We start from the raw sequence: 237395 nt of genomic DNA, 5'->3' as shown, positions 1-237395 counted from the left end.
AGTCTAATAGTTATAATTGCATATGCCTAATTAGTTAGAAGTCAACGGATTTTAAAAGCGACAAGTTAAGAAGTTAGATTCAATAGCACGGATGTCGGATTAAAATGTGTTATTACATAATAGAATAATTATAAACACAGATGACAAAGAAGCCTCAGGACCACATTTGTCACTCAAGCCCCATTGATCTCAAGTAATGAAATACTAGAAGAGATCACCACAAGGCCACTGTGTCACAGTAATTACAATGAATAATGGCTCAATTAAATGGAGGGAGAAGGGGAGTAGTTGGAAAAAGTGAAAGATACATTTTAACTTAAAAAATGTAAAAGTAACATAGTTCATAATAACTGTAGCTCGTGCAGCATTTCTACTTGCAGAGTCCAAGAACGTCATTACCACACTAGGACTTCATCATCAGGACATGCAGGGCAGGACGACAAATGTAAGTAGGAATGATAACTCGAGACTGTTCATAAGAAATGAGGCGAGGGTGAGAGTAGAAGTAGAGATAAAGCATGTCGACCATTATGAACAAAGTACATTAAAAAAATAAAAAAAGACTTTTGGCACTCAGAAACATGAATCGAGAATTTGCTGTAAAATTCAACTGAAATATAGACAAAAAAAAAAATTATTCATTTGAATAATTAATCCAAACAAGTTTATTTAAACAGATTTCATTAAATCTGATGTTTTATGTTAAATTTATGTAACAAAATCACATAGAAATTGACATGTAATCAAATTACTTAAAGTATATATTTTGGGCATAAATACTTTCAGAGGGTATGTAAATAACGGTATTCAAGACATGTCAAATGTTTAACATTGCAATATTTAATGTAATATTAAAACTTTTGTAATCACTCTACAAAAAAGAGTAATACTCTGTATTGTTAATATCTTTAGTGGCACTTCTTGTCCTTACAGCGAGGCTTTCTTGTGAGGAGAGGCTAAAGTTTACGTATTCAGCCGTACTGTCTTAAAATATCCAAACACCACTGAAGGAGGGAAAACAGCTTAAGCATTCCATCCTTCTCCCATTTTTCTATATTTATTATATTTGGAAGAAGTGAAATAGTGCCTTCAGTCAACAATGTTTGCTGTTACAAGATTGTTGATTCGATACAGATGAGCCATGTTATGAGAATCACTAGCTCGACTAATTGTTTTAGTTGGAAGTAGTGTGAATATGGGGTCTTATTTCAAAAGCAACAGCTAGTTTCATTAGGGTAAGCTAATAGCCATTAACAGTCTCAAATGCTCTGTCAGATAACAAAAGCTTTAGCCATGCTTCCAGGTGTTAAATAAACCAAGATTAAAAGCAAAATATTAGCCAAGATTAGGAAAGCTTGTTAATGTAGGCTATGTGCCCTGTTACACCCACCTCCCCGACTAGCTACAGAGGTATGGTTAGGCTAAGCAACACCACCCTGCCAGGACAGTGCCACCAAAAATATCAAAAGACTGCAACCATGTCAATGTGGGACCACCTGAAACCCAGTGCTGATACTGAACAAGCAGATGCCACTATTTAATTACAACATTTATACATTGTCATATGTACACCTTCAGTGCCCTCCCAGTGATATTTATTTATAACTCCATATATGTGATCATAATCCATCCACCATAAGGTAAGAGACGAGATTTCAGGATACACTCTGGACAGATCAATAATGCTGAAATGCTGAGTTAAATTTTGAGCTCTGGCATCACTGAAGAAATCAGTAGTCTGCGAATCAAAAACATGTATTTTTTAGTATTTAGATTTAAAAAACACTTTACTATAAATCTGGTTGATATAATTGTTTAGAAAATAAACAATCATGTGCAAAATTAATTTTTAGCTGAAGTTTGTGCCAGACAGTTTGATAACTAAGTCCAGATTTGGTATTTTATATATGTCAGGTCATCATTCAACCTCTGAGCTGGTGAATGTAAACATATAGGACACTTAAGGGATGTGCTTCACACCACTTTTGACACTTGAGTTGGAATAGATTTTAGTGATAAGTAGGCTTCGCAGACAAGCAACATGTCACATAACCACTATATGACAGTTGAGGGAGACACATAAGTGGGCACAGCGGGAGTTTGTCAGATGCTTCAAGGCATGGAATGAAAGAATATAGAATCTCTACTCTCAAAGAGGCAGAGGAAGGGGGGAAAACAAAAAAAACAGTGTGCCAGGAAAGCAGGCAGCATATTGGTCTCCACTCATTACATTGTCACCATGAGCATCCAATCTGGAACTAGTTGGCATGAATACAATCTGATCCCACCCTGATTGTGTGTGGTTCGAGGCTAAATTACTTTTTTCCTCCCTTTTAAATCAGGCTACTGCATCTCATTTGAGAAAATAGGTCTAGATTCATATAAAACCGAGGATTATGCGAAAATACACACACGGGATTGGACAGTGGACTGCGTGTTTGTGTGTCCATAGAGATTTCTGTCTCTCCGCATGTGTCCATGAATCGGCAGTACACATGCATGGATGATTGCTCATGTGAGCTTTCATCCATGCTGCTACATATGTGCAGCCACACTGCATCTGAAGTCTTGTATGTGCCTCTGCTGGCTCATGGCTGCGTGATCGGGCCACGTCCAGCGATGCTTATGCATGTGTGTGTCAGAGCATCGTGCTGTTGCAAAGGAAGGCTGCCATTTGTTTGTGTTTGGCCTGGAGAGGACTATCAGATGCCAAGGACCAGCTCAGCGGAGTGGGGAAGAGAGGCATGGATGAGTTGCAGAGGGAATCAAAACAGCAAAAGGAGGCATAAGCCTGTTCTGTTTTGTGGCTTTTTCTGGTAGAGCTACAGTAAGTTAAAGAGTGGAAAAGTCCACATGAATTATTTGAAGTTTTCAAGAAGGACTGGGTTCTTTTCAGATGAAACAGTACCAACGACACTCATTATTTTCTGTAAATCTTTACATTTCCATATTTGATTGCTCTTTCTTTCATTCATCTATCGAGGGGGTATCTCTTAGACAATCCTCCTGAATTCACTGTAACTAGATCCACGGAGGCCTTATTCTACAACAGACAGTGTCGCACTGCCAGAGACCACAGAGGCATTGTGTCCTTGCCTCAGTGGGTCAGATCTGTTCTGTCCAACTTACAAATTATAAAGCAGGGAGTTTCAAGGTGTTACGGAATAATCTATGCACTGACAAAGAGTTTGAAGGATTTTAGGTGGGTACCATTTCTTTAGCTGACGTTACAAAAGAGACGTTAGCAGCTTAGCATTCAACTAAATGTGAACTCTTCACTTCTATTCCTCCAGCAGAGAAAGGCCTTCAGAGAAATGTCACAGGCAGTCACTGAAGCTGAAGATGACAATTTAAATAGGAAAAGTCATAACTTCATAATTTTATTCTGCTGTATCAGGTATCTGTGTGAAATGTTGCTATAAAACCAGGTTAGCAAAAGGTCACATTAACCTTAATCTTTTACCTCTGCCCTTCAGAATATAATCAGAAAATCTAATTTGACCAAATTTAAGGAAATTTTAAGGAATGAAACTTAAAAAAAAGAAAAAGAAAATACAGATAAAATGATACAATTATAACCTAAGTACATAGCCTGGGTATCACATAGATTTGCCAGAATAACAAGCCTGACAGCACAAGTGCTTTTATCTTAAACACCAGGTGTTACATTTCCTCGCTATGAAACAACCCAGATCTGCCAACTTACTTTCCTCACTTAGTTTTTTATACCACTTGATGTTGTTGAGTGAAAAGTTACTTCCTGCTCACTGAATTTTCATTAAATCTTCTTCAATAGTTCAACATGCTGCCGTCTTTACAGTAGCCTGCCTCATTAGCTGGCAACCTTTCCTGATCGTATTGCCTCTGCGGCTGACGTGAACTGGACCTTTATTTGCACATAGGGCCGCAAACATGATATGCAACAGCCGCTGCATATCTGACCTTACAGTTGACAAAAGTAGCTTAATCACCACTGATTGGCACGCTCTTTAATGTGGCCAGGGCTAGCGGAAGCATCACTTGTTGTGCACTCGGGCTGCCAACTCCGCCAACACCTACATCACACGCAAGTTTGACTGCTAACAAGAGTATCTCTCCATATTTCAGTTTCTGTCATCTGTTAACCGCAAGCACACTGCATGGTTTTAACAAGCACTAGAAAAGAAAAAACTGAGTCAAATTGAAGGTTTTTGGCCGATGCTTCGGGGTAGCCCTATGCATAAGTGATAGAAATGACCTTTCAAAATAGACAGTGAGGACAAATGGGGAAATCATGGCAGCAGGAAGAAAGGGAAAAGAAAAGAAAGAGGAAAGTACACAAGAAGGGGGAGAAGACTAAAAGTAAAACCACAAAGACACGCATATGTAAACACACACACTCAGAAATGGTGGTATAGACCTTGATCACTTATTCATTCAGACCTGAGGAGGGAGCCAGGAGGATCAGGTTGCCTAATGACTAAAACACACTCTCACTCACTCGCACACACAGACACACACACACACACAAGCAGTAAATCCCACAGGCCCGGGCCCGCCAGCTCAATTGAATTACTGTTATCGTATACCCAGGGCTGAGACAGGGGACCCTGTCTGCCCACCAGCCACACCCTCTGTGTTTGCTCTGCACTGGAGGACACACTCACATGCAGGATCAAATACCAGCACTATACTCAGTCTGCAACACTACTGCAACCTGGTCCCATAATAGCCATCATTTACAGTCAGTATTGATTACCCTCTGGCTGACTCTTAGTTATAAGCAATCACACACACAACATATAAAATCTACAAAACTACATTTAATGGTGTTCTTATGTTGGAAGACTGAATTCCTCTATGCACACTGTACACAGATGCATGCACGCACATGCGTACACCCACATTCAGTCCGCACTCACACACACGTTCCCAGGATGTTAGATCTCAGTCTATTGATTTCTACTGGGAATGGAAATCACTCCTCTACATTACGCTGCTCTCTCTGCCATCTTCGTTCTGCTCCTTTTGTCTTCATTCTCATGCATGTTGTTTCATTGTTCAAACTAAATGGAAAAGAGAAGGAGTACAGACGAGGGATGATGAAGACTACTGAGACAATATGCTGAATGATGTCACAGAAACTGAGCAAAACTCCAGTGAATGGGGAATTGAAGCGCAGCTACAGAAGCTACATTTCAAATGCTCTGGGTTTGATGCTCAAATATAAAGGGACTGCATGGACCGTGCAAAAGCCCCCACAAAAATGCCTAGAATGCAAAGTTCATACATGCATACATGAATGCTTGAAATGACTAGCTATTGAACTGTAATGTAACAAAAAGAAAAAGTCAAAGGAAGATTGGAGATATGGTAATCCACCCCATATTCATGGAGGATTTGCCGGATAGCATTGTGGCGATGTGTGTAACGTTTCGATAATTTCCATATATCTCCCTGCCAGAAATGGGGGAGCCTGGACGGGGACCAACTGTGCCGCGTAGATGATGGCTGGTGGCCTGCTTACTGTAGCGTTGATCGAGGCTGCAGAAAGAGAGAGAAAGATGGAGAACAGAAAGACGAGAACCAAACGAGAGAAAGGAAAAGAGAGATGGGAGCACAGAGAAAAGGACAGAGGGAGGAAGGGGAGGAAGAGGAAGAGGGAGAGATTCAGAGCTGGTGCAGCTGCCATGGTAACCGGCATCACCTTGGAGAGGAACAGAACAGAACTGCTCTGGGGAAAGACCCAGTGTGTGAGCGCGTACACACACACACACGTACACACAAAACTCATCAAACAATCACTTTCTCATTTATGTTTCATCAACACTGCCCTATTTTTGGATGTCGAGTCTTGGTTGAATATGAGAATTTTTTCTGGGATCAACAGTCGGTTCAGCGCAGTTCAAATGACGCCCCGCTGGCCATGGATGTTTAATTGATACGTCTGAACCGGGGCAATATCTCATACATGCCTCACTTTCATCGACTGCTCTTTTTGTGCTCCGCAGAAAGCCTCATATCGGCCCGCCTCTTTTTCATACGCATTAAATGTACAGTATCTGCATTAAATTTGCATGACTGCAGAATTCCACAGTGAGAGCATGTGGGCTTTAAACTGCACCACAGTGCAAGTCTGCCCTTGAAAAGTCTTGATACATGCGTACAGTATGCCATACTGTACTGTTTGCTTTCCTCGCCATCTGAATATGCATATACTGCATCCCCTGCTGTGGCTGTGAGGAGGACTTCCCATCCCCCCATGTTTCACCCAGAGTGCAACGTGAATCCGATCTGCATACGTGTGAAAGATTCCCCCTATTCCGTAACCTTATCTTCCACGCTATTAATTTTATGGGAATATAATTAGACGTTTGATTAGCTCAGCCTTTTTTGTTTAAAATTAAGTTTCACATTTATCTTTCTGTTCTTCTTCCCCATCCTTTTGATCATTATGTCTTTGTTTAACACAAAAATGATCCTGAGTGAGAAAAGTGTTTTAGTTCATGTTAAACTCACTGATGAATGTATAGTCAAAGCCATTGTTTTTGTATTGTGAATATTTCTGCATTGACGATTAAGTTAAAAAGTGTAAGATTAGACCCCCAAGTATGTTCAGAATCCAAGAATGTGAACTCAACACTCAATTAAATGAATACATGGAAGAGTTGAATAATTTGTACAATTTTCTTAAATAATTAATGGTAAATGTTTGATTTAGAAGCTGAAAGATGACCATCTACCTTGACCAAACAGATTATTGCACATGCACACCTAAGCCCTCTGCAGCAGTGCTGAAGTTGCTTAAATGTAATATAGCGGAGAAACAAACTCAATGCAGATGCCACTCTGCTATTTATAGCATAGCATGTGCCAGAAAAATGTGCTAACAGATGCAATGGGTGTAGCAAGGACATATAGGAGGTAGTGGAGGTGCAGACAGTGATGTATCAGGAACCGAAGGCTGTTATCCAGCATTATATTAAATATATATGATATGACTTTAAAGATACAAATGAGGAAACAGGAAACAACAACCAAGTCAAAAAGTGCACAACCTTCAGCTCTTAGAGGCACACATGCAGTGCTTCGAGCTAAATGCTAATATGGTCGAGCTAAATGCTAACATCGGCCTGCTAATGTAGTTACACATTTCTAGTGTGCTGTGCTGTTTAGCAGGACTCGTGCTTCATATGGCCACTATCATTCTAAAGAAATGATCCAGTACTCCATTGTTGTACTATTGACAAGTACAAGCTACTGGACATCAGTGATTTTGGTGAGTTGTTTGTACGACAAGACAAAATCCACCACAGCCACAGCCAGAAGTAGCTCATACTAATCTGCTTCTGTATCACCAGTCTTTTTTTGTTTGTTTTTTTTTTTCAGTTTTTTTTTTGATGTACCATGAACAGGTCTGCATTCTAAGATCTTTTTATACTTTTGACTTGCATGTTTTATAGCTATTTTCCAAGCTACTTATATAATCTATACGTATTTCAGACTGATGTACAAAATCTCTGCATGTCAGTTTGCTTGTGTTTTTACCTTAGGCCCCTGAAGGTTTATATTTATATTGCATGTTTTATAGATATTATGATGTTATCATATTCCCTAGAAACCACTTAATAGCAGGATAAAAATTTTGTATTTATGCAGGGATAATCCCTTATAAAAGTCTTGGTATCATTTTTAGTTAGCAACCACCTAGCAAAGGGCTAAAATAACCAGCTTTTGGCCTTTATGCACCTACGGTAGCTTATGAAAAGCATCCCAACTTTTTAATTTCATGACTGTAATGTCTCATTTATATCCCACAAATTTCAGTTACACCTGCTTAGCAACCACCTAACAGCACCCTACAATGACCAATTTTTAGCATAGACAGTGCTTAGGAAATTTATTAGACCACCGACCATAAAAGCAAGGAAACACAAATATTATATAATATATTAATATATTTATAATTTGTCAATGTCAGTTTTATATCCATAGCTTTGTTTAAAGCAACAAGGCTGACCTAAGTGCTTTACAAGTTTGTTAAAAAAATTGCCAACAGCACACACAGACTACTGTGTAGTACATGTAGTACGTACAGCCCGTGCTACCTATTACATATACTAGTTTAACTAATTGAAACGGGTACAAACATTTTTGCCAGTAGCTGTCAAGACATTTCAAAGCCACAATTCTCAATTGCGCTGTGGCACTAGAGGTAAATTTCATTAGCATGGAAATCTTCAGTAGACCACAAATGAGTGTGACTTCAGCTTACTTCGCCTTACTTCAACTGAGACACACTGAGATGGGTCGTTTTTGGGGGAGGGGGGGGTTCTTCCAGGCCAGCAACAGTACATGTGGTTTCTTAAGTGGCAGTCACTTAGTGTTAATATGATTCCTGGATTCCGGGCAGTGCCTCTGGTTAGTGATATGTTGGTCCTACCTACACAGACATCTATCATCTTAAATGTGATAATACAAGGTCAGCATCTGTTGACCATATGCTTTGTGAAAAGCGCAACAAGACTGTGAGAGCCGTCTACACACCTCTGCTGCAATATAGATTCCATTAAGGCATTTAAAGGCATATATAGGGAGCTTATAAAAGTGGTGGCCATTATTTCGTTTGCATGAAAACCTCATAGCTCCACGTACCATGTGATCACTTTAGCAGAATGATATAATGCTGTGGTTCTGTTCTCCAAGGACTGCGTGTCGTTCCAAGCCTTAAGAAAAAAAAAGAACAATTTGTTAATCATAAATCCTTAAACATTACATTTTAGAGATAAGAGGTTTCACCTGCATGCACTAAATGTAAAATGATACAATCAGTGCGTGCAGCCGGATGTTCTACTAATGCACACAACGTGTTTATGAAGGCTGCTGCATATCCTATAGCCATGCTTGCTCTCTCAGGCCTCTACTTTAACCACAGCATAGAGGAATATAACACTTAGGCCTGTCAGGAAATGTCTGAATGAGTCTTTGATTGTGGCATTTTTAAAAATGCCCATTCTTTGCTTGATAATCTCTGCCTTTCAGAAAGAGCTCACCTTTCTTTTCTGCTTTGTTCCCCTCCTTGAACCAGCTATGCTATTATATATAATATGTTTGTAATTTGCAAAGACAGTGAAGTGGCTAATACACGATCGGATGCTCTGGTTAACAAATAAGTGGCTCAATCACAAGGAAAGGAGAGGAGTGGAGGATTGGAAAAAAAAGGGAAAAAAGTGAGGGGGAGGCAGGGGGAGGTCAACAGAAGGAGAGGCAGATGCTCGTGCCTCAGATGCCTGTGCGCGAATAATTATCCTGATGAGATTCACCAAGAGCGGCACGAAATGCAGAGGAAGAGGAGGCGGATTTGGGGAATACCTCACGACGCAGAAAAGAGAGACAAAGGGTGATTAAGTTTTATATAAATGTACTGTAGTACAGTGTGTACATGTGGGTTTGGCATGCCGCTACCCACCGCTTCTCCTTCATCTGTTCTCCCTCCTCGTCACACCGGGTTAGAAAGTGGAGCCTCCCTCTCATCCTTGAAAGATGCATGAAGCAGCAGCTATAGAGACACAGGGAGAGACTAGAGGAGATAAAGAAAGAAGGTGCACTAAGCAGAAATAGTCTTCTGCTCCATATAAGAGCACATAGGTAGGTATGAACTCCCAGCCTGTGTCTGTTGAACGAAGGCAGGAAGGACAAAGGAAATAAGGGCAGGTTCAGGTTTTTTTCCTTTGCTGTGGTTTCTTTTCCCTCTTCCTTGATTGAGTTTGCATGCATCGCTGACCTCTTACTCCTTTTATAATCACTTTGTTCAGCCTAGCATCAGTAGACACGTCTTTCTTTTTTTTTTGTGCCGGGCAGCAAAAACCATCACGTCTCTTTCTTCATGTTTTAGTGAAAGACGGTGATCTCTATCTCTCTACAACCGAGCACATTTGTCAGGATCAAAAGACAAAACCAGCTTTGTGTCGAGGATGCACACAACTAGGTCTTCACAGACACAGACGGATGCTCTACTTACACCTTTCATGTGGAAGTTTTTTATCACAGATATCTTTTTTTTATCTATTAAAATAGAAGGCTTATTTTGTGCTTCTGTAAACATATCATTTCTGTAAAATCCAACTAGACTGTCAGTACTAGATGATTTATGACAGACACAGACAATGTCTATTGATATTTGAGCTTTTAGATTCTTTTATAATCCAAGTAAAGCACGACTTTGAGTTTTTGCAATGTGAAGCCATGCTTTAGCAAGAGCTAAAGAGTGTGCTAGCATCTCTATGAGGCATTGATGCAAGAGTGGTGTGAGCTGACAATAGCATGCTCACATGGACACTGCAACAATGCTGATGTTAAGATGTTTCATATTTAGCGTGATCACCATCTCAGTTAAGCTCTCAAGGAGGAAAACAAGAATTGATTAGCAACCTGCTTAAATCACAGCACAGCTAATGCAAATGGAAACGCCCACTTCAGCAGTGTTGCTCTCCATCTTCCTCTAGTACCTCCTAAAAGACTAATATCCTGTTTAATTGTTCTCTTTTTAATAAGTGTTCATCCACATATAGGTGGATCAACACTTGTCCAGTGAAGCACAACACGTGCTGCTTCTACTAGAAGGAATAAGAAGGTAGAATAGTAATAAGGGCATCATTATAATCTTATGCTGAGAATATTTAGGGAAAGCTGTGCTGGATCCTAAACCCCAGCGCTCTTTCCTTCTCCCTCTGTTCCCTCTCTCCTCTGACTGATGCTGCTGATTTGTAGGTCATGTGTGAGTATCAGAAATAAACTGAGAGAGTGGGTAAGAAAAGGACTTTTACCCTCTAGTGGTGAGCCTGGGGAAAGGCCTGTCAGAATCATTTATGGGGGGGAAAAAAGATGAATGTCCAATTATCCCTGTTCAGTTGTGCATGGAGACGGTGACCCAGTTGGAAATCAGTTTTACAAATTTCCTTTTTTTTTTTGATTCACAGGCAGCTTTCATCCAGTTAAATGTGAATGAGGCGATGATGCTGCACGAATGTGCAATAAAGTTATAGAAATGCTCTAGAAATGTTAGCAAGCTGAAATAATGTAGGGGGCGGGGAGGGGGAAGAAGGCTTTTAAACCAACTTTCACCAGGCACTAAATGTAAGTTTTAATTTTAAATGCACTTTCAGTGTTGCGGAAGCTACATATGCCCAAACACACACACACAGACACACATTCGTTCATACACTGCTTGCTTTATTAAACACGACATCATAAATCAGAGGCAGTTTTTTGGGATCACTTTCTTACTCAAGGACATTTCAACGTGCAGCCTGGAGGAACCAGAGGTGGAACTACTGACCTTTTACGTGACCTTCTTGTGTAGTTGTCTGTGCCGTAAATTATTAAAAGTTTGTTGGGTTTTTTTTCTGTTTTTTAAAGTGCAATTGTCTCACTTGCTGCTGGTATGTTTCTTCTGTTGCCACGGTATGTGCAAGTACATTATGTGTGGAGAAACGATCACAGACCACAAAGGTCATCCGTTGAATTGAAACACACACAGTACCATTCTGTAAATTAGGTAAATGAGGGACGGTGTCTTTTACACAATCCTTGGCATTATGGTTGGGAGGAACAGAAAAGGGCAACAATTCTAAAATTCATCATAAATGAGAATCTTAACATTTCACTTTAAAAAAAGCCAAATCTAATAGACGGTGATTCTGCGGGGAGTCGGGAAGGCTTTAATTTCAGGGTCCTTTGACTCTCAAAGTGATGTTTTTCAACAGATAGCTGAATTTGAGGAGACACAATGTGTCTGCATTCATCACAAAACAGTCCTGTTATATTTTACTCAAAACATTGGTGTTATCTATAACCACATATTGTACATATGCTGCACTTCAAGTAAGTGGCCACTTCATTAGGTACACCTGTTGGAGGGTAGATTGGACTCTTTTTTTCCTTTTTTTTTTTTTTTTAACCTCCAGATCTCAGTTAATTATTCATAGCACAGATTCAACATGGTGCTGGAAACATTCCTCAGAGGTTTTAATCCATATTGACATGATAGCGTCACACGGATTTGTCAGCTCAGCTGCACATCCATGGTGTGAATCTCCTGTTCCACCACTTCCCAAAGGTCCTCTGTTGAATTGAGATCCTGTGACTGTGGGGGCCCGCTAAGTACAGTGAACCCACTGTCATATTCAAGACCAGTGTGAGATGATTTGAGCTCTGTGACATGGCAGTGTATCCTGTAGCAACAATTACTGAAAAATACCAATAACCATGCCTCGGTCAAAGTCTCTTAAATCACATTTCTTCCTCATTTTGATGTACACTTTGAATTTTAGCAGGCTGACACTTCCATGTGAATGCCTGATTTGATATTTACAAGTCTACCTAATACAGTGGATGTAGACTGTATGTTTAAAATTTAACCTGGAGAAAGACATCCTGCAGTAAAAGAAAGTTAAAGGTGAATTTGTCTTAAAGGATTTTTGCAGTTTGTTAGTTTTTTCCAAGTCTTCTGTAGACATGCCAATTTTTAATGTTTGATAACTGTCAAGTGAAAATCTGACAAAATGTTACACAAAAAGTGAGCTAGCCGACTGAAAGACACTGCCTAATCTAACCATGGTGCCAGCAGGCTTGAAAAGTCTAAGGATGAGCAGAAACAGAATGTAACTGAATCCCATAACTGAAATAATCCAGGTATTTCTACCATTCATAAAAAGAACATAGCAGCTAAATATTTATCCTACTGTATTTGCACATACAGCACATACCGCTGTATAGTATAATATGCAGTAGCCAAAGATGATGAGAGAAAAAGCGGCTGGTGTAAATTCAGGTTTGCATTGAGAGCATTATCATAAATTAATACATTATAGTGTTATCTGTGACAGTCGGGCATCAGCAACAATGCTCATCAACAGTGCATAGAGGGGTTTTTTTTATTTGTTTTTTGACACACATAGGCACACATATGCAAGCGGGCCAACACAATCACACTTTCACAAACACGTGCACATAATAACATATGTTTAGAAAATTGCAACAGGCTCAGTGTTTCACAGTTTTGCTTGTCTATATTCCAACACAAAAACTGTGACAATGTATTTGGGAAACAGTGTCCCTGAGCAGGAAAAAAAAAGACTGTATCAAGCTCTGTGGTTTCCTCCGTCTCTTTATTTTAATTAAAAAAAATAAACAGGGAAATCTCTCAGCCCTGTGAGTGAATGTGTGGGTGTGAAAAAATAAGGAGAAGAGAGTAAGAAAGACATTGAAGGGGAGAGTAAGGGGAATAGAAAGAGACAAAGACGGGGAGTCAGGGAGGGAATAGGTGGTATTTAAAATGAAGATGACACCCGGGATAGTTTCCATTGTGCCTCAGCATGCTCTCTTGAGATGGGAGTGACTTAACATTTCACAGTCTCCTGTGAAACACAGGCACAGTGAGGCATAAGCACACACACATCCTCATAGGAGAGTCTCGTTTGGCTCAGAACACATACGAAGGCTTTCTCTTGAGGTGACAAGAAGGGAAATAGAGTTCAGTCTGCAGTTTCACAATGATGGGCGGGGGGACACATTACTCCACTGCAAATCACACGTTCTAATTTTAACTGCGGCGTGCTCATTTCATCATTGGAGGTTCGGTGTGTGGTGAGCGTGCACTCTTACCAATGAATGGGCGTGCAATGTATGTGTGTGTGTGAACAGTGCTACAGATTTATTTATTCATAGAAATCACCAAACCATCGCTGTACCTGTTTTGCTTATTTACTGTCAATACATAAAACATGAATGATCCAGCCTGGCAGAGTCGCCCTTTCATTTCCTCTCATTTCCCGAATTCAATGGAAATTTCACCGAAATTGATTAAATCACATGGATATCAGTGTAAGTAGAGATCTGAATCTGGGATATTTACACATGTGTGTAAGAGGCATGAGTGGTCAATCCTGATATGTATATTTTGAGGTCACTCCTCAGATGCATCCTTATTCAGTGTCTCTCAAAACATCATTTTATTCCCATCTGCTGATTGACAGCCGATCATCCATCCATCTGTCAATCCATCTTCTTCTGTTTATGCAGTTTAGGGTCTGTCATAGCCCTGACAGCTGATTATGTTTCATGCATGTCTGTCATGCTGAGTTGACACCATTAACATGTTTGCATCAACATGGGGGTGTGCAAAAAAAGAAAAGAAAAGAAAAGAAGAAGAAGAGCACTACTGAAGCACTTATAGCTCCATATATTCAGCAGTATGTCGGCACCTCTCTGTTTTGTGTACTTGTGGTCTTTGGATGTTTTTTTAAATTACTTAGGGTCAGCTCTGGGTTGTCAAAACATGGGTTGGTTCTTATAAGACAGAACTGGCAAACACCAGTTACACATGCAGGTGGAAAAGTGGCATCAGGTCCAAATCTTGGGAAAGTCACACCTTGTATTCTCACTCTGATGATGCGGTTTCACTGGAATGATCTGTTAAGAGTCATTTCCCCAAACCTTATTCAAAACATTCATCATCAAGTGATGATGTGAATATTTCCAAATTGTAACTGAATATAATTGCAGTCTATACAAGAGTCAGGCAGCATATGAGTGAAACATGTCCACATACTTTTTGGAAGGTTTCTCATTATAGCTATATTTACTAATAATTTTATATAATTTTAATTGCATTGGCAGGTGTTGACTTGAAGTAGCTGCTTCGTTTACTTGAGCGCAGGTTTTCACACCTGTTACCGTCTCTGGGTTGCAACGGCTTCCCACGTCAGATTTAGCTAGTGTTTTAAAGCCTGAACAAGCGTTAAGTGTAAAGGTAAGCTTTTAGCAGTGTATTTGGAAGTTAAAGTGTTGACTAAATACTTAGTCGCTGGCAAACTCGCGGTGAAACAATTTCATGTTTTACTGTTTTCTGCCGGGACTGGTAGGGGTGCTCTAACGTGTGGTAGCAGAAAGATGCTAACGTTAGCTTTATCAGTGAAGCTAACGAAGCATTGGTGGCTAGTTTAGAGTTAGACGTTCTTTCCAGTTTGAAACCGGTAAACCTGTTCATATTTTTCCTACTGTAAATTAATTTCAGCTCGGTCGATACTTTTGGTTATACTAGCTAACTCGTCGTTTACTTTTGATAGCAGCTAACTAGTTAGCCTCTCAGCTAATACGCAAATTGCAGAAAATGCACACTTAAATTTTGTGTTGGCGCTTTGGGCTAAAGGAAAAGGGAAATGTTATCGCCTCTAGACATCACAATTTATCGTCAGCTGTCAATAAGCTAGGGGTTGTTACTTTTGGTTTGCTGTTAATCGTGTAGTTAGTGTAGCTTTATTGGGATTATATATTTAAACAAAAATAACTGAGTAAGTGTCATTTCATGAGTATTAAAAGCTGTCAAGGCACAATCGGATGAACACACTCCTACTTTTGTTAAATATGTATAAATGCAACAGTAGCAACTTCACGCCACCATAGGGCGAGAGGCGGGTACACCCCGGACAGTTCGCCAATCCGTTTTATTTATGTATTTATGTATGTATGTATGTATGTATGTATTTGCAGGTTGTTCGAACACCATGACTAGTCGAGGAGCATTTAAATATTCGAGAAGAGGTGCTGCTAGTTTCTGGTCTTTGTCAGACCGTGAGCTGAGCCCACGCCCTCACTGTCCTCAGGTCCACAAGACAGATGATGTAGACATTTACACTGGTGCTGCTGGGCTGAGGTAATGGGAAGAAATGACCGCCACCTTGTCACATGCTGTGTCCACCTGTTTGGACAAGGACTTAACTTTTCTATGTGTTCCTACTCACCTCCGTATAATTGGTGGAGAGGATGACTTGAAATGTCCTTGCACACAAACCCTGCCTTAAAACGCGACAGATACACTTTCACGTTTCTCTTGCACATGCTGGGACAGAGGTAACTAATTAATCTGTTTCACTGCAGGGGAGTGCATTCTTGATGCGTGGGTCAATAAAACCAGGATGTAACTGTTTCTTTGTCAACAGCAATTTGGATTTTATTGTGTCTTACTGAGGTTTCACAGCAGGCATGTGAACAGCTTGCTAATGACTCCAGTGTCCGGTCCAAAATTGGGCACATTACACTCTGTTACTAATGAGTGCACCCATTGTTTCAAGACAGTGAGAAAGACAGTGGCTCTTGTGGTTGTGAAACTTCTCATGTACTTCATTTTACTCTGCTCTGAACTTTTACAGCCTCATTCATTTACTTATGCAGTTCTATTTTTTTGTGTGCAGTCTTAGCAGGTTGTTAGCAGTTTTTTTTAAGAGGAAATTGTAGGTGAGAATTATCTTAAAATAAAAGCAGCTGATAATACTGTTAATTTTTAGCTGTTTGTGCAGACTGAATAAGGGATCAGCTGTTCATTTCCTAGTGGGTCTGTGTTTGTTGCCCTCCTAGGACAAACGAACATGCAGCTGGAGACTACGATACAGCACCAGAGGCTCTGGTTTCTGAAGGAGACCACAGACCCCGAATCGAAAAGGGCTCCGTCCCCATACTCAGCCATAATTATGATTCTGGTGACATAATGTTGGAAAATGAGGTAACTATATGAGTATACACAGATCAGGCGTAACACCTTGACCACCTACCTAATATAGTGTTGGCCCACCATTGCTGACAAAAGAGGCCTGACCTGTTAATACATGGACTCTGCTAGACCCCTGAATGTGTGCTGTGGTATCTAGCACCAAGATGTTAGCAAGCAGATCATTCAAGTTTTGTAAGTTGTGTGGTGGAGCCTTATTTGTCCACAGATGCCTGACTGGGTTGAGATCTGTGGAATTTGGAGGCCAAGCCAACACCTCAAATATGTTGTTGTGCTCAGCAAACCCTTTCTGAACCGTTTTTTGCTTTGTAGCACATTATCCTGCTGAAGGAGGCCACAGCCATCAGGTAATACTGTTTCCATGAAAGGGCGTACATGGTCGCCAACAATGTGAGGTGGTATATGTCAAAATAACATCCACATGGATGGCAGGACACAAAGTTTTTCAACAGAGCATTGTCCAAAGCATTACACTGCCTCTAAGATGGTTTGCTATCTTCCTGTATAGTACGTTCTGGTACCAGGTGTTCCCTACGTAAGAATGCCTCACACAGCCGGCCATGATTGATATGACGAGGCCACCTTCTTTCATTGCTCTGTGGTTCAGTTTGGAAGCTCACCTGCCCACCACTAAAACTGTCCAACTGCAGCTCTTGTCTTGCTGAAAAGCTGCAGTTTTGGAGATTCTCTGACCTAGTTGTCAAGCCATCACTCGCTCAAATCCTTAAGCTTGCCAGTTTTTCCTGCTTCAAACACATCAACTTTGAGGACAAAATGTTCACTTGCTCGCTGACATATCCCACCCACTAATAGGTGCTATGATGAAGAGATAATTGGTGTTATTCCCTTGAACTGTCAGTGGTCATAATGTTATGTCTGATCAGCGTATATAAGACCAAGGTTTTCTGAAAGTTCACTGCCGTTGCATTTAATGTATTATGCTATTAAGACTTTTTCATTAGAAATTTTATCTCAGACGATGAGATGCTGACAAGGTCTTATACATCTACTTATCATCTCTTATTTAGAAGGTGTACTTCACAGATTAATTAAGATATGTGAATTCATTGTGGCATTAAACCATACTTGAAAATCTGACATCAAAGTGCAATCTCAATATCTGCGATAATTAACATTAAATTGCTTGACTGGCAAGTAGAACAGTGGTTTATACCATTATCCAGTTTAGTGAAGGGGCTCTAAACCACCTGCAGCCACCTTGTCACTTTAACTGTGAACAGCAGAAGTGCATTCAGTGCTTATCTCACACATAACACTGCGTTCATTGTGTTTCCTTGATAACGGCTCAAGATCAGTTTGCTCAAGAATGATAAGAACACCAGAGTCCCGTTTGTTTTGGGGTTTTCTTTTGGTTTTTTTACCCTCCTAAGACCCGAACTCTTCCACAGCAGGCATTTTTCATTTCTCTTTGATATTTGGGCACATTGGGGCCCGATGAATGTAAAAACAAAGAATTACCAGATTTTTTTTTTTACCTTATTTTTGTTTTTAAGAAAAATAAGAGCCACATATGAGGATATTCGTTTAAATTTTGATAGAACAGTAGCAGTATAATGTCCTCGTAAGTGGATATCAGGCCCTTGTAGAGCAAAATTGAGTATTTTGGTAACCCAAAATGTGATGTCCACATATGTGGACGCCAGGTCCTAGGAGGTTAAAGAAGGGTTTTGTCTTTCTCAGGCTGAAGACTCGGATGACGAACCAGCTGTGCTCTCCCTCCGTGGTATGTCACCTCCTGAAAGCATACTGTCAAATGAAGATCTTCTAACAGAGCAGGTCAAGGACATAAACCAACCTGATACAAGCACAAAGACTGAAGGTACAGTAGCAATTTAATAAAGGTAAAACTTGAAAGCGCTCACATTTTCAGTGGCACTTCTGCAGTTGCTAGCAGCTAGTATACACAGAAACACCCTGTTTGATAGTTTGTTCTCACAGCTGCAAATCTGCTTCCTCCAGCATTAAAGGCACAATTAGATGTCAGAAGATATCAGATTATGGTCATGATTTTTTTTTTTCTTACAGCTTCCAATTCAAATGCTTTTAAGCTGTGTATCTGTGGTTAGTGCAGGAGGTTGTTAAACTTTTCTAAAGGAGTCTGATACGAGATGATGAGTAAGTGAAGCTCACTTCTTTCTGATGACAGTGATACTAAGGCAAGTTGTTGAGGATATCCCGAACTTCTCTTTATGCTCCTGTTAGCTGGCATTAGTTAAACTTTCTTTGAAGTGGATCTAACATTGTTGAACTCTGACAATAAGCGAATTAACTCTCACATGATGTGAGAAGGTAATCAAACTGCCGTACATTAGGTGGTATAATGTTAACTCAAAACCAGCTGTTGTTGTTAGTTGTTAGCTGGCTCGTTATCAGCTGTCCAGAGACGGGACGGTTGCATGTCTAATCTGCTGACAGATTTGGGATTAAAAAGCATGTTTATGCACACTTGTATGTGTTAGTTTTATTCAGACACTGGTCACATTGTCTCTTTCCATTGTGTTTTTGCTTTTTGATGAAGGGGAGCCTTGTCACATGATTAAAAGCATAGGAATGATCCTTCATGTCTTGAGTCTGACTGTGTAGAAATTAATTGCAATTGTGACTGGTCTCTAGTATAAAACATAACACGCAATTAGGTGGAATGGTGAAGTCCACGCATTTAAGATGGCATGTTAACATGGCATGTTAACATGGCAGCTTCCACAAACCGGTCGCTGCGCTTGTGTATTTTTAATGGATTAATTCTAAGGCTTTGACAAAGCATCAATTTGTTTGAAGACGTAACTACACTCTAATCAGTGTACATTTATGAAGGTAACATTCTTATTTTATTAAAATGACCTCAAAAAAGACTGACTGTAACTTTAAAAAAATGATTGTTGCCTGTGCTTCTTGAGAAGACCCACGCAGTCACTCTGTCCTGGTCATACAGTCATCGAATATCACTATTGATCACACACAAGTCAGTCATCAACCTCCCTCCTTCAAGAAAATCTTTTCACATGTTCACCCTTAAGGTCTTTTTTTCCTGTTGAGATTGAAAGCTCAGTTTCAGGGGTTTTCAGATCAGTGGTTTTCAAACCAGTGGTCTTGTTCACAAGGCACTCCTGTATTCAAACCTATGCAAAATGTCCTCTACTTTTTTTCTTTTTTTCTTTTTGAACATATCTTTGGACTAAAGTGCTGCACATTTCTTTCAGAAGTGTACAATAGATTAGTTTAAATACATTTCTCTTCATTTTAGCACATGTGGTAAACTCCTTTGTCACTACCAGCATGAGGCAAGTTCTCACATATATTCAGCCAGTCAGCTGACAATGTTTATGATGTGTAGCAATATCATAAACATTTTCAAGGCAAAGTCCTTCTGCTTCCACAGTTTTAAGGACACTCAGATGAGTGATGTCCAAAATACGCTCTGTCCCTGATTATATAGCTGGATTCTGCTGTTTATCTTTCTTCCAGTTTGGCGCACTGAATGGCACAAGAATCACATGGCAGCTATAAGCAGTGAGAAGTTTGACAGCCTCCTGAAAATGTGTCCAGATTTCTATGACTGCAAGAGCCACATGGCAGCATTTGTCTTGATAAGAGGTAAGCTTCTTGTACACGTGCAGTTTTCCATTAGATTTGTGCACTTCACTGCAGGATTTTGTTTTCATAGTAGGTTATAAGTGGCTCCTGGATATTTAGTAGATGTATCCTGTTTATTTTTAACCTTTTTTTTTTTTTATAATCTGTATCTTAACAGTGCTAAAGAAGAAGACTAGTTTTACTCTTAACTGTCTATAAATGCGTAAAGTGAGCCTGTACCAGTGGCAGGTCATTATTGCAGTAGTATGTTAAATGTCCAGACATTAGCAGTCCACATCATGAAGATTTCCAAGCATGAAAAAAAAGGTCACACTCAATTATCATAAAGTGTGTATGATATCACATGTGAGCCAACTGGAAATTTCCATTAAATATGATGGGTCACTCATTAAAAGATAATATTGTGGAATTAAAGCAATATATGCAGACTCTTTCTTTTAATAATCATGGAAGCAGAAGATATGTGTATATAAAAACATAATTCTTTGGCACTTCTATGTGAAGTAAAATAATGGAAGTTATAATCTGAGCGAGTCAATTTAGAAGAACCATTTAGGAGATGAAACTCCTTTTAAGACACACAGTGCCTAAATTGCACAAGCTGAGAGCTAATTCGATATGACTGCCGAATGCACGACTACACAGCTGTGCGGCATTCCTGCACAGAAGGCCTCTTAGTTGTTTGAGAGTTGCCATTTAGACTGATGTAAAGTAATCTCTCCTATTAACGAGGTTAGCAGTACAAGCAGTCCCTATGAGTCTAAAGGTTCAGGCTTCATGGTGCTCTAAATGCTCAGTTCCTGACAGGATTCAGCCAAACAGATTTACACATGAACAAATAAAACACTGAAAAAAGCCTGGAATTGGATGGGCCACGCTATGAATTCTGGGATATGGTGGACCACGAAGGATGCACCCGACCCAACCTTCAAATTTGGGGAAAAGGAGGACAGGAGTCTACGAATTTGGACAGCCTTCGGCGCGTCGCTATGGCGTAATCGGCCTACAAATACGGCTTCAGGAGGATGCAGCCCATGAATTTGGACACCCCCCTATGTCTCTAAAATGTTTCCAAACTGTTGCACCATCTCTCTGTATGTAATCTGTTATTATCTGACTGACTGAATCAACATCAAAACAGCACATCAGCACAAGCAGATGTGATATAACTTTCGTCATGCCGTTCAACAGGTGGTGAACGGCGAGTATAAAAGTGCCTTTAAGAGTCAGTCACACAAACTTGGACACCGGTTGAGGACACCCTACCAATTTCTCATAGAGCAGTAAAGAAAGTGTGAAAAATGCTCATCTTCAAAGTAAAAGCTGCAACTTTTGGAATCGTGCTAGTTGCAGCAGTAAAGAACAGTTTTCACTTTAAAGGCAAAGGCTCTCCATATCTGGTTTATTATGATCATCTCATTATTGTACCATTAGTAGTTGGTGTTAAGTGTTTGAAGAAATGATGGCATTTTCCATTCAAACTAGAAGAAGAATAAAGAGAAACGGGAACTCAATAGTGTGAATGCCTCACAGCATTTACAGAGTTATGGGCAACTGCGGCAATCTGCTAACAACTTTTCAGTCACAGCTCTGGTTTTGGGAACAATTTCAACAAGTAAAAGCAGGTAACCACTTGCCAACAAGTCGGGGATTACAGATTCTTCCCTAGTGACTGAGGTCTTAAGAGGAACCAAAATTACTTATCTCAGTGGATTTGCTGCTTCAGGGCCCAGAATAAGATAACTAAATAGTATTTTATAAGCATCATTCTGTGTTATCTTTACTTCCATCTCTCGCAGTCATTGTTAATTAAAGCTATCGCTAATGAAGCTTTGAGAAGAAAAACTATCTTTTCCCCACAGAAGTTCTGGATACAGCAGGTCGTCCATGTGAGCAATACCAGGTAGTGGCAGTGGGATCTGGCCGCTCAAGTTGTAGCGAATGGCTTTGCTACAATGGGGTGATGGTTCATGACAGCCATGCCATCATCATTGCCAGACGGGCTCTTTTAAGGTACTAACTTCTAAAATTAGTTCCTAAATACAATCTCAAGAATGCAGGTGTTAAAGTGCTGGTTCTGATTTAGAACACCTGAACTTCAAATGTCTATTCTTAATATTCAGAATGAAGATGTAAAAAGCAGGCTGCAACATCTCACTTTCTCTCTACCAGTTATAATGCTTCTGATTCACTGAAAGTGCTGCTGCAGCTTAAAGTGGGAATAATATTTATTTTTCTGGCTTGTGTTCAGGTTTCTGTATAAACAGCTTTTGCTGTTCTTTGATGCTGATCCAAAGGCCAAGGAGAGCTGTATTTTTGAGAGTAGTGCAGCCAGCCACCAGCTTCAGCTCAAACCCAAGATCAGCCTGCATCTCTACACCAATCAGTGTCCCGAAGGAGCTCCTACGAACTTCTACTTTAAGTACAGCAATCTGCTAATTATCCCATTCTTTTGATTCTTTCTTTATAGATGTTTTTAAGTCATATTTTCGTGTGTACTTGTAAAAGGTCTCAATTCAAATCTGTGGATTTATTTTCCAAGAAATGTGACATTTTGTACATGTTGTAAAACACAGAATAATATTAACCTTTCTATGGGTTAATTTTTACTCTGTTTATAATGGACATTACATTTTGTCCATTACTCATGAAGATTAAGTTCTAGTAAACTAAAATGTAACATAATGTCCTGTTTTAGGGTTTCTGCAAACGACACCTGGACCTCTATGGTTCTCCAGTATCATTTCAAAGGCGTACTGGTCCCTGTGGCCTACCTTGACCCGAGTCTCTGGGGCGCCAAAGTCTGCTGCATGTCTGGCAGTGACAAACTTTGTCGCTGGACTGTTACTGGGATTCAGGGTGCATTACTGAGCCACTTTATTCAGCCGCTTTACATCACGAGCATGGTGCTAGGTAAGAAGCTTAAAGCATTTATTCTTTATTAGAAGGGAAGTGCAGCTAGACCCATCATGAATACCTGGATGTTTTTCTACAAATATTTGGATCAGCACTAGAATGTAGTGGTTTCTTCCCTTGTTCATGCACAAGTTTCATGAAAATTGGTGGGGTTGTTTTTTCTACTATGAACACATAATTTATTCCCATTTTTAAAGGTTGGTTTCCAAAGAGCTGAAAATGGTCAGGTACAAGAACTGAACTAAAAATGAGTGAAAAAGCAGCCAATGGCCAAAGTAAAACTTTGAAAGACCTTCAGAAAGTCTGGAGAACTGTTGCTTAAAACCATTACAAAAAAAGTAAAGCAAGTCTGCTTCAGTTTATTCTTTATTAGCATTATTCTGTATGAGCAAAATATAAAGAAATGAGGGGTGGGTCAACAGTTTTGCACAGTATCTATCTATGTACAGCAGAATCAGTCATCATATCCATGTATCAGCAAGATAGTGAGCCAACGCATTTCAAAATATTGGAAATACTGACAAGCTTTAATTCCAGTTCAACGTTGCAAATGTAATTGGCTAAAGGTGGCATCATAACAAACTAAATTTTGCATAAATTAATTTCTTTCTGTTGCAAATGTGTTTCTAAAATCTTACTTAGGAGGCCAGAAGCTCATGAACCAGGAAGTGTCTGATATCACCAGCAAGCGACTGGGTGATGGATGGCAGATCTTTCTGCCTCAGTCCTACAAGAAACATGACATCGTCTTTGTCTGCGGGGACTACGTGGGGCCTGTTGTGCCCTCGCTGCATCATAAAAACCTCAGCATCAACTGGTGCCTCGGGGACCAGGATATTGAAGTTTTGGACAGCAGCAAGGGCTTGATTGTGGAGGGGTAAGACCCTTTTTTCTTTTTCAAGAAATCAGTCTTTGTCATGAATTAGATGAAGTTTTTAGAAAATGTGTACTAATGTGTTTCTGCACCATAAATTTGGGACGAGTATGAAAATTTTCTTTGTGCTGTCATTTGTAGAGAAATGGTAGAGCTGTTGTCAGAGTTGTCTACTTTCATGGCCTCTGTGTTGTCTGGGGCTCCTGCTATCACTTGGCTTTGCTGCTGCCGACAACTGCTGATGTCCAGTAGTTAGTGTGACACAGACATGGCTTTCTCTGGAGGCTGTTTTGTCCTTGAGCAGAGATTACAGCCAAAAATAGATTTAAGATCCTTTTTTTTTTTTTTTCACTGCAGTGTTGCTGCCTATTTTAGCTGTTGTCCTCTTGCTCGAACTGTTATTTTTAGGCAAACACCATGGTTTTAAGTGTCAACTATTTAGAAAGAAAACAAAAAAAGCAAAGAAAAATAGACTTCTGAAGATATTTAATTTAAAGGCAGGAATTCAGGACACGAGGTATGCAGAGGGCTGCTCTCTTTAGAGCTTGCCACAGCAGATCTTATGCATCCATCTCATCCTATTCCCAACATCCTCCTCTGTCACACCAACTCTCTCTAGCTTTGTCTCCAAACCACTCAACCTGAGCTGTCCCTCTGATGAACTCAATTCTAATCATTTCCATTCTGGTCACTCACAATGAAAAATCTTCAAATCTTCAAATTTGCCACCTCCACCTTGGTTTTCTGCTCTCTTTTTTTCAGCATCATTGTCTCCAAACCATACATCCTTTCAGTTCTCATTACCATCTTGTAAACTTTCTCTTTGACTCTATCCTATCCTTCAGTCACAAATCACCCCTACACTCATCGCCACACTTTCACCCTGCCTGCACACTCTTCTGTTGTTGTGAGTCTAGTGCTTTGGATGGTTGACCACAGATATTTAAGCTAATCGTCTCCTGCTCACTCACAAGCGTATTCTGTCTTGCTTCTAGTGGCTTTCATTCATTTTCTCTTTAGGGCATACCTCCACCTCTCCAGGCTCTCCTCTACTCCCTCCCTACTCTCACTAGAGATCTCAGTGTTGTCTATGGGATTACATCATCAGGAGTCCACAGAGACTCCTGATGATGTAATCCCACCCCCACTTTGAACCCACCTGCCACTTCTACTGCACTCTTTTGGTCAGAGGGCCCGGTGGCGCCAGTGTCCGGCAGCCTCGCCTCTGTCAGTGCGCCCCAGGGTGGCTGTGGCTACAATGTGGCTTGCCATCACCAGTGTGTGAATGGGTGGATGACTGGATATGTAAAGCGCTTTGGGGTCCTTAGGGACTAGTAAAGCGCTATATAAATACAGGCCATTTACCATTTACACCTCACATGTCCTGGACCACTCTCACGTACTTCTGTCCCTCTCGAATTCCACATCTAGTCCCACTGTTCCACCTTTTAAACACTCTTCATTCATTAGTACATTTCCATCTCAATCCTTGGAGGTGTCCTTCACCACTTCATCTGTACGTTTGTCATCTGGCAATTCTTCCCTGTCATCCAGAGCCTCAACTCTTCCCTGGACTCTGACTAACATTCTTCCTCCTTTAACTTTCACCTCTGCATTTGCTTTTTCCTCTTGATTTCCAGAGTCATCCTACTGGCTTCCATCCAATTCTATCCTAGCTACATTCTCCCCTGACAACTCCCTGCAGTCTCCTTCAGATTGAACCTCATGTGTAAGATTCAGTCCTCCTGTGTGTACCTTCATCCAGTCTTATGCATTACTCCAGATTCATCCCTTTCTTGAAGCCCTTTTCATCCTTTTTACAAAACCCACCACCATCTAACCTTCTACATTTCTCTCCTTAACATGATATCTACCCAACACCACCTCAACACCTCTGTTCCCTTCTCCTTCATGTCCATTGAAATCTGCTCCAATCATCACCCTCTCTCTACCACTTCATCCAAATTACTTCAGAATTCCTTTCTCTTCTGACATCCAGCCTTTGCTGCAGACACACCTAATAGTCAACATGCCTGCTTCGATTTCCAGATTCAAACTCCTGTCTGATCCTGTCTGACACTCTTCACCTCCACAACACTCTCCACATGCTTTCCTTTAATAGTACTCAGACTCCACTTCTCTTCCCATCTTCAGTGCTTACAGATTTACTCAACCACCAGTCATAAAAACAAGAAAACATGAATCCTATTTAATCAAACAGTATATTTGAAAGTTCATGGATAACAATAATACTATTTTTTGCATAAGTTTCATCATTTGGATTAAATAGCTTATACTGGTGGATTAAACACTGCAGAAATATTTTTATTTTTACCAGTACTGTTAGTTTAGGGCAGGTGTGGTGTAAACCTTATATTGGGTGGTGGTCTAATAAATTGGTTAAGCACTGTACACCACGGTAGAACAATATCTGGCCTTGCTTCACTTCCACCTGTCTCCTGCACACACAATATATCTTCCTTGGTTCTCTCTTGTTTTCTGTCAACAGTAGCACAATTTCCATGGTCACCTTGGCTAACAGTATCATAGACGGTGTTTTCAACCTCATCTCTGGCAAATCAACTACAGAAATCTGTTGATGAGCGGCATGTTTGAGTTGACAAAGATTTTACGCTGGATGCTCTGTGCACGTGCGCAATTGCGCACTGCTGGCACGGTCTCTGCGCACAGAAAAAAAATCTAACCTGAATTGAAATTAAAATTAAAACTTAAACAATTCTGTTTTGCAGTGTTAGTCAGTAAGTAACTGGCTGCTCCCGTATGGGATTAGAACGATGCCACCTTATCCCATAGTCCAACCAATAATGCGATTCACATTCGTATATACGCAGCTAATCAACGTGGTTGACAGGCTATGACAGCGTCCTTATGTGCCGACACCGGTGTTTTAGCTAGCAAAGCGGCGTGGCTGATGTAGAGTGAAGCCACGTTAATGACAACGTGTACAACCATTGGAGATGTGAGCAGGACAGACGGAACAACTGATGGAAAAACTGTGGACTTTATATCAGTTTTTTAATAGTGTTGATAGGCCGCGTAAAACCAGAGTTATGATAAAAAATATATGCAATGTTTTTCTGAATATGTTCTTCCTGAATACTATCGTTGTTTATATTTACTGCGGGAAGAAACGGTAAAAACGGTGTTTTATAAGAAAAAAGGCTCGAAAGCACTCTCCACCTGTGAGCAAAACCAAAAAAAACCCACCTTTTCCTATTGGTGGAAAAATGTACCATGTCGACCAATCAAAAAATGATATGGCAACATGGCATTTAGTTATTTAGGAAGGGGTAAGTTTTAGGAGTGACGGCGGTGTTTTGAGATGTGAGAGATTTGCGACGTTTAGCGCAAATTTTGTGTAGTTAGTGTGTAGTGTAGTCAGTAGTTTTGTTGTGTGTGTCAGAACAATGAGGCAACTGCTGAATGTTACAGGTGTTACAGGAGCCCTTTATCTCATAGTGGACAGAAATTATTTTATGGAGTGGCACAAATAATTAGTGTGGCATCAAATTTGATGCAGAACAGCTGATTGTTCTGTAAATAGTTTGAAATTTTTATTTTTAAAAAATGCCTTGGCTGCATTTTTAGGTAAACAGCTGCAAAAAAACGGTGTTATTTGCGTAACTCAGTTACTTTTTTGAAGAAGTAACTATATAATTAATTGCCCAATATTGGTCATTATATACTGTATTTTGCAGACAGAGTTACAGGACTCTCTCCCAGACGACAGACTCATACTCATAATACAAGTCAGAGCTTTATATTAAAAAAGAGAGAAAGTTGTGTTTTCAAAATTGGGGTCCAAGTTATTTTTACTTCCAATAGTGTTCACATACTACACAGGCCATGAACAACATTTTTTTTTACATTTTCATTGTAAGTGGGCTAAAGCAGTTAATTAAAAGTAGTCTAACATGAATGTAAATGCTGTAATTTGATTATTTTAATAAACCATGTAACTTGGATGCTGGCGTGACCACAGTGCACACGTCTGCTGTTGCTCACAGTGGTCCAAGGGACCGCTCAGGGAGTTTGTGTGTTCGCTCAGACACATAAAAAATTAGAGGGAACATTGCTCAACCCTTCCCATTTATCTGGGCTTGGGGCTGCCACTTGGAGTACACTGGCTTGTGGCCCTCCTGTAACTGAGCTCAGAACACCTAATCATAAAACTTCCAAATATTAGTGTGAAAGGAAAGGTTGCTTGTATCACATGACTTTTTTTTTTTTTAAATTGGCGATTTAGAAGTCTTACTCTTACTTTCTATTAACTATGATTTTCAGTACCAAGGCACTTGGCGAGGTTTTTAGGAAATAGTTATCTTGGAAGGATTCACTAGTCTTTCCCTTCTACGTATGCACTGGACATGTAATGTCTCTGAGTAACAGAGAAACAAAGCTAGGTTTTGAAGAATATCAGGGGTTATAGACTTTGTCAGGATGGAAGAGACCTTAAATTATTTGAAAATGAGTCTCCCTGAACAGGCTCTGCTAATGTCAGCTTCTGTGAGTGCAGTCACACTCAATTCCTCCTCAACATTTTGTCTGTTTAGGCTGCTGGGTTCCTCCCCTGGGTCTCACTCCAGAGTATCCCCTAAGAAATGTGTTAGTGGTAGTGGTAAGTGCTGCCTGCAGGAAACTCTTCCTCTCTTTCTCTCAGCCAGACCACAGCCACACTTTACCTCGGCAGTGTGATAAAATTGTCTCGCCAGACATGTTTAGCACAAATAAGCTCTGAAGCAGAGAGTGTCCCCACCAGAGTAGCATTGCATCTGCTATAAAGGTCAAAAAACAGTGCTGCAATGAGAGGACATGTTTTTCATTTATAGTTTTTGGTTTTTGGAGGGTATCATACCCTAAATACCTCACTGCTGCTTGCTAACTGGCTGCAATCACTGTACATTGTCTAATATGGTTAAATAAGAAGGTGTGAGTATTTAATCGGGCTCCCAATTCAAACTGATAACCGTAAAAGCTTTTGGATACATTGTTGTATCATATCAATACATGCCTGTACATGAAGTTGGACTGCAAATGAAGGAAGAATGTGGACATTAAATGATACAGAATTGAAAAGTTGAATCTTGTCAGGTGGAAAAAGCATTTCAATTAACAAAGGACAACTTTTTTGCTGCAAAATATGTTTTTTATTGATTGCATTGTGGCAGAATGACACCATCAGCATTAATATCCAGTGGCTGCAAATAATTTCCAGGAAAATGAAGGTTTGATTGCGCAGCAAAAACAGGAAGAGGAATGGCAATTTTCATTTCCTTCTTAGCTGTTGGTCACATAATCTCCACAGCTGAAAAGTGTTTTTTAAAGCTTTAAATACTTTGTAGCTCACCTGGTAGAGCGTGCACTACATGTACCAGAGGAAGAGAGCTTACCATAGTGGCCTGCATTCATTTCTGCCCCAGGTCCTTTTCAATCATTTCCCCTTTTCCTCTTCACCTTCCTGTCTTTTTGTTCTTTTCTAATAAAATCTTCAACAGCAGTTTTAAGAAGAAATGTGTGTGTGTGTGTGGGGGGGGGGGGCATCAAATGCACCTAAAAAATAGCTTGCATTAAAAATAGTATATCTTTTGTTGTATAAAGAGGACAAATGCATCATAAAGCAAATTTAAGTAATATGTGGAAAACCTTAACTGTTGAAAAAATGTTAATGGTGGATTTTAATGTTTCTCCAGCTCTCCTTCTGTGAGCGTGCCTGGCTACTCAAGCAGACTTTGCAAGAGAGCCCTCTACAGTTATTTCCTCAAAGTTGCACAGCTGGGTGGGCACACCTATCTGCTGGAGCTTCCCACGTACCACAGTGTCAAGGTTTGTGAATCCTCAGTGTGAACTGTGCAAAGCTTTCCATTTGATGAGTAATAGAAGGTTGGGTTTTTAGTTCCCTTATGTGATGTCTGATGATGTAAATGGTTTTATTCTTTTATAGGTGGAAGCCAGTGTCTACCAGACGGTCAAAGAGCTGGTGAGACAGCAGTTCCTGGAAAACCACGCAGGACCGTGGAATTCCAAAAAGCTGGTGGATTGCTTTAGCACTTGAACTCGCAGCTGGAAACCTGTTATGCCGATGTTTACCCAAGTTCCTTGAGAGATTTGATTTGCTGTTCTTCTCTGCACTTTGCTAATTACCTTCAACAGTAATTGTAGTTTTGTTTTATGTACGACATTAGAGTTTTCAGTTTGTGTAGGTGTTTCAGAAAAATAAACAAGGCCCTGCTGTTGTGCACCAGACTGAAGGAGTCAGTTTGAATGAGTTGTGGGTGGAAACACATCGCTCAAAGGCTAACAGTGCACAAAATGGGGAACATTTTCTCTGTCGTGTCAAGTAGAACTGAGCAACATTATTGCCAGAAGCTTGAAAATTAACAATTCCTTTTATGGAGCTCGTGTTATGAAAAGGTAACTGTGTGCGTTTTTTTTATTTAATATTACTGCCATTCACTATTTTCAACATTTGACCTTTTTTAAATGTGAATTATTTCATTTATTTTTTGTGCATTTGTAGCCAAACTAAGTCCAGTCAGAGGGTAAAATCAGCACCTGAAGAACCAAAATAAGGTCTGTAATGAGGTCCATGTGTTCTCTTGTTTTTAATAGTAACTTAAGATGAACTAAAATGGAGAAAAATAAATGTTTTCTTTAGTTTTAAATGTTAGGTATTAATACATGTTCTCTGTATGCTTTCTATTGCACAATGTTTTGTTGTTTTGCATGTGTATTAATTCATCAGGAACTTGTACAGCTCGAAAACTACAACTTCAGAATTTACCTGTCAATTCAATCAACACCTCTCTTGTATTCTGGAAGTGAAAGGTGAAACGTGGCAGAACTGTCACCAGCTTTTTTGCAGATGCAAAGGTGAGACAGGCAATATAAAACAAAAAGATCCTTAGTAAGCTCTCACACATCGTGCTGGGAGATGGATAAGTTGTGACTCCACATTGCTACAAGCCCGTCTCAAAGAATGGCAGCTGCATAATTAAAGCATACAGAGACTGCGCTAGTTTAAAAACACTTGTTTCCATGGGCTCTCTAAAATGAGCAGCAGAGACGTCCATAATTAGACTAATTATTCAGAAACATCATATGTTGATCAGAACAAAGGTGTCAGAATTTACACAAACAAAATGGCACTCGCAGCCACGAAAAAATAAAGTGTGGTGATCTTTCCGTCTGTGAGCTGATTGAGGGATGGTTGTGGAGTTGTTTGGTTTGAGAACAGTTTCTGGCAAAAGAAATTAGGATAAAGATGAACACAGTGAGACTTCTGTCATCTTAAATTTAATACTTTATTTTTTTCTTACACAAACTGTGTGGTACCACGGTTCATTGTCACCATGGCTCCACTCACCAGTTGCTTGGCAACCAACTCCTCCTTGGAACTGATGCAACTGCTCGTGTCTCCATAATTACAGGCTCTTTTACAATATTTAACAAAAACAATAGAATTGCATGAAAAACAATATCTAATGAAGCTGCAGCGATGCTTGCAGTTTAATTTGGTCTGACATCGCATGGCTTGCATCTGTGGTTATCCTGAATTAAAGTACACTATGCTTAGACTGTGTGTGTAGTTGTGGTATATAACAGCTGCTTAAAACTTTGGGATCACTTTTCAGTGTGCCTGATTCTAAAATAAAAGCATATTTGTTTTTGTTTTTTTTAATCTAAAATAACATTTAAGCAGAGAAGAATTCTGAATGACATTTATTTATTCTAAATTATTGAGGATTTTAATGGAATAACTAAATACACTTTGTTTCTGTGGTCTAGTGGCATGCTGGGTTACCTACATGTATATAATTTAAAACGATCATTAGAAAAATAATTTGCACAGCAGAAATTGGTTATGCTGGTTAAAACATTGATTTAGCTGGCTAGTTATGTGTGTACAGTATCAGCCTTTGGGTTGGGTTATAGTCTCAAATAAACATATCTCTTACGGTCCTAATAATTTAGTCCATGTGGGAAAGTGCCGAATAATTAAAGATTTTGTATGATGATGTGCTCGCCTTTATTCTCAGAACAACACAAAGGAGGGGAAAAAAAGAGGCACCAGTACTCAACTGATCAAGAGCAGAAGGGCATCACAGTCCTTAGACTGAGTAACAGATCATCAGCAGGCAGCCTCATTAAATGTTACCCGCAAGTGCCGTATTGTGCTGGTTAAGAAAGGGACTGTGAAAACTTCTGGATTTTTTTTTTTTTTTTTGACGCTTACCCTCATGGAATAACTTTCATTTTGTAAAATATGTCCAGTGTGGAAAGTTTCAGAATTTAAAAAAACACAACAACATGTCATTCACACAGTTTGATGCTGCAGACACAAAAATACGATCAAACTGCATTAGGTTGAAGCAGTGCTGTATTAGTGGTAGTTGCTAAACATTGAATCAGTTGACATTATTGATTTATTTAATTATAAATATTTGCAAAATTTCTGATCAGTTTCATGTTACATGGCTAAAAACACTGAGACAAATCTTTAGTGGTAGTCAATGTGTTGTGCTCGTCTTTATTCTTGCTGGTGAAGCACGTGATTCCTCCAGCCAGGTGTTAGGCTCACCCCTCTGCAGGAAGGCGGACCTCCCGGACCCAAAGGGCTTCTCTGAGGTTGAGGAAGCGCCAAGGAATTCATAAAAAGGCCTACAAGATAATTAAACATCTGTGAGCAATTCAGAGGTGTGAAAAACCTGTGTGTGTGAGAAGAATGTATACCTGGGAGTTTAAACTGAAATTGAGCTGTCAGATGGTTGACGGAAACCTTTTTAAGGAATAACAGACATGTCCTTTTACTTGTGTCTAAACCAGCTTAATTACAAAGCCTGGTAATTATTTAACGTCTGTGCAGTCTCGTTAATGTAAGCAGTGACCTTCAGTGTGAATTTTGGCAGCTGAATGCAACGGTGATCTGTGATCATCATTTTACTTTAAGGAGCCTGAATCTAAACAGGATGAACTGTAACTTTTAATTGTAAGCTTAAATGTCTTATAACAGATTAGAGCCAAGGAAGTTTAATGTCAACAGAGGAAAGTCCACCGAAGAATGAACGTCTCACGAAATGTCATCATGTACTTAATTTATCTTGCTCATAATAAGTGTACTGAAATGTCTTGACCGAATCATAGTTATGAGTTTAGTCAGGATGTGTGGTGCCTGGTTTTCTCACCCAGGTCTGGTCTCTTGCAGGATGAATCTCGCTGGCTGTAGTTGGAGGAAGCTGACGTGCTATCTGTGGAGGAGGACTTAGTTGAGCTGACTGATGGTCTTAATGCTCCCGGAGGATTTGTTTTGGGCTTTGCCTGAGCTCCAATCGAAGCAGAGTTGCTCCATTCTGGACAACAGTGGCAGACAAGTAATATAAGTGAAGCCCAAAGTAGTGTTTGCTGCTTTGCTTTCATTGCATGTTACCCCATAAGTTGAACTTTTAACAGCACCAAACAAAACAAACAGATTTGTTAGATTGAGTGTGATCGAGTCTTTGCATAGTATCAGTATCATGTACTAATTTCAGTACTACTTTATGAGCCTCGACAAAAGGTCGCCATAAAAGTAATTGAGGTCACGCTGTGTTACGTGTGGGTCTCATACCAGAGTGCTCCTCAAGTCGAAAACGTCCAAAGCAGAGGTGAATTCTCCACTGTTTCCTGACATTCTCCTTCATTAAACAGTGGAAGAAGAATATGAAAAGTCCTGCAGCAAATAGAAAAGTAAGAAAAGGTCGTGAGCTCAAGAAGATTAGATAAGATCTGGGTTTGTAGCTCTTTGTTCCTCGCGCAGGTATTTCTAATTTTCTCTGGAATAATTTCATATAGAGAAGTAAACAGTGGTGGTTGCTTCACTCTAATATACAAAAGAAAGTATTATAAGAGAGACCAGTAGAGGTGAAAGCTGTTGTGAAATGGTTGCATCATTTGGCTGTTTTAAATCTTCCTTTTCATCTTTTTTTTTTTCCCCTCATCCGAGCTTCTTTTGAACTTCGGTTGCAAAGCGGGTTGTTGTGGAAAACTGCACACGTGGTTAGCAAATTTTCACACAATAAATAAGTCCACAACAACACCCAAAAGGTCGTCTTCTTAAAAGTAAAGCACCATCTTTTTACAAGTCTGTGCATGTTTATAATGTTTGATCTTTGGCATATTACACTATCCTTACTTCTGAAAATAGTTTTGACTGACTGAAAAGAACTAACACAGCCAGATGTTCATGTCAGCTAATAAAGACACACTTGGCTGACCGAGACGTTAAGTATTCAAAAAAACTGCAACAGATTGAGGCTAAACAGTTAGTTATATGGGAAAAAATAAGCTTGATGACTTTCAAACTTAAGATAAAATTCTATCTGGACGTTATCGAGCTTTCATTAACTGCCTCTGTACAAAAGAACAACCTTGCAGGCTGTTGAGTCCAGAGAACAGGTACAGCAGAACTATTCTGCCTGGCCCCCAGCCAAAGAAGCCAAGAGTCCATGTTAGCCCCAGTAACAAGGTTAGACTGGCAACTCCTTTCAAGTCCTGCATGACTCCACTCCTGGTCCCTGCCGGGCTGTTGGCTCGCATACGTCGAATCTGGATTAGAACCACCACAAAAACCTAAGAGGAGATTGAAAAGAAGCCTCAGAGTGGTTGGATTACAGGAAAATGGTAAAAGGGTCAAAAGCAAATTTACACAGTAATAAAGAATGTGTCTAATATGAAGCCACTTTGTTAGACACAACTGTTCAGCTGCTCATTAATGCAAATGTCTAGTCAGCAAATCACATGGCAGCAGCTCAGTGCATTTAGGTATGTAGACATGGTCAAGGCAACCTGCGGAAATTCAAGCTGAGCATCAGAATGAAAATTTCTGATGGTCAGTTCTGATTATCATAATTTGCTATAAACAACATTAAAGCATGGATCCATCCTGCGTTATATCAACAGTTCAGGTTGCTGGTGGTGTAGGGGTGTTGGGAATATTTTCTAGGCACACTTTGGGCCACTTCGTACCATCTGAGGATCATTCAAATGCCACAAGTTGCTTGAGCATTATTTCTGACCATCTTCATTCCTCTTCGATCACAGTGTACCCATCTTCTCACGGTTGCTTCCAGCAGGATAATTCACCATGTCAAAAATTTGTGAAAATTTCAAAGTGGTTTCTTAAACATGGCAGTGAATTTATGGTTCTTAGATGGCCTTCACAGTCACCAGGCCTCAGTGATCACCAGATTAGGTAAACGTAAGATTGACATCATGGACACGCAGCTGACAAATCTGCAGCAATTGTGTGATGCTGCCATGTCAATGGATGCCAAAATGTCTCAGGAATCTTTCCAGCAACTTGTTGAATCTGTGCCACAAAAAATGTTTCTGAAGACAAAAGTTATCCAGTCTGTACTGATTATCAAAAACGTTGCCTGTTAAATCCCGATATAGAAACAAATGAAAAATGTTGAATTTAAAAGGAATAAGGAGAACGCATAACAATCTAAAAAGTAAAATCTTTAATGAAATGTGGAAATGATTTACCCCAGTGTTGAAGAGAAAGATGAACACAGCGTAGGCAACCACAGACACATAAAATGTCACATCGTCCTGGAGCCAGCAGCTGGGAGGGTGACAAACAGGAAAAAGACAGACGAGGCATTAGTAGATGAGATCAGTGAATACGACGAATGATCAGTGTGGTCGTATTTGAACTAATGAAAACGTGTTACTGGCTTATCATTCTTGAATCATGTGTTTGGATAGCCTGAGAATGTAATACCATGTTACATGACTTCCAATATGACATCAGATCAGCTTGATCTGGCTGAAAATAAAATGTGAAGGAAATGGTTTTATCTATTTTTGAAGATTTGTGGTTTTACATCATGGATTTGCTTTTGTAATTGGAGAAAATATGTTGTGATATTCATTTTGTCCAGCTAAGAGATAGATAGAGAGATGGAGAGAGAGAGAGATTCTATGTGAAAGCTGAATGAAACCTTCAACTCTCTTCAGATCATTAAGTATGTATCAAGATATGAAAAATGAATAAAAGATGAATCCAAAACTCACAAGTTATCAGAGTTGTCCAGCAGCTGTAAGGTAGAAGAAGAAGTGTCTGTGTAGATGTGACTGCCGTAGGCCTCTTTGTTCACAATGAGCACCAGGATGCAAATCACCAGAGGAAGCCCTGGATGGAGATTTCAAATACATACAAGGGTATGTACTTACAATGTCATACCCTCAGAAAAATATTAAACGGAAAACATAATTGCTTTTAAAATGAACCCTTTTTGTTATATAAAAATAGCTGTCTAATGTAATGCACTTTTAGAATTGTTGATGATCATAATCGCTATGAGGCTATAGTTTAGGTGTCACAAGTGCTCGAAAAGCTCCTTGTCAAGCAGTTTATTCTCTTTATGATTTCAGAAAGAGGGGAAATCATTAATATGGCCCAGTTCCCTCCATCTGCTGTTTAAATTTTGATTTTGTGAGGTGCAGCCAATCAGAAGGTGACCTAAAGGGAGAGGAGCAAAATGGTTTAATACTCTGCACTGGGGCCCAGTATATGATAAAGATTATTTTGGAACCATGACTCATGCAGAGCATCTCTGTTAGAGTCTAACGATCTAGAGATGGACCTGGAAATGAGCATAATGCGTCCCATTAGAGATTTTTATGAGCTGTCATCACACCATATAAGTAATAATGTTTTCTGTGTTGCCATTAACTAAACTTCAGTCGTGCAAAAATGTGACTCACCCCATCCCAGAAAACAAAACTTGAGCATATAAGAGGGCACGTAGGCGTTGAATACTTTAACAAGGGCAAAGTACATGTTAACGGCCTCTAATCCCATCCAGGTGAATGATGCAAGCAGGAAGTAGTGCAGTGTGGAGGCCACAGCCACGCAGAGAGGGTACAGACCCCAGGAGGACAGCCAGGAGTTGACCAGAAACACCAGATTCAAGCCCAGCAGGGCCAGAGAGAGGTTGAGGAGAATCTGAGAGGGGTAGTCTCTACGAAGCTTTCTAAGAGAGATATAGACATTGTGGAGAAAGTCGAGAGGTTAGGTACAATGATACTTTTGTGCTACATGCAGATACACGTACAGAAAAACCTTTAGCAGTGAAGTAAACTCAACAAACCGGAGAAATGCATGCATTAAAATACCACCATGACAGTGAAACTTCAGCATCTCCTTCGCTGCTTTCTAACACTGAAAACAATGTGCGCCTCACTTAAAACAATAGTTTTTCGCATACATTTGAATTGGTGTTGACAGGCCTGTAGTAGCACCCACAGATCTGTGCTGCATGTAAGCAGAAAACGCTTACTCGAAAGCTGTGTACGTGAGAACGGTAATTCCCAAGAAGAGTGACGAGACTCCACAACCAAGATAGGTGATAATGGTCAGGATCTGCTCATTAGCAGGGTCCAGCTGAGTCCTGGCGGCATCCTGGAGACATGGAGACGTTTGGTTACAGGGCTGTATTTTCCAGTGTGTATTATTAGCTCTTGGCTGATCCTGTTCCTAACTGTTCCCATTGCCGTGTGTAAACTTGCATAAAGCCCAGCATCTGTCTAACCACTACTACACTGAAACACTTTTTACTATCTCTAGCACTTATAGTAAAATTAGTTTCATCATAGCTCAGTGATAAAGTATAGGAATGGGGTTTTATGTATTTTTATTGTGTTTAATTATATAGGGGGAAAAATCTGACATTCATTTATGTAAAGGAAACAACTTGTTAATCAAATAATTTAAAGTGGTTAAAAAAAATCCTCTTCGGTAGGCATTCATTACTCTGTAGGCTGAAAGCCACAGAGTAATGAATAAGGGACACTGGTCTGCACCACAGAAACCATGGAATAGTTAGTGAAATAAGCAAATCTTTTTAAATAAAATGTATTAGAAATTAATTATAGATTTAATACATAATGTATTTATTTCAATTTTTAATTAGTTACAGACACATTTAATTATTTAATGATGAATTTATTCATTTAATTTTGGCGTTCTTGGTACTGAATAGCCCAGGAGGCATTTCTCATATTTATTATTATTAATAATGGTGCAATTGTTGCAAAACAGCAATCCCATTACAGTATATGTTGTCAGGAGTTACTCGAACATAATGAACTGTTTCAAACTTTTCTTTGCAGCAGTTTATTTTTTAAATATTATTCCTTTAGTGCCCTCTGCTGGTTAAGCCTGGTCAAAGCATATTGACACCTCTGCAATTCAGTTTGATACAAGAAAAATAAAAACATAATTAGTAGTGTGTGTATTGTTGCTGCTTGTACTATCGTGCCGTTACCAAAACTTTAAAGTGCTCTGCCAAAATTTGCTTTTTAGGAAACAGAAAAACAATATTAAAGTAGTAGTTTGTACCAGAAGAACTCCAAAGTGTGTGAGATGATCACACAGGCAGGTTGTGTAGTAAGGGCTGCTGTTGTATTTCCGACATCCATAATTGTCCCAGTCTCCTTGTCCATCTGCATGAGAAGAGTAACGTTTAATGTGGCCCACTTCTTCCAGAGTTGACTTGATTTGGAAGAATAGGACTGAGATCAGAACGTACTGTTTTTGTTGAAGTTCCAGTACACACACTCGACCTGCTTGTAAGGCTTAATCAGAGACAAAAGAAACATTAATGCATTCATTAATTAAAGGTGCTTTCATTAAATGCAGTGTATATTGATAGAAACAACCTCTCCTACTGTGTTTGGTATAAGATGTTGGAGTGTGACTTCAATATCTTCTTCCAGGTCTTTGATTGGACAGCTGGCGTTGGTCACACTGGCTGCCACCACAAAAGTGTTGAGGGTCTGATCTATTTGTCTCCCCTGAAATTAAAACACAGTATATATGAATAACATGTTTCACTAATAAGCATCTAAGCACAATTTGTTTGTTTAAAAATCTTAACAAAGAAGTGGCTTCATAGAAAATACCACCTTAAAGAGCGACGCGATGGCGTAGAACTGAAACTGGATTCTTGGTGGGGTCTGATTTAGGGCTTGTTGGGGGAAGCAGTGCTGCAGGGCAGATGGGAGGGAGATGAAAGCCAGTGTGCTGTTGAGGGGATGCCTGTTGATAAAAATCTATAAAGACAAATTTTCTTAATTCTTTTTAAAGCTCAGGCAACATGTTTCAGCTAACAGCACCATTGATTTCTGAGATGCACTGCAGACAATTTAAGCAGCATTAATATGGTAAGTACAGACTCATCTGTATGTTTGCTTAAATATCGCCAAAAAAGACAATGTTTAGTGTCCGTTTCAAGCTGCTGTAAACAGCACTGTTCAAAGCAATGACTGTAGAAAAGCTTACAGTTATTGGTTCAAAGTAGCATGTTTTATTCCACATGTGCAAACCTTTTGTAACACCTGTTCACCTGCTTCTTAATGCAGAAATTCAGTTTTATTTATATAGTTCCAGTTGACAACAACAGTGGCCTGTAGGCACTTTATATTATAACATAAAGACCCTACAATATTAGAGAGGAACCCCAACAAACACAGGACTGCCCTATGAACAAGCACTTGGCAACATTGGGACGGAAAAACTCCCTTTTAACAGGAAGAGACCTCCAGCAGGACCAGGCTCAGGAAGAGGAAGCAAGCTGCTGAGATGGAGTGAGGGGAGAGAGATGGGGCAAATGACAAAATATTAAATCAGCCAATCACATGGCAGCAGCCTTGTAGACATAGTCGAGTAGACCTGCTGAAGTTCGAAGCGAGCAACAGAATGAGGAAGAAAATTTACAGAGAAATTTTGCCGACCTCTGTTTTTTTGCCGGTTGCATCAGACGCCACTCCAATCATTAAACTGTTAAACTCTCCAGGAACTACATCTACCACTGCGATACCGATGGCTGGAGCGACCAGGGTGGAGGAACCCTCATAACCCACTATCCTGTCTCCCATTGCTTCTGTAATATTCAAGATGCTGGAGAGAAGACAGAAGATTTTAGTGTCCCCACATCAGATTGTTGGAAAAGTTTATTTCTCGTTCTGCATTCATTCCTTACTTGTTAGTAAAAGGCACCAGGTTGCTCTCAGATTTCAGTATGTTTGAAATAATGTTGAGAAGAGCTTGGCCCAGCTCTGGTGTGACCACACTGACGTTAATGATGTCCTGCAGCTTGTCGAGGACTATCGTCAGTTCGTCATAGTTGAGTGTGGAGTGGTTACTCAGTAAAACTTCAATCATATCCACCACATCCTGAGCATTATCTGGAAGTTAAATGGCACAACTTGTGAAACAGGCATTTTTATCCCATTCTAACTTGTAACACAGCATATGTCTAATATGTAACAGGGTTTATGTTGGAAATACAGATGTTTGGGTAATTTTAGAGCTGGGGAAAAACGTCTGTGACTGACCGGCAGTTACATTGACAGGGTACAGGTCAGGGATGGTCTCCACCACTGGACCACAGTCTTCCAGCTCTGGAGCCATCCAATGGGTATTGAGCTTGCCTTTACTGTCAAACAGAAGGTGGACAGAGGGAGAATGCATAAAAAAAATCTGCAGAGAGTAAAATCTTTAACCTTTTTTAAATTTTTCATCATCTAGTTATACTGCCACCTCAGCATGTTGCATATCAACATTTGCTAGCCGCACTCTTACTGGAAAATAAATGGCATCGGTAACTACCTGACAACGGAAATGAGGTTAATTCGATGGATTGGGGACATTATGTGAGACCTCACACAGCTGTGAGACATTTTGATTCTGAGAATTACCGATCATTTAACCTCTCATTAGTGACACTGAGGTCTTGATTAATGCATTTACAGCAGAGCCATCACTGAGTGTTGTGACACTGAGTCAACACGCAGTCTTTAGAACAGCAGTAAAGCCATATAAATGTATACCAACGGATGTGATTAATACCCAGACTCGTACGTATCCATGTGTTAAATTTATCAGCCAGCCAAATACATAAAACACACAGCACACTTCAACTGTAAACATGAGGACAAATGTCAGAGCATGTCTACTTTAGCAGTGTTGGTCTAATAAATCTTTACTGCTGGATTGATTTCCATTACTTTAGCTGCAGACATCCAGGGCATCAAGAGGATGAAGCCCAGTAATTTTTTTTATGTTTTTTCACTAGTAAAGGTTTATATTGTTGAGTAGACAAATCCAGCAGCCCTGATAAATCTAAGCTTTTAAAAAAGTCACCTACATAGATGACGAAACCCACAGATTCATTGCAACGAGTTGCCCAGCAGTCTTTCACACTATGCTGCTTTTAAACTCAACCATGTCACTGACCTGTTGCCATTTAATCGCATATTTTGTGAGATGTTTCACTTGGACTACAAATGAAAAATGATTAACAGTCCGAGTTCTCACCAGTGTCGAGTGGCGTAGTGGTCCGGGTTCTTTGGGCACGTTTGATTGGCAGTTTCTCCACCTGAAGTTTCAGGCCACACAAACAGGCCTTTCAGGGTTTGGCGGATTTCTGCATTGCACTTAAACGACACTGGAACAGTGAGATGTTTGAGAAAGAGATCAAAATGAGAAGATTTTCAGGGCTGGGTCCCCCCCCTTTTTTTTTTTGAACTCACGTATCTGGCTTATCTCTATGTCCTCAGTGAGTATGGAGATGGACCCCTTATCATAAGGTGTCAGCAGTATGTTTCGTATCCGCTCTTCGATTTCATGTATGTCTGACAGCATCATGACTTGTACCTGGAAAATACAGCTCTCTCTTCTGGAAGTAACAGAGCTAAATATGGTTTGCAGAATGACAATGGGCTCATGTACATAGCAAATATAACATCACGATGTTATACTTTTTTAATATTACCTGCGTAAAGGCAAATAAAAATGAACAAAGTAGCAGCCAGTTTCCTCCTCCTCCAGGCAGAATTTCAAATTTTTTGTTTATTGTAATCAGTTCTAAATAAAATTGTATGGAGACACACGAAGCTTACCTTGAAACTGTGTCTGCTAATACCTGGGAAAGAGTAAAAAAGATGAAGATGATGCTTTCAGGGGAGAAACAGCCTTTTGGTTTAAGAAGGCACTGACACATTTTTTATGCTTACTTACTCTGATAGGGTATTCTGACTGCAGCTTAGGATGATTTCTGGAAGTGAGATCAGTAACTTAAGTTGTTTAAATTGAAAGACCTTTGCGTTCATCAGAATGTGACATATTTCTGGAACTGGGTGAGTAGGTGAGTGGTACTCTACCTTTGAGCTTTGGGGACCAGCTGAAATTCAAGCACTGTCATCGAGTTGTTTGGTAGGCTATTGTTGAGCTGTGAAGAGGAAGTCAGCATTCATTTTACTGCATTACTTCTGCTGTCAGGATTTTACACCCCTATATTTAACCAGGTGAAGGAAAAATAGTTTCCTGTATCTTAAAATAAGAGCTTAGGTGTTCTGTAAGACGTACCCAGGACCTAAGGATCTGTTCTGAGTTACAGCCACCTGTTATGGACACGTTCACCTTAACCTGAAAATACAGTTCTGCAAAGGAAATTTCAATCAGAAAGCTTTCACCAAGTAATTTATGATGTCAGATGAACCGTAATGTACATGCAGTTGTGAAACTGACCGGAGACATTTTCAGGGTTTGTGGCAATGGTCATGGGCGTGGCTACGGTAGTAGAACTTGTACTTGTGATGATGCTTGTGGTTGGGGGTCTAAATTCAGTGGTAGAAAAGGGTGTGGAGGATGGTATTGTGGTTGTAGAGGTAATATTTGTCACCGGAGAAGGCTGTGTCATCGTACTGGAGCTGCTGGTATCAACTAAGAAACCATCTGGAAGATGCATGTCAGAGACCCACAATGAGTTTTTCTGCAAATGCTTCACAAGACCGCACACGTACAGTGCTTTAAAAATTGGTTAGACCAGCACACAATGAACGGTTTATGCCACGTCTACTTTAAATGAACAATATTTGTTATTACGAAAATGTTTTTTCTGTAATGGTTAGTCCAAACGCTTCAATCAAAATGATATTTGTTCATGTTAAAATATAGATAAATATATAAAAATGGAACTAAATAGAAAAACACCCTTAAAATTTCATTTATTTCATTACTAATTACTAATTACTAAGATTGAACGTTATGCACTCAAGAAAGTCCAGTTTGTCGGCTAAAATTTGGGAATATAAATGTGAATTCAGTTTGATATTCATCCTCTGTGTCTGCAGAAAAGCTGGAGAACATTAAAAACTTGCAAACTTAAACTGACTGGTTGTTGGTGCATATACCAAGGTAATGACCTAAAGCTACTGCAAAGCTTTGCAGAGATTATTCGACCAAGAAAACAGAATCTGGAAAACTTGGGATTTATTGGATTCAAATAAAGATCACACAAACGTTTCATCCAAAGCAAGTTTCTGGAAAGAAAACTATTAAAAACTATTTGCAACAAAAGAGACTTTTGAAAAATACCAAATTTAAAAAAAAACAAAGCAAGACCAGGAAGAAACTGTTATGAAAGCCAAATGAGATTATAAAAAATCTAAAGTTTTTTTTGGTTATTATGTACGAATAAGAACTATAATTCGTTTTTATTAACCATTATCGGCTTCTGTTGAGAATTATTTCCTACCGACAGGTGTGGTGTGTATGTTTTCTGCATCAGCCCACAGCTGTAACAAACCACTGGTGTCGTTGTAGGGATTTTTAAGCCTCGTGGCTATTAGAGACTGCACATCTGCCACATCCTCAGCAGGGATGACATTCACATATACGTTGCAGCGAAAACTACAAGGAAGACACAGAGTCATGGTTTAGATACCACGTTCTTATTCTCTTCTACAACAATGCTTTTCAGGTATTTCGATTATTTTGTGCTCTTTAACCAAAGTTAAAGCCCAACCAAGGTTTTTTTTTCTATTAAGATCAATGTTTTTCCCAGATTATGAAAATTTGGCAAAATTTAGAAGCAAAGAATTTTTTGTTTTGTTTTATTTACAAATGAAAGAAACTTGTCTGTACATTTTTTTTTAAATAATTTCAGATAGAAATCACACAATATTCTGGGAACTGTAACTCTCTACCATATTACCTGTTGACACTGGAGGGACTGAACGGCATCTGAAGAATAGAAGAACATTTGATACGTATGAAACAAGATGCTGATAAAGATGCTGTCCAGGTCTTACACTCCTACTGTCCTACTGGCCAAACAGACACAGCTATATTTGCATTGAGATGACATCCCTTCATACATACATCAACCTGGTGCATCAGTTGAGCTCTCATGTTCTTACCAGCTGGTCTTCATATGGTGTTTTTACGAGGTCTTCTGTATTGGATCTGAAAATAAGAAAATCAAAGAAACTCAGTAACCTTCTGGCACATTTGTTCCTCCCCTCTGACATGTACTATAAAATTTAAAAGATTTAATTGTGTGACACACAGTGAGATTCAAATGAATTTTATTGCAAATGTAAATCATCTCCTACCTGGATAGTTCAAACACAGATACTATGTGTAAATAGATGTAGCTCGGCAGCTCCTTTCTGAGCTGCAGGAACAACAAAGAGCAGAAGGCAGTGTTATAGCCGCTGAGATTTACTGCTGCTGAATAAATGTAAAGTAAAGTCTGCACAGTATAATGAAGTCCAAAGCAGCAGGGTCTGGAAGTCTGACCCTACACACCTCTGCCAAAGCTAAAATTTCCCGCCACAGCACGCACAAAATCCCTGGATCCAAAACAATATCTGGATTGAGTCTGTGAAATTCTCTTCAGAACATATATTTTAAAAAATGCTCTAAATTTATCTTATTTCCGTAATTTATGGATTTATGGAGATGTGATTTTGCTCTGTCTCACGATGGTAAAGATTTTAAAACTGGTAAAAAGAATTTGGACCAAATGAGGATCAAGTTACTCACAAATCCACTGATAACTTTTTGATTAAAACGGTTAATGAAAACAAACAAACGGAATAAATAACATGAACTCATTGGCAGAGGTAATAAAAATAATTCTTCTTATACCAGTTTTTCAAGAATTTAAAAATAGATGAATAAACCTTTTTTTTTTTTAGTTTTTGTTTGTTTTACCCATTGATGTGCGATGTCTCTGGCTGTGTAGATCTCAGTTTTGTTCTCATCCTGACGAATAATAGTAATTATCAGTTTCACTTGGTAAATGGACCATGCTGCCAAAGAGAACATAAAACTGCATTAAATGTTTGTAGATTTCATTTAAGACCATAAAAAACCAAGAGTGATAACGTTCAAGCCTACTTCAGTGTGTATTTTTTTTTTTTTTTTTTTTTACAGTTTGACAGATTTTTTTCTTTATCTTATCAATATTTGAACCTGACCAATATATCACTGGGCTCAAAAGTAAAGGAGAGACGGGAGAAATTGTCATATTATCTTAGTGAGGACTCATAAATAACTACAGATAACAAATGCTGAGAAATCTCTGGGTTATTTTTGTCTGAATAAAGAAAAAAGTATCAGTCGATATATCGCATTATTGAATCACTAAATATTGGTATCAGTCTTAAAAATCCCCACATCACTCTGCCTCTATTTAATAATGGCTGCTTATTATTATAAACCAGTAGCTCTCAAACCTCAGAAGCCTGTAGAGTAAAATGACTTTACAGCTTACAGCCCCCCATTTCCATCAATCATTAACAATTAAAAGGATCCAAGTCGGACTTGACGTAATTGAAAGTCTGTGTAAAAGCATCAGCATTTTTATTTTTCCTAAAAAATACATTTATTTGGCTTAGTTTCACCAGCAACCACCTGGTGTGTCTCCTCGCCACACGACTGCAACCTGCCCCATAGGTTGAGAACCACTGTCATAAACTATATATTTTGTATTACGATATGAAGAAAAGATCAAACTGTATTTTTTCCTATCTGCACTGACCTAAAACTGGAGCAGCGCTTTCAGCTAGAGGGAAAGATTCATGTGGAACTAATATTGCGTTTTTCATATGGCTGAACAGACTGTGTGAAAGGAATTTTCTTATGTAAACTAAGCCTTATAGTGCTATGAAAGAGGATTAGGGCCAGTGAAAGAAAAAAATCTTTGGGGGTCATGAGTTCTGACTTCTTCCATATTTCTGAGAAAAACTGGAACGGTTTTTTTTTTTTCATAAAATTCCTGCATTTAGTAGCCAAGAAATTAGAATCATTAAAAAGTAAAAGTGTCAACATTTATCAGCTTATTGAAACTGTAGACTGTTCCAGTTTTGTAGAGATGAAACAAGCTGCTTGATTAATGCGTCTAATTTTCATGTAATTGATTATAAATTTGTTTTTACATTTGCTTAACTGCCAAATAGACAGGTGGTGAGTATTTAATGCGAGGGGATACACCAGAGACAGCCAACAAACTATCGCTGAGGCTGGAAAAAGCTTGATGAATGTGGCATTTACTGCAGTAAAATAAAATCAGATGATAACGGCAAAGGTTTGAAGTGAATGCTCACTGCAGTTCAGGCTGCGATCTTGTAGTGGAGCACAGATCTGAGTGTCCCAGTTGTCTCTCTCCCACTTCACAACATCCCCCTCTGTACAGTTCATTGATGCCACTTCCTTGCTGCTGCGTTCTCTCCCCCACATCCGAAACAGAGAGAGTTTTCCCGACACACGGGATATAGGAATGATCTGTATGTTTTTGTTTACAATGAAGTGTCCTGATCCCAGAGTGAGCGATCCACTGGGGGCCAGTGTGGAGCACGAAGAGGAGGCAGAAGAAGCAGCTCCATAGAGGGCTGTGAGAGAGGGAAGGCATACAAAAGGTGGTCAAGGAAAGACTAAAAAAAATCACTGAAACAGCCAAGGCAGGTTTTCCATATCATTTTCTAAACAGTGAATGTAGCTGTAGACCGCATTCATTTAAGACGTCATGAGCAAAAACACAAGACAGCTATAACTCTTGATAGTGACCTTTGTAAGCAGATTATCACTTGATGCAACCATGTTATCAATATATAAATCATCGAGATGTTCCAGCCAGTCAATTTTTAGTTAATAGACTGAAAAGGAGCACCTGCATTCAGTATTGCCTGACAACCTGTGTAGGAAAATCAGAATCAGTTACAGGAGAAAACTGAGAGGATCCGACTTCTAGATCCCAAAAGCCATTTCTAAAAAAAGATCTTTATTTCTTCACCAATTTTTCTTTCTTCGATCTTTCTTACTGTTATCTTTCAGTATTCAGTCTGTCTTTCCTTTTTCTCTTTTTTTTGTGCTCCTTTTAGATAAGATAAGGAAAGCAATCGAGGATCTACAATCTGAGAAATTCAATTTTTAAAAAAAGAAACTTTATGACATATGGTAAGGGCCCTACAGTATTACAGCAAGAACCTCAACCATCACACAGTTCCCTATGTACTAACACTTGGCAACTGTGGGGAGGAAGAACTCCCTTTTAACAGGAAGAGACTTCCAGCAGAACCAGGCTTAAATAACAAGCTAGAGAAGCCAACAATTACAACTGATTATTTTTAGGGGATTGTTTATATTCATACTTGCTCCCCTTGCTTTAGGATTTTTATTTCAATCCCTGAGAGGATATACAACAAATACCTAAGCTGACGGGAAAAACCATATAACACATAACCCAGTTTTTTTAATCACTCAGAAAGGGAGAAAATTTTAAATATATACAGCAAGCCTGTAACATATTGTTGGCCCTTTATTTAACAAGTTTATGAGCAAACTCATTAAATCTGTGACCAGTTTGTAACATCAAAATGTCTTTTAACTTGATTTAAGTAATCCCAGAATAAAATTAGGCTTTTAAAGAACACACGATGAGAGGAAACCCACCTGCCGTGAGCTTCAGCAGGGTCCCTTTAAGGTATAGGGCAGGTCTGTCTTTCGTATGTGACCAGGTCAGGCATAGTGGGTACCACTGTGACTCAAGGAGGACAATCTTCTGGGTCCTCCACTCCACGCCAAACAACCAGACCACTAAATGTCCCGCCTTAAACCCCAGCCCCAGCTCAGCATACTGTGCCTTTGGATGTCGGTACATAAAGGCGGTCCACGGTGAGGAACCTCTGGTCTAGACATGTTTGGAGTTAGTGAGATTTCATTTCTTTAACTGTTCGGCACCTTTAAAAATATCCCTGTGACAGTTAAACCAGTTGTAACTGGAGGACATTTATCATCAGTACCTCCTCTAGATTCAGGTAGAAGCAGACTGTGAGCTCTTGCAGGGCGGGGATGGTGATCTGACGCTTTAGTGTCCAGTGGCTGCATCCCGCAGTGAATTCAGCCACTTCCCCCCACAGGCTGAACGTTGGCACTGAGAGGAAAATACATCGTTTTTATAAAAAAGTGCTTCCACAGCAGGAAATCTGAACAAAGGGAGAAGGTTTTACCTTCAGAACCTTCTGGACGTTACGTAACTTTCCTATTACAATACTGAATGCTGTTTATTGATCATGTATTCTAATTTATTTATGAGATCTTGAGACTGTCTTTCTGGATGGATGGATTTCCTGATCATTGGACAATGTCTAGACTTTGTTGTGTATTTTGGTTGGAAATGAGCAGGGATGTTGATAGATCCACTGGTAGATTTTCACCATACATTGTTGTGGAAGCAAATCACTTTTGGAGCTTCTTAACTGGTTTTGCTGGGTATTATATGAAAAAATAACATTTTTCATTCCTGAAAGGAGTGTGTAAAGTCTGGTTTTCAAGTAATTAAGACACTTAATTCAGCTTCTGCATTGAGTTTGATCCTTTTTCAGTTCTAGTTAAAACTGAGTCATAGTGTGTTGGGAAACCTCAATTTTGTTCATATTTAAACAGGGTTGGTTTTTTTCTTTGGTTTGTTTGTCTGTTGAAACGAAATATGTTTTGAATTTTTCATCTGAATTAAATAATTACTATATTATTGAAGTGTTTGAACTGTTTTATGCATAATGTCCCATTTTTAGAGGTTCCTAATTAATTGGACAATTGACTGGCAGGGAGGTTCTGTTCTCTGGTTATTAAGCAGCAAAAAGAGTGGAGTTTATTCCAGGCTTTTCAGTGAAACTCCATTATTGGGCTGAAAAGGCAAAACAACCCGACCAGAGAGACAGCAAAAACTTTAGTAGTAATCAGCAATCTGCCTCATTCTTACAAAGCTTGCATGCACCAACCAACTCACCAACAACAAAAAGCCAGAAAGACCACAAAAAGCAACGAAAATTGAATTATTTCCATGATTATTTCCTAAAAGAATTATTTCCATGGTTAAGAAAAACAGCCTTAAAACATCTAACAAAGTAAAGAACACTCGATGAGAGGTTGGGTGGATCTACCAGTCCAAGAGACATCTTCAAGAGACCTCTGGTTACACTCAAGAAGCCCTTTTTCATACTTTAGACTCAAAAGATAGAAAACATCTAAAAGAGCTGGCACAGCTCTAAAAAAAAAATCCACCTTTATAACACTTAAAATTCTGTGAGTCCACTTACCGTTGAACATCTGAAAATGGGGGACTGTATAAAAATTCCTCAAAGTTAATTCAATGCTTTTGTTAACATTGAATTTAACCCATAGATTGTTTGATTTGAAACGCACTGTGATGGTGTACGGAAGCTCAATCACAAAAAAAAACTGTTAGTCTCATTGCAACTCTTTTTTTTCATTGTTGAAAATGTTGTTGCCCTAATGGGTAATTATTTTTTTGCTTTAGAAATGATCATCAGTGTGTTTTGCGGTCACTTTTACAGACCCAGCCACTTTAAAAGGAACGTGTGAAGAACAAGGAGTCTATTTTTTTCTTCTTTACTTATTTAGTCAGCAGGAGCTGAATCTGGAGTCAGTCTACAGAATTACATCATGCTTTTCCACCTTTCACCTTGTGGTCTTTAATAGCTCTACATGATATACGTGAGGTTTGTTTTAGATAATCTTGACTTTTTTACAATCAGCTGACTTTCTCACAGAATCGTGGCTTCAAGTAATACCCAAACATGATTTGTGATCAAATAAATTGTGATCTCTTTTGTATTTTTTCCATGTTTTTTTAGTTGTTCCTACCGTCCGCTCTAGCAGGACCCGGGCTGCCCAGCAGAGACAGAGAGAAAAATACATTCAGGTAATTTTGAAGGATGATCATGATGAAATCTGAAAAATGAAATTAAATAATTACACTATTATTTGTGCATTAACTGTATAATAAAGCATTTTTATTATTAGAATTATTAGAAGCATCAAAGTTTATCAAAGTTTTCGAGCATAAGTGAAGAACTTACCTTCGACAGAATCGCCTGAAAGCCAGGAGAAGAATTTGAAAGTAAATCCTGGTCGAGATTCTCAGCAACTACACTTCATCCTGCAAAGTCTCAGCTCACTGGTTTTGAACAAGCTCTGAGACGATGCATAAAAATCAAGTCACAAAGCTCTGTGACCGTGAAGCAGGTAATGCTGTTGTCTGGCTGTGATTGGTCGGCTCGTGCTATTATGTGGATGCAGGTGGGACAAAAAGTCAATCTATAAAAGTGTAGGAGGAAAAAAAATCACGGTCACACAAAAGCATACGTGAAACGGTAATTAGCTCTGACAAACATGCACTGCTTTCTGTCAACACTACCTGAACAAGAAGACCTAATTACTCTTTCAAGGCTACTTGCATGGCCTTCAGTAGGTTGGTATCTGTCCCTGTGTGCAACAAAATCATCTGTTCAAAACGTGAAGTTAAAACAAAAAAACAAAAAAACAAATTCATTAAAAATAAACTGAGAAATTGAATCAAAAAGAGAAAAAGTCATTCTCAGTTTTGTAGAAAGTTTATTTGAGCTTTGATCTTCACAGAAACATGCAACATTTATTCAGATTTTATCTTTATTTAGAAGTGAAATGGTTACAAATTTTATTTATGTAAAAAATACAACAAGCAAATATCAATTAGCAGTTCAAACTTAAATACGGACACGTGAAGAATTAAACGCTGCAATTTAAGCAACCTTAGATATTTATTTTGTATCATTTACCGACTGCAACATGACACGCATTGATTTCTGAGCTTTTAACAACACAGTAAATGAAGGTTAGCTTAAGCAGAATAAGAATGAATGATGCAGCTCTAACAACAGAGTCGGGTAGCTGTTCGTAAAAATACTGTTCTCTTACATTTGGACAGAGAGAAAAGGCTGACTGTGTCACCTCCTGTAAAAACTTGGAACTAGTGGTTCAAAACACCAGCTCACACATTTTAATGTAATACAAGTCTGACACGTGCCGCTGCCGGACTCATTTTCAGACGTAGACGTCACTTAACATCCAAGCAGGTTACAGTACTCCCATCAATTGATCTTCCAAGATTTCAGCTGGATAATAAACAGAATATTGAAATAAGATGCTTGCTTGCAGGTAAGGTTACATCCTTTTATTCTTTTTTTTATTATTATTATTATTTCAATAACCCGTCCTCCAGCAGAGTCATGGTCTGAGTGCTTTGTTTCGCCAAACACATTTGCTTTACCAAGGGGAGCACTGTAGACTCTCTATCACCTTTTTTATTTACTTTATTTTATTTCATTATTCACATTATTATCAGAGTGGATATAATGCCGGAGCGGACAGGGAGTGAAGGCCAGCTTGGTGATAGAAAGGAGAAGAATGCAGGGGAATAGGTTTACATCATTTTGAAGTGGGCATAAAGTCGTCCGTCTCTACTTGTTGCCGCAGTCAGTGCAGAGGATGTCTTTTCCCTTGGCTACAAAACGCTTGTTGGACAAACTGAGGGAGCACCTCTTACAGTTGAAGCAGTATTCATGCCAGGAGCTGCCCTCATAGTTCACCACATTCACCCCTTTACCAAAACCTGAGAGGAGAGAAGAGCAGAGGGGAGTTAGACCGTGTCTTTGGTCTACCTTTGTGTGCCACCTGCTGGTTTTAATCAGTAAAGACATCAGCTGTATTTGAATTGCCTTAAAGCACATCTGGATCTTTTCAGATGAAAAGTTACAAAACACCTTAAAATCATCGAAAGATTTAATTTTTTATCTTCAAATAGTTATTAGGTTTTTTTTAACAGGGCTTTTATGACATCATGGTGTGAGGCCCCCCCACCTACACCTCTCTTTGCATCGTTGACTCTCTGTGTCATCCTTTAAAAAGCAGCTTAAAACTCTTAAAACTGTTTGTGTGCCTATGTTGCTTTTGGCATATGCATTTAACTATTCTTTCTCTGGAAAAGTGCTATAAAGACAAACTTCCCTTTCTTTCTTTCGTAACTGGTAGCTGAGTGCACTCAGTCATAGTTATGGTTCTGGTACAGCTTCCATTTACCTGTTGTGTTTATTTTAACGCCACGAGTTTAACTAAGAACTCAGATCTCAGCTGAGGTCTGTGTTTACTTGTTAGTCAGTCCAGTCTTTCATGCTGCAATATCACAGACTGCATATGAAAGAAGGATGTAGCCACTGTGATGCAATAATATTTGTTGCAAACCCTTTAGCTGAGTTTTTATGGACACAGCAGATACTGCGCACTACACCAGCTACCATGTCATTCGAATGGTAAAGTGCCACCTGCTTTAACCTCCTTTTGACTCTAATAGAGCCATCACTTACAAAACAAACACCATGTTGTATTAAGACTTAAACTAACGAGTGAGAACATGCTCTCATTGTGAAAGCGCTGGTGTTTAGAAGGAATTCAGGCGTAAAGCACTAAACACACTGGCTTCAGTGGACTGGGAATAACACAACAATGGAGGACATTGAGGCGAAGGCATACCTGCTGCTCGGTCTATGGCTTTTTGTCAGACTTGAGGATAAAAGAAGAGAGTCAGCGTGTAGCCCTTTCCCTCATTGCCGGGACAAAAAATGTTTTGTTTGATTCTTGTGAAGAAACCGCTTTCATGACTTATCCAGTATCATCACAGACTACTACCACCTAATGGAAAACCTTTAAAACCTGAGTGGAGTCGAGTCGAGCTCAAATGGATCAGACAGCAGCAATCTCACAGATGACTGCATTCTCAGCGTTTGTAACAAGTAAAGCTTTTGTAATACAAAAATTAAATGTGTGCTTCACTAAGGTAGAGGCTGTTTTACATTTTTACTCCATTTACTCTTTTTTAATTTTAATTTGACTTTCAGTTCTATTTACGCTAACCTGTGATGGGGTTCTGGCAGCCGCTGCACTTCTTGGCCACGGAGGTCTTGTAGCAGTCGACACAGAAGACCTGCTCCTGGTGGTTGGTGAAACTCGTCCCTGCCAGAGGCTTTGCGCAGGAGCTGCACACGAAACAGTGGCTGTGCCACGGCTGGTCCTGGTAGTTCACTCCTCCAGAGGTTATAGGCTGGAGATAGAAGTTAAGGGATGTTTTACCATCCAATTAAAATAATCTTTGAGTAGTTTAATTACTGTTAAAAGAACATCTCCATCCGAGATTTGTTTAAATATTTTCCTTGGGTTTATTTTAGCCTTGATTTAGAGAGGACAGTGGAGAGAAGGCAGGAAACTTAAGAGAACAAGCAGGTTGCGGTAAGCAGCCTCTGCAGTAGCACCATGACATACTGCATGGTTCGCCTGCTCAACCAAGTGAGATTCAGTGGCTTCCACATTTGTTACATTTAGCATAGTTTGGTATGAATTAAATAGCCGAGTTAAAAGTACAAATGAAGCAAGAATTTATTAATAATTTGGTCAGTCATTAGTGTAATGGGGTAAAAGGCTAAAATGTAATTAGGCTGCAGATTTCCCTGACAGAAAAAAAAATTATCCTAAGTATCTAAAGATTAAGATTTCATGAATTATTGCACTATTACAGCCTGCTTATTAACGGAATTTTGACATGTCAAAGCAAATAAAAATAAAACCATGAACACAATTAAACATTTAAATGGCAGCGTGCCTAAAATTGCTATAAAAATGTGACTTCAAAGTGATCTTGGTGATAAGAGGGTGGCCTGGTTCCCTGTGTGAGAGAAATTACCTTCTTGCAGCTCACGCAGTGTTTAGCGAATTTGTCATCATAGCAGGGGCTGCAGTAAATGTCACTTCCTTTGGAGAGAAAATTCTGTGATCCTATTGGTCGTTTACAGCTGTAACAGGTGAAACACTCGTCGTGCCACGAGTTCCCTTTGTACTCCACGCTCTCTGTTCCTGCAGGGGAGAGGAGAAGGATTATTACTGCTAATGCTGAATAAATAAAGTAGTACATGAGTCCTTTTATTTAACAATAGTTTAACACTATAATAGTCAGTACACCCTTACTGCCCTAAATCATGTATATATTTAGATGTCCTGATGAAGAAACTCTTTTGAAAATGACTTTTTCCAGCTAACTCTTTGGTTTTTTAATCACACAAGACAAGTAGATCAGTGGGCCACCCTCTACAGAGCATTGGTGTGAATGTGATCAGTCGTACCCGCCAGTATGGGTTTATAACAGCCGTGGCAGCGTGGAGCATCCTCTCTGGAGCAGCACTTCCCACACATGATGCGGTCATCCTTGGTGCTGAAGGGCTCCTTAGCCAGAGGCTTGTAACACTTTGCACAGCGGAAACACTCCTCGTGCCAGTATCGGCCCTTGTGGCTGAGCTCCTAAAGGAGGAAAACGGAGAGGGTTTTTTGGGGGTTTTTTTTTGGATGACAGCTGGACGCAGGTGGCAGGAAATAACAAAACTTCTAAGTCCACACAGAGAAATGCAGCTCGATAAGACACCTTTGTTTCCACGGAGATGGGACGGTGGCACTCAGCGCAGGAGTTGGCGCAGAACTTTGTGTGGCAGCGAACGCACACCGGCCTCCCCTCCTTACGGACGAACCTCTTCCCCCCGAGGTCCTCGCGGCAGTAGAAACACTGCGAGCTTTCCGCCATCGTCACGATACAGTCCCACCTGCAGCAAGAACAGAACAGAGGGAGGAAGTAAAAGCTCTGCCCAGCAACGGCGGTAAACACCACGCTGGTTTTATGACAACAGATAATGGTTCATATTTTATGATTCATGGGTCAAAATGGATTTTAGTCGTTTAAAGAACTTTTGGTCCTCACCAAACAGCACATCTTTAAAACCAATCACAAAATTTTAAGCATGAGCTCTTTTTAAACAATCCAGCTGCAATTATTTATTCTCATTATGGATGAGCCTCCTGATCATGTGCTTCATTAATCAAATAATTTCTTTCTAACAGTTCTGGAAGCAACTTCCATTTTCCACCACTTCTTCAAACCACCAGGTTATTTTCTTCTTATGTTCTGTGTGCAAAAATCTTTGAAAAACATAAAAAAGTTAGATGAGACAAAAATGATTACAAGGATTGCTCGGAGCTGAAATTTCTCCATAGAGCACATAGACCATAACTATTCACCGCGGCTCAGCTCTGTGGGATGTTTGAGCAGCTGGTGAAACTAAGACACCATCAAAGAGGAAATCAGAGGCTGAACTAGGATTCTGTCAGCTCACAGCTGCGTGTGAGCTGTGTGTTATTTGAGCTGATTTCATGGATACACAGTGACGTATCTGTCAGTGTTTCTGTGTACCTGTGTTTACAGTGGTTGTGCGGTGCGCTCGCTTCCTCTCAATTTATGCATCTTATCTCTTCCTGTTAAAGCAGCTCCTAACTGATAAGTTTGACAGCAAATTTTACAGCTGATTTGGGAAGCAGATGAATTAGGCTTTTATTTGCTCTTGACTTCCTTTTCCTTTCTCTAGTAATCTATCCATCCTCATCTTTGTATTCCCAGGCCGTATACCTGCCCTGTTTCAGGGACGTGTCCAGATGTGAGGGTTTGAGTTGGTACTTGTATTGTGTAATACTACTTTCTTGTACTCCACAATATTTTAGATGCATGTATTGCACTCCATGCCATGCATTATAAAGCCAAACACCGATTGTTTTCTTTTCAGCCATTATTGTCCTCTTGCATGACCCAGTTTGTTTGTGTTTGGTTTTCTCAGGATGTGGTGCTGTGCATTGTGGCCAGATGGCTTCACTTTGTTATCGTCTGTCCTAAGGATCTTATTCCAGACGTTTTGTGGTTTATTTAGATGCAAATTTGAAAACCTACATTATGCTGCTATGATCTTTTTAGAGAGAAGAGTCTTTCTCCTGGCAACCCTTTCAGCCAAGTGAAACCTATCTGATTATCTATTATTCTATTATTATTAATTGCAAATATTAATATTAGTAATATTAGTAGATTCTCACAATTGTAGCCTTCCTGAGGACACTTGGACCAACATTTGTTACTTTAATGGAGAATGAGGAAACCAAGAAGGTCATTAGGAGAGTAGAAGCTCTATGAGTCAGTGCCCCGTCTCTAAGGAAACGTATCTGGATCCATATCAAATCCTAATGGATTGTGGCTCAACAGTTGGGAGTTCGCCTTGTAATCGGATGCCGGTTCGAGCCCCGGCTTGGACAGTCTCGGTCGTTGTGTCCTTGGGCAAGACACTTCACCCGTTGCCTACTGGTGGTGGTCAGAGGGCCCGGTGGCGTCAGTGTCCGGCAGCCTCGCCTCTGTCAGTGCACCCCAGGGTGGCTGTGGCTACAATGTAGCTTACCATCACCAGTGTGTGAATGTGTGCATGAATGGGTGGATGACTGGATGTGTAAAGCGCTTTGGGGTCCTTAGGGACTACTAAAGCGCTATATAAATACAGGCCATTTACCATTTACTTCATTAGCAACAACAACAACAATCTTTCTGAAATTCTGTTTGCTAGTTCTTGTTTAATCATGCTGACGAGCAGCACTGCAAACGTTGGCACACTTGATTTCTCACACTACAGAATCCAGAATTCACTCTCCCTAAAATACAGGACACATAAACTCCCTAAACATAGAACCAAAATCACCACGTTGACCAGCATAAATCTGATCACAGAGCTGTGATTACAGGGCCAGAAGTTCAGACGGTAAATAATAAACAACATGTTGGTTAAAAATGGATTTTTTTTTAAATCACAGCTACACAAAGGCACGGAAATATGGAAGAGGAGCGATCGCTACAGTCTGTTCACTCACTTATTTCCCACATCAGGTTCATGCTGCCTGACCACGAGGAATTCTCACAAACTGCTGTGAGACAAGTGTGTGTGTCCATGTGTGTCTGCACAGTGTGGTGAACGCATGAAGGAATGCCTGGCATGACTAATGTGGTGAGATCAGGAATGCTGACATCCTTATGACAACACACACAGACACACACACACTCCACTTCTTAAATGAACCACTCCCTTAGAAACCACAAACTATAGTGTTCACCTCCTGTATGGAGCGACATGTCGGCACACATTCACGAGGAAATTCTCATTTTAGGAAACTCCTTTCCCAGTCTGTCCACCAGCCATTTCTGTAGTGCATCAAATGTAAAGGTCATTTAACTGTTGTGCAGCTGTTATATGTACAGTTACTAGTCACTTTATTATGTGCGTCTTGCTAGTACTAGGTTGGACCCCGTTCAGTTCGGTGCTAGTTCAGGGAGGCATCTGCTCGCTGACATCTCGGGGGGCTGACACCACCATAAATGAGTGGTGTACGCACATGTGAGTGTGTGTATGGCTGGGCCTGGGTCTGGCAATTGCTGATCTTTGCCCCCTGTAGGGCATGTTCAACAGGAATCAAGACAACACTTTTCTGGTCTTATATTGTCCAATTTTGGCAAGCCTGTGTAAATTATAGCCTTCGTTTCCTGTTCTTAGCTTACAGGAGTATCACCCTGTGTGACCTTCTGCTACTGTATTCCATCTACTTCGAGGTTTGAGGTGTTGTGCACTCAGAGATACTCGTCTGCATACCTTTGTTGTAACGAGTTGTGTTGCCTTCTTATCGGCTTGGAGCTGTCTGACCTTTGACATTAACATTTTACCCCAGAGAACTGCTGCTCAACGAATATTTTCTGTTTCTCAGATCATTCTCTGTAAACCCTAGAGATGGCTGTGTGGGAAAATCCTAGTAGATCAGCAGTTTCTGAAATACTCAAACAAGCCTGTCAGGCAGCAACAACAAAGTCACCAAAATAAATTTCTTCCTCACTCTAATGCTCGGTTTGAACTTCTCCGGGTCATCTTGACCATGTCTACATGCGTAAGTGCATTAAGTTGCTGCCATGTGATTGGCTGAATAGGCATTATTGAGTGTGTAGTGGCCATCACAAGAAAAACTGTTTGCAACATTTCAAATTGGGATAAAATGAGCAGTTTTTTACCATTCTACTTAATTACAATAGTGCTTTTAGCTCAACAGTAATGTTACCATGGTAACATGCTGATGTTTAGCGAGTATAACACTAACATGTTTTGCTAAATGTCTCTAAACACGGCTAAATTAGTGGTTATACAGGAAAAAGTGACGTTTTTGCCCAACGATGGTGCCAAAGGGAATGGTTAACAAAGCCATCAGCAGACATCTCATACAAAATCATAAAAAACGATCATCCCGTAGGACCTCGAGAGTCTGTGTAAAAATAGTATAGACTATCATTTCACTTCCACAGAGGCCACACTTTCATCATGGCTAAAATACCACTTTTGAATAACTTGACCTCTTCATTCAAACATCTGTTCTTTAGCTCATCTGGCAGGCTCATCAGCTCGTGCCATGGCGAAGCGCCCGTCGTCCATCCGCAACTGACGAGAACCAGAATTTAATCAAACTCACATACGTTGGGTCTTCACCCAAATATGTTCAAGATAACATTTGTCATTTTCGTTTTCTCTTTTCATTTCAAAACATAACTCTCATGCTTTGAATTATTCAGTTACACCTAATTTTGCTCCTGGTGCAGTGAACAAAGTTGAACTGAAACCACCCAGCAGTCACTTACATCAGATTCTTACTGCTGATCAAACATCAGAAGATACAAAACGATGCGACAGCTTGAAATATGGTGTTGTCACACCGTGTGTATCCTGTGAAACGATGATGTTCGTGCCTTTTATGGACGCAGTGAATGCTGGAGCACTTTGATTGGGTGGTGTTCTGGATGAACTTGTTGTGGATAGAACTGTTTGCGAGCCTTCTTGAAAATTAGAATCTACTAAGAAGTCATTATTTTGTGCAATAAATCTAAGCAATGACAAGCAAACTAAACACATTAGAATACCCGCTGAACTGCGATGAGCTGATAGTGTCAGTGAGACATAATCGAAACTGATCAAAATGGTTTTTAATGTGTTTAAGCTCGTTTGTTTGATGTGCAATTGATTTAAACCTTCAACACAAGTCTTTTTGTTTTCCTCAGACTGGGAATGCTCATGAAAGCACATTTTTATGGCATAATTCAAAGTCTCAAATACAAGCAGATGAACATTTTCACAAAGTCTGGAAGGAAACCCGATTTTAATTTAATATCCAGTCTCAGGCTGCTTTTTGACAGACATATGAGGCAGAGGTTAAAGGTGCTGTGGTTAATAAAGTTGATTAAATAACTTCTTTGTGGTCTCATCTCCTTAACAGACAATAAAGCTCCGAACTGTGGAGCGGACATATATCTTCCCCTCGGTGGCCGCCTCAATCATTACTCAATGGAGCAAACAGCAGCTGTCTGGTTTATTTGGTGACTGGGTGTGAAGAGGTTACTCATCCGTCTCCACTGGAAGAAAGCAAGTCCTGTCAGATAAAGGCGAGGTCTGGCATTTACCTGTTACCTCCTGTTTTCCCTCCACGCTTCTTGACATTTAATTCCTTCTCTTCCCAAACTAATAAGGATTCAGCTAAGATTTCCAGTGCTCTCTATCCTGCTCCGTTTCTCATTTTTGCTTTCACCTGCAGAGTCGAACTTTGTAAAGACACAGAACTCTGCTCAGTAACCGCATAGAAGGCAGTATTGATGCTTGGCTATGAGCACCGTGAAATTGTTATCTGATGGGAGCTAAACAACGGCTGACAGGAAGCCAGGACTAAAACAAATGAGGTGTAACTGACATCAGGCAGCTCCGAGTACACTGTTGCTGCACGTCTTTACTTTGTTTTCCAGCAATAAATAGCGCTGTGTAACGACACTGCAGCACATACACATCGTTTTCTTCCAGCTAAAGCGGCCAATACGAAACTCAGTCAGATCACCACGGAAAAATTAGGCTGTGTCACGCAGTCACGGCTAAAGGCAGAGTTGAGGGCAGTGCTGCAGCCAAAGAAAGCTCATTGTGGGAATGTGGAGCTCTCCATGGAGTGACATTAGTTTGTCCACACTTGGTAAATTTGATTTTTTAAGACTTTTAGTTGGCATTGGCATAAGGCACTGGTGGTAAAGGCTTGTGTGAGTCTTTATTTTTCTTATTGACAATAAATCAGAGTAAATGATGTGTTCTTGGGAACTATTTAAAGTCAGATAAATGCAGGATTGTGTGTGGGATTGAGTCAGAGGAACGACAGGGCCCATGGTTTGTCTCACTTTTAGTAGTTTCTAAAAATATTGGTGCTGTAAAATAAAGTATGACGGGGTTAAGATAACCAGGCATGTTGGTAGAAACGGTTCATTGTTGGTTTTGGTCTTTTTATGGCAGTTGTTAACAATAAGAAGAGTGTCATCCTTAATCCTTCATGGATTGAGCGTTCAGGGAATAAAGAGAAGTGGGAGTGGACTTCGGCTGCATTAGTTTTAAATCAGCCTGAATCTTTTCCCCTCTTTCGTTTAAAGTTTCAGCCACCTTAGTGTAACGGTTACAAGTTGAAGCACTTCCTCCAACCCGAGCCTTCCACACTGTGTAAGCACAGAGCACGGAAAGGTGACATCATGTCATGTGGACGAGGAAAAAATCAGGCAAACGTGTGGGGATGTGAAAGAGACAGCGAGTGCGCAATAAAGAAGCAGAGACAGACAAGAAATCTGCCAGTGCAAACATGACATAGTGTGGATTATTTTAGAGTGTGTACCAGCCGTGTGTGTGTGTTGGCATGAGCTTATCGCTCAAGAATGTAGTGGAAAAATGAGAAACAGGAAGTCTCCATCAGAACTGTGAAGCTGGCACAGTTCAGCCACACACACACACACTGAGTGAACTGTTAATATGCTCGTCCATACAGACTGACTGTGTTAAACTCATATGTCATTAATGCAGATTCCACAAACCCTGGCTCAACTTACGTCGCTCAGTATGTGCTGCAGGTGTGACCTCAGCGCTGACTTTTCTTTAAAAAATCTCTTTAATCACAGACTTAGCACGGCAGCCAGTACTTCTCTGCAGGCTGCAGATAGCTCTGCTAACCTTAACATGTCTGTTGTTCCAATTTCCTCCTATTGTGGCATTGCTATGCAGATTTTAGTGATGGGATAGATAACAAATTCTTATCATACACTTGGATTCAGAAATGAGACTTTCCTCTGGTTGCACAGCAGGAAAAAACCTGAGTATTGATAAGGAGTCACTCATTGTTTAAATGTCAAGGCGAGGCATGAATGATGACTTAATGATGTTGCAGCTGTTGAGAAGCTTGAGACCTTTAAAATGTGGAAGTCTAAAAATTTAGCAATTTAATGACTAACTTCATGGGGGAAAAAAAGTTGGGTAACATTTTGCTTTGCATTAAAAGTTAAATCCACCCAAAACACAAGCAAACTGATGTGTATCGCATCATTGTGATACTTTTTTAGTTAACACAAAATAACTGCCTGCAGGGGCCTCAAGTCTGAATTCATCGTGCAAGTTTGCTTCGAAAAATATGTTTTAACCTCTGCATAAACAGGAAGTGAAACTTTTGAGACTGCAAATGTCCACAGCATTAACCTATAAAGGCATTTAAGCAATCTTGTTTCTTACCTCTACATTAACAGTGATAACAGCCTGACGATGAATAAACTATGAGGAACAGAGGATTCTGAGTTTAAACCTTTATATGTGGAATTTATCCCTGTGGTTCCATGTGGGTTTTTTTCCCATGCGTTCTAGTTTCTCCCCTATCTTCACAATATGTTCATTTTTATATTAAATATAAATCATTTTTATATTAGATTAGCTAGCTGTGGTCTCAGTCACACAGGCTTAGAGACCAGTTGGCAGTTTTACCTTGCTAAAGAAAAATTTGCATTCCCCAACTTGTTGGCAAGAGGTTGGTGTAGCTTGCTGTATGTTTCTAGGTAGGTCTAAAAGAGAATGCTGCACCAAAAGTTTCCATGCGATTGCTTTGGTCATGAGCAGATTGCCCTGGTTGCATATAGTTTGCATGGAAGACACCAACTTACCTGCAGATGCTTACCAGCTGCAAGATAGTAAAACTCTTTTTGAGAAACCAAAGTAAATGTGCTCATTGTTGCAACCAACACATTTACTTTGAAGGGAAAATGTCTCCATTTACAGATTGCACCACACTTTTCACAGTTTCACTACTGCTCTAGGAGCAGTTGGTGTTTGCAGACAAGTCTTCTGTACAAACTTCATGCAACCTGGGTAATCTGTTAGTGACTAAAGCAATCGCAACGAGGTTTTCTGTGCAGCACCATACACCTCATCACCAACTGGCTGGGAAATACACACTCTTCCCTAGCAACTAGTGGTTGCCAGGAGGTTGCCAACTGGTCTCAAGGCCTGTATGAATAAACCCTTGAATGGTTGTTTAATAAAAATAAGTAAAGAGAGTTCACGTTTTCAAAAAGTAGCTGCAGCTTTGTTTATATAAATTAAAGTTTTCAAAACAAAAAGTGTCCATTTCTGGTTTACTTGGTTGAAGTTGTGTTATTTTAATGGCAACAATGGTAACAAGCAAACAGTAATACTTAGAATTTAACACCTGTAGCGTGAAAATATGGAAATTCAAAGGTTACTGGTTATTTATTAAAAGTTTCTTAAAGTTTCTTCATTTTCATGGAGAGAGTTGACGTTAGCAACCATCTGCAAAGGTAATAACACATTACAACATATTACAACAGTAATAAAATTATTTAAAGAAGATGAAAAAGGCTTTGGCAATCTGATCTGCGATATCTGAAGGACCTTGTATCAAGTTTAAGTGGCAACAAGCCTCTGGCTGACTAAAGAAAACAAAGATAACAATCTGATTGGTGCCCTTGTCAGTTAGGTGGTTGTTCTAAAGACTTGGTTAAAGTCCTTTGGATTACCATATAAAAGAGGTGTGTCCGTGTCTGAAACCAACAAAATCAACAGACAAAAAGAATGCATCGCAGCACCGTGACCAGAAGCTGCCCTCATTAGGATGCAATGTTCACAAGCTGGTTTGCTTTATAAACTACATACGTATACAACTACCTTGGACACAAAGAGAAAACCATATTACCATATATTGTTGTTCAGATGGTTTCTCTTGCAAAAGAAGTGCTTTCTTTCAGTGAGTTTACACATTTGGCAGATACCTCCCTGGATTCATTTCCTCTGCTATATTCACCAAGCAAATTATTTCTTAGAGCACCTTTAACGATCACACTATAGCCTTATCGTGGCCTAACAACACTGCAGTTAGAGTGTTCCCACCACTGATCCCAATCATTCTGGCTGAAAAAGAAACATATTAGTGATTAAAGCTGGGCAGCAAGTTCAGCTAAACATTTGTATTCTAGCGCGGGCCACAAAGAAAAACTTGAATAACTGTTTTACCTGGCCCGGCTGAGAGCTGCATTCCAGACAGTGGGATAAAGCTGATACAACAGATCTGAGTGAGGTCAAAGAAACAGCATGTCCCGCTACTACAAGACAGGCATGATGGCTTTACCAGAAGCTTCTGGTTAGATCCACTTAACCCACCTCGCTTTGTCTTGGGTTACACACTCCACTTTCTGCACTCATTTCTCCACTCAGCAACCGAGAAGACCTTTAAATCAGGAGCTAAAATACGTCTGACCAGTTTTCATGACGTTTTCCATGTGTGTGTGACAGTAAGACCCTCTCCACTCTGGCAACAGAGCAGTCCTGCTGGGAGGACTTCCAAGTTACTGGTAAAAATTTAAATTATCTCATGGTGTCTCAGGAGTTCTCCTGTCTCCAAACTGTTCCAGTCTACCCTCATAAATCTCCAACCAAGAAAATCCCTGCAAATCTCCGTTTCCAACCATTCTTCCAGATTCTTCCTCCAGCCACTCCTCACATGAGTCGAGCCATTTTTAAACATCCAAACAGTTCCTGTAGAAGTTCAACAGTTCAGCTGCTGTTTGCTATATTTCTCCATGTCTTCATTCAGATTTTTTTAAATTAATTTTCTAGCCTGGAGAATATACAGGAATATTTTGAACATTTATTTTTTGAAATACTTCGAGTCTCTTGTCTGTCAGAAACCAGGATTAGCATAGCTTAGCATAAAGAAAGGGGAAACAACTAGCATGGCACTTTCTACTGCTTAAAAAAACTAAATGAAAAATAACTACGTTAAAATTAAATAAGCTACAGTGAACTCACCAAAGTTACAACCCAGTTGTGTTGACAGTGTATACTTTGTCCACCAGAGGGCCCTGTGCAGCTTCCCTCTAGGTTAAAACAACCATAGCAGAGTCAGGGAGAGCGTAAATGAGTAACCCACAACATGCTTTAACAATATTCACAAAGGGTCACTGCAGGTTTGATTTGGCAACATTTTCACTGCATCCACTCTGGATGTGGAGCCGCTGTTATATAAATAACAAATAAAAAAATAATAAATAAAAAAACATTTTTATACGCATAATCTAACTGATCCTTAAATAAAAAAGTCAATTCTATCTATAGGATGTGATGTGATGTTAGATGCCGACTGCACGGAGTTAGAAATACTGTACTGTACGCTTGTTGATTGACTTTAACAACTGTGCAGTCATTAGTGAGCATCAGAGGGGACGATGGTTGATTTTTCTTTCTTTTTTTCCCCTAAACCAGATCCACACTAGGGTGAGATATAAGCAGATGGTCCACTGTGGTGAGCACTAAAGGGAGCAGCTGAAAGTTGTCCTTTCCCTGCTTCTGGGACTAAGCTAAAACCTCTGGCTCCTAGCTTTTTATTCAACAGAAAATGTATGAATGAGAGTGGTGCCACTCTAACTTAATGATAAGTGGGAAGACTGCTTCCCCTTTTCCTTAAGATATCCTTACTTTATTGGGTACACCTTGCTAGTACCAGCTGGGAAATATTCCCTACAGAGCTGCTTTTTCTTCCAAGCTCCTTAGACTAGTTTAAGACAGGCTTAGACAGGCTCTCCAATTTTGGTGAGCCTGTGTAAATTGTAGTCTCAGTTTCCTGTTCTTAGGAGTGGCACCCAAGTGTTGTCTTCTGCTGCTGTAGCCCATCTGCTTCGTGGTTCTATGTGTTGTGCATTCATAGATGCTCTTCGGCATAACAAGCGATCTAAGCGATTTAAGTTATTGTCTGGACCACATCTACCTGCCTAACTGCACTGAGATGCTGCCATGTGATTGGCAGATTAGATATTTGTGTTAAGGTGCAGTTGGGATGGCTGTGCCTCAGGAGGTAGAGCAGGTTAAATAATAACCAGACAGTTGGTGGTTTGATACTGAAACCCAAGCTGGTCCTGATATGTTCATTGGAGTGTGAATGTTAGATAGAAAACACTTAGACATACAAAAAAAAAACTGTGCATGTGCGTGATTGACACATGTTGTCTAAAGCACTTGGTGAGTGCTCAAGTGGAGTGGAAAAGCAATTCTGTTAAGAAACCATCAATTTACTATTGAAAACTTGGGAAATTTGTAACTAATAAAGTGGCCCTCTTTCTTTCGCATGAGATAAGTTTCCACACTCCCTGATCAATGTCAGCACACCCAAACACAACACAACAGGTTTTACTGGCTGCAGGACAAAAGGCAACACACACACACACACACACACACGGGAAGCTTTCTGTTTCTACCATGCTATCCATCGGAAATCTCTATTAAAAACTCAACTCTAGTGTTCACGTGACCATAGGGAATCAATAAAAACAGAAGACCACAGTGTCTGCACCTATTTACATTCAATCCTATTAAAATCACAACAGGCAAAACACAACAGGGAGTTACCATGACGTGAAGGAAGACCAGCAGCATAAAGTTTTATGGGGCTGGGACGTCTTTAATGGGACTGAGCTCACTCTAATTTCTTTAACATGCTTAGAATCCAACTGAAAACTCCCCACAGTTGTGTGCGTGTGTGTGTGTGTGTGTAGGTGTGTGTGTGTGTGTGTGTGTGTGTGTGTGTGTGTGTGTGTGTGTGTGTGTGTTTGAGGCAGTAGAAGGTAGGATTTGGTTTTACACACTGTCTGTGTGTTTGCTCACAATAGGGAGTGATGTTGTACTCCATCATCCAGCAACAAAAGGCATCATTTCCCCATACCAACATAACATTGTGACTGTTTATTTAACCATGTGTCAGTATTTATTTTTTTAGAACTGAAGCCTGCATGCGCATTTTTGATACATCTGTTAACACACCAGTACCAAAGAAAAAAGTCCAGGGAGCTTGAATCCAGCTGGTAGAGCATATGCATCAATTACATGGCTACACGCACACGCATAAACGTTGGACAGTGAAAAATAGCAGTACAAGAATTTTAATTGACCTCTGAGAGGCATTTTTTGGCCTCAGAGGTTCCATCATTGGACGAAAAAAACAAAAAAAAGTCAGACTTCCTAACTGGAAACAGATTTCAGGAGCAGCTCAGGCTTTCACAAGTCAGCATGTAACTGTAGCTCACACTGACACTAACACACACACACACACACACATATTACACAGACAGCCAACGCCCCGGACAACTTTAAGCCTAGTTTCCTCTCCGGATATCAAAACGCTGCTATGCAGATTAAGTGTAAATGAAATCATTGCAAGTGTAAGAGAGGAAGAGAGCTACAGGAACCAAAATGTTACCTGCTCTGAGTTTGCGTGTTTATTTATTATTAAATAAAGTAAATAAGTAACTAACAATCTGCAATACTTATTAAAGACTAATAACTGGAATACTTAAGTACAAAATAACCCCGCAGCAGCTACTCGGTCCCGTTTAAAATCCAGCTTTTATGAGAAGAGGCTGGGGTGGTCCGGTACAGAGGGTTAACAAACAGCGGTGCTCATCGGTCGGCTTACCGGGATCAGAGTGAGGTCTGCAGCGGTGGATGAGCGGCTCTCTGGAAGCAGCGGAACTCCGCTTCAGCGACGGCTTCACGTGTTATAAATACTGCAGCCTGTGGCCGCATCAACTCAAGCCAAACACCCACACCTCACACCGAGGCGCAGAGCTCAGCCTTCACAATAAGAGCCCACGCGAAGCCTCGGAAAGAAGAGTGGGTTTTCAAAATAAAAGTAAATATAAAGTTCAGTCAGCAGGCTTTCACTCAGAAATATTATACCTTTATACGCAATTTGTATCTAATTAATATTTAAAGTCCACGACCTAGTTAAATGATGGCGCCAACATTTTATAAATATAATATATAATGCAAAAAACTGCACGGTAGAGATTTTTATTTCAAATACTCCACAGCCAAACAACACACGGAGCTCGTCAGGAGCTCCTCAGTACATTACATGTTTTTTTTTTAAAGGACAGTGATAAGTGAGAGTTACATAGCCACGCTACATAGATTTTGCAATACACACAAAAACTTGGTTTCAGCTCTATAAACATAATCTAAACATACTGTAAAGATCAAAAAGATACAATTTCTCAATCATCTCATTTTGATTTGTCCATTAAGGACTTCGTGCAAGCTACACTTAATCACTTGAGAAGATGCTTACTGCAATTGTAAATATATATATATATATATATATATATATATATATATCTTAAACATACTTGGTGTCCCATCCTGCTCTTCATATAGCTGAGGATTGAGAATATAAATCTTGCTACATGCACATATATACTGTACATCAGTCATGTGAAGAGAAATGCTGTGAAAAAACTAAGAACAGCCTTCCTGCTTCCATAGAAATTTGAAAAGTAAGTAGCAGCCAGGCACTGCTCAGGGGTAACAATCTGTGCTTGCTTTAGCCACAGGCTCTAGCACCTTGAGGTCCACCATGAACTCCTCTGTATGCCAGATGAGAGGCCATCTGTCTGACAGCTTTTTCTTACAAGCAATAAGAAAAAGATTGAAGCACACCAACAAATCTACAGCAAAATGACTGGAAAAGAAAAGATTCAGGGCTGGAATGGCCCAGTCAAAGCCCAGACCTCCACCTGATTGAAATGCTGTGCATAAAGAGAGCTGTGCATAAATTAATGCTCCCAAAACTCCCAATGAACTGAAGCACCATTGTAAAGAAGAGCGAGCCAGAATTCCTCCACAGTGACGTGAGAGAATGAAAACAATTACTTCAAGTTATTGGTGCTAAAGGTGGTTCTAAGTACAGCCCATGACTCCGTAACAGGACTGCACACAGTCATGTGAAAAACAAAGTTTTCACATGACTGTGTGTGTGTGTGTGTTATATATATATATGTAAACAGAAAAATCCATTCCATTTAATATCACTAAAAGTATTTTTATTTAATTTCAGTAGAACTCACAAGTTGTCAGACTGAAAACACACTGTTAATAACTTTAGGACTAAACAGGGAAAAAAATAATTTCATCTGAAATTATGATCTCCAACATTTTTAAAACATCCACTTATCAACCCATTGCAGGTGTAACAATCACATACACAGTTTCCACAAGCAAATTTTTATATTTCAAATATTCAAAGAGATGCATGTCCACATTTGTGTAAGAATCTCAAACCTCAATACTGCTCGAAGATCAAAAAGACAACACATTTGGAGCTCGGCACAATTAAAACCCATGTATTTTATTACGAGGTCTAATTTTGACCGACTTTCTCTTTAGGCATCAAAATAGTTGTAGCCATGTGAGACGGGCCTGGTGAGCACAAACAAGGGTGTGGATTATCTGAGGAGACATCTCCCAGTGAGGTCAGAACATATTTGATGAGCCTGGTTCCCAAATAAGGGAACAACACCATCCGGGAGCTCGAGTAACGTCCCCTCAACATTCAGAATCCGCTCATTGTTACTTCATTTTAACATGTCACATAAGCGTTTTGATAAATTTCACATAGGAACTTTGATCACAGAATGCCTACGTTGGAAAAATATGTGTGTTTCTATCCATTAATGCAAGCACGACATTATTTATTATATCATTTGCACTCTTTTGGGCTCTTTAGGACCGAATGTACTATACCACAGGCAGTCAATGAATGGCCTAATCAGTCGAAAAGATTTTACATCATACAAAAAAAAAATTTAAATTTAAAAAAAAAAAAAAAAAAAATCACCTTACTGCATGTTAGCAAATCAAAATATGTACAAATCTACATTAAGTAAATGAGCTTCTGAATAGGCACTTTAATTCATAACAGTTCAGCCAGCTGTCAGTATTCTTTGATGAGACATCACAAACACATAAAAGCTTGTTTTGTTTTGTTTTTAAACTCAACCAGATGGAGGCAGAAAATCCAGAAATAAACTAATATTAGCCCTAATAACCACATCAGTATACTTGGCCAGACTGCCACACACTCACACACACACACACAAATGTAAAATACACACACAGGGAAGCTCTAGTTTCCAAATATAAAGTTACAGCTTCTGCTACAGTACAGAAAGGAGACATTTTTTTAAACATGCATACAGTCCAGGAAGGAATAATCGCCTCCACCTGTGAAGAAATCTGTAGTGCTTTTATTACGCCCTCCACCCCTCGGAAAAAAGTCGTAATAGGAGCCTTTCACCAAAAAGAAATCTCACGCAAAATATAAATAAATAGATAATAAATAAACTAAATGAATTAGTATATAAATAAATCATTTTGTTAAAGAAATCAATGTTAAATAAATCAATCAAACCGTAAACAGACTGATTTAGAGGCAGTGCTAAAATCTAAGATTGTGGAGATGCTCCTGGGCACTGGTGTGGATGCAGTTCGTTCTCTTTAATCAGTACCTGCCTGTTTGTTCTGCTCAGGTCTTTGTTTGCTTCCTCCTTTGATAATCTCCTAATCACATCCTTGAACTGCTGATGAACTCTGGGAACAATAACTAGTGTTAAAGTAAGCCAGTCTGTGGATATGTTAGTGGGATTAGTTACCAAACTGTAGTGTAGATGGGCTTTAACGCCCTTCAGTGTTATGCGTGGTGCTTATCTTTAGGTAGAAACACACAAAAGGAGCTGCAAAAATGTGAACTGTGTATACAGCTAGGTTTAGAGAGCGCTGCCATATCACCAGTCTGGGATAAACACAGGAGCAAATGAAGCCTCCTCATTTGGGGTGAAATGTAACCTATAAAATCGAGAAGCTCTTGATTTAAAAGTCCCTCACGTCACATTCAGTGTCACAGTTATCCCGACTTAAATCAAGCTCAAACTATTTTAAAACTGCATGTTAGATAGATTGGCGGTGAGAAAATCAATCTGTGCTTTCTGATTGAAAATCCCAAAGAATTCATTTGTTTTGTTTTTTTAAATATGTCATTATTTTGATCAGTTGTATGTATGGTGTGTATTTTTTATTTTTTTTTAAGTTGGAAACAACAAACTGCGTCCTCAGAGTTGCAGCTTTCTTACAGTCTGTGCCTGTGAGGTTCAGAGCGCGGGGGGGAGGGTGGTGGAGGCAGGGTGACGGTAGTCGGGGCCTCCACGGGGTCATCCATGGGCAAGACCAGCCGCGTTCCCCGGATCGCCACTTCGTGTTCTGCCACGGAGAGCTCGTGATCCAGACCTTCATCGAAAGAACCTACACCACCCCCGGCGCGGGTGGTCGAGGAGTACTTGGGGTTGACGGTGCGGGATCCGGACGCGTCCGTGCTGACGGTGACGTCGGCGTACATGGAGCTCACGCTGGCATCGTTCAGGATGAAGTCAGAGTCGTCGTCATGGAGCTGACCTTCATTCTGGTGAGCGGGAAGAGAAGAGGCGGCCGTGAATGCTTCTACACGAAACTTAATCAAAATCAAGAATGATCCTCGATCAGTATGAGTAAGTTTGCATGTACAGTACTGTGCAAAAGTCGTGAGTTATTTCTTTATGTTTAGTTGGGAAAATGGAAAATAGGTGCAGCGATTTACTGAAACATGTGAAAACATGCATGGAAACAAAGTGCGTGAAGTAAAGTAAGTGAGTAAGTCAATATTTGGTGTGACCACCTTTATTCTTCAACACAGCCTGAACTCTAAGAAGCTTTTCTGTTATTTCTTTATAGTCTTTAGGAACAGTTCTCCAGGCTTCCTGAAGGACAACATGATCCCACACTGCTTCAATAATGTTGAGGTCTGGGCTCTGGGGAGGCCAATCCATGACTGAAAGTGTTTTATTGTGTTTTTTACTCCATTGGCAGTGCGTTTGGGATCATTGTCATGCTGACAAATGAAGTTGTTGCCCGTAGATCAAAATCTGATCTGCTTTCATAATTCAATCAATTTTGATAAGATCCCCAACACCACTGGCTGAAATGTAGCCCCAAACCATGACAGAGCCTCCACCGTGCATTAAAGACGGCTGTAAGCACTCACTGTTATACCCGTCTCCTGACGTCCTCTATACATATTGTTAAAACAGAAGTTTGCAAACTTGGATTCCTCACTCCATCAGAGCTGTTGCCACTGATTTTGAGTCCAGTTCTTGTGTAATTGGCATAACTCAGCTTTTCTCCTTGTCTCTCTTCCTTAAGAAGGGCTTCTTGTCAGGCACCCTTCCACTGAGACCATTACTGATGAGCCTTCAATGATCAAATGAAGGTCCAGGTGGATGTCTCGGGTCCTGAGTCAGGTCTTTATTGATTTCTTTTCTATTTCCTAAAAAATGATTATCAGATACTACGCATCTGCTTTAGATGTTTCTTTTAGAGTTAACACTTCTTCTTTAATCCTCAAATTTTCAGTATCCTCTGATATTTTTTAAAGGACATGGCACAGAAATACTAGTTTATTCCTGTCACATGGCTTTTTCTATAGATTAAACTAAAAACAAATAACAAATAGTGGTTTTTGTGACAGACTGCCTAAAGATACAATTTAAAATCTTTTTGTTTGCCAAGTTTTCTTAGTTTAGTTAAGTTTGTTCTGCTTGAATAATTCATAGATAATATTTAAGTGTACTAAAAAACAAAGAACAACTACAACAACAAAAACATTCCTCTGAAAATGGTCAGGAACATGGAATTCATTGGAAAAAGGGGAGTGAAAAAGCAGCCAATGTCAAAAGAAAAACTTTGAGAAGCCTTCAGAAAGTCTGGAGAACTATTTTCTCAAAGAGCACTTCAAAGAAAAAAAAAAGTTACAAGAAAGCCTGGCTCCTTAGAAGGAAAATATAAATAAATGAGAGGTGGCTGAAGACTTTTACAGTCCTGTAAATCTGAATAACTCATAATTCTTTTTCATGTCCAAACCTCATAGGCCTGTGGGCTGGTGAGGCATCGAGCCAGTGGTCCACAGCATGCAGGCAGAGTAGCAGTGAGAGGCGGACCGCTGTGGGTCAGGAGGGGTTTCAGGTAGCTGGTGAACGAGCTCGTGTCAAGGAGTGCACAATATAGCCATTTTAAAGCAGTATGGTTCAGCTGTAACAATAATGACTCAACCAGGTTTTCAACCCCAGCAAGTAAAGGAATATTTCTGTTTCACAACATCACTGTGAAACTTAAAACACATTTTATAGTTTACTATAATTTTTTAGCTGAAATGTTCAAGTAAAAGGTTTAACATTTTAAAAACACCTTTGTGAAAAGCACGATATAAAACATAGTAAAATAAATATCATCACTCTATCTCTGAACCTCCTGTGTTGTTATGTTCTAGAAGTTTGTAAAGAGCGCCCTCTGGTGGCCACAGGTGAACACATCAGGCTCAAAGGATACTTGTGGTCAAAGTTGTACCATATCCTAAAAGGCCAGGCGCTCTCATGTTTGGTGCTCCTCCGCTGTGACCCATCCAACGCGCCTGAATTCTGTTCAGCAGAAGGATGATAATGACATGGCGTGCATTTTTATTTCATCACAAAATCAGACAAATTAATACGGCACTCAACACCAACTCACAGCGTTGTCTTGATCAGAGTCCACACCCACCCTAAAAAAACAAAACAAAACAAAAACATGTACTTTGACAAAGTTCAGCGGAGGTGATGCAGCACAAACAGTAAGATACACGGAGGCCGGCTTACGGTATGCTCATGAAAGATAGCATGGGTGTGGTGCCGCCACCGCAGATCCACACAGTGAAGAAAACGATCAGGAGCGTGGTTGAAAACATCATCTGACGGGCGTAAGTCGCTGTGTCTCGAATGGAAAGTGCAAAGGTCATCGCCCCACGCAGACCTAGAGGAGACGAAAAATAAAACAGGGATGGGTGAAAACGTTTTATTAATTATTGCTCATGTTGTGGATACGTAGGCATATACGAGCAAATAAGAAAGCAAGTCCAAAGAATGCAAGTCATTCTGAGAAGACCGTTCGAGGTCAGGTTTAGGTTTAAGTCTGCGGGAAACAAAGCAGGCGCCCTGTAGTGTGAAAACAACTGGAAAAACCAGAGCATCTTTCACATATTAAGTGATGTGTAGCTGATCGTTGGTTGAAGGTGGACATTTCAGGCTCCAGATGTGCAGGTGACCGACGTCAACTAAAAGTAAACTGAGACCAAGTATTAAAAAAGTTGCCTTTGGTTTCGGTCTTTGTCACTTTCATTATGTCTAAAGAGGCTTTGGTGTAAATAACTACAGCCTCTCTGTGAATGTGAGCCGTTTACCCTTTGAACTTCTTTCTTACATTCACCAACAATATGCTAATAAAATACACAACTCCCACTCAGACTAATGAAAATGGAACTTCAACTGAATTCTTCTCAACGATAAAATCAAAACTGAAACATGTACACCCACTGTGGAAACAAACGGAAAATCCTCCTTCTTTTTAGGGGTTGCCACAGTGCACTATTTGCCTCTCCTTATCTCTAGCATCCCCCTCTGTCACATCAACCCTCTCCGTGTCCTCCTTCACTACATCCGTGACCCTCCTCTTAAGTCCTGAAGTCTGGAAGCCCCATCTTTAACATAGCTTTGTCCAATATATCCACCATTGCTCCTCTGCACATGTGCAAACCATCACAGCCTTGACACTCTAACTGAAACCACACCTAATGAATATTAACTATAATAGCGCTACAAGTCACTGAACTTTATTAACGTTCCTCTTTGCTGGTCTCTTCCTGTGCGCATTCCCCATTAAAGTGCGGCAGCGTGCCTTTTGTCCGTTTAGTATTAACTTAATAAAAGTTAATAATAAATGCATCCTGTTCTTGGCTTAACTACTTTAGTTATTTCCTGGCAAGCTCATGTGCTGTGCGATGGTGTGGGTGTTTTTGCTTCTCCGACTGCTGGTACATGTAGCAATGCTAACGAGCAGTTCCAAAAGTTTTCTCAGCGTACTTAATGAACTGTTGACATATATAACTGAAGGTTTAAGAGGAGAAACATGGTTTGTGTCCAAGCCTGATAAACGGCTTTATACTAATGTACCTGCAAACATCATAACGTGCTGAAAGTTGTATCCGATCTTGTTCTTGCGGCCCAGGTTGAGGAGGAAGGACAGAGGGTAGATGTTTGCAGCCCTGCCCAGAAACACTGCCACCTACACAGCGCAGGAAGGTCAAGGACACAACACAGGAACTCTAACACTGGAATGGAAAATAATCACACGTAGACGTAAACACCAGCTCGGCGGTGACTAAGCTTTGATATGCCGATTTGCTTGTGTCCGTGACGTTATTTTTGGCCTTGGTTAAACAGGAAGTAGATGTTCAATTGTAATGGTATAAATATATATCAAAATATTTTTCAAGGCACGTGAAACAAAAGGTTTTGATCATATATCCCGATGCACCGCAGAGGCACTGACTCCTTAACCACCAGCAGAGTAAAGGATACGAAGGCTCCGACAATGAAGAGCGGGTTGAAGACGTGCGACTGGAAGGAGAAGAGCGTCAGACCCATGTAGGAGAAGATGAAATTCTCTGCCAGGAAGTTCAGCAGCTCAAACAACTGAAGGGGATGAGAAAAGCGGATATTGAATTTCATTTATATATGCTACTTCCCCAGTTTTTACACTTCCTTCTATTTGAAACATTTAAAATTTTCCAAAATATTCTTGCGCACCATAAAATGACGACTCTGGAAGACCCAGAGTTCGGGAGAGGTCATTTAAAAAATGCTTGTCACATTTTCTAATGAAGCTACATTTGATGCGCCTGTTCTACAGGGGCTTGCCAATCAAACATGTTAACCACTACACCAACAGAACATGTTTGTCGGTGACAGAATGCAGTGAAAATCAATAACCTGTATTACAGAGTCCCCTCATAAACATTCTTCCAGCTCGCACACTACAATGAAGCGTCAGCTTTTAATTAACTTTGACTGTGCATGAGACCGGGGGTGTGCATGTAGTTGTGAATCATCTGATGTTTTGGACATGTCTTCCCCTAGGCCTAGTCACGCAGGACTATAGGTTGGTTGGTGACCCACTGGCAACCTTTAGTCACTAGGGAAAATATGTACTCACTGTCCAGTTGGTGAATGATTAATGGAGGTTGTTGGCACCAAAAACCTCCTTGTGCTCGCTCTGGACAGATTCGCGCAGTTCACTGTAGTTTGCATGGAAGATGCAGATTTTCTGCAAATACTTTGCAGCTGCTGCCCGTGCAGTCGTTAAAAGAGACCTTCAAAGTAAAAGCTGTGCCTTACCAGCGCAAACTAAACATTTCAAAGCGGCCTGGAGTGCCAACGTAAATATTTTAAGCTGGTTTTCAGACACTTGAAAGCCATTTCCCACATTTGCTTCTTAGACAATTTTTTGTCATATCTCTAGCTCAGTGCTGCTTTTGAGTCAGGTGACCACAAGTTTCTACGTGTCATATCACCTTTAACTCATCAGAAACACATAACTATGATAAACTCATATCCACAAACATCCTGCATTATCATGAACTGATACTGATGATTGTAGCAACTGGTTATTAACATTTAGTTGATATGAACGTGCAGCTTTGTGACTTCCTAGCTTCAACAGAAGACACAGAGCTTTGAGTTTGTAGGACACGGAGCAGTCGGCCACATCAGCTCCATCAGCTCACTGTTTCTGTGAATAAATGATAGCAGCTCGTGGATTTCTCAGAACTTTCTGCAAATTTGGCAAAAAGTATAACCAAGCTTGCGCTAATGCCCAAGAAGCAGAGAAGCTGTAAATCATCCTTCCTTTCAAGATATTTCACAGATGTAATTCTTTGCAAACCAGATCTTTAAATGCAACAGCGCAGCAACAACTGCTGCTTGAAAATGAATTTAAAACAATGGGATCACATTATATAAGTTATACTGCATTTCACCTGTTTGGTCCTGTCTTGAGAGTCTGGTGAGAGATTGTTGTAGGTGTAGTGGGCCTGAGTAATCCCACAGAACAGCACAGCAACGACACCTGAAAGAACACACAGTCATCCCACATCAGCAATCGGTAGGTCGATAATCTTGGTTCAAGCTTCGTGAGATTCTGCAGTTCTGCTATTGTCAGTCAAACCCAGACATGAAAATCCAACGATTACCAAGCACTGTGTGTGTGTGTGTGTGTGTGTGTGTACGTGCATCGTGTATTTGTTGACATGTTTCTTCATCATCAGAAACACAGTAATTGTATCTTAAGCCCACAAACTGTCCGCAGTAAGTTGCAGTTTTAGAAAACTGGGCATTTATTTTACTTACTGTATATATTTATTTTTACTCACTATCCAGAGAACTGAGCTGAGAGCCACAGTCAGCACAGACGGGTAGGAAACTACTGAGAGACAGACTAAATAGACATTGTTGTTGCTGCTGTTTTGTCATTTGCCAGGACAAAAATGAATTCTTCAGTTGACTGGATAACTGGCACCATGAGAAGGCAAACAAAGCCTGTGTCCTTATCTAAATCTTCCTGTTTAGGAGAACAAAACTTCTAAATGTTATTATTAGTGTCCAAACAGATATTTATAACCTTTTGGTGTTAATGCAAACGCTTGAACAGCAAGTGATAAAATTCCTTCGAATCCATCATATCGCAGTATGCCACACGCTCCCCAGAAAAGACAGTAAAACAGTCAGTTTTACTTAGTAGACCAGCAACTGTGTTTTAAATGAAGCTTCACACTAACACAAGATCGATATCAGATGTCTTCTTGTGAAGACCAATGAGTTCTGAGACCTGACCTATCTTTGCAAAATACTACACAGAGAAATACCTAAGAAACACACAGATAAGCTGACACAGACTCTGTGCCTCCACAGAGCACTTAAATGACTCCTTCAGGGTAGTTTCCAGTGAAAGCATGTGTCACCAAGCCTGCGCACATACACACGCACAGACTCACAAGGTGAAACCACTATCTCCCACACTGCTGCAGCTGCTAATCAAATACGGAAGGCAGTGTTGTTACAACTGCATGCAAGAGACTTTGTTGCAGGTCTACCTGTGAACCCGCAGGCCTCCGCCAAGAGAAAGGTGCTCCAGGACATCAGGAAAAAGAGCGCCGTCTCCAACAAGGGGAAGTCCCGCAGCTTAGTGAACTTGGTGACGTGATGGAAAGTTAAGGGGCCAAACAAGGAGGCGTGGCAACTTTAATACACTGGAAACAGGGAGAAACTGTATCGTTATTCATTTACTTCTTGCACACACCTGTGAACGTAAATGTAAAATATGTCATGGTAAGAAACAAGTGAAAGGATATGAGTGCGGTCACAACTCCTGTAACAACTCCGAGAGCAAAAGAGCCGCTGAAGACGCCCAGAAAGACGCCGAAGGACTTCAACATGGCCATGGCCTCAAAGCTGTGGCTGTTGTCGCCTGCAGGCTGGTACGCCACAATGGAGCTGCGGGGAAGACAGAGAGCATGCACGCAAAACCATTTAGAAGAAAAAAGGAAGTGAGGCGTTACTACAAAAAAGGCCTCACTGAGAAAAGGAAAGCTGGTCAAACACATGCTCACAAAATAGCGTCAGGAATGAAATCACAAATGCAGCAACCCAACTCCAAGAATGGCTTCTCTTACCAGTCTCATCATTAATTCAGATGAACTTGGTTATGATTTGGACATATCTGCAAAGACTTCAAATATGTGGAGTTGGGTTTTACAGTCATAAATGACAAAATAAAAGGTCTTGCATGCTTCATTTGAACTCTATCAGGTTAATATTCTGCAATAACCTTTAATGAGCCTAAATGACTAAAAACTTCATAAGAATAAAGGGTTTCCTGGTGATTCTAGAAATGGTGGGTGATCTAAAAATCAAAAATCAAAGTAGGAATGGATATGAAAGGGCTGCAGCGTCTCAGGAATGAAAGGGAGGGTGATGAAGGATGATCCTGAAGTAGGGATGCACCGATACCGATACTGGTATCGGGTATCGGGGCCGATACTGTAAAATGTGTGTGTACTCATACTCGTAAAAGTTAACCGATACCATGAACTGATACTAACTTATTTCATTAGTCAGAGGGTGGCTGGCCATTTCTGTTGTAGTTTTTTAGATTGGTTACTAGGGGGACATCCCGCGCTAAACAGGCACAGGGTTAGGTGAGTGAGACTGGCGGCTCCAGATAAAAAAGAGAAACTGGAGGCTGCTGTAGCTAGGCTAAACAAAATGTCAGCAGTGTGGACCGGAACAGCCAACTTTAACTCGGGTTTTGGAAAAGCGATGAAAAATGTCAAGAGAAAATCCACGGGCAGTTAAAATAACAGAGGCTCTGACTCATTTTATTTCTCTGGATGACCAGCCAATGCCGGTCGTGGAAAGCATAGGATTGAACCATCTTCTCAGCATACTCGAGCCGCGATATGAAATTGGACACTCTGCAATAATTTAAAAGTTTATTTTATTCTCAAACCTAATTTGTATTTATTTTATTCCAAACAGAAGTGTTTATTTATTATTCTGAAAGCTCGAGACAGTGCCCAATAGTTCAGTGATATTTTGTTAAATTACAATGTGGATACTCCGCAATAATTTAACAGAAGTGCTTATTTTTCACTTGAAATTTTTTTTGTGGTCATTTTTATTACAATTTTATTTTTTATCGGCAGAGAATAAAATAAAACCTGTCTTCCAATTCATTGCATTTGTGTGTGTGTGTGTGTGTGTGTGTGTGTGGTAGAAGTATCGGTTTTTGTACTCAGTATCGGCAAGTACTCAGATCCAAGTATCGGTATCGTATCGGTTTGAAAAAATTGGTATCGTTGCATCCCTATCCTGAAGCCTACCTTCTAAGGTCTGAGGTTCTAAAATATTAACAAAAGCAAAAACCACGCAGTCCCCCTGACCAACCCACCCACCGAGGAGTCACTGTCTGGTTTTCTCCCAGCCATTCCTCGGCCACCTCAGGTAACAGTGAGCTCTGGTTTCCTGCGGAGCGCACAGCTCCAGCACCATGCCTTCCCAGCTTTTCGAAGCGGAGGAGAACACTACATACATACGTACGTACGGGCAAGGCGATGAATGACACAGATGGGTGGAGACAGGTAAGCAGTGAAATGACAGGGACTGATGTTAGTATGATTAATGCGTGTACAATACAAAAAAGCCATTTCTGCCACAGTTAGCTCAATGCAAGCACAGGTTTTATGGGACTAATTAGAAAAGAACTAGAAATTATAATTACAACTGTTCTTTCTGTCTGTAATGAATATGAAAAAACTGGCACTACTGGGAGCCCAACTGAAGGAATCAAACACAAAATTAACAGTTTTTCTTCTGCATAAGAATTAATAACTCAGATTTAACTCAGGTTCCAACAGTTTGAGCTGAATTGTTCACCAAAATGTAATTACTTTAGCAAAAAGCCCCAGCTGATTGAGCCTAAACTGCTACAGCTTCAGAAAGAAACATTGCACCAATTATATCAACTAATATCTCTTAAAAAGCACTTATTGTTTTGTGACGGGCATTAAAAATTGCTCGTAATGTGGCACCGATGCTTCAGTGCGTCAGTAATACGTACGAGGAGAGGACGATGGCGACGGCATCGTTGAGGACGCTCTCCCCAAACAGTAAAGCGTAGAGGTCCACGTCTACCTTTAGCTCATTGAAGATGGCGAGGACTGTCACTGAGACACAGAAAATAAAGAGTATAAAACATCTAAATAATAACAGGAAAGCTGTTGAAAATGGAATCAGATGCTTATCTTCTCTGTTAATTTTGGATGTGGGTACCTACCAGGGTCTGTTGCTGAAACGATGGCCCCAAAGAAGAGGCAATCAGTAAAGTAAAAATCTCCACCAAGCTGCCCCACGACTTTCATGAAGGACACAAAGCCATACATGATCAGCCTAGGAGAGAAAAAACAAACAAACACTCAAACCACTACTATTCACCAACAATCTGATCACATGTAGGAATGCAAGGTCTGCAGTGTGGTATGTACCGGGCCGATCTGCACCTTAAGGTGGGTGGACACTCTCTCTCACCCTCACCATCTTCAGAGGTCTGCATCCTGGACTCCACCCTCTCATTCACATCATATATTAAATCCATCTCTGAATTTGCCATCTACCACCTGAAGAACATCTCCAGACTGTGGCCAGTACTCTCAGACTTTGCAGCTAAAACCCTCATTCATGCTTTCATCACCTCCCGCCTGGACTACTGTATCTTCAGAACTCAGCTCCTAGAGTTCTTACTTGTACAAATTCCCAGTAACACATCACCCACACCAGCTCCTGGGAAAGTCCCATATTTCCTAAAAGATCTATCTCCTTGCCTACATGCTCTTGCTTCCCAGTATTTATCTGACTTTTTCCTCCGCTACACAAACCTTGGAACCAGCTATATAAATCTAAGTTACTATTGTCAATATTATCGTTGCATGGCTTAAGATTTTCTGCACTATTCTGAGCTAACTTCAGAGATGTTTACTTGACTTACCCAATAACAAAGCAGGATATAACTGTTCCGATGAAAGCATAAGCGAGGATGGAACCGATGTTCCTGAAAAAGTGTCTCTGAGAAAGACAGAGAGCAGGTGTTTATTTTAAGAAAGAGGCTACGAACAAATGAATAATCTTAAAAAGAAAACATTAAAGACAAATATAAACCCTTACAGCTATACATTTAATAACAGATACTTACATAAATCTTTATATAAAACCTTTTGACACTTGTGAGGGATTAGAAATATATTTTGCTGTTATTGTTAATAATCATCATCATTACCATTGCATTAATAATACAATCTGCAGTATTGATATTGTATTCAGATGTTTAAACATATTGGTACCCAATTAGCCTTTATTACAGGTGCAGTTATAACCACTCTAAACTGTTCAGTTGAATCTATAATCTAAATGCTTTTGAATGCTTGTTATAATCTGAAATGTGTACATATTGGCCTTCTGTCTGGTGGAAACGGTTACAAGTTGAAACTGAGTGCAGTTCATGATGACACAAACACACAGTAGACTTTATCTCATTTATAGGTGAGAGGTTAATCATGTTTGCTTGTAACTCTAAAATTGTCTCTGTAAAAGAGGAATAGTTTCTTGCTGTCTCTGCAAACAGAGGAACAGTTTCGTTTTCCAGACGGGAAGTGAAAGTCAGATGACAGGAAGCATCTGCTGTGGAGATGGAGACAATGTTATTTTTAAACTGTCTTAAGTCATTGTGGTTTTGAAACCTATGTATGAACTGTATCTGAGTGACGTTTAGGGGTGTAGTAAATTTAAGCCCTGAAAGGTATAAAACACCTGCTTATGCTCTGTAAGTTGGGGATCGGCGCTGTCTGCATACAGCGGGCGATCTTCCCACGCGTGTCATTAAAATCATCGTTTGACTCCACCCGGCCAGATCAGTGTTGTTATTATGGAAGTTGATTACCTCCTCTACCCCTCCTCAATATTGAACCTAACACACTCTTACCCTTTTCAGACTGTAACCCGCATGGAAAATAATGGGAGGCAGCAAAATGTTGAAAAACACCTCTGGGTCAAAGGTCACCTGAGGAAAGCAGTAAGATGTAGGTTAGTTAGGCACTTAATTGCCATCCATCCATTTTCATTACATTATGAGACATACATGTCTCGCTTAACTGACTGTTTAATGTGAGACATGCACACTAAACAGCCAATACTTCAACCCTCCACCATCTGTTCCCTTGCCTTTCTCAGCATCTCATCGTCCTGCACTTGGTGACCTTTGCCCTGTCCGACTTCCCCCTTCAGAGTGTACTCATAGAACCGTCCGCTGACATTGACCAAGAGAGTGGCAGGACTGCCGTTAACGGCACAGCCGAGAATCACGTCGCTCATGCTTTGGGGGGCGTGGATGCCAAACCGCAGGATCACACCCACCAACAGTCCTTTGGGAAAGTGGAAAAAGAGAAAAGAGCAAGTGAAATCAGAACAGGCAGCACAGGATTTGAAGTTAACTATTATTTGAGGAGGAAATTAGGCTGAGATTGCATTTAAAACTGTTGCATCAACCAATACTGATAGGAGAATTATTCTTACAGAAGTGAGCTTTATTATGTTGAAAGGAAAGGATACTTTAATAGCTATAAATAGGGATTATAGGGCCCATCTCTAGTCATGTTTGCCATTTATTGTTGCAATACACTACCCATTATCGTGTATTTTGTTGCAACAGTTTTTTATTAGGGATATCACTCTGATTAGAAGTATGCTGCCCAAGATACGTGAGATTTACCTGTCAAATTATTCAGCTAGCATTAAAGCTACGTTTAATGGACTGATATGACTGCTAGCTTGGTGTCCTTACCATAGATCATGGCAAGCCCTGTTTCGTGAAGGAACCTGAATCGGCGGTGTTTGAAAAGCCATATGGTTAGTATGGTGAGCGTCAAGAGCATTATGAATATCAGTAGGTAGGCACTGTCCTGTCGGTGGCTTTCCTCTGCTATCCTCTCAGTTGCGCCGTTGTCCATCGCACCGCCGTCGCCTTGGCTCCCGACGAGCAGGACTGTGAGCAGAAAAGGCAGCAGCAGCGGCGCTTTCGACGGCTTACCGCCAAGAAAGCGACTCCGTGTGAATCCCATTTTGTCTCTGTGTCCAAACAGTTACATTTGTTGTTAAATTGGTGCTGTTTTTGCCGGAAAACAGCTGATTAGATTAGATATTAGCTGGACCAGGGAAAATGACAGGTCCTTCCTTGCCGTTACCAAAACACTGGGACTTCCGGCTCTTCAAAATAAAAGCTCGTCAAGTTGCTTAAGCAGTGTGAAGGGCAAAGTTACACATAAAGGCTTGAAGGCTGCACAATCAATCCACTTGTAAAATACACTAAAAATAGACATGAAAAAAATGGAAACTGGTAGCGTCGTTTAAAAAAGTAAGAAACTTGTAAATTATAGTGAATTTATATTAAAGCAGTATAAAGTCACAATAATTTATACCTACTTAAAGGAGGAGGGGTGAATATTAACACAAACTGTTAATATTTTAGCAAATTCTTTCAACTTCCGCACTTAGAAAAGTAACCGTTGCTCTCTTTTTATTGCTTTTTTCAAAGGCTATTTTTTCAAGAGGCTGAGCAGATCACTGCCCCCCAGATAAAAAAAGATGCTTAAATTATTTAAATTATTTAAATTATTTAAAATAAGTAAGTTAAAGGCTTACTCATTCTCTCTCACAGCACTTCCACACTCACACATGGCGTCACGTTCGCAGCAAAGCCTAGCAGGTGTTGCAAAGCAGATTAGCACTGCTTAAATAGCAGATAATAGAGCCAAGTCAGAGTTTTCAGATTAATTCTCTTACTATGGAATGCTGACACCCTCGCTCTGAATATGAGTAAATATAGCCCTGCTGTATTTATATCACTTCACCATGTCACCACAGAGTCGGTCAGAAATGTGTTTTTCATGTAGTTTGAGACTTTGTTCAGTAACTTTTTTTGCCTTTGTTTGGACATTTTTCAGACAATACCTGTAAGACACAAGTCTTGTCGCTACTTGGTCTTTATTTTTGTTAAAAGGCTAAGATAGATAATAGATGGCTATTACAAACAATAGCCAAAACTCGATTCATATTTCATTATTGCATTATAGGTTACTATTTTATTTATTCATTTATTTTTTGTAAGTGTAGGTTACATACATATATTTTAGTCTCTGAATATTGTTGTTCCTGTTTGTCTGAGGTCAACATTAATTATGTTACAAGGAAGTGATAAATCATCAGTGTTTGGTCGAACTACAGGAACTGATGGGAAACAACACCGCAAAAGTCGGCTCAGTTACGTCAGACAAACAGCAACAGTCAGAGTTGTAACGTTGCAAAAGTACTCTTAACATCCTGTTTTAGTGCGCCATGATGCCGACGAGACTGCTTCTACTTCTCTGTCTGATCGGACCCGTGTTTGCCATAGAAGCCCCTGGTAAGATCAATTAAACAAGATCGAAGTTATTACAAATTATAGTTTACTGATGACAGTTTTTTTAGGTTGAGTACAAGTGTCTGAATAGTCAGTGAGTCTGTTTTTGGCAGATCTACATATATTATCTCCCGCGCGGCTAGCATTCAATATGTATTTGTTCACCCTCCTTAAAACAGCGAATCAATTAAGAAGAAAGGACCTGAGTTGTTGTACCTTGATATAAAATATCTAAATATCTAAATTAATTAAAGTCAGTTTAAGGTCATGGGTGTATGACTGTACTGTTATGTAGATTTTATATGTTTAACCTTTATCAGTTTTTGAAAATCATTTTCTCAAATTGGTCATATTTTTAACAGATGCGGATTGCTTGGTTATCAATTTGAAAAATGTTTCCTGTACCTGGAATAAGAAGGGGACACCAAAGGTCAACTACACCTTCTATAGTAGGTGGGTAACCGCTGATAACAGCAGTGGGACATCTTAGTGACGTCTTCTGAATTCATCAGATTAGAATTAGGCTGGTTGTGCTTCAGTGGAAGATGTAATGAAAATTCTTCTCTTTTTCTGATAAACTTAACAGTTAAACATATTTAATTGCTAGGCCCAACAAATTAAAAAAAAAAAACACATTTTTGAATAAATGATGAACATACCCTGAACATATCATTGGTCATGATGAATACTAAAGTAGATATGGCTCTGTACTTTGCGTGATTGTTTTTTATTATTATTCATCCACAGTTTCTTCAATAAGAAAGAAAAAAGCTGCCCACAGTATTTGACAGAGAACAACATGAACATTGGATGCATCCAGCCATGTGAGTCTGGCGACAGATTCATGACTTTTAACACCAGGCTGGTACATGGCAAGGATAGATTTGAGGAGAAACATGAACTTAAAAAGCGAGGTATGTATTTACCCTGGCATGAAACATAACTGTATTTAAAATAACAAATAAAATAGTGATGGAAAATTAGTGTAATTATTGGGATTTTTTTTATTTACACTGTTGCTTAAATCTAAAAGAAATTCCAAGAAAATTGTGGGTATTCTGACATGAAAGAAGCCTTAAAATATAGTGTATACTGGCATGTCTGTTCATGTTATTACACGTCCGTATCTTTTCAGTCAAGTTAAATCCACCAACCAACCTGACTGTTCTCAATGGATCAGACTTTAACTTGTGGTTTTACTGGAACCACACTTCTCCTGCTCGCTTACATTGTGTGGAGAGTGAGGTCCGCTTCAGGACAAACAACAATAAGTGGGGGGTAGGAAAAGAGTTTCTCTCATCCTTTTTAATTCATTGCTCTTTTTTTGCCTCTTCTTGTTCTCTTCCATTCTTATGTTTTCTAAAATCCATCTGATTTTCCAGTTCTCTAAAGTAAGCCCCAAGATACAGAAGTACTGCATCAACTCGCCCTCGGGAAGTTCTCGATATGAGCTGCAAGTGCGGAACAGAATAGATGAAGGCTGTGGATCGTCTGAATTCTGGAGTGACTGGAGTGAACTTGTGTTCTGGGGATCCAACAGCAGCATAGGTTAAAAATTCTACATGTTATGAAGAAAAGATGTCGTTTTTTTCCCAAAAATGTCATTGAATGACTGCTTAAACACGGCAGATGTTTTTTTCTTATGTATAGCTGACTTTTTTTCTGTAGCTTTCAGAAATAAAAAAATATGTTTGTATAGAACTTTAGATTTATTTCAGTTACTGTTTGACCCCAACATGCTTGGTTAAAATTCAAAATTATGCTTCCTAACAATGCATGCCCCAATATTTAGAGCTAAAAGATTTATACAATTGAATTTTTTCTTCCTCACAGACTCTGACTCAGTGCCTGTGTGGATGACATTGCTCTATGTGGTGGGTGCCATCACCCTCATCCTGCTGGTGGTGATGTTACTGCAACGTGAAAGGTGGGTTCTTCCATAAATCAGATGATTGATCTATGATCAGATCACAGATCCAACTGATGTGCCACGAAGTCAGTTTAGGTGTGCCATGCGATTTTGTGACCGTAGATTAGAATTGGAACCAGCATATGACAGCAACCCAAATGTCCACTGTGTTCATGACCTTAAAAAGTGTTTGCACAAGATTTATTTTCCTCAAATTCTGTGGAATTTACTTAGGATACTGAGTAATCACCAAAACTAGGGTTAGGGTCGCCCTGCCATGGCTACTTGTAAGCCTCTACCTTCAGTTAGGTCCCAAACGCGTTCAACACAAACAGTGCTGGTGGGCCTCTGGTGAGTGGACCATTGGACCACTGGCACACGTCTTAGAGAGGAATGTGGTTTATCAGCTCTAAGACATGCAGACCGTCTTTTCTGCCCGAGGCTTAAAAACCCCAGATGATGCTGGCTGACATAAGCTTAGTCACAGCAACACTTCCCCCTTATCCATCCCAGACATCAGCTATTATTTGTGTCTTGGTTGTTTTAACTTCCTGTTTTTTTCCTGTCTTACCTCAGCTAAAGTATCCAGTCTGCTTATTGTTTCCAGGTTGTTACTGTAGTCAGGGTTTCCAAACATTGGTGTTTCGAGCTTTCCCGAATGCATTCTTTTCCCTCTTCTTGCGTTTTGCCCCAGCTTGCTCTTTGTTGATTGATCTTTTAAGTTCTTGTCATCTGTTTTCTTTGCTCTTTGCCTGAGTTTTTTGTTCTGTGTGCTACCAATCCATGTACGAACTCTGAATGCAAATTTGACTTTTACTGGATGTCCTGCATCATGCATTCGGATTCCTGATCTGGAAAGTTCAGCCCCACTCAGTTACAGTGCTGAGGTGTTAGCGTGAACAAAGTGAATGCAAATATTCTTGTTATGAAAAAATGAGAGTAACAGTGTCCCTACCTCCCATACAGGCTCAAAATCATCCTGATCCCTGCAGTTCCCAAACCATCCCCGATTCTTCATGACATTGAGGTTAGTAACATCCAGAGGTCTGTCTTATCCTTCCAATTCCCAGTCACACAAGATTTCTTACTAGATTTCTAAAGCTAGAAAACAAATTAAGATACTAAAAGAATTAAATGAAGAGTAAGTATTGGGTATCACAGTGCTTTGATGTTAATGATAACGCCACGATTCATGATAGTCCATTCAGTATTAGTAGAAAGGAGCACCAAAGCATTAGTTCACATCTTCTGGGAACCTTGAATGTCTGTAGAAGTCCTGGCAGACAGTTTAATAGTCATTAAATTGTCCAGATCAAGAGGTGAACCAGTAGATTGAGAACAGCACCACTTAATGGCTAAAAATATAAATACTCTTGTGTTCAAATGATTTTTCAGCGTAGAGTTCTGGGGAAGGAGTTACCCATTAAATAATTGTAACTCAAAAATCCAGTTTGTTGCATTTATTTGTCAAATTAATGTAAAGATTTTCCCCCCACTTCTTTAAGGACTGGTTTCAGCTCTCCAAAGGTCTGAAAGAAAATTTTAAAGCAAGCTACAATGAGCAGGTCTGCCCTGTGCGTGAGTACAACTACGTCTCCCAGTCTGACAGCATGAACTCAGACGACTCCACCTCCTCTGTCAACACCAACCAAACCGACTGCTCTGTGTCCATCGATGTGAACGATCCAGAAGATCTGTACGTCCCCTTGTCCTCTTCCAGCTCCCAAGTTCCATCTGAGGAGGTGCAGCAGGTTTCTGACTAAGCAGGTCGTGAACCAGGGTTAGGTTTGCCTGAGCCAAACTATCGGGAGTTTGTTACACTGATACATCTCCTGCTTGGTGACAGTGATTATCAGAAGGGTTTACAACAATTCCCAGTGAGAAGAACCCCAATATTTGCTGGAGGTATTTAATCAGTTACACTCGAGCTTAGCCTTTTAAATAAAACCTCAGACTACAGATTTTAGTTTAATACACTTGACCTTAATATTTCTTTGAAATCTTTCACCTCACAGATACATAGTACTCCATCTTAATAAAAGGCTTTTCCTTTTTGTTAAGACAGGTGGTATAAAGTGCTGACAAAGTTACTCTCAAAAACATACTTTAGACGATATGCATTCTTGAGTATTAATCAGGGTGCAGCGATCAGCTCTCTGCTTTCATGATGTAAGTTTTTGAATTTCTGCAGCATATCAAAAATCAAACTGATGTATTTCAGTGATTTTAACTGCAGCACATTCTACTGTTAATCATTTCCATTATTTTTATTTTTTAACATAAGGTCTTGGAAAACCTTTTAGTTCATTCGCGAGCACTTATTTAAGTTGTTGTATATTATTGCATTGTACTTATTGACTTTTAAATGTGTTAGGTTGGAAAATAAATCCCATGACTTTGGCTCGTTTTGTTTTTGTGTTTTTTAAATAAAACATCACACGCGTCTACACACACTTTATAATAAGGCATTACCTGTATTCTGTGAAGCTGTGTACTTGAAGTTTGCATTGCATGATATACTTTGACACTGTGCGATTACTGATCGTTGCAGAGTTAATATTTGGAGACAAAGTCAGAGAGGGGAGGCTGGTTTGGACACGTACATTTTGTCTGTCCCCAAAGAAGAATCACAAGTGTCTAAAATCCCTTTGCAAACTAATTTTGTCATTTTTGTATTTATCTGGCAGCCATTTACTTAACAAAAGTTCAGAAATAACAGGAAAGTTCATAGATTTCTGTCAGATAAGGAAATGTGGACTCATTGTAAAGTGCTGAAAGTACACTGGTGACGTCACTGTTTTGATAGACAGACATATAAACACAGACCAGAGCACTTGAAACTCCTCTTTGTGTTAGATTCCAGTCAAAGTAGGTCTGAACAGAACCACATATTATAATTTTGAAACACAGACATAGACTCACAAAGTGAAATCAGTAAGTGCCACACTGCTGCAGCTGCCAATCAAATGTCAAAATCGATGGTAAAGCCTCTGACGTGGGTCTACTTGTGAACTCGTGGACACTGACCAAGTGAAAGGTGCTATGTGTGAGTTTAAAGCAGTGGTTCCCAAAGTGGGGGGTGCAGTATGAATTAGGAAAAAAAAAAAGGTTTTCTAAAAGGGCTCACACACAAACGCAAAGCAGAGGTTGAAGCATCGCCAGATATGCTTCCAAACCAACTTCCTTCCAAGACAAAGACAAGAAAATATGATGAAGCATATCTTGCCTTTGGCTTCACCTGCACAACAGCTGTCATTCCAAGGGATGATAGGGATCATCAACAGAATTCGTTTCCCCTGCGTCAGGAGCACACGCTGGGCTCTCCAAATCACAGACAAACAGTATCCCACATTCTTGATTTTTAGTTCACAAACAATTCTTATAGCGACTAACTACAACTTTGGAGGTTTTTGCTCTTTACACAGTAAAGTTACAGGAGGATAAAAATAATTATCAGGCAAAATGTCCTTTCTTAAAATAATCCCGTCCAATACCACGTGAGAACAATAAATATATTATATTATCTATTGTAACCCTCAAATTGAATGGTAATGTAACAGAACCCATTTTTTTACATTTTCACAAAACTAAAACATCACTACTTCCACGTCTAATTGTCTGTGATGGAGAAGGAGTAAACTGGATTTGCACTCCGTGCCCAGCGAATTATTCAATAAAGATTGCATAAAACCTTGTCTCTGTGTTGTACTATGCTTATTTTACAGGACATTAAAAGTCCAACTTCAAATGTCAGTGTACATCATTTCAGTCTATATTTTTGAAAGCAGTTTCCTCTGACAGGAAACCCACAAAACTCTATCGCACAAGATGTTATGACATTTCGTGCTACGGATGAGTAGTAATTTGACCTGTTAAAAGGGTCGGGATTCTTTAATATTCTTTTGTATAAATAATTGACAGACTTGTCCAAATAAGAAGAAGTTTAATAAGAAGAATAAGAAGTAACATCAAAGTAAACTGCAACCTTTTAGTGTCACACCTGTGCTAAATGAGTTTGTTTTCACTTATGTCTCATTGTGATAAAAAACATCAGATGTCTTTGACTTGAAGCATTGCATTTGCATCCAACAGATATACCCGTAATATAAAAGACACCCTTACAAAAAACCCTTAAAAATATTAAAAACGTTAACACAGATGTTACGTTCTCTCTACTTTGTTTTTCTTCTGTTAAAATAATTAAAACACAGGGAGTTGGGGGTTATGTGAAAAGGAAAAGACCATCTCTGAATCAAGGGTACATCTTTCTCCATCTTACAATGCTGTGATTGCAGCCATTCCCCGACTCTCTGTGAATGGCACTCCTGGCTATTGATCAACAGTCTTTGATCAGTGGTTGTTGATGAATGGTCAAGAAACTCACCTCACAGCCCGGTGGTGCTAGTTTCAGTCATTGTGCAAATATTCAATTTATAAGATTGGGGAAACCTGCAGTCAGCTGAGATGAGTGAAGCTGAGTCACTTGGATGAGGGAAGAAACGTTTCTCCCACTGATGCTACATCCAGAGGAAGAGAATCAACTTTTGGGGAATACATCGACTTATTTGTCTTTTTAAAGTTGCATTTTAAATAAGGTTTTCAAAATCTATTGTTTTATTTGGAATTCGAAAATGGTTTTTAAATTACATTTTTATTAAGGGTTTAATTATTTTTTGCGAAATCAATTTGAAGTATTAACTGTGAAAAAGTGATTTACAAATATTTTTTATTTTAAATTAGTGTATTTAATAATAATTTACTTTAGTAATATTTCAATTAAATAAATAAAAAATTTAATTTACTAATGAATATTTTATGGCACAATTCATTATTGAAGGACAAAATTCGTTATTTTGATGCGTGTGGCTCTTCTGGTCCTCCATACCAAACAGCAACAGTTAAAGGTAAACTTGAATCTCTACTGTTAAAATCCTGTTTTAGTGCGCCATGATGCCAGCCAGACTGCTTCTACTTCTCTGTCTGATCGGACCTGTGTTTGCTAAAAAAAAGCCCTGGTAAGATCATTTTAAATAGAGCTATTATGTTGTTGTTGTTGTTGTTTTTAATGTAACATAATGTAATGTAATGTAACATGCTGTAAGGTAGATTTGATATGTCTAACCTTTATCATTTTTAAAAAATCATTTTCTCAAATCCATCATGTTTTTTAACAGATGTGGATTGCTTGGTGGTGAATCTGGAGTATGTTTCCAGCACATGGAATAAGATCGGGACTCCTGAGGTCAACTACACCTTCTACAGCAAGTGCGTAGTTGTTGATAATAGCATCAACCCTTCTTTGTATTGTCTTCTGAAATTAATCAGGCTATAATTAAATGTTGTACTTGAATGAAAGATGTGATGAAAATCAATTTTACTCTCAGCATTCATGATTAAAGACATTTTCTAACTTTTTTGAACTACAACTCCAGTTCCAAAAATGTTGGGATGTTGTGTAAAACAAAAATAAAAACTGATTGCAATGGTCTCAGTAGCCTATTTTTTATTCACAACAAACCATTTAACAAACTGAGAAAGAAAAAAAAAGTTTAATTTTAAGATAATATTAGCTCATTTGGAATTTGATGGCAACAACACAGTTAAAAAATAAATTGCGATGTGGCAACAAAAGGCTGGAAAAGTAAATGGTAACGAAAAGAAACATTTGCTGTAACATTTGGATCAGCTAACTGGGTAACAGGTCTGGAATATGATTGAGTATAAAAGAAGTACATAGAGGAGTCTGGGTGTTGAAGTGGCCTGCCTGCAGTCCAAACCTTTCACATTTATAGACTGTTGTTAAAAGAAGAGCAGATGCTACACAGTGGTCAACGTGGCGCCATATATGCGATATATATGCAAAAGGACACTTATTTTCCTTTTGGAAATAAGTGTCAAGCCACTGGGTCTGCGACCTAGTATTTAGTGTTTGTTTTTAATTCCTTGATTATTGTTATCCATGGTTTTGATTTTTCTAGCTTCAGTTTTCTCTACCTTCTGTGTTCCACATCTGGTTACATTTTGTCTCTGTGCCTCTTTTTCCCTGTTTCCAGGTCTCACTGTCTAGTCTGCGTCTTTGTGAATCGTCTCATGTTTCCTGTTTTACTTTGAAAGTCTGTATTCAGTTTTGCCTCCCCTCTGTCTCCTTATGTTTGATTAGGCCCAGCTGTGTTCCCTCTTGCTTCCCCATTCTGTCACAGTGGCCACAGGCCAATAGCTAAACTGGACTCAAACGCAGAAAACCACAACAGAGATGGCTCGTACATTTTACAGCATTTTATTATTTAGTCAAAAGGTGAATTCGTTGCAAAGTGTTGCTAATGATGCGTCCATGGGTGAGTGGAGGGTGAACTGGCAAGTTGCAACAGGGATGAAGCGGGTGCGTCTGGGAAGACAAGAGAACGAGGTTAAGAAGGCGGCAGGCGCACAGTATTTAGCGGAGGTGGTAATGACTGTTAATGCTTACTGATAGTCAGGGTGAGCTTGGCTGTCAGGGAGAGGCGGTGAGAATCCAAGTGAGTAGTGCCAAAGGCTGGCTGACCTGAGTTCTGCTGTGTCCGAGGTGGTGAGTGGTGGCTGGAGGGCAGGCAGGTGAGGTTCTTTGTGTTTTTCCAGAATGCAAAGATATTATGAGAGCTGAGGTCGAACGCAATAGGAAACCAAAGTAAGCGACAAGTAGCAAGTGCATGAAGAGCCAATACCAACGTGAGGTCATTGAAAAACTGGCGGTGAAGGCGAGTCTTAGTTGAGCTTAAATTCTCAACCTGATTACCCAGAATCATCCTCAGGTGTGCAGGAGAGCTTATGGCTCCGCCCAGGGGTGGAGACCAAGGAAAGCAGGTGCCTGATAGAACTTTCCAGTAAAACCTCCAAATCCTGACACGTTCCCTCGTTACTACCTCTTGTATTTAAGCTCTGTGTGTTCTTTGTTCTGTGTCGTGTTGTACACCCTCACCATGCTGTGGGGTTCCTTCGAGTTTATGGTAATGTTCAGGGTCTCTGTTTCCCTTTTTTTTTAGTCTGAGTTTCATGTTTGCGTTTCTAGTTTAGCTTTCCTGTGTTTCATGTTAAGATTTTTCTCCAGCAATAAAGCTGCTGCCTTTAGTTTATCATTCAGTCTCTGAGTCCTGCATTTGGCTCCTACATCCTGCCTGCCAACACAGAACATGACAAAAAGGTCTGCTGCGCAAGTTTCATTAAGTGTAGATGGCATATGGCTTACATTTTCCTATCACTAATTTATTTTATGTTTATTCCTAAGAAACCGTATTAAACTTGAGATTACATCATATTTAAGATCCTGTTGATTGTATCTAAATATGATGTCTGCATGCTTTTCTTTGTTGGAACAGTAATGTTTTTGATTCATCTACAGGTTGGGCAATGACCAATGGAAAATATGCAACCACTATTTGACAGAGAACAACGTGAACATTGGATGTAACAAGGAGATAGATTCGAGAGATAGATTCAAAACATTTCGAACTCAACTGACAAATGGGAGCGAATGGTTTGAGAAGGGTCACGAGCTTAAAAAACAAGGTATGCATATAATCTGGTATTGAACATAACTTTGAGTTTAAAACAATAAATCAATTAATGAAGGGATCATTATTAGAATTAATGGGACGTTTTTTACACTTTACACAGTAACTTAAAGGAAAATTGCTGTTAGTGTTCTGTCGTAAAAGTAAATTGGCATGCCTCCTCATGTTATTGCCTATTTGTATACTTCTCCAGTCAAGTTAAACCCACCAACCAACCTGACTGTCCTAAATGGATCGGACTTTAATCTGTGGTTTTACTGGAACCACACTTCTCCTGCTCCCTTACACTGTGTGGAGAGTGAGGTCTGATTCAGGACAAACAACAATAACTGGGATGTAGGTTTCTTTCATCCTTTTTAATTCATTTATTTTTTCATCTCTCTTTGTTCTCTCCCTGTCTAATGTTTTCTCAACTCCGTCTGATTTTCCAGTTCTCTAAAGTTAGCGCCGGGATACAGAAATACTGCATCAACTTGCCCTCAAGCAGTTCCCGATATGAGCTGCAAGTGCGGAACAGAGTAGATGATGCCTGTGGAGAGTCCATATTCTGGAGTGACTGGAGTGAGCCTGTGGTCTGGGGATCCAACAACAGTACATGTAAAACTACTTCATAGATATTCTTAGTGGCATGGTGAAACGATGTCTGCCAGTGAATATAGGGTCATCTTGGGGGGACAATTAGCTTTGCAACAAAACACGAATAATAATGATCAGATAAAATGTTTGAACACTGCAAAGAAATCATAGGTAGATTTTGTTTCTTATTCAACAACTTTCAAACTAGGATTCAAAAAGTTATTAAAACTTAAGTGGCTCTAATGTTGCTTCCACACTGCACAAAACATTAGAATTAAGCATTCATACAAATAACTTCCTTCTTTTTTCTTCTTCAAAGACTCTAAAGATTCGATGTCTCCGTGGACGCCGGTGATGTATGTGGTGGGTGCCATCACTCTCATCCTGCTGGCCATGATATTACTGCACCATGAAAGGTGTAGTGATGGGATTTCTGGCTCTTTTTAGAGATCCGGCTCTTTCGGCTCGGCTCACTAAAAAGAGCCGGCTCTTTCGGCTCCGAACCAGCTCTTCAGGTTGTTTTGTTGCTTTAATTATTTAATCATTAACAATAATATAAAATTATACAGAAAAGGAATTACTAATGTTAAAAAAGTGGTTTTATTTATATATGTTTATATATGGCCCCTAGAGACAAAGCACGTACAAACTCTAAAGCATATACAAACTCCAATAAGCACATACAAACTCCAAAACACATTTCTAGTGTTTACTGAACTTCCAAAAGAGAGCTACCCAGATCACTTAAATTACACAATTGAAAGCATGTGTGTATTGTTTGTGTATTTATAGACAAGCACTCATATTTATTCAAATAATTAAAAAAAAAAGTTCATTTACCTGTTACTACCACACACCAAATCCGGTTGTTGATACTTCCTGGCTTGTGTAGCCACTAGGAAACAAAAGCTCAACACTGCGCCCTAGCACCCTGGAGCACTTCTGTTGTCTTTTGTACGTGATTCTGAGTTTGTACGTGTTTTGGAGTTTGTACATGCTTAGGAGTTTGTACGTATTTTGGAGTTTGTACGTGCTTTGTCTCTAAGGGCCACCATAAATATACTTTATTTATTCACTCCACATAAAATGTAATAAATAAATCATATAATACAAAAAACAACTATTTACATTTTAATTTTAACTATTTAAATTTTCAGCTTTTTCCTTTTAAACAAATTTGCAAACCACAACACAATTAAATATAAATTAAAATATTAAAACAAAAAGAAGATGCACATTCTCTGTCATATGGGCCTGCATGATTTCTGAATCCTTTATCATCTGCAACTGAAAATAGTGGATGATTACTATACCTTTCTAATGTGACGTTGTTGTCCCTCGCTTTCTTTCTCTCTGGCTCTGTTCCTGTGCTACTGCGAGTGTAAGTAACGCCCCTCCCCCCTCTGCCCAGCGCAAAGTACAGGCCGCGCGTGCGGAGTTTAGCGGAAAAAAGGGCGAGAGAAAAGGTGAGGGAAAGAAAAAAAAAAAAACAAACCTCACGGCTCCCAATAAGGAGCCGGCTCGCGTCGTTCACTTCAAAGACCCGGCTCTAAGAGCCATTTCGTTCGCGAACGACCCATCACTAGAAAGGTGGGTTTTTCCATAACTCAAATGATTGCTCTATGATCACATCACAGATCCAGGTGGTGTGCCATGTGATTTTGTGACAGCCACAGACTATACAATGTACAACTTTATGTGTACAATAGCACATAAAGTTGTTGTTAACTTGTATACTTTTATATATACCTACGTACTTTTATACTTACTTTCCTGTCATTTAAATATTTATCTGTTATCTGTTTTGAACTTGTGAAAACACAGTTAAAAGTCAAAAATGTATGCCTTTCTTCACATTTCTCAAAATCATCCGGTGGGCCATATTGGAGCCTTTGCCTGGCCGATTCGGGCGCTCAAGCCTTAGGTTTGACACCCCGGACTTACTGTATCAGTACAGCAAATGTAAACAAATAATTAACAATTAATATATCCACTGTGCACTAGTGTGTAAAATCTAGGCGGCAAAAAAAAACCATCAACCAAACACAAATGCAGATCACTTGTCCAAAACGAGTGCAAACGAGTGACCCAAAGAAAAGATTAAAGATCGCTTTTAGATGGTATCAAAGGCTTGTTGTCTTGTGGAAAGTTTCCATTGCACAACATCTGACAGATCTCACACAACCCAGGAAACACACAACATTTCTGAAGGCAGAAGACCACAGTACACAGAGACACCTACAAGACTAAATTCTGTTACAAGAAGATGTGTTTTGACCAAAGATCCCTTCTAAATGATCTGCAATCATGCAAAGTTACAAACATTCCTTTTTTTAAAAAAAAAAACAAGGTATACTTATAACCTGGTATTGAACATAACGTTGAGTTTAAAACAATAAAAACGTTTTTTACACTTTACACAGTAACTTAAAGGGAAATTGTTGTTAGTGTTCTGTCATAAAAGTACATGTCTACACGCACTGTGTAACAAGGCATTACCTGTATTCTGTGAAGCTGTGTATGTGCAGTTTGCAATGCATGATATACTTTGACACTGTGCAATTATTGATCGTTGCACAGTAAATATTTGGAGACTATCAGAGAGGGGAGGCTGGTTTGGACACGTACATTTTGTCTGCACACAGGTGCCAAAATATAAGAATCACAAGGGTCTAAAATCATTTTCTAAACTAGTTTTGTCAATTGAGCTTTTATTTTTGTATTTATCTGGCAGGCATTTATTTAACATACGGTCAGAAATAACAGGAAAGTTCATAGATTTCTGTCAGATAAGGAAATATGGACTCAATGTACCGTGCCGAAAGTACACTGGTGACGTCACTGTTTTGATAGACAACATATAAACACTGACCAGAGCACTTGAAACTCCTATTTGTTATAAGTTCCAGTCAAAGTAGTAGGTGTAGACAGAACCACATAGTGTCATTATGACACACAGACATAGACACACAAAGTCAAATCAGTAAATGCCACACTGCTGCAGCTGTCAAAAAAATGTCAAAATGAACTGTTTGGTCTCTACTTGTGAACCCGCAGACGTCGACCAAGTGAAAGGTGCTATGTGTGAGTGTGTTGAGTTTAAAGTAAGTATTTTATCTTGTATTTGTACTTCATCATAACTGTGGTTAGAACAGAGATAGCACAGTTCTTAAAAACACTGTGTTTCCTCTCCAAAAAACAGAATACGGCAGAAAAAAAAACACAGCAATTTACACAGAAAGCCCCCGATCCAGTTTGCTGTAAATGAACTAAGCTGAGCTAACTGTTGTCTGTGGCTTCAAACAGCAAATGTTAGTTTAAATATTTATCTGAGATGTGGGAGTTGACTGCTGCTGTTTGATGAAATGAATGTAAGAAATTAACTCATTTGGTTAAACAGGTGATTTGTGAAAGATAACTTGTAGAATTGTTTATGTTTATGCTGTGCATGAACATGGACACTACATTTCGCAATGTGATTCTGATTTGTCAATCATTTCTCTTTCATCAGAAAAGAATACATACAGGACTCGTAGACTGTAAAGAAAATCTTAGCTAAACCAACAAGATCCACCTTAAGCTCACTTTAGCAGCAAATGATAGTAGAAGTGCAGAGACAATGTAAGACTGGCTGACTAAACACAGAACTATTTCTTGAACTATTCAATAAAGATTGCATAAAACCTTCCCTGTGTGTTGTACTATACTTATTTTACAGGACATTAAAAGTCCAACTTCAAGTCTAGTGTACATCGTTTCAGTCTATATTTTTGAAAGCAGTTTCCTCTGACAGGAAACCCACAAAACTCTGAAAGTGACACTGATCGAATGTTATGACATCTCGTGCTACGCATGAGTAGTAATTCAGCTAATTTGACCTGTTAAAAGGGTCGGGATTCTTTAATATTCTTTTGTATTAATAATTGACAGATTTGTCCAAATAAGAAGGAACATAAAAGTAAACTGCAACCGTTTAGTGTCACACCTGTGTTAAATGACCAGAATGAGTTTGTTTTCACTTTTGTCTCATTGTGGTAAAAAACATCAGATGTCTTTGAGTTGAAGCTATTGCATTTACATCCAACAGATAATACCTGTAATATAAAAGACACCCTTAAAAAAACAAAAATATTAACAGAGATTTTACCTTCTCTCTACTTTGTCTTTCTCCTGCTAAAATGATTAAGACAGCTTATAGACATTAAGTAATCATGACATCCAAAACCTTGATTTAACCTCTTAACTAGAGTTTATTAACTAACTTTATGAACTATGAAAGTATGAAGACTGTGTATCTGCCATATAGTGACATAGCCGTGCTACAGGTACCAATATATTGACAGGAAGAGAAGAAAAAAAAACCCCACAAGACACGGTGATATTTCAGTGTCGACGCGGGCTTACATCCTGTTTCTATTCGCCATGATGTCGACAAGATTACTTCTACTTCTTTATCTGACCGGACACGTATTTGCCAAAAAATCACAAGGTAAGAGCATATGAAGATGATCGATTAAGTTTTTTAAAATAATACAAAACATTCGCAACATCGGTAGGAAGTGTCGTAAACCTGTGTCGATGTCTTTGAAAGTCTTTTGTTATATTATATTAACTTATATCCCAAACACTATCATTCAATGTATATTTGAGAAGTTATTTGTACCTTGAGATATGAATGAACACTATCAAAATGAATTAAATTCAGGTTAATGCAGAGCCTTTCTTTATTAAGCACATTTTGTGAGAATTTCCCCTCCAGAGCACGGGGCTCTTACTTCCTTGTCTTTGAGTGTATGACTGTACTACTATCTGCCCTTTGTGTAGATTTCCTATATATGCCTAACCAGCGTTCATCGTTTTAGGTTTTATCTTTCATTGATCTCAAATCTATCATGTTTTTTAACAGATGTGGATTGCTTGGTGGTGAATCTGGATTATATTTCCTGCACATGGAATAAGACTGGGACTCCTGAGGTCAACTACACCTTCTACAGCAAGTGCGTAGTTGTTGATAATAGCACCAACACGTCTTTGTAATGTCTTCTAAAATTAATCAGACTATAATTAAATGTTGTACTTTAGTGAAAGATGTGATGAAAATTTATTTTACTCTCAGCATTAACAGTAAAAGACATTTTCTACCTTTTGTGAACTACAACCCCAATTCCAAAAATGTTGGGATGCTGTGTGACATGAAAAGAAAAACAGAATAGAGTGGTGTCATAAGCACTATATTTTATTCACAATAGACCATAGAAAAAACTGAGAAAAACGTTTTATTTTAAGAAAAATATTAAGAAATTATTAAGAAAAATATCAACTACTTGGGTAACAGACCTGGAATATTTATTAGGCATAAAAGAAGTTCATAGTAGAAGAGTCCGGATGTTGAAGTGGCCTGCCTGCAGTCCAGACCTTTCAACAACTGAAAAAATTTAGAACAACATGAAATGAGAAATATGGCAAATAGTTTGGACTGATGAACAATTAGAACTAGAACTAATAAAGTATTAAACTTGAGATTACATCATATTTAAGATCATATTGATTGTATCTAAATATGATGTCTGCATGCTTTTCTTTGTTGGAACAGTAATGTTTTTGATTCATCTACAGGTTGGGCAATGACCAATGGAAAATATGCAACCACTATTTGACAGAGAACAACGTGAACATTGGATGTAACAAGGAGATAGATTCGAGAGATAGATTCAAAACATTTCGAACTCAACTGACAAATGGGAGCGAATGGTTTGAGAAGGGTCATGAGCTTAAAAAACAAGGTATGCATATAATCTGGCATTGAACATAACTTAGAGTTTAAAACAATAAATCAATTAATGAAGGGATCATTATTAGAATTAATGGGACGTTTTTTACACTTTACACAGTAACTTAAAGGAAAATTGCTGTTAGTGTTCTGTCGTAAAAGTAAATTGGCATGCCTCCTAATGTTATTGCCTATTTGTATACTTCTCCAGTCAAGTTAAACCCACCAACCAACCTGACTGTCCTAAATGGATCGGACTTTAATCTGTGGTTTTACTGGAACCACACTTCTCCTGCTCCCTTACACTGTGTGGAGAGTGAGGTCCGATTCAGGACAAACAACAATAACTGGGATGTAGGTTTCTTTCATCCTTTTTAATTCATTTATTTTTTCATCTCTCTTTGTTCTCTCCCTGTCTAATGTTTTCTCAACTCCGTCTGATTTTCCAGTTCTCTAAAGTTAGCGCCGGGATACAGAAATACTGCATCAACTTGCCCTCAAGCAGTTCCCGATATGAACTGCAAGTGCGGAACAGAGTAGATGATGCCTGTGGAGAGTCCATATTCTGGAGTGACTGGAGTGAGCCTGTGGTCTGGGGATCCAACAACAGTACATGTAAAACTACTTCATAGATATTCTTAGTGGCATGGTGAAACGATGTCTGCCAGTGAATATAGGGTCATCTTGGGGGGACAATTAGCTTTGCAACAAAACACGAATAATAATGATCAGATAAAATGTTTGAACACTGCAAAGAAATCATAGGTAGATTTTGTTTCTTATTCAACAACTTTCAAACTAGGATTAAAAAAGTTATTAAAAGTTAAGTGGCTCTAATGTTGCTTCCACACTGCACAAAACATTAGAATTAAGCATTCATGCAAATAACTTCCTTCTTTTTTTCTTCTTCAAAGACTCTAAAGATTCGATGTCTCCGTGGACGCCGGTGATGTATGTGGTGGGTGCCATCACTCTCATCCTGCTGGCCATGATATTACTGCACCATGAAAGGTGGGTTTTTCCATAACTCAAATGATTGCTCTATGATCACATCACAGATCCAGGTGGTGTGCCATGTGATTTTGTGCCAGCCACAGACTATAATTGCAGTGTACAATAGCACATAAAGTTGTTGTTAACTTGTATACTTTTATATATACCTACGTACTTTTATACTTACTTTCCTGTCATTTAAATATTTATCTGTTATCTGTTTTGAACTTGTGAAAACACAGTTAAAAGTCAAAAATGTATGCCTTTCTTCACATTTCTCAAAATCATCCGGTGGGCCATATTGGAGCCTTTGCCTGGCCGATTCGGGCGCTCAAGCCTTAGGTTTGACACCCCGGACTTACTGTATCAGTACAGCAAATGTAAACAAATAATTAACAATTAATATATCCACTGTGCACTAGTGTGTAAAATCTAGGCGGCAAAAAAAACCCATCAACCAAACACAAATGCAGATCACTTGTCCAAAACGAGTGCAAACGAGTGACCCAAAGAAAAGATTAAAGATCGCTTTTAGATGGTATCAAAGGCTTGTTGTCTTGTGGAAAGTTTCCATTGCACAACATCTGACAGATCTCACACAACCCAGGAAACACACAACATTTCTGAAGGCAGAAGACCACAGTACACAGAGACACCTACAAGACTAAATTCTGTTACAAGAAGATGTGTTTTGACCAAAGATCCCTTCTAAATGATCTGCAATCATGCAAAGTTACAAACATTACTTTTTTTTAATTACTGTTACCATTGCTGATGGTAACCCAGATTTTTCTCAGTTGTCAGTACAGACATCAAACCATTACACATTTTTCACTATACATTCATCATAAATTGCTACCCTGAATCACCTTCATCACGCCCCTGGTTATCCCACGATGTATTAGGATCAGCTCATAGATCATTTGGATGTATTTTATAACTCTATGACTGCTTCTCTAAACAAATTAACAACAATATATACCTACAACAATAAATGCAAACACAGGGAACTTTACTGTGGCTAAATTTTATAATATGGATGCTGATAACCAAGGTCTAGCTTTGAAACGCTTACTATCTTCAAAATTACACATTAGTTATTTGATCTATAAAAGTCTGACCTTAAATAACCTTCAAATAATACGAAAAGGAAAATGCTTGACGTTAAACACACCTGTGAAATAAGCTAAGCCCACAAAGTTTCCTTCCAGAAACACTGAAACAAATTAACCAGCAAAGCAATCAAAGAACAGACATTACAGATAATGCAATGTGTTACACGCTGTGCATTTTGGAAACTTGTCCAAATTGACTTCATTCATTCATAAAGTTCCTGAAGTATATGTGACACGGACAGCGGCAGACTCAGAGAATATTTTAGATCAGCAATTTGACTAGATCTGAGGCCACTCTGTTGTTTAGGCCTGTCAGAACATCAGAATATCATTACATCAGTAAGGACACAGTGTAAAAATGTACCAAACATGTAGAGCTCCCTGCTGTGGCGATCACTTGTGAATATGGGGGATTATTACCTTCCATGTGACTACCATTAATTATTTTTAACAATGGTTGGAGAGACAGATTGCATTGTTACTATTTATGTGTTACGGGATATTAATATTTTTATTTCTAAAGATCACAGTTATCATCCATCTATGGGGGGGACTGGATCTGGAGCGTTTTGCACCTTTATATTGGATGATTCTAACCTTAATTTCAAAAGCTGTCTGCCAGCCATGCTCAGTTGGAGTTCTGAAACCAACAAAGTCTAATGCAGTTGTTGCTGTTTGATGATAATGTGAATGCTAAAGATTTCCTTACCTCCCATACAGGCTCAGAATCATCCTCGTCCCCGTGGTTCCCAAGCCATCTCCATTCCTGCATAACATCGAGGTCAGTGGCATCCAGAGTTCCGTCCATTCCCTGAAATTCCCAGTCTTACAAGGGTTTTATATAGTTGTTAATATGAATTTGGAAAGCTATTGAAGTTACTGGAAGAATTAAATGGCAGATGAGCTTCTACGTGGATTTTAGTAGCTTTAGTGTTAACACTTACATCAAGATTTATGACAATTAGTTCAGTAGCTGTTGATTTATGTCATTATTGGACTAAAGAACAGCTTGGTTTACATCTTCTGGATACCTTGAATGTCTGTAGATGTTCAGGCAGTCAGTTTAACAGATTTTAATATCTCTGGATCAAGAGCTGGATCAAGAGTTGGATGAAAAGTCTGACAATAGTGCCACTTAATGGCTAAAAATAGAAATACTCTTGTGTTTGAGTGATTTTGGTCATCAAAATCTGGGGAAGCAATTATTCGTTACAAGTGAGGTTTTTTTCTCTCTTTTTTAAGGATTGGTTTCAGTTCTCCAAAGGCCTGAAAGACAATTTTAAACCGGACTACAACGAGCGTGCCTGCCCTGTGCGTGAGTACAACTATGTCTCCCAGTCTGATGTGGTGAGCTCCGACGGCTCCACCTGCTCTGTCACCACCGACCAAACCGACTGCTCCATCGAACACGATCCAGAAGACCTGTCCGCCCCCTTTCCCTCTAACCCAGTTTCATCTGAGGAGGTGCAAAAGGCTTCTGTTTAGGAGCCATGTTTGGATTTTAAAAACATGAATCAACAAACCTCCTGCATGACTGCAAGAGATACCTTAATTTGACCAAATAAATGGTAGCCCAATAGTTACTATCAGAATAACCCCAATAATTGGTTCAGGAATTTAATTTGAACAATGCCTATTATACAGGTAAAACCAAAGCATCCGATTAAAATTTTAGAAGTTAATAAAGTTCATAAAGACTTTAATATGTTTCTAAAATCCTTGAGCTCGGAAGAATTTATGGTTACTCTTGAAAACATTGTTTAGACTCTAAATATTTGACTAATTGAGGCTTTGACTTACGTAATCCTTTGTTGACTTCCGAAATGAGCACCAGGAACTGTTCTCATATCCAATCCCTCAAATGTTTTTTTTTTAAATATTTTTTTTAATTTTTGTTTTCTTTGTAAAGCAAGAACGATTTTTGAAGTGTTCATTTGGAGAGATGCAGTATTGTATCCTGTAAGCTGGGCTGAAAGTAATTACATATTAATACATACAAGCCTAACTTTACTCAGAAAAAAGCAAGGAGTTTAACTTGAGCAGAAATGTTCCCTCTAAACTGCGCACATGCGCAATTGCGCACTGCTGGCACAGTCTCTGCGCACAGAAATTCTGCGTTGCGCACAAAAAAAAATCTAACCTGAATTGAAATTAAAATTAATACTTTAACAATTCTGTTTTGCAGTGTTAGTCAGTAAGTGACTGGCTGCTCCCATATGGGAACGATGCCACCTTATCCCATAGTCCAGCCAATCACGCGATTCACATTCTTATATAAGCAGCTAATCAACGTGGTTGACAGGCTATGACAGTGTCCTTATGTGCCTACACGGTGTTTTAGCTAGCAAAGGGGCGTGGCTGATGTGGAGAGAAGCCACGTGAATGACAACGTGTACAACCATTGGAGATGTGAGCAGGACAGACGGAAAAATTGACGGAAAAATTGGGGACTTTATACCAGTTTTTAAATTATGTTGATAGGCCGCGTGTGTGATTAAAAAAAATGCAATGTTTGGTTTTCTTCCCGAATACTGTCGTTGTTTATATTTACTGCAGGAAGAAAAGGTTAAATCGGCGTTTTATAAGAAAAAAGACTCGAAAGCGCTCTCCACCTGTGAGCAAAAACAAATTCCACTCCCCTCTGCCTTTCCTATTCGTCCAAAAAAGTACCATGTCGACCAATCAAAAAATGATATGGCAACGTGGCATCTAGTTGTTAAGAAACGGGGGAAGTTTTAGGAGTGACAGCGGTGTTTTGAGATGTGAGAGATTTGCGACGTTTAGCGGAAATCTTGTGTCGTTAGTGTGTAGTGTAGTCAGTAGTTTTGTTGTGTGTGTCAGAACAATGAGGCGATTGCTGAATGTTACAGGTGTTACAGGAGTGATACACCTCCTGCTGTCAGGCCTGCAGGTATCAGGCTGTTCTCCTTTATCTCAGAGTGGACAGAAATAATTTTTTGGAGTGACACAAATAATTTTTGTGGCATCAGATTTGATGCAGAACAGCTGATTGTTCTGTAAATAGTTTGAAATGGTTATTTAAAAACGCCTTGGCTGCATTTAAAAAAATAGCTGCCAAACTGAGTAACTTTTTGAAGTGGTAACTATATAATTGCCCAGCATTGGTCTTTATATACTGTATTTTGGAGACAGAGTTACAGGACTCTCTCCCAGACCACAGACTCATAATACAAGTCAGAGCTTTATAAAAATAAAAAAAAAAGTTGTGTTTTCGAAATTGGAGTTCAAGTTATTTTTACTTCCAATAGTGTTAACATCCTACACAGATCATGAACAAGATTTTTTTTTACATTTTCATTGTAAATGGGCTAAAGCAGTTAATTAAAAGTAGTCTAACATAAATGTAAATACTGTAATTTGATTATTTTAATAAACCATGAAACTTGGATAGATTAGATGCCGGTGTGACCACAGTGCACACGTCTGATGTCGCTCACAGTGGTCCAAGGGATCGCTCAGGGAGTTTGTGTGTTCGCTCAGACACGTGAAAAATTAGAGGGAACATTGTTAAGCAGTGCAGCTATGACCACGAGGAAAACCCGCAATAAAAATAAGTAAAGGTCTTTGTGCTTCAGGGCAGCTTACAATAGCTTTTTATTCTACTCTGAAAACTGAGCTTGGAAATATTATTATATTTTTGATAAATATTCACATTTTGAGCTTACTGAAAAAAGTGTAGAAATATACACTTACATATGTATACTTTGCTCAATAATCTTTTTTGTCATATGTAAACCGTTAGAACTGTAGAATAAGTAGGGAAGAGCAGATTTGGACAATTTGAAAACATGATATCTTAGGCTACGTCCACACGTACCTGGGTATTTTTGAAAACGCAGATTTTTCAACGCGTTTGTACCCTTCGTCCACACGTAAACGGCGTTTTCGGTCACTGAAAACGGAGATTTTTAAAAACGCCTGCCAGGGTGGATATTTTCAAAAACTCGGTTTTTGCATTTACGTGTGGACGAGGAAAACTGAGAAAATGCGCCTTTTTTGACGTCACACTGTGCGCCACGTTATTGTTTCGGTGAAATGAATTTCTACAATGGCAGACTTACACAAAATACTGTTACTTGTACTCTCTGCAGTGTTTAAATGCTTACATATACACACACAGTTACTGTCCCTCCACACATAGGACTCAGTTCTGCTTCTATGCGCCATCTTTGTTTACTCTTTCCCGTCCAGGCTTCTAGACTTTATAGGCGATCGTGGCTCAAGAGTTGGGAGTTCACCTTGTAATCGAAAGGTTGCCAGTTCGAGTCCCAGCTCGGATAGTCTCGGTCGTTGTGTCCTTGGGCAAGACACTTCACCTACCGCCTACTGGTGGTGGTCAGAGGGCCTGGTGGCGCCAGTGTCCGGCAGCCTCGCCTCTGTCAGTGCGCCCCAGGGTGGCTGTGGCTACAATGTAGCTGCCATCACCAGTGTGTGAATGGGTGGATGACTGGATGTGTAAAGCGCTTTGGGGTCCTTAGGGACTAGTAAAGCGCTATACAAATACAGGCCATTACTTATGATTGGCCAACATTTCTACAAGGTTAGGAATATGTCGCCACCTGTTGCTTTGGCATGTTCATAGCAGCGTTTTCCTTCAATTTTGCGTTTAGGTGTGGACAGGATTTTTTTTTTAAAAAAACAAAAACGGAAAATCTCCGTTTTGAAAAATACCCGTGTACGTGTGGAGCCTTAGTATTTTAACCAAACACCTTACTGTTACTGTTACAGTATATCATTGAATGATACAATCGTTTACGTACTCGCTAATAGTGTTATTGTAAAACTTATGCCGAAAATGTTTTGTAACAGACAAACAAATAGATGTGTTTTGCCATCATTCATACTCTCCTAATATCACACTTTGTCATTAGTTAACAACCAAATTATCATTTTGTTGATTTAAAACAATCGTTTTATCATTTTTAGAAACATGTGTAACTGCTGTGTTCTTTCTCAAAACATTGAGAAAACAATAATTTCTTCTACCTGTATACAAATATAACTTCAATGATATCTATTTAAAACAATTTTGTTGTACTTTTTCTTTGCCTTAATGTTTTTTGTTACCTTTATTTTTGTGTCATATATATTTTTTGCTAGCTTGCACATTACCTCTCTCTGGTCCTTGTACGTCTCTACTTCTTCTTTCTTTTTTTTTTTACATAAATAAATAAATACAAATACTGTGTTTTGTTTTGTGTTTTTTAATCAAAACTTCAGTCCGGTGAATTGCTCTACTGTAGCGATGGGTATAAAAGAAACCCAGTACAATCAGCAATATCTGTGTGTCCATTAGAGGGAGTGCGGAGTGTCCCGCACAGTACGGAACTGAGTCAACGCATTTTTCTGATTCAAGAAGGGTAGGGTAGGGCGCAAGGCGGCTGGCCCCCGCAAAGAGAGCTACACAAGTCGGCTACTTCCCCAGCTGAAGCGGTCAGCTATCGAAATCAGTTGATGTCTTCAGATGACATTTAAGACTTCACTGTGTATTTAGTTGGTTTGACGCTAATTCTCCGTTGGTCGTCTGAAAATCACAACCCGACAAAATGTCAGATCCTGTGGTGGCCGACACTCGCCGGTTGAATTCCAAGCCCCAGGACCTGACTGATGCTTACGGTCCCCCCAGCAATTTCCTGGAGATAGACGTTTATGATCCACAAATCGTTGGAGTCGGACGGGGCCGTTACACAACTTACGAAGTTCGCATGAGGGTAGGTATCGAGGCGTAAACCTCAAACACCTTGCAGCATTAGCTTTTGGCGCTAAGCTAACTCTTAATTACAGTGCCGATGCTAGCCAGTTAGCTACGTTCACCGTGCCGTTACGTTGTCGCTATTCGTCGTAGAGTAGCTCTAGGTGGGGCGCGAGTAAAAATCGAGCAGCTGGGACTGTCAGCGGCCTAGCCAACATGTAGAAGTTTCTTGAAGGTATGCTAAGGTGCAATTACGGGAATGTAAGCAGTGTCACTAGTTCAAAGTCAGTACCGTAGTTTTTCCTCAGCTTACAGTATTGTTTGTGAGCTAGTCTGCGTTAAGTAAAAGGAAACTAAATAAAACATTAAAACAAAACCAGGAATTTCCAGCAGACTCCGGGAAGCTAACTGCTAGCTATATGTGATAATGCGCTGTAAAGTAAATTAACACTGATTTAATGGTACATTGTTTGTCTGTCTGGATTTCTAGAGCTAAATACATCAGTGGATAGTATCTGGATATATGAAGGAGTAACCAAACGTTATTCCTTCATATTCTTCGACAGTTTCATATTGATATTCAGAGGAAAGCTGAATGAAAAAGGCTAACGGTGTTGGTGTTTTTCTAAAAACCGTAGAGCAAAACGCATAAAAGTGTTTTGTGATTATTGAAATATGAAGAGTTCGAGTTAAATGTTGGGTTTTTCTCTATAGTATTGCAAGGTAGTTTATGGTTCTCTGTAAAGTGGCTTTTATTTGACTGTTGTGAAATTGTGTAAGTCAAATTTAATGTAACAGTCACAAGTTTTAACTAACTTGTTCACTAGAAAGACAGCTAAGCTTAAAAGAATGTGAGACGTGGGAAATCACTAACACAGCTAATTCTAAGGACATTTCAGGAAGCTGATTCAGTGACACAGTACAGACGCACTATAATTGTGTAATTGAATGTTAACGTGCCTGCCTTTCCTGCAAATCATCATTTTGTGGCACTGTGGAGAGTCTGCCTTGCACAATATGAACAACTTACTGTTCTCAGTGCTTGAAAATTGTAATAGACCATGGTAGGGAAGATTGGGTCAGGGGCCTGTGGTTAACTAATAATTACCAAAAAGCCATATCAGTCCAGTTAAGATTTGAACCCTAACTGGGATCAATAGTGGAAAGCAGAGGGTCGCTGCAGTCATAATCTGTGCTTTTACAAGTGGCTTTAATTGCTTTTCAAATAAACAAAGTATAGATTTATTTTTTTCTGTACAGAACAAACCTTTGCCAGTGATTAGCAGAGCTGATTTGTAGCCAGATAAAATACGAGTTAAAGCTTTTAGTAAAATAGGGGAAGAAAACTGATAATAGTTGGGATTGTAGTGCAGGTCCTTTCCTTACATGTCAGTTGCCATCTCATGCAGATGATTGAATTTCAAATTAACCAACATGTTTTGTTTTTTGCCTTCTCTTTGTAGACGAACCTTCCCATTTTCAAATTAAAGGACTCCTGTGTGAGGAGAAGATACAGCGACTTTGAGTGGTTAAAGAATGAGCTGGAAAGAGACAGTAAGGTGAGTGAATAATAATTAACAATGCAAGTGCAGGGATTGCATTGTGTGACTTGACCATATAAAATAAGTAATCTGATTATTATTATTTTCCGAAACAAAAACATGGTGATTAAAATGTTTACATGCGCTTGCATGGCTATTCTACATAAAATTGTTATGAGGGCCCAAATTTGGCGGTGGAAATGTCTACGGTGTTGACTTTGTTTCATGTTGAGTGTGGACTTTTTTCTTTTTCTTTTTTTTCTGTTCTTTGTGTCGACCCCTGCCTCCTTCAGATTGTTGTACCACCTCTGCCGGGCAAGGCCCTGAAGAGACAGTTGCCCTTTCGCAGTGATGAGGGTCTTTTTGACGAGTCATTCATTGAGGAGCGAAGATCGGGCCTGGAGCAGTTTATCAACAGGTCAGTTAGTCACAAAATTACATTATAGACGGGAGTCTTGGGTGGAGGGAGACGCGAGCAAGACTTCATTGTGTTTTTTCTATCGCTGAACTTGTATCAAAGCCATTGCTGTCGTTTCTTTAAGTTTTTCTATCCACTTTAGTGAGCTGTTTGTTGTCAAAACTGTGTAGCCCAACACAAGGCTTAATCTAATCTGTGCCTGGGAAAGGAGAACCAAGCAACAAATCCGTGGCTGCTTTTCCACAGCGTTCGTGAAAAGCATTTTAAAATGAGCAGAGAGTGAGTTTACAATGTTTGTTTCTGTGTTTCTGTATAGAATTGCAGGTCACCCCTTGGCCCAGAACGAGCGCTGTCTTCACATGTTTCTTCAAGAGGAAACCATTGACCGTAACTACATTCCTGGAAAAGTACGACACTAGGGTTATTGAGGGATACGGGCAGTTGGGGGTTAAACTGTTGGGGCTGTAGAACGGACTGCCTCTTGCCTTCTCTTCCCTCCTAACTTCTCTTAATCTCTCTCTTTGTCTGTCTCTCTGTCTCTCTTTCTTTCACTCTGTGGATATTATTACAAAGTCATATCGTCTTTATGTTGGAGTTAGAGCATAAACTTCGGCAACACATAGAACATGTTGACGATGTTTCAGACAACTGTGACTCCTCTCTTCCGTGTGCGTTTATTTTATAACTGTATATTAAGAAAAGCACCTGTCAGTAGCATTCATAATATCGTTAATATTTGGCACTAAATAGTAATTTGCAGGAATGGAAACGGTGTACGATACATTCAGACTTTCCATAGATGAGTGTCATATATACATGATTGTAATATAATGTGAATAAAGTAGAATAACGTCTAAATATATGTGCTGGAGCTAATGTGTACCATAAGGATGCATGCAGACTGTAAATGAGAATTCTGATCTTGTTTTGTTCTCTTTGTTTTTGTTTTTTATTTTTTAGGTATGAATGAAGTAAGTTTGCTTTATTTTATTCTGTCTCTAAGAGCTTTCTGGGATTAAAGGTGGTTGCATGGGCACTATCAAGACCAAAGGCGATAGTTCACAAATACTTGAGTAAAACAAAACTTAATACCACATGTTAACAGAGATCTGACTGCAATCTGTCATTTCACTTTGTAAATACAGCCACACGTGGTCTCTGGTGCATTATAAAAACATGTTATTTCTCCCCCCCCCCCCCCCCCCCCCCCAAAAAAAAAAAAAAAAAAGGATAATGTGATTGTGGTGTGTTGCAAAGGTAACGGTACTCTGCAAGCCAGTTTTCAAGCATTTCTTTTCTAACAGTAACCACTAATGTAAACGGGGTTTAATAAGAGTGCTGAAGTTAATGTGTTTCTTCTAAACTGGCTTGCAGATGTTTCTCATTCCACAAATATCAGGCCAGTGGAAAGACAAACCACCACTAGTATATGAGTTATGTGAACTATTGTTTAATAGGGATTAAATACTGTACATCACCTACAACCTCAGCTCTTTTAAGACATTTCTTGTCAAACTAATTCAGATACACTGTCATTATCAATCACACTAATCCCTGGCTGCATGGCACACTTGCACGCTTTCGTTGCAGAACATTTGTGTTAGCCTCGCTGATCAAACTCTCTAACACGACTCTGATCACAGTTATGTTGCTATACCTGTTGACTCTGATCCTTTTTTTTTTTTTTTTTTTTTTTTTGTTAAGATGGGTTTTTTGTTTTTGTTTTTTCTTTTCAGACTTGGATACTGTACATTTGTACAGAAATATCTACGTCTGAAAAACAAATCGGCCAATTGTACCATCATGTAAACCTTGACACAGTATGTCCTGCATTTTGTGTACCAATCAAATGTTTACATGTGCAGTTCATTAGACAAAGTTTATGACTAATGAATTAAATCAGTTGAAGTTATTGTCCATACATATGGCAGCAAAAAAAAAAAGAAGCTGCTTATTGGTCACAAAAGTCTTAAAACGGACAGCATCATGGCATATTTTGGCCCCCCAAAAAACCCCAACTGCGTTGCATGATGCTTGTTGGTGGCATGTGCTGCACAGAAGCTCAGGAAAGCACTTTGCTTATGGAAACTGCATGAACTCCTCTGTAATGTACCATGTTAAGCTTGTATTAGATTTGCAATCACAACTTCTTTACCTGCCTGACTGATTGAATAAGAGTCACTTATCTTTCAGTCCAGAAAGGTTTTAGAGTAGAAATAGTTCTCCTGATGCAAGTAAAGAGTAGAAGTTGGCACGTCCAGGGTAATTCCTTATTATTGCCTTATATATGTATACTACTATTAAATGACAGACACCCCAGTGTTGCACTTCTCTTCAGTGTTTTTTACTATTTGGCTGTAAAGCTCAAGCAACTCTAAAAACTGCATGGTACAGATTAAACGGGTCTGTTTTGTAAGTGAGACGTTGCGTCTCAACGGGACTACCTGTGTAAATAAACGTTTAAAAAGTAATGATGAATGAAAGTAATGATCATCTGAGAAAAGCTTAATTGGTGAAAAATGATGCAAAAGAACAGGAGCTGTCATACTGTATGGACCCAGCCTCATCTGGTCATCATGTGATGCTTTCTGCAGATAATCACATTAGTCAGCGTGCATCGTTAGGCTCTATTTAAAAGAGTGTCAGTCAAAGAACACTGTCGATTGCACGTTGGTGTATCATTTCTCATGTTTTTTTTTAATCTCTCTCTTTCTCTCTCACTGCAAAGACGGTACAGTCTGCTGCACCTGCCCCGTGTACATTTATTTCTACATCACGTCATAAAGCTGATGTCAGACCTCATAAGTGTCAACGATGTAGAGAAAACACAGCTTTCTGCTCCTGGAATGAAACTTAAGAGATCCAATGTATAAATCGTTTGATGTTGTATCTTCATTCAGTCATTCCACTTACTGTATGTACACTATTTTTGATCTAATAATCAGTGAGGAAAACATGCTCCATATATCTTTTTAGCCATTTTTTTGTTTGTTTGTTTTTGTTTACAATGATTGTTTTTGGAATGTCTTCTTTTTTTTTTTTTCATTCGATTACTTTAAAAAGAAAGTAATTTCTTGCTCCTGTTTTCTTTTGCTAGCTGAGATATGATTTTGATGATAACCTCCCAAAGTCGAGCAACATGTAGCATCATAAAAATGATGGCGACTCCAGTCACTCCAGTCGCTGTTTTCTCCCCTGAGTTTGATATTTCTGGACATGCTCTTACACAGGATTGTTTCACAATTACTTGTTGAGTTGGGCAAATAACCACGTCTAAGCACTGTGATAAGAGATTTGTTATATGAACAGACATTCATTGTTTAAAGGCAGTAACAGCATATGGTTTATTGAGCTATAAAACGAGGCTTGATTTTTTTTTTTTTCTTTTCTTTTCACCTGTATTCTTCTTTCTCTCAGCATTATCGTGAAGTGTATTAATACGTTGCCATCATTGCAGGAACTTCATTGTTAATTCTGTCCACTAATTAAATTTCCTGCTGCCTGCTGTGTGCTGTCTCTTTTGACTTTTACAGCAGAGAAATGGGAGCAAAAGTCAGGAAAAAAAAAAGTCAGGTCAGTGAGTAAGAGTAAGTCAGAGGAGATTAAATGATTGTAGGCTGGCAGGTCTTGAGTTATTCTTTATATCTTTAGATTTGTTCTTGTCATTTTTTTAAAGTGGACTTGAGGATTACTTGTCCAGGATTTCTGCATTTACAGGAAATAGTTTCTTTTTGTTTTTGAGCTACTTAACACTGAGCTAGGATTAATTCAAGCATAAAAAGGCACCTAACCCAATGAGCTAGTGTTGTTTACACATGAAAGCCAATTTAAAGGGTATCTTTAGCCAATTTGTTACCAGCAACCTGGCACAAAAAAACATTTGTTCCCAATTTTTTTTTGTTAAATATGAAAACAAACTGACAATCATGAAATTGCACTTTTGCATCAAGGTGATTCACAAACAGCTATTAGCTGAAAACTTGGCATATATTATGGCATGCAGTGTGTCCTTAAAAAATGAGGAGAAAAAACAGTGGCAGTTTAAAAAAAAAAAAACTACAAGCAGAAATGAATAATTTGTGAAAGTAATTTCCATAAGAAATGCAGCAAAGACCTGACATAGGACCTGAGAGATACATCTGACGTGTCAGTTGCTCCATCTACTGTTCGGTGGGGCCTCGTCATGTCTTAGTGAAAGGGTGGCCGTCAAGAGGCCGTTCTTAAGAAAAGGAAATGGGGAGAAAAGGCAGGTAATTTGTTATGCCATATTATACAAAAGATTTCTGGTTTTAAAGGAGATTATCAATATGATGTCCTCTGTACATATTGTCAGGAAAAGGTACAACAGTGACTCTCTGCAGCCATCTGTAAAACACGGTAAAAGCTATGTCATGGTTCAAAGTGATTTTGATCCACCATGCAATACCATCTGGAAAGTTTCAGGTTTGCATCCACTTTGTTTTCCCCCATGTCAGTGATCCCAAACACACTGCTAATGTTGTAAAAGCATAGATAAAAAACCACAAAAAAGCAGGTCCAGAGCCCAGATATCCTCCTTATCGAAGCATTGTGGGATCATCTTGACAGAGAATGCTACAAAAGGCAGAAACCTCCAAGGAAGAGCTTTAAATGCCTTCAAGAAGCCTGAAGACTACCAAACTTGTCCAGAAGGCCGCATAAAGAAGTTAGAACGAAGCTTGCCTAAGAGAGTCCAGGCTGTGTTGAAGAATAAAGTGGTCACACCAAGTATTGACTTTTAAGCTTGGTAGAACTCCTGTTTGCCTAGTAAAATATAAAGAAATTAAGGGTGGCTCAAAAGACTTTTGCAAGTGGTAATTCTCTGGATGAAAGTATCTTCTTGATGTCAGAGGAGAATGGGCAGACTGCTTCGAGCTGATAGGAATGCAAAAGTAATGCAAATGGAAAAATGACAACTCTTTACAACCAAGATATGCAGATGAGCATGTCTGAATGCACAGGATATCAAAAGTAAACAGATGGACTACAGCCACACTGGGTGTTACTTCTGTCAGCTAAGAACAGGAAACTGAGCCTACAGTTTTCACCAAAATTAGACAAGAGAAGATTGCCCAAGTTTTGATTTCTGCCGTATTCTGATGGTAGGATAACCATTTGGTGTAAACGAAAAAATGGCCTTAAACAACACGAAAGCATGGATCCATCCTGCCTTGTATCAGCAGTTAAGTTTGTACCTAATGAAGTGGCCAAGGAGTGTATAACTTTTAGTTGTAGTCAGTTTACACTGCAGGTTTGGAGAAAACTGGACCTCAAACTGCCAGACTACTTTCAGCAAAGGTTTGTCAGGGCGTTTGTAATTCTCATTAGCATAAGCAACAGTGACCTAAAAGCTTGTTTTTATCTGTGACACACATGACCACACAAAGCTGCCGCAATGTTGATACAAACAAACAAAATTTAAGCAGAGAAAAAACAGCATGTAATTGTGTATGCATGTATGCATACAAGTCGTTTTAGGTTTTACCTAAGACGGTTTTTAAAGTCCTCTAATCGTTTTCTTGCTGAGGTTGTTCTTCAGGAAATGCCGGGATTAAACGGCATAGGGAAATTCTCGCCACAGGTGGATTAACGTTGTCCCAGAATCTTGTGAGCTGCAGGTGATCCAAAGTAGGCATGACTGTAATTAGACACAACTGTTTCCACATGAATAAAAATAAGTCCAGTAGGTTCATAGAGAGCACAGCCTGTGTGCTACACAAGGCTGGCAAAAGAACACTGCCAGTGTTTGATTAACAGTGCAGAGTTTTGCGTTCTTAAATTACAGTTTTTAGAGGGTCTGCTATTTGTAAATTACACAAAATCCCTCTTTAAGTGTGACACGCGTGCTGTTCTATACCTGCTACACTAAATGTAATATTACAGCACTCACTCACCAAAAGATTCACAATAGATGTTAAAATTGTTCCAAAATTTGAATATTTTAGTGAACTAAAGAATGTGCCTGAACAATGACATGCATGCAGCGGCCATGACCTTCCTCATCTGTGAGCACAGTGACCTATAGAAGACGTGAGCTTTGAAGTGTTGGCCTTGTCCTGAGTAATGATAGTGTGCAGACAGGATGGGCACACATGGCCAAAGCAGAGATTAGGTGGTGTTTGGTTAGTCGTTTTAACTGTGGAGCCCAGTTTGTAGCCATGACGCTTGTTGTATTTGCTGAGACACCCAGTTGGGTTAGCTTGATAAAGTGGAAGTAAATTGAAAGAGCAACTCAAAGCACAATGGCTGGGTAAGGACAATAGGTGAGACGAGTGGCTACTATAGTGCCATCGGACAGCGAGAGCAATGGGTGCACAGGAAGAAACTGCAAGAGGTAGCTCTGTACATAGACTCTTTCCTGTTGTGTCCAGCATAACAAAAGCAAACATTTACAGCAACAGGAGCCCCAAAGACACCTTTTCAGTTCATTTGGTTTGTGACGGTGGTGCTATAAATGTCAACAGAAAATCATAACATAACCAAAAGTTTAAAACCTTACAGATGGGCTCTTTTTTATTGCTAGTCCTTTATATCCAAGTTGTAGAGGAGCAATGCCAAAATGCTGCACTGACTAGATTCCTGAACATTTGATATTAACATTATATGTCCAAGTCAGAGAACAGGAAATATTTAAATAAAGACCCATTCCTGGAATGTCTTTCCCATTATCAAAAGTCAAAAGTTTACGTACACTTGTATGAAGTATGAATGTCATGGTAATTTGGGGCTCCATTTATTTTTTGAATTGTTCTTTTTCCAGAGTGGAACGATTGTACAGTGGATCTATGAATGACTTTACAAAACAATAATTGAGGACACAAGTTTGGATTTATTTTGGATTTTCTCTGATTCACTTCAGATCAAATGTATACATACAGGCTCAGATATGTACATACACCTCTTCTAATGTTTGTTTAAATGTCCCTTAGCAAGTTGCACCTTGACCAGATGTTTTTGGGAGCCATCAATAAGCTTCTGACATAATTCCGGCTCGATGTTTGACAGGTTTTCTTTGCAACATTGGTTAATTTTAAGTTCATTTAAATCGGCTGTTTTTTGGGCACTGACCCGGCTTTTAAGCCACAGGGTGGAGGCCGAGGCTTTTGGGAAGGCCATTACAGAAGCTTAATATTAGCCTGTTTTATCCATTCAAAAAAACTGTCCTGTTGGAACATCCAGTTGTGTCTAAGTTTCAGCTATCTAGCTGCTGATTTGACGTTAAGGAAAGAATTTGGAGGTTGTCCTCCTTCTTCATTAATCCATCCACTTTGCGCAGTGTACCAGTACCTCTGGCAGCAACACAGGCCCCGAGCATGATGCTACCACCAACGTTCTTCACAGTTTGTACAGTGTTCTTAGGTTTGAAAGCCTTACCTTTACTCCTCCAAACATACTTCTTTTCATTGTGAACAGCTCAATCTTTGTCTCATTTGACCATAAAACTTTTCTCCAGAGGACATTTGGCTTGTTCATGCGGGCAGACAGAAATTTCACTTGAAGTTGAAAATTCTAATTTTGGAGTGAGTCTTCTTATTGGTTGGCACCCTCTCAGCCCCTGGTGTTACAAAATACACTTCACTGTGAACAGTGATGCTGCTGTTCCAACAGTTTCCAGATAATGGCAGACTTGAGCCTTGGTGGTTCTTGGGTTGTTTCTGAACATCCTAATCGATTTCCTCTCATCTGAGGGTCACTGTTTGGGTCTTCTTCCAGATATTAACAAAGTGGTGACACATCCAAATATCTCACACATAGATTGGTTTGAACTGATGATCTTTGAATCTGCAGTTGTTTAGAATCTGCTGACAAAGTCTTTCCTCACCAATGAGAACAGGCTTTGCCATTGTCAAGTTAAAAGACAACGTTCCTATTTTTAAAATTTGTATATTGTACAATCACTGTGAAAAAAGATCAATTAACAAGAAAACAAAACAAATTATAAAAAAAATACTTAAAAGCCCCAAGTTACCATGACATTCGTGTCCAAGAAGTGGGTTAGGATGTAAACATGTGTCACAGCAGTGGAAATATTTTGCTTATGTGCCATTCCTAAGATCAGTATTATACTGTAAAGTCCGCCTGATGCAATACTGAGCTATCTTCTATACTTTTTCAAAGCTACCACTCAGCAATTTTGTTCACTCTGCGAGGCATTTCTTTAATTCTGATGCCACTCGGTCTTCACGTTGCATCAGACGTCACAGATGATGCCACACAGACCAGCACTCATCCATGCAGCTACACACTGTAAACTGCAGTGCACACACACACACACGCTGCAAAGAGGCAGCGAACAGACTATCAGAGATACATAATTTGATTATCTGAATTTCATCAGACCACATGTGATATGACATTTTTTATTATTATTATTGCATAATTAAACCTAAATAAGTGTGTATTATAAGAGCAGCTCGAGCTGAAATTACTTTATTTGACACCATTGACCTTCAAGAATGCGCAGGTCACAAAGTGCACATACACATGAAAGAAATTGTTTATATTTCCCCCCTTTTTCTTTTAATCTGCGAAACAAAGCAGCAGCGGATATAGTGCACGATCGGAGTCACAGCCTATACATAGCTTTCCACGAGGGGATCCAAATATGGGCATCGCTACTACAGCATGCGCTCATATACAGTCTCTCTGTTTAACCCGAATTTGGTCTGTAAAGCACTTGTAGGCGACATAAAGTATATCAAAGTATACAATATACATTAATATATAAAGCTTACTTCACTACTGCCTTTTCAGAAAGTACAGGCTTCTAACTTCCATTCATGAGTGGAAAGCTCCACCTTGTGATGACGTCACTTGTACACATCCTCTCGCGACTGGTAAAAACCGCATCAGCAAGCGGGTAGTTTCATCATCTGCTCCGACACCAGCGCTCCTATCTGTCGTCTTTCTTCCTCTCTCCACTCACTTTAAAACCACCAGAAGACATTAAAGGTAACGACGTCGGCTTTTATTTAACACAACAGAAACGCGTTTTTAATCTAAGATGTACTGTAGTGACATTTTTCTATCTACATTCGAGCTTGTACTTACGATATAGTAAACTGATGCAATCCTCCTCGTGTGTTGTCGGATGTAATTGGCGCAATGTTGGACAAGAGCAGGACGACACTGTTCTTGAGCAGCTTTATTATGTTTTAAAGTCAAATATTTCAATGTGTTTTTTCTCTAACCGAGCGTGAAAAAAGTGTCCCGGTTATTCACTGTACTTTCCGCTTTAATTTGTCATTTGAGCGGGGAGTCAGCTGTCTGCCGGTAACATTACCCGGAAAACTGAGCAGAAACAAGAAACTTAATGAAAGGCGACCATTGTGGAAAATGTGTTTAATTTGTTTCCATCTTCTTTTCAGCACACTCGGACGCTTATCCGTGTTATTAATCGTGGTTTTCATTCATTGTTTTGGTCGTGGTGGGCTAGCACGCCGTGCTACTAGCGTGCTACAGAGGCGTGGGATGACCGTAAATGGTGCCTTTAAAGACCCCCGTAGCGCCGAATTTTTGAGAATCGCATGCATTGTTCTCAAAGAACACGAATCTTTAAAAATAATAATAACAACTTGGCTAGTTTACGTGCATATTTAAACTGAGCATACCCAACCAGAGCCACTGCAAGAACTCGATTTGTAAGATTTTGTTTTGTAAAGCCTAATCACTGAATACCAATGCAACATTTACTTTTATGTGCAAACGTTATCCAGAAGATTGTTAAATCCAAGCCTGAGTCCTAACGCCGCACCTAAAAAGATCACCAACGTTAAAACCACCGCAATTTCCCGCTTTCTTGCGTCAGGTATGAAATGTATTAAAGCCAATTGCTGCACTTCCTATATTGTTGAAAGCAACGCTGGCACCACACAAGAGCTTCCCCGCCACGTAGGTAGGTCAGTGGTGTTTCGGTCGCTTGACAGATGGGGTATTTTATCCATATGGACAGCTGAACAACGTCGGCACTGCTCGTGGGTAAAACTATTCTCGTGATTTTATTGGGGTTTTTTTTTTTCCCTGGTAACCTCGTGCGCGAATGGCAAAGGGAGAGACGTCCTCCTTCCGTAGAATGACACCTCGGGAAGGTGTGCCATTTGTGTTGCATCAGCCAGTTGAAAGCCAAGCTTTAGCTGGAGTAACTAATGATCAGCTGCATTAATTGTATTGGAGACAAGGGTGTAGAGTTAGATAAGAGTGTGTGTCGAGAGTATTCACACCTGCTTGACTGCGTTATTGTGGTTTCAAGGGATCAGGTGCAGAGGTTGTATAACCTTGTACCAGAATGCCACGTTACTTTAGGGGCAAAAAAAAAGACCGCGGAAATCGCGTAAATTCGGTTTTGAAAAAACAAAACAAAGTCGCCATTTCTTAGTATAATAATATAATAACGACACATTTTTTTTTTTTATCCTGCTGCTAAACTAATTTCCCCTTGTGGGACAATAAAGGAATTGAATTGAATAGCAACACAAATCTTACAGCTCAATGTTGTTTTTCAGAGGTATCCGTCCAGTTTCTGTGGGACGCTTCCTTCTGTTTGTTTTGTTCACGCCATTTGCATCAAACTAAATATTACTAATATCTCTCAGAGTCAACAAAACCCATCAGAGCTGTGATTTACAGCAGGGTGTACCCGATAAACTGCAGCAGTGTGAAGCTGTAATAGTCAGAGTGAATGATTTCTCTCATTATTGGTTGTTTGAATGAAATGCTCATAAATTGAAGTGAAGCACAAATTTTGTGTGCATGTGTGTGTGTCATTGCAGGAAGGGTGTGTGCTAGTCCACATCAAAGGGTCTTCATGCTCATGTGACATGTTCTGGGAACATTTTGACTATGGTTAAATCAAAACATTCAATAACAGGGAAAGGGGGTGGGGGTGCAAATGCTGTAAACTCAAGAAAGATTGCACGTCTGTTGTGCTACAATGCGGCACATTTCGGCGTGAATGTGTGACAAATTGGTAGTTTTGTCCTGCTCTTGTCATATCTGATGATGTTAATGGTGTTGGCAGTGGTCATGGGAAAGCGGGCAGGCTCTCGGTTTGTCACATTCCATTTCACAGCGAGTCCGGTTTTTGGCAAGAGGGGTGGTCTCCCCGCCAGGTGATCTGTGGGGTCGTTCAGTTCAGTCTCCATGGTTTGTCTTTCTTCACTCGGCCTTTTTGTTAACCCGCTGTGCACCTCATATCATCCTTATTGTCCCGGAGTCTAAATGTACTGTTCCTGGCTTCAAACAGCCGGGAAATAAAAACACTGTGTCGTGTTTGAGAGGATGTAGAGCAAGCCGCGATGCAATGTACACTCCAAATAGATCCGGCCCCACTTTGCAGGGAGCTGAACTTGGTGTTTGTTCAACTGCTGCACCCCACAGATTAACTGCAGTTGATATTTAGGGAGTAACACAAAATATGTGGATTATTTTGGCAATATTTTGCTATATAAATCCAGCAGTGGATTTCACAAACTAGTGAGCAGCATAGAGTGAAGACACAGCTTGACTCGGTATCACTATCAGCAGCAGTGGTTATTTGTCAACAGTGGCAGTCAAAACAAAGCCATGTGTTGCTCATGAGGATAGAATAAGGAGCAGCAACAGGTTGTAATGAGGTTAGCAGGTTTGTTACTACTTCAAATAATCCTCTTAGTCCTTGGAAGCACTTGCGCCAATGCTAAGTCAAGTAACAGGACTATTATCCCTGAAGCCTGTTGTAACCGGACCGTTGTTGGCCCAGCTGCTGCTGGTCATAGTCCCCCAGCATAAAGAGCCTTTTAGTTTGGTCCTCAAAAAAACAACAACAGTGCTCAAGCTTAGTTTTAAAAAAGAAATAACAAACACAGAAGTGATCTTGGCAACAAGATTCACGCATCATCTTTGGCTTTCCAGTGAAAGGCTTGTGTTTTCACTTTAATAGCAGGAGCATGGGGGGACGGAAAAGGGAGGAAAAAACCCCTGCTGGTTATAACGTTAGTCTTTCAAACAGGCGTGTGTGGGCTAGTGGAACATGCAGGGGGTACATTTGTGAGCCACACCTCCACACAACCTGCCCCACTTGCACAAACAGGCACCCTCGTGAAAACCACAAGGGAAAGATTAGCAACAAGCTGACGTGACAGAGGTGGCATCCGGGGCTATGGTGGCTCGCTTTAATGAGACCACCCTTAATTATGCTCAAACAGTAAGAGCGCACATGTATGTGTATGTGTGTCCTAAAAAGAAGAAAAATCATTCCCTTTTGCACGGTTGCCATTGTCCCCATTGAAGGGTCCCGTGTAGCGTTGGGTGAACCCCCGAGGAGATCTAAGGCCGGTCGGGCACAGTAGTTTGGTAATAAATGTTTATTGACAGGACACCGACCACCTTAGATCTCAGTTCCTGGTGTGCGAGTGGGAAATGCTGCTGGTATGTCACACCAAGTGGGGAGCGGGAGCATTTCCACCATGTACCAGTTTCCCATCAGTCTTCAGAGGGGAGAGTGTTTATTATGGCAGTCGTCAGGTGCTCTCTGTGTTGTTTTTATTTCATTGTTTGACAGTGTTTTGAGTTTTTTCTCCCGACACTTAACTGTACCAGACAGGATATTCTCTTTTGAAATAGTAAGCCTAGAAATGCTTTGATAATCCGTTTCTGTTGTTTTTGCAGTATTAATAGAATATTGTCATTGTGCTGAAACATCGTGGGAGCTGGGGAAAAGGAAAAAGACTAAAATTGGATCATAATGCCGCCACAGCTGAATGTACATTGCTTTCATTTTTATGAAATTATACACCTGAAATAAGTTCTCAAGGCAGAAAGATAAAGAAGCACAAGCCTCAAAAGTCCACTGTACATGCCATAGTTCTCAATTCTCCTTTTTCTCGAGTCATATTTTTGATTTTTTTTCTTTTGAGCATCTGCAGTTTTTCAGAAGCTTCCCATTGATGTCTGGGTTTTTTCTTCTGTTTTTTCTCTTTTCTTTTAGTTTCTAGTGGTCACATTCTCAGCATGGATTCAATTTCACTCTGAGAACTTCACCCTAATGTGTGAAAGCAGTAGAGATTTTAATACATTCATGATGTGAGCAGGGGACTTTTTTTTCCTATTTTTATTTATGTATTTTATCCCTGAAGCTCATTAGACAGAAGGTGCAGGACAAAAACACTTAAACAGCACTGCTCAAAATGGTACTGTGTGGCCCTTCTTCTTCAGTTTTTTACACACTCAATAGGCATTAAAGGGCGTTTTTGATGTGGCCGTCCTCGCTGTGCCGCTGATTCAGTCCGATCTTTGCCGCTGGGTTAGGATTTCACTTCTCCTCCTCCTCTTTGTAGACTGATCTCTGAAGTAACTGAAAGGCCTGACATGGGAAAGAATCAGGTGTCGTTGCAGTAATAGCCTCAGACGCGTAGCTTTTAACGCTGCTCCGCCCTCAACATCCTGACTTCAGTCCTTCTCTTGGAGAAACTGCAGATCAGTTGCACACCAAGAAAGAATGTTTCATTGATTGTTCTTGATTATTGTTTGTCAAATCTTATAGTTTAAAGGTGCGGCCTGTGGGCCCAGTGCTGGACTTAAATTTGTCAAACCCTGCCCTAATGAGTTGTGTGAGCTTTTAATCACCAAAAAGCTCAATGTTTTTGTATTTTCTGTTCTTTTGGATAAGTAGATATGCCTCATGATGCAATATCATTCACCTTGGTCCAGTATATTATTTTGCTGAAATGTTCATGGTTAACCATCAACCATACAACCAAGTGTAGTATTTTGCTGATAAGATAAACGTTTACAGTGTTCTTATTGCTCTGAGCATGTTTTTGCCTCGTGGACCTGCATGTGCGTACAAGACTGTTTGCTGTAAATAACAGAGAGTGAGTACATCTAACATGTAAAGTTTAATATTTCTTTGTAATCTCAGTGACGCTGCAGAAACCACGTCAACGGGGGGGGGGGGGGGGGGGGGGGGAGGGTGTAAAAACAACACAACGACATGATGCATTGAGCCATTTTAGACAAGACAAATGTGTGATTGCTACTTCCTGCAAGTCACACTCCGCCGTTCTGTCGCACACCCTTCTCGATTTTCAAATCTCTGGTCTCCGTGTAGCTTTTCTGTGGACATCTAACAGCTTTAACCCCACAAAGTGACACGTTACTTCTGAAAAGCTTGCATGAGTTAGCAGCACGACAGTGAGTTCTGGCTGCTGGCGATCAGTTTTATTTTGGTTTTAATCTCAGCAAGAGCTGCAAGACTGACATTTAGCATTTTGTTAGTGCTGCGTAAAGCCAAAACCAGTCTAACCAGTTTTTAAGCACATGGATTTCTCTCTCTTCTGCTTTCCATTTGGATTAAAAGACATCTTATTTAGATAATCAAATTACTACTACTGCTGCTACTACCAATACAGCTACTTTTACAAAGCAAGACTTACGACTCAAACGGCAGTATGAGAACTCTGAATAATCTAAATAAGACTGAAGGTGGACAGGCAACATTTTTTGGGAGTGTTCAGGGTGTTGCTTGTACACACAGTGTACATACCGACCAAAAGGTTGTTGAACTGGAGGTCTCGGCCGATTACCTTCACTCACTTTTTTTGACACGTACACGTGTCAGTAACCCCAGATTTTTAGTTACATTCACTCAGTTATTGACGTCACTCCTGCTTCTGCCAATACAAATGTGTCCAGTCCCCCTCAGACAAACAGAAAAACAGTGTCTGTTTAGGTTACATGTTGCATAAAGTGTCCTTGGCATGTTATGAAGCTGCTTTTGTTTGTCGAAGAAACTGGTGTAATGGTTATCTTTCACCCTGTGAGATCTTGGCAAACCAACCCACAACTGTCACAAAATGTGTTGCTGCTGTCCTTCGGGGTGGTTCATTGTGTTATTTTTCCTCAATCAGATCACTGATAATGCATGTGACAGTGAAAACAGTGTATTACATTCTGATTAGTGAAACAGCACTGTCACGAGGTTGTGCTGGAACCTATGTAGTAGTAGTCCTCCGTTTGAACAACCCCCATCACCACTGCACACACTTTCCCAGGCGTTTCCCCGTCTAGCTCTAGCTGCTAGTTGACTCCTGGCATTTTCTCGCAGTAAGGGAGTGGTGAGGAATACGGTTAGGTGTTGTATCAAAAAAATGTATTATTTTTAGGGGTGTGTACCATGGAAGGTTTATTTGTCCAGGCAAACTTGAGATTTGATTAAAGCCTAACAGGATAACGCTCGGATTTCTTTTGTCCTCATGGTTCCTTTGCATCCCACTGTGTCTCGTGATGTGTAACTATGCTTTAAAAGGTGGTAGTATTCCAGTGCAGTTTGCAACATCTCCGGGGCTACCTCGGTTCACTTGAAACACACCTAAAAACCTGCCGAGACATTGCATATGATACAATTTATTTGTGTAGCCCAGCTGGGAGCGATTGTGTTGCAAGATTTGATATATTCTCCGCCAGTTTGAACACTTTCCTGGAAAAAAAAAAAACTTTGCTACTTGGAAAAAGCGAGGTTTTCATAATCCCTCCTCACCATGCCAAGCACAAGAAGCTGTAAGAAGTGTAAGCTCTGGCTCGTACTGAATAGCGCCCTGTTTTGAGCTCTTGTTTTCTTGTGTTTCCTCACAGGTAATCTGCTGCTACTGCAAAATTCTGTGACCACAGCCTTTGCTACTTCCTGATCTCTGTGAAGCGACTGTGGCCTGGCTGATACGAACACGAAGGGAGCAATACTTGACGAGTAACTTACCCATCCCATCTGTCCAAACTTCTCCTGTACCTGCCGGTCACACGTGTTCTGTTTAAGCTGTGTCAATCACACACACACACGCACTCACACTAGAAGGATTTAAAACGCATAGCTTGCTTCTGCGCCCACACACAGTCACAGCAAACATGGCCAGCCATCTGTCCACCTTTGGCAAAATCCTGCTGCGTCGCAGGAAACTAGACTTGTCAAGTGTAGAGACCCAGTTCGCCCGCTGCTTGTCCACCCTGGACCTCATTGCCTTGGGAGTGGGCTCCACGCTGGGTGCTGGTGTCTACGTCCTCGCTGGTGAGGTCGCGCGAGACAAGGCGGGACCCGCCATCGTGCTCTGCTTCCTCATCGCCGCTCTGTCCTCCATGCTGGCCGGCCTGTGCTACGCCGAATTTGGCGCCCGTGTCCCTAAGACAGGCTCCGCATACCTGTACAGCTATGTGACAGTCGGAGAAATCTGGGCCTTCATAACAGGATGGAATCTCATCTTGTCTTATGTCATAGGTGAGCCTCAGTTTCACTAGACTGAGATGTGCCATAGAAATCCACACATTAGGAGTCATATCTTGTCACCATATTCTTAAATAATCTCTGGTATTTTTTTTTTCCTTCTTTTAGGTACAGCCAGTGTGGCCCGGGCTTGGAGTTCAACCTTTGACAACCTGGTGGAACAAAAGATCTCGGGCTTCTTTAAAGCCTCCATGGCAATGAAGGTGCCAGGCGAGGTGCTGGCAGAGTACCCGGACCTGTTCGCCCTCATCCTGGTGCTGCTGCTCACTGGTGAGTCTGCTTATTCTTAGTGCTATGAGGGGATAACTTGCTCAATAATAAGGACGTTTTTGGGATATAAAAAAACTTGAGCTATCCGCCTTCATTTTAACTGCTTTAAACTCATGAAGCTGTTTGAGCATCAGACCCTTACTGTTAGTAGCATTTTAATGGATACAAGTGTGTTTATTCTTCCAAAGATGACCCACTGAAACCTCCAATATCAAGTACTTTTCTCATTTAAAATTAGGCTGTCAGCTTGGTCGTTGCACACCGCGCTAAAGTAGCCGATTGCAATCAGTGCATCCAAATCATTGCACAACAGACAACAGTTTTCACACTAACATCACAGCTAGTGTGGCCTGCCAGTAGCAGTGTTAGAATGAATTGGTGTCGCTGACTGATGGTTTGTTGGAAGTGAAGTATGAAAATGTCCACCCACGTAGCAGGATGTGTTGTTGAAGCTTCTCTCTTGTCTCTGTCTACTTCCTGCCCTCAGGACTTCTGGCCTTTGGCGTGAGTGAGTCGGCTCTCGTGAACAAAATCTTCACTGGGATCAATCTGGTGGTTTTGGGGTTCGTTATTATCTCCGGCTTCGTTAAAGGGGACACTAATAACTGGCACCTCACAGAGAACGACTACAGGGAATTCATAAACAGCACCAATGGCAGCAGGAAGCTGAAGTGAGTGTTTGATGGCTGATTTACTTCTCTGATCCAATCCTCTTTTATTGTTTAACTTCATGTTTCTCCTCATCTGCCTCCCAGGTTGGAGGACGAATACGGCACTGGTGGATTTGCCCCATTTGGACTTAACGGAGTTTTGTCCGGTGCAGCCACGTGTTTCTATGCCTTTGTGGGCTTTGACTGCATTGCCACAACAAGTAAGTAGTTTCGATGGTTATGAAGAGTGTTGCGTTACATAAAACTTTTCCTTTGTAAGGCCAGGAACTCTGGTGTGTGGGGAAAACCCCGCCCTTGGATAGCACACGCTAACATAATCAGCTTTTAAAAGTCTTTTATTTATTTTTTTTGTTTAGTCTATCAAGGATGTTCTTTTTCTTATCTTTTAATTCTCAGCTGATGCAACTTTCAGTGAAATGTGAGCGGTGTCACCCACCGTGTCAAGACGTTCAAGGGTTATTTAGGCGCACCAGTGGGATTCCGCTCATCTTTCTCTTGCTTTGTGTTCCCCGCTGTCCTCAGGCGAAGAGGCAAAGAACCCCATGCGCTCCATACCTATTGGCATCGTGGCCTCGCTGCTCATCTGCTTTTTCGCCTACTTCGGCGTGTCTGCCGCTCTCACCATGATGATGCCGTACTACCAGCTGAACACTCAGAGTCCTCTGCCTGAGGCCTTCAGCTTTGTCGGCTGGGGTCCTGCTCGATACATCGTGGCTGTCGGTTCTCTCTGTGCTCTGTCCACCAGGTGAGGAAGGGATAACCTAAAACATCTAACATGTTTATCTTCACATGACTGTAAAATGTTAATGCAAACTTCCAATCCTCCCCCAGCCTCTTGGGCTCCATGTTCCCTATGCCCCGTGTTATTTACGCCATGGCAGAGGACGGGCTGCTGTTCCGATTTCTGTCTAAGATGAGCGCTCGCACAAAGACCCCTGTCCTGGCTACCATTGTTTCTGGTATTGTTGCAGGTAAGATAAAGATACAACTTTCAGAGACATTTATGTTTGGGCATATTTCTCTTCATGTTTTGGACACGCAGATTTGTTTGTTTTGTTTCTTTGTTTGCTGTATCAATGTACAGATACTGCTGGTATCAATCTCCTGTTACCAGTAGTATCTGTTGCTTGTTTTCCAAGTTCACAGAGCTTCCTGCTGCCTCAGCTCTGTCTAGCAGCCTATCTCACAGGCTGACATGTCAAGATCAATACTAGTTTTGCAAATACTGATATTTTTGGTGCCTGCAGCTGTCTAAGATCTGGTCTTACTTCTCCTTCCAGCTCTGATGGCCTTTCTGTTCGACCTGGCAGCTCTGGTGGACCTCATGTCCATTGGAACCCTTTTGGCGTACTCTTTAGTGGCCATCTGCGTCCTCATTCTCAGGTAAGCACCTTTATTCTCCACCATCAATTTCACACAGAGGCTTGTGAAGTGGTAATCATGTGTTAAATACTCTGTAGCAGCTGATGCACTAATGCCATTGGCAAGCACCCATAAGTTTAAAAGCACAGTTATATCATAATCCGTGTCAAGCCAAAGAACAAGGGTGAAGGCAAGGAAGCTTTACTGCCTCTCACTTGGCTGTGGGCTCATTTTCATAGTAGCAATAAACAGGAAGCAATATATTTAAAGTAGCAGAAGCAGTTGTGTGTGTCTATGTTAAGTCTCTCATTCATGCTTCTAGGTATCAGCCAGGTACCCTAAATTCACCCAGCCAGCTGGAGAAGCTTATGGAGGAATCAGAGAAGATGCCTGTGAGTGGAGGGGAGAGTGGCGATGAATATGACATGGAGATGGATCAGAGGCCACTAAAAGAGACATTCAGCTTCAAGATGCTCTTCTGCCCAAGTGGAAAGATCCCCACAGTCCTGTCTGGGAACATTGTCTACGCTACAACTGCTGTCATCTGTAAGTGTGTGAGCGAGAAGGCTAAAACAATCAAGTGTGATGAAATATATGCTTTCCTTTGGAGTTTTAGGGTGGTTTCAAACCCGCTGTGTTCAGTTCATGAATGTGATCCAAACCTACTACCTAACAGAACGCCCCATAGCCACATATGCTTTGTATTCTCAATGCGGGAAGGTGCTACAGATATCTAAAAGTCTGTGCGGGCTAGCAGCTAGCTGTGAAATGAACATAAAGTTCTCCATGTTGTCACATAGTCCGGGCACGACACAATGAGCTGTCTGAACACTCACGTGGTTTGTAGTGATGCATTTTGGGTCGCTTGGAGTTTGCTGAGAATTCCTCTGTGTTAAAACAAACCAAATCGCATGGGAAAGCTACAAGCTTACAAACTCATCCTCTGATTTAGATCAGAATAAACTGGATGAAGTAACCAGTGTAAGTAACTTCATCTCCTGCTCTCCCTGCAGCGATTTTGATGACTGTCCTGTGCGTCATCCTGGCCAACTGTTTGCCGGAGCTGCTCGCTGGATATTCGAGTGTGGTGGTGCCGTGCATTATTTTAGCTCTGCTCTGTGCCGTCTGCGTGATCATCATCTGGAGGCAGCCGGAGAGCAAAGAGGCTCTCACCTTCAAGGTAACTTTCCATTTTTTTGGAAGCACAGGACGTTGTTGTTTCTGAGACTGACTGGACGCCTTTGGCACATGTTGTTACGATGTTATTTGAGAAAGTGTCTTAAGTTTGGCCTCTGTTGTCTCTTTAAGGTTCCTCTTCTTCCATGGTTGCCCCTGTTCAGTGTTTTCGTCAACATCTACCTCATGATGCAGCTGGACTTGGGTACATGGTGCCGCTTCACCGTCTGGATGGCTTTGGGTACGTTCGAGCACTACACATCCTGTCCTTACTTCTATTGCTCCACATTAATGTGCCCGTTTTATAACTTCCATCCGCCTCTTCTTCTTCTTCCCTCTTCAGGTTTTGCCATTTACTTCTTCTATGGCATTAAAAACAGCAACGAAAGTGGCAACAAGCCACCCCCACGCAAATACGAGCTCCCCGTGGAGAACAATGCCCCAATTTACAAGGGTGCTCCCAACAGTGACGTGGAAGCAGGCAGCAGCCCTTGATGCAGACTGGCACAGACCTGGGGGAGCGTTGCAGAGCTTCCACACTCATTTTTGGCCACGTGGTTACCGCCAAATGTTGCAGTGTAGGCGGCTTGGAAGACTGCCCTGGGTTTGAAGGAGGAGAGGCAAGAAAATGCGACACACATCTTACCTCTGATTTTTAGAGGCTGATTTAACTTGATGGTTAGACACGCGGAGCCACTTCTCACTACGTGCCCGTTCTAACCCATTTCTCCTTAGCCTTAGCCCTCTGGAGACATTTCGCTCCCTATGAGAAAATGCTTCGAATGGACCCAACAAACACCTATGAGTTCATGTTTTTAAGTTATCAGAAGCCATAAACTGGAAGAATGTTACACTTCTCATGTTTGCTTCCTTTTCCGTTACTCCAACCCCCCACCCCCAAATCCGGCCACAAAGAACCACAGTGTAAATCACTATGAATTATGACTTAAGCCAGTCAGTTTACAACTGTCAACTACACTTCACCTTTTCTTTTCCTTTTTTCGCTTTTTTAAAAAAAACAAATAAGCAGAAGGTGCAGATGCATCTGTCCGTTAACCATCTTTCTGTAGAGTTCACCTTCCCTGCTTGTTTGCATCGGTGCATTTAGGTCAGCAGCACGCGACGGATGCCATCTTACTCACTGTGCAGCTCAGTGTTGGAGTTATAGTACATGCTTTACAGATTTTAAGGAGTTCGTAAAGACACTACCGCTCTTGTTGGCCCCAACCCCAACTCCCAGAGACCCACCTTACAGCATGTGTACACGAAATCATTGTGGAATCGGTTAACTGCGCCCGTTTTATGTTATTTTAGAAATTTTTTGGGGGGGGTTTCCATGTAGACTGCATTTTTACACATTTTGAGGCCTTTTTAACCTGGTAAATACAGGTTATAAGCAAAGAGAATGTAAAGTCAAGGTAACAAAGGAAAGCAGGAGTTGTGAGATTTTTGTTTGGTCTTTCCTTCTGTTTTCTGGTATTTAGAGGAGGATACCCCATCATCTATGTGTTTGGTTACAAATGTCTGTTTTCCCGCCCAAGAGCTTTTTCCAATGTCATGGAAAGCTCTCTATGAATTTTAAATGATCTGCGTAGACTTCCTGACAGAACTGCCCCTGTGTGCCTCTTACCTTCGTTGTCCGATCCTGTGATGGATGGATACTGCGAGTATTTTGGTGTCTGGGAGCTGGGGTTGTTTTCTGATAAAGGACCCATATCCAATCACTACTATAACACATTTTTTTTTATCTTGTCACCTTTCTTTTGCTTTCTACTTCCTTGTGAAAAATAAGTATTCTTGTTTCCTTTTTTTCACAAAGGTTCTTGTTTAGTTTCAATTGAAACTTGTTCTTGGCAGCTTTGTCTGTTGAGTACTCATCACATTTATTATTTTAAACTTCAATTTTACTGCATTTTTTTCTTCCTTGGTATAAAATGTTAATATTTGAATGTTTATAGTATTGTTTGCTTTCTCTTTCCTTTTCATATAAACTTTAATCAGTCAGTCTGCTTTTTAGATGTTAACGTATTTTAATCATTACATGTACAGTTTAGAGTGCCGATCCCTGGGGGCTTTGTTTTATTTTGTTTGGTTGGGGTTTTTTCTTTGTCTTTGTTGAAAAAAATGTCGTCAATCGCCACATGATTTTAATTGTACTTGCCGACCAAATGATCTAGTTTTTGGGACCCGTGCGTTTTCCAGAAACAAGGAGTGACCCCTTAAAGCTGGTCTATAAATTATGTTTCAAACCTATTTTTGCCCATGTCAATAGTCAGTAACTTATTGTCAAAAGTATTTGTTTGTTGTTGTTGTTTTTTTTTTGGGGGGGGGGGTCCTAGTAAAGTGCTTTACTGTAGAGTGTACAGTATTTGTTTAAAACTGTATCTTTATTTGTATAATGCTGTAAATTATATGAATAGTTTCTCTAAAATATGACCAATTATAATTTGATACGGTGAGGGTTTGGAATGACACTTGAAGGCATTTTACGAACACTTGATGTTTCTGCTGCTGGAAGCCACATGGAGGGGGAAAAAATCCCTGCTTTCTTCAGATAAAATGGTCCCAGCAGACGCTTTCCCATAAGACATGACAGAACTTGAAAATTAGTGGAGAGGGGAGTAGATATGGATTTTTAGATGTTACTGAAGTATAAACTGGTGCCTGGAAAAATAAAAACCCATCTGTCAGCCTGTGGAAGGCGCTGCGGCTGCTAAGAGAGTCAGTACTTTCAGTGTAAACCCCGCTCTACATTTTAATGCTGCTTGCCGGTAGTATTTTTTTTGTGACGCGGCTGTGCCTCGTGTCACTTTGTTCTTTACAGCGAGCTCCTGTGCCTTTCACAAAAGGAAAAACAATCATCCCCTCTCTCACTGCTGGATTATTAACAGCAGCAAAATATTTCTTTTATATCCTGTACATATCGCTGCCATGTATAAATTTAGCTGTATTTTCAGTGTTTGTTTGTTTTCTTTTTTAAAATAAAAGTGATTGATGATCACACCTGATTTAACGTCTCTGTCTTGTGCACTTCTTGGTTTTCATAGAAAAATGTCCGTGTGAGTTGGCTGTCTTGGAGGCAACTGAAGCACATTTTTGTTTTTTTCCACGAGTCATCGGTGACTCACGTAACTATGTCAACAATGCAGTCTTTATGAGTTATGCCAGGTGCCAACCCTTTTTAGGCAGTTTGACCAGCTTGGTTACGCAACTTTAACCAATTAAATTCTTACTGTTAAATTCTCACTTCCGGCTCAAAAAGTTTAGGCGGTTCAGTAAGAATTACCTCGTTGCATCATTAGATAATCACTGCAACCAAAAGAATTGACAATAAGACATTAACTGGACACTTTATTAGATACACCTCACTACTATCAGGTTAGATCCCCTTTTACCTTCAGCAAGTATTCATGACATGGATTCAGCAGGAGGTGGTGAGCACTGTTGTCTCACAGAAAGAAGGTCCTGGATTCAAATCCACCACCTCTCTGGGGCGTTTCTGTGAGGAGTTTCCTTGTTCTCGCCGCTCTTCTCCCGCACTCCAAAGACAATTTGAGATGATCTGAGCTTTGCTACGTGGTGCTTTGCAGCCATCAGATGCCAATAAATACTTATGCAGTATTGTTGCCTTGCAAACATCAGAGAAAACTAAAATATTAGGTATGATAATTCTGACAAGATTAAAAGCGAGGAATAAATAAAATGTAGAATAAATTCAAACTATTTAAGTACATCTAAAAATGAACACCAGGAAAAGATGCTTATAAAGGACAACAGTGAAATGAGACAGAAAAGACCTGCTCATAAAAATATGTCTTTAAGAAGGATTTGTTAGAATGATGTATGACAGTGAGCTCATCACCTCAATAGTGAGATTGGGTTGGCTGTAGGTCATTGATGGTGACTTCATGTCCAAGTGACTACAGTAAAAGACCTTTCCTGTGAATAAGAATAAATCCACCTTAATATTGAACCAGAAATTTGAGATGCTTCAGAGAAATAAAGCGATCCACATTGTCAAACGCAGCACTCAAATCTAATAACACTAAAAGACGACTAATCAGAAGATCATTTAGCACTCTGATTCCTTTCTGTTTAAAAAAGCAATCGACTGTTCAGCACCGATCATTTCTAAAGCCTTGGAGAGAAAGAAATCAAGAGAAGTGAAAAGTCCAGAGGGGTTTTTCTTCCCCAATAAAAGATTGTACAACTGTAGATTGGTTTAAATCAGACAGCAACAGTCAGAAGTGAAGAATTAATTACAGATAGGACACGTAGGCTGATGGATTCATGAACTAACTTATGGACTCTAACTCGCAGGATATTGAAGCCACATGAAAAGGGCTTCATTTATACTGTGCTGAAGGGCTCTAAGTGAACTGTGTTTCTGGGAGACTCCATTGTATCCTGAGCTAAAGAACAGATGTTAGATTGATGCTGGTAGATCTATTGATCACATTTCTCCAGAAAAGGGTCCATGGTTGACATGAGCGGTTATTTGTGATACTGTTGCCATCCTACCAGCTTTAATAGCTCTCTGGCCATTCTCCCAGAGAGCTACCACTCACTGGACATTTCCTTTTCTCTGGATCATTCTCTGTAAACCCTAGAAATGGAAAATCCCAGCACACTAGGAGATTCTGAAACACCAGCCTGTCTTTCTTCCCCATTCTGGTGTTCAGTTTCAACTTCAGCGGGTTGCCTTGAGCATGTCTACGTGCAAGTTGCTGCCACATGATTGGGCGATTGTTAACAAGCAACAAGAACGGGTGTACTTAATAAAGTTTCCAGCGAGTCGTCCTTACTTTAAGAGATTTAAATGCGACATTTTCCATTTTTTACTCCCCGGGAGGAATGTTTAGTTTTATTGGTTTGAAGCTGTGATAGATGTAGGGTTGCACTTACATTTTCCATGCGACTGAATTTGAAAATCACAACAAAAATGTGGATTTTAACTTCTTTGTTTGTCTCACCTTCAGTAACAGGCTGAGAAAGAAAGAAAAGGGAACACATTTTGGAGAAGGAAGAGTCTTTTTTTTTTTTTAAATCTCTACACCATAAAATGCATAAGAGCTGCTCCCTCCTCCTCTCTTCTCGACACATTAAGGCTGCGCTCTAGTGGTCGCACACTGCAATGTGCCAATCTGGAAACAGTACAGCTATGAACCGCTGTGGCAAAGCGTTGTGTAAGCCTGAAAACCTGCACAACAGCGAATCTCCAAAGAAAAACCTTCCAGGCATTTATTTCCAGTGACGATCGAGGTGTATATAATGCCACAACAACATCAAACGACCAACCTTGTCAGGATTTGGTTACAAATAAATTATTCACACATTTAGTGTAATGTGATATAAATGTGTTTCCCGCCACCTTACACTTCAGACGTCAGAGCTCACAGGAATAACACACAGCTGACTGCATATGAAAGCCTGTTCGATGGTTAATGCCACCAAAAAAAAGTTAAATCTGTACAGCTGTTGTGAGTTTTAGTCAGGTTTTTTTTTTTTTCGTTTTATGCAGTTTCGTTTTATTTTTCACATCTCTCATCCATTCTGCTCCTACAGTGAAACTTCAACTATTGAGTTACCTACAATATATCAAAGATTAAAAGGAGAAAGCCCTTACTGTCTTTGGAAATTTTCAATTAAATGGACTGAGTGTATAAATGAATTTTAAACAGACTCCAAAGACTCACACTGAGTAAGTACTGAATGAATTAAGAAGCCGTTCATAGTAAGAAATTGTGTTACATGTATGTGTCAAACAATAATATTGAAGGAATCTAAAAATAAAATAACTATAAATGTTACTTTATCCATTTCAAATGTATGTTCGTTATCTCATTACAGTGATTTTTTCCCAATAATATCCCTTTTCATTACTCACGGATGTACACGCTGCATGCATGATGAAACAGACACGGCTCAATCGTCTGGGGTTTTTTTTCCATCCAGATGGTTGCTTGTTTTTTTCCACTGTATTCTAATACACGAGAGTCACACAGTGAGGTGAGCCGCACAGGCTGTGGGCTAGTCTGTTTCCTGTGTTTATTCACAGCACAAACCTCTGGGCGTTCGTTTAAGAGTGATGCTGTGAAAGCTACAGAGACGCCGTGAAATAAAATCTAATGTGGGATAAACTTAGATAAATTGGATTGTTTTAAAAGGCGGCTTTAAAACAAATCATTTTGAAATCAAAGAAGTGTTTCACTGATTTTTCCCAGTTTGTTGTATTTTTTTCCTCTACAACATACTCAAATGTTTGCTTGTTTTCATTTACAGCCACTGTTGTGGAGAAATTTTGGCCCACTCTTCCATCTTTTAAGGTCCCATCACTCAAAGTGTTTGGTATCATTTTTCTGTCACAGGAACCAATTTCTGTTAAGCTTTAGCTGTCTGACAGATGGCCTCACGTTTGTCTCTAGAACGTTTGGGTAACAGAGGAGTGCATGGTCGTCTCAAAGACTGCAAGGCGCCTGGTCCTGCAGCTTCAAAAAAAGAAAAAAGAAGCACAAATCATCACCCCTCCACCACCGTGCTTCACAGCTGGTAAGAGGTGTTTGTGCTCACATGCTGTGGTTGGTTTGCTCCAAATGTGGAGCTGTGTATTACGGCCAAACATCACCACTTTGGTCTCACCTGTAAAGGACATTGTCCCAGAAGTCTTGTGGTTTGTTCGGGTGCAGCTTTGCAAACCGAAGCTGTGCTGCCATGTTGTTTATAGTGAGACAAAGCTTTCTGCTGGAAGCCCTTCAAAACAAACTATACTTGTTCAATCTTTTTCTAAGCTTACTTCATGAATTTTAACATTGAGGTTTTTTTGCAGTTTCTCTGAGCATTGTACAGTTTGACCCTGGGGTAGATTTGCTGTGGTCTCCATTCACCTAAATGTTTTGCATTTGTTTGTTGTTGTTGTTTGCACTTGTGAAAACATTCAGGGGGGATGACAGACTTCAAATTGTTTGTAATGCTCACGAGGAGGCCATCTGATTGTTGGAGTTTTCTGTTTTCTCTGTATTATTGTCCTTACCTTATAAAATAAAGCACCTTGAGGCAACTGTTGTTGTGATTTGGTGCTATATCAATGAAATTGAATTGGAGTGATCTTATAACTCGTTCCAGGGCAGCAACAAGTGATTTTATAAGTTCATTGCTGATGCTTTTTGTCCTCTGCATTGTATTACCTTGTACCTGAATGCTCCAGATCTGCAAACTATCAAAACATGTGCTTTAATAGTGGTGCTTATACCAGCTGATGACCAGTTAATCAGGGCATTTTAATGAGAACTCCCTGCTGCTACTTACCTTGTTAATTCCTGTGGAAGCAGTAAATGTGTACTTTGCTTTTCCACACACTGCGTCTGCATTTTTGTTTAATGTTTGCTAATAAATAAATGTTTTTGGATTACCTGAGGTTGATTTTTTTGTTTGTTTTAGCCTCATTTTAGGGGCTTCAAGGGACCAGATGATTTATTAGTAACATCCTGACACACAAAACCTTAGAAAATGAAAGGAAGCTTCACTTTCTTTTTACTGTGACTTTATATTTATTTCAAATTGAACACTATGGGGATCTATACAAAAGGCTTTTGGACAGTTTCTCACCTGTTCTCACCAGTAACCCAACACGGAGCAGTAAACATGAACTGAGAACTTGCCATATCGATCAAGTCGTCAAGGCTAAAATAAGCAGCTACAGTAACGTTTTTCTTCCAGCAAAGAACAAATGTACCATTAATCATTTTCACAGTGCAAACTCGTTCCTCCGCGGTCAGGTGAACAAACGAGACATCTGAAACTTTGGTTCGCTTGGAGTTCACCGACCTCCACCTTCTTTATGCGTTAAGCCACTCAGATTTGTAGTGCAGACGTACAATCAGTCGGCGAGGCTGCTGCCTCTTTCTGCCTCCTCTCTCCAGCCGAATATAGTCCACAACGGGCTGCGGTATATTCAGAGGCATTTCCAGAAAAAAGGAAGAGGCGTGGCTCAGTCGTGGCATCGCTGATTCATCAAATTAAAGTCACACAAGAGTATAAATACACTACACTGATAGTCTTTTATACATGTGCGGCAAGAGAAACGGAACTGGCCACTGGAGTATAACTGTACACGTCAGGAAAGGCCAAAGGTGGAGTAAAGCTTAAGTGTCGGTAGCAGCTGCAAAGACAGCAGGATGACTACAGTTACACGCATGCACACAGAAAGATGAAGTGGCAGGATGCTTCTTGTGCTTCTACACCTGTTGGGAACATCAACAAAGTGCCCCAAGTTTGAGCCTTAAACAGGCAATTGAATGTTAAAATAACGTCTATATGAATAAGTATGTAACTGAGGGGGAAACATTAAAGTCCCCTAAAACTGGCCTGAGAGCAGCCATGGCAAAAGAGATCTTGTACATGTGGAGTCCACTGAAGTATTATCACCTCTCACCCTAAAGTGCTGCAGCCGAATCAGCAGTAGCATTGCCGGCTGCTCTTGGTGACCTCCTCAGAGGAGTGGACGGTGTTGGGAACAAATCCGCTCTTGACGCCCTCCCAGCCGTCCTGGATCTTGATGTCCCCGTTCCGCACCAGCTCAAAGATGTCCTTCGTCAGATCCACAAACGCCTGGAGGAGGAATCACGAGCAGGCTCAGCAACGGAGATCATTTTCATTCTGATCATTAATTTTTTAAATAACTGCAAAAATGTCAATATATGCTGCTTGTAGCGTATTAGGATTATGTATCTTTAAGTCTAGGAGAACTAACATTTTCGTGAGGATTTTTGCAAATTGTCACTTATTTCACCATCACTGTTTACTTTTAATAAAAGTACCTCTTTTTGTTTTAGACACCCTGCATGCAGACAGCAGAGAGAGACAGTCTTCTTCGTGCTCCTGTAGTTATTTATACCACCCATATTATTGTTGCAAAGCAGAACCTTTCCTATAATATCCCACTTTTTTAATTAAAAAAAAGATGAACTACATATGGAATAAAAACAAACAAAAACTACACCTTCTCCACATTGATGGCGTCCCGTGCAGAGGTCTCCACATAGCGCATCCCGTAGGCCCCCGCCAGCTTCTCTGCCTCCTGCTGGGTCACCTGACGCTGGGCTTCCAGGTCACACTTGTGGCCGACCAGCAGGAAGATGATGCTGTGCGGCTGGACGTGGCTCTGCGCCTCCTCCAGCCAGTTGTGGACGTTTTGAAAGGAGCGGCGGTTTGTGATGTCAAAGAGCAAGAGGCCACCCACTGAGTTGCGGTAGTAGGCTCTGGTGATTGACCTGCACAGAAAGACGTGTGCAGGAATGCAGACGTGAATAACTGGCAGAAGACCACACCCACAGTGGAAAAAAACGGTTCCCTACAAATGAACAAGTTGCATCTGTTTGAGTAGTTTTTGCTAAAAAAAAACTACCGTTATACAATTTGTACTGTTTTTTTGTTCTTTTCTTCTTTTGCAGATGAATACAGGTGAACCTCTGTCCGTCCTTACTTCTGACACATTTGGTCACTGTCATGCTGGAAGACCCATCCATGACCCATCTTTGGTGTTTTGGCTGAGAGAAGGAGGTTTTCATCCAAGATTCTGGTCTTTAAATCAGTGAAGTTGTCCTGTACCCTTAGCAGAAAAATGTTTTCACCTCTGTGCTTGATAGTGGGGATGGTATTCTTTGAATCATACTCAACATCTCTCTTCCCCCAAACACGACGGGTAAAGTTGATGCCAAAGACCACTTGATCACATCACTTTCTCCTAAGCTTTCCCTCAATCATTTGTTCACCGGCAAACTTAACATGACCCTATAAATGTGACTTCTAAAGCAAATTTTTGTGAGGCTGCAAAAGGTCAGCCCATCATGATGCAGTTCAGCGACATGCAAACCAATTATATAACATTCATCTAATGTGTTTTTTCTGGATTTTGTATTGATATTCTGTGTCTCGACATTAAAAACTACAATAAAAATTAGAGACTATTCATTTCTTTGTAAGTGAAAAAACTCACAAATTCAGAAGGGGATCAACTAATTATTTCCCCCATTTTTTTTAATGTTTTCTTTTAAAAATACACTCTGATTTCCATGTTTACACAATATCAGCATGAATCAAAAAGCTGGAAGCTGGGAACGTAGGCCATACTGTTATATACAACTCTTTCCAGCTTCTTCAACACGTGATTAGCATCAGGTTGAAAAAAATCTACTTTTTAATATTTTATTTTTATTTAGTGAACTGTTCTCATTTGGCTGCAAGTTTAAAAATATTATATCATTTAATTTACATATTTAAAAGTGAACCCTTTTAAAAAAAACATAGTCATGACTTCATGAATTGTTTTTTTTTTCCATGATTGCCAAATCATTAAAAATGTGAATTCTGAACCCAGTAAAGAATTAGACTAGAGATATTCTGGGTTTTTTGGTTTGTTTGTTTTTTTGTTTTTTGTTTTAATTTAATTATTATTTTTCTTCCAAACATGCAGAGCTACCCGCTGTGGCGACCACTTTTTGAATAAGGGAGCTGCCAAAACTAGATTCTTTTTATTTTGAGACCAGCAAAAGACCCAAACCAGCCTCAGGGAAACACAAGCTGGTGTACTGCCTGTGCCAGTCCTGAGCTGGATTAATGGGAGGAGGGGCAACCGGCATAAAATTTGTGCCAAATAAAACATGCGGATCCATCTGCTATGGCAACCCCTTTGGGAAATAAAGGAGCAGCTGAAAGTCTCCCCCCCCCCGCTGTGATCCAATCCAACCAGAAGAGCAAAGTTTGTGGCTTCCCTATCCTCTCTCTGACTCTTATTAAGATATTAAAATGATCACAAATATAAACTTTAATTTTCAAATAAGTTTAAACAGCTTAATTACCCAGCTGGTTGAGATAGTTTTCACCTAACAAACTTTTAGTTTAGTGTTAACAGCAGATGGACAGAGAACTCATGCATTAATGTTAATGAAGGAAAATGTCAAAACATGTCATCTTAATGTGGCCTAACTGAGCTTTAATGCCCATCTGAGGGAAGCATGTGTAGTATGTGCTTTTGAAGTATGAGAAGAGTCTTTTTCATAGTCCAAAATCTAGCTTTTGGACACATGAGAAAGAAATCAGGAGTCTGTCTTTACCTGAACCTCTCCTGTCCTGCCGTGTCCCAGATCTGAAGTTTGATTCTTTTCCCCGGCTCGATCTCCACAAGACGGGAGAAGAAGTCCACCCCGACGGTCGGGTCTGACACCTGTGCGAAGCGGCCCTCAGTGAACCTCCGGATCAGGCATGACTTGCCGACCGTGGAGTCTCCGATGACTATCAGACGAAACTGGTAAAGCCATATAGTCTCCATTTCTCATTGAAATAAGTTCTGCAAGACAAAAAAAACCCCACTCACTTAGTCAGGGTCACCCACAGTAAGCCCAATACTGAGACTAAAACTGGACCCTTAAAGAAATGAGCATCCTCTCCTTCACAAAACCAAATATTTTGCATCATCTAATGGAAGGATTTTTGTAAATATAAAATCTAAAACATCTATTAAAATCCTGCTGTTCATGTCTTCAAATTTGGATCCTTCAACAGGGATGGAAACAGCTGTAGATTAAACATCAGACTTTAAAGCTTCCACAAACCCCTCCTTCTTTTTCAGAAAAAGAAGATCTGCTTAAATAAGTTTAAACAGATCAAACATTACATTTAATCCAGAGATTTTGCTGACTAGAAGGATATTTTTTGGGATTATGGCTTTCCCCTAAACATGGGAATAATAGGCTCATAGCGTCTCAGCAGTGGCCATGTGATTTACAGATGGGTGATCTAATTTGAAAGAGGGCCCTCCCTCTTTCAAATTAGATCAGGCCACTCCTCTCCAACTCAATAAACAGTGGCGTAGTCAGCCCCCATGTGGATAGCAGAGTGGTTGTTATAGAGCAATAACACACAATGAGGCCTTGAATAAAGCCAGAATTCAAGTTTAATATAGTAGCTTAAAAATCACCATAGATAGGAAGAAGGCGTCCTGTGCTACTAATGATGCAACAAACTATATGGTTCTTTATTTATATATATTTTTGTTTTAATCACAAGGCCCAACCCTCTTAGCTCAATGAGCATTCTCTACTTAGTTAATTATTTTTCTGGACAACAATTAAATTAAACAACTAATAAAGTGTGACCTACCTCAAGTTCAGAGCTCAGTACTTGAAAAAAAGAAACCCCATATTGATGATTATGTTTCCAAAAAAGAAGAAAATGACCCCTAATCTAGCACTGGTTCTGTTGTTGCTTACAGAAAAACCCAGGCGGTAACATACAGAGCATTAGCAGGGCCTCCGGTGCAGCATCGCTTTGTGAGCCGGTTTAAAGGCTGAAAACGGGGTGAGCGGTATGTGGCCCGACAGGTGATCCGATCTGCTGGCTCATTACAGCGGGGCTGTTGATATTTCCGCGATGATCCGCTGATGAAATGGCAGCAGAACACAGCAGCATCGCACTCACGTCTCTTCCTCGCCCTCATCAGTACCATTACCGTAATGGCGCGCACAGCAGCGCAGCAGCAGATTCCAGGGGCGATGCATTCACGTGCTATACGGGAAAAGAATGGTAAATAAGAAACGAACACACATGAGATTATTTCATATCAGTACTTAGTACTTACACAAATACATTTATAAATATTTTTGTTCCCTAGACCTCCAGGGTGACAGCGAATGATCGGCCAGTGGAAAACAACTAAACTTATTCTATTTGCTCTAGTACTATAAGTACAATATTTGCTGGAGTATTTTCATTTTAACCTACTATGTACTTCTATAAAGAAAATGTATTTTATTTTGTTAAACTGCATTTCAGTACACTAAAAATAAGTATATGCAGTATAACCGCTATTACTCTTCTGCACATGTCCAAAAATTGCCTCTTTAACTTTGCCTCCTCTTCTCTCCAGAGCACACCTCCACCTCTCCAGCCTCGCTTCCACCTTCTTCCTACTCTCACTACAGATTACAATGTTGTCTGCAAAACATCATAGTCCACCCCCACCCTGAACCCATCTGACCTTCCCACCAGTCCACCACCACTCTCCTCATACATGACCTGCACCACCCTCACATACCTCTGTTATCCCTGACTACCACATTCCAACTCCTTCTGTACTTCTCATATCAACACTCACAAAACAAAAATGGCACCTGCAGTGCTCTTTCTCAGCATGGAGCACTGATCGTTCTTAGGTAAAGACTAAAGCGCATTTGCACGTTTTATTTGATCTTATTCATTGATATTGAAAACTCCATTCAGTTCAGAAGTAAAGTCCAACACATTAGCCTGAAATCAAGTTTGGATTCTTTGATTTGCATTTGGTTTTCGGGTCCATTACAATAACGGTGCTGTCTGACTTTAGCCATGATAGACACTGATAACACATATCCGTGCAATCACGATGTAGGGCTACAGAAATGATTTAGTCATGAAAACATTTATTGCTGCTTTTTAAATAGTAAAACAATCTAATATTTGCTAACTTCAGCTTAAATCGATCATTTTTTTTCTAATTGAAAACATCCAAATACGTCATCGATCCATTTTATACAACTTTCTGACATTTAAATGACAGATATTAATTTGTTATTTGCAGAGTTGCTTTCTTCGAATATTACAAGACATCAGATGGAATTTAAAATGAAGCTTATGTTTACGAGGAGTGTGTGAACGCACCATGGGTTTTCTGCTGAAGTTTGCAGTTTGCTCCGAAGTAAGCGAACTCACGCTGTCCTTATTTTATTTAGACTGCTGGACTCTGGTGATTGCAGACGAATGCGACCGCTTCTCGACGATAGAAGATCACGTGATAATATTTCGGTTCGCAGCAGGACGGAAGGAAATGTCTTTACTGTAGCTGCTCTGTGGGTTTGATGTGTCTCAGCATCCTTCGGAAAGTTTTCATAATATCACCGAGCCTGCAGCCATGCAGCAGGAGCTTCTTTTCAAAGTCCTGGTCATCGGGGACTTAGGAGTGGGGAAGACGTCCATAATCAAGCGGTATGTGCATCAGATCTTCTCCCAGCACTACCGAGCCACCATTGGGGTGGACTTCGCCCTGAAGGTGTTGCAGTGGGACAGTAACACTGTGATCCGGCTACAGCTGTGGGATATTGCAGGTCTGTCAAACTTTAACGACCCACTGGTTTAAGGCTTATATATATCAGGTGATACAATGGTGTGTGTGTGTGTGTGTGTGTGTGTGTGTGTGTGTGTGTGTGTGTGTGTGTGTGTGTGTGTGTTTTGGGGTTTTTGGGAACAAGAACCATTTGTTTCACCATCAGCAGCCGTGAAAGCTGCTTCTGGAAGGAAAGGCGCTTTGCAAATTCACTTGAGAGGATATTTAGAGGAGAGTTAGAACATAAATATCTTCATCTTAATCTAACTCAGGTCTTTTTGTAGTGTCATAAATAAGAGGATAACACTTTTTTATTTAAGAAGTGAAAGGCAGAAGAAAAACAAAGAAAAGAAAAGCAGATTTTCCACCCAGTGAGTGTGTGTTTCTGTGTGTGTGTGTGTGTGTGTGTGTGAGAGAGTGTGTGTGTGTGTGTGTGTGTGTTGGATGCCTGGGTCACTCCCTGCCGTTTGATGCCTGGTTGAGGAATGTAGATCCCATGCTCATAATATCAGGCACATGATGGCAGCTGCTGTAGACTAAACGCACACACAGAGCTCCATAACTGGCACTCATAAACCCTGACGTGACTTGATTTAATTTTATGGACTTGAAAGCAGTCTTTGTATGTGCGTGTGTCTGATTGATGGCGTCTCATCCCAGGACAGGAGCGGTATGGGAACATGACTCGTGTCTATTACCGGGAGGCGGTGGGAGCACTGGTGGTATTTGACGTGACGAGGGCCTCCACGTTCGACGCCGTGCTGAAGTGGAAGGATGACCTGGACTCCAAGGTCAGATGGCTGAACCCGCAGAAGCATAAAGCTGGGCTTTTCTGTCCTCACTGTCATTCTCTCTGTCTTTTTTTTTTTTTTACCCACGTGTGACTGATCGCATGGTGGTTAGCACTGTTGCCTGAGTTCAATTCCACCATCGGGTCGAGGTCTTTTTGTGTGGAGTTTGCATGTTCTCCCTGTATTTGCGTGGGTTCTCTCTGGGTGCTCTGGCTTCTGCCCACAGTCCAAAGACATGCACTTTGTGTGGATAGGTTAACTGAAAAATCTAAATTGCCCATAGGTGTGAATGCGGGGGTGAATGTGAGTGCAAATGGTTGTTTGTCTCTGTGTGTTAGCCCTGCGACAGACTGGCGACCTGTCCAGGGTGTACCTCGCCTCTCGCCCTATGACAGCTGGGATAGGCTCTAGCACCCCCGTGACCCTGAAAAGGATAAGCGGAAGCGAATGGATGGATGGATGGTGACTGATCGCAACTAAAGAGAGAGACAGAGTTTTTAGCCCCTCCATTCATCTGTTTCCTTAAATGTTTATGCAGTCGGGGTCACGGAGGGGCTGGAGCCTATCCCAGCTGTCACTGGATGAAGGCACCCTGCACAGCTTGCCAGTCTATCACAGCACCCCACTGACTCAAAACCTCTGTTATTTTCTTTGCAGTATTTCAGTGTTTTTTCTCCTTCTCACAGGGATCCAGCAGCGTTTCCCATAAAAGGCAAAAACCTCAGGTTGCTACATTTACCCACATGTTTTCTCCTTTTGCCCCTTTGCATCACTTCTGGTGTTGTTTTTGGGATCCTGCATTGGGAGCTATAGTTGCATTAGTGCAGTGAAAGTTGGAAAAAAAGCCCAACAGATCACAATCGTGCCTTTGGTTGATATTCAAGTTGAAGGGTCCTTATTTTTATACAACAGAGGAGCGAACAAAGCAGAGCAGAGGCAACTCAGCAGATGATCTGAAAGAGGATTTTGGGCAAATTTAAATCAGGTTTTTGCTTTTTTTATGGGTCACGCACGTTTATGATCTCCTTTTGTATATGTGGAAAATTATCAGTCATTGTTCAAATGTAGATTAATGCCACGGGCTTTTGAAAAACCTTGCACTTTGATGTGCATGAAATGGCAGAAAATGAAGAAGCAGAACTTGAAAGGGAAATAAAATTTACAACTTATTTTTTGCAGACTGTTGCATGAAAGGGGGAGCATCTTTGGACAGAGACATCATAAAAGATGTGAGAGGATTTCAGAGGGTGAACACACACCTCTGAAAAAGCTTCCTGACACAGACAAAACCCACTCCATGATGAGAACAAGCCAAAATTAGCACTCTAATCTCTTCAGCTCGTATAGTTGTCAGTAATACTTTGTTATTGGTTTGCTTTTGTGATAAAATGTCTTTACAGAGAGACTACAAGGCACACTGATATTTTTCTGTTTGTGTGCTTTAAGGTAAGACAGGGCCATTTAACAATTTATTTAAAAAATAATGTGATCCAGCTCAACTTTCTTCTGTCCAAAGGTGACACTGAACCATGGGAGGCCAGTTCCAGCTGTACTCTTGGCCAACAAGTCAGACCAGCTGGTTTCCCAGCAGCCCAAACTCGACGTCTTTTGTAGGGAGAACGGCTTCGTCGGATGGTTTGAGACTTCTGCAAAGGTGTGAGAGAGGAGACCCACGTGGCTTTTGATGCAATCTCTGCAACAAGCTGTAGATTTTCTTAGACAGATCGTTGAGTATACCAAAGATTTCTGTGCAAATTGTTAAAGGTTAGAGGTCTTTCTTTGACTAGCCAAATGATAACTCTGTGCCATACAAGCAAGGCCCAAAATCGGGTTATATTTGCATATTTGGGGGGGGGGGGGGGGGGGGGGGACTGGAGCAGTGTTATTTCAACAGAAGCTTCCTGTAAAAACAAACGATTCAAAAAAATGTTTCACTCAAAGTCAGACAAGTTTATTTGCTGTCCTCTTGGGAGGCAAACAGAGGAATTCCAGCACTCTGGTGTGAACTAGACTCTTCTTTTTCTTCTCATTTAATGCCTTTCCAATGAGTTACACACAAGAGTGTGAGGTAAAGGCTGCGATGTAGTTACTGTACACAAAGGTTCATGTACATAAAGAGTGACTGACATGTGGGCAGTTTGAAAGAGAGCTGTAGATGTGTGACAAATGAAAGGAAAAGCCTGGACCGTTAAAGTCCTCAGTGAGGGGCTCTGATGCAAAGTTATGCTGTGGGAGGCGTTTGGGTCCACAAATCAACACAACGCTGTCCTGAGTGATTGCCTTCATCCTACAATGAAACATGCTGCTCACACTTAGAAATCGAATAATATGACATCAGTCCCCTGCCAAGCATGCATTCCTATTCCCAAAGAGTCTAGCTCTGCTCTAAATTAATGCGGTAATAGTAATTTTTTGTTTCTTGGCTAAATCACTATGGTAACCTATGGTGAATGCTTAACCTGGCCAGGAGCAATTTATGTGCAGCGTTTCAGTTTAAAATCAGCTGAAAGCGTCACATTTTCACTGATTCCAGTGCGCTTTAGGTGTTGTACAGATTCTGGGCTGAAGGAAAAAGGTTTATAAGTTGTACCGTACACCACTAAATGAGGCCCAGCTGTAAAGTCGAGTCGCATTCTCACAGGATTTTGCTGGCATTCGGTCGGTGATGCAGAAAATGAATGTTTACGCTCGGGCGTAGATGTGCCGCTATGTCTGATTTAAACTGCTGCGATGGCAGCTACTAGAACCCAAAATAGTAAACATTTATATTTGTTGGCTATTTATTTCTGAGAATACCTGTTAAACCAATACAATTAATTGACTGCATCACTCTGAATAACCGCTGGTGTTTCAGAGCTTTAATGTGCTGCCGTCACATTAGAAGTGAACGGCAGCACAGAGCGGTAAAATAAATATATGCCATAATACTCGTTATCTCTGACTGGGAAAAGCCTGGATATGTTGAACTTTGTTCACCGTAAACCTCTCAAAAAATCTTTGGAGAACAGCAAAATCAGATTGCTAAGAGAAGTAGCGATCCAGCTGTCATCAATCCAGCTGCCTGCTCTAAGGTTGACCTTGATGTGTCAGACGGCCGCCCCTCCCTGAGCCTGGTTCTGCTGGAGGTTTCTTCCTGTTAAAGGGAGTTTTTCCTTCCCACTGTCGCCAAAGTGCTTGCATCTGGTTGTTGGGGTTTTCTCTATATTACTGTAGGGTCTTGACCTTACAATACAAAACACCTGGAAGCAACTGTTGTTGTGATTTAGTATAAATAAAACTGAATTGAATGTGTTGTCACTATATGAAAAGTAAGGAAAATTACAGCTTCTATAGGACTCATTCTGAGTTTAATATGAATGTGTGTCCAGCTTCTCTTGAGATATTAAAATCTGTGTGTGTCCGCTGCACTGGTGTGGCTGTAAAGACTTCATCACAGTTGTCTTACTTTTTCGTTTTTTTTTCTCACTCAGGAAAACACAAACATTGAGGAGGCAGCCCGCTGCTTGGTAGAGCACATTCTGAGAAACGAGGAGAGTCTAGTGACAGAGCGAGAACCTGGTTCGCTCATCCTGTCTGGATGCACTACGACATCACAGCAGCATCTTGGCTGCTCCTCGTGTTCAAAATGGTAATGTCTGACATCAACAGGCGACCAAGACGGGAAGGCCACGAGAAATGTTTGACTCAGGGACCGCTTTAAGAAAAATTCTGGCTCAGAGTGATAAATTTGATTTTAAAAACATCTTAAAAGTGTTTAAAGTCTTTGAAGTTCTGTGGGTATGAAAATGTGATTTTTATTACTTTATTTCTTTATCCATTTTTTTGTCCCTCCACACAAACTTTAACAATTTTAGAAATCAAAACACTAAAAAAAAGAAAAAAAGTTGGTACATGCAGTTTTTATTATTAGCACTTTCTTGCTTCTTTAACTTGCTTTGAATCGACAGTGTGACACTGATATTTGAACTGACGGCTCTCTGTGGCACTTTCTTTCTGACACTGATGCAACATGAAAAATAATTCCAAACTTGCCTGCAGTGTGAACACAGACACGAAAACATGAATCTTCCTTGCGTTATTTGCACTTTTCCTCGGCCTACGTTTCTATCTGTGTTTAACCGCTCACTAAAAATGTCAACGTCATGAATACTGCATTGTGAGCTTGAGATACATAAAAGCAGCTGCTCAGCTTTGGATAACATATAGACTGGGAATTGGGAAAACAGCCTGACTCAGGGAGGGGCTTCATACTGTTCAACCCTGCTGCTTGAAGCACTGACCTCAACTCAGCTGGGATGAGAAGTCATATACAGTCTCTTTGCGTGTGACTCGGTAGCATTAGCAGTTTATAGCAAACACACTGTGTTGGCTATGTTTTTTTAATAGGATTTTCAAGGACCTACATCACTCTCTTTTGTATATGGATTTGAGTGAACATTTAATATTGGGTGGGCCACATGTGAGCGCCACACTCTTGGCTTCAGAAATAACTGCTGTATGGGAATGAAATCTCTTTGCAACAGCTATCGCCACCTCGTGGCTTCAGATAGAAGGCAGGTTTAAAATACTTTCCTACTGGCTTAATTTTTCCAACCCCAAAATTAGCTCAATGTTTTATATTGCCTATGGGCGCGCTTGGTCTAATATCCACTGCCAAGCCAATGGATGTGGTGCATCAACAGTGCCTCTATGATAAGGCCCAGATATTTGAGGAGATAAGCCCAGAGCAGAGGTGGGCAATTAATTTTCCCACAGGAATCACATGAGAAGCTGGAACTGCTGTGGAGGGCCACACCAATCAGCTTGTTGAGATATGAAATTAATACTGAGCAGAATTCAGCTGATCTTATTGGTGTGGGTGCAGTTTGTCATGTGGCCCTTGTGGGAAAATTAATTGCCCACTGGTGGCCTAGAGGAATAATAATAATAATAACAATCATAACAAAGAATTTAGCCAACAATAACACTAAGTGTGATGTTTTTTGCTTTGCACCAGTCTCGTTGAATATATTTTCCTTCTACACTGCATCGTGAGCTGATGAAGTGGAAAATCTGTTCTGGCACAGTGCTGAGGAAACTAAACAAGAATCCTTTGCAGTCAGGAACAAACAGAGAAGTATCAGGGACCCTGGAGGGGAGACAGTTTAGCAGATATGGCCAATAAAAATACCATTCAATTAGCTGATAAGATACTAAAGACTGTTTCTGAATTCATTAATTAGAAACAGCTGTAAGAATAAAACAATTAAGACATCTGTGGGTCCTCCAGTGCGCTGCCTCTTCCTGATATACTGATGGATATTCAGTCGGCTGCTAATTTACACGTGTTGTCTGTATTTTAAATGTGGTTTCAGTGAAGAATCTCATTTTTTGAAGTATTTCACTCTTAACTTTCACCACAAACTCTTGGCTCTGTTGTTCAAATGGGACATTTTCTTCAGCTCTAAAATCAACTTCTTGCCAGTCCAATAAAAAAATGTGGTCTGTGCTACTCTTCTTCTGCACAGCCGCTTTTGTTGAGCTTGTCTTGTGTGTTATTTGAAGGTCCATGTTTTCAAATTAGGCATCTGTTTTATATTTTTCTTCACTGCCTTTGATGTGCAATAGCACGTCCTTAAGAATAAAGGCATTTGTCTGCACTCTCTGTGGACCAGACTACTAGATTTTTGCCTCAACTACATGTCACTTAAATCAACACTCCTTCAAATGAACAATAATACTGAAAGAATTATCCAATTAATCTGTAGCTATTTGTATAATGCATTTAGATTTACTTTAAAGCAAAGTTTCTCTTCCTACAGCTGCATGCTTCTGAGGATTTACAGTTGTTCTCTTAATGTCATTCTGAAATGAATATCTTTAGGTTCTGGTTTGTTGGCAGGGAAAATTTGAGGTTGTTACTTTGCATTTTAAGGAAATGTTGATCAATATGTTTCAGTATTTTAGGCATTTCTTTATACCAGGGTAAATAACTGAGCAGCAGATTAACTTTAAGATTGTCTATTTGTTGTACGGCTGTAGTCAAACGTTTACATTCAGTAATCATGGGCATGAATGTCATGGTAATTTGGGACTTTTAATGATTTCTTTGACCTGTTCTGTCCGTGGTACAATGATTATGCAAGCATCCTCTACCAGACACTTTTGGTAGCCGTCAACGAGCTTCTGGCATAATTCCGGCGAGATATTTGACCACTCTTCTTGACAGAATTTGTAGACCTCATTTAAATTGCTTGTTTTCCTGGCACAGGACTAGTCCATAGATTTTCTATTGGTGTGAGGTCGGGGCTTTGGGAAAGTCATTCAAGAAGGGATCATTGTCCTCAATTTGAAGCTGATCATTGTGATCGTGTAGGAAAATTCGGAGGTAGCTGCCCTTCTCCATTAAACCATCCACTTTGCGCAGTGTACCAGTACCACTGGCAGCTAAACAGCCCCAGAGAATGATGCTACCACCACCATGCTTGACAGCTGGTGCATTGTTCTTAGGTTTGAAAGCCTCACCTCCTTTACTCCTCCAAACATACCTCTTTGTCATTGTGACCAAATAGCTCAACCTTGGTCTCGTCTGACCATCAAACTTTTTTCCAGAGGACGTTTGATTTGTCCATGTGAGCAGCTGAAAATTCAAATAGAGCTTGAAGGTGTAATTTTGGAGCAGGCACTCGCCTTGCTCGGTGCCTTCTCAGTCCAGTGATGTAAAACACACTTCACTGTGGACTGCGGCACTGCTGTTCCACGAGTTTCCAGCTCACAGTAAGCTTGCTAGTTCCTGGTTGAGGGTGACAGTTTGTGTCTTCTTCCAGATCCTGGCAAAGTGGAGCTGGTGACACATAAAAACAACTTTTACTTATGTACAGTAGTTTGAACCAATGATTTTTGAATCCACTGTTGTTTAGAAATAATCACAAGAGACCTTCCCAAATTTTCTAAATCTGAAATTTGAAGTCATCAAAGATGTGTACTGTATAATCATTCCAGCCTGGAAAAAGGAAAACTGAACAAAACCATTAAAAGCCCAAAATGAGCATGACATTAACTACCGCAATGCATATCTTAGTAGCAACTTTCCTCTAAAGTATGTTGCACATACAGTTTACACCAAAATAAAGAGTGCAGAAATTAAAATAAATTGACAAAACAGGGACAGAGGTTCCTGCAGGGTTTACATTTTAGCAGTGTGAATATTTTGTGGTCCAGAGAATATCTTCTAAAGCTTTCTGGATAACACAAGGAAATACCTTTTAAGCTATTTAAGTAATACCCTCCTGTGAGTTATTTTACCATTAGGAGAACACTGTTCAACACATTTCACACATGAACACATTTCACTGTAACGGTGAAAAGATATTAAAGCAAAAACGACTACTTAAAGCTCCCTCATAGTATTAAGTTAAAAACTGGAGGTGGAATATTGGTGGGGAATTATTTACAATAAACGTCACCATCCGGTTTTCCTGGGATTTAAAAGCACAAACTAAAACACAGAGGCACAGGGTCAGAGGCACCTTTTCATAGGAAGCGTTACACGAATAAAACATCTTTTTGTGTGTTGTTATTATTAGTGGTTTTTCCTCACTATGTGTCTACATTTCATTGGACAGCAGATAATCAGGGAGAGTTTGCACATCACACTCTTGTGCTGTCCGTATGCACTAAGGTGATAAACCAGCTGATGCTTTTCTCTCCTTGAAAAGCCTTCTGCTTTAAGATGCCCTCCCCGGACCCGAGAAGTGGTCCAATCGCCCTCGTTTCTCAGTCACCTGATTCATGTGCTGCCATTTTACACACAAGTTTGACTGACAAAAAAAAAAAGAAAAAAAAAATCAGAATTGGCCTATCGGAAACCTCAGCAGAGAAATACACCCTTTTGTAAAGAAGATTAAAAAGACTGGGGATAAAAATCACAGCGGCTGAGGTTTGATGCAGCCAGCGCGGGGTGCTGTGTGCGGATCAGAGAGGCGCTTGCAGTCGGATCAGTGCACACGTTCAGAGGAGATACCGGGTGAAGAAGAAGGAAAAGGGGAGGGAAAGGACAATGCTACAGCCCGTGTCTTTGAAAAATTAGTCTTCAGTCATGGTGATGCCGCATAGATTTCATAATCATCGCCGGCCGTCTTTCTATCACTGACATTGCTTTTTTGTGATTCAGCGCTCTGGCACGGACTCTCTTCGCCGGCATTTCACCCTCAGCAGCGTCTATTTCAGGGATACTGTAGATTATATTAATACACTGACCAGTTTTGGATGCAGGCCGCTCTGACAGGCTACACCGATTTTCTTCTTTTTTACAAGCAGGTTGATTATTTCTGCAGCTGGGCCACCCTGTTGCCCTGCGCTGGATTTTTGGATGCTTCTCTGGATGTGTGACCGTTTAACGCTTTATTTGGCCGCCGCATGAATTCTCCCACCGGATCCTCGTCCGTGTACGCTGCTGTCCTCCACCACCACCACCACCTCCTCCTCCTCCTCTTCTCCCTCCTCTGGCCGATTCTCACAGAGGGCACTACCCTCCTCCTCCACCTCCTCTTCCCTGCCGCTAAAGACATTTTGATCGTCCTCCCCGGTTCCCCCCACCCGGACTCGACCATCACTCCTCCGCCTGCCTCCTCATCCTCCTCCTCCTCCACCACCACCACCGCCTCCTCCTCCTCCGTAACATGTCGGGACAGTCTTTGACCGACCGGATCGCCGCCGCACAGCACAGCATGACCGGGTCTGCCATCAGCAAAGCCGTCTGCAAGGCCACGACGCACGAAGTCAGCGGACCCAAGAAGAAACACCTTGACTGTAGGTTAAGCATACCATCACTGCTTACTGTATAGATAGGCAGCCTGCCTGCATGCATGCATCAAGCGACCAGCATCTTTTTCCTCACAAAGGGTAGCTTGTATAAACAGCATTACGCTCCCCCCCCTCCTCTCTCTCTCATCCGGCCCGCTTATGTTCACAGCTTCTTTAATTAGGCACCGTTACATTCCATTAGATTAAAACGTGATTTACGCAGCAGCCGAGCGCACACAGGCTCCACCACTGACCATCAGAGCAAGCGGAGATCTTCTTCGTCTCTCTTTTTTTTAATATAAGGCGAGAGGGGGGCAAGCCAGGCATTATCTGTGCATGTCATTCAGGGGAAATAGGCCACTCTGGTATAAGCTAATCATATTGCAACCAGTGTAGGCCTATCCATTATTAATGCCACTATCAGGAGCAGCAGCAGCAGCACTATGTCCCTTGGAGACTCTTCAGTACAGAATGTGCGTTATTGTGCAACATTTTTCTGCCATGCATTCTCGCTGATAAACGCGCTGCTGGTCAGTCCTAAAGGTGCTGAGGACCCTGTAAAGGTTTTAGGAAGAGCAGTGCACTTTTTCCACTCCCCAGCTAATTGTCTATGCAATCAGTAGCAATGATGCACACAGTGATAAAGAGGATTTCTCACATGTGGATTGCATCAGTGCCATCATTAGGTGGCTGTTAGGTTAGGTGGCTTTTCTGCCTCACTATAATTACTTGACATGATCAATAGAGAGCATGAGTGATCAATGGCACTGCCAATCACACTCACATGCAGGCAGACAGACAGCAAGACAGCGAATCTGGAGGAAATGTGGATAAATCAGTCAGAGAGAGCTCATGAGGCAAGTGGCCAAACAGCCATCCAGCTACACACCCACCCACCCAGTCAGTCGGTCACCCGGCAAGTTTGGCAGTGGATTGGTCAGTCATGTCCACAGCAGAGGGTACCACTGTGGATTTTGGGCTCCCTTACAAGATATGCCACCAGGCGTTTCAGTGTAATATATCTAAAGAGGGCTGCCTCACTAAAAAAAAGAAAAAAGAAGAAGAAGCAAGAAACACCCAGTGGGGGCTCAGAAGCAGGTTTCTCTGAGCATTTACGATGAAGGAGCCCTTTTTGTGACTCTAGAGCAGGGGTGGGCAATTCCAGGCCTCGAGGGCCGGTGTCCTGCAGGTTTTAGATCTCACCTTGGGTCAGCACACCTGAATCACATGATTAGTTCGTTACCAGGCCTCTGGAGAACTTTAGGACATGTTGAGGAGCTGAGTTAGCCATTTAAATCAGCTGTGTTGGTTCAAGGACACATCTAAAACCCGGCCCTCAAGGCCTGGAGTTGCCCACCCCTGCTCTAGAGTAATTCCTGCTGCTTTGATTTCATATTAATCTTACCTCAATGGTGGCATGCGCTCAGTGTCAATTATTAAGGTTTTTTGGTGGTAGTGTTGCTGTATCCCTGTTGTGAGACTGATGTTTTACGCTATACACAGTTTCACACATCCCTGGAAAAATAAGTAGAAGAGAATCAAACCTACTGATGGCTCCACATTAAGTATTGCCGCAAGTGCATCAACAGACTGGCACCGGTGCTGGTTTGTTATTGTGCTCGCCACAGACGCCCCAGTTTTATGAGAACATTGCACCCCTGCAGATATTAAACGGCAGAAGGTCATCCACCTTCAGCGCCCGCCACGAGTGGGTGTATCTCAGAACCTAGTAAATGTCACTTAACTCAAGGGTGAGAGCAGAAAATCTTAAAATAGAACCGGAGCATTTACATGACAAATGTCCATCTGTCAAGTGGATTATAAAACAGTTTTTGTCACGACTCACAAGGGCAGAGAAGTTTCTCTCAGAGTCGGTCAGTTTATTCTGGTGAAGGTGGTTTATTCTCTTTTTCCACATTGATACGACTCCTTTGAAGATGTGATTCACTCCCATGGAAGTGTGAATCACGTTTTTTAGTTAAATAAGCAATTTTGTACTGAAGCCATTCAGATGCAGCTGTTCTAATAGATGCCACAATAAAATACTTTCTATTTCCAGCTAGAGAGCCTCTCTTCTAAGCCAACATCCAGCACTCTCTCATTTGCATTAGGGCACACTTTTAAGGTTAAGGAGGCGATCCAGGAAGGAAGTGTGTTTGTCATCAGGCGGTCAGTGGGCCTGAGCCTTAATTTGGCTGAGAGGACCTTGGTGGGGAAGTGAATAAAGAATGCAAAGAAAAGGCACTGAACACAACTGCTCTCAAGGAGCTTCTGATGAGTCAGCTGTACAGGACTGCGTGCAATCACAGGTCTCTTTGTTCAACCATCAATGCATCCGAGACTCTTTTCTAACCGAACCTGCGTGGTAAACTCAGGTTATGAGAAAACGGCGGACATTTGGTTTGTATTTTCAGATAATGCAAAACTTATTATAAAAGTTCTCTGCATGGAGGACACGAGCGAGTGGAGCAAACTCGGTGTGGCTAAAAGAATACAGAGCTCCCGGGAAGAAACTGTTCAGATTGGAAAGAAAGAATCTGTTAAAATAATCTGAGGTTAGTTTGATAAGCAGAGTTAAAATACACTCTAGTTGTTATTGATCCACCACAGCAGGCACAGCATAGAGTAAATGCTACACACAATAAATCTATTCAGCGTGACCAAACCCAGGCCTCCTCCCCCCCCCCCTTACGGGGTCATGACCTTGCCGCTGTGGTAGGTGACTTCAGTGGCAAATGTTCATCTTTGATGACCCACAGCAAATAATGAGCATGACACACACACAAGCACAGGGTAATGACATAGTAGAAGAGTAATCAGGCTAAAAATTACCTTCTGCCCCCGGAGCACAGTCAGCAGTGGTATTCACTGTATGATTTCTTTGCTTGTGCGTCACTGCTGAAATGCTGTAGCGTCACGTAGATTTATTCAAAAAGAAGCTAATTGTGTCGAGAATAATTATCTGCCTTTTTTGCTCCGATGTTCTTCACTTTTGGCCTCTCGGCTGGATTTAGTGAAAGGCAGCAGCGAGAAAGAGGAAGAAGTGATGACAGATGAGCAAAAATGCAACGGATGACGGGGCTCAGCCGCACAGGCGGTCAAACAGAAGAGTAATATACATGAATCCCCCCTCCCCGCCACGCACACACATGCTTACTCTGACATCTTGTAGTTCAATTACACGCTTTGAATGATATTCACTTTTTTCTTTTCTTTTTTTTAACGCCAAGGCCTTAAAACACATGGGAGGGGAAAAAAAGTTTTTATTGCATTTTAAAGTAAATCTCTTTATGAGCTCAAATCCCTTCAGTCATGCATACTTTAAAACTCTGCTCTTACATTTGATCCTAACCAGTATTACAGGTGTCTTAAATTTAGCGCCGTGTTGTCGTGTAATCGTGCAAACCTTTGCATGCTTGCAGCATAAATCTCACTTCTTTTTGTGTTCTTTATCTGGATTTTTTTCCTGTGTGGATTTCGGCTTATCAATAATCCCAGCTGGCAATCGTGCAATCAATACTTCATCATCATCATTGTCATCATCATCACATCCCTCTGGCTGTTTGCACAGCCACACATCGATGGTTAAATCCCAGCTGATGAATTGTCACCCAAAGGAACAAACAGATTGGGACATGGAAATGTAGTAATTACCCTACTAAAAGTTAAATATCTCTAAACCTCCAGTGAATTAGTTACTGGCTACTCACAGGCAGTGTAAAACTGAACACCTTTTGACCTTGTCTGCTGTTTAGTTACATAAAACATGATATAGATGTTTGGGTTTTTTTTATATTTAGTTGTTTCTGAATTTCCTAGGATCATCCTTCTTCAAGCTCTGCTTTTGAGCTCAACTACCTCTAAATATGAGGCAAATATGTGGTTATTTTTCCACTCTGTTGCCTCATCTTACATCGTTTTTATTCAAGTGTCACATAAAACTACTAGAAGCTCTAGTCCTTAAGGTTAAAAGCCCATGAACATAAAAGCAAACATACAGGGTTTCAGAGAAATTGTCCTAATTTAGACATGGAATGCAAGAGGCGCAGATTAAGGATTTTAAAGGAGGAATTGAGGATTTTATTGTTGCGTATATATACATATATCTATTCAATATGCGTTAGTTTGGGAATTGTTTCTTGTGCCAATTTTACTGCTTCCTGTGCATGTTACATTTTCTGCTTTCAGATGTAGGGAGTGGACAGACCTTTGGCTTATATTTGGCCCTAAAGCAGGAGACCAAATGTCATGACATTAATGCAGCAGAGTTGAGTCTGACAGTCTTGGCTGCGTTCGTAATTCATTGTAGGCCAAGCTGGATGAGGTGACGACCTATAATCAATACTTTTACACTTATTATTGGCTGTGCTGTTCCTGCTGAGGCTTTCGCAGTCGAAACTAAAATAAAATAAGACCAAGCTGAGTTGGATCGAAGCATCAGCTGGTCGCTGTTGCTTAAGGTGTGTTTCGACATGCATTCAATGGTTAATCAGGCTGCGAACCGGGACTCTTTGGTATCCAGCGTTTCAGTGGCTGCAGAAAACCTCATCAAGCTTTCAAAACAAAACACTGATAACCTCTGATCCTGCAAAAAAAAAGAAAAAAGAAGCAGATCTCAGAAACCAAACAGCTTTCTCAGTATCTCAGCACACAGATGCTCTCCCCGTCTGCCTGTGACTACAGTGGTTTTCTCTGATTGCACAAGGGACTCTTTAATTTAGTCCCTTTCATTATAATTGTGCGACACACTTTTGTTGCTGGTGTCTTGTTACCAAATTCAAGTGAAACCGCGGATCGTCCTGATTTCACATTTCTCATCTCATCTGGTAACATTTTAGATTCATTTCTTCTGTCTGTTTATCACTTTTGGTCCCAGTGTGTGTTTTACCAGGATTAGCTGAGACCCTGTTACCAGCTGGCCTTTAAGCAGCCTGCACAATCTCACTTTTAACAGCATCACGGAGAATTTGATGCAGATTGTTTATCCAGGAAAAAAATCTCCAGCTTGCTGATAAATGTCACTGAGCAAATAGCATGAGCTATATATTATGAATGCACTGTGTATAGTGTGTTTATAAAAAAAGGTTTTTACTGTAGAAATGCCCCAAGTCAAGATAAGAAAATCTGTCCCTGAAGATTTTAACAACCTTTCGTTTACAGTAATTGAACATTTCAGAATCACATAAGTGGATCTGTAGGCTATGCAGTCTGTAATGCACTGTGTAAAACACGGGGCATGTTTGCACCATTTTACTAGAAGCCTGCAAGTCTTTGTGCTTCAACAGATGCCAAACATACTTTGCATTTTGCTTCTGAGTCCAGTTCCTTAAAGAATGTAGGGCAACATTCCTGCAACCCATCCCAGCAACACTTCTTATCTCTATTTAATTATTTTTGTTGTATCTACAAGACTGAGCACAAACAAAAACCTCTGTTTCCCTGCCAGTTCTCAGATGTGAACACACACATGCGAGCACACACTCGGCTTGTCGTTTGCCAGACCTTTGAGTCTGACATACACTACCGAGCTGTTTTTCCCTTTTTTAAAACGTGTTCCACATTTGCTTTGAACGGCCAATTTACATTCTAGATGCGACTCTCGGATGTTAACTGTTGGGAGGGTGGGGGTCATCTGTTTTAGTCCGTCATCGCTAACAAAGATGCTCGGGAAGAAAACTCACAGTCAATATTCATCATCACTCCATTCATCTGACAGTTTTTTTTAGTTTTTTTTTTCCTAAATAAAATATGTGTCGCTTAAGTTCATTACGCAGGAATGGAATCGACCTTGCAATGTACCTTTCCATCTTCTGAGTTGATATTCTATTGATATTTTTGTAGAGGAGGCTGGCAGCATTGCTGAATTACAGTCTCAGATGTGCATTTGGAGATACATCCATCTATAGAGACTATATCATTCATCGATATCATTAATCAATCATTTGTTCACTGAGGCGAGATAAATGCACCGGTCAATATGACTTCATTTAGTGTGATTGTTCACTCCATCAGCAGCTGTTGCTTTTATTCACAATGACTTACAGTAAGTGAACAGGCGGGGTTGGAGTTTATTTGTGTGTTCCTTCACCTTGCTTTCACACTTTTCTCCAGATTGTTTCATGGGTCATCTATTTTTTTTGTCTCCTCCAGACCTGATCCACTGCACCAATGAGCTGAACGTCAGCATCCCCCACCTGGCAGACACACTGCTGGAGCGCACAACTAGCAACAGCTGGATTGTGGTTTTTAAAGCGCTCATCACCACACACCACCTCATGATGTACGGCAATGAGGTGAGTCAACCCGCATCGACGTATGGATGCCCGGGGAAATTCGGAGGATGTTTGTCCCCTCTGATCTTGTGACAACAGGAAAATTATTTGTCATCCTGACTAAAAACGCTTGTTTTAAAGAGATCTTAAATGCACTATGGTGCTTCTAAAATGATCCGTCTCACTGTTTTTTTGAGGTCAACATTTCCTGAGTGGTGGGACGTGACTTGAAAGGCCAAAACGACTCTGCCGAAGCTCTAATAGAAATGTAGAAAAGCTTATTCATCTATTCATCAGTATTGCTCTTCCAATAGAAAAAGGCACCAAATAACCTCTCATTATCAGTGACTCCTGTGTGTGTTATCAATTAATTACACAATTTGTCACTAGGCAGCAAAAGATGACGATCAAACCATTTCCTGTACAGTCTAATACTCTGCGAACTCTGAGCTTGCTGGTGTTTTGATCGATCCTGAATACTTTGTAGAGATTTCTCTCCAACGCACCCTCAGTGAGATTCTTTGAAACCGTGTCTTCCATGTGTCCAGCAAGGACAGATGAAATATTCGGCTGACATTTCAATGGCCAGTATGACAAATCGCCGCGCTCCACTGCGCGCCCTGCGAGAGCAGCGACCAAAAAACATCAAACATGTTAAATGATGAGCTCCTGAGACTAGATAGAAGTGCCGTGGCAACGATTACTCCGGGGACGATGACCCTTTCAGAGCATGTGAGCAACAAAGCTTTCAGTGACATGAGCAGTGACATGATGTTTTAAAAATTTGTCAGGGTTGTTTAAATTGGGCGTTTTTAGCCTGGCTTTTTCCTCACTGGTTTTCACCCTGGCCAGAAAGACTGCGTGTTTACAGGCCTCTGAATTGGCATCAAAGCTTGCTTAACGTGATCTGATCCTTTTAAAAAGTGGATGCTGGAATGGGTTTTGTTGCAAATGGGATATCAGTTAAGGAAAGAAGGGGTTGTTTTGTATTGGTAGTGAGGGCAGATTGTGAACGCTAGATCAAGGAAAAGTCGTATGAGTCAGCTCTTAATGTTAAAACACCACAGCGAGCTGACTGACCTGATCCACCCTGGCAACCACGACTCAAATAAACGAAACAAATACATGCAGCTTTTTCCAGAGGCTGCCTTTTTTCTCCATTGAGTTCTTAATTGTCTGCCTGCTTTCAGTTGTTACAGGAAAGTTAATCTGCTTTTTTCCCCCTGGGTAACTCAACTTAGACAAACTACATCAAGCCTGGACATGTTAATGAATGCTGATACAGTTTTCAAGGATGTCAGTGTGTCTGTTTCATACAGTTTCAGGACGATTATTTCACTGTTTCCTTCTTGGCTGTGAAATTAGTAAAAGGCAAAAAAAAAAGTAGGGCAAGAGCTTTCAAATAAAGACGGGGCAAACGGTCAGTGAAACAAGTAAGAAAGTGAGTTACACAGCGATAGCTAATATACCCAAGTTTGGTAACACTGGCTACTATAAGATGCTAGTCAAACCCGTAGACTCTATATTAGACTTTGTTGTAGACACAGTGATGTCACCCACTGGCTTTAATGTTTGCCGTTTTCAATTTCTAGCACCAAATCACAACAACAGTGGCTTCAAGGTGATTTTTTATTGTAAGGTCAAGACCCTACAATGCAAAGACAACAGGAAAAAACCCCAACAATAATATGATGCGACAGCGGGAAGCAAAAACTCCCTTTTAACAGGAAGAAACCTTAACAGAACCAGGCTCAGGGAGAGGCGGCCATCTACTGCGACCGGTTAGGGGTGAGGGGAGGAAGACAGGACAAAGACACACTGTGGAAGAGAGCCAGAGATTAATTATAACTGATGATTAAATGCAGAGTGGTGTAATTTTTGCAGCCTTAAATCTGCTTTTGTGTTGCAGATGTTACGGAGCCCTGCAGGGGACATGGGAGAAAAAAAAAATTAAGACGGAAAAAAACTTTTGCGAGATCCCGAGTTAGTTTTGCGAGATCTCACAAAAGTCCGTCATAATTTTTTTTTTCTCCCATGTCCCCTGCGGGGCTCCGTGTTTTGTTTTTTTTTTTAGATCAGATGTAACTTTGAACAAGCGCCAATTGCTAAGTTAGCAGCTAATGCTGACTAGCTTAGAATTTGGCCATGTGCAGGTTAGAGAGTGCACTGCTGATAGCAACCACTGGTTACTAATGAGAAATGTGTTATCCCTGACCATTTGGTGAGCAGTTGCTGGAGATTGTTAGATGAAATTGGGAGCAAAGAGGTATACAGGGGTTATGAACGCTTTGGGCAACAAGCGTTGGGCGTTGACAGCAATTTACACTATATCTATAAACACTCGACGACAATTACTCACTGAGTGGTGGAGAAGCTGTAAAGCATAGCAGTAAAATATGTGCAAATGTTGAAGCCTGCTAGCAAACAAAGCAATCACAAGAAGGTTTTTGGTGCAGCACCACGAGGTGGCTGTAGCTCAGAAGGTAGAACAAGATAATTGAAAGGTTGGTGGTTCAATCTCTGGCAGCTCCAGTGTTAGCTAGAAAGCACTTAGGTGCAGAAAAAAGTCCTTTTATTAATGGATGAATAAAGCATGTTGTATAAAGTGCTTTGAGTGCTCCAGTACAGTAGAAAAGCCCTCTATAAGGACCAGTCCTTTTAGCATTTACCCTCTTTGCAAACCACTTGCCAAGTGCTCAGGGAATACAGTTTTCCTAGACCTGCATGACTGAGGCCTTAGCAAAGTGCATACACAAAATGCCAGGCCTGTGGTGCTTTTTCAAATTCTTCTTCCATGTTTCCGTGGTGACATGAACAAAAGTCTGTCACAGATACAAACTTTGGTGACTTTTAAATTACGTACGAGCACAATTGTGGATTGAGAAATGTGAAACAAACACAAATGGAGAATATAACGTCACATTTGCAGGGAGGTGGTGAATATGAAAATCAAAAGAATTGTGATTTATAATAAATCTTTTAAAAAAAACATATAGATGCTAAAAATCGCTGTACGTGTGACGATGTTTGTGCAAGGTTTCATTCATATATAATCATAGGTAGGGTAGATACACAAATATATACATATGCTATGATCTTTACAGTAAGATGCCACAGATATGCTAATTATTGATAACATATAAATACAATAACACTAGATTTTAATTCACTAAAAACACACAGAAAGCACAGATAATATTACTGTGCACAGTGCACAGTAATATTATTTGTCACACTACTGCATTAAAAAGGCACCGAAACAATAAACAGAGTTCAACTGGAAGGTACATTTTATTACTTTTAAATTTAACTTTGCAACAAGAAGAACTTCTTTTGTCAAACGTTACCTGCGTCACCCAAGCCAGCACAATTACCCTCTGAAGAATGCAGATAAAGCTGCAACGTTTGTGTACATACAGGCTGCCCATGTGGCAGTTTGGCCTTGACTTGAAACTGTCAGGCCACAGAAAGAGAGAAATCACTAACTCATTCTTCTGTTCTTTTTCCTTCAGAGATTGATGCAGTACCTTGCCTCCAGGAATACACTCTTCAACCTCAACAACTTTCTAGATAAGGCTGCACTACAAGGTGATTTAATGCCATTTGGTTCTTTGTAGACTCAGCAGTGCTGTACATCTAACAAAATGACTTTATGTCGGACTCTCACTGCCTTGGTAGCGCTATCAATAAGCTGCTGCTCAGACAGACCAAATCTGAAAAACCTACCGATGACTGTACCCTTTGTTTGTTACAAAGGCTGCGGAAAATTAAAAAAACATGCTTGGTGACTTTTTAATTATATATACAAAAGGAAAACAAGATAAATAAATAAAGTAAGGTAATGCATGAGCACTGGAAATGCAGGTTGGTCGCAAAGAAGCGACTATATTTTTAATTAAAATAAGTGTAGCTTCTTAATCTAATGTGAAAATTGGTCAAGCTGATCAATCTCTAACTGCAGCACCCTCTCTCTGCCCTACAGGGTATAACATGTCAACCTTCATCAGACGCTACAGCCGCTATCTGAATGAAAAAGCCATGTCTTACAGACTAGCAGCGGTGGACTTCACAAAAATGAAGAGAGGGTAGGATACTCTTGCTTGTAACACTTTGCCTGTTTTTTATTCTCTGCTTTACCTGTATAGTAGAAACAGTAAATATATTTTCTAGTCATTCCAGCCCCAAGTGACAAATGCATGTCTTGTAAAAACAGTGTGTTCAAAATGGTTTCTATTTTTGTGTCAAGTGGTCTTGTGCCTATGTTTGAGATGAGAGGGCGGGGCTACCTAGCAACAGCTTTGTTTGCATATGGGCAGCCAATCAGAAGAGAGTAGGACCTTAAAGAGACAGAGCTAAAAGGGCACAGAGAGTAGATGAACTGAGCCTTTGAGTAATAAAAGCTTAGAGTCCTATTAGTGATATTCTAGAACAATGTTGAGCAAGAAATTGAAAACCCTTGATGCTAAAATGCTGTATTAGAGTCAGTATATCATAACTGCAATCTTAAAACATTGTAATTATAAGCTAGTGGTCATAATAGACCAAACAAAGGAAAACAATTACAAGTATTGAACCAACAAAGGATGAGTGTGAGGTTGGTTTAGGACATGCGTGAGGACATTTTTACATTTTTCAGTGGGGAGGTCAGAGTGGGATTACATCAGGGTTAGATGAGGTCAGGCAGGACTTTCAGTGGATTGTAGTGTTTGCAGATGATAGTGTGACCTGTAGTGAGAGTAGGGAGGAGCTGGAAGAGAGCCTGGAGAGGTGGAGGTATGCTCCAGAGAGAAGAGGAAGAAGAGGAGGGAACAGTTGTAAAGCTGAAGCTGTAAGGAGTACAGATAGTTAAGGCAAATGAGTTTAAACATCTGGGGCCAACCATCCAAAGCAGTGGCTTGTGCACAAAAGAGGCAAAGAGAAGAGTGTAGGCAGGGTGGACTGGATAGAGATGAGTGTCAGGGTGATTTGTGACAGAAGGATAGCAGGGTGAAAAGGAAGCTGTACAAGACTATAGTGAGACCTGCTATGATGTATGGTTTAGAGATGCCACTAACAAAAAGACCAGAGGCAGAGATGAAGATGCTCAGATTTTCACTGAGAGTGACCAAAATGGACCAGATCAGAAATGAATACATCAGCGAGACAGCTCAGGACGACCAGTTCGGCGATAAAGTTAGAGAAGCGTGGCAGAGACTGTTTGACACGTGCAAAGGAGGGCTAGTGGATATGTTTGATGCTGAAAATGAAGCTGGCCAGGTAAGACAAAAAGAGGAAGACTACAGAGGAGGAAGTTACATACTCTTGATTTTCAGTGCACGTACATCATTTCCTCTACAGGCTTGATGAGTTCTGCGTGTGTTCTCCTGTGTGATTCTTAGGGCTGATGGTGTGATGCGCACCATGAACACAGAGAAGCTGATTAAGACTTTGCCTATCATTCAGAACCAGCTGGATGCACTGCTGGATTTCCAGGTAAACATCTGCCTTAATCGCTCCAACCCCTTTAATGTAAGGAATTGAAGCTGTCACTTCAATATCTCATCTCTTGTTTGTTCCTCCTATCGTCCAGCCAAACTCCAACGAGCTGACAAACGGAGTGATCAACACAGCCTTCATGTTGCTGTTTAAAGACTCCATACGGTTGTTTGCCGCTTATAACGAAGGCGTCATCAACATGTTGGGTATGCACGACACTGCAGATCCAGATTTTGTCTATCTTTAGTTCGTTCTATATTTATGTGGTAATTTTCCTCTGATGTCAAGATCACAAGACTGTGACTCCATCCAACTCCACTTAATCCTTCTTTAGAGAAAATCAATTTTTCCTCCCACTGTCTTCCAGAGTTCAATTAAGGACCACTGTGTAATGATCAACTTCTTTTCTTCCTTTAATTATTAAGGCAGTGAGGTGTGAGGGTCTGATAAGAGACCATCAGACTCTATGATTTTATTGTAAGTGGGAGTCTTAATGAAAATTAATTTCATCCTGCATGGACAAGAATTAGACAGGCTTAACAGGGAAAATCAGTACCAGATTGATTTTTAAAAGTTGTCTTTTACAGTATACACTGCTGCAGGTCAAAGTAAATTCTGTTTCTTTAGCTGTTTCTCGTCTTCTGGCACGCAGAGAAATACTTTGACATGAAGAAGAACCAGTGCAAAGAAGCTTTAGAGATCTACAAGACCTTCCTCAACAGGATGACCAAACTGTCCGAGTTTCTCAAAGTGGCGGAGGTAATGTCCGTTTGTCCTGCCGCTCTTCGATGGAGTTAAACACCTGTAAAGACGATGGGAATATCTATTTGGAGCGAATCTCAACGGCCTTCCTTCCTCTATGATTTCATATAAATATATTAAATGCTCCTTTCTCATTTCGTCCTGTCACTCAGGAGAAATTTAATCTGCAGAAAAGCGCACTTGAACCTGTTGAGATTTGCTCCAGACTTCTGTTACCCCGGGAACTGATTTACGGTCAATCGTCTCAGACCTAAACTGACCGCAGATCAGCCTCCGGGAGCTTCTTCTCTTTAATCTTCCAAGTCTCTTTTTTGCACTAGATCTTCTCCTGTTTCTGTCCCTCTCTTGCCCTGGCCTAGGGAGGGGTTTACTTCAAGGCAGTCATTAACGCCAGAGTCTTATAGGCTATCAGAGAGACACTCATGTAGAGCTTCCAGTTGAGAGACCCCTCGTGTGCTGCCTGTTCACATGCCTGCACTGCATGCCCAAGCAAGCTCTTTTTCTATCACTATCTCTTTCTCTTGTTCTAATAGCTTAATTTCCACCCTATTTCTTTTTTTAATTTTTGTTAATAAATAGAAGTTTCTTTTATTTTTAAATGGCTGTTACTCAGTTAACAGCTCTTGCTGGGCTTCACAATAAATATAAACAGTTTTATGATCTGTAGACTGCGCAGTATAATCGTGTACATCTTCAAAAGCTGCCTCGCTGCTTGGTTTCGTTCCCATTTGGAAGAAGGTTTGGGATGCAGCCACTTGATCCCAAAGAAAGAGAGAAAAAAAAGGAAAAAGAAAGAAAGACTAACGTTGACTTTAAGGACCCATTCATTTTACCTGTCTAACAAAATGTGTTTGTCTGTTTGTGTGTCATCTGTGCTCCCCCTCCCCTTCTTCTTTCTGTTCAAAGTCAACATTAGTTGAGTGTCTTCCTTTTGGATGTTTCTTATCTTGCAGTCACATGACCTGTTGTCTGCCCTCTGTGCCCTGCCTGTCCAATCAGTCGTTGTGCTCAGCTTTCATTTCCAACCAGATCTCATCGTGTGTGTATTTATAAGTGTGTGTGTACATGTACTGTGTGCGTGTGTGTGTATATATATATATACATATATATAGGTGTTTGTATGCGTGTGCATGCGCCCTCCTCCTCTGTTGTCTTTTCTTTGTTTTCCTTTACAGCCACTGCATGAAGTAATGAATGCTTGGGTTTGATTCTTCTTTCTCCCTCCTCCTCCTCTTCCTCTTCTTCCTTCAACACGCCTCTTCCCTTTATTTTTTATTACTATGTGGTTTGTTGGGTTTTTTCTCTTTCTTTTTTTGGTTATTCCCTGATTTATTGTTACATTTGGTTTTATTTTTATTTTGCCTCCCTCCTCCCTCCCCCTATCCCTCCTTCCTTTTTTTGTGACACAGCGAGTTGGGATAGATCAGGGCGACAGCCCCGATCTCACACAGGTCAGTCTACATCTCATCACAATCAGTCAATCAACCAGTCAGTCAACCAGTGTATTAAATCCGTCAAAGTCAGTCCCATAATGCTTCATTCTAAACGCTCCCGTTCCCTACTCACCCTACAGACCTGCCCACACTGCAGCTGCCCCGTCCTCCTCCTCTCTTCTTCACTCTCCTTAACTCCTTCACTTTGTCTCCTTTTCTGTCTGAATCGAGAATAGAGAGGACACATGCAACTAGCCTGAAAGCAGCATTTTCCCCCCTTGACAATTTTTAGTCATGTTTTCCTATCTGAATCCTTGCAGAACAAATTTTACTCTAAGGTAAGATTTTTTTTAAATCAGTTTTTATGCAGCACAGCCACAAAAGTTTTCAGTCTCTCTCTCTCTCTTTTTTCAGATTAATTTTAGATGTCCGTGACTGGGGCATATAATATGTCAGAATTTTTTCTGGCAGTCTTTCAGGCATTTTCCCAGTGTAAATATCAAAGCTTGTCTGTTGACTCAAAGGCTTATCATACAAAAAAAAGTCAGCACAACTTTATGAAATAGGCTTTTGTCCATCTAAGCAGTGTTCACATCACTTTCTGAACAGATTATGTCCCTTTGTATTAGCTGTGGGGAGAGCAGCGAATGGTTTTTGTTAAATAGGTTTCTGCAAATATGACTTGGATAGGTGTACATAATGCCATCATAAGTACTGCATACTATGCTATGGTCCTTGAATACAGCTTATCCTTTTCATTGGATTTTAACAATGTGACAAAAAAAAAAACCTTAAATGGAAAAAAGTTGTTTTTTCTTTTTCTTTTCTACATTTATGTCGTGTTTGTAGTGCTTATGAAGACCTTATATGCCCTTATTCAACAACATAGTGAACCATGCCTTTACTAAGCTCTAGATATGTGTCTGTTTTAATTTTAAACTTTTAGCATATTCTAGATTTCTCTGAAGAAGGATGCCCAGAATTCGCATTTTACTCTCTTTCCCCCTTAAAATAAGTATATGAGAAATCTTTTCTTTGCCTGTTGTGTTTGCCTTGTGTTCTCTGGTGCTGAAATGTAAAGCTCTGGGTGAAAACTGTGGTATCACATGTGGTCCAAATGAAACCATCCATCCTTTTTGTTTTCCAGTAATGAGTGCAGGCCAGCTGTTCGATGTGTATACCTGGTTTTTTCACCAGATGTTTACATTTGACTGAGTTAACTTCCTTGGCTTCCAGCGGGACACAGTTTTGGTGCTTAGCTCCAGTGATTACTTCCTCAGCCAATCAAACCACTAACACATGAATCTTACTGTGGAATCCACAAGTTAACTCTTAAATTTTGGATAGTGATTTTCTTTCTGTGTATGCGTGTGTAAGTGTGTGTGTTTACGAGAGCATTTGTGCACTGCTGGCCTCTGCATGGGCTCGTTAGATGGTTCACAGACGTGTTTGTTGTGTTTCGACTCTGGAGCCCCGTAGCGATGATGCTCTGCTCTGTCCCGACCTGTCAGTCCTGCTGTGGACTCGCTTGCATGATCCAAAGCTAACATGTGCATGCTGGCCAACCAAACCTGATGAAACCAAATGAAAAAAAAAACAGAACAAAGAGCTGTCGTAGAGTAGATAGTGAATTTGAGGGTGATGTCTAAATTTTGCTGCTGCTTTGTGTGTGTGAGAGAGAGATGAAATGAGAAGTGAGGAGAGGAGGGAAAAGCGAGCTAAGTGCCCCAATTTGCCTACTTGCCCATGGTTGTAATCTGCTGAACCCCACCCCCCTCAGGCTCCCAGCTCTCTCCTGGAGGCTCTGGAGCAGCATCTAGCTTCTCTGGAAGGCAGGAAGCTCAAGGACCTCTCCACCGCCAGCAGGTATGATCGGATCACAGACAGGCACCTCAGGCCTGCTGCATCACTCACTTAATGCTACTTTTAAAACTATTATTTCTGCTACAGCTGTTCTTTCCCTTACTGCTACCAGTATTAGCACTACAGCAACCATGGTGTACTGCTGATCTGCCACCATGAATTTTACTACTGCCAGATTTTTACAGTTTCTCTTATAGCCAACATAAAACTTGCATTTTACCTACATGCATCATATGCTGTTGCTTAAATGATACTTACAATCAAATTTTACTCAAAGTTCGTTTCTGATCACTACTTTGAAACATTTCAACCGTGGGTCATGCTGATGGTGCCCAGATAACTAAGTGGGGTCTTTACATGGTGTTGTTAAAAAGTATCAAAGAGTAAAGTAAAAAATATCCCCCAAAAAAGAAAAAGAAATTTAAAGAGACGTGTAAACCCTGTGTGTGTTTGCGGGCGTGTGTCTTACCTTAAGATCCAGCACCTTGTCCAGTGCAGTGTCATCTCTCTCCAGCACGGGGATCTCTCTCAGCCGTATGGAAGACAAGACGGAGGACAACCGACTGCAGCAACACAAGGTGAGTCAAACGGTTTGCACAGTTCATACATACCACATGCCAGAACTATTGCAGGGATTCAACCACAATATGATTGCCTGTGCTTTTAGGTTTTCCAAAGATTAACTGTTCTTTTGTCTTCTATGCTAGTGAAACACTCTGAAATCCGTTCGCGTGTGTGAACCATGTAGACCTCGGTGTCTTAAGACTTTCTGCCCTCCACACTGTTGTTAAAGTTGAATAGACAAGTGCATTAATTCTGCAGTACAGTGAAATACGCTGTCTCTCTGTAGTATACAGAGCTGCACACAGAATAGAAATGAACTCTCAGTCTACATACTGCACTCCTGCAGTGGAGTTTATTCTCAAACAAACCATCCTAGCCTTTCATTCGATATTAACAATTTAAAGGAAGATTAACCCTTGAAATACACACTCACTGGATGCTTTGTTATTTATCTAATAAAATGCTCATTAATGAAACTATTAAACTGGGCAATAATATGACAGCAACTCATTTGCATGAGTTAAAGAATGTAGACATGGTCAAGATAACCTGCTGAAGTTCAAACTAAGCATCAGAATGGGGAAGAAAGGTGAGGAGACTTTGCATGTAGCATGGTTGTTAGTGCCAGACGGGCTGCAATCTACTGGGATTTTCCCACACAACCATCTCTAGGGTTACAGAGAAAATATCCAGCAAGATGCAGTTCTCTGGGAGAAAATGCCTCGTTGATGTCAGAAGAGAATGACCAGACTGCTTCAAACTGATAGGAAGACAACAGTAATTTAAAAAAAAACTCGTTACAACCATGGTATGCAGAAGAGCATAACACACCCAGCTTTGAGGACAACCTTAATCGCTTTTGGACAAAAGAAGATTTGATCTGATCTGGTCTCATAAAACCATGGATCCATCCTGCCTATATGGATGGTTCAGGTTGGTGGTGGTGTAAGGATGTGGGGGATGTTTTCTTGGCATACCCCTTGATACCACTGGGTATTGTTTAAACACCACAGCCTGCCTGAGTATTTATGACTGCAGTGTACCCATCTTTTGATGGTTGTTCCCACCAGCAACTCTAACTGGCTTCTTGAACATGACAATGAGTTCACTGCACTCAAATGGCCTTCGTAGTCACCAGATCTCAATCCAATAGAGCACCTTTGGGATGTGGTGGAACAAGTAATATCACTAGATGTGCAGCTGACAAATCTGCTACCATGTCAACATAGACAAAATCCTTTGAGGAAAATCGCCAGCACCTTGTTGATTCGCTGCTAATAAGGATTAAGGAAGCTCCGAAGGCAAAAAAAAAAAAGAAAAGAGTCTGACATAGTACTAGCAAAGTGAACCTAGTGTGTATTATACTAACCATAATCATCTACATTGTGTTGATGTATTCTGACTAGGAGGACGGTCACAAAGTGATCGACATTCAGACACCTAACGTGTCACCCAGCACCCAATCAGTGGGCAGTGCCAACAGCAGCGGAGGGGCCACAGATCTCTTCTCTAACTCACCTATTGTACCCATCAACAACCAGTGAGTGTATTGTCTGCGCTTATATATAGTTTCTACAAAGAAAAAAAGTGCCTCCTATCTATACTGCTAAAAAAAGTGTTTTTTGTATTAGTTAAATGTCACAAGTCTATTACCTTGATCTTATCCTAATATTTTGTCCAGTTACCCTACGTCTTTAGATAAAAGCCTTTAGCCTTTACATTTTAGAATAAAGTGAGGAAAAAACTGTGCTTTCCACTCCATTTTCCTTCCTGCAGTGTGCCAAACCTGACTAGTGAGCTGTTCACCCTGCAGCCTAACTTCACCCCCATCCAGACCACACACACTGTGCCCAACAACAACAACGCCTGGGGAGGTAGGACTACGCACGCACGTGCACACACGCATGCACATGTACACATAATCATGTTAACGTACAATGAAGCATGAGAGTAAATTCCCACTCACTACCTCACACACACACACACACACACACACACACACACACACACACACAAACAGGCGCACGCTTAAAGCATGTTATGCTTTGACAATGACGGCTAGCTTCTTCATGCTTTTTGACTCATTTCTTCTCTTTTCACGTTACCATGGTTACCCGTGGACATCAGGTGACTTGCTAAAGCCATCCCCACCCACTCAAATTCACAGTCCTGGAGCCCCGTTGCACTCTGGGAAGATGCTGCCCAATGATTTGGACTCATCCTTAGCCAACCTTGTTGGCAGTGAGTACAAAATGTGCAAATTTTCTCTTCACTTTTTCCCTGTTAACCAGTCATGCTGTGTCTCCCTTTCAACTGATGCTATGTTTATTTTTGTTTTATTTCTTCTCCCAGACCTGCAGTTTGGGGGGACGCCAGCTAAAAAGTGAGTGGGTTTGCCTTACATCAAAAGCCGAGCCGCAGGCAGACGACTGCTGTCGGCTCTCTCACGCAGTTCAATGATTTTTGCATCCTCTTTGCACCTGTAAATGCACGTGTTAGATTGTGTGTGTTTTTGTGCATCAGGCCAGAGCTCCAGTGGAGTCAGCTGGTAGAGAAGAAGCCGACGGGTGGTAGTGGCTGGCAATCGAAGACCATGTGCACCAGCACCAACTGGACTCACACCACCCATCCCATGGCACCTGCACCCATGCCCGTTCCTCAAATGGTAAAATAAATGCTACAATTACTTTTTAATTGCCTGCAAGAGTTTGTGCTTGTGTCATCAAGGTCTTGTGGTTGCACTTACAGTCCCTCTGACACTTTTTTTTCCCACTTCTGCTGCTTGATTAGACGTCTTCTCAAGACAGTATGGGTGTGAAGGTTTCTGCTTTATTAACAGTTTCTCCAGTCTCCACTTAGTATGGTTGGTTAATTTGGGATTAAAATATAATTTCACATATACATTTCTGTAAACCAAAGATAGCTATAAGTGGACGAGGGATCCTAGGTGAATTTCTAAATGGATGGGTTTGCTCCAGCGCGCTGGCCAAGAAACTGAAAAGGTTTCTGGCTTCCATGCTGTTTAGTCAGTTGCTTTATCGCTCATTAGTGTTTCCCTACTGGCTGGTAGACTTTACAATGTGATAAGGTAATGAAAACAAAACAGATTTTTCTAGGCGCTTCTGAGTTTTTAAAACTGGAACCCCAAAGCCTCAGCTTTTTTAAGATAATGATAAAAACTGACATTGCGCGCAGTTGGATTTTTCTCACAAAAGTCTTTATAGATGTCTAATAATTGTGGTCATGTGAAAGAGACAAAGTGACCACTGAGAAGATTGGCAGTGAGGCTGTATCCAGCTCTTTCAATGCATCAGTACTTTTGAAGGAGCTCCCAAATGTGTCTGTGCCTTTTGTGCTCCATGCCAATTATCTACACGTCTCTTCAATTCAGTTTGGTTTCATCCTTTTAATTTTGGACTGATTGACCTCTCAACTCAAACTGCTCATTTTCTCGGCAAATGGTTTGGAAAGATGGTGGCACGCCTTGAATGGAAAGTAGATGATTTTAACATGAGGAAAGTGCAAAAAATTCCGCTTTATCTTCTCTGCCTGTTTGGAGAAAGAGAACGGGCATGGCTGTGATTGTGGTATGCGGAACTATTTTAGAGGTCTTTAACTGTTTTTCTTTTCTCTCTTTCCTTTAACTTGACAGAATGGGATGATCTATACTGGCTATGTAAGTTTCTTCAGCCCCCTTTCCTTCGCTCCTCGTTTTGTCCACGACATCCTCCAGAACTGCACTGCTTTGCTTTCTTAATCATTTTCCTTATTGTACTGTCTTAGAACTGTCCTTTTATCCCTTGTGGTGTCATCTCGATTCAATTTTGTTAAACGTTAAAGCTGATTTTGTTTCCCAAGATCTTGTAAAAGCCGAATAAATGGGAATATTTGTTTGGCATAAAAAAACAAAAAATGACTTTCTTTGAGGTACATCTTTGACAGATTAGAAATTAATTGCCCTAACAGAATCAGGGTTAATTTTAATTTATTTCTTTTGGTCACTATTAAAAAGGATTGTGCATTACGCCCCTCCCTGTTTTTCTGTACAGGCTCCAGCACCAGTGGCTTTTCCTATGACGACACCCCAAGTGCCTGTGTATGGAATGGTAAAGAACAACTTCCAGTCTTATCGTGGTCTTGCAGTCAGAGATTTTTAATTTATCCAATAAATAGTGTTTATTTTTATTCTTTTGTCTCGGTTCACGTTGCTCCGTTTACTGCCCACCTCTTTCGCTCCCTCATACTCTTCTCCTTCCCTGCCTGCTCTCACCTGTGCTCTGAGAAGCTCCCTCCTCAGATGAATCATCAGATGGGGGGCGTTCCCATGATGCCCCCACAGCATGTCATGTATAACCAGCCTGTCCTGAGACCCACCAATCCTTTTGGACCCATCCCAGGAACACAGGTAACATCAGCCCTCACAAAAACAAGCAGAAATGTTAATGAACATGCCAGAGAGCGTGGGGACAAGAGCATAGCATATGGGCACTAATGCGATCATCTCAAGTTGTGCAATGGTAGTACGCAGTTGTGTTGCACAAAGACACAAGTTTAGTAGTTTTGCCTCTGTACACCACCACAGTGGATTTCAAATCAACCAATCATGATGTGATTGAAGTGTAGACTTTCAGCTTTGATTCAAGGGGTTTAACAGAAAAATTTGACAAACTTTTTTAGGAATTACAGCAATTTTTATAGATATTCTCACATTTTCAGAGGCTTCGCATTAATTGGACAGTTTACTGTTTCATGACCGGTTATGCCTATTTCTTTGTTCTTGGACAAGCTTTGAAGACACAATATCTGAAGTGTTGATTTTTCACTACACTTTAAATATGAGGCCCAAGGAGATGTCAGTGCAAGTGAGGGACATCATCATTAGGCTTAACCCCCCCCCCCCCCCCCCCCCAAAAAAAAAAAATAATAAAAAAAATAAAGCAATCAGAGAGACGGCAAAAACCTGGTACATTTTTAAAAACCATGAATTCACCAGTTTAGCAACAACAAAACACCTGAAAGACTATTGAAGATTAGTAAACAGAATTATAGACAGAATTATAATGATTATAATCATATCCATGGTTAAGAAAAACTTCAGAATCTAAATGTGTTAACAACACTTAGGTGTTGGACATAGGTGCATCACTGTCAAGGTCTATAATCAAGCGATGGCTTCATGAATGGAAATATAGAGTTTTTGCAAAAAGGTGTAAACCACTGGTTACACTCAAAAACAGGAAGGCCACATTAGACTATGTCAGAAAAAGAGCCTCCACAGTTATGAAAGAAATATTTCGACAGGTGAAACCGAGATGAGCTGGCTACCAATGGAATCAGGTCACTAGTGTTTAGTGATGATGTAACTGCAGATAGAAGTAGTAGCATGAATTCTAAAGTGCACATAGCTATACTTTCTCTATACTCTCTCAGATTGCAGATCTGACTTCCCAGTGCAAATGATCCATAGCATACTGCAAGAGCCACCCAAGAGTTTCTCAATGCAAAGAAATGGGAAATTCCTCAACAGTGAAGTCAGTCACCAATGAAGTATATCCTATATATACACAGCATCCCAGCTGTTTTGTGGCTACATCGATGTAGTTAAACAAGCAGGCTGGGGCCGCTGGTTAGCTTGGCATAAAGTCTAGAAATGTAGGGGAACAGCAAATCGGACTTCAAATTATCCAGCAAGTAATGCCCCCACAATCCCACAACTTGGCATCAAATAAGAGAGAAAATGTTAAGTGATTTTCTTTAGGGTTATTGGTGTGCTGTTTTTTTTTCTTTGTTTGTATTTTTTTTTTACTTTTGTTTCTGCTCTTAATGCTAAGGTAAGCTATCCAACTTCTGAAGAAGTATCAGTGTTCACATGCAAATCACATGTCAGAAAATAAGTGCAGTTGTCAAGCTGTGCATTCCTTTGTAAACCATAAATCAAACATGCAGCTTGTCTGGGTGCTTTTTCTGTATTTTTCTTTCTCCTTACACTTGACCAATTACAGATAATCTGACACCACGCAGAGCAATTTTGAAAGCAGTCACAATACAGTGGGGGAAAAAAAACTGCCTTGTTGAAGCAGCAGCAGCAATGCTATTACAAACATGACCAATAAAAAAACAAAATGTTTAGTAGGTAATAAGGAGGGTGTGTGGATGGAGAAACTGCCCAAACAAAATCATCTGCAAATATTGGACAGCTCTAACATTTATGGTTTTCAGTGCGTAGCTTCTGAGAAAAGCAGATTATTGAAGCAGAAACAGATAAAAGAGAAAACTGGGAAGTAATAGGAGCTATTTAAATGATTTCAGCACATTAACGGGCTGCATTGCACATCTTAAACCGATGTGTACCAGCACAGAAACAACACGGGCAGAATATTGCTTTGGTACAAACACTGAATCTGTGCCTCTTCAAGTCCTCGGGAATAACAGAGGCCACTCGTTCATAGCTGTTTCTCTAGGGGTGATTAGCAATGTTCAAGTAGTGGCTCCATCAAGAATCTCAATGATGAGTCATGTTGTCAGGTAATTTAAAAATTGACCAAGAAGCGTGAAAAAAACAAAAAAGTTCACTGCGAGCAATCATCAGCTGCAAAGGTTACAAGACTCACAGGAGCACAAACGATCAAGTATATTTTGACCAATTATTCAAAACACAACAGAGTAATATAATTGTTTACTGAACAATCACCGCTCCAAGGTGCTGTTTTCTTGGCACTGCGGCAGCTAATACGCTTGTCAATAGATGCCTGAACACTTGATGAGCTGTTTTGTTGAACTAAATTACTCTTGCATGTCTCTCACCCCCCCACCACCCCGTCTTCTGCAGATGCACTTCATGTAGGGGATGATGTTGTAACCATGGCAGCAAAGCTGGGAGAGAGAAGGCGAGAGGAAAGAGACAGAGAGAAAGAGTCAGCAGCGAACGCAAATCCAGAACCAAAATCCAGCGCAGGGGAAAGAAAGAAGAGGGCAGAGAGGAAGAAAAAGGGGAGGGGAGGGGAGAGGACGAAGGAGAGAGGAGGACCAGAGGATGGATAGAAGATGAAACGCTGATGTCAGTTTTCATGTCACCTGACCCTCTAATCTCCTCTCCTCTCTCCGTGTGGCTACTGATCTCTCTGTCTTTGAATCTATAGTGCTGGGGCACCAGAGGCTCTGCATTAGTCCCATTCATCCTCTGCTTGATTTGCCAGTTCAAATGGCAATTACGACCTGTGATGACACTATGAGGACTGACAGCTCGCTGGAAGTGCAGAAGCTCTTTTGCCATTTCCCCTCACCCCATCATACTGATAATTTCCTGTATAAAGGCTTACCCGCATCTCTCTCCATCCCTCAGCTGAATCAAACTTGGAGGACATGCGTCTCTTTCTCTGATTGGATCGTTTGCTGGCACTTTACTCTATGTGACCTTTGCCAAGGGTGTATTTCTGTGTAGGTGATTTTTAGCATCTTGTTCCGATTGGTTCCCGGTAACGTGTCATCCATCCATCACCCGATGTCAGAAGTTATTGATTTGAATGCGTGCGTGTGTGTTCGTGTGTCTGCGCGTGCGAGCGTGTGTTCCTTTTTCTACATTTCAGCGTGCTGCATCCACGCATCCATTTGAGTCTTTTTATGAGCTCCATTTGTTCTTAATTGCCAATTTCACAGAGAGAATCGGGCGTAAAACAATTGGCACGCTTGTGTGATTGTGGATGGACGTGGAGCTGTGTAGGGTGTGCTACAGCGTGTGTTTCTCTTTTGGTACCTGATGTCATTAATGTGTTGCCAGGTACCAACATGTTACTGCACTGGAATTAACTGATGAAAGCACTGAGCCAGACCCAGGCATCACATTTGGATGTAAACAAACCTCCGCTACTTGGGGACGTGATGTACACACTGTGTTTCGTTTCGTTTTTTGGGGGGTTTTGCCCTCTTCTACAGGCGTGCAATATCATGCAATCTCATTATACACCCATTTGTAGCCCGGTTAGAAGCCTTTTTCTGCTGTAGTGTCAGAGTTCCTGTATGTCCACATGAGATTTCTGTACAGAATACTGTGGATTTTTTTTTCTCGTTTTCTAAGCTGTTCTGTTAACAACTGAACTGCTCTAAAAGTTGTGAAAAATGCACTGAGAGCCACACAGGAGGTGAGTTGACATTAGGTGAATTTCAATCTAGCAATCAGTAATGGTCGAACTCCCAGCTGTATGATATCCTCCCTGTCCTGAGCATTTGTCCTGTCCAAAATTAGTCTCCTGTCAAGTCCTTATCACCCCCACCCTACCCACCCCAAAAAATAATAAAATTAAGAAAAAAATGGATGAGGGTAGAAGTCTCACCTCCACTGGGAGGATTTAAAGAGAGACACTGAGAAGCGAGTTATTAATGTAGAGTGGAACGTTTATGGACAGGACAGCTAAAGGTCAGTCTGGAGCGTCAAGTGAACGACAGCAGTGGAAAGCAGCTGAGGGTAATGTCTGTCGATCACGGCCCGAGCAAAGCCCGCAGCGACGGCGCACAGATTAATTCGGACAGCCAGAGACAGGGAGGCTCTAATGAGACATTAAATGTTAATGTGGATTTTCTAGGAGATCCAAGGTCGAGTTAGACTCACAGTCAGATGATATATATAAAAATATATATAGCACAAACCTTCAAAGAGGGGACAATGCTCTGCTGCACAAAAACCTAAAATCATTGCTGGGATGTACAGTCGAAAGGGGCAATAATCAATTGGGTATGAAGTCGTTTTTTTTATTGGTTGTGTCCGTTCTATGTACGTGTACTGTATGTGTGTTTGTGTTCACATGCCTTCCCATAGAGATAAACAGGGTCATGTTCCTCGGTTAGAGGTTACACATCTCTATCGAGCTGGTAGCTTGTACTAACTTAGCAATGAGTGTTATTGTGACCGTGTCTGTACAACATCACATCATTTTAAGGTGGCTCTAGGTTCACTCATCTGCTGCAAAACGCAAAAAACAGGGGGGGAAGAAACCCCCGAGTCATCAGATGTGGAATCTGTCAAAGTGAGTCTGTAGCAAACTTCTCCAAAGAGCTGGAAGTGCACAGGCTGGTGATTTCTAACAACAACAACAAAAAAAGAATCGCAACTGTAACTGCTGGCTATGTAAAAACCAGTCTCACTGCAGCTACAACTCTACTACCAGCAGAGAGAGATTTGTGCTAGGAATCATTGGGCAGGCAGATGTTCTCTTCGAGGTTTCACTTTTGAATGAACATTAATGTAAGAGGTCAGCTGAGATTTGGGTATTTCCTTCGGGAAAATGTCGCGCCATTACTCCTTGTTGCAGTTATTTGTCGTTCTCCGTCAGATGAATGAGCTTTTCATTGTGCACTTCACTCCCACCAACAGAGCTCGATCCATCCTGGGCCAACCTCTGACTGTTACTGTGTCCTCTGTATATAGGTAATGCTGTTCATGTGTTTTTAGACGTGCTCTCTCTCTCTGTAAAGTGATCGAAGCCCCATTGGATGACGTACTGTACGTGGGACAATTTATTGCTGTATCTGTGTTTGAATGGTTGTACTTTGAAGGTGTCATCATCCAGGGATGGGCGGGGTGGGTTAGGGTTGATGTTTGTGATGTTTGTGTCCATCTCGAGGAGTAAGGGTGGGGTCGGGAGGGCTGGGGTTTATGGGGGTAAACTATCACAACTGGTCTATACCAAGAGTGTCTTCATCAAGGAAGTGGACAGGACAGGGTCTGTCCTCTTCAAAACAGGAACATTTTTTGCACCAAAGTCATCATCAAAGCGCAGCTTCTTCTTATTCAAAGTCACTACGGATGGATGATATCAGAACTCAAAGGAATTTTTTTGTTCTTTTATTTTTAGAGACAAAGAAACTGTCTTTTTTTTGCATGATTAAGTGTCGTCTTTTTATTGGCTTGTGTGCCCGGTAAAAGCATGACCATTGTGTGAACTCTCACTTACCGGTGTGTTTGGAAAACGTTAAGGAAATTTCTCCATGAGATTTTTTACTTACCTCTTGACATGAACACTCATTGACATTCATAAATCAACTGTTTTACAATGTAGGGGTCCGTAACTGTTTGAAGGCTGCCTCGCATGCAGAAATGCAACTTGCAAGTAACCCATCAAACTTCAAACACAGTTACCATATCTGCATCTCTGTAAAACATCATGGATGTCAATGTCGATTATCACCTAGCTAGCTAGACATTGCAGTCTTGTAAAATCGCTCTTTATTAAAGCGTTGCTATTTTCAATACGTGTGTTTGAATGCTTGCTCCTTTTTCATACTATGCCAGCAGCATCATGAGAGGTCGTGATTGAAAGTCCAAGTACTGTAATACGTGTTTGGTCTGGTCCACATCGTGTGGTGTTCTTTGTGTTTGCCCAGTCTTGTCCTGTCTGTTGTCATAAACTAGACTTATCAGTTCTTAGTCACACCCTAAAGCACAGACCGGTTTCCTCTTAAGCCAGTCTTAAGTCCATGAGATGCTTCAAGTGTGTTTTGAACAATTTTGGAAAACTAGGACCAGAAATGTACAGATGTAGGGGTTGGGATTTGAGATCAATGGCATCATTTTCAGCCCAACTGTGTTAGTGCAGATGGGTAAATTAAGAATCTGTAGCATTACCCACATCTCTTGGTCATGTCTCTTTTTTCCCCTTCTAAGAATAGTTTATTAATATTAGATTCTTCCTCACATTCCCTCTACCTTGCTATGGTAGATTAAGGGACACAGCATGAAGCCTTTGAGGCAAACTAATTGTAGTATTTTATCTGTGGTGGGACTTTCTAAAGCCCAATGAAATAAGGTTTGAAAGGCAAAGCTTTAGGAGAAAATTATTTGCTGTGACATCTTACCTTTCCATACAATAAAAAGAAGAACCTCCACTTTCAGTGTACACATTTACCTACACTCTAATGGTGCACATTGGATTTGGAAGGTTAACACAATGTTTCAAAAGTGGATGCTTATATTAAACATGGGTTTCATAAAAATGAAGTGAGTGGCCAAGTCCCCCCACCTCTCTTAGATTGGAATAGTCACACAGACAATATCCATGCAATAATTGCAAGAAAATTCTTTTTTTTCCTGAAACTGGAATGTTTATTGAACCTTCTGACAATTTTTTAAAAATCAATTTGCATTTGAGTTCGTATAATTTCTGTCCAATTTATTGCGCCATTTCATTCAGCTTTTTCAGGGAAAAACCCCCAAAAAAACCCCACACTGATTCAGAAGTCACAAAAACCCATGTATCAAATAGGCATTATAGGGTTAATCTGGTCATTGCAGGAACAGTACCAAATTGCTGTTCAAACCATCTGTTTGGAAAGGACAGCCAATCAGAATAAGACAGCTTTAAAAGGAAATGAGCTAAAAAGGTTTGTTTTAGACACAGGATGGACTGAGAGGCTTGAACTGAACTGCGAATTGTGCTAAGCTACCCTAGAAAAGAATGAATATACAGAAATGAAAAATAAACACTATGGGTCACCTTTAAAGAGTATGTTTAACAATGGGCATTGCCCAGAATGGAAAATTCCCCAATTAAATTATTTACTGACTGCACACTCAACACGAAACAAGTGTTTGTATTCATTAGTGAAGCTACTTCATAAACTAATCTGGCTGATGGAGGCATTTGTTACCAGAGTAGAAACTGCTGCATATCCATACCATTATTCCAATGAATGGTGCATGATGTCTCTGCAGTTTCCCCTTCACTGTTCCACCTTTGCCCATTTACGTACACAGGCCTACTCCTCGTGTTACCTCAGTATATTTGTGTATACTGCTTTCACTACACCCATGCAGTACTGTAGTGTCCATTTGTAAACTTAATTGCTGTTGAGGGCATGAAACTCAGTGAGTATCCATGAAAAGGTCTTGTTTGCAGGTGGAAGTCCGATACCTTCAACTACTTCTTTTGTATATTAAAAACGACTCAATTATCAGGTTTGGATTGTTATCAGAGTATTGGTTTTTATTTGAAAAAGCATAGATTGATGTTTTTGGGAAAAAACTGAATAAAATGTCATCTGATGCTGAGCCCTGAAAGTTTAAATGGCAAAACTCGCCAAGCTTTCTGCATCTTCAAATATTCACACAGAGATTGTTTCATTCAGTTGAAATTCATTTTATTGATAATTAAACATTTGAAAGAACATAGGACAAAATGTAATTTAAAACAACATGGTCGCATCCGTGTTCATCGTCATTCATACAAGTTGAATGCGGCATCAAAAATCGTTTTCAGACGGGGGGAGTCGAGCGTTGAACCAGCAACCGATCCTGAGCCAGGTTATTCAACTCTGAAGTGGAGGCCCTACCACTGTGCTCTTACGCAAGGCACTTAACCCCCGAAGAGGCCGCAGGGGCGCTTTTAGAAAAACTAAGACAACCCATTGATCTAAATGTCCCCGACTCTGGCTGTGGTGCTCTTCGGTGATAGGCTGAAACAGGACGTACTTACAACAACATGCCTGCTGCAGAGTGTGTTCAGATTTAGACTAAAGGTGGCACAGATGTCCTTAAAAACTTGTGTGAGAGTGGTCACATTAGGAGCAGGAATGTATGAGCAGAGAAAACTTGTTGAGGGGAGGAGGGAGGGGAAATGTAAGGATTTGAACAGGAAAATAAAAAAAAAAAAAGAAAAGAAAAAAAAAAAAGATCTCCCATAAAAAAAAAGAAAAAAAGAGAAAAAAAAAAAAACCCAAAACCCCAAACAAACATTAATAAGAAGAGAAAAAAGATGGGTGAGTTGTTTCAAAAAATAAAAAATAAAAAAATTCCAAAATCCGGACAAATCTGAATCCCTGAAGGCAAGTGAGGAGTAAGAAGTATGGACACAGGAGCATCTGTACGGCGTGTGTGTGCTGGTGAGTGTATAGGCGTGTTTCGGGGAGGGGTCTGAGTGTGTGGTCTGAGTGTTTACCTTAGTGGGGAGACCCCCCATCGTCCACAGCAGTTTCAGGCCTAACGCTGCTTTTTTCCCCATTCCACGCTACAGCTGCGTGTGCCGTACGTCCAGGGCAAGGGCTCAGTTTGGCTCCCTCCCACTCTAGCTGCAATAATCAGCAAGAGGAAGAAGGTGGCTGGAGCAGCAGCAACAACAAGGCAAGCAACTAACAGTTCACATGGAGAAGGTGGAATAATGTGGAAATGTAGAGAGGCTATGTGTCACTGAAAATTAATCGCAGCACTATCAGTTCACGTGCTGAATGAGAAGTAATGCGAGTAGCTAATGTGTGGTACAATCACATCGGAGCAACTATTGAGAGTCATGAAATGCAAGAAGAATCAGGTGTGCATTAGTATTTTTTGCACTGCATCGCACGTGTTGTCTGTTATAAATTATATGAACTAACCCAGTTATAAGGTGAAAGTTGTCTAGGTGTGATTTGGATGCTGAGAAAGCCCGTGTGTGCTTCTGGTGAGATCAGAAGAGAAAAGGAAAGGTCTTCGTGCCTTCTCACTTCTGCCCGGGAAAAATCAGTGGCCTCTACAAAATCCAAAACGACTTTCGCATCACCAGCAGCACTGAGAACATCACCTGAAGTCTGCTCGGCTTAAAACCCTTCGATACACGCACAGTTGCTTTCTCTTTTTACTTCACTCGCCAATGCCACTACAACTCACTATCACTCACTACATGCCATAAGCACAACTGTAATCCCTCCCTGCCATACAAACCGGCTGCCTCTTTTTACGAGTCTGGTACAACTGAACTGTCCAACTACACCAGGTCTCCAACTGTTTAGAAAGAAATACAATCACTATGGTTTTTATTAACAGTCAATATTCCTACCAAATGTTGGTTGGCATCTTTTTAAATATTTACATTTGTACCAAATTGTAGATTTTCTCTCTGTCTAAATCACCACAGCTATCCGTGAGACCAAAGGTATGACAGCAGCTGATGAGACTCCCAACACAATGGAAACTAATGGAAGATGTCAAAAAAACAAAAACTAAAAAGGAAAGAAAAATTAAAAGTTGAATTTTAATTGCTCAAATTCTATTAGCTCCATTGGCCATGCATCGCTTGCCGACATTCCTCCTGGCTCTTATAAATTCACATATATACAAAACCAACAAAAAAAACCCAAAACTATTGAACAACTGAATGCTGCTTATAATCAGAGAAAAATGTGGATGCATTGAACACAAAACTGAGAGAGAAAGAACTAAGTGTGAATAACTACTAAATTACGTGAAGACTCTGTTCTGATGTTTAAAGGCAAAACCAACCTTTAAAGCAAAAACTGACAGGACATATTCAGTTCGTGAGGTTGGAACATATTTTTGTTTGCACAGACCTCAAGATTTACAGAAAGCCAAGAGGGGAAGAAAAGGTAGGTAAATTATAATCATCTACCTCAACTGAAATCATGCACTCTTGTGGGTCTACTCTGCTTTAATCGATACTGCCCAAAATAGCAAAACTATGAAACATCAAGCAGGTTATTCACACACTGCTTACATCCATCAAAAAACAGTCCAACTCTTGTATGTTAGGAGGATGATCTAGAAATTTACCTCAAAGTCACTCCTCTCACCCTGCAAACGAGTAAGCTCAGGAAATGTTTTCATGTGAACAGCCCCCATTCTTTTATTTTTTTAAGACTACACCGTCAGCAAAACCCCTTTCAGACACAGCAATCTCACTAGGTCTACCTAGTAAGACTTACAGATTTCTTTCAATATGGTGCATGTCTGGATGCATGCTGTCACATGTGCGTCAAAAACAATAATCAAGTGTATGTGTTTGCTTTATTCAGTCCAGAAGACAGGATGATGTCTCTGAGCTTGTGTGGGAGAAGCAGCTCAGTCGGCAGCCCACACACTCAAAATCAGAGAAACCCTGCTGGTACTGACGATGAAGGAGAGAACAAATGTTCTCAAGTGAAACTACATCTACAGAGTGATGCTTACAATGCCCAGTGACACCAGTGAGATAGGTCTTTTGATCTATTGAAAGCTGTTTGTGTGCCTGAACGAAGCCGTGAGAAGAATTCATGTAAAATCCAAGTGCTGTCAATCTACAAGACTGATGTTTTCTATCCCATGTCTGAAAGGGGCTTAAGTGAAACCGGCCTGATACATTATTTGAGATGCCATCTGGTCAATTTAACAACACATTTTCAATCTGTACAGGATCAAATTTCCTCAGTAAATGAAACAATCAATTTGATTAACCACTCAAACTTCCTTTTACCTCAGCTCTGCTTTCCATCTTCAAACACCATATTACATGTAGAGGTTGCGCGTCTGATCAAAACAGGTTTATTGTTACGAAAGCATCGCTACAAATGACTTCAGACTAAGCCTCGTTACATACTCTACAAAAGCTACAACAAATATGCAAGCACAACTGTTTGTACTTTGTTATTGTTGGAGATGTGCTGAGTCAACTTTGTGTTCTTCATAGCAGACTGCAGTTTGAGGTGCTGTCTAACTGAACAACATTATACAAAGAGATGTTTCTTCAACACCCTGACAGATATATAAAGGGGACAAAATTATAGAAACAATTAGTATAAAGCAATACAGCTCAACAGCACATTAAATTGCAGCCAACCCAAAGTTGGCCGTCATGAATGAACATCATGGGCCTGTAGAGAAATTAGTGTTTTATAAAAACAATAACAAAGCCATACAGTCCCAGTTGGACAGGATATGTTTCCATGGATAAAACCGGTTTATAATTTACTTATCTGTACTTTGTATTTTTTGTCTGCAATATACGATGATGTAAAGAGTTGCCAGACTGCACATTTCATGCAGCAACAATCTTTTATGTAGAGTACATAAAAGGGCTTCGCCTGACACCCAACAGAAAGCTCTTCTGAAGTGACAAAAACCCACCTTCTGAGTCCGACCTTGTTTGAGGCAAAATTTAAGCTTTAACATTCAACAAGGAACCAGCTGTGCCTCTATATCACATCTAACAGGAACTATAAATGCTTAACAGCACTCCAGTATCAGCTGCCTCCCTCATCTCCACTACTCCAGAGACCTTGCTAGCTCATAATCATCCACTTAACTGAGTAATCATCCATTGAGAGACTAGTTGGTCAAGATGGAGAAACAGGGGAAAATCACAACCTTGCCCACTCTCTCGTTTTTCGCCTTTAAACTGTCCCTTATGTATGCTCGCCCACGTACACACACAAACACATACACGCGCACACACACAATCACACATCTGCCATGTGTAAGGAGCGTGTCGGAAGGGGGTGGGACTATCGATAAGGGGGTTCTGGCGTGTGGTAAGGGTAATCGTGGCGCGGGGGCATGGGTTGCCCGTGTGCGGGTGTCTGCTCATACGGTGTGGAGGTGGAGTAGCTTCCCGCTCCGTAAGCTCCCGATGAATCATATGCTCCCGGTGCCCCGTAGCCTCCAGATGTGTCATAGCCCGCTGAGGCGTCGTAGCTTCCAGACGAGGCATCGTAGCTCCCGGATGAAGCGTCGTAGCTCCCCGATGAGGCGTCATAACTTCCCGAAGTGTCGTACGTTCCTGGTGCTGCATAGGAATCCGATGCGGCATATGTCGGGAGTGCTGTATATGTCCCTGGTGGTGCAGGGGTTGTGGTGGAAGCAGGTGCCTGTGTGGTTGCCGGTGGAGGCGGAGGTGGTGGTGGAGGATTGGTGTAGGCATACTGGAGGTACTGGTACTGTTGCTGGTACTGTTGATACTGTTGGTACTGATGCATTTGTTGGTAGTATTCTGTATATGACCTTGAGTCAAAATTAGAGTTGAAGAAAAGGTAAGAAATAAGCAGGGAAAAAAAGGGCACACAAATCTCAATAATATGACCATGTTATATTATCATAAACTGGTTTAAGCTTAATTTTCTTCTACACTATCTGCTGTTTAAATGTTATGTGTACCTCGCAACAGGATCCGCTCCTTCAGGAGTTGTGGTGGTGGCAGCGACGGGGTCTTCAGGTGCTCCAGGTGGTGTTGGAAGCAGGGCACGTCGTTTGGGGCGTATCTGAGCAAATGAACCTGGAACAGGGTCAGGGAGGAGAGGAGCTCGATTTCCTCGTATTGGGCTGCGGTCCCGCTCATTATCTGAAGGTGCTGCCTTTCTCCCTGCCTGCTGCTCTGCCAGAACCTTGAATCATAAAAACAAAACAAAACACACAAACAGATAAGATGACCGTTTCTGAAACACAATAATAGACACACAAGCACACAAGACATTTTTACTCCAAAGTTAACAGACCTTCTGTCCCTCCTGAAAGAACTTGGCTCTCGCTGCTTCGAAAAGTGTTGTTGGATCTGGTACAGTCTGGGGCTCCACCTCTTCCTCAACTGCGGCTGCTGCAGAATTGTGATTTGCCAGCTCATGAAACACCTGGTCAGCTACGGATCCATACACTTGGCTGGCAAGAGCTCCATATATGACTCCATCTGCACCTTTAGAACTGGTGATCCCTTTCAGAGCAGCATAGGTGGGGTCAAAGGATGTGGTGTTGTAGAAAGAGTTATGGACACTTTGTTGAACCTGCAACAAAAGAAAATTCTTAAATCTAGTCCGTCTAAACTCTATGGTGCAATACAGGGAGTTCAAATTAAAGTTCATAAAAGGCTTGACTGAAAATAAAGTTTCCTAAAAAGTTGTGATATTCATTACTTTGAAAAACAAAGAGCAGAAGGCTTTCAAATGGCGGTGGACATCCTGGTGGGGAATATGCTTACTTGTATGGGTAATCCAGCTGCAGCAGCTGCAGCTGCAGCAAGCACAGCTGCTTGACTCTGATGATGCTCTAGTGACGGAGGCGGTCGTGGAAGAAGACCCTCTCTGCCACCTGCTGAAAACATGATTACAACATAAGCTGCATTTCATTTCTTGGAAAACAAATTGCCCTTTCATCATCACCTGCTGTTACAGCACCTGCGGGGTTAGCTGAATTTCCGGCTGTCATAATCTGGTTTATCAGAGGTTGGGCTTTGGACAGCTCTACAGCCAACTGACGCCCCTTGAACATGGTCCCATTGAGTGCCTCAATAGCAGCCAAGGCTTCCTCCTTCCTCTCCATATGCACGAATGCATAGCCGACATTTGAGCATAACCTTGCTGTAGTTTACAGGAAAGAGAAAGGTCAACATTAGTCTGAGGCTGATTTTTACAATAAAATGTGTGCATCCCATATTTTATGTCACATCAACTTGAAAGATTGGACCACGATGCAAACAGAAAAGTCACCTGCTCAGAGTTTAAAGTCCCCAAATCTGTTCTTATTCAAACCAGCTCAAGTTAATTAAATCCTGACGCAAATTTCTCTCACACACAATCTTTACAGATTACAAGGCTTTATACGTTACCTTTGACTTTATCACAGTCTAAAACTCTTCCGAAGGTTGAGAACAGCCCATGCAAGTCATCTGCTGAACATGTAGCGCTGAGGTTCCCCACAAACACTTTAGTGGAGTTGGGTGGGCGTGCTCGTGACTCTTCGACTACCAGGGGTCTGCCTCGGTACTCTTTGCCATCAAGATGTCGTATCGCCCTGTTAACATAAGAACAGCTAAATCATAAACACATTCAAAACCACAGATGAGACTATCAGTAATAACATTTAACTGCAATATACGGTCACTGCCTACTTCCCTAAGCACACCTATTCAAAGGCTCATTAATGCAAATATCCAATCAGCTAGTCACATGGCAACAACTCAATGCATTTACATATGTAGTCTTGGTGAAAACTACCTGCTGAGGTTCAAACTGAGCATCGGAATGAGTAAGAACGGCAATTTCACTTTGAATATGGAACACCAAGTTCCTGCTATCCAAGACCAGGAAACTGGTGCTACAATTTGCACAGGCTCGCCAAAATTGGACAATAGACTGGACAAAAACTGCCTGGTCTCATGATTGAGTCAACATTCATATGGTAAATATTTATTCTGAATGTGACCATCAGTTCACTGTACTTAAATGTCCTTCAGTCACTAGATCTTGACCCAAAATAGCACCCTTGGGATGTGCTGGAAGAGCAGACTCACATTATAGGTGTGCAGGCAGGACAAATCTGCAGTGACCAGATGATTTCACATCAATATGAACCAAAATCTTTGATGAGACCCTGTTGAATCTATACCATGAAGAATTAATGGAGTTCTTTATGGAAGAGATCAAATACCAGCATAACAAATACTGCTGCAGCCTCTCCTTGTTTTACTAACTGCACTTTAATAGGAACTAAACAGCTACTGTAATTAGTCAGACCACAACAGTGTTTGGTGAGAGAATGGTCCTGTTCCTGTTTTGTTTTTTTTTTTACCCCCAGTACCTTAAAGTTTTTCAGATACTGCAGCCTGTTGCTTCTTTCATACCTTTATAAACTTTGTTAATTTTATTGTTTGACCTAGGTCTTCCAATTTCTAATAATAATGAAAGAGACAATTCTTGTATCTGAACTGTTTGTCTTCACTCAGACATTTTTTTAAGGTGTCTGCAAACTGTAAACTATTGCATGTGTTTTAGGCTTCTACTGTATTAGACTAGTATTAAGCAGGAAAGTGAAGCTAAGCAAATGGTCAAATTAAGCTGCTATGCATGGATTTTGGGATTTATAATTAGTCATTAATTTTAAACAGTCAAAGCACTGGAAAGGTCAAATATATGTATATACTTGTTACTTTTAAGCTTTAATTTATATTGTATAACTCATTGATATGATTGTTGTACTGTAACAAATATGTAGCTCCCAGAGTGGACTCATTTCTGTGTAGTTGTTTTAACACTATAACAAAAACATCATTTATTACAATGCAGATAGTGCCTACCAACTGTATCATTTAAGAGGTTCAGAATATGTACTACAATACCAAAAATCAAATTGTGAGAGAGAATGACATGTCATGTAGACTAAATCTGACTAAACTCTCAAACATTAAAACTAAAGACATTTCAATTTATTTAACTAAAGTCTAGTTTATGACATGTTTTTAAAAAACGTTTAGTTTTACTTAAGTATAATAACCTTGATGATAAAATAAATGAACATTTCTGGTTTTGGAATAGATAGAATCTATCTATCATATGATGTTCCTAACTCACAATAGGATTTTGAAGGCCACTATGCACATTAGTGCAACTGGTCAGAACAAAGTTAAGTAAAGAGACACAGAGCAATGTACGGCAGATGTCTGTGCAATACTCTATTTAAGAGTCTGCTGATAAGCCATAATTATTTTGGGGGTTAGCTTTACTTTACTACACATACTGAACATCACTAATGCAAATGTTGCATTTCTGACGAATGTTTAAAAACGACAAAGCAGGACTACTTTAAATGACTAAATACAATGAACTCAGTCTGCTCTTATACTTTGAGAAAAGAATGTATGTTTTCATGTAAACTAGATGACTCCTTTTGACATGATTTCCGAGATGTACAACAGCATTTAGGAAAGCAAAACACTAATTATATCTAATAACAGTGATGGCCGGTGTAACAATTATACCTGTCTGCTGCCCCCTCTCCCTTCAGGGTAACGAAAGCATACTGTCTCAGCAACGAGCAGGTGTTGATCTCGCCATATGGACCAAAGAGCTTGTTCAGTTCTTCGTGCGTAGCATCTATAGGAAGGTTCCCTACAAACAACTTCACGTTCTCACCGCTCATCTCTGTAAAAACCAGGCATCTGCAAGAGAACAAACATGATGCGGGGAACATACGGTCATGTGTGATACTCTGAGCAACGGCAACAGGCTAGCTAGACGATTAGAAGATCTCAACAGGAAATTTGCTGTCTTGAAAAAAATCTCGAAAGGCCTATCAAAGCTGATTGATTCCCCCCCACACACACACACTATTTGGCGTTATTACCAGGCGTTTTTTTTTTTTATAGCTATTTGCGTATTCGCCGGATTGCCACTTGGCAGTCGCCGCAGCGACGCCAGGAGGTATTATTAGCTAAGCTAATAAAACCGTTAAGTTGGGCGGCGAAAATGCCTCCAAATTAAAGTCTGTAAAACGCCTAGGTTAGCCGCAGAATGGCAAAAGACGAAAAATAGCTACATGTAACTGTTTATATAGCGTACTATAAGCACCGTTACACGACCAGCAGCACGCTAAAACTCCAGACACTCCTGGCCATCTTGTTGAGCATTAGCTAATGTTAGCTACGCTAGCTAACGCTAACGTAGAGGCTTTTATCTGAGTGGTAGCAAACGTCTACCAAAGCTAAAGCCAGGTCTCTGTTACCAGTTATCGTAAAAAAATAACTAAGCCCGTCTAGTTTTCATATTTGTACCAAAATTACAAAATTTTTGAATTAAGCCAGCAAAGTACACAGAAGCCTTACCCAACGCGGTCCTGGAGCTGTCGTATTTAAACCTCACATCCGTATCCGGTTTCTTGAGGTAGGGTTGCACACATGGAGGGCGCAGTTTCACCAAGACGGTCACTTTACTGGCAAGCCACTTGCATATCTTCGCGCTAATGTGCTAAAGTAGACTGTAGCACTAACAAAATGGATGAACGGAGGCTATGGGTTCTGTAACTACAGGACTTTAAATCAATTAACCCCTGTTTAACTGCTCTTCTAAAACGACTTGTTACTATTATCTGTACTAAAAAGTAATACAATAATAAGACGTAACTCAAGTCTTGTGTGGATCTAGAACACGTGAGTCTGACGTCATGATGACTTGACTTGACTTGACTCCAGGTGAGATCAGGTGGGTTAGGAGGAGGAGGAGCAAAAGAAGGCATCTTCAGAGCTGACAGCACGCGTCATGACAGGCCAGAGTGAAAGAGAAGTAAACTTCCCATCGTAGTAAAAAAAAAAAAAAAGCTGGTGGAAGAACACGAAGCATGCCATCATAAAGTGGATCCGGAGGTGGAAAAGGAAGGAGAAGAATCGGAGCAGAGAGGTAGTAAAACAGTTTGAGTTGGTTGTTTAAAAATAAGATGAGCGTGCTGTGACACACAATTACATGGCTGTAGCGCTAGAAGCCTGCGTGCAGCGCAGTTTGCGGAGGAAATGTGCAAGTTTTAGAGGAATGTACTTCGTGCGGGTCCAGACAGAAGTTGACATGTATAGGCTGCGGTCAGATTCAGCCCATTGATGTGTTCATATTAACAAGGATAAGTGTGTCAGTTTGACATTTGCTCCTTTTTTACTTAACATCTAATGACTGTTGTGGCGTTTGTGTTTGCTGTTGGTGTGTCTGTAATTTAAAGCTGTTCACCATAGGTTGCTATTTTATTTAAGCTCTGTCTGAGCTGCTGTGCTTTACCAAGTCTGGACTTGCCGGTCCAATCCAGTCAGATTTATGGTACAGGTGTGTGTCTCTGTTTGTGTGCAGCAGTCTCACCCGTCTTTCTGTCATGACTGGGATCCAGAAGGATGCCATAACCACGTGTAGCATTATGAGACTGCATGGTGATTTGGAGCACATTAACTATGTTGTTGTATGCGTTTGTATGTGTTTAGATGGCACAGCAAGAAGAACCACTGTACGATTTTCCAGAGCCCACCCAAGTATCGGAGCGCAAGCTGAGGGGTCAGGGTTCCCTGAAAAACATCAGTGTACTGGACCGTCTCCTGCTTACAGTGCCCGTCTGGCTCCAGCTATCAATCAACCCAGCCACAGCACTGCACATACTGCAGAGGGAGCCTCCCGGGGTCTGAGACACAGACATAACACACATCCACATTTCCACTCCTACCTTTTCTTATGCACTCCCAGTTGCGTTCAGTAATCAGTTGTGTTGTCTTGCAGACGTTCCTGGTGCGAAAGTCTCGCACGTCCCAAAGAAACGTGCTCTGTGTGCGTTTGACGGATGACAGCGTGCCATCCTTTGTTCAGCAGTTTGGTATCAGAGAGGAGCAAGGCAGTAAGTGCATTACCTCAACACTTGGTAGTCTTTGGAAGAGTCCACTCATACTTTGGGAAAGCATCTTAACGTTTAATAGAGTGCTGTGAAAAAGTTATTTAGCTTCTTCCTTTCTTTTGCATATGTGCCATACTTATGTTATATCATCGAGCAAATGTTAATATTAGACAAAGTAAATACAAAATGCAGTTTTTGATAAGATAATTTCATTAATTAAGGGATCAAAGATGGGAAGGAAGTGTTTGAATTCAGCCATATTAGAGAGTTTTCAAGTTTGAATGGTCTGCCATGGTATGACATTTTTGCCCAGTCACTTTCTTATTGATGAATCATAAACGCTGAGGCAAGTGAGGCCTGCAGGTCTTTTGATGTTGTTCATTTGTGACCTCTTGGATGAGTCGTCGATGTGCTCTTGGAGTAATTTTAGTCAGCTGGCCACTCCTGGGAAGGTTCACCACTGTTTACTCCATATGTGGATAATGGCTCTCACTGTGGTTTGGTGGAGTCTCAAAGCACCAAACAAAGTCACTGATAGAAGTCAGTGACTTTGCGTCTCAGCTTTTCTTGAGTGTCTTTATATCATGGCATGATCTGTTGCTTTTTGAGCTCTTTCAGCCCACATCACTTTGTCAGACAGGTTCGATTTAATTTATTTCCTGATCCAGCAGGTCGGGCAGTAATCATGCCTGGGAGTGGCTTGTAAAATTGAGCAAAAAAAAAAAAAAGTGGTTAATCACAGTTAATTTCTCATTTAACAAGGAGAAGCAACAACACCGTACTCGTGTGCTGGATATAAATGTAAATCAGCATTTTCTTTAATTATATTCTTTTGGCTAGGTATTATATACACCATTTGCTTGTTTTTACTTTATTTATTGCAACAAATAAAAATTAAAAAATACACGCACACAGACCATGATGAGTGCAGTGTTGTCAGCAATTCTGAGTCTTATTTAACCTAGCTTTGAAATCTTTTCATTCTGAAGATGCTGTAATTAAATATCAGACAGCTTTAAATCTACACTACAACTACACTGCACACTATCATTTCTGTAGTATTACACAGTACTTACACATAAATACTAGAATTCAGATCAAAGCAAAGATGCCTTTCATTGTCTTCTTTTAAAGTAATACTCCAGGCCAAAGACCCAATATTCTACTCAATAATTCCTCAGATAAACTGTATTATTAATACCAGCCAGCGTTCCCTCGCACTAAACATCCCTGACATTTGAATTTTCTTCATCCGCAGCTCTGTCTCTGGAGACTTCAGCCATCAGCTTTCCAGACCTTCCAAGACTAATTTCCTTTTACTGTGTTAGCAGGTAAAATGTTGCCTTCCTCATTCTCGGTTTCCTTAGTGGTTCTTTAGTATAATTTTGATTCTTTAACCTTGATCAAGTCCTATTACGTTGTCATCACTTCTTCCTCTTTTTCCACATGAATCCATTCCAATATCTGTTTATGTGCAAGAACTAATGCAGATCTTTTTAATCTCTGCGGCGCATGTTTCTTTTCAGAGATGTGCTACCATTCCCTCTGGAGCTTCCTGACGCAATAGCGAGGGCATCATCGCACAAAGAGCTCGAGTCTATCTCACACATGGGAATAGGTTGGTCATTTCATTTTTCCCTGATAGAAGATTTTGTAAGCATGCTCAAATTCAAATATTTTGATCTTCCAGGATTTATTTAAGCACATCATTAATTATGTCTCAGCCGCAGGTTAGCAAGCGGGCACTGGGGGAAGTTTGTGTGTAGGTGTATCTTTTCTATCCTCTGCTTACTTAATTCTTTTATGTATAAAATGTGAATTTAATAAAAAAAAATCAATAGTAAATTACAGTCACAATGATGTTGAATTTATGCAGTTTATAAAATGTTAACTTTACTCAATAAATCACTGTTCGCATCAGAATCACAGTAAATTTTGGTTATGATGAACTTATTAAAATAACCAAAACATTTTTTTTGTTGTGTAGAGTTTTGGAATTCCCACCTAAATGTCCGTGGGCCACGGGAGACACCTAAGCCACGGGAGACACCTAAGCCCCAAAAAGCTAAGGAGAAGAAGCGAGATGTTGCAACCTCCGCCCTGCCTAAGTCTGCACTGCAGTCAAGCTCTGCAGCTCCGTCTGACTCAGCTCCACAGCCAGACTCAGACAGCCAGCATAAATCTGCACCTGACTCAGATGCAGCCGCCCAGAAATCGTCTCTAAATTCCACCTTGTTCCACGAGTTTTGCCCGATCACGACGCGTAGTCCCTTAGAGCTGGACTGTGGCTCTGGGCTGGGCGCTCTCTGTTTCATCAACCCTCTTTTCCTGCAGTCTCAGAGCACTTTATCCAGACGGCGCATGTTCAAGCACAGCCTCAAAGTCCGGGTTTCAACAGAGACATCGACCATGCTGTCGCCCCCGCTTGCTCCACCACCTCCGCCACCTTTAATGCCAAAAACCAAGGGGAGGTGTAAAGCCCAGAAGAGCGGACAGGAAACACTCAAGCTGAGAAAAGGCCAGACTGCTCAAGACGGCCATACCCAGCCGGTGACGCAAAACGATCCCAGCGGTGGTCAACTGCAGCCTTCATCAGCAATTCCTCAGATCCAGCCAGGGATACAGGAGCAGCAGATTGAAGCATGCCAAAGTAAAGAGGGAGTGAAAGAAGAGGAGGCTACTGCTCAGCCACCAGCAATAAAGGAGCATCTCCCAGATGACTCAGACTACATGAAACCCTGTCCAATAATCAGTTTCCCCAATTGTGCCTCACTTTCGCCTAAGCCACCTCCTCTTTTCCCCAAAATGTTTCAATCCCTCTCTCCCCGTGACTCTCCCAGTGCTTCTCCCTCTCTTTCCCCTTATCAGTCCCCATCTGTATCTCCCAAGATGCACATTTCTATCTCCCCTTATGACTCACCCAGCCTTTCTCCCTCCCATTCACCTTATCAGTCCCCATCTCTTTCTCCTAAGGTCCCCTACTCTCTCTCTCCCTTCATCTCCCAACCCTTCTCTCCGTTGATAGAGCTGGCCAGCGATACATACTCCACTCCTTCAACACCGGATCAGTTGAGATCAGACAGTGAAGCTGAAGAGAAGGAGGAAGCACAAGTGATCGAAAACGAGGATGGAGAATACAAAGGAGATCAGCACAAAAAGAGGGAAAAGGTTGACTTGGTGTTACAAACGAATGCTGCTTCTGTAAACGATAGGGAGAGCTGCAGTACTGAAGAAACAGCAGAAACTCCTGATACATCCGACAAACAGGGCGATGGTACAAAAGCATCTAACGAGCAAACAGCTTAAACTGCCTTTCAATCATATTACTAATCCCTGGGATTACTTCAGAATGCCAGTAGTTTCTTCAGGGTGACTCTTTATTGTTAACGTGTAGTAAAAGTGAGTTTATGAAAATGAAACCTGCTATGATTCTGGAAGGAAAGAAAAAAATACCACCCAGATCTTATCAAATTGATTTTTTTTAATTTGTTCAGATTCAACATCAAAAATACTTACTAGTCCAACTCACCAGAAAGAGGAATAACACTAATCCAATATGCCTTAATACCAAACTGGGCAAAAAAAACCATGAAGTATTTCTTTGCCTTACAGTCAACATTAAGTTGTCACTGGAGCTAGTTAAGAGTCTAAACCTCTCAAGTCATTAACACAGAAATGGACATAAAACTAAAAAGGACCAGCTGTGAAGACTGTAAAATCTGTAGCCATGAGTTGACTGTAAAAAAGTATTCACTTCAATCACTTTGAGTTACCATAAAGATTTGTAAAAGCATTTCTTTCAATGCTTTAACTGTTTTTAAGTGTCAGGGTTACATTGGTTTAGTTCTTACTTGTCATTAGAAAAGTGTTTGCCAAAGACATCTGCAAGAGTGATGAGCTATTAATAATCATCTCACTCACACTGTGTCTGACAATTGTCATCAGAAACCGACCTGACACTGAACCAGAGTGCTTAAGAATCCGTTGGTGCTTTAAAAGTTGTGGGTGCTCTGGTTCTATGGCTTTATTGGATGTAAGAAAGAATCATTCTGCTATTGCATCCAGTTGCAAAGAAAAAGAAAAATCTGATTTCTGTTGGTACTTTTTGGAAATTGCAAAGCAGATTCTCCCTCCCTCCACACATCAACACCAGCAGGGAGCGTCTTGTTTGCTCAGCTCCAGCAGGCCGGACTCCAGCTGCTCTGCATCGTCTTGGAAGCGCTCGGTAAAGGAACGAATCAAACCTGCTGCGCTGCCTTCGTATTCCACCAGCTCAACACTATCCCCTGGAAATCAAACACACACAGACTGAATGATTAACTCTGGCAGAACAGGGCTAATTCACTTGTTTGTATGCTTGTATAACTGTTGTCTGTCACAACAACAAGTTGAACAGTTAATATATTTTAATGCCATTTGTACAATTGTTAATATTTCTATGCGAGGATGAAGCAGTGCCATTATAGATTTGACACGTGGTCTTTAAGCAAACTCCAAAAAGGTATTTTTGGAAGCTTCCAAATAAAACTTGGATATAGAGAAGCGTAATCATCCTTTCCATTCATTACTTCACAATACTATATTAATCAGATTGTTTAACATTTTGGGATCTGTAAAATCACATACATTATGATTTATCTCCTTTTTTCAGCTGAAAATAATGTAGACATTGAACTCAATCAAGTCAATATGTTTTATTCAACCATATAAGTTTATATCACAAGTTTTTTGCTGCAAAATGAGACTGACTGTCACTAAAAGCTGCCATAAGACCATCTATCAGTCTGTAATTGAAAGGGGAGATAAGCTGCCAAATGCATTCAACCTGTTTCTGATAAATCAGTCCAAGTCAGACTGCGAATGTTTGCAGAACGCTTGCCAATCTGTGCAATTGCCTTGCAATCAGTTGCAATTGGTAACAGAATGTCAAAAACAAAAAAATAATAATAGAAAAACATAAATCACATTCTGAGACCTCTTGTTTGCAGTATTCCAATAGTGTTTTAAAATTGACACCTTACCATGCAAATTATCGCGATACTATGCCGTTTCGTTTCCCCTGCTCCCAACCCTAATCATCACATGCTTATGAATAGTTTTATTGAAGTGAAAACGGCTAGACCGGTTATCAAACAAATAAATAAATCAGACAGCACCCTGTTAAAACATACCGCTGATTCTTGTGTTGGCTTGAACAAACATCTTGCGAGCCTCCTTCCTCAGCAGCACCGTCTCGCGCAGGTGCAAAAAGTTGTGAGCGCCAGTGTCGCTTACGGTGGAGTAGTTGTCATAGAAAGCCCTGCCTCCTTCCACGTCTGCCGTTGACTTCAAGACCTACAAATCAGTTTACAAACTGTGGATTTAGCTTAACAGCATACTGAGTGAAATCAACAGAAAGACGACAATAAAGCTTAGATGATGGCTTAGAGTAAACTTAGGTGGAAAGTTTGGATCAATCTAGTTGCAAAACAAGTTACAAAAGCTTGACTCATTTCATTGTTTTGTTCAACCCTCAAACTAAAATCCTAACTATGAGTTACTGCTATAAGTAAATAATACACAAATTCACATTTGCCATGGTGCACCCGATTAAGTTTTAATATATATATATATTTTTAAACATAAAACAACTGCTAATCAAAATTGTTGCTGCTTAATTTTCTGCTTCTTTGATTTTAATACAAAAACAAATAGAGGGTAGTGTAGTGGTGCATGTAGCTGTCAAATTGACTCTACTGAATTATTCTATTTTGCACCCATTGATTGGAGAAGTATTGATTACCTGCAGTTTACAAAGGAACCTATGGATGGTGTTCTTGCCCACGGTGGGGATCTTGCTTCGGTCCAGTGTAATTTGTGCATCGGGCTTGCCATCTTCTCCCGTTACTTCCTCCAGGCCCACCAGGCCCTCTCCAGCCTCCAGCAGCACGCGTAGGATGACGAATCGAGCCTGCATGTGAGCCTGACGCAAACACATAACGCCACATACATTTGACATACTGTCTACGCCTCCTGATGCTCACAAAAGAAAAACAAACAAACAAACAAACCCCCCCCCCCTGAAATTTACCATCAACTTATTTATAAAAATGACACAGATGTATGGAGAGTCGATGTTTTGTATGCTTGATTGTAGAAACTGTTCAGCTAATACTTTGCAACTTTGAAGAAGAAGTGAAAAGAGGCCACTAGTAAGAGGAAAACTGCTCAGTGAGCAGACACATTACCTGTCTCCAGCTCTTGCTCTCTGGTGTGTAGAACTCCAGGCCCAGCAGTCCCGCTCTGACCATGCTGAGCCAGTTTATGTACACCACATCATCTGCATCCTGACCCTCATGGCCAAAAATACTGGCACAGAAACACATGGACGTAAACACACCGACCCCACAGAGAATCAGCCACACTCTTGAACATACATAATGACCACTCCCCCCAACCCACTTATATATATTTAACAAAAAAAAATCCATCCATGTCCACAAACTGGAGTACGACTGAAAAATAACTGTGAAAGTGGACTGAAGAGCTGCTTAAAGTTTCCAAACATCCAAATAAAGTGAGCACTATTTCACTTGGCTCTGGAGTTTGTTTGTTTTTAATATTCATTGCATATTTAAATAGATTGAAAGCCTTTGTTTTTGTTCCCAAAAGACTCTTGGATACCACAAATATTTTCCCAGCTGCAAAAATCTGTCAGTTTATGGAAATTTGAGAGAGACTTTTCAATCCAAATGTGACTTTTATTTTCTTATTTATACAGTTTATTTGATCTCCTTTTTATTTTTACTTTATGTGCAATATTTGATTCTCTACATGAAATATTGAGGAGGTGCTGAGCCTAAGAATTTCACTGCTGGGAGTGATTGTTACCTGTAGACGCCAATAAGAAAACTTTTTGGTTAAGGTGGGATGTGTAAGTTAGTTTAACATATATAATACACATTTATTACAAGATACAGTGTGCAGGACATACCTGAGCACTTGTTTGTTGAGGCACAAATAGAGTCCAACACACTCAGCGCGGCATTCTTCATAAGAAGAAGCAATCGTGGAGAACTTACTGTCCCAGGTCTCGCTGCCCCGATACCAGCTGGACACCTGAAACGCATGTTCACACATTAAGTCTCTCTTTTATTCAGCAACTGAAAACTAAAGCATGAAAATGGCCATAAGATTTGAAAACCAGACAGAAAGGTGCACACAAAAACAAACTCACCGGTTCACCGGTCTCTGGGTTGATCACCTTACTTTGGTCAAAGTTAAACTTGCCCTTGTCATCCTATGGATGGAGATTGAGGACACACAAATAGAAAATTAGATTTATTCACTGATTTTTTTTTAAATTGTCCAGAAAAAAATCATTAAATGAAACATTTTACAAAGAGGAACTGACTATATCTGCTGCTCTTAACACACCACAGGAAGTAAACAGACCTGGACAAACAGCTTTCCGCTCCCATGACCCAGAAGCTCGTGAAGTCCAACCTGCACTTCGAACGACGGGCCCTTCCATTTGATAAACAAATCCTGGAGAAAACAGAAGAATCAGGAGAATGTATTATTACACAGGTGTGTGAATGGAAAACAGATGGTGTTTAAGAGAATCAGAAAAATGTGTAAAATACCTTGTCCCCCTCCTCCAGGAAGGTCAGTTTTTCTTTTTGCGTTGCATAGGCTACAGCCAGCACGTTACCAAGTGACACGTTTTTAAAGCCCTCCGTCTGTCTGATGTCATCGTCTATATAAAAACAAACAAACAAACAAACAAACAAGCTCAATGCTGTAATTAAGCTGGACTCAGCTGTTTGACAGTGTCAGAGATTTCTGCGCACGCACAGTTGGGGATGTTGATGCCGGCTGGTATTCCACTCCCAGCGAAGGTGAGAACGTCCAGTGAGGTGAAGTCCGGTTTAAGGAACGTATCCTTCTCAAACTCCTGCGGCCAAGGCAACTCAGGAAGCAAGACTTCTGCTGAACTCACCAGTTTGGCGAAACGCTCACTCATCGCCTTGTTCACAACGGCCACAAAACCTAAAACAGCATGACGCAATAAACTTAGGACATCAAATCCACCGCGTAATTTTTTTAATGCTCATTTCCAGGTCTGTATTTTTTATTTTTTGACTCTACTGGAGTAGTTTTGCATGACTCACAGCTTAAATTGTTATTCATCCGTCCCTTGGTGCACACACTCAGATTTTCCACCGTTTGAAACAAGCTTTTTTAGCTCCCTTCCCCCTCCCTTTAACACAAATTTTTGCTGATCGCCATGTGCCTGACATAACCATATAAGGGATCGCCACTCTCACTGACATCACACAGAGCCAAGAGTAGGTTGGGAGAGAAAAAAAAATCCTTATCAGTCTCAAACTGATAAGGATTCATGGACACTTACTTGGACATATGCTGCCCAAATTAGATCCAGCATTTCAACAGTAGTACTAAACAACATGCTTTACAGTGCGTGTTCATTTAAAGACCACAGGCTGCAATTACTATTGTGGCAAAACACAGAAATGTATCCAGTGGAGATGCTAAGTCCATCTACTTAAGTAAGCTCAGCCAACCAGCAGGAAATAAAACCCGAAGAGACCCATAAGATCACAGCTTGCACAACAATAGTCATGACAGTATCGCTCTTCTTCATCAGCTTGGCACTTACCTTCAAACTCTCCTCTGGAGCCAAATGGGTCTCTGTAGCTCTCGATGAAACCTATATAACTGAGAGGAAGCAAGACCAGGGAGGAAATGAAGGGATAATAAGGAGTAGAGTGAAGAGTGGTATTCATTCACAGTGCAAAGGTCAGAATGAGTTTTATGGGGAAGTAAATAGGCAAGAAATATAAAAAATCAATTTCACTGTGCAGCAGAATTTAAACAGTGCTAAAATAGTCCCTCTCTAAAATTCATCGGGATCTCATAAACGTACTGTGCTGCTGATTAGTGGACTCACCTCTCCACTATTGGCCCCTTGTCTTTAATCCAGTAGCGCGAACCCTCTTTATGTGCGTCAATGGAGCCTAAGGTGAAGCTGCGTGTGTACTCTTCAAGCATCTTCCTCTGGTTCTCATTGGCAGCATAGGCCTGCAAGACATTCACAAACAAATTCTCTTTTAACAGGGGTTGGGCAGGGCACTTTGTCACACTTGCAACTAGTGCAAAATGCTGCGGCACGATTTTTAACTGGCAGAAGGAAATTTGACCACATCACTCCGATTTTGGCCTCTCTACATTGGCTTCTAATTGAATTTAGGATCCGTTTTAAAGTCCTTTTATTGGTTTTTAAATCTCTAAATGGTCTGGCACCTGTTTATTTGTCTGACTAGTTGAAGCCCCATGTCCCCATCCGTTCCCTTCAGTCAGCTGAGCAGTTGTTGCTTTTGGTCCCAAAGTCACGGCTGAAACTTAGAGGAGACCGAGCGTTCTCTGTTGCAGCGCCGATGCTTTGGAATAACCTTCCTCTCCATATTAGACAGGCTACATCAATGCCAGTTTTTAAGTCCTTATTAAAAACCTATTTTTATTCCCTGGCTTTTAACTCTGTGGGTAACTGACATTTTTATTAATTTTATTGCTACGTCTGGTTTCTGCTATTTTATTACTATATTTATATTTGTATTGTACAGCACTTTGGTTTACCAGGTGTGTTTTTAAAGTGCTATATAAATAAATGATGATGAACAAAACAAAAATTATCTTATAACTAGAACTCTGGCAGAAACATTTTTTGGTTGTCATTCACTCAATCTTCTCGTAAAGACAATTACTGATATTTTACTAACCCAACTTTATGTTTTAGATTTAAATGATAAAACTCGTATTCATGTAAGCTCCACTGCATTCTTAGCCGTCTCACCTGTGCTTTTTCAACATAATAGCAGACTTTTTCCATGACACGGCTATAGTCTCCCCTCCTCACAGTGAACTCTTTGTCTTCAAAGCTGAAGCTGCCACAGCAGGACTCGCACTCCCCATCCACTGCGCAGTCTGTGAACCAATTGTTTATTTATTTTCATTAATATATATTGGAATACTTTTTGCATGCCATTTTCCCCCTTTGTTTAGGCTTTTTTAACTGCAGTTTGACCTTTTTGCACAGCTGAAGCCAAGCGGACCTCATAGCAGGTTTTCCCTCCGTCTTCCTTCTTAAACAGACGCGTGTTGTAGGCAGACAGTTTCTAGAAACAAGCGACAAGAATAAACTGAGTAAGACTCAAAGGCAGATTAAAAACACATTTATTATAAGAATGAGATTAAAAGAGATAAAAGAAACAAAAAAACATTTAAAAGATTTATTTTAGATGTGAATTTGCTTACTTTTGAGTCGAGGAACTTCTGAGCCAGCTCAGCATCCTCCAGGCAGCAGTTTCCTGAGAAATAGGTGGTAATTCCCTGAAGCAAACAAAACAAATAGAGTCAATGAGCCATGCATCCTCTCACAGGGAACAAGCATATTTACTGCTTTCCTAAAAGGCAGATAAAATCTCAGAATTAAGGAGGGGGGGGGGGGGGGGGGGGGGAGAAGAAGAAGAAGAAGTCAAAATAAAGCCAAAGAGAACGAAACTTTTGCAGCTGAGGCCAAAACCATTTGTCACATTTCTCTCATCTATGAAAACCACTGGCTATTTAATCAAAATTGTTAACCAGCCAGCCTGCACTTGGCTTTAAATGATTAAAAGATCCCACCTTGTCGCCCAGCCCCAGCTGTTTCTGTCTGTTTTCCAGCGAGTAGAGGAGACAGGAGCAGCTGTCCCACAGAGCCTCCATCTCAGCCGGCTGCTCCTGAAAGGCCTGGCTGGCCCAAACCAGCGCTTTCAGCTTGTCCTAGTGTACATGCCACAGATGCAGACAGCTTAAAAGACAGCAGCATTGTTTTCAATGATAAACACATCAGATTATACTATATCAGGCACACTTGTTCTGAACACCACTGATATTTGTCAGGTTTCTAAAGTCACATTTCGTTAGCTTCGTGTTTACACTCTACAAAGCTGCTTTTACAGTTGTCCTCAACCTATAATCTGGTTAAAAAGTATCTAAACTGGATTGACAACTCTTACTGCAGGCCTTTTTTACCTTAGGCAGATTTGGGATGAACTTTGTGTCTCCAAAAGACTTGTAGTTGCCCATGTTTGCATACAGACCTGCTGCATACACCAGAAAGGCCTGAATATCATAAACGAGAAAACATTGAAGAAACATTTTTATATGACTGCAGCCGTTGTGGATGAAAGCTTGTTTTAGAAAGAAATAAAACGGCAGAGAGACGGCGAGGCCGTGTACCTGATACTCCTCAGAGCTGAGCCCAGCTGCTGTGGCGACCTGTTCCAGCTGTGCAGGCGTCTGCTTTCTGAAAATTCTCTGCAGCAAGACAAAGATGTCTGCAGACTCGGGGGATGTCTGCAGCAGTACTACCAGACCACCATACCTAAGACAAACGTTCAAACAAATGTATTTACATTTGTTATTTTTAAAACCAGCAGGACGGCACATTTTAAATAACCTGAAGTCTTTTGTTGTTTCGAGAAGGTGAAACATGTAATTTCAGAGTGTTGACATTCTCACATTTTTGCATTAGTAACATACCAAGACGCGCGTGACAGGTAGTGGGCGTACATCTTCTCCTGAGGTGAAAGCAAACGAAAGGCCTCGCTGCAGTCGAGTGCGGAGATTCCAATGTCATTTGGGAGGTAGTACTGGGAGTCCACCATCTTGAGTCTGAACGTTACACTGGTACTGTATTAAAATAGCAGGGAAGGAAAGTGGGGAACATGTTAGGAGCAAATGTGGGACAGCAAGATAAGTGGTGCTTCAAGTTAGAACCTACAACTTTCTTTCTTTTTTTAAACCGTGGGTATTTGCACACCTGTCTCTGTCAGGCAGGATACGCAGTGTAGAACAGCTTGTGTACGATACAAACGCACTGATATTTACTTGCAACAGTCCTACAGATACTAGAATGACTTCTATGTATAATTATTTTAAGAGTCTTTTTAAGAGTTTGTTTATAATTCTGTATATAGAAGATAAAATCTTGAATAATCATCAAGTATAGCTTTGATCTTAAACTGTTTGGGTTTGCCAGCTTCTTGTTCTTCCTCTTCTTTTGGTTGGTCCCTTTAGGGGTCACCAGGTCATCTCACCTAATATCTAGCATCCTCCTCTGCCACACCAATCCTTGAACTTCTTCTGTAGTTGTCTTCTTTTTCTCCTCCCTTTGCAGCTCCATATTCAACATCCTTTGTCCATTATATCCACTATCCCTCCTCTGCGCATGTCCAAAACATCTCAGCCTTGTCTCTCTAACTTTGTCTCCTAACTGGTGACAGTTAGTTCATTTCTGAACTTATCCATCCTAAGAGGTGAGGGTGGGGTGGTGGATAGGTGTGGAAAGGGGGGGAGACGAAGGGGATGGTAAGGGGATTGATATATTTTGGAACTGCTGTGAAAAATAATAGTATTAATAATAATATAAATTAGGGATGCACCGATACTGGTATCGGTGCCGATACTGTAAAATGTTTGTGTACTCATACTCGTAAAAGTTAACCGATACTATGAACCGATACTAACTTATTTCATTAATCAGAGGGTGGCTTGTCATTTCTGTTGTAGTTCTTTAGATTGGCCACTAGGGGGACATCACGCGCTAAACAGGCACAGGGTTAGACGAGTCAGACTGGCGGCTCCAGATAAAAAAAGAGAAACTGGAGGCTGCTGTAGCTAGGCTAAACAAAATGTCAGCGGTGTGGAACAGCCAACTTTAACTCAGGTTTTGGAAAAGCGATGAAAAATGTCAAGAGAAAATCCACGGGCAGTTAAAATAACAGAGGCTCTGACTCATTTTATCGCTCTGGATGATAACTCGTGGAAAACATGGGATTCTTCTCAGCATACTCGATATGAAATTCCCAGCCACCCACACATCAGGTGTGGTGCCAATGGTGCCAAAACTTTCTAAAGAGGTAAAGACAAGCAGTGTGTGCGCGATGTCAGTCCTTGGTTTAACGGCACAGTGGACTGATGATCCACAGGCAGATGGGGAGTTTGTTCGTCAATGCCAAATACTTCCGTTTTTTTTTTTTTTTGTGGTAATTTTTATTAAGATATTATTTATTATCGGCAGAGAATAAAATAAAACCTGTCTTCCAATTCATTGCATTTGTGTGTGTGTGTGTGTGGTAGAAGTATCGGTTTTTGTACTCTGTATCGGCAAATACTCAGATCCAAGTATGGTATCGTATCGGTTTGAAAAAATTGGTATCATTGCATCCCTAATATAAATTAATAAATAGATAAAGGAAGAAGAAAAATGAACAAGCAGCCTATAGAGCAGGGGTGGGGGAACTCCAGGCTTTGATCCAACACAGCTGATTTAAATGGCTAAATGACCTCCTCAACATGTCTCGAAGTTCTCCAGAGGCCTGGTAATGAACTAATCATTTGACTCAGGTGTGTTGACCCAGGGTCCTATCTAACACAGCACGACACTGGCCCTTGAGGCCTGGAGTTCCCCAACCCTGCTATAGAGAGTCTACAGAGCTCCTCAAGCAAACATGTTTGTCACAACAGTATATTTAGATCATAAATTTGATTGCAAAAGCTGCCAGACCGGACAGGCTTAAAAAAAAAAAACATACCAGGTCTCACTCTTGCACATTTTCCCTTTCAGTTTTGCTGCTATCCTTTTGTCAAATTATTTCTGTACTCATCTCCACCACTCTCAGCTCATCCCTGCCTGCACTTGCTTCTTGACCCCTCTTGTGCAGTTTGTCCCTTTAACATCTTTACTGCCTCTACTTCATGCATCTTCACTGTTAAAAGTGCTTCCGTGTCATTCACACACACACACATGTATTCTTGTCTTGCTTCAAAGACTTTCATTACTCTTGTCTCCAGAACATACTTACACCTCTCCAGTCTCTCTTCCACCTGCTCTATATTCTCACTGCAGCCCCCAAAGCTGGAGACTCCAATCTGACCTCATCTGTCAGCCTGTCCATCAATGCTGCAAACAAGAAAGGGCTCAGATCTCTGATGTAATTCCACCCCCACCTTAAAATCATCTGTCACCCCTACCACACCACACCTCACTTACCTCATGTCCTTCACCACCCTCACAGTCTTGTCTGCCACTCCTGAATTCCTATCCAGTACTATAGTTGCTCTCTTGGTACCCTAATATACTCAGATTTTCAGTTTGCAATAAAACACAAAAGGACTTCACCTAATGATTTTAGTTCCCAAATAAGTTTTTAATGATTCTTAGAAATTAACACTCTAATAGATTGCCCTGTTTACATATTTTAATATACTTCAATTGGGAGCTGTAGTGGTTAAAATAGAGCATAGTGCAGTGGCAAGTAAATTAAGATAAGATAAGATAAGCTAAGCTTTATTGACATTGTACGCACAAGCGTACAAAGAAACTGGAATTACATGAATTGAAGTGTGGTCATATTTCATATTTCGGAGAAGCAGTAAAGAGAGAAGCTTTTGTGACAACAGGCGCTGATCGTCCAGTGAACCTTGACTTGTGGAGACCGTGGCACAGATTCAAAATCAGTTAATATTACTCGAGCCTGTTTTATTTTCCGTTTCACTTTCCCCCCAAAAAACTACAGTAACTGATATGAAGAGAAGCGTCTACACACGAAAATAAATCCTGATTGTGTCTCTTTTAAAATCAGCAGCCTACTATCACCAACACAACGATTGTACGTGTCTGAATTAAGTATGAATACAGAGGCTACAGCTAACTGAATAACGTTAGCTTCCCGAGTGCATGCTAAGACGGCTGCATTTAAAGACTCGGCGACTTCTGTAAACAAAACAATTAATCACAAAATGTGCAAGTCATTAATCGGTATGACTGTCTGCTAACTGATACACAAGTGAGATAAATATAAATATAAATAAAGGTAAAAGTCAACTCAAAAACTCGTTACCTTGATTCCGTTATAGCGCTGAGCGAATGTCAAATTGCAGTCTCACGCTGCACACTTCCTATATTCATTCAACGAGAGAATCAGCCCTCAGCCAATCAGAGGTTGTATATCGTGGCCGATGGAAACTTTAGCCAATCACTGAGCAGCTATGCCGAGCTTTTTTAACGGGTTTCACATTGTAAATTTGAACAAGATTAAGTTTGAAGAACACCGCCGTTAACCACAGCAGGAAGGTTCAGGAAATGCTAACAAGAAACAGAGACTATAGCAGTCAGATAAGTGTGTATATGTACCAAAGTCTTCGAAATGGTAGAGCATATGACGAGGTGGCCGAGTGGTTAAGGCGATGGACTGCTAATCCATTGTGCTCTGCACGCGTGGGTTCGAATCCCATCCTCGTCGGTCTCATTTTACAAGCACGAAAAATTTTGAACATTGTTCGTCCCTGATACACTCTCGCTTAATGCTGCTAAACATGAGTTATTCAGTCGCACAACCGGAACATCGAAGGGTCAAAATCCTACAAACTCGTTGGGCTATCACTCAACAGCGCCTCCTGCCCTTCCTGACAGCCCTACACCATCTCCTCCTCTTCATTTCTGGCTTAGGAAAAATCAACAGTCTTTCAGCTGCTTAGCACACAGAGCTTTAAAACCACAACCACACATTCTTTCCTTTCATCTTCATTTAAACCAACACAAAGCACACAAAGTTTCTTCAGTTTTAAAGGTTTTTATTGAATTCTAAAAAAACAAACAAACAAAAACAAAACAAAAAAAATGATGGCAGACTACATTATTTACAAAAGCTGTGCAAGAGGACAAAAGTGAAAAGTTTTCTTGATGAGTGGATAGCAGTTTTAGACAAATCTTAACAGACATTTGCATTTTAAGGACATCCGTGCGTGTTTGATTATTTTTGGTTTCATGCTTGGGTTTTCACTTCCCTCCTCTCAGGAGGCGTTGTGGGGAGTATCCAGCGATAGCAGTCTGAAAAGCGAAGGCTCTTGTCCACAGCACAGCTGGTGCAGTAAACAATCCCCAGAGCTAGCATTACTACCAGGAACACACACAGGGGCACCAGGAGGGCCACGAGCAGCCAGCTCTTGTCGTGCTTCCGTTGACCTTCAGCAGACTCTGCTTCTGCCGTAGCTTTGACGCTAGCTTCTTCTGCACCACCCATGTTAGGTTCCTCTGAATTTGAACCATTTGCAGTGTCCTCTGCCACACCTGGACCAGAGTCTCTACTTCCTGCATCAGCATCCACGCCATTATTAATTTCATTGTCTATGTTGCCTTTTTGCGTCGGGGACGGGGATGTCTGATATCCCCTGGGTGACAGGGTGTCCCACTGGTTTAGGTGATTTCCTGACCTGTGAGACCCATCAGGGGGAAGTCCTTCAGGGGCCTCTGTCACCCAGTCAGCATCAAAGTTGGTGTCAACTTCAAAGTTTGGGTCAGGAGTGAATGAAGAGGACCAGGGAATATCATGGTCAAAGATGGCTACATGAACAGAGTTACCCGGGTCGGGGGTCAGAGTAGAATACTCTTCGTCTTCAAGCGAAGGCTGGCAGGTGTGTCTGTCTAACTGCAGGTCGTAGCCATTGTCGCAGAGACACTCGTAATCTCCGATGAGGTTGAGACAGTGCTGTTGGCAGGGCGACCCCCTTGCACACTCATCTATATCTACACACTCTCCTTCGCTGCCCACCTCATAGCCAGCGCCACACACGCACCTGAAGGACCCCACTGTGTTTTCACACACACCCTCACAGCTGCCATCATCGAGGCATTCATCCACATCCACACACTCGCCCTCGTCGTCTGGCTGATACCCTGAAAGGCAGGTGCAGTGGAAGGTACCTGGGATGTTGACACAGAGCTGGGGACATGGTCCTTGCTGACATTCATCTACATCGGAACACCTGCGGCCATCTGGAGCCATTTGATAGCCTGGGGGGCATGTGCACCGAAGACCCCGTTGGGTCTCCATGCAGTTATACTCACACCCCATCTCCACACAGGCCGGGTTGATGTGAGGCAAGTCGGTGGGACCTGCAGAGTCAGATAGCTCAGGTGGGTTGGTTTGGCTCAGCGTGTCAGGCTTGCAGCTGTATCCATCCTTATCTACTGTGAAGCCCTCAGAGCAGTAACAGTAGTAATCTGTGTCTGTGTTCTGGCAGTGCTGCTCACATCCGTGGTTCTTGCTACACCAGTCTTGGCTCTGTGGTTCCTCAATGGGTGGACAAAGTGGAGAATCGGTGGACCAGCCCACTGTTTCGTCGTCTCTCTGGATGCACAGAGCAGTCATCTCAGTAGGATCTGGATTTGCGCCGTCTGCAGGGCATTGCACGGTGGCCACAGACCCAAATGGCACATGAGTCAGCAGACTGCTGGCAAGGTAAAATGGGGTGGTGTAAACAGGTGAACCTCTACCCTCATCTTCAAGAGGTGGGCACATGCCTTTGTAGTTGTACTGGCAAACATAGCCATTCAGTGGAACCGAGCAGGAGCCGTCAAGCCACTGGAAGTTTTCTTCGCTCTCACGCCCGCTCTCAGATGTGTGAACAATCATGGAAACGCAGCGATAGACTCCACAAGTTGATGGGGAGTATTCTTTGAGCCAGTCGGTGAACTGGACATTCTGGTCTCCTGTTGTAAAACACAAAGACAAAGATTAATAAAATAAAATAAAATAAAATATGCAAGTTTACTGTGTATTTGAGTTTTGAGAGCTACTCGACACATTTAAAGGATGACCTTTATCATAAACAAAGATCCCATATTTACAGTCTACATGTGCTGATATTGTCATATTTGGAAAATGTTCTGTGCAGTCATTAATTGCATTCAAATGTGTATACGTGTGTGTGTTTGTGTGTTTTAAATTTGCCTCTAGGAGTCGCCAAAGTCAAAACAAAGTCTGACTCACAGGCACTTAAAAAACAAACAAACAAAAAAAAAAAACGCCACAGCAAAATAATGTTGTATTCTACCCCCCACGAGAGTGGAGGTGGGGGGTGGGCCCAACAAAATGATGGGGAGGTTTGCCTCTAAGCTGTTCTGTTAACAAGCAGGCTGCAGAAATGCCTGCAATATATATTTAAGGAGTTTGTTTACTCTCTCAGGAATGTGCTGCAGTGGTACAACCTAGCACAACCGTAAACACTGAATCCAAGGTTAAGTGTATCATATGGAAATATCTGAGTGCACACATATGTACATTTACAACATTCATTCCTCCACAGTAAATAAACTGTTTGCAACAAACTAGGCAGAAAAGTCTGCATCTGCAGTTACCTTAACGGGTGTGAAGTCTTAGTATCTAGTCACCACTATATGGAAAAGAGAGCAAACATGGCTTTGTAATTTGGTGACGCCAGTCCTTTAAATTATGACTGAAGAATAATAAAAAAGGTTGCATTTCTCTTTGGATTTGATTTCCAGCAGAAGAACAAGGCAGACACTTTGAGTGATGATAAAAAGCGTCTGTTTTTTAAGTGGGTGAGGTTTCCATAATGACTAAATCAGACTGAGGGGTAGCAGTGAGGTCAAAAAAATGGATTCCACATTGTCTACTGCACCAGCTGTGTCTGTGAAACAAAAGTAGTTCATCTAAATACCGTCCAGCCAGACTGGCCGAGGTATCAAAGTCTGACAGAGAGATTATAGAGGAACATATAGTGTGACACCTGTAGATTTTAATTTTAAAAAAACAACATATCAACATAAAAGTCTATTCAAACACTATTAAAATGGTGAATGGATGTCAATGTTATAAAGAGTGAAAGCTCAAATTTCAAAAAAGATGAGACTTTGCCTGTGACCCAGACGAATCCTCTGAGCGGTCGGGTGGATGAACACTGACGTGGAGGTCTGTGCAACCCAATCCAGAGGTAAAGCTTTGACTCAGATCCCTGTGTCTCGATGGCTGACAGCAGGTCGTGGACGACAGCTGCAGCTTCTTGGTTATAAATCGTCGCCAAGGTCCCTCCGCGCTCCCGGCAGCTGCGCCCAGCCTCCCTGAAGGTCTTCTTCTGGAGGAAGACAGCGTAACATCCTTCTTGGTAACAGACTCCATCGCTCTCCATAAGCGGAACTTTCTCTGCTGGCTTCTCCCTCTCTGCTTCCTTCAGCCTCTGAGCTCGGCTCCCAGGAGCCAGACAGACCGTCAGCAGCCACAGCACGCACAGAAGACTCATCCTGCTGCAACTGCTGTTGCTTCTGATGATTGTTTGCATCCTCCAAGACATGAAGTTTAAACTACACCAACATCTAAATGAGAATGGCAACCTTACTGTCAAAACAAATACTCCAGTAATGCAGCTGGTTTCTTTTCTGCTCTGTTATTGAAACTCACCTGAGCCAAACTGAGCTTCTATTGTTAGTTTTACAAATTACCGTTTTCCACTCCAGACTTAACTTTTTTAAAAAGAAATAAATACATAATTTGGTCTAAAGGAGCTATTTGAAGCTATTTTTCTTTGCCTTATTTTATCTGGGATGGCCAGATTCTTCAAAAATTAAGGAACTGCAGTGTAAAATAAATCCATTCAAACTGCCAATACTGCTGCCTCAGAGTTTATAAGAGCTTACTACAAAATAGATTGAACTGAAAGTCCGATAGAATTAACCCCGGAATGTCCAATTTAGTCCAGTAAAGTCCAAAAAACAGTCCAGTGAGTTACCAGTAGAGTCCAGAATTAAAGAAAAACGATTGAATGGGTCTATCTATCCTTGAGCTAAGTCCAAAATAGATAAAGTTGATCCTTGTATGAATTTAGGTGAATTTCAGGGACAGAAATCCTGCACTGCATCTGATCCTGCTCAGGCTTTCAAGCCTCTGCAAAGTTCTGAGAGAACCTTAGGAGAAGAGAAAGATGGGGGTGGGGGGTTGGGGTGTAAAGGCGGAGAAGCTACGTAGAGGAAAAAGCAGAGGGGGCTGGTAAAGTATGTGAGACTATGAGGGAATAGTTGAGGGGATGATGGGTTAGTGGGGCTTGGGAGGTGGGGAGCAGGGTTGGTATTGAAAACCCTCAGAGTGTGTTATGAAAACCATACGGCATCATTCTGTCCCCCATCTTACCAATGGCTTTGGACATACGTATGCAGTCTCACACAGCCTTTAAGCCCTGCACAGCATCCACAGGATGAAAAGTGTCTCCAGCATTGTGAGATGCAGAATTTGCCCCTCTTCTTCTGACTCTTTCCCCCACCTGCCTTTCAGATTTTCTTCCTCTCAGTCTGTCATCATCTTTTTCATTTCTCTCTTTGCTTCTATTTTTTTTTTACTCTTTTCTCATTTTCTTCCATTTCCCTCCCTCCTCTCTTTCCCCCGTCTTTCTACCAAGTCCATACCAGCTGGAAGACTTTACAGTCCAATGGAAACATTTGAGTGTGGAACAGAGGTCTACCTGTTGGACTGTGTGTTGGGTTCATTGCTGTTATAAAATAACTTTGAATGTGCGCAGATGTTTAAGAGAATGAGTAGGTGTCCTTGTGTGTGTGATTTTGTGTGGGTGTATGTGTGTGTGGTTGCCACTCGGGGGCATATGGAGGAGAGGAAACAGGAAATGCCAGATGTGCATCAGCTTGACCTCTCAGAAACTGGGGAGCAGGAGTGACTTGAGGGGGTACCTCCCGTCACATGATCTCGACGTGATGAGTGGCATGTCTGGAAGCAAAGTCAAACATTGAGATGGAATTTTTCCAAAGAAAAATATGATCTTTCTATTTTTCCTTGAGTTTATGTAAAGAGTGAAGCCAAAGAACATTAAATGAAGCCGAGAGCTGCAATTTGAAGATTCAGGTACTGAAGGGAACGCTGCTGATGGGCACAAACAGCTATCAGCTGAAGGTCCACCATGCACAAGACTGCTGAACTGCTGAAAGCTAAAACACTGTATGGATGCTCATCGTGTTTCTTTGTGGGAAGCTTGACCTGCCACATGTCAATTACAAGCAGCTTTATGTCATTGCTTCACTCTCCAACTTTCCTCTTGGTCTGGCGTAAAAAGGCTTTTTGATACAAATTTAAACATGAAAGCATGATTTCACCTCTGTAGCCTCTTAACAAAGGATGATGGGATGGAAAATTCACACTGCATGCAAAGTTGAACTTATTAGCTACACATTGACTGTGTGGCTAATCCAAGCCACACATCCAAGCCCGTGTTTCCCCAGTGTACAGCAGATGAGTCGGCTGGCTGTGCTGTGATTGTGTTGGCAGGCAGACCATACACAATCTTACTATTCAGCAGTCTTTTCCAGTTATGTAACAACCACTGGAACTTGGGGGAGAACAAACATAAAACCTCGGGATCCTGGAGAACCTAAAGAGCCTTTCGATCTTGTTCCCCACCTCCCTTTCCTCCTTTTCAACATCCCTCATCCTGCTCCTGTCTCCCCACTTCTCCTGCTTTTCTTGGACTACCCCAACACTCAGCTGTTTCTCCCTTTCCTTATTATTCTTTCATTCCCCGTGTCTCTCCTTTATTTTTCTTTGAATTCTTTTGCTTTCCCCCCTCTCCTTCTTCTCCTCAGGTTTAGCTATTTGAGCAACCAGATCAGCAATCTTTTCTCCAGAACCCCAGTTTTCACCCCAAACTTCTGTTTATTCAATCATGGAGCCTGATTAGCCACGCCCCCTGGCCTTATAGCCCCGCCCCAGAGACAGATTCCAGAATTGTAATTGACAGAACAGACAAAACCTCTCCTTTCCATAGCCCTGCGCTCCCAATCCCCCCTCTTCACATTAATCTAAACACAGTGTGTCCAAGACGTCTAATGGAACATACAGAGCTCTTGATTTAATATGTGCCGCCCCCTAGGTCACAGCTTACTTTCTACCTCCTTAACTCCGAGCCGCTTGCCACATATCATTACTGGCTCTGATACATTCTCAGATTCTGGATTCCAAGCAGCTGAACTGTACCTTCCAGCTCCAAAACCTCTCCATTTCATTTTAACCACTAATTCATTTTTTAACAGCCCGGTAGCTGTTCTTGATCTGATGTTCTTCTGTGGCCACTAAACCTTATATGTCTTATATGTATTACACACTTTGGGCTCTTTTTTCCATATGGAAAAGAACACGTGACATGAATTTTAATAGACTGCAAGAAGCTCACATCTCCCCTCAGCAGGTAACTTTTTCACCAAATTCCTAATAAACAAATGCAAATGCTAGCTGAAGCTAAATGCAGTGCCAGTGTTGATGCTTGCACACGGGCACAATGAAAGAAAGACAGAAATCTTACTTTTGTGAACATGAGTGTCTGCACCAAATTCCATTCCAGTCGGAGTTTGTTTCACTTAAAAATCACAGATGTGAAGGTCACGATGGCTTTACAGGGAAAAACAAAGGGATTGCCAAAGTCAGCACAGTTCATGCGGTTGAAACTGTGAACTTTGACCTTCCAGGGATAAGCCAAGACTTCTGGGGACCATAAATATATGGACACTAAATCATGGAATGGAATCCAGTAGTTGTTTGGCTTGAAATACTTAAAAACAATTAAACAGTTCACCTCCACTAGGATCCCTTTTTTAAATGTGAAATATTCTCTCAGATGAAAGGAAGGAGCCCAAAAAGTGTTATTTTGAACTCGCTGGACTAAACTGTGTCTGTTCTCCCAGAAGGCTGTTGGAAGGATCAGTGAGTCAGTAGGATAAATCTGGGCAGATACACTGAAAGAGCTCCAGATGCTTTAGCGGAGCTGCTCAGTGTCAAACAGATCGCCCTGCAGTTATACTGAGGAACTTTCAGGTGTGAGTGTGAGAGCAAGGCATTCCTGGCAGAAGAGAGCTCTGCTGGAAATGCCTTCACCCACATGGATTTTTACATTTAAGGACTGGTTGATTTTGCACAAGAATCTGTCGGTACAGAGTGCTGTATATAGAAACTTTTAATTCTTATGTTGTGACATAATTGAAATATATAAAAACACCTTCCCACCTTCCTCAGTGTTATTTCAGAAAGTCAGTAAAATATAAACTTAAGATAATATGATACAGTTGGAAACGTGGAATAAATGCAAGGCTTTAAATGCTAATAGAGGCTTTTTGGGACTAAACAAATTAGTTATGCCTCTGTTCCTGAGCTTGTGTGATGCCAGTGAAACTGTTTAGTTATTTCCTCATGGTCTTGGGTCACGGGAGTACAGAATCGCACCATTCAGGCCTATTGCAGCATCTGTGCCATATCAAGTAGAGCAGGACACGTCACGTTGTTCATTTTTCCCAACCGCTGGTGTTTTAAGACACACACACACACACACACACACACACACACACACACACACACACACACACACACACACACACACACACACACACACACACACACACACACACACACACACACACACACACACACACACACACTGAAACAATTAGCAGTGGCCTTGTGGTTAAATAATAGACTGTAGGCATTCCTGGTAATTTCAGTGGAGGAAAAAGAGGATACTTTTATCCACTTCTTCTACAACGTCCACATGCGTCATCTTTCACAGCAGACACAGATGCCCTCCATCCACACCCACACTGTCAACAAATCTATACCACAAACATCTGAACCGACCAGGGTCGCTCTCCAGTTGTTAAATTGAGAGGAGATCAATTCCCGTTGGTTATAGTCTTCAATTACTGGATGCATCGGCTAAAAATGTACGGACGGTTTTGACAGCTGCAAGTCGGTAAATAAGCATTGAAGCTATGTCAAAGCAGTGAAGGTGTCTCATTTGATTTTTAACCTTTACGTATTAATAGTTTAATCATCACACAGTGCAAACATTGCCTCAACTACAGGCTGAAAATGCTAAAAAGTTCCTTCATTACTTGCTTACATGAAAAACAAGATCAAACATTCTCCACCAAACTCTGCAGGTAAAAAAAAAAGAAGCTTAGCATAGCGAAATAAAAAGGAACATAAGTAGCAAAGGATAAGGAGGCAATGATTTATGTATTATTAACTGCAATAGGAGTCAGCTGCATGTACAGAATCACACATGTATAAACAAACCTCAGACAAACAGCGAGTCAAGGTTTAAAAACTGCTGAGAGGCAGAATGGGAGGACAGAAAACTGGGAGAGGATAATTCCTGAAAGATTATTTCTTTACCAGATGACAGGCTCAGCTTTTCCATAGACACACGCATGCACACATGGACGACACTTTTCTGCTCTGCATTTCACGATACAGTAATATTTCTCCAGGGAGGGAGCATTCGTGTGTGCGCGTGTGTGTGTGTGTTTGTAATGGCAAAAGCATCAACTGCGAAAAGAAAGGAGAAGACACAAAAGGAGAAACAAAGAGACAGACGGGCGTCTGATGTGTAGAACGGTCATGTGTCTGACTCATTTCTGCACCGTTTAATATCCTGGAAACTTCACATTTGGCACACATCCACGTCCCTCATTTGATCCGGGCTCATTTTCCTACTCTTTTTCTCTCAAAAAACAGCTTTTATAAAGTAAATAAGAAAAAAAGAAGTCTAACCAAAGTAAATCACTCCCTAAAACAATGCAAAAATATGCATTTTTCCTCTACTATCTTTGTTTAATACTCCCAGCAATGAAGCAGGTTCCACCTTTTTCTTTCAGAAGCTTCTTACAAAAACCTGCTGCCAAGTTTGAGTCAGTGCAGCAATGTCCCACAAATTTAGTAGACCTTGTTGGACTCTTGGCTGGAAAGATGCCAAGAGTCACTGAGTTGAAATGTAGGAAAGCGAAGTAGGGAAGGAGCATGCTGACAAATGAGCAGTCTTCCCTGAATAAATAAAGATCTGGAAAAAAAAGAAGCTTTTTTAATCCTTTTAAATCTGAAATATTCAATCCATCTGAGTCTGACACCCACGGCTGACGCTACAAGGTGAAAAGGAGATGCTTGTATATCATACATCATGAGCCGTGTGTCATTTTCAGGTGCAGACAGCTGCAGTCGGATAAAGCTAAAAAACTGCCCAGCGCCAAACACTAAAGGTGAAGCTGCAATGCTGTGGCATCGGCGACAGGATGAGATTGACTTATGAAGTGATTTTGGTTTGGAAAAATGTGTAAAAGTGAAGGTAGGGCGTATTTTTGTTCTATCTCTTTTCTGTGTTTCATTTTGAAGATGATCTCTAGCTCTGTCCCCATCTTAGCCAGCAGCACTTTGAAACCAGTGTTACTTGCCCAGCTGAAACATTAGTCAGGGTTCAAATCTGTTAATATTGTAGGTGCAGTATACTGTTGTCTTATGTGCACGATTTAATGCCAATTTGAGAATGAATTTGGATGCAAAAGCATTTTGAATGCTCAGTGTAGTTAAACGTGGCCTTAATGAATCCACTTAAGTCAGTATGTTTTTGGATAGAGATGCATTTTTTTTGGAGTTTTGCCTCTGTACACCACCACAGGTGATTTTAAATCAAACAATATAGATGTGATTGAAGTCAGATTTTTATTTATTTTATTTTTTAAAGCTTTAATTCAAGGGGTTTAACAAATTATTGCATTTACCGTCCCCCAATTTTAGAGGGTTGAAAAGTAATTGGGTGAGGGCCAGTCAATGGCTGGCCCTTACCATTGAAAAATATCCCATTTCTTTTCTTTAAAAAACTCTTGGGTTGGTTTGTCCAAGCGCTGTCGAATCAGTTTTTGCAGCATTTGGATGAATCTGAGCAGAGTGTACAGCCTTGAACGCTTCAGTATTAATCCTGCTATTTCTACCAGGAGTCACTTCATCAAAAAAAACCTCCACTAGTTACCTGGTTTCACTGAAAGCCATATCATAACATTACCTCCACCATGCCTGACACACTGTTTCTCTCCTTCTACTAACATTTCTCTTGCCATCGTTCTGGTAGAAGTTATACTTTGTTTCATCTGTCCAATATTTTTTTTTCTGAACTGTGCAGGCTCTTTTAGAGACTTTACCTCTACCTCCCGGAGAATCTTCTTACATTATTAGATATTGTGAAGTTGTTTTCCTTAACCATGGAAATAATTCTGTCATCATCCACTTTCATCTTCTGTGGTCTTTCAGGTCTGTTGGTGTTGCCGAGAGAACCAGTGCATTCATTCCTTTTAGAAATGTAACAGACTTTTGATTTGGCCACTTCAAAAGTAACAAATTTGAAACAACTTCCAGTGTTATGTGTGCTACATTTATCATGAAATAACCAGAGAACAGGCCTCAGTGTGGCACGAACCTGCTTATGAGTCAACTGTCCAATTCATTTTGAGCCTCTGAAAATGGGGAACTGTATATAAAAAATGACTGTAATTCCTAAACAGCCAGTATAATATGTTTGTTAAAGCCTTTGAGTTAAAGCTGAAAGTCTGCGCTTCAATCACATGTTGATTGTTTGATTTAAAATCCACTGTGGTGGTGTGCAGAGGAACACTACAAAAATCTGATCTTTTTTGCTGCAGGAGCGTCTGTACATGTGGTTAAACAGGCAGCCCGTATGCCAAAGGCTGTTTGTGTTCATATCTGCCACAGACCATCTCCTGTGTGTCATTTCCCCCACTTTTCTCCATTTCCATCTAATAAAGGCTAAAAAAAACCTTACCAGTTGAAATGGGATTCAAAAAAAAAAACTTTAGTCAAGACCAGAGTTTACTGACTGAAGAACAGCTAAGATATGCATGTAGTACATGTGCAGAAACATACGTGACTTTACCCCCGCTGTTTTAATTTGTAAACATCTTTCTGACTCATAAATCTTAATTGTCCAATGCAACCTTTAACCATTTCCACAGACCCTGAATGACCTCCTCTCCCTCATCTCTGCTACTTCACATTTTCAGTTTCCCTGGGGAAATACTTTAAGCTTCTTCCCGCTCCACTTTTCCTTTACATTTCTCCTTTATTTTCTCCGCTTTCCTTTTCTCTGCCCACTCCAACCATTTTCCCTCACTTCTTTCTGTATTTACTGCTACAGTCTGACCGTCATAGCCATATTTGTCCTAATAGCACACGTTTTAGTTGTGCCTCTCACTTTGGTTCCCTTTGTGTATTTTCTGGCAACATCGTCTGTGTTTGTGTCTGTCTCCATCTCTCTGTCTGCATGTGTTTTTTTCTACTGCCTTCCCTTTCACAGTTCATCTGTTTTTCTCAGCCATGCGTGCATGCGCGCACACACACACACACACACACACACACACACACACCTCTTTTTCTCCCTTTTAACCAGGGAAAGTTGTACTGGCATTGAGTTTCAATACAGTAGGAAATATTTTTGACCATGCGGGAAATGTCTAAACTGCTCTAATCATTCTGCTCTCATGCTGACCCACCCACGCATAGACATACAGTGGGGCAAAAAAGTATTTAGTCAGCCACCGATTGTGCAAGTTCCCCCACTTAAAATGATGACAGAGGTCAGTAATTTGCACCAGAGGTACACTTCAACTGTGAGAGACAGAATGTGAAAAAAAAATCCATGAATTCACATGGTAGGATTTGTAAAGAATTTATTCATAAATCAGGGTGGAAAATAAGTATTTGGTCACCTCAAACAAGGAAAATCCCTGGCTCTCACAGACCTGTAACGTCTTCTGTAAGAAGCTTTTCTGTCCCCCACTCGTTACCTGTATGAATGGCACCTGTTTGACCTCATCATCTGTATAAAAGACACCTGTCCACAGCCTCAACCAGTCAGACTCCAAACTCCGCCATGGCCAAGACCAAAGAGCTTTCGAAGGACACCAGGAAAAGAATTGTAGACCTGCACCAGACTGGGAAGAGTGAATCTACAATAGGCAAGCAGCTTGGTGTGAAAAAATCAACTGTGGGAGCAATCATCAGAAAATGGAAGACATACAAGACCACTGATAATCTCCCTCGATCTGGGGCTCCACGCAAGATCTCATCCCGTGGGGTCAAAATGATCATGAGAACGGTGAGCAAAGATCCCAGAACCACACGGGGGGACCTGGTGAATGACCTGCAGAGAGCTGGGACCAAAGTAACAAAGGTCACCATCAGTAACACACTACAACGGCAGGGAATCAAATCCCGCAGTGCCAGACGTGTTCCGCTGCTGAAGCCAGTGCATGTCCAGGCCCGTCTGAAGTTTGCCAGAGAGCACATGGATGATACAGCAGAGGATTGGGAGAATGTCATGTGGTCAGATGAAACCAAAGTAGAACTTTTTGGTATAAACTCAACTCGTCGTGTTTGGAGAAAGAAGAATACTGAGTTGCATCCCAAGAACACCATACCTACTGTGAAGCATGGGGGTGGAAACATCATGCTATGGGGCTGTTTTTCTGCCAAGGGGACAGGACAACTGATCCGTGTTATGGACAGAATGAATGGGGCCAAGTATCGTGAGATTTTGAGCCAAAACCTCCTTCCATCAGTGAGAACTTTGAAGATGAAACAAGGCTGGGTCTTCCAACATGACAATGATCCAAAACACACCGCCCAACAAAGGAGTGGCTCCGTAAGAAGCATTTGAAAGTCCTGGAGTGGCCTAGCCAGTCTCCAGACCTCAACCCCATAGAAAATCTGTGGCGGGACTTGAAAGTTCGTGTTGCTCGGCGACAGCCCCAAAACATCACTGCTCTTGAGAAGATCTGCATGGAGGAATGGGCCAAAATACCAGCTACTGTGTGTGCAAACCTGGTAAAGACCTATAGTAAACGTTTGACCTCTGTTATTGCCAACAAAGGTTATGTTACAAAGTATTGAGTTGTATTTTTGTTATTGACCAAATACTTATTTTCCACCCTGATTTAAGAATAAATTCTTTACAAATCCTACCATGTGAATTCATGGATTTTTTTTTTTTTTCACATTCTGTCTCTCACAGTTGAAGTGTACCTCTGGTGCAAATTACTGACCTCTGTCATCATTTTAAGTGGGGGAACTTGCACAATCGGTGGCTGACTAAATACTTTTTTGCCCCACTGTATATACATGCATAGATTTTTAGTTTTGTTAAAAAGAAAAAAAAAACAGCAACTTTTTACATCACAAAATGAAATCCAGAGTAAAAGAAGGAGAGCTGGAGCGCATTTAACTTAATTCGATTTCATTCAGCAAACCGACCCTGGAGGGGGAGCCAGGCTGCAGATGGGAATGGGACCATAAAAGTACTGGTCTGTCAGCGGGAAGAGCAGCACCAGAAACAGCAGGCCTCCCATCAGATATGAGAAGAGCAGAGCTGAACTGTGAGGGTGTTGCAGGGCAGAGCTGATGTCAGGCAGGCCCTGACTGTTGCAAAATGAATGGCACAAAACTGGACCGACAACATGCCCTTAAAAAACAAAACAAAGATTTCAGATGAAATGGGTTGATTATCGTAGGCTAATGAGTGACCAAATTATCGTAGCGATCACATATCTTACCAGTTCTCATAAATATAAAGGCAGTAAAAGCACCAAAAACAGTTGTGTACAAGAACTGCATCCCTGTGAGAGAAAAAAGATGCGATCAAAGTGCTCAGTTTTAGTTTTATCAGTCCATGTCACATAAAGATGATCAAAATCAAGCTAAAAGAAATGAGTCACCTTGCTCTGATCATAACAACATGGTTTGCCTTTTCAGCTAACTGACCTGCCACCAGAAGGATGACACTCATGCTCTCTTTCCCAAGGCGTCGCTCCTCTATGACATGGTGGAAATGAGCTAAAATGAGGCAGTTGACATTAAAGGCAGTGAAACCAAATGTAACGTAACACTTGCAAACATAGATTTGGCAGAAAAAATGAGGCACGAAATGCAACATTTATTATTCTCTCCTCGTTGGTACAGAGGAAGGGTGGCAACTGGATTGGACAAAAGAGGGTTAATATGGAGCTGCCAGGCAGGAGGAAAAGAGGAAAATCACAGAGAGCGTTCATGGATGTAGGAAAGAAGGACATGCATAGGGTTGGTGTGACAGAGGAGGATGCTGGAGACAGGATGAGATGGAGGCAGACGACCTGCTGTGTTGACCCCTAAAGGGAACTGCTGGAAGAAGAAGAAGTCTCTCGAACTTGGTGTTAAAGTTTAATCTGAAATAGTTCAAATATATGCAAATATGGGTTTTTTTCTGTTTGAAAATTTTTTCACATACCAACTCCAAAGAACAGTGGAGCGGTGACGATAGCGCCTGTGGGTCCCGTGCAGGGCACCAACATAGGAAGCATGGCCCCTCTGAACACCAGCTCCTCTGTCACTGGTGCCACCACCTGGTTTCTGAGCCACACTGCGTCCCCCGCACACCGCCTCCATGACTGAACATCTGAGGGAAGTGCATGAAAGCACACATGTGCAGCTCTCTGATTCCAGTTAACCCAACATAACATTCAGTTATTATAGAGACAAACGTACCCAGTGCACACTGCATTTCCCCGGTGAAGCCTTTGGGGTTGTCTATAGCGGAGTGAACCAGTGGGCCGAGATAAAAAACCTGACGTGGGAGAGTAAAACCAGTTGTTTATAAAATCTAGAGGATGTAAATAAAAAAAAAAGATTAAACTGGAAACTACAGGGTACATTTGTCAGTGAGTGGTTTAAACTCGCCCATGGGGATATTACTGCAGAACGCAGACATTTAATGGAAGTTGCAAAGCTAAGCTGAGGCCACGCTTTGCAGGAATGGAAATAAATCTCTGAAATGTCAAGCATGCCTCAGCTAAGCATAAATATATTGCTGTATGAGAGAAATGGGATCTACAGATTATTGTTTGAAGCTACTGAAAAACTCATTGACTATGGTTTTCTTCATTTCTGACAAATCTTATGTTAGTGATGTAAATGTAAATAAATCCTGGGTTTTCATCTGTAAGTATTTAATGTGCGAAACATTTAAAACTTCAGAGATATTTGTGCCCTCAGTTAAGCAATTTGAAATCAGTACTATTCTTTTCCATCTCTAATGAAGCAAAATGTTACAAATGTATGCTAAACAAAATTTATATTAATATTTTGAATGCAGAATCAAGTTGATCAGATATGGGATCCCATGACTTACCATAGTAAGTAATAAAGGTAATATGGATGCAGCAACCAAACCGTCCATGCGAAGTCCCATCAACTCCCACACAGACACGTCTGCCTGAAGGGCAAAATGTGTTTTAGAAACCGTGAGAATGGCGTTTAAACGAGTCACTGAAGTCCTGTGTTTAGGACATTAGCTACTAAAGCCTGCTGTGATATCCATAATTTCCTTCGGGATTAATAAAGTATTCTGATTCTGAAAATACACTATATTGACTGGGAATGTCAGCAACTCAGCCACCAAGTGGTAGGTCACTTAAAGTCATAGAGTGGGATCAGTGGATGCTTAGGCGCACAGTGTACAGAGGTCACCAACTTTGTGCAGAGTCAACTACTAGAGACCTCCGAACTTCATGTGGCCTTCAGATTAGCTCAAGAACAGTGTGCAGTTTCATTGAATGGGTTTCCATGGCCGAGCAGCTGCATCCAAGCCTCACATCACCAAGAATAATGCAAAGTGTCATATACAGTGGTGTTAAGCACTCCGCCACTGGACTCTAGAGCAATAGAGGCGTGCTCTGTGAAGTGATGGACAATCCAATGGACGAGTCTGGGTTTGGCAGTTGTCTGACTGCATTGCACCAAGTGTAAAGTTTGGTGAAGGTGGGATTATAGTCTGGGGTTGTTTTTCAGTTGGGCTGAGCCCCTTAGTTCCAGTGAAAGGAACTCTTAATGCTTCAGCATATCAAGACATTTTCATGCTCCCAACTTCATAGGAAGAGTTTGGGAACGAGGGTGACTCCTTCCTGCTCTAACAGGACTGCGCACCAGTGCACAAAGCAAGGTCCATAATGACATGGATGAGCAAGCTTGGTGGGGAAAAACTTAACTGGCTTACACAGAGTCCTGACCTCAAACTGATGGAACACCTATGGGATGGAAGAATGGTCAAAAATTCCCATAAACACTTCTTCTGTGGAAAGCCTTCCCAGAAAAGTTGAAGCTGTTATAGCTACATCATAGCAACATCCCATTAAACCTTATGGATATTTCAAGTTCAAGTTGAGCATGAAGAAAAACAAGCAAATACTTTTGGGAATATTGTTTATAACATTTAATTTTAGATGAGCAGTAATCACAGATTTGATTTGATTGGTATAGATTACTGATGGAAAAGATCCTTTACAAAGGTAACAATCGGGACAAATAAACAAACAGATATAGAATTGAATGATAGGTGGAGTTTAAATTGTCACAGAGTTGAGTTAAACTCATATTGCTGAAACTTGTCGGGTCACAAGGTAAATCCTCCAGGGGAAATGTTACTATCTACAGTATACTCACCTTGACATCAGCCCAGTGTATCCATGTCTTCACAACTGCAGGCGACACTACAGAGACCAGTAGCACACTAGCACAGCGACGCTTTATCACACTGGGATGATCCCTGCACGCACAGTTTAAGTTTAGTTGTCTGGCCTAACAGCACTTCTCTCATGCCTGTTGGTGAGCTGTATACCTTGGTGAGCTGCTTCTCCAGACGTACAAACTGCCAACGTAGAGACCAGCCAAGAATAGGCAGCTCAGCAAACCCAGAAAACACCTCGGGTGGGTGTTCTCTACCTGCATGACAAACGTGAGGGTTTGCAATCACAACTTCAGCTGGTTCTCCAGCTAAGCGGCGGCTAACAAAGGAGTGCAGGTTCACCCCGCTTTGGATCGGCTCGATCCTGTCAGTCATTTCAGATTAGTGAGTCCTGGTGATTAGCTGATTAGCTCTAATGCTCTACGAAGTCCAGTAACTGCACGCAAAAAACAAGCTCATTCAGGTAAACGGTACGAGTGTAAACAAGACCACATGCAAACAAACATAATACATAACAGTAAATATTCAGTTTTGGTTATGACTCAATATTTTTATACTAGGGTCAGAGAGAAAAAAAAAACAGGTGAAGTTTAGCCTCTCCGTGCCAGTAGAAGTAGTTGTGTAATTGGAAAACAAACATGTAGCCATCATAGAACACGAAAAAGCTAGTTCCCTGACCGGGAATCGAACCCGGGCCGCGGCGGTGAGAGCGCCGAATCCTAACCACTAGACCACCAGGGACATGCTGAAGATCGTTATTCTGCACGTTACATCCAATCGCATACAAAAAAAAAAAGATTTTCATGCCTTCATTAAGATCTTTTGGGGCTGCATCAGTTCACATTTGCTCTTTGCTGTGTTCGTGCAGTAGTACTAAACAGTGGCTCTGACTCTGATAATTTCTTTTATTAAACTGATCCATTTGATTTTTGTTAGCTGATTTATCAGTATCAGTCTACACGTTAAATAGATTATACCAGTGGTTCCCAAACTTTTTTTGCTGGGCCCCCCTTGTTTTACAAGAAAAATGTTCGCGCCCCCCGTCGCGCGCGCGCACGCACGCACGCACGAACACATCCTCCAACCACACAGACCCATATTTTGCTCCATTGCGTTTATTTTACACCTCAAACATTTAGTAAACAATTAAGCAAATACAAGAAATCTGCAATAAATTACAGGTAGTAAGAAAATAAACTACTAACCCTTTTACGCTACGTCCACACCTACACGGGTATTTTTGAACACGCAGCTGTTTCGTCCACGTAAACGGCGTTTCGAATCACCGAGAACGGAGATTTTTTAAAACTCCTTTTTTGTGGTTACGTGTGGACGAGGAATACAGAGTTTGTCGTGCAACGTCAAAGGTATGTGCCTTTTTTCACGTCACGCTGTGTGCACGTTATTGTTTACATGAGATGAATTGCAGAATGGCAGATAGAGATGAAATACTGTTAATCTGACTATCTGCAGGTTTTACACACTTACATATATACACAGTTACTGTCCCTCCATTTAGAAAGGCAGAGGCGTCACGGTGTAATTGTAAATAACATGTAGTTGTTTTTTTTCCTGTGTAATAATATTCAACATTGCTATCAATACATTTTTCAAAAAATCCCTCTGCAAAATGGATTCAAAAACATAAACAACTGTTGGATGCTGTTTGTCCGTGATTTGAACCGAGAGAACAAATTGTGGCAGGAACGACCTGATGTTATTTGTATCCCGCTGTAACTTTACTGTATAAAGAGCTAACATTTCCAAAATGTCAGGAGTAGTTAGTCATTACAACAAGTGTTTGTGAAATACAAATCAAGAATGTGGGATACTGTTTGTCCGTGATTTAAACAGCCCAGCGCTGCTCCCAACGAAGGGAAAACCAATTCTGCAGGGAGACCTACCTTGGCACTTGTGCAGGTGAAACCAAAGGGAAGATATGCTTCACCATATTTTTCTAGTCTTTGGCTTAGAATGAAGTTGGTTTGGAAACATATTCAGCTGTGCTTCATTTCCTGCTTTGCGTTTGCGTGGGCGCCCGTGCTAGCAGTGTCCAAGCGTTGTTGTTTTGGGTTTTTTTTCCCTTTTCATGCCGCGCCCCCCCTGCAATGGCTCTGCGCCCCCCCTAGGGGGCGGGCCCCACACTTTGGGAACGTCTGGATTATACAATGCCAAAAATATATAGTTAAGTGTATATATTCACATTTTAATTCATCAATATCTTTGGTTATATTGATAGTCTGCAGTCAGCAGGATTTACGAAGGTCTTATAAATAAAATAAAGAAATTACATGTTTTGTAAGAATCTTTATGACTCTGCGTTATTGTATGTACTTCTGTGTTCTACATTATAATCAATCCAATCGTTTTTGGCACTTAAAATATATTTATACAACTGTTATGTTATGGTTGTTGCTTCCCTCCTTGCCAGATCTCTTCTGAGAAAGACATTTTTTATGTTAATGAGAGTATCATATTCATAACTAAAGGATAAATAATTGCCAGAAACTGATTGCAGCTTCTACTCTGTGACAGAAATGATCTTTCTGGCTTAAAGTGGCTCCATCCCATTCACAAGAGATATATTTGACATATGTTTTACATATTAAAGGCCAACAAGTCATTTACAACCGTTTAAATACCGACAATAATAAATACTGGAAATCACTTATTGGCAGACGGTCAAAGCTGGCCCACTGGACAACTTTGGAAACTTTAAAGAAGAGCATAAATTTTGGCCTTTTAATATCTGAGAGATCACATGTGTAGTTAAGCTTCTCTACACTGGTCCGACCAAGATCCTAGTGGGCTGTATGTGGCCCATGAGTTTATCGTCTTTGGCTTAACAATTTAAGTAATTTCCTCACAGCTGGATTGCCAGTTGGAGATGCATTACTAAGCCTCATTTGAGACACACCAAGCAAGGTAAAAACAGATATTTACCCTGAAGTGTTGTTAAATTTAGATTTCAGCTGTATTGATCACTATCCAGCAATGTCTGTTTTGTGATCACTGCAGCATCACATTAGGGGATATTTTTGTAGCGTCCAATGCCTTTATGCTATAATGTGCACAGGGTGATTTTAGTATGTTATGATTATACGTTAGGATCATATTACAGTTACTGCCCTGGGTTACATAATCTATGAAGTGTGATGAAGACTAAGTGATGAAAACAGTCATGACAGATGAGCAACCAGCCGATATGTTTTTATTTTCATCATCACAAACATCCTCGATTCATTATACGCAGCTACAGTATGAATACATAGTGGCGCTGTGGAGCACAGTTCCACTTTATTAGCACACCTTCATAAGCATGCATGCAGTAGTCGACACAGAAATGGAAAGCACTTTGATTTCTGTGAATATTGCAGACGTGAGCAATCACATCCACAAAGACTGCAAGTTACCAAGGTGTAACTTTAGGCTGGAAACATCTTTGAGCTCCACGAGGCTGCAGGGGGTCATCCTGAATCTGAAAACACGTATCCTCCGCTAAAAACATGAGGCATTCGAGTCCAGCTCATGACTTACCACATACTATTTTGATATCCAAAATGCTCGGGCGTGTTTATGGACTTTTTCCTCGGGGAAGTGACAAGTAGGGTGACATTACTAGAAACCTGCAGATTACAAACAACTGTAAACTAAACTTCCCCTCAAAGCTGCAAATATTTTTGGCCTCGTTTTTCACAATGGAGGATAAGCCAGTGTTTGAATACTGAAAGTCACAGATTAGAAACAGAAACACACAAAAAGCAAATGTGCAATAGATGTAAAACAGTCAGATACATAATTTAAATAAATAAAAATAGATGAAAAGTATCAATCAATACTTATATATTAAGACACACTTAAAATAATGAACATTTGAATTTCTTTTTTTTTTATCAGAGAAAATGACATATTTTTTGCAGTGTCAAACTCAGAGCAGTCCTCAAGGCACTTTAAATACAAGAAAATACAGAGCCCCAGCATCCTTAACTTTAACAACTTTCTATTATTTAAAAAAAGTACTCTTTTGTGACTTTGTAGTATCCGTACTAAAAGCTGTTTGTGCTTGTCCTCACTCGTCTCACTGTAACACACATTTTTCTTTGTTGCTGTATTTTCTCCTCCTCATTTCGAGACCACGCTCCAGACGCTCATCCTCCTCCAAGGCCCTGCAAACACAAAAACACGGTACGGTGCTGAGCTCATGGATATCTGCACCCCTCTATCATAGATAGGATTAAAGATCCAAATAACAAACTAATCTCTTTTGTTTTTTGGATGTATAATCTTCCTGTAACCCACTTTGTCTCTTTCACATAACCCTATGTATACCGACCGTCTCTCCTTGGTGTCGATATCCCTGATGATCTCGTCCCTTTGGTTGACCAAAGACACCAGCTCCTGGAGGAGCAGCTGCTCCCTCTGCTGCTGAGCGGGTGACTTCTGCCAGTCTGAACTCAAAAAGATCAAATTTGTTGTGTTTTAATTTTTTTTTACCATTTACATTTGTATTATTATCTGTAAATCATTTTGACTGATATTGTACAGATTACTTGTTTCCACTACTTTAATGACCTTCAATAGCCATGATTACGCGCAGTTCTCTGGTCAGAAGGTCAAATCTCCTCTCCAGATCCTGCTCCTCTTGTCTGTAGATGCAGTTAAGAACGAGTCGGTTTAAAACAAATGTAAAATATACGTATATAAGTATGTGTATACTGATATGTGGGAGGTCTTACAGCAGTTCCAGGTTGTCTTGTCTGCGGATCAGAGCGTTCTTCTTGTTTACCAGAGTGAACCACTCCTGGATCAGTCTCTCCTCTTCATCACGGTCACTTCCTGCAACAGCAGAGAAAAGACATGAAAGCCTGTAAATATTTTAATACAGATAAAGATAAAGATCATTAAACATAAAGATCCACATGCAAGATACTATTTAACAACAACAAAAAAGTATAAACTAGACTGAGCTGGATCTGGAATTTACTTCATTATAATCACAAGTAGAAGGCAGGTTAGCATCATGGCTGAGGAGGGTATTCATCTGCATGCAGGTCAGGAGATTTAAGGTTCGGTTCAATTTAGTTAATCTTTTTATGCATTTACATGTATATTTTTTGGTGTCTTATAGTGCCACCTTCCCCTCTTACAAGCACTTGGTGATGTTGGAGAGGAAGAACTCCCTTTTGATGGGAAGAGACCTGTAACACAGGCCTGCTCCTGACCTCCTTCAGTAAAATATATAAATCCTGTCCTTCTACTACTTCCTGTAAAATACTGCATTAATTCTAAGATTCATCTTCTTACTTTTAAGTCTCTCCATAACCCTGCACCTCTGTATCTCACCGATCTTCTGCACATTGTCACAACTTGCTCAACTCCACTCTGGGATCCTCCACCTCCACCATCCTCTGTTAGACCCCAGTTAGAGCTTTCAGACAATTGTCAGCTCGTCTTTGAAACTCGCTCCCACACCACATTTGCAAAATTGATTTTCTCCCAATCTTTAAAGCCAACCTTCAAACACATTTTTAATATTGTTGATTTTTTTCATTCTCTGATGTGTTTTTAATCGCCATATACTCGATTTTGTTATTTCATTGCTTGTAAGATGTCCTTGAGTGCCCTGAAAGGTGCCTATTAATACAATATATTATTATTATTATTTTATTATTATTATTAACAGAACAATGTTCAGGGAGGGGCAGCCACCTGCTATGACCAGGGGATAGGGAAGAGAAAACAGGAGAAATCCAGTGATGACACATAATGAATGCAAAAGTCCATTGGATTAAATCTGCTTAGTGAATTCTGCACCGTTCACTTCTTGCTTATCAGAGGTTTAATTAAGTGACTCACCTGTTTCCATGAGACTTCGCAGTCGTCTCTCCACCACTGCAGCTCTGCTGTCGATGTGCTTCTGTTCTGTCTCCAATGCTGCCAGCTCACTCAACACATACTGGCTGGTGTCCTGCAGAGACTGACCACAAGCCACCATCACACACGTACAAAGACACGCAGACGAATAGTGGCAAACACACACAACCACACATGAACATACAGAATGACAACAGAAAGCCACAAATAGAGGAAGAAAGGAGATCAACAGAAAGAGGGGGTCGGACAGCAGAAAGGGGAGGGGGACATACGAAGAGAAGCAGAAGAAGAGGGTCAAAAAGATTAGAGAGGTCAAAGGATAGAGAATATAAGATGTGAATGATGAACTGGACAACTGTTATTCAGTACTTTTTGGAGCCATCAATTAATGATGATGTGAGAATCAAAATGATATAGAAATGAAATAAAGAACAGAAAAGGGGAACACATGACTGACCATTGTTTCCTCGTCTTGTTTTGGAGGCTGGGGCTCATCTGCACGCTGAAAATCTGCAAAAATTGAAATACACAAACCAGAGTAAGGAAAAAAGTGAGGGAAAGAGTGCTAAAACAAATGCTTCAAATGTTAGAAAAGGCTTACTCTGCAAGCTCATACCTGTATTACTCGTGTTTTCTGTTGCAGAGTTAGACATTGTATTTTCATCCTGGAGAAGAAATATGAAACTTATATAGCTACAGTAAAGCAGATGTATAAAGTTAAACACATGTGAAAATGCAAAGTAAAAATTTAGTGTGTTTCGCGTATTTTTTTGCCTGAAAAGTTTCTTTGCTGATGTAAATTATAAAGGAAGAAAGACAGTGTTACCTGAGCTGGCCCAGGCTTGACTACCTTTGTAAGAGACCGTGGGGGCGGGACCGGAGTTATGGACTCCTCCACTAAAAGCAGAACAGACAAATGATTACATGTTACATTTCTTTAATTGTTTTAAGGCCTCAGAAAACTTGGTACAGAGTATTTATCCATATGTACTTAATCCAGTAAAATGAACTATCTAAGTGAAAGTAAAACATGTATCTGAATCTGCTCCATTGACACTTTGTGGATGTATGTGATTACCAGGAGCCACAGCAGAAAATAATGCCCTAATGGTCATGACATATTAAATATTACTACATCGTGATTGAAGCACAGATGTACATGACATCACTTACTGGATGTCCTAACTGGATGTCGACCAGTCCAAACCATTGATAACAGCACAGGAGGGAAAAAGGCTGACACGGTTTTCTCATATATGAAATCATCAGAACTTTTCCAACTCTGACAGAACATGCATTTGAGATAACATGTCTCCAGGGACATTCAGGAGTTTTAAATAAGAATAATAAATTTTGCAGCTGTTCTACTGGGACTAATATTTATAGCCAAAATGAATATTAAACAAGTTTGCACTAAAAAGGCACATCTGGTATCTCTGGGAACCAACAAAAATCTTAAGCGAGGCATTGTGAACTTGATTTATTGATCTGTTTTCTGTGCCTCTTGTCGCCTTAGCTCTAAATTTGCTACTTCACATTCCTAAGTTACCCTGGGAAACATTAGTGTTTCCACCTTTGCTCTTTTCCTTTCTGCTCTCCTCGCTGTTTTTGCTTTTTTAACCCAGGTTTATGGTGTGAAAGGGCTTGCATAATAAAACGTTTTTAACTATGCCTGCACAGTTTGTTATGGTAAGACAACAGAAACTGTAAAAGTTCCAAAAAGCCAAAGTGGGCAAAATTAACCTTATTTGTGAATATATAATAAAATAATCATACAGAGGGAATAATACTAATACCTTTAAGCTGTCGTTTAGCTCTTGGCGGCGGGACCACCAGCGTGCTGCTTCCTCCCTCTTCTAGACTCACTCCTTCATTTAGTCTGGCCATGCAGAAAGCAGCAGCGTCCACATTCGTGGGAGTCGGGCCGGTGAGAGCGACGCCGTAACTGGACTTACTGCTGTTGTGCTCTATCTGCAGCACGCTCAGCTCCTGGTTGGTGAAGTGTGAGCGGATCTGGCTGAGGTAGGTCATGACTATGAGCCTGTCAGGCACAGACAGAAGGACCATGTCTGACGGCTCCAGCAGGCGAGAGATTCCCAGTGCCTCGAAGCCATCAAACGCCTGATGTTGTTAGGAAACACAGGATTACAAAAGGAGATGGCAACAATTGCCCTAGCAACACTCTTTCAATGGAACAGCAGAATATGTGCTCTGGAGCAAAGCCTGGAAAACTATCATTCAGGACCACTTTAAAAAATACAAGAACGTCTGGCTGCTTGTAAGCAAAATATAAAGAAATAAGGGATGGGCTAAGAATTATATTTAGTGCTCTGGGTGTTAATCGTCAAACATCTCTGACTATAATGCATGAAAAATATTGATCTAAAAGTTACCAGAACTATGTCATCATCCTTTCATGTGGCTGGAAAAACAAACTGATGGCACAGTGCACTAAACAGCCAAGAGCTAAAAACATAAATCATGCTCACCTTTTTATTGTTCAGTTTGATATCATGAGGGTCCAACTGGTCAAAATCTCTAATGGCACAAAAGCAGGAACAGAAAAGTAGCTTACAACATTAAGATTAACAGTTTAGTTAATATTTATAATTTCTAAAGAGAATCTACTCAAAACTAGTAACTTTTGAGTAAAATGTTGTACATTTTGTCTGGATGGAAGTGGTGTAGGATGGCACAGAAGGCCAGCCCATTTCTCCAGGAAGTGCTGAAGTTTGTGACCTTTACCCCCTGGTACCCACTAGTGATGCTCTGACACCACTCGAGCAGCGATTGGCTGGAATTCACCAGGTCCTGGAGAAAGAGAGAAAGAAATGTTGTTTCTGTGCATCTACGTAAATGAAAAGCCAAATACTTATGATGAGTAAAGTAAAGTATAAAGATGAGTATTCATTAAATTTACCTCAGCTGTGTCGTCCTTCCCATCAGCCTCCTCCCGGACCACTGTAACAGGATCCGGGGTCCTGGGGTCAGAGGTCTCTTCTTCTGGTAAAGTAGGAAGACGAGATGATGTGATCTCACAGTGATGGACTATGCTGGGGGAGTCTTCTAGCTGGAATGGCGGTTTCTTAACTACGTCATCAGGGAGGTCAGCCAGCTGGTGTTTTGGCCTAGGAAAAAAAAGATATATGATGTAAAAAAAAAAAGCTTAACTTAGAAGAAATGAAGGAGGTTATCGATGCCGTTTCATCATTGCCATGTGCAATTTTTCAGATTTGACATGCAAGCTTGCCATGATGATGATGATGAACTGAACAAACTCATGATGTTAAAAGAGCGTGATGGAAAACATACAGCAGTCATGTGATTTGCATCAGGATTTGCAGCATGGTTGCCTCAATGCAGGCCTACGCTTTTGGCATTTTATGGGCATACACTCATTTTTAAGCATCTCAGTTTGCCTTTTTGGGTCACATCACCCATGTGTGACCTAAGCAAAAGCCATAAGCCAGCTGGTTGTCATCAGGGCCTGATTTGGACAGATCTTGCAAGCCTCTTTCCTCACTTTCACTCAGCCAACCATACATCACACACGTGACACATTATTTTAGTTTAAATAATCTTGCTGATTATGATGGCCTTGAACACACTCCCTCTTTTTGTTGCAAGTTTTAGCGATTTGTAACAAAATGGGGTCTCATCCGGGATCTGCACCTAAAGCCTCTTTTCAGCATTTCGGTGTAAAATACTCTTTGAACATAAAGTTGAAAAAAGTGACCTCTAGAACAGCCACATACACTCATGTGTACAGATACACAGACTACAGCTGAGCTTGTTTTTTGGGGTTCAGCCAAGTTCAGCCAAGAAAAGACAACATTAGATCTCAGCACACAAAGCTGTACTAAAACATTGTGCTTTATAAGACAAGTCTCAAACGAGTTGGTCTAATAAAACAGGACAAGATAACAGCCTATCCTGACTTACGCATTTTCCTCTGCCTGTGGCTCTTCATTTTCGGTTAGTGATATTTCCTGCAGGGCATCAAAGCTGGGAAAAACTAAGTGTTGATTGACAACAGTGAGATCTGTGGCGATGTCCAGTTGTTTTTTTGGCAGCTCAGTGTCACAGTCAATATCCCCTGGGGCCGGGATGAGTCGTTTCATATTGTGAATGCTGGACACCGGGGATGAGTCACCTGACATCAGGCGAATTTTAGCCAATAGGAACTTTTCCTCTTCTTGGAGTTGTTGGTCTTTGGAGTGACTCATGCAAAGGTTGTTCATTTGCGCACTGTCACTCTTTTGGCTGTCACTGTCACTCTTGTTTAAACTGAAAGTCTTGGAGTTGTTCACACCTTCCTTAACCTCCATTTCAAGACTTGTGCGTGATTGTGTGACTGTATTTATTTCACTATCTACTTTAGTGACGCTCATGTCTGTGTATGTCCTAGTATGTTTTGTATCAGAATGTATGTTGGAAGTGCTTGGAGGGAGAGGCCAAGGAACCACTGACGACTGAACAAATTCTCCCTCCTCATCAGCTGCTACCTCAAGGCTATGGCTAATATTTGTAGCAACAGCATTTCTCTGTCCTTTTAGCAGCTGTTTCTGTGATTCATTAAGTTGGGGAACGGGTTTATTCCTCACTGTCTGATTGACTGATATCCCCTGCTGAGACACAGACGGAGGGTTAGGATGTGGACTGTCTGTTAGATTAGTTAATGACTCAAGAACTTCTGGTTTATTTGGCTGACTGGGAGCAGGGCTCTGGTAAAGTGTTTGTTGGCTGAAAACAATTGAAGAGGACTTCTGGTTTACAGCAGGGGAAGGGTGGCTTGGTCTGAAGACAGAAAATCAAATTTCAGATCTCACGTGTTTTTCACAAAACTCAAGAACCACAAACCTAGCCAGCATCCTTTTCATGCCCCATTCCCTTTCTTTGCAAACACACCTTCATTCATCTCAAGCAACCACATATTTACCCTTTCAAGATCACAAACGTCTAAAGACATTCAAGGACAAACATTTTGATGAACTAAGGGTAGAGCATGGTGGATGTTAAAGCTCACTGTGCTTTTCCCACACTCAGCTATTTTTATGTCATTCCTTGGACATCTTGTTAGGAAAAGATTTTCACAGAAAGTCCCAGCGCATTAGTAGAACCGAGGCCTAGCAATGAGATTATACTAGTTTTGACTTTCTCTAGCCTCGAATACATCACAGCATCTGAACATCAAAACAATCAATGCATCCACGCCACTTGACATTCTGTGAAGCTGCACTGATTACAGAACTATGTAAGTAGACGTGTCATATTCATGTAGACAGCAAAAATAACTCATGCAGTAGATGCACATACATCCATTGCGTGCCTTTTTATTTTCATGCTTGCAAGATTTACTGCTACACATTTGTCTAAACAACAACTGAAAGCCTATGGTTAACTACTAAAAGTTCATATTTGCAATTTTTCCATAGATTTACAGGAGACTATCAATGGGCTACACTGGCACTGAAACACTGAAAGATAACATAATCTTAACTTTGATTATTACCCTCCTCAGTTTACAGTAAATGGAAATAAAGAACTGTTCAACTGATTAGAAGCGTGCTATGTAAGTACCAGTTGGCTCCAATAAGCATGGAGTTTAGGTCACAGTGAATTAGGAAGCTGAGGAGAAGATGGGACATATATGAAGTGTTTAGAGCACTTTGATATCCCACATAAGCCCATAGCCAAGGCTGTTCTTTGTCTGCTCAAATAATACTAATAACTCTAACATTAATCCAGAACAACAATAATGGTCTAATGATGTTCTTTGGAAGGTTGCATGTATGATTCACATGCGAATACATGCCTCTTTCATGAGAAAGACATGCACGGCCAGGCCAAATGCTCAGTGGGGTTTAACTAACGTGATTTCCCCCGGAGTTAAAGAAAACACAGTCCAGAGATCCATTAGAAGCAACGAGCACAACTCTCTCATCTCAGCTCTATTTACTCACCTCTCTCCCTGTGGCTATTTATCTCTCCCATACCCCTTACTCACCCTGCTTCCCCTTCCATGTACAGCTCAGCCAGCCAGATGGATCCAAGATCTTCCTGTCCCCTCTCATATGATATTTCCTCAACATCATCCTCTCTCAGCCACTCTGGGATGGCTCCATGTTTAAGATACGATTTGCCTTTTTTAAGTGATTTGAAGCCAGGATCATCCATGGATTTCTTAACAATACAAACATAGTCCTCAGCTTTGTTGGTTTTAATTTTGGCTGCAGGGGCAGAATCAGCCGGTCTGGTCAATACTTCAGCATTAGATATTACAGTGTTTGCTAGTTTAGGATCAGAACTGAATCCTGATTCCTCATTATTACCTTGTGACCTCTCATCATATGCAATATCCTCTAATTCTACCTCCTTCAGTGGCGGACAGTTGTTTTGTTGGCTGCTATCCACTTTCTGGTTGACTTTTTCTAAAGCAAGAACAGGAAGGGCCTCTGTCCTCCACTGTGGGGTTTCTCCATGGTTGTCCTCCTTTCCTTTTCCTTTCTTCTCTTTTTTCTTTACTTCCTCATTGACATCCTTTCTCTGTTGCTTTGTTTTGGGCTCTGTCTCCCTTTTCTCTTTATGCTCGTTCCCTTCCCTTGTTTCTTCCACTCCATTCCTTTCTTCCTTTCCCTCTTTCATCCCTTCTCTCTCACTCATCCTCATCTCCTTTCTCCCTTTTTCCAACCTCTTTCTTGCCTCTTCTTTTTCCCTCTCCAACCTGTGTTTCTCTTTCTTTGCTTCCTCTTCCCACTCCTTCCTGTCTCTCTCTTCCTTCTCTGCCCTCTTGATGTTTTCCACCTTTTCTCTCTCCTCTCTCTC

General features: G+C 40.6%; 18 protein-coding genes and 1 non-coding gene across 50 annotated transcripts in view; 9 read left to right on the top strand and 10 right to left on the bottom strand.

Annotated features, from left to right (window-relative positions):
- The first annotated feature begins 14466 nt into the window (after window positions 1–14466).
- adad2 (adenosine deaminase domain containing 2) lies at window positions 14467–30213 on the top strand. 3 transcript variants are annotated; one of them, XM_085174806.1, is made up of 11 exons: window positions 14467–14791; window positions 15532–15694; window positions 16396–16540; window positions 18248–18386; window positions 20033–20161; window positions 22024–22174; window positions 22413–22583; window positions 22860–23074; window positions 23720–23954; window positions 29663–29795; window positions 29914–30213. In XM_085174806.1, the coding sequence occupies exons 2-11, from the start codon at window positions 15546–15548 to the stop codon at window positions 30022–30024; spliced, it is 1578 nt and encodes a 525-aa protein (XP_085030932.1). In that variant the 5' UTR covers window positions 14467–14791; window positions 15532–15545; the 3' UTR covers window positions 30025–30213. The 3 variants fall into 3 exon arrangements, with proteins under 3 accessions (XP_085030932.1, XP_085030933.1, XP_085030934.1); XM_085174807.1 differs by lacking the exon at window positions 14467–14791 and adding an exon at window positions 14889–15014; XM_085174808.1 differs by lacking the exon at window positions 14467–14791 and adding an exon at window positions 15063–15332.
- Window positions 30214–33069: 2856 nt separating this feature from the next.
- Window positions 33070–47995, bottom strand: adgrg4b (adhesion G protein-coupled receptor G4b). The gene is given in 27 exon segments (XM_085175501.1): window positions 33070–33319; window positions 33577–33678; window positions 34376–34577; window positions 35496–35574; window positions 36027–36144; window positions 36720–36988; window positions 37295–37416; window positions 38356–38459; window positions 38546–38582; window positions 38676–38810; window positions 38922–39068; window positions 39750–39915; window positions 39998–40202; window positions 40353–40453; window positions 41335–41464; window positions 41550–41748; window positions 41919–41941; window positions 42175–42247; window positions 42385–42458; window positions 42547–42753; window positions 43556–43710; window positions 44015–44043; window positions 44220–44265; window positions 44415–44476; window positions 45019–45116; window positions 46413–46713; window positions 47741–47995. Coding segments are annotated over 27 exon segments (3603 nt in total). The 5' UTR covers window positions 47966–47995; the 3' UTR covers window positions 33070–33125.
- A 2706-nt stretch (window positions 47996–50701) lies between these two features.
- fhl1b (four and a half LIM domains 1b) lies at window positions 50702–67039 on the bottom strand. 2 transcript variants are annotated; one of them, XM_085174811.1, is made up of 7 exons: window positions 66892–67039; window positions 64236–64303; window positions 54611–54785; window positions 54315–54489; window positions 53879–54048; window positions 53056–53242; window positions 50702–51757 (listed from the first exon to the last, which is right to left on the bottom strand). In XM_085174811.1, the coding sequence occupies exons 3-7, from the start codon at window positions 54764–54766 to the stop codon at window positions 51606–51608; spliced, it is 840 nt and encodes a 279-aa protein (XP_085030937.1). In that variant the 5' UTR covers window positions 54767–54785; window positions 64236–64303; window positions 66892–67039; the 3' UTR covers window positions 50702–51605. The 2 variants fall into 2 exon arrangements, with proteins under 2 accessions (XP_085030937.1, XP_085030936.1); XM_085174810.1 differs by lacking the exon at window positions 64236–64303 and having other exon boundaries at window positions 66892–67035.
- A 3320-nt stretch (window positions 67040–70359) lies between these two features.
- Window positions 70360–83030, bottom strand: LOC146510168 (sodium/hydrogen exchanger 6-like). 2 transcript variants are annotated; one of them, XM_085174804.1, is made up of 17 exons: window positions 82596–83030; window positions 81977–82176; window positions 81738–81815; window positions 80748–80824; window positions 80040–80152; window positions 79824–79929; window positions 79159–79287; window positions 77552–77698; window positions 77299–77399; window positions 76186–76274; window positions 74729–74842; window positions 74321–74432; window positions 72971–73124; window positions 72846–72876; window positions 72666–72754; window positions 72201–72306; window positions 70360–70707 (listed from the first exon to the last, which is right to left on the bottom strand). In XM_085174804.1, the coding sequence occupies exons 1-17, from the start codon at window positions 82870–82872 to the stop codon at window positions 70378–70380; spliced, it is 2253 nt and encodes a 750-aa protein (XP_085030930.1). In that variant the 5' UTR covers window positions 82873–83030; the 3' UTR covers window positions 70360–70377. The 2 variants fall into 2 exon arrangements, with proteins under 2 accessions (XP_085030930.1, XP_085030931.1); XM_085174805.1 differs by lacking the exon at window positions 79159–79287 and having other exon boundaries at window positions 82596–83029.
- A 1009-nt stretch (window positions 83031–84039) lies between these two features.
- Window positions 84040–89902, top strand: LOC146510167 (cytokine receptor common subunit gamma-like). The gene is made up of 8 exons (XM_085174809.1): window positions 84040–84212; window positions 84572–84662; window positions 84957–85123; window positions 85345–85487; window positions 85592–85757; window positions 86043–86136; window positions 87085–87145; window positions 87624–89902. The coding sequence occupies exons 1-8, from the start codon at window positions 84146–84148 to the stop codon at window positions 87879–87881; spliced, it is 1047 nt and encodes a 348-aa protein (XP_085030935.1). The 5' UTR covers window positions 84040–84145; the 3' UTR covers window positions 87882–89902.
- Window positions 89903–91267: 1365 nt separating this feature from the next.
- On the top strand, window positions 91268–95922 carry LOC146510166 (cytokine receptor common subunit gamma-like; the record flags this gene model as incomplete). The annotated part of the gene is given in 6 exon segments (XM_085175782.1): window positions 91268–91383; window positions 93494–93660; window positions 93859–94001; window positions 94097–94262; window positions 94561–94657; window positions 95832–95922. Coding segments are annotated over 6 exon segments (705 nt in total), but the record flags the coding sequence as incomplete, so codon positions are not given.
- Window positions 95923–98602: 2680 nt separating this feature from the next.
- LOC146510165 (cytokine receptor common subunit gamma-like) lies at window positions 98603–103991 on the top strand. The gene is made up of 8 exons (XM_085175773.1): window positions 98603–98730; window positions 99148–99238; window positions 99858–100024; window positions 100223–100365; window positions 100461–100626; window positions 100926–101022; window positions 102840–102900; window positions 103362–103991. The coding sequence occupies exons 1-8, from the start codon at window positions 98664–98666 to the stop codon at window positions 103602–103604; spliced, it is 1035 nt and encodes a 344-aa protein (XP_085031899.1). The 5' UTR covers window positions 98603–98663; the 3' UTR covers window positions 103605–103991.
- Window positions 103992–107515: 3524 nt separating this feature from the next.
- snx12 (sorting nexin 12) lies at window positions 107516–110986 on the top strand. Of its 2 annotated transcripts, XM_085175780.1 has the most exons (5): window positions 107516–107851; window positions 109296–109391; window positions 109667–109791; window positions 110108–110198; window positions 110752–110986. In XM_085175780.1, exons 1-5 carry the CDS (start codon window positions 107687–107689, stop codon window positions 110755–110757), a joined length of 483 nt encoding a protein of 160 aa, XP_085031906.1. In that variant the 5' UTR covers window positions 107516–107686; the 3' UTR covers window positions 110758–110986. The 2 variants fall into 2 exon arrangements, with proteins under 2 accessions (XP_085031906.1, XP_085031905.1); XM_085175779.1 differs by lacking the exon at window positions 110752–110986 and having other exon boundaries at window positions 107517–107851; window positions 110108–110646.
- Window positions 110987–118628: 7642 nt separating this feature from the next.
- On the top strand, window positions 118629–130545 carry LOC146510163 (cationic amino acid transporter 3-like). Its single transcript, XM_085175758.1, has 12 exons — window positions 118629–118761; window positions 125419–126052; window positions 126167–126328; window positions 126816–126999; window positions 127084–127199; window positions 127522–127744; window positions 127831–127970; window positions 128280–128382; window positions 128684–128907; window positions 129375–129541; window positions 129670–129778; window positions 129881–130545. The coding sequence occupies exons 2-12, from the start codon at window positions 125686–125688 to the stop codon at window positions 130030–130032; spliced, it is 1947 nt and encodes a 648-aa protein (XP_085031884.1). The 5' UTR covers window positions 118629–118761; window positions 125419–125685; the 3' UTR covers window positions 130033–130545.
- A 966-nt stretch (window positions 130546–131511) lies between these two features.
- LOC146510162 (ras-related protein Rab-39B-like) lies at window positions 131512–143314 on the bottom strand. The gene is made up of 5 exons (XM_085175777.1): window positions 143230–143314; window positions 141694–142098; window positions 140649–140881; window positions 138536–138806; window positions 131512–138144 (listed from the first exon to the last, which is right to left on the bottom strand). Exons 3-5 carry the CDS (start codon window positions 140861–140863, stop codon window positions 137989–137991), a joined length of 642 nt encoding a protein of 213 aa, XP_085031903.1. The 5' UTR covers window positions 140864–140881; window positions 141694–142098; window positions 143230–143314; the 3' UTR covers window positions 131512–137988.
- A 165-nt stretch (window positions 143315–143479) lies between these two features.
- Window positions 143480–151699, top strand: rab38c (RAB38c, member of RAS oncogene family). The gene is made up of 4 exons (XM_085175778.1): window positions 143480–143672; window positions 144332–144462; window positions 145979–146116; window positions 147933–151699. The coding sequence occupies exons 1-4, from the start codon at window positions 143480–143482 to the stop codon at window positions 148092–148094; spliced, it is 624 nt and encodes a 207-aa protein (XP_085031904.1). The 3' UTR covers window positions 148095–151699.
- Window positions 151700–152294: 595 nt separating this feature from the next.
- On the top strand, window positions 152295–182275 carry LOC146510160 (phosphatidylinositol-binding clathrin assembly protein-like). Of its 5 annotated transcripts, none has more exons than XM_085175763.1 (19): window positions 152295–153252; window positions 159397–159539; window positions 163031–163106; window positions 163501–163603; window positions 164897–164990; window positions 165088–165199; window positions 165646–165752; window positions 167165–167206; window positions 168969–169054; window positions 169566–169629; window positions 171022–171155; window positions 171392–171489; window positions 171743–171856; window positions 171968–171998; window positions 172139–172280; window positions 173268–173291; window positions 173665–173721; window positions 173901–174020; window positions 176445–182275. In XM_085175763.1, exons 1-19 carry the CDS (start codon window positions 153123–153125, stop codon window positions 176457–176459), a joined length of 1692 nt encoding a protein of 563 aa, XP_085031889.1. In that variant the 5' UTR covers window positions 152295–153122; the 3' UTR covers window positions 176460–182275. The 5 variants fall into 5 exon arrangements, with proteins under 5 accessions (XP_085031889.1, XP_085031887.1, XP_085031891.1 ...); XM_085175761.1 differs by having other exon boundaries at window positions 169527–169629; XM_085175765.1 differs by lacking the exon at window positions 167165–167206.
- Window positions 181720–190250, bottom strand: rbm14a (RNA binding motif protein 14a). Of its 5 annotated transcripts, XM_085175771.1 has the most exons (8): window positions 190090–190250; window positions 187942–188126; window positions 187496–187693; window positions 187315–187427; window positions 186839–187120; window positions 186501–186727; window positions 185937–186347; window positions 181720–182671 (listed from the first exon to the last, which is right to left on the bottom strand). In XM_085175771.1, exons 1-8 carry the CDS (start codon window positions 190248–190250, stop codon window positions 182668–182670), a joined length of 1581 nt encoding a protein of 526 aa, XP_085031897.1. In that variant the 3' UTR covers window positions 181720–182667. The 5 variants fall into 5 exon arrangements, with proteins under 5 accessions (XP_085031897.1, XP_085031892.1, XP_085031893.1 ...); XM_085175766.1 differs by having other exon boundaries at window positions 181720–186347; XM_085175767.1 differs by having other exon boundaries at window positions 181720–186347; window positions 187315–187424.
- A 625-nt stretch (window positions 190251–190875) lies between these two features.
- On the top strand, window positions 190876–196551 carry LOC146510158 (uncharacterized). Of its 2 annotated transcripts, none has more exons than XM_085175759.1 (7): window positions 190876–190990; window positions 191299–191503; window positions 192067–192258; window positions 192356–192470; window positions 193726–193798; window positions 193994–194085; window positions 194455–196551. In XM_085175759.1, exons 3-7 carry the CDS (start codon window positions 192067–192069, stop codon window positions 195771–195773), a joined length of 1791 nt encoding a protein of 596 aa, XP_085031885.1. In that variant the 5' UTR covers window positions 190876–190990; window positions 191299–191503; the 3' UTR covers window positions 195774–196551. The 2 variants fall into 2 exon arrangements, with proteins under 2 accessions (XP_085031885.1, XP_085031886.1); XM_085175760.1 differs by lacking the exon at window positions 190876–190990 and adding an exon at window positions 191092–191207.
- Window positions 195929–207876, bottom strand: dpp3 (dipeptidyl-peptidase 3). Of its 5 annotated transcripts, none has more exons than XM_085175754.1 (20): window positions 207416–207655; window positions 206378–206475; window positions 204054–204203; window positions 203751–203895; window positions 203544–203633; window positions 203154–203291; window positions 202785–202859; window positions 202555–202645; window positions 202324–202454; window positions 201421–201551; window positions 201130–201188; window positions 200304–200498; window positions 200093–200205; window positions 199902–199994; window positions 199684–199746; window positions 199441–199565; window positions 198695–198815; window positions 198250–198429; window positions 197639–197801; window positions 195929–196753 (listed from the first exon to the last, which is right to left on the bottom strand). In XM_085175754.1, exons 3-20 carry the CDS (start codon window positions 204176–204178, stop codon window positions 196611–196613), a joined length of 2181 nt encoding a protein of 726 aa, XP_085031880.1. In that variant the 5' UTR covers window positions 204179–204203; window positions 206378–206475; window positions 207416–207655; the 3' UTR covers window positions 195929–196610. The 5 variants fall into 5 exon arrangements, with proteins under 5 accessions (XP_085031880.1, XP_085031879.1, XP_085031876.1 ...); XM_085175753.1 differs by lacking the exon at window positions 207416–207655 and adding an exon at window positions 206566–207368; XM_085175750.1 differs by lacking the exons at window positions 206378–206475; window positions 207416–207655 and adding an exon at window positions 207709–207876.
- Window positions 207877–208126: 250 nt separating this feature from the next.
- On the bottom strand, window positions 208127–215562 carry LOC146510156 (uncharacterized). 2 transcript variants are annotated; one of them, XM_085175757.1, is made up of 3 exons: window positions 211775–215562; window positions 211235–211689; window positions 208127–210066 (listed from the first exon to the last, which is right to left on the bottom strand). In XM_085175757.1, the coding sequence occupies exons 2-3, from the start codon at window positions 211665–211667 to the stop codon at window positions 208340–208342; spliced, it is 2160 nt and encodes a 719-aa protein (XP_085031883.1). In that variant the 5' UTR covers window positions 211668–211689; window positions 211775–215562; the 3' UTR covers window positions 208127–208339. The 2 variants fall into 2 exon arrangements, with proteins under 2 accessions (XP_085031883.1, XP_085031882.1); XM_085175756.1 differs by having other exon boundaries at window positions 211235–215562.
- Window positions 215563–221161: 5599 nt separating this feature from the next.
- LOC146510155 (CAAX prenyl protease 2-like) lies at window positions 221162–225214 on the bottom strand. Of its 2 annotated transcripts, XM_085175774.1 has the most exons (8): window positions 224850–225205; window positions 224675–224777; window positions 223365–223448; window positions 222722–222800; window positions 222465–222632; window positions 221963–222034; window positions 221755–221817; window positions 221162–221663 (listed from the first exon to the last, which is right to left on the bottom strand). In XM_085175774.1, the coding sequence occupies exons 1-8, from the start codon at window positions 224957–224959 to the stop codon at window positions 221443–221445; spliced, it is 900 nt and encodes a 299-aa protein (XP_085031900.1). In that variant the 5' UTR covers window positions 224960–225205; the 3' UTR covers window positions 221162–221442. The 2 variants fall into 2 exon arrangements, with proteins under 2 accessions (XP_085031900.1, XP_085031901.1); XM_085175775.1 differs by lacking the exon at window positions 223365–223448 and having other exon boundaries at window positions 224850–225214.
- A 151-nt stretch (window positions 225215–225365) lies between these two features.
- trnae-cuc (transfer RNA glutamic acid (anticodon CUC)) lies at window positions 225366–225437 on the bottom strand. The gene has a single exon. It is a non-coding gene; the product is annotated as a tRNA-Glu (tRNA).
- Window positions 225438–227890: 2453 nt separating this feature from the next.
- The window catches only part of ehbp1l1b (EH domain binding protein 1-like 1b), a 28841-nt gene continuing 19336 nt past the window's right edge, over window positions 227891–237395 (bottom strand). For 7 of the 12 annotated variants that reach the window (XM_085175737.1, XM_085175741.1, XM_085175743.1 and 4 more), the window contains 14 exons: window positions 236578–237395; window positions 234513–235367; window positions 233491–233698; window positions 233233–233381; window positions 233060–233108; window positions 232367–232691; window positions 231397–231467; window positions 231187–231235; window positions 231028–231080; window positions 230553–230673; window positions 229433–229532; window positions 229269–229342; window positions 229030–229144; window positions 227891–228862 (listed from right to left, as the gene is read on the bottom strand). The exon at window positions 236578–237395 is cut by the window's right edge and continues 358 nt beyond it. In XM_085175737.1, the coding sequence (XP_085031863.1) occupies window positions 228775–228862; window positions 229030–229144; window positions 229269–229342; window positions 229433–229532; window positions 230553–230673; window positions 231028–231080; window positions 231187–231235; window positions 231397–231467; window positions 232367–232691; window positions 233060–233108; window positions 233233–233381; window positions 233491–233698; window positions 234513–235367; window positions 236578–237395 (3075 nt within the window). In that variant the 3' untranslated portion in view covers window positions 227891–228774. The remainder of the gene's footprint in view (window positions 228863–229029; window positions 229145–229268; window positions 229343–229432; window positions 229533–230552; window positions 230674–231027; window positions 231081–231186; window positions 231236–231396; window positions 231468–232366; window positions 232692–233059; window positions 233109–233232; window positions 233382–233490; window positions 233699–234512; window positions 235368–236577) is intronic. The other 5 variants (XM_085175747.1, XM_085175748.1, XM_085175749.1 and 2 more) reach the window with 3 other exon arrangements.

Source organism: Neolamprologus multifasciatus, chromosome 10, assembly GCF_963576455.1.
Source record: "Neolamprologus multifasciatus chromosome 10, fNeoMul1.2, whole genome shotgun sequence".
Classification (NCBI taxonomy): domain Eukaryota; kingdom Metazoa; phylum Chordata; class Actinopteri; order Cichliformes; family Cichlidae; genus Neolamprologus; species Neolamprologus multifasciatus.
The sequence above is the reverse complement of the archived record's forward strand: the minus strand, read 5'-3'. Positions and strand labels throughout refer to the sequence as shown.

Coding starts and splice junctions, on each gene's coding strand:
- LOC146510156 (XM_085175756.1), bottom strand. CDS start 211,667: ATGTCTTGGAGGATGCAAACAATCATCAGAAGCAACAGCAGTTGCAGC. Junction 210,067..211,234: donor AGGATTCGTCTGGGTCACAG/GCAAAGTCTCAT, acceptor GTTTTACAACAG/GAGACCAGAATGTCCAGTTC.
- rbm14a (XM_085175766.1), bottom strand. CDS start 190,250: ATGAGCGGTGAGAACGTGAAGTTGTTTGTAGGGAACCTTCCTATAGAT. Junction 188,127..190,089: donor GGAGAGGGGGCAGCAGACAG/GTATAATTGTTA, acceptor TTATGTTAACAG/GGCGATACGACATCTTGATG. Junction 186,728..186,838: donor TCTTTCAGGAGGGACAGAAG/GTCTGTTAACTT, acceptor TTATGATTCAAG/GTTCTGGCAGAGCAGCAGGC.
- snx12 (XM_085175779.1), top strand. CDS start 107,687: ATGTCAGATCCTGTGGTGGCCGACACTCGCCGGTTGAATTCCAAGCCC. Junction 107,852..109,295: donor CTTACGAAGTTCGCATGAGG/GTAGGTATCGAG, acceptor TTCTCTTTGTAG/ACGAACCTTCCCATTTTCAA. Junction 109,392..109,666: donor AGCTGGAAAGAGACAGTAAG/GTGAGTGAATAA, acceptor TGCCTCCTTCAG/ATTGTTGTACCACCTCTGCC.
- LOC146510165 (XM_085175773.1), top strand. CDS start 98,664: ATGATGTCGACAAGATTACTTCTACTTCTTTATCTGACCGGACACGTA. Junction 100,627..100,925: donor GGGATCCAACAACAGTACAT/GTAAAACTACTT, acceptor TCTTCTTCAAAG/ACTCTAAAGATTCGATGTCT. Junction 102,901..103,361: donor CATTCCTGCATAACATCGAG/GTCAGTGGCATC, acceptor CTCTTTTTTAAG/GATTGGTTTCAGTTCTCCAA.
- LOC146510167 (XM_085174809.1), top strand. CDS start 84,146: ATGATGCCGACGAGACTGCTTCTACTTCTCTGTCTGATCGGACCCGTG. Junction 84,213..84,571: donor GTTTGCCATAGAAGCCCCTG/GTAAGATCAATT, acceptor TATTTTTAACAG/ATGCGGATTGCTTGGTTATC. Junction 85,124..85,344: donor ACATGAACTTAAAAAGCGAG/GTATGTATTTAC, acceptor GTATCTTTTCAG/TCAAGTTAAATCCACCAACC.
- rab38c (XM_085175778.1), top strand. CDS start 143,480: ATGCAGCAGGAGCTTCTTTTCAAAGTCCTGGTCATCGGGGACTTAGGA. Junction 143,673..144,331: donor ACAGCTGTGGGATATTGCAG/GTCTGTCAAACT, acceptor GTCTCATCCCAG/GACAGGAGCGGTATGGGAAC. Junction 144,463..145,978: donor AGGATGACCTGGACTCCAAG/GTCAGATGGCTG, acceptor TTCTGTCCAAAG/GTGACACTGAACCATGGGAG.
- fhl1b (XM_085174811.1), bottom strand. CDS start 54,766: ATGGCGGAAAGCTCGCAGTGTTTCTACTGCCGCGAGGACCTCGGGGGG. Junction 54,049..54,314: donor TTATAAACCCATACTGGCGG/GTACGACTGATC, acceptor TCTCCCCTGCAG/GAACAGAGAGCGTGGAGTAC. Junction 51,758..53,055: donor CTGCCAGAACCCCATCACAG/GTTAGCGTAAAT, acceptor CTCTCCTCTCAG/GTTTTGGTAAAGGGGTGAAT.
- adad2 (XM_085174806.1), top strand. CDS start 15,546: ATGACTAGTCGAGGAGCATTTAAATATTCGAGAAGAGGTGCTGCTAGT. Junction 18,387..20,032: donor TACAAGCACAAAGACTGAAG/GTACAGTAGCAA, acceptor TCTTTCTTCCAG/TTTGGCGCACTGAATGGCAC. Junction 20,162..22,023: donor AGCATTTGTCTTGATAAGAG/GTAAGCTTCTTG, acceptor TTTTCCCCACAG/AAGTTCTGGATACAGCAGGT.
- LOC146510160 (XM_085175761.1), top strand. CDS start 153,123: ATGTCGGGACAGTCTTTGACCGACCGGATCGCCGCCGCACAGCACAGC. Junction 171,156..171,391: donor ATTGTACCCATCAACAACCA/GTGAGTGTATTG, acceptor TCCTTCCTGCAG/TGTGCCAAACCTGACTAGTG. Junction 172,281..173,267: donor CCATGCCCGTTCCTCAAATG/GTAAAATAAATG, acceptor TTAACTTGACAG/AATGGGATGATCTATACTGG.
- dpp3 (XM_085175750.1), bottom strand. CDS start 207,851: ATGTTCAAAATTTTTCGTGCTTGTAAAATGAGACCGACGAGGATGGGA. Junction 202,646..202,784: donor AGAAGTTCCTCGACTCAAAA/GTAAGCAAATTC, acceptor GCTTGTTTCTAG/AAACTGTCTGCCTACAACAC. Junction 201,552..202,323: donor ATTATGTTGAAAAAGCACAG/GTGAGACGGCTA, acceptor AATGTCTTGCAG/GCCTATGCTGCCAATGAGAA.
- LOC146510163 (XM_085175758.1), top strand. CDS start 125,686: ATGGCCAGCCATCTGTCCACCTTTGGCAAAATCCTGCTGCGTCGCAGG. Junction 127,000..127,083: donor AATGGCAGCAGGAAGCTGAA/GTGAGTGTTTGA, acceptor TCTGCCTCCCAG/GTTGGAGGACGAATACGGCA. Junction 128,383..128,683: donor ATCTGCGTCCTCATTCTCAG/GTAAGCACCTTT, acceptor TCATGCTTCTAG/GTATCAGCCAGGTACCCTAA.
- LOC146510158 (XM_085175759.1), top strand. CDS start 192,067: ATGGCACAGCAAGAAGAACCACTGTACGATTTTCCAGAGCCCACCCAA. Junction 192,471..193,725: donor TATCAGAGAGGAGCAAGGCA/GTAAGTGCATTA, acceptor CTTCATCCGCAG/CTCTGTCTCTGGAGACTTCA. Junction 193,799..193,993: donor TCCTTTTACTGTGTTAGCAG/GTAAAATGTTGC, acceptor GTTTCTTTTCAG/AGATGTGCTACCATTCCCTC.
- LOC146510162 (XM_085175777.1), bottom strand. CDS start 140,863: ATGGAGACTATATGGCTTTACCAGTTTCGTCTGATAGTCATCGGAGAC. Junction 138,807..140,648: donor GCAGGACAGGAGAGGTTCAG/GTAAAGACAGAC, acceptor CTTTCTGTGCAG/GTCAATCACCAGAGCCTACT. Junction 138,145..138,535: donor ACGCCATCAATGTGGAGAAG/GTGTAGTTTTTG, acceptor TTCCTCCTCCAG/GCGTTTGTGGATCTGACGAA.
- LOC146510155 (XM_085175774.1), bottom strand. CDS start 224,959: ATGCAGGTAGAGAACACCCACCCGAGGTGTTTTCTGGGTTTGCTGAGC. Junction 224,778..224,849: donor TGGAGAAGCAGCTCACCAAG/GTATACAGCTCA, acceptor CTGTGCGTGCAG/GGATCATCCCAGTGTGATAA. Junction 222,801..223,364: donor TACCTTTATTACTTACTATG/GTAAGTCATGGG, acceptor CTCCCACGTCAG/GTTTTTTATCTCGGCCCACT.
- LOC146510168 (XM_085174804.1), bottom strand. CDS start 82,872: ATGGGATTCACACGGAGTCGCTTTCTTGGCGGTAAGCCGTCGAAAGCG. Junction 76,275..77,298: donor GGAGGCCTGCGGGTTCACAG/GTAGACCTGCAA, acceptor GTGTTCTTTCAG/GTGTCGTTGCTGTGCTGTTC. Junction 72,307..72,665: donor TGGTACAACTTTGACCACAA/GTATCCTTTGAG, acceptor CTCGTTCACCAG/CTACCTGAAACCCCTCCTGA.